Genomic DNA, 288,358 nt, shown 5'->3' with positions numbered 1-288,358 from the left:
AGCTATGTGATTCACTTATGTCCTTCATGGAAGGAAATCTGCCATCCTTACCTGGCCTGGCCTACATATGACTCCAGACCCTCAGCAATGCCTTTTAGTTGCCTTCTGGAATGGCTTCACAAGCCAATCCGCTCAGTGGAAGTTGGGGATGGGCAACAAATGCAGCAATGCTCACATCCCATGAAAGAATAAAAAAAGTTATATTTGTTAATTAAACATCCTCACTATCACAGGTGTCCTGCAAAATGATAACCTTTATAGGATTGAGCAATTTGGAATTTGCTTCCTAACATATGCCATTCCTTTTGCAGCTATGGAGAAAAAGTATGGAAAATAAAGTCTGAATGTCATCATATCACAAGACACTGTTGTGACTTAACAAATGAGATTGTGCAGGAGAGTAACTGGTACTATGCAAGAGTGATGGCAATATCGAAAACTGCAAATTCAACATGGTCCTTATCTGAACGATTCTGTCCATTAGACAAGAGTGAGTAGATATTCCTTATGTAGATATTAGTAGCTTGAATCATTTTCAACAGGATTTCTCTAGTCAGCACTGAAATGACAGTTTGGATAAGAACAGAAGAGCACAAAAGTAGGAAAATGTTGTTTAGCCATCAACCTGCTTCTCCCACAATCAGAAACCGAGAAACATCGAAAATAGGAGCAAGATTAAGTCATTCGGTTCTTTGAGACTGCTTCGCCATTCAATGTGATCATGGCTGATCCTCTATCTCAACAGCGTACTCCTGCATTCTGCCCATACCCTTGACGCCTCTACTGTCGAGAAATCTTATTTCCTTATAAATATATTCAGTGGCTTAGCCTCCACAGCCTTATATGGTAGACAATTCCATCCTCTGAATAAAGAGGTTTATCCTCATCTCCATGCCAAATAACCTACCCTGTATCCTGAGACTGTGAACCCTTGTTCAAGACCTCAATTAACATTATTCTAATTGTGGAACCTGTTCCACCTCTGTAATGTACTTCTGGGTAGTTCTGTGTACACCTTGAACCCCAAAGACATTCAACCAAAATTTCTAGACTATCTATCCACATCATGTTCCTATTATTGAATCCTGGCAATTTGCCTCTTAAATTTATAATGTATTCCTTAGCCCCAACAGCCTGTGAGATACTTGATAAATTGCAGTATTTTCTTAACAAAGCTTTTTCCCCAATTTTTCTTGAAAGAGCTTACTTAGAATGCATAAATTCAATTTTTTTCTCTCAACTCTGGTTGTAAAAATTATTCACTTGTTAATGTTAGACCTAAATTCTCTAGCATTCACATTTGAAGTTGTAGTTGAAGAATATTTGCCTGCTAAGCAGCTTATATCTCCCGTTTTAAATATTTTGATTATTTTCCTTCCAACGTAGCAAGTTTTCTGCCCATAAAATAAAGCCAGAATACCTGGTATGATGTACATTTCTGCTACCAAACAGTAATGTCTTTTTGGAAATAAGTTGTCCAGATCTTCAGTTTTCCAAATGTGCCCTCATTATGATCTATACACACAGATGCTCCCTATCATTTGATTAGTTTATGGGTACCAGTTTCACATTAGCTGAAACCGATTGGTGAATGATTAACACTGACATGCACATTTGACCATTTCACTCTTGGATGCCATATGTCCTCTGCATGTTAAATATTGTGTTCTGACATAAGATTACTTGTCTTTCTCAGCTATAATTCAAGCCCCAAATGTGCAACACACAGCAGGTGACAGATCCATTACTATTCTGATCCATCTCCCACAAGTACCACTCAAAGAAGGAGTGCAACGTTCTATCAAGGATATTTTTGCTACTGTTAAATATGAAGTGCAGCTTAACCAATCACCATCAAATAAAACGGTAAAGTATGGTGGCATTTGGGTTAAATTTAAAGAGCAATGATAGGAGAGCTGATGTTAATTTGTCTATTTGAATGGCTTTATTTTTCAGGTATTCTCTGCATTTAATGAAAGCGGATATTTCAAAATTGAATCCTTGGAGCCCAATACTAACTACTGTGCAAAAGTGCAACTTAGCTTAAGAATGGAAATCTTTTCAAAACAGAGTCAACCAGCCCATTTTTGTATCCAAACTTTGCAAGGTAAGAATGTTTGTAAATCAGATTGTGGCCTGAATTTTCCAGCCCTTCCACACCGGCGGGATCTTCCATCCGCACTGATGTGAACAGGGATTTCAGTGACTTGCTGGACCCACCATTGGGCTGAAAGTTCTGGCCCGTGTGTAAGATACACTTCAACTTCTCCAGGCCACACAAATGGATGTTACAAACTTATCTTAGGAAGCTTCTTCTGTCTGCAGACAGCTACAGTCCGTTCTCGGTCTGAAAAGACAATATCAGTATCCTCTTTGTTAAGACTGATTAAATAACAATCAGGGTCTTGATGGAGTCCAGAATAAGACCTCAATTTGCATATGTTCATGAAGTCCCCAGCTGCATTAGAAAGGACATCTTCGTTAAAATTGAAAATTGCAGGAAGGGATTTGGTGATTTGGTAAGCTCCTTGTTGTTCATTTCCCACCTGCTTATTTTCCATGTTGAACTGATACAATGGGCAGAATGGCAGAATTTTCCATCGTCTTCCACAGGGAGCCAGGGATGCAATTAAAGTATCATAAAATGCTTGGGCTAATGGAATTTTGTTTTGATTAAGGGGATTCACTGTGGAGTTAATTGGATTTCAGCTTGGTAATATTATGTCATTACTGGGTGGAGCTAAGACATCAGGCATTTTGTAGGGAAAAACAGGCCAGTGCAGTTCTGGATGAAGCTGTGACCACAAATCAGGATTTGGTCTCTGCAGTTCAGTTAAGAAGAGATTAACAGTCTTTAAAACAGTGCAGACTTGTCTGCGAACAAGGGGGAGATGAAACAAGTGGAGAAACAGCTTCTGAGGCCATAGAGTTTCTGCATGGGTCTGACAGGAGTCAGATCTTGTCTTTAAAGCAGTGTCAAGAGATCTCTCCTTCTCAAAGAATATCTCTGCAAAGCAAGTATTCCTATATGAGATTGGTAGTTAGCAGTGGATTGGGAGTTGAGATGGGTTAGCCACTGTTGGGGTCTGGTCTGGGATCATAATAATTTGTCTGTCTACTAGTGGTCCTCAGTCTGGACTAACTAAAAATATAGCAAAAATTCTAATTGATATAAAAGGGATGAAGGCAATTGTACTAAATCAATACACATGCAGCAATTTCATAGCCATGCCATGTAAAATTATAAACTGTATCTAATAGTTCAATCTCTTGCTAGAGATGTGTGAATTATGAACCTTTCACTGAAGGAACAAGGAGTTGTGACTGAGTATGCACATTGAAATCAAAAAATAGTTTATTGTGTTACCAAAATTAATTAATTTTATTTTAACTTTGTAGAAAGAACATTGACCATTGTTCTGTTAATGGCGTTTGTATTCTTTGGAGCAATAATCACTGGAATATTTTGCTGTGTGGCATACAGCTACATAAAACACCGCAGGACACTACCCCAATCTTTGGTATGTTCCATTTATATTTATCTCGAGCTGAACACTGCTTTTGCATTCCCAAATAGGTTGCATAGTAACACGGTGAGCAGGAGGAGGCCACCCAGCTCCTCTAGCAGCTTCATCATACAATTAAATATGGCAGATTGGCATCTAAATGTAATTTAACCACCTTTGTCCCTAATACCTCTCAATCTCCGTCTTGAACTCCAGGTTCTTTCACATTAACAGCCTTTTGGGCAGCAATTTCTACCGGCCATTGTATGAAAATGTGCTTCCTGATTTCACTCTTGAACGGCCTGACTGCAATGTTACGATAATATCCCTCCAGAGAGTATGGTTTCTTTCCATCAACCCGATCTAATCCTTTTAAAATTTTAAACATTTCAATCAGATCATCCCTCAATCTCCTAAATTGGTAACATTTGGGAAATGTGTTCTCCTGCGCACTGTGAGGCTCTGGTATTTCCCCAACTTCTGAATTCTGTGTAAGGATTTCCTATATCAAGGTCAAATGTGCACTGAATCACATGGAGGATCAAATTCATAATCCCTTATAACTTCTGTAATAAAAGGAGCTGACAGTCAGACTTGCTTTTTTCGAAATTGCATAATCAGGATTCCAAACCAATTCAAGTACTCACCACTTTTACCCATCAAATGCAAACAGAAAGGATTGGATTTGTTTATTGTCACGTGTACCGAGGTACAGTGAAAAGTATTTTTCTGCGAGCAGCTCAACAGATCATTAAATACATGGGAAGAAAAGGGAATAAAAGAAAATACATAATAGGGCAACACAAGGTATACAATGTAAATACATAAGCACCGACATCGGATGAAGCATACAGGGGTGTAGTGTTAATGATGTTAGCCCATAAGACGGTCATTTAGGAGTCTGGCAACAGTGGGGAAGAAGATGTTTTTGAGTCTGTTCGTGCGTGTTCTCAGACTTCTGTATCTCCTGCCCGCTGGAAGAAGTTGGAAGAGTGAGTAAGCTGGGTGGGAGGGGTCTTTGATTATGCTGCCCACTTTCCCCAGGCAGCGGGAGGTGTAGATGGAGTCAATGGATGGAAGGCAGGTTCGTGTGATGGACTGGGCGGTGTTCACGACTCTGAAGTTTCTTGCGGTCCAGGGCCGAGCAGTTGCCATACCAGGCTGTGATGCAGCCAGATAGGATGCTTTCTATGGTGCATCTGTAAAGGTTGGTGAGGGTTAATGTGGACATGCCGAATTTCCTTAGTTTTCTGAGGAAGTATAGGCGCTGTTGTGCTTTTGTGGTTGTAGCGTCGATGTGGGTGGACCAGGACAGATTTTTGGAGATGTGCATCCCTAGGAATTTGAAACTGCTAACCATCTCCATCTCGGCCCCGTTGATGCTGACAGGGGTGTGTAAAGTACTTTGCTTCCTGAAGTCAATGACTAGCTCTTTAATTTTGCTGGCATTGAGGGAGAGATTGTTGGCGCTGCACCACTTCATTAGGTTCTCTATCTCCCTCCTGTATTCTGACTCGTCGTTATTCGAGATCCGGCCCACTATGGTCGTGTCGCCAGCAAACTTGGAGATGGCATTGGAACCAAATTTTGCCACACAGTCGTGTGTGTACAGGAGTAGAGTAGGGGGCTAAGTACGCAGCCTTGCGGGGCCCCGGTATTGAGGACTATTGTGGAGGAGGTGTTGTTGTTCATTCTTACTGATTGTAGTCTGTTGGTCAGAAAATCGAGGATCCAGTTGCAGAGTGGGGAGCCAATTCATAGGTTTTGGAGCTTTAATATAAGCTTGGCTGAGATTATGGTGTTGAAGGCAGAGCTGTAGTCAATAAATAGGAGTCTGATGTAGGAGACTCCTGTAAAGATATAGTCATCATAAAAATCATAGAATCCCTACAGCACAGAAAGAGCCTGCACCAACCCTCTGAAAGAGCACTGCACCCAAACCCACTTCCCCACCTATCCCAATATTCCCTTAACCTAACCTAAAGATCCTTGGACACTAAGGGGCAATTTAGCCCTAATGCCCCAGCCCTAATGAATGAGTTTATTTGATGCAAGTATGCGCACACCAGCTAATAATAATTGCTTATTGTCACAAGTAGGCTTCAATGAAGTTACTGTGAAAAGCCCCTAGTCGCCACATTCCGGCGCCTGCTCGGGGAGGCCGGTACGGGAACAATCCAATGTTTGAATTAATTTCATTCACTGAGCAGTAGATGGTGAATTCCAACAGCCACATGAAACACTCACTAGCACTTTTAACAATCTGGCACCTGGTGAATATCTGAAATGCCAATTGTTAGTATGTTGGTGATCTTAAAGGGTTTTAGTGTAAGCTGTCCATAAAGTTTTGAGGAATAAAACCACAAAATATTCTTTCCCATTCAATCAGCAAGCTGTGTTTTGAAGAATTACTTACATGGTATCAATTTTATTATTGCTTCAAGGTCAGAATTTAGACAATGGACTAAGGTAATCTATGTTGTTGAACTGAGAGTCACTTATGTAGCAGCTGAGCTGCTCCATGTATTATTCTGGCAGCTCTCCAGCAGAGAAAAATACAGAACCAGGAGGAAACATTGTTCTCTGCAACGTGTAACTTTGTGTGGGAACACTTTCAGCAAAATGATTCCAAGTATTTGCTTATGGAACTGTTTATTCCCCATAACTATCAGGAGATATCCAATTCTTAAATTTCACATTTATATTGTATTCCTGTCTTAATTACAGAATTTGGACCAGATACTTTTGCACAAACAAGCTTTGTTGAAAGAATCTTCACCAACACTGCAGCTGGCCACCAGTTATAGGAAGAATATTTTTCAATTTGAGAACGTTATTCATATGGACAGTATAGATCTATTGAAAAACAATTCAAATGAAAAGGAAATTATTCTGAAAACAAAGGAACTCACCTTGACAACACCACTAAATTCCTATGTACTACAAAATCACACCCAAATACTACAGACAAAGCTTCGAGGTGCCGCTGATAATAAAATTCAAAGTCATTCTTCCTCTGGGCCAACTGCGAATGAATGTTCTTCACCATATCGTTCCCAGGAAACCAACTCTCTGTCAAACAGCACATACTCAAGTCAAAATACTTCACAGGCACTGACTCAAAATTATGCTACAATTCTACATGCGACATCTCAGAATTCAAGCAAATTAAATACAGATCCAAGATTATCTAGTTTGCAGAAAGTGCATTTAAATAGTGAAGATCACCTTTTTAGTAATGAGGGCCTTATTTTCCAAAATGGTCGAGAACTGGAGATACAGAAATTAAAATCAAAGGAGGAAAAGCCAGTTATGTTGCCACAATTTCTGTCATTGCTTAATGACCACCAACAAACATACCAAAGTAAATGGAAAGAGAAGCAGCCAAAAGAAGCACCATTGTTGTTTTCATTGAAAGACAAACAGCAAATCAATCTGTCACTCTTCCAATGTGGGCGACAAATTGGCAGCCAATCATTTTCATCATTGTTAAAGGACAAAGGAGATGGTTCATGTTTGCAATCTGACAGAACAGATGATCAACTAATAAAAGTGTCCTTAACAGACGTTTTACAAACTGTCCTCCAGGATGGACAACTGACAAAGGCTAGTCCATTGTTGGAAGATGAGACATTCACTGGACTGCTACATGTGAAACACGAATGGGAAGATCAATATAAGGGCCAGCTGTTCAATTCCCAATCATCAATTGGGGAAGGGCAACAAACAAATGAATCATTTTTACCAACTTCACAAATGAATGCGACAATGGAAGGTTGTAATTTTCTTGCGGACTGGGAAATACAAGTTCGCATGGATGAATAGCACCCAGACTGGAGTTCTCATCTTGAATAAATACAGAAAATGCTGGGACTATTCAGCTGGTCTGGTACTGTAAAGAGAGAAACAGAGTTGACACTTTGGGACCATGACCTTTTATTAAAAAATATCTTGCTTAGTTTGGTTCCACTGTAAATGTTATCCAGAGATGTGCCGTTCGATTTGAAACAATGGGATTTCCAGTTCGGTGAAAGGAGCCAGAGAGGAAACTTTATCCTGATTTCCTGTCAACCAACTGTAAATTTAAATTGCTGGCAGCAAAGAAGTATGCCCCCTCACAATGGGGTCCTCTTTACCTCTCATCCATCATCCCTGATGGGGATTCCTCCCTTGGAGCACTCTGAGCAAATTACATTTGCTTGGCATCATTTCCCCTTCTGTGTCCACCAGCCAATTACATCCAGACAATTCCCGCTGGTCAGCAAGGTTGCTTCTGGGCTCAACGCAGAATCTGTGTGTACATGAGACATAGAACATATAGTGCAGAAGGAGACCATTCGGCCTATCGAGTCTGTACCAACCCACTTAAACCCTTCCACCCTATCCCCCTCACCCAATAACCCCTCCTAAACATTTTGGACAGTAAGGGCAATTTAGGATGAACAATCCACCTAAACTGCACGTCTTTGGACTGTGGGAGGAAACCGGAGCACCCGGAGGAAACCCACACAGATACGGGGAGAACGTGCAGACTCCACACAGAGGGTGTTCCAGCAGGGAATTAAACCTGGGACCTTGGTGCTGTGAAGCTACAGTGCTAATCACTATGCTACCGTGCTGCTGTAGGAGCCACAGGAGCTAAATTCACATTGGGCTTCAATAAGCAATCCTATCACAGCCCCACCCCCATCCCACAGTGAGCTAGTTTCGAGGCCTGGGTTCTTATATTCAGCCATGCATAATTCTTCTGAATGGATGTAATAAATGAGACTCATCAGTTTCAATTTCAGATGATTGCAAATGATCAAAACAAAACTTATTGTAAGCCATTTTATAGTGGCATCCTTTGGATCTGTATCGTGCAGATTTGTGAACAGCAAGTAAATTTTAAATCCATGCTCGTGCAAGTTTGTATCTATCTCAAGTTGCTCATATTCTGGAGCACAGTTCAGTGGCCTCATCGTGCCAACTTGGTGTCGCGACAAGGCTGTTGAATCTGGCGAGATTTGCGACACTCAAAATGTCTCGTCAGAGTCAACCCAATCTCGCGAAATGTAGCGATCTGAATCTCGCCCTCACTGAGCTTATTTAAATATGCAGGAGCCGGATTCTCCTGGCACCCGGGACCTTATGATCTCAACAGCAGACTGGGCTGCATTTAGTACTGATTGACACAAACGTGGACCAGGTGTAATGGCCTGGAGGCCCCTGGTTCTCAGGGGCAGGTCAAGGTGGCACGTTGGAACTGCCACCCTGGCAGTGCCAGGGTGCCCAGGTCATGCAGCCAGGGTGGGACTGTCAAGGGTCAGGGCCGAGGGGGGCCATGCCAATAAAAGGGTGGATGAGGAGGGCTGGGAAGGCTGACGGGCAGATTTAAAGGGACCTAATAAAGATTGGGAAGTGTGAAGGGGTGCCCTGAAAGAGGACCCGAAAGGAGAAATGGAGAGTCCTGAAAAGTGGGGTGGGGCCTCAGCGACTCCATAGAGCAGTGTTTTTCAAACCTTTTTTCCAGGGACCCATTTCTACCAAACGTCCAACCTTCGGGATCCATGCCGGTCTACCTTCGCGACCCACCATTTTCTCTTACCTTGTTTGCTGCTGACAAAATGGAGGAACCAAAGCGATGTTCGTAGGGCTTGACCTGCTCTCTGCCTCTCTTCAGGCAGAAAGATTACATAGAATCTTTTGAAAAATCTTCGGCGTCTCCGATTGCGCAACTAGAACAGTGCCTGCCTGCGACTGCACTGCAATGAGAGCCGCCTACAGGACAGCTGCTCTTTATATCTCCCCTCAAGGGGGCGGAGCCAGGGGTGGAGCCCACAAGGGCACCAACATGATACAATCAGTGTAGTACAGTACAATGGTCTATAGGTGGAGCCCACATGGGCAACAGCGTGATACAATGTAATACAGTGGTGAATGGTTACTTTAATACGTTCACCACATTCACCCCCTGTAAAAAAAATAGAAGTTCGGCCGGGGTCAAGGGCTCACAGGTTCAGTCTGTCCGGCACCCTGATCGTGCGCTGCGATCGCCATGATTCAATGAAAAAAAATCCATGTCCAGTTTTGCGCACATTTAGCAGGATGTTTCTCAGTAGCTGCAGCGCTGAGAAACATCTCGCTATTTAATTGCACGTTGCTGCCTTTTCAGCCTCAGGGAGTCTCTCTTCGCCAAGGCTGCACTTGAGTCATTTCCTGCTGGTCAGCCCAAAGTCGTGAACCAGTCGTGATGGTACCTCAGGGCGGTGGGCGGGGATCTCGCTGGGGAGTCAGAGCTACTTTTAAAACTGGTGTCCCGATCCATGAGTACTCTTCCTGTGCTCGCGAGCTGAGTGCAAGAAATGACTTAAAGAGGGGCCTTGATGGGGAGTTGCTCGCTGATGTCCAAAAAAAGGACAAAGTGCCATTGAATAGCGGGGTCTTTAGCGTCAAGAAACTCCCGTTAAACGTTCCGTTGAGTGGACTTCTAACTTCAGTCTGTTGAATTGCGCCCCATGGGCAATTCGTGCCTTCCTATCAGAATGGCTCTATAAATGTGCCTGGTTCTCAGCTAGGGGTCTGTGGTTGAAATCATTTCAATTCCCTAGTGTTGCCCTGAACAATTCAAAATACTTTTTTTTTCTGTCAGAACGTTTGCTCCAGATATGGAAAAAGAACCAGAAAGATCAACCACTCTTCTGATAGTGTTTATGGTCATTATGGCTGTAACAACCGGAGTTAACACGCAAGGTTTATTTTATTACATGGTGAAATTGTGCAAGCTTTGAATGAACTCAAGTCTAAATTCCAAGCAGTATGTATTCAGTGATAATATGCTGAAAGGTTTTATTCAATCCTATCAAAGTACAGTTTGAAATTATTGTCCTTGTCAATGAGTCAGTAAGACAGCATTTGCCACATCCCTGCCTCTACTGATAACTATAAACTGTTTTGTTACACGTCACTGTTTGTTTCAACTAGGTTTCTAAGCAGATTTAAAAAACTGACGAACAGGAGAAACCTGTTTTTTTTTTCAATTCAGTCATGGATGTGGGTGTCGGTGGCTAGATCAGCCATGCTTGCCAATCCCTAATAGCACTTGAGGTTTTGGTAGTGAGCTGCCTTCTTGAACCGCTGTCCATTTGGTGTAGGTACACCCACAGTGCTGTTAGGAAGGGAGTTCCAGGTTTCTGACATCCTGAGAGTGAATGGATGGCAATATGGGCCAGGATTCTCCCCTACCCGGCGGGGCGGGGGGTCCCGGCAGGATGGAGTGGCGTGAACCACTCTGGCGTTGGGCCGCCCCAAAGGTGTGGAATTCTCTGCACCTTTAGGGGCCAAGCCCTAACCTTGAGGGCTAGGCCCGCGCCGGAGTGTTTGGCGCCCCGCCGGCTGGCGGGAAAGGCCTTTGGAGCCACGCCAGCTGGGGCCGAAGGGACTTCGTCGGCCTGCGGAAGTCCGCGCATGCGCCGGAGCGTCAGCGGCTGCTGACGTCATCCCCCCGCATGCGCAGGGGAGGGGGTCACTTCCGCGCCCTCGATCGTGAAGACCATGGCGAACGTGGAAGGAAAAGAGTGCCCCCATGGCACAGGCCCGCCCGCCAATCGGTGGGCCCCGATCGCGGGCCAGGCCACCGTAGGAGCACCCCCTAGGGCCAGATCACCCCGCGCCCCCTCCCCAGGACCCCGGAGCCCGCCCTCGCCGCCTGGTCCCGCCGGTAAGGTAGGTGATTTGATTCCTGCCAGCGGGACCGGCATGACAGCGGCGGGACTTCGGCCCATTATGGGCAGGAGAATCGCCGGGGGGGGGGGGGGGGGGGGCGCCGACAGGCGCGGCCGCGATTCACGCCCCCGCCGAATCTCTGGTGCTGGAGACTTCGGGAGACGGCAGGGGCGGGATTCACGCCGGCCCCCGCCGATTCTCCAACCCGGCGGGGAGGTCGGAGAATCCCGCCCATGGTTCCAGGTAAGCATCGGAAAGAGAATCAAAGGCATATAAGAATGAGAATGATTTTTTATTCTTTAACGGAATGTGGGTGTCACTGGCTGTGCCAGCATTTATTGCCCATCCCTAATTGCCCTTGAGAAGGTGGAGGTGAGCTGCTTTCTTCAACCACAGCAGTCCCTGTGGTGTAGGTACACCCAGCGTGCTGTTCGGGAGGTAGTTCCAGGATTTTGACCCAGCGACAGTGAAGAAACAACAATATATTTCCAAGTCAAGATGGTTTGTGACTTGGAGGGAACTTGTCAGTGATAGAATCGTACAGTGCAGAAGGAGGCCATTCAGCCCATAGAGTCTGCACCGACCCTGTGAAATGCACCCGACCTAGGCCAACCCCCCACCCTATCCCGTAATCCCAGCTAACCTTTGGACACTAAGGGATAATTTAGCATGGCCAATCCATCTAAACTGCACATCTTTGGACTTTGGGAGGAAACCTGATCACCCGGAGGAAACCCATGCAGGCACGGGGAGAGTGTGCAAACTCCACATAGTCAGTCACCCAAGGCTGGAATTGAACCCAGGTACCTGGTGCTATGAGGCAGGAGTGCTAACCACTGTGCAGCCATGCTGCTAGACGGCAGAGGTCCTAAGTTTGGAAGGTATTGTCGAAGGAACTTTGGTGAGTTCCTGCAGTGCATCTTGTAGATGGCATGCACGGCTGTTACTGTGCCTCAGTGGTGGAGGGACTGGATGTTGGGGGTGATGAATGGGGTGCCAGTCAAGCAGACTGCTTTTTCCTGGATGGTGTTGAGCTTCTTGAGTGTTGTTATAGCTGCACTCCTCCAGGAAAGTGGAGAGTATTCCATCATGCTCCCGACTTGTGTCTTGTAGATGTTTGCAGGGGTGCCTTTGCAGAGTTAGGAGGTGAATTACTCTCTGTAGGATTCCCAGACTCTGTCCTGCTCTTGTAGCCACAGTATATATGGCTAGTCCAGTTTAGTTTCTGGTCAATGGTAACCTCCAAGACATTGATAGTGGGGTATTCAGCAATGGTAATGCCATTGATTGTGAAGGGGAGATGGCTGGATTCTGTCATGTCAGAGGTGGTCATTGCCTGGCACTTCTGTGGCAAGGATGTTACTTGCCACTTGTCAGCCAAGGCCTGGATATTGTCCAATTCTTTTTACATATGGAAATGGACTGCTTCAATATCTGAGGAGTCGCAAATGGTGCTGAACATTAGAGATGCCACCTTGCAATGGAGGGAAGGTCATTGATGAAGCAACTGAAAGTGGTTGCGCCTCAAGACACTACCCTGAGGAACTCTTGCAGTGATGTCCTGGGACTGAGATAATTGACCTCCAACAACCGCGACCATCTTCCTTTATGCTCGGTGTAACTCCAACCAGCCAAGATTTTTCCCCTCAGTTCCCATTGACTTTAGTTTTGCTCAGGCTCCTTGATACTATACTCAGTCAAATGCTGCCTTGATGTGAAGGGAAGTCATTTCCACCTCAGGTCTTTGTCAATATGTAGATCAAGGCTGTGATGAGACCAGGAGTTAAGTGATACTGACGCCAAATTGAACGTCAGTGATCAAGTCATTGCTGAGTAAGTGCTACTTGATAGCACGGTTGACAACCCATCACGTCACTTTGATGATCAAGAGTAGACTGATGAGGTGGTAATTGGCTGGGTTGGATTTGTCCTGCATTTTGTGGATGTCGACAGACATATCTGGCCAGTTTTCCAAATTGCTGGGCAGGTAGCAGTGTTGCCGCTGGAACAGCTTGGTGACGGTTACAGCTAGTTCTGGAACACGAGTTTGAATCCCACCATGGGATCCTGGGGAATATTGTCAAGGCCTTTAGCTCTGATGGTATCCAATGCCTGGCATCAGTGATTTTTTAATGGGATGTAGGCGCCACTGGCTTAATCAATTGAGTGACGGCTTGCTTGGCCATTCCAGGTGGCATTTGTTAATTCATATGATGTGGGTGTTGCTGGCTGGGCCAGCATTTATTGTTCTTCCCTAATTGTTCTTAGTGACCATCTCAGACAGCATTTTTAAGAGTCAACTACCTGCTGTGGGGAGGTGCACAGAGCATTAGTGAACCAGATGGGTTTTTACAATGGTTTCACAATGGTCAGATTTTTACTGAAATCAAATGGCACCATCTGCTGTGGTGGGATTTGAACCCAGGACCCCAGAGCATTCCCCTTGGTTTCGGAATTACTAGCCCAGTGACAATACCACTACGCCACCACCCACACGTGGCGAGACCAGGTGTGAAGGGCAGATTTCCTTCCTTAATGGACAACAGTGAACCAGATGGGCTTTCACATTTAATTCAAGATTATTTTTACTACCTGCCATGGTGGGATTCGAACCCGGGTCCCCAGAGTATTCAGGCCCTGGGTCTCTACATTACTAGTCCAGTGGTAATATTACTACACCACTGCCTCCCCACTCCTTGCTGGGGACCCCAGGAGGTGGCCAAAATAGACCACCTGTTTGGCACTTCTGGCTGAGGTTTGTTGCAAATGCTTAAATTTTGTTTTTTGCACTGATGTGCTGGGCTGCTCCATCATTGAGGATGGGGATATTTGTGGAACCTCCTCTTCCAGTGAGTTGTTTAATTGTTCACCACCATTCACAGTTGGATGTGACAGTTGATTGTGGGATTGTTTATCTTGGATAGTTCCGTGCTGCTTTCAGCCTGGTGCTGCTCCTGGCATGCCCTCCTGCACTCTTCTTTGAAATAGGGTCGATTCCCAGGCTAGGTGGTAATGGCAGAAATGGGATATGCTGGGCCATGAGGTTAGAGATAGTGGTTGTATACAATTCTGCTGCTGCTGATGGCCCACGGTGCCTTATGGTTGCCCAGACATATGGGGCGCGATTCTCCGAAATGGAGACAAAGTCCCGACGCCGGAGTGAAAACCGGAGTGTTTCACTCTGGCGTCGGAGCCCGCTCCCAGCCCCCTATTCTCCTGCCCCCGAGGGGTGGGGAGCCCCGTCGTGTATTTTCCGCACGCTGGGCCTTGGCGCCACGTAAAACGCGGCATCGCGTAAAGCACGCAGCCGGCGTCGCGTAAATGAAGTCACCCGCGCATGCGCGGTTGCCGTCCTCCCCGACGCCGCCGCGCAAGAAGATGGCGGATGGATCTTGCAGGGCGGCGGAGGAAAGGAGGTCCTCCTTCAGAGAGGTCGGCCCGCCGATCGGTGGGCCCCGATCGCGGGCCAGACCCCATCGGAGGCCCCCCTGGTGAAAGAACTCCCCTCCCCCCCCCATCCCCACAGGCCACCCCCCCAGCGTTCCCACATAGTTCCTGCCGGCAGCGACCAGGTGTGGACAGCGTCGGCGGGAACATGTCGGGTCGGAGAGGCCGCTTGGCCTATTAGGGCCGGAGAATGGCGGGGGTACCGGAGAATTGGCGTTGTGAGTGTCTCGGGCAATTCTCCGGCTGGCGCGGCACAGAACTCGACGGGGCCGTTCTCGCCGGTTGGGAGAATGGCGGGACCGCATCGGACCGGCGTTGCGTGGTAAAACGCGCGGCCGGCGATTCTCCCAACCGGCGTGGCCTCGGAGAATTGTGCCCATGATACTGGATCTGTGCAAACACTCTTCCAATTGGCGCAGTGGTGGAGGATATCATCAACATGAATGGAGGATATCATCAACGTGAATGCCAGAGGTGAGATGAGAGTGACTGTCCTTGACATCAAGGCAGCATTTGACCAAGTAGGGCATCAAGGAGCCCAGCAAAACTGTAGTGAATGGGAATCAGAGGGGAAACTCTTGTTGGAGTCATACCTGACACAAAGGAAGATGGTTGTGGTGGCTGGAAGTCAATAATTTCAGCAGCAGGATATCACTGCAGGAGTTCCTCAGGGCAGTGCACAAGCTTGGGCTGACAAGTAACAAGTTACATCCGCGCATCACAAGTGCCAGGCAATGACCATCTCCTCCAAGAGTGGATCTAACCATTGGCACTTGACATTCAATGGTATTGCCATAAGACCATTACAATTACCATGACCATTGCTGAATTCACCACAATCAGCATCCTGGAGGTTAACACTGATCAGATACTGAACTGGACTAGCCATACTAACACTGTGGCTACCAGAGCAGGTCAGAGGCTAGGAATCCTACGGCGAGTAACTCACCTCCTGACCCGCTCCAAAGCCTGTCCACCATCAACAAGGCATGAGTCAGGAGTGAAATGGAATACTCTCTACTTGCCTGGATGAGTGCAGCCCCAACAATACTCAAGACATTCATCACCATCTAGCCCAAAGCAGCCCACTTGCTTGGCATCCCTTCCACAAAGATTCAAACCCTCCATCACCGATGAACAGTGGCAGCCATGTGTACCATCTACAAGATGCACTGCAGGAACTCACCAAGGTTCCTTAGGAAGCATCTTTAAAACCCACAACCACTACAATCTAGAAGGACAGATACCTGGGAATCCCAACACCTGGAGGTTCCCCTCCAAGTCACTCACCACCCCAACTTGGAAATATATCACTGTTCCTTCACTGTCAAAATCCTGGTACTCCCTCCCTAACAGCATTATGGTTGTACCGACACCTCAGGGATTGCAACGGTTCAAGAACACAACTCACCACCATCTGAAGGGCAACTAGGGATGGCCAATAAATGCTGGCCTAACCAGCAAACCCACATCCAGTAAATTAATTTTTTAAAAGGTGGGACTTTGTCTCCACAAGGAGTAGCGATGGTCACTCCTACCAATACTGTCATGGACAGATGTTGGAGGCAGGTTGGTGAAGATGAGGCCTAGTACGTTTTTCCCTCCTGTTGGTCTCCTCGTAACCTGTTGCAGACCTAATCTAGCAGCTATATCCTTTACGGCCTGGCCAGCTCAGTCAGTAATGGTACTTCTGAGCCACTCTTGACGATGGACAATGAGTTTCACCACCCAGAGTACACACTCTGCCACCCTCAGTGCTTCCTCCAAGTGGTGTTCAAAATGGAAGAATACTGATTTATTAGCCAAATGGGGTTGTAGGTATAATGAGCAGGAGGTTTCCTTGCCCATGTTTGGGCGGCACAGTAGTACAGTGATGAGCACTGTTGCTTCAAAGCACCAGGGTCCCAGGTTCTGTCTGTGGGTATCTGCACGTTCTCCCCGTGTCTATGTGGGTTTCCTCCGGGTACTCCTGTTTCCTCCCACAAGTCTCGAGAGATGTACCTGTTAGGTGAATTGGACATTCTGAATTCTCACTCTGTGTACCCAAAGAGGCGTCAGAATGTGGTGACTAGGGGATTTTCACAGTAACCTCAGTGCCGTGTTAATATAAGCTACTTGTGACAGTAATAACGATTATTATTATTGACCTGCAGTCATAACACTTCATGGGATCCAGAGCGATGCTGAGAACTTACAGGGAAACTCCCTCCTGACTGTATACCACTGTGCCGCCACTTCTGGTGGGTCTGTCCTGCCGGCCAGACAGGACATTACAGGGGTAATAATAGTGGTATCTGTGTCATTGTCCGTAAGGTATGATTTGGTTAGTATGACTATGGGCTGGACTCTCCGCTGACCGACGGCAGCTGTGAGAATCACAATCGGCAGAGAATGTTGGGTGGAGCAAAATTGGGATTTGGCCTGGCGCCGATTTGGACGCGATGCTCCGGTCCCTCGCTGGTGGCGACAGTGAGGTTCGCGACCTGCGCAAACGCCACAACCAAATTCTTCATTTGCCGGGATTTGACTGTGATTAGCGGGTTGAGCGCCACATGCTCCATCCCTCCGAAATGCTCCAACCCTCTAAGGCGGGACTAACGCGGGCATGAATTGATGCAAGTATTTACAAGCGGATGCTACGTTATTTACACTCTGGGCACCATGGCTGTTGAGGGGTACCGAGAAAGTGAGAGAACTCTCAAAACTGGCTGACCTTGGAGGAGGCGTCTGCCTGGACTGCAGGAAGTGGCAACGAATGACTTGGTGCCAAGTCTGTGAGCTCGGGGTGTTCCCCTCGGGGTTAGGGTGGCCTTGTGCAAACCGTTATTGCTGCAGTATGTGACTTAAACGCACCCCTTTGGGGCTACTTACAGGCTGCTGGCTTTTCACACTGCTGAGTGCTGCCTGTGTCCTATGAATGCTCAGGGAGCCTCTGATCATGTAGGAACCCACCCAGCCCGCTACTCTCAAAACCCTCGGACCCCAACATAATCATCACAGGGAAAGGTGTGGCCAAGCTTAATCACCAGCCCACCAGGTACTGCCATTCCTCAGTGCATTCATCAGAAGCACTGCCTCACTACAGAGGAAGCAGGGGAACAGCATTGTGGTGGACTGTTACATCCTGCACAACATCGCTTAGCACAAGGGAGACATGCTGGAGGAGGAGGAAGAATGGCAGGCTTTGTTTAATGAGGAGGGTGTCCAGCGGGATCCAGGCATGGATCTGGAGCTGCCACGGCAGGCCGCCCAATGTGTGCGGCAGGGCCGCCACACACGGGACAACCTCATCATCTCCCGATTTACTGAGAGGCTTGGGCACTGGCAGCTCTGCCTCCCTATATTACCTCTCCACCCCCCCCCCACTTCATTTCCCTCCCCCCCCACAAACAGAATCCCCCTTTCCTATAACCTCTCACACCTTCCAGCTCCCTCAGCCCTCACTCCACCTTCCCCCTAGCCTTCCATTCCTTCCTAGTATCACAGCTCCACCCTCCCCTCACTGAGGGTCAGGCCAGCATCACCAAAGGGTGTTGGCCCTGGACAGGCACTACCTGTGGGCCTTGTCCACGGGACGGAGGATGATGATGTCTCGGTGTGAGATGGGCTCCGGTGCTCCTCATTGTCTGACAAAGACTGACTCCTGTCTTTAAGATAACATACAACTGTCCGCCCAGTTGATCCCTGCATGTGTGCTGGCCAAACCTTCCCATGGGCCCATATATCTTGGGGGCAGGGGGGAGGAGGGAATGGTGTTTGCAATAAATGGTGAACAGTTAGGGCTCATTCACTGGGGATGCTATTGTACAAGGTGGGCTCACACTGCTTCCCTCATGCCCTTGCCACTTCGCCATGTTCATGTGTCATGGGTGCCCTGCCTTGCCCCAACTCCACCCCCTCCCAGATGCTGCATATCCAGTCCCAGTCCATCTTTCGGACCTGTCCAACAGAGGTTAGAGGCAGGTCGTACTGGTGGTACAAAAGTGTTGAATGGTGACGATGTATAACGGTGTGCTCTAACCCCTAACATTTCTATGTTCTGCACCTGTGCCATCTACCTTATCTTTCTTGCTCTACCATTTCTTCTGGGTGTAACCCCAGGCAGCACAACAGCGGGTCTTGCTCCTTGGCCGCCGTCCTCTGGAGCTTCTGGGCCTGGATGGGCCCGGCCGACTTTCACGTGTCACAGGTGGCAAGGTACCATCCTGTGAGATGTGCCAGATTTGGGGGGGGGGAGAGAATTCGGTAGGGCTGAGGTGTTCCAGCACCTCTCCTGCAGGAGGCACTGGCATGGGCCCCATCACTTCCTCCTCCCTCAGTGTGCACTCTGCCCCCCCGGGATACTCCATGGGATGGAGGTGAAGCCGGAGTGAGATCTGGAGGCTCCGCTGACACACAGCGCTGCCAGTCCTGGAGGCCCCCTCTCGGCTGAACCATGGTGTCGATATCCTCAGTCACGGTGTACTGAGACTGGGACATGTTCCTCTGAGATTGATAATGGTTAGTCAGCGCACCGCCATTGCTTGCGAGGCCTTCAGACATGACCCTTTGTGACTGGGCCAAACTCTGGAGCACCGCTGCAATGTCCAGCTTGAAGCTGGGCTCCCCTGTCCTGCGTCTCAGCCAGGGACAACACAGTATTCCCCAAGCCTTAGATATCATGACCCATGGCTATGAGTTCTTTCCCCAGGTCTCCTACTGTGGAAACCAGCCTTTCAGAGTGGACCTAGGTACCATGCGTTGTTGCCAACATCTACAGCTCCTGAAGGCGGTCAGACACCTCCAGCTTTACCTGCAGGTGCTGGAAAGTTGCTGACATACCCTCCTGTAATTCCTGGCTCTATGTCTGCATCTGCATCATTGATGGGATCATACTTTCCAGAAGTGCGATACCTGTCCAGACTACAGCTGTTTCTTAAGATTGGGCAGCCCTGCGACCATCCACTCCCTGGGGAGACCCTGCCTCCACCTGATGTGCTGTAGTATGTGTGTAGTGTGCACCAGAAGCTGGCCCGGATCCTCTTCACTAAAATGCCCCACTGAGGTGATAGTCTCTGTGATAGTGGATGATGCATGTGACAGCAGTGTTGAAGCGTTGGTGTCTTCCCCGGGGTGTGCTGGGGATCTGGTTGGGAAGAATGCCTCCGGACAGCCCAGCCTCATCTCATGGTGATCCTGCAAGACAAAAGACATAGGGTGAGATCTTGGGAATGACTGGCCTGTGGGAGAGGGGTGACTCACTTGGTATCAGGATATCAGCATCGCATTGGGCTCTCACTTCTTTACAGCATGCTAACCTCCATCACATCCACTGCCTTCTCCTCAGCCTTGCCCGCAAAGTGCAGGGCCCTGTCCTTGGCTGTGGTGTGGACCTGAAGGTCAGCAACTCCACCTCCAGTCTTTTGGCGCTCGTGTGATGATATGATCTGCATACTCGTCTGCCATTGGGCCAGAACGTCGGCTTACCATTGGCCCTGGTCGGTCATGTGCCTCTCGACCGATTGGCCGAGAGGCTGAGTTAACCACGCCTCTATCAACGAGGTATAAATGCTCAGAAGCCTGACGATCGTCCCTTTCCACTGTAGACGATCGCCAGGCTGTGCTCTAGTTAATTAAAGCCAGACTTTGGTAAATCACTCGCCTCGCGTGCAATCGATGGTGCATCAATTTAATTAACTACAACTTTGAAGATGGAGTTCCGCATCAAGCCCGAATGCCTCCGCATCAGCCCGCAAACTCCGAACTCTACAGAACTTTTCAAACTCTGGCTGACTTGCCTCGAAGGGTTCCTGGCATCTACAACCACCCCCCCCACCAGGGCACAAAAGCTGCACGTCCTCCACTCCAGCGTGGGTATTGACGCTTACGCCATAATCAAAGAGGAAACGGATTATGATGACGCTATACGGAAGCTAAAAGGACAATTCATCAAACCGATCAACAGGGTATTCGCTCGACATCTGCTGGCCACCAGAAAGCAGGTCCCCGGTGAGTCTCTAGACCAATACGCCCGGGCCCTCTATGCCCTGGGGAGAGGTTGCGCCTGTGAAGCGGTGTCCGCTACAGAGCACATGGAGCTACTCGTCAGAAACGCTTACGTGGCTGGGATGCTGTCTCCCGTGATCCGCCAGCGGATGCTGGAAAGAGACGAACTCAGTTTAACGGAGACGCTGACTCTCTCCGCCTCCCTGGAGGTCGCAGATCTAAGCGCTCGCACCTATGACCCTGGCCAGGCCGCCTCCTGGCACGCTTCCCACCAGCTACCCACCGCTCCCGGCCTCCCTCAGGCTTGTGCCGCGGGGCGCCCCGATAAATCCGCGGGGCCCCGCTGCTACTTTTGTGGGTACACTAAGCACCCTCGCTCGCGCTGCCCAGCCCGCTCCGCCCTCTGTAAGAGCTGCGGGAAGAAGGGCCACTACTCCACGGTCTGCCAGGCCAAAACGCTGTCTGCAGCGTTTCTGGAAGCTGCGCAGCACTCTCCCGCCCTCCCCCAGGCCTCTGTGAACGGCCTGTGTGCCTCTCTCTCTCCCCCAGGGCCCCTCCAGCCGCTCCCGACTCGCGCCCCGCCGGCCGACATGCGCACCTCCCCGGCCCCTCCAGGCCTCTGCCTGCCCGCCGCGCACGTTTCTCCCCCCCCCGCCCCCGGGCCCCGGCGCCCGACCGGCTCGCCTCTCCGGGCCCCCCTGGTCCCTGCCTGCCCGCAGCGGCCCTGCTTCCCCCGCTCCCGGAGCCCGGCTCCCCCCACCCCCGGGCCCCGGCGCCCGACCGGCTCGCCTCTCCGGGCCCCCCCGGTCCCTGGCTGCCCGCAGCGCGACTCGGCTCCCCCCGCCACCGGCCCCCCGCACCCGGCCCGCGCGCCTTACCTCCTCCCACAGCTGATGCACCTAGCCGGCGTCCTGGAGCCGGCTTCCGCATCCCCACAGCTGATGCACCTAGCCGGCGTCCTGGAGCCGGCTTCCGCATCCCCACAGCTGATGCTTGTTACTCACCTCCTGGAGCCGGCCTGCGCGCCTCTCCGCTCACAGCGCCGGCAACGCTAGCTCCGCCTCCAGCGGCCACGAGGGCTTCCTGGGCGCCGCCATCTTGGGGTGCCGACCCCACGTGCGGGTCCTGGGCGCCGCCATCTTGGGGCCCCGACCCCACGTGCGGGTCCTGGTCGCCGCCATCTTGGGGAACAGACCTCACCGGCTTCCACATCTGCCACGCAAGGTCCCTCCAGCATGGAATCGGACAGCGACGACGGATTTTCTCCACGGCTCGCGGCCGTTCACCCCACATATGGATCCTGGCCACCGACTTCCACATCTGCCACGCATGGTCCCTCCAGCATGGAATCGGACAACGACGACGGATTTTCTCCACGGCTCGCGGCCGTTCAGCTCGACCAGTCTCATCCACGCACGCTCGCCAAAACGACTACGCTGATCCACCTCAACGGCCACAAGACGGACTGCCTGCTGGACTCCGGGAGCACGGAAAGCTTCGTTCACCCTGACACGGTAAGACGCTGCGCGCTCCCTGTCCATCCCGTAACACGCAAAATCGGTTTAGCCTCAGGTTCGCACTCCGTCCACATCACCGGGTGCTGCATCGCGGACCTCACGGTCCAAGGGAATGTTTTTAAAAATTATAAATTCCTTGTCCTCCCTGACCTTTGCGCACCGGCACTCCTAGGACTGGACTTCCAGTGCAACCTGCAGAGCTTGACTTTTCAATTCGGCGGCCCTATACCCCCCCTCACTGTCTGCAGCCTTGCGTCCCTCAAAGTAGACCCTCCCTCCCTGTTTGCTAACCTCACCCCCGATTGCAAACCCGTCGCCACACGGAGCAGACGGTACAGCGCCCAGGACCGATCCTTCATCAGGTCCGAGGTCCAGAGGTTGCTGACGGAAGGGGTCATCGAGGCCAGCAACAGTCCCTGGCGAGCCCAAGTGCTGGTGGTCCGGACGGGGGACAAAAACCGGATGGTCATCGATTATAGCCAAACCATCAATCGGTTTACGCAACTGGACGCGTATCCTCTCCCCCGTATCTCTACCATGGTAAACGAGATCGCGAGATACAAGGTCTTCTCAACTGTGGACCTTAAGTCCGCTTACCACCAGCTCCCCATCCGCGCGAGTGACCGACTGTACACCGCGTTCGAGGCTGACGGGCGCCTCTACCACTTCCTTAGGGTTCCGTTTGGTGTCACGAATGGGGTCTCGGTCTTCCAACGGGAGATGGACCGAATGGTCGACAAGTACGGATTACAGGCTACCTTCCCGTACCTTGATAATGTCACCATCTGCGGCCACGACCAGCAGGACCATGACGCCAACCTCCAGAAATTCCTCCAAACCGCAAAACTCCTTAGCCTCACGTACAATAAGGATAAATGCGTGTTCAGCACCGACCGCCTAGCCATCCTCGGCTACGTAGTGCGTAACGGAGTGATAGGCCCCGATCCCGAACGCATGCGCCCCCTGATGGAACTCCCTCTCCCCAATACCCCCAAATCCCTCAAACGCTGCCTGGGGTTTTTCGCATACTACGCCCAATGGGTTCCCAACTACACGGACAAGGCCCGTCCCCTCATGCAAACCACGACCTTCCCGCCGTCGACGGAGGCCTGTCAGGCCTTTAGCCGCATCAAAGCGGACATCGCAAAGGCCACGATGCGCGCCATCGACGAGGCCCTCCCCTTCCAGGTCGAGAGCGACGCATCTGAAGTAGCTCTGGCGGCCACCCTGAACCAAGCGGGCAGACCCGTGGCCTTCTTCTCCAGAACCCTCCAGGCTTCCGAACTCCGCCACCCCTCTGTGGAAAAGGAAGCCCAGGCCATAGTCGAAGCCGTGCGACATTGGAGGCACTATTTGGCCGGCAGGAGGTTTACCCTCCTCACAGACCAACGGTCAGTAGCCTTCATGTTTGATAATGCACAAAGGGGCAAGATCAAAAATGACAAGATTTTACGGTGGCGGATCGAGTTGTCCACGTACAACTATGATATCTTGTATCGTCCTGGGAATCTCAATGAGCCTCCTGATGCCCTGTCCCGCGGTACCTGCGCCAGCGCGCAGATAGACCACCTCCGCTCCCTCCACGCGGACCTCTGCCACCCAGGGGTGACCCGCCTAAACCACTTCATTAAGGCCCGCAACCTGCCCTACTCTATCGAGGAAGTCAGGACAGTAACCCGTGACTGCCACATCTGCGCCGAGTGCAAACCGCACTTCTACCGCCCCGAGCGCGCACACCTGATCAAAGCATCCCGCCCCTTTGAACGTCTCAGCATTGACTTCAAGGGGCCCCTTCCCTCTAACAACCGCAACATTTACTTCCTGGCGGTTGTCGACAAACACTCCCGCTTCCCCTTTGCCATTCCCTGTCCCGACATGACCACATCGACCGTCATTAAGGCCCTACTCTCCATCTTCTCGCTGTTTGGCTACCCCGAGTACATTCACAGCGACCGGGGGTCCTCATTTATGAGCGACGAGCTGCGTCAATTCCTGCTCGACAGGGGCATCGCCTCTAGCAGGACGACCAGCTATAACCCTCGGGGTAACGGACAGGTCGAGCGGGAGAATGGTAGCATCTGGAAGACCATACTACTGGCCCTCCGGTCTAGAAATCTCCCTATTTCCCGATGGCAAGAGGTGCTCCCCGATGCGCTGCACTCTATCCGCTCACTGCTCTGTACTGCTACTAATCAGACACCTCATGAACGTCTTCTTGTTTTCCCCAGGAAGTCGTCCTCCGGATCCCCTCTCCCGACGTGGCTGGTCACCCCCGGACCCATCTTGCTCCGGAAGCATGTGCGGGTGCACAAGTCCGATCCGTTGGTGGAGCATGTCCAGTTACTCCACGCTAACCCGCAGTACGCGTATGTGGAGTACCCCGACGGTCGGCAGGACACGGTCTCCCTCCGGGACCTGGCACCCGCCGGCGTGCAGCCCCCCCCACCACAGACCCCCCTCCCCTTTTTCACCTCAGCACACCACTCAGTTTCCCCATCCCTCATCCATGGCGTCTCCGCGGCCAGCTCAGGTGACGGAGACTACTCGAGGTCTATCGCTCCCGGACTCCAGGACATCAGCAGGACCATTAGCCGACCCGACGACACCTCCTCCACTACGGCGCTCGGCCAGGACGTCAAGGACCACCAAACGACTGATCGAATCCTTCTAGAGTTCTACGGTCCCATGGACTTCCTTTTGTAAATATTGTTATGTCTGGGCCAGTGGCAAGCCCCCAAATTCGACAAGGGTACGGAGAGAAAATTATTCTCCCGACGGCTACTCATATCATCAGTTCTTCCCCCCCCCCCCCCCCCCCGGTCTCGTTCACCCCCCCCCCCCCCCCCCCCCCCCCCCGCCTTCCTTCTCCGTAAGGGGTGAATGTGATGATATGATCTGCAGACTCGTCTGCCATTGGGCCAGAACGTCGGCTTACCATTGGCCCTGGTCGGTCATGTGCCTCTCGACCGATTGGCCGAGAGGCTGAGTTAACCACGCCTCTATCAACGAGGTATAAATGCTCAGAAGCCTGACGATCGTCCCTTTCCACTGTAGACGATCGCCAGGCTGTGTTCTAGTTAATTAAAGCCTGACATTGGTAAATCACTCGCCTCGCGTGCAATCGATGGTGCATCAGCTCGTACCTATTGCGGGCCATGTGATCCTAGGGGGCACAGGAAGGACATAGTGAGATGTTAAGAGGCACGTGTGTGCAAGGCTCCTGGCTTGCGGAGGGTGAGTAGTAAGGGAAATGCAGACAGGTGGGGTGATGTTGGCCTCTAGGGGATTAGGGTTAGATGTGAGAAACGAGGGACGGGAGTGATGCCAGGGGCACAGAGGTGGTGACTCACCTGAGCTGCCCGTAGGAAGTCATTTGTCTTCCCGTTTTGTGTGCTGGACCTCCTGGTGATGCTGGCAACACTGACAGCCTCTGCCACCTCCTCCCAGACACTGTTCAGAAGGGCAGGCTTGAGTCCCCACCCAGGGAAGAGGGTGTCCGTCCTCTCCACAATGGCATTCAGCAATCGGCCTACTTCAGACTCACAAAATCGTGGGGGTGGGAGGGTGGTGGGGCGGCGAGGTTGGGGCGGTGCAGGACTTTTTCCCTGAGCCATCATCTTAGCTGGAAAGAGAATGTTGTGAGTGGCGTGCTTATAAGCAGCTCAAGCTTGTCAGGCCCTTTGATGGGAATTCCAATCCCAAGGAATCAGATGCCAGTGGGGCTGGGAGTCGCTTGTAATTCACGTGGGCAGCCTGAAATGTCTCGCAAAATTCCTTTTTTAAAATATAAATTTAGAGTACCCAATTCATTTTTCCAATTAAGGGGCAATTTAGCATGGCCAATCCACCTAGCCTGCACATGTTTGGGTTGTGGGGGCGCAACCCACGCAAACACAGGGAGAACGTGCAAACTCCACACGGACAGTAACCCGGGGCCAGGATCGAACCTGGGACCTCGGTGCCATGAGGCAGCAGTGCTAACCATTGGTCTCGCAAAATTCAACAGAATCACGCGGTGCGTCATGATCTGGATCTCTCTCTCGCTGACGAGATCCGAGTGTGCATATTTAAATATTGAAATGAACAATTAGGCTCATTGAAATATGCATTCACCGGATTCACCCAGGGATTCACTGGTCTCACCAGCGAGGCTTCAACCAGGCACCATGTGGACTGATGAGGAGTCCAAGTCTCACTGCAGTAGTATAATAATAATAATAATCTTGACTAGTGTCACAAGTAGGCTTACATTAACACTGCAATGAAGTTACTGTGAAAAGCCCCTCGTCGCCAAACTCCGGCGTCTGTTCGGGTACACAGAGGGAGAATTCAGAATGTCTAATCCACCTAACCCGCACATCTTTTGGGACTTGTGGAAGGAAACCGAAGTACCCGGAGGAAACCCACGCAGACACGGGAAGAACGTGCAGACTCCACACAGACAGTGACCCAGCCGGGAATCGAACCCGGGGCCCTGGTGCTGTGAAACAACACAGTTCGAACCACTGTGCTACCATGCTGCCCGATAAGAGCGGTGACAACAATTGCTCTGGACACTCGGACTTTCACTGACTTTTGGAGGTCTTTATTGTCAAACATTACAGAAAGTAGTTAAGGGTCAACCACATTGCCATGGATCTGGAGCCATATGTAGGCTAGACTGGATAAGGATGGCAGAATTCCTTCTCTAATTGACGTAAGTGAACCAGAACATCTCAGTCAGAACCTGTACATACCCAAGTGTGCTGTTCAAAATGTACTTTTGCTGAAATTGAAGGTCTTGAAAGGGAAGTATGAATATCACTCTACACATTCTTACATCCTCTGCTAGTTTAACTGAGTTAATCTGATGATGGTGCAACAATATTAGTATACAGATGTGTAAAATGTTCAAACCAATATTCTCAGCCTGATTTCTCCAACGACAATGATAATAACTAACATTGCTTTAGGGTAATCAAGTGTCCTTAGGCCAAGGTTGTCAAATTCAGTGACAACTAAGCCCAGATCAGGTTTATTTATCTCAGTACACATGCAAAGATTTTTATATTCACTGCACTTGATGAGCATTATCGGCACTTAACATCTTGCAAATATGACAAGCTTAGATTGTCATAAATCACCATCAGTTGCTATTGTGAAATGCAAACTGGAATCAGACCCAGTCACATTCCATGCTCTTTCTGGTAAAGAAGAATACCTGAATTCACAGAGCAATATTTGCATACATACAAACTTTGCATAAATATCTCTCAACAGCATACCACGGTTATTGTGAGACCTGACACTTTAATCCAAGGTCAGTATGCGGAACGAAGTAAAAATGAACCAGGCATACTGGAATATCCCAGGGGGTGCAAGGGGGTGCAGGGGTGTGTGGGAGTGGTGGGAAGGGGTGGGGTGTGTCATGTTCTGTAAATGGCCGATATGAATGATGCACTACAGCACATCTAGTTTAAATAGTTTATTATGAAATAACTGTGTGGTCACGATAACTAGAATAAATGAAATAACAAACTACTAACGCTACCTAAGAGCTACTGCAAAATACATCTATCCACCAACATGACTTACTCGCAACTCCCTGGGACACAGGGTGGCGTGGTGGGTTTACACTGCTACCTGGTGGTCAGAGGTCATGTATAATATTATGCACAGAATTGCTTTATGCATATAATCGCAGGGAGTGGTGTGGGGTGTCAGGAGATGTTTATATCTGCTGTTTGTCTTGTCCACAGAAGAAATCTGTCTTTTGTAAACACAGATTTTAGAATGGGAGATGAAAACTGCTGCAGACAATGTAAGGAATATATCCAGCAAATATGGAGAAATTAAGCTTTCGGCTGCTGGAGTTGACTCAAGTCAAGTCAACGAAACAAACTCATGTTTTATGTCAGTATATTCAGGTTGGTTATATCACGTACTGGAAATTGGATTAATACAAACTTTAGAATCAATTCAATCCCAATGCACCAGTAAAATATGACCAAAAAGGCTCTGGGCAGGATTCTTAGTTTGGGAGAGTAAGGGCATGATTTAATTAGGCAATTGATGCATCATCAATTACCACAAGACGAGAATGGTGGCACAATCGAGGCTTTATTGAGCAAGATGTTGTGCCTGCTGTAGCTGGAACCAGAATGGCTTCAGCATCGGAGAGCACACACTTTTATACGCCACCTGCTGGGCGGAGGCAGCAGGCAGGGATTTACCGTTGTACCGTTAATATACGGGCAGTGCCGTAATACATATCATATGCCACTAGTGGTGACTACCACATTCACCCCCTGTTAAAAAAAGAGTCCAGCGGGGGTGGTGGAAAACATTACAAGTTAAGTCTGTCGGGGGCCTTGACCCTCCTCTGCGATCGCCTCAGCCCTGGTGGTGATGTGGCCGCCGACTTGGTCACCTGCGACTCCGGGAGCGTGTTGTCCTCGTCTTCGTCACCCCTGAGTGGATCCAGTGGGAGGACAGATCCTGCTGGGGTGGGGGCTGTGGTGAGGTTTGATGGAGGGAGGGTGAGTGGCGCAGAGGACGGGGGGGGGGGCGGTGTCAGGTCGGGGGTCGTGGGTAGGGATCCAGCGGGAGCCAGGTCCCGGAGGGAGACTGTGTCCTGGTGCCCGTCAGGGTGTGCCACGTAGGCGTACTGCGGGTTTCCATGTAAGAGGTGGACCTTTTCGACCAAGGGGTGAGACTTATGGGTCTGCACATGCTTCCAGAGGAGAATGGGTTCAGAAACTGTCAGCCATGTTGGGAGCGAAACCCCGGAGGTGGACTTCCTGGGGAAGGCAAACACACATTCGTGAGGGGTCTCGTTAGTCGCGGTGCAGAGGAGCGATCGGATGGAGTGGAGCGCGTCAGGGAGGACCTCCTGCCAGCGGGAGACCGGGAGATATTTAGACCGCAGGGCTTGCAGGACGGCCTTCCAGACCGTCCCATACTCCCTCTCCACCTGCCTGTTTCCCTGGGGGTTTTAGCTGGTTGTCCTGCTCGAGGCGATGCCCTTTCTGAGCAGGAACTGACGCAGCGCATCGCTCATGAAAAAGGATCCCCGACCGCTGTGGATATAGGTGGGGAAACCAAACAGAGTGAAGATGCTGTGCAGGGCTTTAGTTACCGTGGCAGAAGTCATATCGGGGCATTGGATGGTGAAAGGGGACCGGGTGTGCTCACCAATCGCGTTCAGAAAGTACGTGTTGCGGTCAGTGGAGGGGAGGGGCCCTTTGAAGTCCACGCTGAGGCGTTCAAAGGGGCGGGATGCTTTCACCACGTGCACTTGTTCTGGCCGGTAGAAGTGCGGCTTGCACTCTGCGCAGACTTGGCAGTCTCTGGTGATGGTCCTGACCTCCTCAATGGAGTAGGGCAGGTTGCAGGCCTTGATAAAATGGAAGAACCGGGTGACAGAGCTCATAGTGGAGAGCCCGGAGTCGGTCCACTTGTGTGCTGGCACATGTACCGCGGGATAGGGATCAGGGGCTCGTTGAGCTTAGCTGGGCGATACAAGATCTCATAATTGTAGGTGGAGAGTTCGATCCTCCACCTCAAGATCTTGTCGTTTTTGATCTTGCCCCGCTTTGTATTATTAAACATAAAGGCAACTGACCGTTGGTCAGTGAGGAGAGCGAATCTCCTGCCGGCCAGGTAATGCCTCCAATGTCGCACAGCATCCACAATGGCTTGGGCCTCCTTTTCGACAGTGGAGTGCCGAATTTCGGAGGCATGGAGGGTGCGGGAAAAGATGGCCACAGGCCTGCCTGCCTGGTTGAGGGTGGCGGCCAGGGCTATGTCCGATGCATCGCTCTCCACCTGAAAGGGGAGGGAATGGTCGACCGCGTGCATCGTGGCCTTGGCGATGTCTGCCATGATGCGGTTGAAGGCCTGGCGGGCCTCAGCCGTCAGGGGAAAACTGTGGAATGAATGAGTGGGCGGGCCTTGTCTACATAATTAGGGACCCACTGGTCGTAATGGGAGAAAAACCCAAGGCATCGTTTCAGGGCCTTGGGGCAGTGGGGGAGAGGGAGTTCCAGGAGGGGGCTCTTGCGGTCCGGGTCGGGCCCTAGGACTCCATTTTCCACGACATAGCCAAGGATGTCTAAGCGGTTGGTGCGGAACACAAATTTCTCCTTATTGTATCTGAGATTAAGGGGTTTGGCGGTCTGGAGGAATTTTTGGAGGTTTGGGTCGTGGTCCTGCTGATCGTGGCCGCAGATGGTGACGTTATCTGTGTACGGGAAGGTGGCTCTCAGTCCGTACCGGTCAACCATTTGGCCCATCTCTCGCTGGAAGACCAAGACCTCATTAGTGACGCCGAAGGGAACCCTAAGGAAGTGGTAGAGGCGGCCATCTGCTTCGAACGCAGAATATTGGCGGTCCTCTGGGCGGATGGGGAGCTGGTGGTAAGCGGACTTCAAGTCCACTGTGGAAGAGACTCGATACTGCGCAATCTGATTGACCATGTCAGATATGTGTGGGAGGGGGTACGAGTCGAGCTGTGTGTACCGATTGATGGTCTAACTGTAATCAATGACCATCCTGTGCTTCTCCCCAGACTCCACTACCACCACTTGAGCTCTCCAGAGGCTGTTGCTGGCCTCAATGACCCCTTCCCGCAGAAGCTGTTGGACCTCTGACCTGATGAAGGTCCTGTCCTGGGCACTGTACCGTCTGCTCCTAGTGGCGACGGGTTTGCCATCTGGGGTGAGGTTCGCAAACAGGGAAGGTGGATCGACCATTAGGGTCGTGAGGCCGCAGACGGTGAGTGGGATAGGCCGAATTTTAAAGCTAGGCCGAGTAACAGGACTGGGATCCGGAGGCCAAGGAGATTTTCTTTGTGATGGGGTGTACCGGGAGGGAGCAGCGCCCTACCGTAGTGGGGTGGATGAAACTCTCGGTGCTCCCAGAGTCAAAGAGGCAGGTCGTCTCGTGCCCATCGATCTTCACCGTCGTCGTCGCGAGGTTACGGGGCCGGGTCTGATTCAGGGTGATAGAAACGAGCTGGGGCAGATGCTGGGAGGTACCGGGCTGGTCAGCGGTGGCGGGGGTAGCAGTAAGTGATGAACGGCCAGACAGGCAGGGGTCCTGAGACGCCGTCCAAAATGACACTGAAGATGGCGGCGCTCACGGGCCGCATGTGGCTTGCAGTGAGGAAGATGGCGGAACCCTCGGGCCACACGTGGCTTGCAAAGGGGAAAATGGCGGCGCCCTGGGTCTAGGTGGGGGTGTAGGAACACCAGGCCTGGCAAACAGAAACAAAGTGTCCTTTCTTCCCACACCCATTGCAGGTTGAACTCCGCGCCGGGCAGCGCTGCCTAAGGTGTTTGTTTTGCCCGCAAAAATAACACTTGGGCCCCCCAGAGTTGGCTGGCTGCCGCGCGGCGCAGGCTTGCGGTGAGCTGGAGTTGGCAGCTGGTGGGGCCCACGATGCCCACGAGGGTGCCGCGCGGTCGGGGGTGTAGGACTGAATGTTATGGGAGGCCACTTCTAATGGATTAGCGAGCTGCCTAGTTCCCGCAAGATCAAGCGTACCCCCTTCCAGTAGCCTCTGGCGGACGTATGCAGTCTTCATGCCCGTGACGTAAGTGTCTCTAATTAAACGTTCGGTGTGCTGGACTGCCGAAACTGCCTGGCAGTCACAGTTCCTACCTAGGATGTGCAGGGTACGCCAGAAACCATCCAGAGCTCCCCGGGGAGTTGCTGTCTCATGGTCAGGAGGTGCCTGGCGTATACTTGATTCACTGGTCGAACGTAATGTCCCTTCAGGAGCTCCATCGCTTCGGAGTAGGTGGACGCATCCCGGATGAGGTGAAAAATGTCAGGGCTCACCCGTGAATAGCTGTTCTGAGATAGCTTTCGAAGCAGGCTAACCAGTGGTCAAAGGCGGACGTAGCGTTGGCTGCTTGAGGGCTCAGTTGCAGGCGATCAGGCTTGATGCGGAGATCCATCGTTTAAAAAGTCTTGCTCAATAAATTGATGCACCGTCAATTACCACAAGACGAGAATGGTGGAACAATCGAGGCTTTATTGAGCAAGATGTTGTGCCTCCTGTAGCTGGACCCAGAATGGCTTCAGCATCGGAGGGCACACACTTTTATACGCCGCCTGCTGGGCGGAGGCAGCAGGCAGGGGTTTACCGTTGTACCCTTAATATACGGGCAGTGCCATAATACATATAATATGCCACTAGTGGTGACCACCACAAGTTAATAGCTGGCACAATGGCTGCTGGGGGGGGGGGGGGGGGGCAGTGAGGAGGTGAGTAGCCATTTCCATTTTCCAGCATGCAGCTCAAGGGCACCAGAACTGCTGCCCCAGTGCTCATGCGGGGCAACCCCCACCCCGGGGGGGGGGGGGGGGGGGGGCTTTGTCTGGGGACTGAAGCATTCTAGCTCGGGGGTTGCCACTGGACCGGGAGGGAGGGGTGGGGTGAAGGGGCTTCATGACTTTGAGGCCTACAAGCCATCTTTAAATATTGTGGAGACCCATAACAGGGCAACCACCATTGCAGCCTGTCTGTTCCCCCAAACACTTCCAGGACCGAGCCCTGCTGTGGCTTCTTTTCTGAAAGTCAATTCCACTCCCTTTGACTGTGAGCAGCCTACAGCTTCATAGCTGAAGGCTATTTCAAATGGGGAATTGGCCTTGTTGGTTTTGAGAACACCTCACAGTTGCAGGTTGTGTTTGCTGCTTGCTCCTGCTGGTGGCTGCAGATGCCTGGAGGCTGCTGTTGCTGTTTCCTTCCTTTCCTGTAGCTGAAAAGAAAGGATTTAAAAAAAAAAACCTGGATCCTGGAACACCGGGCTCAGGGGGACATATAAGTCCAGAAGGCAATCCGATTTGAAACAAAAAGATGCTGCGGGACCTGGTCTGTGACATTGATCCCAATGAGCCACCTGATGATTCAGTTGAAGAAATGCTTTCGCAGATTGCTGATGTTTTTGTTGTTGGTGTGGTGAGTGCTGCATGTAACTGGCACGTCACCGCGGATTAAACACGCTGGGAGTCAGGGATGTTCAACTGCACCTTGAGCCCAGTGGAATATGTGGATGCCAGGATTTTCTTACATTGAGATTGGACTGTATGGGAGGGCCTGCACAGTTGGGGCTCATGGATGGAGAATGGCACTGATACGTGGATCAAGTAACACATTGATGGACAGATCATTTCTACGACAAAGCTCTGGACATGATAACAGAGTGTCAGGCTTTTCCTCCGTTTCTGTTGAGGAACCTGGCGGCACGACAGCACAATGGTTAGCACTGCTGCCTCACAGCTCTAGGGACCAGGGTTCAATCCCTGCCTCGGGTGACTGTCTGTGTGGAGTTTGCACTTTCTCCCCGTGTCTGCGTGGGTTTCCTCCGGGTGCTCCGGTTTCCTCCCACAGCCCAAAGATGTAGGTTAGGTAGATTGGCCATGCTAAATTGGCCCTTAGGTTTCAAAAGGTTGGGTGGGTTACTGTGTTACGGGGAGGCGTTGGCTTAGATAGGGTGCTCTTTCCAAGGGCTGTTGCAGACCCGATGGGCCGAATAGCCTCCTTCTGCACTGTAAATTCTATTCTATAATGCTAATCTGTGAGGGGTGATACCGTGTGTTTTGTTTTTGTGAAAATGAGCTGACATAGCTTTCTATTGGTAAACAATATGGAACGGTGACGTTTCCTTGATGTTTAATGGTTAGTTTGATATGAAAATGAAAATCGCTTATTGTCACAAGTAGGCTTCAAATGAAATTACTGTGAAAAGCCCCTAGTCGACACATTCCGGCGCCTGTTCGGGGAGGCTGGTACGGGAATTGAACCCGCACTGCTTGGCCTGCTTTAAAAGCCAGCGATTTAGCCCTGTGCTAAACCAGCCCCAATGTGGAATGTATGTAGTTGATGTTCAAATGTTTGTTACTGTTGACCGTTTAATAAACAAAATATTCTCAACTCTCAAGTTGAGAAAATATTCTCAACTCCTGGCCACATGCCATGTCTCAGAGGATGATTAGTACATTGCATCTCAAGGAAACTTTGATGCCTGAATAGTTTGCATGAACTCTGAGAGCATCAGCACCATAGAGAAAATTGCCAACAATCGAACACTGGGCTTCAGCACTGGAAGGAATCCTGAGCAGGGTCTCTCTAATGGTTCCCAGCAGAGGGCTGTGCTACAGCAGCTCCTGATGTGGCCGGGGGTGAGTGTGCAGAGCAACTGGCTCTCTGGATGGCACTCTGAGAGAAGGCAGGACACGTAACAATGGGGGCTTGGGGGATTTGAGGGCTCCAGGATGGAAGCCCTCATTGATTGTTGGACTATCTCTTTCTCCAATTCCTTTAAGATGTCAAAATGTTTACTGGTGTTGATTCCGGAGCAGCTGCCCGATGCCAGACAAGGCAACAGCGACGACGCAGGCTGGAGGTGGCACCCCATGTGCAGGGGTCTGGCGCACATCCTGAAGACCCAGCCACTCAGATTTTGATTTTGATTTGATTTGAATTGATTTATTGTCACATTGTCACAGTGGAAAGTATTTTTCTGCTGCCGAGGAACGTACACAGTACGTACATAGTAGACAAAAGAATAATCAACAGAGAACAATGACAAATGGTACATCGACAAACAGTGATTGGTTACAGTGCGGAACAAGGGGCCAAACGAAGCAAATACATGAGCAAGAGCAGCATAGGGCGTCGTGAATAGTGTTCTTACAGGGAACAGATCAGTCCGAGGGGGAGTCATTGAGGAGTCTAGTAGCTGTGGGGAAGAAGCTGTTCCTATGGCTGGATGTGCGAGTCTTCAGACTTCTGTACCTTCTGCCTGATGGAAGGGTCTGGAAGAAGGCAATGCCTAGGTGGGAGGGGTCTCTGACAATGCTGTCTGCCTTCCTGAGGCAGCGGGAGGTGTATACAGAATCAATGTGGGGGTGGCAAGCTTGTGTGATTCATTGGGCTGAGTTCACCACACTGCTGTTTCTTGCGATCTTGGACCAAGCAGTTGCCATACCAAGCTGTGATGCAGCTGGATAGGATGCTCTCTATCGCACATCTGTAGACGTTTGTGAGAGTCGATGCAGACATGCAAAATTTCTTTAGCTTCCGTAGAAAGTAGAGAAGTTGTTGGGCTTTCTTGACTGTTGCAGCAATGTGAGTGGACCAGGACAGACTGTTGGTGATGGTGACCCCCAGGAACCTAAAGCTATCGACCATCTCCACTTCGGAGCCATTGATGAGGATGGGAGTGTGTGTCGTGCTACGCTTCCTGAAGTCGATGATCAGTTCTTTGGTCTTTCCAACATTTAGAGAGAGGTTGTTTTCGGTACACCATGCAACCAAGTGATTTATCTCCCTCCTGTAGTCTGGTTCGTCGTTGTTTGAGATACGGCCCACCACAGTCGTATCATCCGCAAATTTATAGATTGAGTTGATGTTAAATCTTGCCACACAGTCGTGTGTGTATAGAGAGTACAGTAGAGGACTGAGCACATATCCTTGTGGGGCTCCGGTGTTGAGGAATATTGTGGAGGAGGTGCTGTTGCCTATCCTGGCAGATTGCAGTCTGTTGGTGAGGAAGTCGAGGATCCAGCTGCACAGGGTGGGGTCAAGTCCAAGATTGAGGAGTTTGGTTATTAGTCTTGTTGGGATAATGGTGTTGAATGTGGTGATGTAGTCTATGAGCAGCAGTCTTACATAGGTGTCCTTGTCGAGGTGTTCGAGTGTTGATTGTAGAGCCAGTGAGATAGCATCTGCTGTGGACCGGTTGCGGTGATAGGCGAACTGCAATGGATCGAGACTGTCTGGGAGGCTGGCAGTGATCCGATTCATGACTGGCCGCTCGAAGCATTTCATGATAACAGACGTCAGGGCCACAGGTCGGTAGGCGTTGAGGCAGGCTACCTTGCTCTCCTTTGGTACTGGTATTAGTAGGCTGAGGAGGGGGTCAGAAGGGGAGGCCAGCAATGGCCCAAAGTGTCCAGGTGTCATTGGACATTCAATGAGCTGACGGACAGCATGTGCTGCAGAAGAGTCCTTCTCAACAGAGAGACAGTGTGGCACCTGTGCCACATCTTTGCGGGCTTGGCACACCAGGGAGGAGGAAGACACCCATTCGCCGTGGCCGTGAAGGTCACTGCAGCCCTCAACCTTTATGCCATGGGGTCATTCCAGTGCTCAAGCGGGGAACCTGTGCGGCATTTCACAGTCTACAGCCCACAGGTGCATCCAGGAAGTGACGGATGCTCTGTATGCCTGGGCACCAGACTGTATCACCTTTGAGCTGGACGAGGCCCACCAAGATGCCTGGGCTGCAGGATTTGCTGCCATCCCCGGGATGCGGCAGGTCCAGGGGATGATCAATGGCACGCAAGTCGCCTTGCGCATACTAAGGCATCAAGGAGAGCCCTTTATTAACAGGAAGGGGGTTCCACGCCCTGAATGTTCACATTATGTGCGACCACCGCTTCTGTATCATGCACCCGTGTCTGCTATCCAGGGAGCATGCGTGACAGCTACATCCTGGGACACTCGGAGATCCCCAGTGTCTTCGAGGACCATCCCAGGATGACTGTTAGGCTCTTAGGGGACAAAGGATAACCGTTGAGGTTATGGCTGATGACACCGGTGCAGAGCCCTGAGACTGAGGTGGAGGCCCATTACAATGAGGCCCATGCTGCCACTATGTTGTCATTGAGCGGTGCATTGGATTGCTGGAAATGCAGTTCCGATGCTTGGACCCACTAGTGGTGCCGCAGTGCACACCCCAGAGGGTCTCCTGCTTTGTGGTGGTCTGCTGTGCCCTCCACAAACTGGCACAGCAGTGTGGTGACGTGCTGGAGGAGGAGGGATATGCGGCCTCACCTGAAAAGGAGGTGGAGGCGTACCAGGAAGGGCTGAAGGACCTGCCCGAGGAGGAGCTGAAGGATGGAGAACAGGCGATGGCAAGGGTCGAACATCCCTTCAGGACCAAGGAGGCCCTTGTCGTCTCCCGATTCTCAGAGGACAAGGCTGTGTCTGCCAGCTCAAACCCCCTCCATTTCCCTGCCTCCCTATCCTCCCCTTGCCATACACTCCCTCTTTCCCTCGATTTCCCTCATTTCTCCCAATTCTCTGCCTTCGCTCCCCCATTTCCTTCCTTTCCCTCAATTCACCCCTCCCAAATCTATTTCCCCTCTCCCCACCTAATTTGCCCCATGCCCCCCCCCCCCCCCCCCCCCCCACCTCCCCGCCCATCACACCGCCCTCTTCCGACACACTGTTCCATCCTCCAAAGGTCTGTGTAATGTCACTCCAGGGTGATGGGTCTGTGTCGGCCTGTCAGTGGGTCTATTTCGAAGGCAGGAGGGTGATCATAACCTGCTATGAACTGAGCACTGGTGCACCCAACTCTATTCCACAGTCTGACTTCTTTGTGTCTGGTAAGTGTGCGCTCATACCCGTCACCTACATGTGGTATGCCTTGGGTCAGGGGGTGGGGGCAAATCAGGACCACTGTGCTCGGAGGGCTGTGTTGACACTGTCAGCGGGTCAGTAGGCAAGGAGAGTGATGATCACTCGCTGTGAGAAAAGTTCTGGTGCTCCTCAGATTCTGAAAATGTCTGACTCCTGTCTTTCTGCTGACAGCATGCTCACACCCATCCTCTGAACAGGGTCTGCATCGGAGGCTTTTGATCTTGTCATCTGGCTATGTTAGTCCTGGTGGCTCCCCATTGACTGCACCCTGATTTAAACAACCTCAGTAGTGGTCCTCAGTGACTGGGCCATGCTCTGCAGAGCCTCAGCAATGTCCACCTGCATCTGGGACATTATGTTGAGGCCCTCAGCCATCACAGGCTGAGTCATGCCTTGGGCACCACCGCTCAAAATGCATATGTCATGCTCCACGTTTTCCACTGCGATCGCAACCCTGGCCTCGGTGCCATGCATTTTTGGCATCATCTCCTGCACCAATAGCCTTTGGGACCCCTCCAATCGGTTATGCACTCGCTGGAGTGTCGCTGACATCCCCTCCTGAATAACACAGTGTGTCCTGTCATCTGCATTAGCTCTGGGAAAACCTTGTTCAGAGGCATCTGACTGGGACACAGCTATGTCCTGGGATCCAGCAGACTGCGGACTCGCTGGGATGTTCCTGCCTCCACCTGCAGCAACTGTGTGGTGCTCACCAGATTGTGCCCCAGGAGCCTGACTCTAATGTCGCCCACCGTGGTGCGTGTCTCTGTGTCTGGTGGAAGGTGGGGTGACAGCTGTGAAACCTCAGTGATGGTCTCCTCAGAGCTCTCCTCCAAGGTTCTCTTGAGTGACGGGGGGGTTGAACAGCTCCGAATCACATGACCTAATCAGCTGGAGATCCTGTGAGACAATAGACATGTGGTCATTGAGAGGGGAGGATCATTTTGTCTGACATAAACAATTCACTTGTGACAGGCCATCTGGGTGAAGGGGCAGTGGATCCTCATCACTGTGGCACAGGCCAACCTTGTTGCCGGTGACTGCTCTCTCTTTGGACAACCCCACGATTTCCAGCGGCCATTACTCATAGTGGGTGAGGACTTGGATCTCCAGCATTCTGCCCCCCTTCCTGGCCCTTTCTTGTTTATTACGGGCGATCTTCTCCTGATAGGACAAAGAGAGGGCCATGTGAGCCACACACTTGTTGGGTAAGGGGTACTATAGCAGGTGGCAGGCGAGAATTTGAGGGGAGGCAGGTGGAGAGAGGTTGTAACTTACCCTTGCAGCTTGGTAGGTCATTGGTCTTCTTCTGAGATTGGATGCTGGTCCTCCTGGTCATGCTGCCTGCACTGACAGCCGCTGCCACTGCCTCCAAAGTGGCATTGTTGACCTTCTCGGGGAAACAAGATGTCCCATCTCACATCATCAGCATCAGGAAGCCTGGCCAAGTTGGCATCGCCAAAGAGAGGGGCAGGTCTGCGCGCTGCTGTACCCGTATGTATGCTGGGAGTGCGCAATGAGGGAACTTTTAAAAGTAGCTCCCTCTTAGCAGTGAGCAGCTGTGACCCGTGTCTGGCAAATCAGACGGAGAAGGAGCCAGTAATGGCAAGAATCCCGTGGGGACTCCGTTTTGGCACTTGCCGTTTAATACGGGCCGTGGTCTCACCAAATCGGCCATCGTGTTGATGCTGGGACTGAATTGGGTGTGGTTTGTGTCTCCATTGGGGGCTTGATTCGGTAAGAGAGTCAGGACATGCAAAGGGGCGGCACTCTGCTAGTGCAAATTCAGAGCAAACCCTGGCTCAGCGGATGTTCGAACCACTGGCGCCCGGGTTAGCGCCAAAGAGTGGGGCAGCTGGAACTGGTTTTAGGTGCTCCACTTACCACATGCTTACTGCAGCCACCAAAATGCCCCCCTCTCCTTGTTGGGTGTCTGAGGTGGACCCACAGCTTCATGTCAGTGGTGACCAGTTATTTATTGGACTGGAAGGTGGTAAATGATGTTGTCCCCAGGGGATGGTATTGAGATCACTGCTATTTTTTATACATATTTATGACCGGAACCTGAGTATACAGGAGCATAACTTCAAAGTTTGCACATAATATGAAACTCAGAAATATAGTAAAGAAGATACTAACAGACTTCAGGAGGGTATGGACTTGTGGAATGGGCGAAAACATGGCAAATGCAGTTCAACACAGAGAAGTGATGCATTTTAATCTCAATATCTTTAGTCATCCAGAGAGCTCTAGCTTACGATGTCCACTTTTCCCTCATGAGAATATTTCTGAAAAAAGAGACAAGTTACCAAAGATTTTCCTCCTGCGCTCACCAGAACTGCGAGCAGGAAATTACCAACAACAACGGAGGAACAACAATTTATAGTGCAGGAGAAGAGAGTGCTGATTTATTGGCTAGTGGACTCTGATTGGTACAGGCGGTGTCATGGAGAATGCAGCATGGAACAGTTAACTGCCCAAGTTCATTAAAATTCAAACTGGGCAGGTCAACTCTTTTTGGTCAATGCATTGCTCTGGGGAATGCAACAGGGAATACGACCATAAGACCATAAGACATAGGAGCAGAATTAGGCCATTCAGCCCATTGAGTCTGCTCCGCCATTCAATCATAGCTGATATTTTTCTCATCCCCATTCTCCTGCCTTCTCCCCATAACCCCTGATCCCCTTATTAATCAAGAACCTAATGACTGTTCCCTAAGCTTCTGTTTAGTTGAAAATGATGCAGAATATGGACCTGTTCATTCTGTTTCCAAAGGACAGAACCCTGTGTGTGAATATATGTGGGATCCAGCATGCGTAAGTGAGCCACACTGCAAGCCTGACTGATAACCTTAAACTGCTTTTCAATGTGATTCTCACACATTCAGGATTGTTTAGCACATGTTGTCCAATCACAGAATCACATCTAATTTTGGATACTATGGGCTGGTTGAGTACAGTCAGTAAATTGCCTGTTTGATATGATCCACCAGTCACTGGGATATATGGCCTACATAGCTGGCATCACACCAGCACTGAAATTCAGATTCCATATTACTCATTTGTGTGATAGGGAGAATGTCTTTCTGGCTTGATGGCAGCACCTGTCGGTGGCAAATTCCACTTGTGTTGCAACTGCATGGTTACAGTGTGCAATGACTAGATTCAACTCTTGCTCATATTTTTGAGACACTTTTCCCTTCCAGGGTAATCTGAGCCTCAGGAATTCGGTCAGGTCGCTCACCTGCACGCCCGCTTTCGGCGGCTCCGAGTCCCTCCACCCTAACAAAATCTGTCTCCGGGCAATCAGGGAGGCAAAGGCCAAAATATGAGCCTCTCTCATCCCCTAGACTCCTAGGCCTTCCGATACCCCAAATATCACCACCTCCGGACTTGGAACCACCCCCACACCCAGCACCTCAGACATCATGTCCGAAAACCTCTGCCAGAACCCCCTCAGCCTTGTACACACCCGGACCAAATGGACGTGATTCGCGCCCCCCCCCCCCCCCGCCCCCCCCCGCCCGCACACAGCCCACACCTATCCTCTGCCCCCTCAAAGAACCTACTCATTCTCGCCACCGTCATACAAGCCCCATGCACCACCTTAAATTAGATAAGGCTTAACCTTGCACATGACGAGGGCACATTCACCCTCCTTAGGGCCTTTGTCCACGTCCCAGCCCCCACCTCCATTCCCAAACCCTCCTCCCATTTACATTTAATATTCCCCACCAGAGCTCCCTCCTACTCCATCAATTCCTTATAGACATCTGACACCTTCCCCTCACCTACCCCATCCTTCAACAGCACCTTGTCCTGCAACCCCAGGGGCGGCAGCCCAGGAAAGGACGGCATCTCTCTCTTCCCGAAATCCCGAACCTGCAGAGACCTAGAGCCATTCCCCCATGCAACTCATACTCTTCCTCTAAATCCTCCAGGCCCACAAATCTGCCCCCTATGAACAAGTCCCCAAAGTGCTCAATCCCTGCCTGCCACCACCCCCTGAACCTCGCATCCAGCCCTGCCGACACAAACCTATGGTTGTCACAACTCTGCATCTTACACCGAGGCACCCTCCAGCTTCAAATGCTGCCTACACTGCACCCACCCCCGTAAGGCCGACACGACCACTGGGCTCACGGAGTCCCTGGCCTGCGAGAAAGGTAAAGGCAACAACTCCCCATAGCCCCGAATGGCAGCCTGCACCCACTCACATGCCTCCTCATCCACCAACAACCCCACGTCTAACCTCCACTGCGGCCATTGGGCCTCCGCCTCAGCCACCCGCAAACCTACACAGTGCAGAGTGTGGTCAGAAACCACAATCGGCGAATACTCCGAGTCAGCCACCTCCACCAGCAGCGCCTTGTCCGTAACAAATAAGGTCAATCCAGGAGTTCACCCAGTGCAAATGGGAGAAGTATGAAAACTCCTTTGCCCTCGGCCTCCCAAACCTCCACAGGTCCACCCGCCTGCCCCCCTCCCCCCCAAGCGCTCCATGAGCCCCCTCAGCTACCTTGTCACTGCTGACACCCTCGGTAACTTGGGTCACAACTGGCACAAACTTGGATGTATAACCGTATTGCAATCACCCTCCATAATCCACCGATGCGAGTCCAGGTCTGCAATCTTCCCCAGCACCCAACTCATAAAATCCATGTCATCCCAATACGGAGCATAAATGTTTACCACTGGCATCCCCTCCAACTTCCCACTGACCATCACATACCTACCCCCCAGATCAGCCATGCCTCCCAGCTCGAACACCACCCTCTTATTGTCCAATACCACCTTCCCCTTCGCCTTCATATCCAGCCGCGAATGAAACATTTGCCCCACCCATCCCTTCCTCAACCTCATCTGATTCCCCCCAACTTCAGGTGTGTCTCCTGCAAAAAAGCCACATCCGCCTTCAGACTCCTCAGATGCGTGAACACACGCGACCGTTTAACCGGCCCATTCAGCCCCTCTCAAGTTCCACATGATCAGCTTGGTTGGGGGGCTCCCCGCCCCCTTCCACTGCCAATCAGCCATACCCCATGTCCGCCGCCATTGAGCCCTTCCCAACTGCGCCACACCCTTGTCAGCAACTCTCTCCCCATCTCCCATCTCCCTCCATCTTCAAACAAACAACCAGCCCCATCACCCCACCCTGCTCCCCCATACCATCCTCCTGACAACCCCCCACTTTACTCCCATTAACTAGCCCACCCAGCTAGCATGGTAGCCCCTGCCCAAGGCCTCAAACTTCTCCTCCTCCCTCCAGTTCCCCCCATCCTCCCATCCGCCAACACATAAAGAGTAACAAAAACTCACCAACTCCCCCGCGAAGACCTGCCCTGAGTTCCCCACCCCATGCACTTTACAAAGAGACAAATCTCCTCCAAAATTCAATGTCCTCACACTCCTGCCAGTCCATTGTCCCTCATAAAGCCCATCTCCTCCTCCGCCATGTCAAAATAAAGCTCTTGTATCGGAAAAGGCACCCACAGGTGGTCCAGGTACAAAACTCCAAACTTCATCCCCTTCTTAAAGGGACAGCCTTGAATTGGTTAAACCCGGCCCTCCACCAATTCCACACCAAGGTCCTGGTAGACCCGCAGCTCATTCCCTTCCCAGGTACACGTCTTGGTCTGCCTCACCCATCGTAGAATCTTTTCTGTATCCAAGAAGCGATGCAGCCTCACCACCATCGCCCTCGGCAGCTCGCCTACCTGCAGCCTCCTCCTCAGCGCCCTGTGGCCCTCCCCCATCAACTTCTCCAGCAAACCCGCCACATACTCAGCGGCCTCCGCACCTTCAATACCTTCAGGCATCCCAACAATCATCACGGTTTGCCCCTTGGAGTGGTTCGCCAGGTCCTCCACCTTCTCCCTCAGCCTCTTCTGGCTTTCGCACATCATCCCCAACTCCACCACCAACGAGGCCATCTGCTCCTCATGCTCCCGTACCACTTCCTCCACTTCTGAATGGCCCAGCCCTGGGATGGCAGCCTCTGCTCCACTCATTCGATTCCAGATCTCAGCGGCTCCACCACCTGGGCCAGGTCTTCCAGGGCTCCTTTCCTCTGCTGCTGAAATTTGTCATTCAAGAGCTCCATCAGCTGCTTCACCAACTACTGGGTGGGCAACGCACCCCCCTTTCCCCTCTGCCATCTTTACCTGTGGCACACCACTGTAGCCATCTGGGATGGCCACTTCCAACTAGGTACAGAGAAACTCGCAAAGCCTGGCGGGTAAAATGGACAAGCCAAGACTCAGGCAGGTTCAGAGCCTGAAATGCATATTTGTAAGCAAGGAGTCCAGACGGTATCGAAACTCCGTCCAATTAGCATTTTAATGGGGCTGATTAACCATCTAATGGCCCATCTTCACCAAAACAAAGGACTGGTACTCAAGCAACCAGGGCAGTCCCAGACATTTCGGCGCCACTCCCTTCATGGGAAGTGTAAACAACGGGGTCAGTGACATCTTGGGACATGCCCAGCCATCCAGATCCCCGCCCACTTATTGGCTAAGGAATCGAAGGGAGTGATTAGTGGTTACACAATTATTAAGGCCCAAATCGAAGGACCGCTCAAAAGAGCGCGAACCCCCCCCCCCCCCCCCCCCCCCCCCCCCGAGTATAAGAAGAAGAGTCTCTCTTGGCCTTGGTACCCCGGTCACGGCCATTGCCAATTGCAGCAACACCAGAAGCGAGTCCAAGTTTAACGCCCGCTACCAGACAGATGAGCCCAGCTGAGCAGCAGTCACTCCTTCGAACCCGAGAGATCCAGAATTGAACAGCGGCCACTGTTTTCTGACCTAAGCCGGGTGCCCGAAGTTAAGTACAGGTTGTCTTAGTTGATAGGTGTAGTTAGCTAGTAGTGTTTATGTTGCATGACTAATTGTGTGTCAATAAAGTACCCTTGACCTTGAACTAACTAACTGGTGTTTGGCTCTTTGATCGATAGCCAGTTGAAACTTGTGGTGGTATCATTTGATGCCTGGTGACTCTAAGCATTCAGCCATAGATAACGTAAAAAGAAGAGCAAATTCACTGATTGCCATAATTGGAACAGAGCCACAGAAAAGACCAAGTCGAAAAGAAGCACTACACCATGAAAACACACCAGAGGAGTATTACCTTCTCTGGGCACTCCTGCAGATTTTGCCCTCAAGTACGACACCTGTTAGGCGGGGAAAGACCACAAACATTCAGCTTGAGCAGGAGCACCAAATGTGCGACCACTTACTCCATGGCCGCCACCGGAAGTTGGCCCTGGGGAGCTTCTCACCATTTAGCCCACAATTAGGGCGCGATTCTCCGGCCTCGTTTTGCTCCTGCTCGAGTGAAACGAGGCCGGTGAATAACGGGAGAGGCCAAAAACAAGAACCGCGGCAGGCGCCAAACAGTATGCGATGCAACCGGCCCACTTTTGTAGGCATAATCGGTATCTCACCGTAGGTGGTGAAAAATCAATCATCACCACCTAAGCCCTATTTCCATACAATTAACAAGAGCGAACCGATATCCAACGGCCCCTCATCATTCAGCGGATTCCCAGCAAATGTTCACACTGGCAACGATTGGGACTCCTTGTTAAAAATGTGAACCTGGCGGAAAGGCTTCTGTGATGAGCTGAGGAGGTGAGTATCCATCCTTGCTCACAGGCAAAGAGCCCAGGTGTGCTGGGCTCGCACCTTCCAACCATCCATAACGCCCACCGACTGCCGAGGCCTCTGACTATGCGGCTGAAAGCTATTGCTAATCGGGAATTGGCAATCGTGATTAAGTGAACACTTCACACAACCCAAGTGGATTCCCATGGGTGGGCAGCCTGTACAGCATGTGGGAGCCATTGTCTAGAATCCCAATAACACCGTGATGCCTGGACACTGTGCCTGAACACTGCGGAAGGCAACACCTCAAACGCAGCAGCCAACATCCGAACACCCAGGGGATGGGACACAGCACTGGGGACAGGTCCACGGACGGAGGGTGGGTGAGTGCCAAGGGGAGGGGGGATGCCTGGAGAGATGGGCCAAGGGTTCAGAGGTCGGCCTGCATTGCGGAAGAAAGTGACACAGGCATCATAATGGTTGTGCACATTATTGCGTGCAACCATTCCCCACTCTGGTGCCGCCTCCCGACACCCTGCACCCCCTACCTACTCCCCCACAGCCCCTCTCCCCTCCCACAGTGCCCTCAATGATCCTCGATGTGCTTTGCCTTCCTACCTCTACCACTGTGTCTAGGTGTCCCCACGATGCATATCAGAGGTGGAGGCAGCCAGCTGCTTACCTCGTTCCATGGCCTTCGATGCCCCTGGTGGGTGTCCTCTGAACCCGAGGGCCGCGGTTCACTTGTCGGCAGCACTTGAGCAGCTGTGCCACCCTGTCTCATGTGCCAGCTGAGAGACATGGCTTCATCAGCGGGTGGAACTCGGAGCAGCTGGTGGCCACCGTCACCACTCTATGGGACGGGTCTGGGTTGGCACTCTGTGCCCCCTCCTCCTGATTGGTGCCCATAGGGCTCTGGGGTTCACCGTGGAATGGAGGGGCAGCTGGTTTGAGCCCCGGTTGCCCCTGCATCATCTGGCTCTGCCAACCCTGACACTTCCCCATGGTCTGCACCATCGTGTCGACGATGCTCCTCAATGACTGGGCCATGCACTGCAGCACTTCGGCAATGCCCACCTGCGAATGGGACAATTTCCGGAGCGCCTTGGCCAATCCCATCTGACAGCAGGACACGTCCCACAGAACATCATCAGGGTCAGCCTGGTACTGGGTCACACACCCAGCGAGGCGGACATTCTGCCGAGACCCTCAGCCATGGCCGTCACCTTCACTAATGGTGCCAACGTTGTGCATCAAGCTCTCCACTGCGTTCGCAGTGTCATCCTGGTACCCTTGCACTGCCACCCTGGCAGTGCTCCTGCCAGCTTGGCAGTGTCACCCGTGGGAGACCTCTCCTAGCATCTACCGGCACGCGCCATTCTCTCGCCCAAGTGCAGCGTCACCGGTAGATCGTGCCCAAAGTCTTATCTGAAAGGTGCACCTCTGACACTGCAGCACTCCCTTAGTACTGCACTGGAGTGTCAGCATGAATCTCAGTATAGCTCACCCTAGATAATGGGAGAGTTCATTTAAATGCTACTTTTGTTCTGGAAAAGTGTCACACCTGAGAATTCTAAAATAATTGCTTAACAGGAAGATTTGGATGATGGATACATTTGCTTACCTCATAATTCTGGAGATGAATGATTTTCCATTTGAAAAGTTGAAGTTACATATTGAGATCTCTGTATACTGTTTATTACAGTTGAAAGTAGAGTGACTGATGATTTATTGCAGGTACCAGGAGCAAAATCCTGTCTATATTTGTATTTCATTGTGGCAGGCGTATGTTGGTTTTATTAACACAAGGACAGAAAAATAACACTGGATTAACAGCAAGTGCTTTACACAATTCATTGACATTCAGTGTACATTATATATGGATATAATGTAATACATATGTACAAGTTAACAGACATGAGCATAATTGACACATTTTCTATATTTATTCAGGTGAATAATGAAGTTGCTATGTATAACTCACTTCGAAGGTCAGTGTGGCAGCAGCAGCTTGTCTCCCCCCCCCCCCCCCCCCTCCAAGCCATTACTTTTGTTGTCAGCTGTGAAGCGTCTGCTAACTTTTGTCCTTTAGTTCTCCTCTGGACTGATCAGTCCCATTTATTCATCACAGCGTCTGGATCTGGATTATCAGATTTTAACATCAGCTTTCACGTTGGTGAGTACTTAACTTTTGAATTGCAGCTCCAACACTACAAGTGGCTTCTTAACAGGATTAAAACCAGGCTTGCACTCTAATTGGATAATGCCTTTCAGCCATAGTACATGTAATCCCTAGAATAGTAGCAAAGATATGGCTGTTGACATTTGAAATGAGATGAAATGAAAACGAAATGAAATGAAAATCGCTTATTGTCACAAGTAGGCTTCAAATGAAGTTACTATGAAAAGCCCCTAGTCGCCACATTCCGGCGCCTGTTCGGGGAGGCTGGTACGGGAATTGAACCGAGCTGCTGGCCTGCCTTGGTCTGCTTTAAAAGCCAGCTCTTTAGCTCTGTGCTAAACCAGCTCCTAATTTTTCCATTAATGCAGCATTAATTTTTTAATTGAACACTTTGGTGAACAATCCAACTCTTTTTGCAGTTTAATCAGTATCAATGTACAGTGTTTTATGTAATTGTACTCGAGGGTAAGATTGTTGCTGTGGCCAAGAAAGTGTCCTTTTTTGCCAACATGGCAATTCAACTTCGAAAAGGAGAATCAGGCGGGCTATGTACTTCGAGGCTGACCCACTGCCATCCAGCAGTTTCATATTTTATCCCCCAAGGAAATTTACTGAGCCATCTGGTGTACGGTGTACAGTTTTGGTCTCCGTATCTGAGGAAACATACTTGCCTTCGAGGGGGCGCAGCAATGGTTAATGCACCTGATTCCTAGGCTGGAAGGAAAAAGCTGCACACTTCTCAGCTGTCTGCTGCAGATTTTTTTCTCCTTCTTTTTCTCTCCCTCTGGTGGAAACAGCTTTCTAACAAAGATTGCAGCTTTCCCAAAACGACTAAGACTGAACTTTATTACTGATTCTCCCAAGCTAGATTTTAAACTGACAGCTAATAGGTTATACTTTCTCTATTCACTCTGAAGGCAATTACTTTATTCCCGTTAGTGGGAGGCACGGTGGTACTAGTGATCTAAAAGTACAGATTAATGCTCTGTGGATATGGGTTCAAATTCCACCATGGCAGCTGCTGGAAATTTACATTCAATTCATTAAAAGATCTGGAATTGAAACTCGTTTCTGTAGCGATCACCATGAAACAGTTATTGATTGTCATAAAAACTTATCTGGTCTTTTAGGAAAGAAATCTGCCAAAATTCCCTTGTCAGGCTCCAGACCTATAGCAAAGTGGTTGACTCTTAACTACCCTCTGAAATGGCTTAGCCAGTCAGTTGAAGGACAATTGGAGATGACAACAAATGCTGGCCCTGCCAGTCACACCCACAACCCAATAATGTTTTTAAAACCATGTCTGTACTGGATCCACTGATCCCTAATACTCGATTCTTCTGGCAACCCTCAGCCCTGTGACAATGTTTTAAAACCACTAGCTAAGCCTAATACTCCGCTCAACCCAGTGACAGAAAGGATACCTATTGACTGGCAAAGTCTTATGCAAACATTAAATTCCTAGCAAGTGCCCGATTCATAACTCTCTATCTTCTCTGACATTATCTCCACAGCAACTGTCCTGTGACAAATGCTGGCCTTTAGCAGGTTCTCAGTGATGCACCCTTTTTTTTTGCAGGCAGCTTTGCAACATTTTGCACCAGTATGTGCACCTGGATCAACACAATTAATGACTTTGAGCCCAATATTTACAACTCTTGATCAATGGAAGAAAACCCCAAGCTTCCCCACGACAATCTAACTTTCATTTGTATCTTAACTGGAGGTTCTTCGAACATCTAGTCCTCAGATCATTCTTCTAGCCAATCAGCTTTGCATCTTCGGTTTCTGCTTCTAACTGCAATTTCTATCTTTTGATGGGAGGCATTGGAAAATCTAGTTTGCAGCCCACATTCCTGACTAACCAGCATTGTAACTTTGGCTTTTGTTCAATGGTAAGCTAGACATGCTGGAGCCCAAATATGCAAATGAGTCCTAGATGTAACTTGCTTTTAAGTTATATCACAGTTCTTGGCATTTAACCAAATAAAGGATGCGATTTAGCAACTCCGTTCCGCCCGACGGGGATCTGGGCACAACAGGTGACTTGTGCGAGAGACCCAAATAGGGCCCCATGCCAGGTGCCAGGCCGATCGCAAGTCACCTGACTCGCTCTGCCCACCATCATCTGGATCTCGCCCTCGCTAGTTGAGATCCAGATCAGCATATTTAACTAGGGCTAATGGCTAATTTAAATACCCCAGTCGGAATCACCTGGCACCCGGGACTCAACAACTGTGTTTGAGAAACTTTGCCAGGGCGCCGTTTAGTGGACCAGGCATAACGTCATCTCAGGAGGGGGGGTCCTGCAGGCCATTAGAGACCCCCGGGTAATTGGGGACAGGGCAGTATGGTACCCTGGCACTCCTCCTTGTAACTGGGCACCCTGGCACTGCCACTCTTGCACCTGGGTAGTGCCAACCTGGCACTGCCAGGGTTTGCAACTAGCATTACCAAGATGCCAGGTTTCCAGACAGGAGGTTCCAGTTTGCCTGGGGAGGGATGCCTTGCCAATTAAAGGGTGAGTGAGGGGGTGTTCCCAGGGTCCACGACAAGGTTAGTGGGGGTGAGGTCCAGAAAGCTGGGGGTGCTTCAAAGGGGTCCGGGGAGATCATCTCGCCAGCAGGAAATCTCTCTAAGTGTAGACTTGGTGGGCCAAACTCCCCAAGGCCAAAACCCTAACTCCCCTATAAGGGGATCCTCAGTCCAACCCCTCCCTCCCCCAAACCCACACAGGGCACCCCCCAGTCCTGATCCCCATTGTGGGAAAAATGCCAAATTGGCTCTGCCATTCTGGCATTACCTCTGACAGCTGGCTGTGCTACTCAGGCACCTTGGCAGTGCCAACCTGGCAGTTTCAAGGTGCCCAGGTGGCATCCTCAATGCCAGGGTGCCACCCTGCCAGAGGACAAGCACCTAGGGGACTCCAATCCCCAGGGAAACCCCCATGAGTGCCGTTCCATCTGATCCCCATTTGTGGAGATCAGCACTGAACTTCGCTCACCCTAGGTCTCCAAGACAAAGGGATTATATCCCAACGCCTTGGTTAGATTGTGGGAGTGCATGTATTAGCTGTCTCACTCTAATATGCATATTTGCTAAAAAGTGATCCGCCGACGGGGCGCCACAGTGACGCAGTGGTTAGCACTGCTGCCTCAAGGCACTGAGGACCTGCGTTCAATCCCAGCCCCGGGTCACTCCCCGTGTCTGCAGGGTCTCACCCCCACAACCCAAAGATGTGTAGGGTAGGTGGATTGAACATGCTAAATTGCCCATTAATCGCGAGATCACATTAGATCCCGTGAGACGTGGCAAGCCGGCTGGATCCTGGAAGAGGAATCTCCTGGCATCTACCAGCCGCGTCGCGCCGCTCTGCCTTTCAGGCATAACGCGGCCGGTAGATTGCAGCCCCAAAATCTTTAATTTAACCTCCTTATCAAAAGGAAAATCTATTTTCTACAAAATGAAAGCTAAAATACCCAAATTCCTTCAACACCAATTGAGCTTTGAGGTAAATGTTGCAGCTGTTTCCTGATTTTTACCCAGAACCTCTCCATGAATTGCAAGAAAACTGCAGGAGTGCAAAATAGTTTATGAATTTTTCCTACATGATATATATACACCTTATATTTTAAACAAAGTGAGACCTGGTCCTGTTGTTGCTATATTTATCTGGTTCTAAATACAGCGGTCAATATGGTTGCCTTCCTTGATCCTAATTATGTTTGCTCTAGAGTCGGCAGGTATCTTTCGATACCGCCACAAGGTTCAAACCCGAATACTGATCAAAGAACCAATGCAAGTTAGTTAGTTCAAAGTCAATACTATTTATTTACACACACAGTAATATCTACTCATGCACAAAATACCACAAACTAAACTCTAACGCTAACGCCTATACTTAACTTCGGGTGCCCACTCAGTCAGAGGAACAATGGCTGTTGTTTGGATCTGAGGCTGTTGGGTGTGAAAGTGTAACAGGGGAACAGCTAAGGTCATCCGTCTGGTAGCGAGCGTTGACCTTGGGCTTACTTGCTTCTGGTGGTGCTGGTGGACGGGTCTCTCAGCTTCGAGAGCCGAGTCCAAGAGAGCGATTCTCTCTCGGGGCCTTCTTCTTATACCCAAAGGAGCTTTGCGTGCTTTTGGGCGGGCCTTGAACTTGGCACCGATTAATTGGGCCGTATCTTGATCACTGGTATTGATCTTGACCAATAAAGGGGTGGGAGCCCTGATGGCTGGGCGTGTCCTAGATGGCTGTTGGCCTTGCTTTGTTTGTGTCTTTCTGGCGCCGGGGTGTCTGCAATAGTATCAGTTACTTGAGTGTTATTCCTTTGTTCCCGGAGATGGGCCATCAATATGCTAATTGACCTACAGTTTCAGTCTCGTCTGGGAGTTGCCTTCTCAATACGCATCCAGGCTCTGTGCCTGCCTGCTTTCCTAACATTGTCCATATTTCCCTGCAGTCATTGCAATCATCCATTTTGTATTCTGGAAGTGGCCATCCCAGATGGCTACACTGTCACACTACCGAATGTAAATAACTGAAAGTAATCAGGAGAAGGAACTATAGTTAGTTTTACCTTCTTTCGCCTTTGAGATCCTAAGGCAATGAGAGCACGTTACCTGATTGAGGTCACCGATAGAAAACAAGTAACTGAACCAGGATCTTCCAGTTGATATGTCTCCGTTATCCACCAACTTTCCCAAATATGCACAAGGAATATTCGTTGAGTATGACCTGGACAGTGAATATTGGTTGACTGTCACAATCCATCCAATAATTGCACTCCTGGTACAAATTATTAGATTTTAGTGGGCCAGAAACTTTGGCCGAATTTTAGATTGTACTAAGAAAATACTGAAGGCTGTTTGGTTCCTGCTGCTACTGATGGAGCAGCTTGATCACACTGTGGACCTATCTGTTCCGTATGCCTCAGTAGTTTCACTCAAGAAGCTCAACACCACTCAGAACAAAGCAGCCTCGTTGATTGACACCCCATCTACTACTTTAAACATTCACTCCCTCCACTACCGAAGTGCCAGCAATGCATTGGTGGGAGTGTTTACACTCACAGTGCCAGCAGTGTGTACCATCAACTAGATGCACTGTCGCTCCTTCGACAGCATCTTCCCAGAATGCAACCTCCACCACTCAGAGTAACACTGAAAGCAGAAGCATGGGAACACCATGAAAGTTCCCCTCCAAGTCATGCAACACTGACGTGGAACTTTATTTCTGTTCCTTCACTGTCGCTGGGTCAAAGTCCTGGAACTGCCCTCCTAACAACACTGTAAGTGTATCTACAACCTACAGTACAGGGACTGCAATAGTTCAAGAAGGTAGCTCACATCAAAGGGAATTAGGAATGGTCACAAACGTTGGCGCAAAAACTGGAGAAATAGGTAAGACGCGGTGTGATGGGCCAAAAGGCTTTTTCTGTGCTGTATGATTCTATGACTCTACAAAAACCTTGAGGCACAAATTACAAATAAATTATCTAAATGGAAATATTACTCTGATTTCCAGACCTCATTTTCCGGGTTTGACTGGAGAGTACTAATGAAATATGTCAATCCTGCTCAAAGCCAAGGGGTTGCACAATCGATAAGTTCAACCTTTAAGAAAATTAATCAATAACATTACAATGGCTGGAATTCTCCAGCCAATGCGATTCAATCTTCCTGCCGGAAGCGTATCCCCACCAGCAGGTTTGATGGCGGCGTGGGGTGGTTACAATGGGAAATCTCATTGACAAGCGATGAGAAGATAGCGAACGGCACACCATCGAGAAACACGTAGCTGGGGGCCCGGAGAATCCAGCCCAATACCTTTTAAAGATTGTTTGAAAACAAATGAAATTGATACAAAAATTCTGTCATCCTCATTGTTTTATTGGTTGTCTTTGAAGTTGCTAAGGTCATTTACAGAATGACTGAAGTTTAAGTCCATAACACATATGGCAACTTTAGTTTCACCTGGCTTCTATGTCAGACCATATTAGGAATTTGCTTGGGCATGACTCATGTATGTGTGCATCATAAATGTATGTCATTGAGAAATAAACAATGTTGGGCAATAACATTCCAAACTCTCTGGTTTCTAAAAAAGTAACCATCCTCTGAACAATTCAATTTTTTATTTCCCAATCCAGCCATTGTTAAGTGTATCTACTGTCCAGGCATCCCCATAATGGTTAACATTTTCTCACTGAGAGGGTGGAGTGGCAAATGAAATGTTAGCGTTTATTGCAAAAGGACTGGAATATAAAAGCAGAGTAGTGTTGTTGATAGATAGTGAAGAATAAAGGGATTAAGGGTTATGGTGTTCAGGCCGGAAAGTGGAGCTGAGTCCACAAAAGATCAGCCATGATTTCATTGAATGGCGGAGGAGGCTCGAGGGGCCAGATGGCCTACTCCTGCTCCTAGTTCTTATGTTCTTATGCTGCAATTGTATGGGGTGTTGGTGAGACCACATCTGGTGTATTGTGTCTAGTTTTGGTCTCCTTGTTTGAGGAAGAATGTGGTGGCATTGGAGGCAGTTTAGAGAAGGTTCACCAGATTGATTCCGGAGATCAAAGGGTTGACCTGTGAGGAGACATTAAACAGGTTGGGCTTATACTCACTGGAGTTTAGAAGGATGAGAGGGGTCAAGCTGTATAAAATACTAAAAGGGATTGATAAAGTAAACAAAAGCCACATGTTCCCCCTTGTGGGGAAATCTAGAATGAGAGGTCATGGATATAGGTTGAGTTGCGGTAGATTTAGAGCTGAGATGAGGAGGAACTACTTCTTGCAGAGGGTGGTGAACTCGCTGCCCCATTGTGCGGTGGAATCTGAGTCATTAAATGGTTTCAAGAAAGAGATAGATGTATTTTTGATAGAAAACGGGTTAAAGGAATATGGGCAACAGGTGGGGAGATGGACTTGAGACCAGGAAAAGATCAGCCATGATCTGATTGAATGGCAGAGCAGTCTCGAAGGGCTGAATTGCCTACTTGTGCTCCTAATTCCTATGTTCCTATATACTGAATTGTTCTTAAACTGGCTGTTGTGACAATCGTAAGGGTAACCTGAAGTAACTCATCAAAATGTCCTATCACTTCCTGTGTGAATTGATTAAACCTCTGCTCATCATACAAATAGTGCGGAAAAATTTGAAATGTTACTGTGTGGAGAATCCCAGGTTTGAATCTATTTCCTACTCATCTGCTGCCAACCAACTCCAGAATAACTTATGAAATGTGTTCATCCAACTGCCAAAGGTGCATTAAATATCCAACTGTTTGTGTTCTAGAAAAGAACATGGCAACCAGATTTCTGCATCATTATCAAAATAAGCCTGAAAACTTTGATCATTCCTCTCGCTTAAAAAAAAAGCCAGCTGAGAGGAAAACTGCAACTCACGTTCTGAGGTGAGCCAATGGCTAGAGATTGTGGGTTTGTGCAAATTTTAATTTAGTCACTCATGCTGACATTTTGGTTAAGTTTCTAAGTTTTAGTTACTGTAGCATTATGCAACTGACTTTGAATATTGATGTTAGCTATTGATTACTATTTTCCTCTTAAAATAACCGTCTGCATGTTTTATCCATAGAACATTAGAATCGTTGTATGTTACTGTCTTCTGATAATGATGCAAAAAGAAAATACAGAGTATGAACCAATAAGTTTCAGTTAGAATATGTCATTCAATGTCAAATCAGGCTCAGAAACCAAAATGAAGAGAGCAAAAGAAAGATGGAATTAAGAGAGAGAAATAAAATGAGTAGAAAGAAAAAGTAAAAATGAATTGCATATTTTATTTTTTAAATCTCCAACAATAATTAAAATCTGAAGGTATGAGATTTCACACTTGTTAAAGTTAATTTTCCAGTTTGGATAGCCTGTTTGGGTGTCGTTACGACTTGGTCCAATAAAAATGTATTTGCACTGTAATGGGGAAACTTCAACTTTTTCTGACAAGCTCATTGTGCGGGTAATAGCAAGCACAATTAGTCTCACTATTATATCTTTTTTTTAAATAAATTTAGAGTACCCAATTCATTTTTTCCAATTAAGGGGCAATTTAGCATGGCCAATCTACCTAGCCTGCACATCTTTGGGTTGTGGGGGCGAAACCCACGCAAACACGGGGAGAATGTGCAAACTCCACACGGACAGTGACCCAGAGCCGGGATTGAACCTGGGACCTCGGCGCCGTGAGGCAGCAATGCTAACCACTGCGCCACCGTGCTGCCCACACTATTATATCTAATGCAAAGTTCGACCAATGCTATGTCTTGCTTTATCTGCTTGGAAATGTTGTTACAATAACAATAAATTGTCTATTTCCAACATTCCAATGTTTCACTTGATCTTGTGAGATACTTGAAGACCAAGCCAAAAGTCAGAAAGATGTAAATGGAATATGTTATTTTTCTTGAATTTCTGTTTTCCCCTCAGCCAATTTGACATTGTCATTTTCTGTCTATGGTAGTTCAGATAAAATTACCCCCAATGTTTTGTACAAAGATGTAATGATCTCAACTCACTTCTTTGTGCAAACTTGATTTTTAACTGAGCCAGAAATACAATTATCCCCACAAATTTATAATTTCTTACAAACCCAACATTAAGGAAACTTCCATCAATTGCATTTGTTCCTAAACATAGCTTTCTTTTATGTAGTGACACAAGTGGTTAATGACACTGGAGTTTTAATGTAAAGTGACCTCAGAATGGAGGTGCATTCTGATGAATAAGTATGGGTTGATATCTCACACACTGGATTCATCCAGGAATAGAACATCCTCTGGGATGGCTGGGCTATAGAATTAGCACATTGCAAACAGTCTCTCTCTCTCTAAAGTTCTCCTGCTATGTCAGCTGTGCCTATCCTGTCAACAGTGTATAGCAGTGACTCACTGTTATTGCAGTGGTGTCTTTGTTTAAAAAGTCCAAGAAATGAAAAAAAAACTCAGTATCAATCGCAACAACAAAACAACAAAAACTTGCATTCATGTAGTGCCTTTGAAGTAGAAAAAACACCCAAGGGCACCTAAGAGGACAATGCTATTGAGCCAAAGAAAGGGGGATTAGGAGCAGTGATGAAAAGCTTTGTGAGTATCTCTGATACACCCCAATGTTGGTTGTAGCAGAGGTGTCAGAAAGAGATAATTAAGTAAAAGGTGTTACTCGATTAATTTAACACTTAAGGATTTCCAACAAATCACAGCTCCACATAAACCGGTGGAGCCTAGTACCTCCTGGGCAGACTGACCAACTGTTCTCATTTATTCAGCTGTCAGTTCAAAAGCTTGAAGGTGCTTATTTTCTATTTCTACACGCTTGGTCTGCCCTCTAATGAATCCAAAATATGTTTTATTGTGTAGCTAAAATTGGATCTATGCCATGCTTTCAATTATTAGCAACATATCATCTTTCTCTGTGGATTTTGTGACTCATTGGAATGTTTTTGCTTTCAATTCTTATCAGTTGAGTTCAGTGTAAGAATTGCTTTGAGTAGGCATATAGTTAGCAATTTGAAATTTAGACACACCAGCTGAGCCCTTGTCTTTTAACAACAACTTGTATTTATATAACAGCTTTACTTTGATAAAGCATCTTCGGGCATTGTGCAATAATGGTATGAAGAATAATCTGACAGAAAGGCTGACGTTATTGTCTCACTGCATGTGCTGCTTCTCCTCCTCTTGATCGCCATGTAAAAAACGTGACTGAATAACAATAATTTCACAGTGTCAAGAACAACAGTAGACCATAACAAAAACTTGCATGTATACAGCACCTTTAATGTAGAAAAATACCCCAGGGAATGTCACAGAGGCTACTAAAAGAGAGGAGAAGGAGGGGGTGGTCAAAAGTTTGGCCAAAACGTTGGATTTTAGGCCTTGACCAAGAATCTGTGGTGAAGGGAATTTAGTTGTTAATTAACTTGTTTCCGTTTCTTGTGAAAAGAAAAATTGATTCCAGAACATCCTTTTGTGCAGAACTGAAAGAGGCAGACGGTATGGAAGAAGAGAGAAGGAGCCGGCAAAACAAGTTTTATTTGGAAATGAGATGAAAAAAGTGGATGAAAGCTACTACAAAACTCAGAAACTAATGTTAGCAAAGGTTGATCACACAGCTCTTCGTGAGCAGGTAACATAAATGATTGTGCGATACTCATGCACAGGCACAGGATAAAATTTTAATTATAATCATGGATGATGATTATGAGTTGTGGTACAATTAAATAGATATGCTATCTCCAACATTTTAATTAAGGGAATGGAGTCAGATGAATGGCGAGAGTAGGAAATTATCCAAAAAGGTTGCGAGAAACAAGGATAAACAATGTTCTTTATATTTCAGCTGTCTTAATATGAATTATCACCTTTGTGGCCTTTATTTACTGTATGCATTATTAGTTCTACACTATCGCTATGTAATGCTCAAATGTTCTAACAGTGACAGAGCGGTACTTCGAAAGCACTGGCAATGACATGCCAAACACATTAACAGAGATTTCATGCAGAGGCAGTGACCTTGGATGGGTGGGTACACGAGTCTCAAAGAGCTAGGCCGCATATATTTTAGAGAGGGTAGTGATTGGTGGGAATATGCGGCAATGACCAGCAACTTGTGTTTGCAGCAGAGTGTGGTAAACACCACTGGTAACACACTATGCGTATTACGGTACTGCCACTGTATTACAGGTTGTGGTAAACCACTGTTGCACCTCTATTAGGTGATGTATGGTAGGACCTGTACTACAGGTACGTTGGTAGTCCCTGCCTGCTGACTCCGCCCAGTAGGCGGAGTATAAATATGTGTGTCCCCCATGCTGCAGCCATTTTGCCAGCTGCTGTGGGAGGCCACACATCTTAGAGCAATAAAGCCTCAGTTGTATCAAACTCAAGTTTTTGTGCAATTGATCGTGCATCAATTTATTGCTCTAAGATTTGCAAAAGATGAACCTCCGTATCAAACCGGATCGCCTGCAGCTGGATCTACATTCAAGCGACGCCATAAAGGATTTTCAACACTGGCTAGCTTTTTTCGAGGCGTACATCAACTCGGCGCCCAGCCCTGTCTCGGAGGCTCAGAAGATACAGATACTGTACTCAAGGTTGAGCTCCAGCGTTTTTCCGCTAATCCAGGACGCGCTGAACTACGCCAAAGCCATGACGCTTCTCAAAGAGAATTACGCTCAGAAGACGAACACGCTCTTCGCCAGGCATGTACTCGCCACTCGCTCACAACTCCCTGGTGAGTCCATAGAAGACTTCTGGCGGGCCCTAATCCCACTCGTCCGGGACTGTGACTGTCAGGCCGTTACGGCCACTGAACATTCAAACCTCCTCAGGCGGGAAGTGTTTGTTACGGGGATTGGGTCGGACCTCATACACCAGCGACTGTTAGAAGGGGCCACACTCGATCTAGCAGAGACAAAGAAACTAGCGCTCTCTATGAAGGTCGCCTCATGCAATGTTCAGGCCTACACCCCCAGCCGCACGGCCCATCCCTCCTAAGCATCGTGGACCCCACAGACGGCCGCCCCAGCGGGGGCCTTACCCAGCCAATACGCCTGCGCCATGCACCAGCCAGCGAACCCCGGGGGTCCCCGATGTTACTTTTGCAGCCAGCAGAAACACCCCCGCCAACGCTGCCCAGCCCGCGCTGCCCTTTGTAAGGTTTGCGGCAAGAAGGGGCACTTTGCCACGTGTGCTAGGCCCGCGCAGTTGCCGCTATCCCCCCACCCCCCTCATTTACGGACAATGGGCGCCGCCATCTTCACCTCCACGGACCACGCCAGAGGGCGCTGCCATCTTCTCCCCCTCAGACCACGGGCAGCCAGTGGGCGCCGCCATCTTCTCCCACTCAGACCAAGCGCGGCCAGCGGGTGCGCCATCTTCCCCTCCAAGCAACACGTGTGGCCCATGGGCGCCTCCATCTTGTTCAACCCCCGCCACGTGCAGCCCATGGGCGCTGCCATTTTGTCCTCCTCAGGATCTTCAGGCGCCGCCATCTTGTCTTCCCCACGGCACATGGGCACCGCCAGCATTCCAGGACCTGTGCCCCCCGGGCTCCCCATCATCCGACACCAGCGATGACCGACCACGACTCGCCTCAGTGAGAATCGACCAGTCTCATCCGCAAAACCTGGCCACCGCATCGACCAGCATTAAAATCAATGGACACGTGACCTCTTGCCTGCTGGACTCCGGGAGCACCAAAAGCTTCATCCACCCGGATACGGTAAGGAGCTGCTCCCTCACAGTACACCCTGCCAACCAAAAAATCTCCCGGACTTCCAGTGCAACCTCCAGAGCCTAACCCTGAAATTCGGCGGGCCCCTACCAGCCGTCACTGTGTGCAGCCTCACAACCCTAAAGGTCGACCCGCCTTCCCTCTTCCCAAATCTAACCTCAGATTGCAAGCCCGTCGCCACCAGGAGCAGACGGTAAAGCACCCAGGACAGGACATTCATCAGGTCTGAGGTCCAGCGGCTGCTTCGGGAAGGCATCATCGAGATCAGCAACAGCCCCTGGAGAGCCCAAGTGGTAGTAGTTAAAACTGGGGAGAAACACAGATTAGTCGTGGGCTACAGCCAGACCATCAATTGGTACACGCAGCTCGACGCGTACCCCCTCCCTCGCATATCTGATATAGTCAATCAGATTGCACAGGACCGGGTCTTCTCAACGGTATACCTCAAATCCGCCTACCACCAGCTCCCCATTCGTAAATCGGACCGTCCATATACTGCCTTTGAGGCAGACGGTCGCCTCTATCAATTCCTTAGGGTTCCCTTCGGCGTCACCAATGAGGTCTCAGTTTTCCAAAGGGAGATGGACCAAATGATCGACCGGTACGGTTTGCGGGCCACCTTTCCGTACCTAGACAACATCACCATGTACGGCCATGACCAGCAGGACCACGACGCCAACCGTGCCAAATTTCTCCACACCGCCACTCTCCTCAACCTCACCTACAACAAGGAGAAGTGCGTGTTTAGCACGACTCGCTTAGCCATCCTCGGCTATGTGGTCCAGAATGGAGTTCTGGGGCCCGATCCCGACCGCATGCGCCCCCTCATGGAGCTTCCCCTCCCCCACTGCCCCAAGGCCCTCAATCGCTGCCTGGGGTTCTTTTCGTACTACGCTCAGTGGGTCCCAAACTATGCGGACAAGGCCCGCCCACTCATACAGTCAACCCATCTTCCCCCGACGGCCGAGACACAACAGGCCTTCGCCCGTATCAGAGCCGATATCGCCAAGGCCGGGATGCACGCAGTGGACGAGACACTGCCCTTTCAAGTAGAGAGCAACTCATCAGATGTCGCCCTAGCCGCCACCCTCAATCAGGCAGGCAGACCTGTGGCATTCTTTTCCCGCACCCTTCATGCCTCAGAAATTCGGCACCCGTCCGTTGAACAAGAGGCCCAAGCTATCGTTGAAGCTGTGCGGCATTGGAGGCATTACCTGGCCGGCAGGAGATTCACTCTCCTCACTGACCAACGGTCGTAAGCCTTCATGTTCAATAACACACAGCGTGGCAAGATCAAGAATGATAAGATCTTGAGGTGGTGGATCGAGCTCTCCACCTACAATTATGAGATTTTGTATCGCCCTGGTAAGCTCAATGAGCCCCCAGACGCCCTATCCCGAGGTACATGTGCCAGCGCACAAGTAGACTGACTCCGGACCCTGCACAACAGCCTTTGTCACCCGGGAGTCACACAGTTGTACCATTTCATAAAGGCCCACAATCTGCCCTACTCCGTCGAGGACGTTCGGACAATCACCAGGGACTGCCAAGTCTGTGCAGAATGCAAGCCCCACGTCTACCGGCCGGACCGTGCACGCCTCAGCATGGACTTCCAAGGGGCCCTCCCCTCCACCGACCGTAACACGTATTTTCTCAGTGCGGTCGATGAGTACTCCAAATTCCTCTTCTCCATCCCATGCCCCGATATGACATCTGCCACCGTCATCAAAGCCCTCAACATGATCTTCGCTCTGTTCGGTTTCCCTGCCTACATCCACAGTGACAGGGGATCCTCCTTCATGAGCGATGAGCTGCGTCGGTTCCTGCTCAGCAGGGGTATCGCCTCCAGCAGAACGACAAACTACAACCCCCGGGGAAACGGGCAGGTAGTGAGGGAGAATGGGACGGTATGGAGGGCCATCCAACTGGCCCTACGGTCCAGGAACCTCCTGGCCTCTCACTGGCAGGAGGTCCCCCCTGATGCACTGCACTCCATTCGGTCACTACTGTGCACCACCACTAACAACACATCCCATGAACGTCTTTTTGCCTTCCCCAGGGCTATCGCTCCTGACTTGGCTCCCAGGTCCAGAACCCGTCCTGCTCCGGAGGCACGTCCGACTCCACAAGGTGGACCTGTTGGTGGAAAGGGCGCAATTGCTCCATGCAAACCCCCAGTATGCCTACATGGCGTACCCCGATGGCCGCCAGGATACTGTCTCCCTCAGGGACCTGGCACCAGCAGGTTCCACACACACACACCCTCGGCCCGGCACCACCCTCCCCTCCCCCGGCGCTCCCAGCAGTAACCCCCCCCCCGCGACCATCCGTCCTCCCCCTGCCCACGCCCGAGGAGGTACGCTCCCGGAGGCACCGGACATCAGACCAGAATCGCATCGCCGCCACCGCTACGTCGCTCCCAGCGGCACATCAAGGCCCTGGACCGGTTAAACCTCTAACTGGTCCACTGGACTTCAAAAGACATTTTTTTTTCTCTCTACCAAAAAAAGATGTAAATGTAAATGTAAAAAAAACAATAACCATTTGTTGTATATAGTTCTCCACCACCCCCACCGGACTCAATTTTAACAGGGGTGAATGTGGTAAACCACCGTTGCACCTCTATTAGGTGATGTATGGCGGGACCTGTGCTACAGGTACATTGGTAGTCCCTGTCTGCTGGCTCCGCCCAGTAGGCAGAGTATAAATATGTGTGTCCCCCATGCTGCAGCCATTTCGCCAGCTGCTGTGGGAGGCCACACATCTTAGAGCAATAAAGCCTCAGTTGTATCCAACTCAAGTCTTTGTGCAATTGATCGTGCATCACAGGTTCCACAGTAATCCCAGCCTGCTGGTTCTTCCCCAGCAGGCACTGTATAAAAGTGTATGCTCTCCTGCGCTGCACCCATTCAGAGCCTCAACATCTTGTGCAATAAAGCCTCGATTGTTTCACCATTCATGTCTCGTGGTCATTGATGGTACATCAATTTATTGCACAAGATTTTATGAGATGAACGTCTTAATCAAGCCTGATCGCCTGGAGCTGAACCCTCACACAGCTGAAGCCACTGCCATCTTCGAGCACTGGCTAGCCTGCTTCGAAGCACACCTCAGAGCAGCCACTGAAGAACTCTCAGACCCACAGAAGCTCCAGATCCTCTACTCACAAGTGAGCCCACAAGTTTTTCCCCTCATTCGGGACGTGCCCAACTACACAGAAGCAATGGCGCTACTAAAGGGACAGTACATCAAGTCGGCGAATCAAGTGTATGCCAGGCACCTCCTGGCCATGAGTCGGCAACTCCCGGGGGATCTCAGGACGATTTTTTGCGGGCTCTACGGATGCTCGGTAAGAACTGTAACTGCCTAGCAGTTTCGGCAGTCCAACACACCAATCAGAGACGCTTATGTCACGGGCATTAAGTCTACTTACGTTCACCAGTGACTATTGGAAGGGGGTACGCTCGACCTTGCAGAGACTGTGCAGCTTGCTAACTCACTAGAAGTGGCCTCCCGTAATCTGGAGGCCTATACCTCTGACCGCGCGGCACCCTTGTTGGCATTGTGGGCCCCACTAGCGGCCGACTCGATTACACCGCAAGCCTGTGCCGCACGGCAGTTGACCAACTCCGGAGGGCCCAAATGTTACTTTTGCGGCCAGAGAAAACATCCCAGGCAGCGCTGCCCGGCGCGGAGCGTGACCTGCAATGGGTGCGGGAAGAAGGGCCACTTTGTTTCCGTTTGCCAGGCCCGGTCGGTCGCCACTGTTTCCAGACCCGGCATCGCTACACCACCCATGTGTGATCCAGAGGCACCGCCATCTTCTCCACCACAAGCCACGTGCGGCCCGTGGGCACCGCCATCTTTGATGTCACCCGCCATGTACGCCCCGTGGGTGCCACCATCTTGGACTGCGCTTCAGGACCCCGCTCGCCTGTCTGCTCGCGGCCCGCCGATACCTCCGCCACCGCTGATCAGCTCGGGACCTCCCAACATCTTCTGCAGCTCGCTTCCCTCATCCTTGATCAGTCTCGGCCCCGCAACCTCGCAACCGCTACGACAACGGTAAAGATCAACGGGCACGAGACAACCTGCCTCTTTGACTCCGGGAGCACAGAGAGATTCATCCACCCTGCTACGGTAAGGCGCTGCTCCCTCCCGGTACATCCCGTCACCCAGAAAATCTCCTTGGTCTCCGGATCCCATTTCGTGCAAATCAGGCAGTACTGCGTCGCGACCCTCACCATTCAGGGCGTAGACTGTAGCAACCTCAGACTCTACGTCCTCCCCCATCTCTGCACTGCCCTGTTACTGGGTCTCGATGCAATGTCACCTCCAAAGCCTTAATCCGAAATTTGGTGAACCCCTGCCCCGCCCCCTCACCGTTTGTGGCTTCACGACCCTTATGGTCGATCCGCCTTCACTGTTTGCAAACCTCACCCCGGACTTTAAGCCCGTCACCACGAGGAGCAAATGGTACAGTGCACAGGACAGGAACTTCATCAAGTCAGACGTCCAACGGCTTCTGCAGGAGGGGATTATTGAGGCTCAGTCTGAGAGTGGATCAGGGAGTGTGGTTCAGTCAGAGAGTGGGTCAGGAAGTGGGGTTCAGTCAGACAGTGGGTCAGGAAGTGGGGTTCAGTCAGAGAGTGGGTCTGGAAGCGGGATTCAGTCAGAGAGTGAGTCAGGGAGTGGGGTTCAGTCAGAGAGTGTCAGGAAGTGTTGTTCAGTCAGAGAGTGGGTCAGGAAGGGGGGTTCAGTCAGAGAGTGGGTCAGGAAGTGGGGTTCAGTCAGAGAGTGGGTCAGGAGATGGGGTTCAGTCAGAGAGTGGGGTTCAGTCAGAGAGTGGGTCAGGAAGCGGGTTTCAGTCAGAGAGTGGGTCAGGAAGTGGGGTTCAGTCAGAGAGTGGGTTTCAGTCAGAGAGTGGGTCAGGAAGTGGGGTTCAGTCAGAGTTGGTCAGGAAGTGGGGTTCAGAGAGTGGGTCAGGAAGTGGGGTTCAGTCAGAGAGTGGGTCTGGAAGTGGGGTTCAGTCAGAGGTTGGGACAGGAAGTAGGGTTCAGTCAGAGAGTGGGTTTCAGTCAGAGAGTGGGTCAGGAAGTGGGGTTCAGTCAGAGAGTAGGCCAGGAAGTGGGGTTCAGTCAGAGAGTGGGTCATGATGTGGAGATGCCGGCTTTGGACTGGGGTGAGCACAGTAAGAAGTCTTACAACACCAGGTTAAAGTCCAACAGGTTTGTTTCAAACACTAGCTTTCGGAGCTTTCGAACCCAGTCCCTGACTGAACCACACTTCCTGACCCAGTCTCTGACTGAACACCACTTCCAGACCCACTCTCTGACTGTAACCCGCTCTCTGACTGAACCCCACTTCCTGACCCACTCTCTGAGTGAAACCCATCTCTGACTGAACCCCACTTCCTGACCCAGTCTCTGAGGAAGGAGCTGCACTCCGAAAGTTCGTGTTTGAAACAAACCTGTTGGACTTTAACCTGGTGTTGTAAGACTTCTTAGAGTGGGTCAGGAAGTGGGGTTCAGTCAGGAAGTGGGGTTCAGTCAGAGAGTGGGTCAGGAAGTGGGGTTCAGTCAGAGAGTGGGTCAGGAAGCGGGATTCAGTCAGAGAGTGGGTCAGGGGTGGGGTTTAGTCAGAGAGTGGGTTTCAGTCAGAGAGTGGGTCAGGAAGTGGGGTTCAGTCAGAGTTGGTCAGGAAGTGGGGTTCAGAGAGTGGGTCAGGAAGTGGGGTTCAGTCAGAGAGTGGGTCTGGAAGTGGGGTTCAGTCAGAGGTTGGGACAGGAAGTAGGGTTCAGTCAGAGAGTGGGTTTCAGTCAGAGAGTGGGTCAGGAAGTGGGGTTCAGTCAGAGAGTAGGCCAGGAAGTGGGGTTCAGTCAGAGAGTGGGTCAAGATGTGGAGATGCCGGCTTTGGACTGGGGTGAGCACAGTAAGAAGCCTTGCAACACCAGGTTAAAGTCCAACAGGTTTGTTTCAAACACTAGCTTTCGGAGCTTTCGAACCCAGTCCCTGACTGAACCACACTTCCTGACCCAGTCTCTGACTGAACACCACTTCCAGACCCACTCTCTGACTGTAACCCGCTCTCTGACTGAACCCCACTTCCTGACCCACTCTCTGACTGTAACCCGCTCTCTGACTGAACCCCACTTCCTGACCCACTCTCTGACTGAAACCCACTCTCTGACTGAACCCCACTTCCTGACCCAGTCTCTGAGGAAGGAGCTGCGCTCCGAAAGTTCGTGTTTGAAACAAACCTGTTGGACTTTAACCTGGTGTTGTAAGACTTCTTAGAGTGGGTCAGGAAGTGGTGTTCAGTCAGAGAGTGGGTCAGGAAGTGGGGTTCAGTCAGAGAGTGGGTCAGGAAGTGGGGTTCAGTCAGAGAGTGGGTCAGGAAGCGGGATTCAGTCAGAGAGTGGGCCAGGGGTGGGGTTCAGTCAGAGAGTGGGCCGGGGTGGGGTTCAGTCAGAGAGTGGGGTTCAGTCAGAGAGTGGGTGGGGAAGTGGGGTTCAGTCAGAGAGTGGGCCAGGAAGTGGGGTTCAGTCAGAGAGTGGGTCTGGAAGTGGGGTTCAGTCAGAGGTTGGGACAGGAAGTAGGGTTCAGTCAGAGAGTGGGGTTCAGTCAGAGAGTGGGTCAGGAAGTGGGGTTCAGTCAGAGATTGGGGTTCAGCCAGAGAGTGGGTCAGGAGGTGGGGTTCAGTCAGAGAGTGGGTTTCAGTTAGAGAGTGGATCAGGAAGTGGGGTTCAGTCAGAGAGTAGGTCAGGAAGTGGGGTTCAGTCAGAGAGTGGGCCAGGGAGTGGGGTTCAGCCATAGAGTGGGTCAGGAAGTGGGGTTCAGTCAGAGAGTGGGTCAGGAAGCGGGATTCAGTCAGAGAGTGGGCCAGGGGTGGGGTTCAGTCAGAGCGTGGGCCAGGAGGTGGGGTTTAGTCAGAGAGTGGGTTTCAGTCAGAGAGTGGATCAGGAAGTGGAGTTCAGTCAGAGAGTAGGTCAGGAAGTGGGGTTCAGTCAGAGAGTAGGTCAGGAAGTGGGGTTCAGTCAGAGAGTGGGCCAGGGAGTGGGGTTCAGTCAGAGAGTAGGTCAGGAAATGGGGTTCAGTCAGAGAGTAGGTCAGGTAGTGGGGTTCAGTCATAGAGTGGGTCAGGAAGTGGGGTTCAGTCAGGGATTGGGTCAGGAAGTGGGTTTCAGTCAGAGAGTGGGCCAGGGGTGGGGTTCAGTCAGAGAGTAGGTCAGGAAGTGGGGTTCAGTCAGAGAGTGGGCCAGGAAGTGTGGTTCAGTCAGAGAGTGGGTCAGGAAGTGGGGTTCAGTCAGAGAGTGGGTCAGGAAGCAGGATTCAGTCAGAGAGTGGGCCAGGGGTGGGGTTCAGTCAGAGAGTGGGTCAGGAAGCGGGATTCAGTCAGAGAGTGGGCCAGGGGTGGGGTTCAGTCAGAGAGTGGGCCAGGGGTGGGGTTCAGTCAGAGAGTGGGGTTCAGTCAGAGAGTGGGTGAGGAAGTGGGGTTCAGTCAGAGAGTGGGCCAGGAAGTGGGGTTCAGTCATAGAGTGGGTCAGGAAGTGGGGTTCAGTCAGAGAGTGGGCCAGGAAGTAGGGTTCAGTCAGAGAGTGGGGTTCAGTCAGAGAGTGGGTCAGGAAGTGGGGTTCAGTCAGAGAGTGGGGTTCAGTCAGAGAGTGGGTCTGGAAGTGGGGTTCAGTCAGAGAGTGGGTCAGGAAGTGGGGTTCAGTCAGAGATTAGGGTTCAGCTAGAGAGTGGGTCAGGAGGTGGGGTTCAGTCAGAGAGTGGGTTTCAGTCAGAGAGTGGATCAGGAAGTGGGGTTCAGTCAGAGAGTAGATCAGGAAGTGGGGTTCAGTCAGAGAGTGGGCCAGGGGTGGGGTTCAGTCAGAGAGTGGGCCAGGGGTGGGGTTCAGTCAGAGAGTGGGGTTCAGTCAGAGAGTGGGTGAGGAAGTGGGGTTCAGTCAGAGAGTGGGCCAGGAAGTGGGGTTCAGTCATAGAGTGGGTCAGGAAGTGGGGTTCAGTCAGAGAGTGGGCCAGGAAGTAGGGTTCAGTCAGAGAGTGGGGTTCAGTCAGAGAGTGGGTCAGGAAGTGGGGTTCAGTCAGAGAGTGGGGTTCAGTCAGAGAGTGGGTCTGGAAGTGGGGTTCAGTCAGAGGTTGAGACAGGAAGTAGGGTTCAGTCAGAGAGTGGGGTTCAGTCAGAGAGTGGGTCAGGAAGTGGGGTTCAGTCAGAGAGTGGGTCAGGAAGCGGGATTCAGTCAGAGAGTGGGCCAGGGGTGGGGTTCAGTCAGAGAGTGGGTCAGGAGGTGGGGTTTAGTCAAAGAGTCGGTTTCAGTCAGAGAGTGGATCAGGAAGTGGGGTTCAGTCAGAGAGTAGGTCAGGAAGTGGGGTTCAGTCAGAGAGTAGGTCAGGAAGTGGGGTTCAGTCAGAGAGTGGGCCAGGGAGTGGGGTTCAGTCAGAGAGTAGGTCAGGAAGTGGGGTTCAGTCAGAGAGTAGGTCAGGAAGTGGGGTTCAGTCATAGAGTGGGTCAGGAAGTGGGGTTCAGTCAGAGATTGGGTCAGGAAGTGGGTTTCAGTCAGAGAGTGGGCCAGGGGTGGGGTTCAGTCAGAGAGTACGTCAGGAAGTGGGGTTCAGCCAGAGAGTAGGCCAGGAAGTGGGGTTCAGTCAGAGAGTGGGTCAGGAAGTGGGGTTCAGTCAGAGAGTGGGTCAGGAAGCAGGATTCAGTCAGAGAGTGGGCCAGGAAGCAGGATTCAGTCAGAGAGTGGGCCAGGGGTGGGGTTCAGTCAGAGAGTGGGCCAGGGGTGGGGTTCAGTCAGAGAGTGGGTCAGGAAGCGGGATTCAGTCAGAGAGTGGGCCAGGGGTGGGGTTCAGTCAGAGAGTGGGTCAAAGAGTGGGGTTCAGTCAGAGAGTGGGTCAGGAAATGGGGTTCAGTCAGAGAGTGGGTCAGGAAGTGGGGTTCAGTCAGTGTGTGGGGTTCAGTCAGAGGTTGAGACAGGAAGCGGGTTCAGTCAGAGAGTGGGACAGGGAGTGGGGTGTGGTGGGGCCCACGGTCAGCTGGTCAGGGTGGGTGGATCTGCAGGATTAGTGAGTGGAGGTTCAGGAAGCAGGATCCACGGCGAGCAGGAGGCACTGGAAGTGGAAAATTACATTTTTCCTGTCTAATTTTAAGCTCATTTTATTTTTTAAATTAGTTCATTTATCAATATAGGAATTTCCCAGCGGAAGCTATTTCAACTTCGAGGTTGTAATGTTTTATTACTTGTTTTTTTTTCTGATAAAGAAGTTTCTGCAGAACATAACTAGAGGTTGCACATTGATTCCTATCAGACCAGTATTTAATTTAAAGTCATAATTTTTAGAAATACAACCACAACTTGAAATGAGGACTCACTGTATGTCCTCAGACTTACATTGCACATGCATGTGTGTTCCACTGTATGTTATTTCAATGGAGGTTTAATTATTTTATTTGAAGTGTGTTAACATTCAAAGTTAGTGGTTAGAAGACCTATGCGTAAATATGTTGTCAATTCCTTTGTAAGTAATGCACAGTCTAATCTTAAGGCCTAGATAAACAGTATTGACAATACTCAATGTGTAGAATTACGCTGTTTTAGGCAGAGAGAAGAGCAGAAGAGGAGAGACAATTTGCTGCAGAGCATGCTGCCCTCGCACCCGAATTCGTGCTTGGATTGAGGCACCACACAGTCTGGGAGAAGATGAAAGTTAGTCTTTCCTGCGTCATCCAGGGAGCACCTTCCCCTCTGATCAAATGGTAGGAAAAATTGAAACAAAGTTACAACCTTACATAATCCAAGAGATCTGGAATATAGTCTGATTACTATTAATATTAATATTAGAGATATCGTCATCTGAAAATACTCTGGGTGGATGGTGGAATGGTTAGAAACAGCCAGCATTGCATTTATTGACAAACAGAATTCCTTCTTGATGTTAATATAAATGGAAAATTCTGGAAGTAATCAGCAGGCCTGGCAGCATCTGTGTAGAGAGAAACAATGTTAATGTCTGATACGAGAAAGGTTAATTCTGCTTCTCTTTCCACAGGTGTTACCTGACCTGCTGAGTATTTCCCGTAGATACAATGGGCGGAATCTTGTTGAGGTGTCAGTAATCTCGCCTGCCGGCTGGAGAGTTAGTGAGAGACCTGCGCTGCCTTTATTTTGGCAAGGCATAAACCAAACAGGCAGTGGAGAGGTCAGCGACTGGCATTCCCCTGGAATCAAGACCCCAGGGGCAAATGTCTCGCCTACCGAGAGCTAACTGGCAGTCAGAGGTGGACAACTCATACTCAGTAGTGCTAATGGGAAAGCCATTGCTGCTACCAGAAGTACAGGCACTGGACTCCCAGGAGTGTGGGGCCTCCCAGGCCACAGATAAGTAAAGTGGGGAAGGGGTTTCTCAGGGTGCTGCTAGTAACGGGGAGAGGTGTGCAGGGGAGGTCGGTGGCAAGGGCTCCAAAGGGCCACCTTTTCTGATCAGAGGGACCACCACCGCCAGCCCCACCCCGGGGAAGTGACAAGTTGTCCACGCAGTTTTACCTGTCAATTCATGCCTCCTGGTGACAGAGCCCCCCCCCCCCCCCCCACCCTGCAGCTGGGCTAATACCAGCGGTGGTGGTCTGAGGCCCTTAAGCGATCATTAATTGGCCACATAAGGATCTCAATTGACCACGGGCCGGTTGACCATGGGATTTTCTGATCTGAATTTAATTCTGGCGGAGGCGGGGTCCAGTACGTCTCCTATCTCCAAGATCACCACCAGCAACTGCACAAGTATTTTGCTTTTGTTTTCCTTAATACAGTATTGTCTATTTTCACATCCCATTTGTTACCTTGAGGAAGAGGGAGGAAAATAATCCATAGGTCAATCTATAATGTCTGTTGCCATAGTAACAATTTTAATCTGACTCCACCAAAAATACAATGGAAATGGAAATATAACAGTGACGATCAGTATTCCAAAAAGTGTGATCTTCATACAGTAACATCAATACTAAGAATATTAGCAGCACGGTAGCATAGTGGTTAGCACAAATGCTTCACAGCTCCAGGGTCCCAGGTTCGATTCCCGGCTTGGGTCACTGTCTGTGTGGAGTCTGCACGTTCTCACCGTGTGTGCGTGGGTTTCCTCCGGGTGCTCCGGTTTCCTCCCACAGTCCAAAGATGTGCAGGTTAGGTGGATTGGCCATGCTAAATTGCCCTTAGTGTTAGGTGGGGTTACTGGGTTATGGGGATAGAGTGGAGGTATGGGCTTGGGTAGGGTGCTCTTTCCAAGAGCCGGTGCAGACTCGATGGGCTGAATGGCCTCCTTCTGCACTGTAAATTCTATGAAATATATCTTTGTTATTTTTCAGTTCGTTATCCAGCTAGTGTGGAGTTATATTATATCATCTACTATGAATTGTGCTGTGATGTGCTAGCATCTACTATGAATTGCGCTGTGATGGCTCCCCCCTTTTCCTACTCCTCACTTGACTGCAACAGGGAATTTTAAATGGATACCCTAACCAATTCAGTGAATATTTAACTGTTTACATACGGTGACTATTAAAGATGCAAACAGATAGGTTTTCATGAGCTTTAAAAAGAAGAGTCTACTTCACATGCGCTAAAAGAAATAATTAAACAGCTCTGGTTTTCACATAAACACAAATAGATTACAGAGTGAGAGGATAGGTTAAACAATTTAAAGGGGTATACAGTTCTTGACTCATGCACTCATTCCAGGTTAAGCAGCGTTTCACTTGCACCTCCTCCAATTTGGTTTATTGCATTCGCTGCTCCCAATGTGGTCTCCTCTATATCGGAGAGACCAAACGCAGACTGGGTGATCGCTTTGCTGAGCATCTTCGGTCTACGCATTCAGAACCCTGACCTTCCTGTTGCTTGCCATTTTAACACAAGACCCTGCTCCCACGCTCACATGTCTGTCCATGGCCTGCTGCAATGTTCCAGTGAAGCTCAACACAAACTGGAGGAACAACATCTCATCTTACGGTTAGGCACACTACAGCCTTCCGGTCTCAACATCGAATTCAACAACTTCAGATGATTAGCTCTACCCTACCTCGACCCATTTGTTTTCATCCATTTCATTTTAACTGTCTTTTACCATTTCTTTCTCTCTTGTCTTCCTTTAGATATATTTACCGCCCCCCACCTTATCCACCTTTCCTTACAGTTTCTGCCCTTTGTTTCCCCCTTCCCCTCCCCCCACATCTACATCTGTCACAGTTTACCTTCTGATGTTAGTTTCTCTGCAGTTTGACCTTTCACACCATTTGTCCTCTCTGGGGACTGCCATTAACACTCTTTCCCCTTGGTTTCTGTGGCCATTAGCACACAGTTTCCCTGGGTTTCTGTGGCTATAACTCATCTTTCATTCTCACACCACAGTATAAATATTTCCCACTTTTTCTGTCTGTTAGCTTTGACAAAGAGTCATCAGACTCGAAACGTTAGCTCTTTTCTCTCCCGACAGATGCTGCCAGACCTGCTGAGATTTTCCAGCATTTTCTCTTTCATTTTAGATTCCAGCATCCGCAGTAATTTACTTTTAGACAGTTCTTGAAAGTCGGTAACTTGGCTGACCTCAGGCTGAACTCTGTGATCCGTTTTGTTTCGTGCCAAGGCAGTTTAAAGATATAGGCAAACAATTTGTTCCTTCAAAGATAGCAGCTGTGAGGTCCTTTCGTAAAATCTCTGTCTGTGGCACATGAAGAGTTGAAAAACAGCAGAGTTTATGAGCTGCAGGTTGTCTGGAGATGGAGACGCACACAGTGATGTTGCGCCTCCAGAGTTTTGTGTCCTTGTGCTGGTCTTCACAGAAAATAGGTGCTTGAACACACAAAAGGTAAGCTGGTTTATCACATGTTCCATTCTCTCAAAGTAGCCAGTGACCCAAATATGGTCATTACTAGTATATTCCCATTATGACTTGATTAGATTATGGCATGCGCATCCCTTTCTCAGCCAGAGTCCTTTGCCTGTCTAATGCTGGTTCCCACCAATTTGAGTCCGGATATCCTGTGAATGGGGACAGAAAATGTGGTTCATCACATTCCCTTAAGGTATGGTTTTGATGGGCTGCACATATTGGCCTTGGAATGTATAAGGTAGAATAATGCAAATGTGTCATCATTTTTGACTGATTGCAAATCACTGGAAAGTGTCTTTAATTTTTCTAAAAATTAAATTATTGTTTTGCAGCCATTAAATTCAGATTTTTTTTCATAGCATTTAAGTTCCTGTTGCAGTCAAGTGAAGAGTAGGAAAAGGGGGGAGGGGAGCCATCATAACAAAACTTATCAGCTAAGATTAATTTGTTCACTAATGTTATATTGTCTCGTAAATTGGTAATTCCTGAGAAGGTATACCACTTCGTCTTCCTGTAAACCCATACAAATTGTTTGTTAATTTCCTCTTAATGCCGAGATCTAGTTCTAGATTAATCTTACCTACTATGCAATTTTACATAGTTACAATCCCCACAGAGACCAGTACCTTTAAAAAATATTTGAATTCCCAATGACCAACTTGAAGGAATCATGCAACAGGGTTTCAAATTTTAAAACTTCTACTGTAACATGCAAACTAAACTCAACAATGACGAAGCATTAAACATAAACATAGGCAACTGATGCACTGAGTGACAGAATAGACATCCTTTAATAGCATTTCAACAAAACTGAATTTATACTTTGTAGCATGCCCTCTGCTGGATTCTCCATTGATTGACACTGAAATCGTGAAACGCGATTGGACGGAGAATTGGTTCTGGTGCCAATTTGACGCCAAATCGTAATTCTCCGTCACCTCGACAGCAGCGTCAATGAGTTCCGGAGTTCATGTACAGTAAACATGCAGTTCACTTCTCCTTTTAAAAATTGTGAAACCGGTTTTGTGGCTGATGAGGGAGAAAAAGGAGTTAGGACTCAGAGAAGAAGGACTACGGGCTGCCGGCCGGATGCTGGCCGGGCGAGCTGGGGTGCAGGGGGCCCTTCCAAGGGTGGGGGGGGGGTATGGGGGAACAGGCCAATTAGCCGGGGTGACCCCCCCATGGGCATAGACCGCCATCTTGCTGAACACCCCACTGACCAACCATCCTGGCCCCTGTTTCTGCAGAGTGACCTCCACACCCTACACTCCACCATACCACACCCCACCTGGCTGCCACCTGCCGGTGGCCCACCCAGGCTAACGCCCACAGTAGCCCCTACTTGGGGGCCATGGAGCATCTGCCAGCCAATCGTACCTCTGGCATTAGGGACGGGCACCGGGGCCTGAGGCCTCCACAGTGCTAATCACCGACGGGGCCATGGTGCGGGGATGGAGGAGAGGGGACATGAGGGGGCAGAGTCCGCAATGCTAACCAAGGCCATCGTGTAGCCTGTGTTGACCTGGTTGAGTACGGGGGTTTGCACCAAGCTAACATGCCGGCCTTTCACCCCTGCAGACAATAGATATTGGAATTCAAACATCAATGGTTGCCTTCCAGCTGGTTGCCGCAGCCCTGGGATGCCCTGCGGCTGTACGAGCTGATGCCGCTCGAGGAGGAGGAAGCTGCAGCAATGGAACATGCAGCAGTGGAGCTTGCAATAATGGAGTGTGCAACAGTGGAGCGTGCAGCAGTGGAGCATGCAGCAGTGGAGCATGCTGCAGAGGAACACGTGGCAGCCACCCAGGATGGAGATACTAGCTGCCCAACAGGCCAAGGAGGAGGAGGTGCCAAGGATGCGCTGCATGAGGCCTTGTGTGTACCAGCACCGCCTGTCACTCGAGAATCTGCCGGACCTGGAGTGCCGTTGATGGCTCCGACTGAGCACGGAGACAGTGCGACATATCTGCCAGATCATGGCACACCTGGCACCATGGGGGATATGGGGAGGATACCTGCTCCTTGGCCATCAAGGTGACTGTCGTCCTGAACTTTTACATCATGGGGTCCTTCCAGGCACCGAGTGGCAACCACTCCGGGATCTCACAGACTTCGGTGCACAGGTGCATCCGCGCCGTCACGGAGGCCCTAGATGCCCAAGCGGGCCAATATATCCATTTCAATTTGGACCAAGCCCACCAGGATGCCCGGGTAGAGGGATTCACCACCATCGATGGGATGCCCCAGGTCCAGGGGTAATCGACAGGATGCATGTCCCTACGGGCACCAAAGGGATTCCACTCAATGAACATACAGCTGGTGTGTGACCATCAGATGCGCATCATTCACGTCTGCGCCCGATACCCGGACAGTGTGTACAACGCTGTCATCCTGGCACACTCGACGATTCCTGACATGTTCGAGACGAACAAAAACAGGTAAATAAGTGATGACATGTACAAGTTATGATGACTGTGATGACGATACAAGATCAAAGATGACACTGAGGATTATACAAAAACATATAATAGTTATGATGACGTTGAGGATTATACGATACCAAATAATAGTTATGCGTCCAAAGTTCATGAATTTACACGGTCACGTGGCTTTCTTGTGCTGTTATGGAAGTGTCGATGTTGATGTTGTCATTCCCTTGTGAATGCTGTCAGTGTCCTGGTGTTTACATAACCAAGAAGTCATCAGGAGGTGTTCAAATGGTCAAATCACTTCATTGTCTGAGGTGGACTCTTTTTTTTATGCTTGTGGTCGCAATTCTTGATGACATCTTTCCTGAAAGCTGGTTTGCTTGTCCGTAGTGTAGCAAACGTGAATTGGTAAGATGCGTTGACATGCCATGGTATGTTGGCACTCTCGCCATTGTTCTGAGCTGGGCAGTAACATTGCCCTTCATGGGCAGAGTTGTACCATGTCGTACCAGTTGTTGTTCTATTGTTGTTGTCATTGTTGTTATTGGCGTGCTTGTTGTTGTGTTTGTTGCCTTTGGTACGCTTCTTGTTGTCTGTGTTTTTGTAGGTTTTGTTGTTGTGTTTGTTGCGCTCCATGACTACACCAAGTGGAGAATTCAAGTCCTTCAGAAAGTTACTTGTGTCAGTGTCCTTTGCGGCATCTGCTGTTTCATTGAGCTTGCTGTCTCTGATTCCTCGGTGCTCCCCGTCTGGGGTCATGTCCGGTTCACCTGAATCATCTTTGGTTTCTTGATGGTCCTCTGTCGGAGTCATTTCAGGTTCTTGTGGAGAAGCTTGAGTAGATGAGGTTTGAATTAACGTGGTGTCACTGGAGACACTAGTAGCCTCACTTTGATTGTCAAGTGCCTCTGTACACACTAGCTGAGATATGTCAGTCTCGCTGAGATGTTACACTTTTGTATGGGAATTGTGAAGCCTTTGTCACTTGTCGCACATACAGTGGGTAGACCTTCAGTGTCTTCTTGTCGGTTAGATGAGCTGGGTAGACTGTCAGAGTCTTCTTCTGGTGGCTCAAATAATCTGGGTAGACTGTCATAGTCTTCTTGTTGTTCGTGTGAGCGTGGTAGACTGTCATAGTTGTCTTGCTGTGCACTTGAGCGTGGCAGACTTGCATCATTGCTGCTGGTTGCTCAGATAAGGTTGCTCGACCTTCATGGTCTTGTTCGTGCTAGGACTGCGCTCTGGAGTCTTGCGTTGCTTCCATCGTGGAGTCTGTCAACGAGCTCGTTGTGGAGGCTTGTACTGCTCTCTGTCTCTTGCCGTCAGGCCGCAGCAGAATCCTGTACTCATAGGTCGGGATGTCATCTATGCTGGGCTGAAGATCCTCAAATCCGAAGAACTCGTCCATGACTGTGTCGGATGCTTCAATGTACAACACATCTTGTTAGGTTTGGAGTTGTTACTGAGGTCGCCACGTCCAATGATGAAATCATCATCTGAGTCATAGTCTTCAAGGACTAAATCATCTCTTAGGGCGGTGCTAACTGCTTGGTGCAGGGTTCTGCGGAGATTACTTTCAGCTACTGGTCGAAGTTCAGGCATTGTGCTGTCGTTCCTGGTGAAAGAATTGGGTTTTCTGGCTTTAAAATTCTTTTTCACTATTTTCGGACATTTCCCCTTTAAGTGGGCATGGTCCAGGGCCTCTGACATCATGACGCTTGTGATGTAGAGCGTAGGAATGGATTGTGCATGCGCAGATCGCTTTTCCTTCACTGTGCGCCCTTTTTGCAACTGCGCATGCGCGGCTTCTCGTGTATGCGCAAAGCACTGTTTCACCGGTTCGCGTCTTCTCGGGAACTGCGCATGTGTGGCTCTTTGCGCAAGATGGCTGTCAATCAAAATTGCCATTTGCTTCTGTTGCAAGCCTATCTTTGCCTCGTGGTGAGTATAGGCGGCAGTTTTACCGATTTCTGTTGTGTTCACCTCGCCGTAGTTTTCAAACTTGTCCAGGACTGTCTGGAAGTCTCTCTTGTCCTGCCCTTTGGAGTACTTGAAGGAGTTGAAGATTTCTGTTGCACTTTCACCCGCAATGGTGCATCGGCCACGCCACCTAGGTCGGATGCTACCGTGTAAATCTCAAATATCTGCTTGAATGCACGCCAGTTGGCACTGAGATTGCTGTGGTACCTGAGCTGCTGAGGAACTGGAATCTCGATCAACTTGCCTGGGTGCTTTTGCTGGTAGTCACGGATCTTGCTGAGTTGAACTATACAGATTCAACAGGCACTACTGGTACCATGTTGTGTTATGTACTCTGGGATATCACAGGCTGAAACACGATGCAGCTTTGACCAAAAGATACTCCAGACTTTGAAGTAAGTTCAATGTGATTTATTGAACCATTAGCACAGTTGTCTATGAGTTTGACTCTCCTGCTGACCTTGCTATAGTAACTCAGTCTAACTAACTAGCCTGCTCAAAGCCACCTGGTGGGTGTGATGCTTCTGATCTGCCTCTGTCCTACTCTCTAGGTGTCGCCTGTGGAAAGAGACAGACCATGTGTGCCCTGTCCTTATATATGGGTTGTGTAATGTCCCCTTGTGGAAGTGTAGCCTCTGGGTGTCTTGACTGCCCATTGGCCGTGTCCTATTCTATGTGTTCATTAGCTGTATGTCTGCAAGTCATGACATCTCTGGTGCTCCCTCTAGTGTTTACTTTGTCATAGTGTCATCATTAACCTACAATATCTGCTCCCCCCCCCCCTCATTTCTCTGGCAAGCCCAGACCAGCCCACTCCTCACACCTGTCTGACAGAGCACCGGAGCAGTTTGTAACAGTGGTAACACGTGTTTAATGTGCACATGTATATACATATACGTGCCCTAGAACCTATAACTAAACTGTGCCTTGCACCCGTGCCAACGTAACTGGTGCCTAACTCCCTGCCCTTACAGGCTCTAACACTCCATCTAGGTGGGCCCCAGATGGTACAGCAGGAGTGGAGGTGGACTGCGACCTGAGTCCCTGTTGGTGGGCACCTTCTGGGGCAACTGGGCCTGGATGCGTGTCCCAGGTGGCATGGTGCTGCCCTGTTCTGCCCGCTGCTCACCAGATGCACAAGAGACATGAGGGTGGGAGTCCGAGATGCTGCGGTGTTCTGGCACCTCCCCTGTGGGAGTCACCAGCACAAGGCTCCATCACCTCCTCCTCCCCCAGAGTGCCCAATGGCCCCCAGTCTACTCCATGGGCTGGGGTGCAAGCAGAGCTATCCTCTAAGGCTCCCCTGCCATCTGGCATGGCCAGTCCTGGAAGCTCACTCTGGTCTCGACCAGGGTCCGCACGCTTGCCGCCATGCAGCACAGGGAGTGGACCATCTCCGTCTGGGACTGCGCCACATCACCCATTGACTGTGCCACCACCTTCTGAGTTTGTGCCACATCAGTCAGTAACTGCACCATCTCCCTCTAGGACTTCTGGGTGGCACGCATTGTTGGCACTACCTTCTGCTCCAGCACCTGGTTGGACTCCTTCAACTGCACCTGCAGGTACTGGGTGGAATCATAGAGTTTACAGTACAGGAGGCCATTTGGCCCATCGTGTCTGTACTGGGCCTTGAAAAGAGAACCCTACCCAGGCCCACACCTCCATCCTATCCCTGTAACCCAGCAACCCCAGCTACAAGTTTTGGACACTAAGGGCAATTTAGCATGGCCAATCCACCGAACCTGCACATCTTTGGACTGTGGGAGGAAACCAGAGCATCCGGAGGAAACACTCCACGCAAATACGGAGAGAAAGTGCAGATCCGCACAGTTACCCAAGCCGGGAATCGAACCTGGGACCCTGGAGCTGTGAAGCAACAATTCTAACCGCTGTGCGACCATGCCGCCAATGCTCGCCGATAACTCCTCATGTAGTCCCAGAGTCTGCAACTGCATGTCCACAAATGATGGGACTGTCCGTTCCAGAAGCTCGAAACTTGTCTGGACGGCAGTTAGTCCCTGGGGTCGGTCCACCCTCCGACCGTCCGCCCCCTCAGGAGTTCCTATCTCCAGCTGCTATACCGGATCAGCTGTGTGGTGAGCACCAGATAGTGTCCCAGGAGTCTCTTTACTAAAGTGCCCAACTGAGGTGAGTGTCACTGGGATGATGGAGGGTGTTGGAGACAGCTGTGATGGGAAATCACTGCCATCCTCTGACTCGAGCTCCAGGGTCTCATCAATCTCGAGAGGTTGGCTGCCGTCTAAGCTGCTCTCGTCACTGCTCAACTCACTGGGGGGGCTCCGGCTGTGGCACTGGCTGGGGGTGGGGGACGCCAAATGGACCCGCCCCATCTCCAACTGTTCATGATTAGACGGTGGGCCGGGGGTGGTGAGGATAAGCGTGTGGATGGGGGGTGGTGAAGGTGGTGTGGGGGTGGTTGACACACGTGCCATGGGGAACTGCAACTAAGTGGCGTCTCACTTCCTCGCCTGCGGCCGAACTCCACCCCGGCAACCTCCCTTTCCTTTTGGCCGCTGACCACATCCAGGGCCCTCTGCTCTGCAATGGTTAGGGGCCGCATGTCCTTTCGTCTCCCGCTGGTTATGGGCACCCTTCTCCAGGGAGTTGGGGGGGGGGGTGGGGACAAACAGGAAACAAAAGCGTTAGACAGTCTGACCAGCCCGGGGCAGTGGGTGGGGTGGGGGGCTGGCTGGTGGCCTCGATGGCCAGGGCACCCGGCCATGGCTGCCGATATGGGTGCAGGCATGTGGTTCAGGTTGGGGGCTCTGCCGCCCTCCGGGTGGGGGGGGGGGGGGGAACTGGGGGGGGGGGGGTGGGGGGCCTGGGGTTAGGGTTACTGATGTGTGGGCTCGGGGTTGGTGCCAGGGGCACTGTGCTACCTACTCACTGAGGAGGTTGTGCAGTTTTTGTAGGTACTGCTGGGCGGTCCAGACAGTGTTGCCCACGACGCTGACTGCCTCTGGCACCTGCACCCAGGCATGGCAAATTGCGGAGTCTGGCAGCCTCCTTCACGGGCCGGAGTACAGGTCATCCTCTCCTCCACCGCGTCGGTGAATCTTGTTGCCATCTGGGATGGCGTGTGGGAAACACATGCCCGTAATCTTTACAGAAATTCTCCATTCTGAGACTAAGGGCGGGATTCTCCGCTTGCCAACGCTGCAATTGCATTCGGCGATCGGACGGAGAATCCCTTTTGACCCTGAAATCAGGGACGGTGCCTGTTTTCAGATGCTCCCTCCACTTTGAAGCGGCGTCATTGGTAAGTATTCTGCATGCCGCTGGGACGGCCTCAGGACGTCACCTGAAGGCCCTTCCCGATGCCGGTGGGCCGAGTTCCCAACAACGTGGACCACGTCTGGTCTCAGTTTTTGTCAACCTCGCGTGGCGACTGCGGACTGTGTCCAGCACCGTCACAGTGGGGGGGGGGGTGGGGGGGGGGGGGGAGCTGTTCCGGGGGGGGTTTTGAGACAGGGGCTGGTGGCACTGGTGGGGGGGGGGGGTCTGGGGGCGGCGAGGAGGGGTTACAGAGGGGTACTATCTAGCAGGCCGGGTCCACACGACGCCGGTGCCATGTTGTACTGTGTGGCCGCTGCAGATCGTCGCCGTGCGCATTCGCGGCCACGGACCCGGCATTTCTCCGGCCGTTTCTGTCGGGAACGCTGGGGGGATTTATAAGACGCGGTATATTCCTTTTAAACTTTGAATTAAAAGAAACAGTTTAAAACATAAGCATTTTATAAAACTTATCATTATTAACAAATGTTGTATTGCTACATTTTGCCAACAGTAAAGAATTGTTTTCTATTGTTCCTTGGTATGGATTTTAATAAATGAATCATTATTACTGTCAGGTATAAAGATGGAGTTCAGATTCAACCAACAGCTGTTCCTGGCAAGTACACAATTGAAAATAAAATTGGTTTACAGATTCTTGAAATTAGTAGGTAAGATATCTTTGTTTTTAAAAATCAATGGTAAATATTGTTTATTTAGCATGCAACTGAATATATAAATAATATAAAATCATGAAGAATAATTATGTTGAACCTTTATACTTTTCACTGTCAGTTTTCTTAATGACTCTTATACAGGAAGTGAATATTGCAACTCTATTTTCATTCAGCATAATATCTTTTACAACCACCAAGTGTTAGAAATTGGTTAACAAGGGTGGCACGTGGCACAGTAGTTAGCACTGGGACTGCGGTACTGAGGATCCGGGTTCGAATCCTGGCCCTGGGCCACTGTCCGTGTGGAGTTTGCACATTCTCCCTGTGTCTGCGTGGGTTCACCCCCACAACCCAAAGATGTGCAGGTTAGGTGGATTGGCCACGCTAAATTGTCCCTTAATTGGGGAAAATATAATTATGTACTCTAAATTTAAAAAAAAAGAAATTGGTTAACATCTTTGTTGGAATAGCAAATGCAGGAATTGCATTTGAATATGTTTCCCAAGTTTTAAGAATAGGGCAGAGTAATTTCTACCCTTGAATAGAAACATTGAAGGACAAACTGGGTTATAGTTTGCACCATTGCCCTTGATATATGATCCAATTGAAGCTAATTCTAAGGATACCTACTTCAGCGGTGATGAGAAAGGAGAAAACAAAATAAGGTAATGGTTTTCAATATGAACTCTGATTGGACCAGCTTTTTGATGCCCAGACTGAGAATCATAGAATCCCTGCTGTGCAGAAGTAGGCCATTCAACCCATCGAGTCTGCACCGACCCTCCGAAGAGGACCCGCCTAACCCGGAATCCCACCCAACCTTCTGGACACTAAGAGGCAATTTAACACGGCCAATCCACCTAGCCTGGACTGTGGGAGGAAACCGGAGAATCTGGAGGAAATCCATGCGGACATGGGGAGAATGTGCAAACTCCACACATACAGTCACCCAAGGTCAGAATTGAACCCGGATCTCTGGCACTGTGAAGCAGCAGTGCTAATCACTTTGCCACCATGCTGCCCTTTTAACAATCTTGCCCCTCACCTGAGTTGTGGGGACCCTTGGGTTAAATCATCACCAGTCAGCTCTCAGAAAAGGGGAGCTCAGCTGATGGTCTTCTGGGATTGTGGGGACATTTAAAATTTATTTAAATGCCAATTTAGAAGCCAATAAACATTGTGAATTCCAAACAAATTGACCTATTTCCACACTAGATGCAGCCCAGAGGACTCTGGCGAATACTCTGCAGTCGCTACCAATGCTCATGGAGAGGCATCCTCATATGCTACAGTTCTTGTGAATAGTAAGTCTCGTGTGTTTATCAATTAGCAGTTTCAGCAATTTCAACTCACTGCCAAGATCTAAAGGTTTTGATATGTAAAAAAGGAATGCCTTCATGCATCTAACAATAATTTGTATAGACTTTTACTCAAGCTTTTTAACCTTTTAGGTTTGGCAAAATAAACTGACTTTCAGATTGTTATACCTCAAAGGGTATGAATTGGGTTTTCTCTGTAGAGACTGGAATACATGTATCAGGGATTTTTAGCTGTTGTTTCACAGAAATTTGCATGTCCTGTAAGAAGCTGGCATGCCGAGCCAATTTATCTTTGTCCTCAATTTTGATTCTATCTCTCACGGTGTTGTTCTGCATCGGTTATGGATGGATAGTGGATGGCTGATGTTAATTTGCCTGTTTCCTTTTGGCGTAACAGAACTTTGCACCTTCATATTCAATTGCAAATATGGGATGGTTGAGGTCCCAACACGAGGGCTGCAAGCAAGAAGCTATCCTGGTTAGGCTGGTGACAAGACAAGGGAGGCATATTCCCAGTGGCAACCACTTAAATGGCCGCCCTCGGGGCTGCTGATCCTATTAAGGGCAGCAAACTGTCTCCCATTCAGAGGGCCAGCCCTTCAGCAGCCTCAGCAACACCACCACCAATGGTGACCTAGATGAGGCTGCAGCTGCAGGATAAGGATACATTGATGGCTGGGAACCCTCAAAGGCTGGTGAGTCAGGACTGGGGGAGCCGAGGCTTGGCAGGTAAGCATCGACGATCCAGGTGGGCGGTTGCCCATGGAATATAGGGCCAATGCCATGTTGGCATCTAGTGTTCTCACGGACCCCTTCAATAGGCCATGGACTACCCAAAAACGAGGTTACCCCTCCCCCCACCAAAAGCAACTGGCAGGAGGTTTCATTGAATAGTCCCTAATATGGCAGAGAGCCCCTGATACAGGCAAAATGTCTGCCGAGGCAGGAAGCGGCACTCAATTGCACCTTTGAATGACTTAACCGGGTTCTCAGTGGGGAGCTAGCCATCTCTCCTGCTTTTAGAAAAATAACATGGCAGCAGGAAGATGTCAGGCATGCTAGCCAACACCTTCCGCACTATTTTTCCAGTCTTTTTGTCTCCCAGCCCAGCGGGAAGAGGTTGATAAAATACTGGCTATGGAACTCTGTTTGCAACTCAAAGGACATTACCCTCTGACTGAATTTTTAATACTGATAGAGAGCTGCTCATGTTCTTGCGTGATTCGCATTTAAGGCAATTTATTAAAGCTAGTCTTCTCCTCTGGCAGCATTTGTATTACCATTGGCATAAAGACAAAATTATTTCAGACCCTTTATGGGAGGTCTTCTTGCTTTTGCCAATTCTGATCTGGACTGGCATTACTATCGGATATATCTATGTAGAATCTGGGCCAAAACACTTTTCTTCAGCTTTACAATACCCAATATCACTCAATCTTTCTGCTGAACTCCATGTCCAATCTTGTTTTAGCCCCAGGATGAACTCTTCCCAAAGATCCCTGATTTCTTGAAACTTCCTTGTTGAAGATGGCAGACTTTTCCCCAGGGAAATTTGCACTTCTCCACCTAGTGTTGCTGGTATTTTGAAAGGCCCTGCAGCCATTTAAGACTTTATTGTGCATTTGTTTCTTTTTGTGATTCAGCTTCTTGTTTACTATTTTGTCAGTGTGTCTTCAGAAATTACTAACTGTGTGAGATGTGCCTTCCACATGATAAGTGAAAAGATGCAAAGAAAAAGAAGCAAACTGAAAATTTAACTTTAAGTTAGAAACTGAAAACTTATGAAGAAGTAGGAGTGAAACCTAAACAATATTATAAATACAATGGGCGGGATTATCCGTTGCCCGATGGCAATATTGTGATCGGCGATCAGGTGGAGAATTCCTTCCGATGCCCAATTTGGGGTGGCACCAGTTTGACTCCGGTCAGCCATGCACCGACCCGTCCGAAATGGCGTCAACGCGTTGCATGGTGCATGCCATTGGAACGGCCAATGGCATGTCATCGGAAGGCCCTCCCCTGATGCTCCGCCCCCGATGGGCTGACTGGACCAGGCGGTTGACGTGTGGTCTGAGTGGTCGGGAACTCGGCGTAGCTGCTGCGGACTAGATCCAGCGGCACCACAGTCGGCCGGGAGCCGTGTTGCTGGCCCGGGGGGGGGGGGGGGGGGGGGCTTCCGTTAGGGCTGGAGGGACTGGTAAGGGGTGGCCCATTGGGTGGACAGGGAAGACATATTTGGCAGATTGGGTCTGCACACAACCGGCGCCGTGTTGTATGGCCGTTGCCATGCGCTTGCGCGGCCACAGACCCGGCCATTTTCCAGCCGTTTTTGGTGCGGGAGCTGGGAGTTGTACCCGGCACGGTTGCTAGCTCCTTACCAGTCCTGGAATCGGTTATGGTTCGCGCAAATTTTGGCGTCATAAAGCACCCGAGAATTCTTTGTTTTAGCTGGCACTTAGCCGCTGAAATGTAGAATCCAGCCCAATATACTTTGCAGCTTCAGCATATTTCGCCCCAGTGTTTTAACTGCTGCTTCCCAGGGCTGGATTATCCTCTGTTGGAATTCTCCATTGCGCCAGTAGCGCACCCACGCCGGGGATTTCCCGACAGCGTGGGGCTGTCCACAATAGGAAACCCCATTTTCCAGCTGACGGGACGGATAATCCCGCTGCCAGCTGGGGCATGCCGCACCAGAAAACTGACGGGTCGGGATGAGGAATCCTGCCCCCAGACTTCGCTGCACTTAGTAATTAACTAACATGTGTTACAATCCCTGTGTAGATCGATAACTTTTAAAATGAGGTATGAACGTGCAGATGACCCATGCAAAAATAAAATCACACAGGATTTCACTTTCAGACTTTTACTGTAACAAATCAGCTAAAATCAACATCAACTAAACCAGAGTATAAATGCAAAATACTGAAGATGTGGAGATCTGAAATAAAAACAAAATATGCTGTAAAATTCAGCAGGCCTGGCAACATCTGAGGAAAGAAAAACAGTTTTTTTTTTAATAAATGTTTTTTATTCAGTTTTCATGTTTTATATTGAACAAATTACAAATTGTTAGGGAGAGAGGAAAAAAAAAAGAACACGCAAAAATTAACATATATATTTACAGGTAAGCATCTTCGTAATAATAACTGTGGCCTCCCCCCTTTAGCCGGCATACATATTTTACATTCCCCAATACGGCCGAGGCACATGTTTATTGGCATTTATTTAGTTTGGTTTTGGGCCTTAGCTAGCCATCAAACTCCCGTAACGAACCCATAGCCACCCCCCCCCTCCCCCCCCCCCCCGGCTACCTTCCCCCGATTCCCGTCCATTTTCCCCTGATTCTTGGCCACCCGACTATTCTTCCTCTTGTACGTTGGCCACAAACAGGTCCCGGAACAGTTGCATGAATGGCTCCCACGTTCTGTGGAAGCCGTCGTCTGACCCTCGGATGGCGAATTTGATTTTCTCCATTTGGAGAGATTCCGAGAGGTCGGCCAGCCAGTCTGCAGCTCTGGGCGGTGCTGCTGACCGCCAGCCAAACAGGATTCTACGACGGGCGATCAGGGAGGCAAAGGCAAGGGCAGAAAAACAGAGTTAAACGTCATTCCTCTATGGAACTGGTCAGAGGAAAAATATGATGGGTTTTATGCTGTTGAAAATATGTGGGCCGTGTGAGTTGGTGAAAAAAGGGAACGTCAGGGATAGGTTTCAGGGAGAAACTAAATTACAAAGACATCATGGAACTAAAAGCAGAGAATAGGGATGGTAATGATAAAAGAAGAAAGCACTGATCTGGAGTAGGCTTGAAAAACACCCACAAGCTCCATTGACTAAATACTCAGTAAGCAACTAAGATGCTAAACTATAGAAATGTTATCCCCTTAATTTCTTCACACAATTGAAAACACCATGCTATGTTTGAACAAAACACCACCCTTTAAGTTCAATTCCTCATGCTTAGCACTGTTGCTTCACAGCGCCAGGGTCCCAAGTTCGATTCCCAGCTTGAGCCACTGTCTGTGCGGAATCTGCACATTTGCCCAAGTCTGTTATGGTTTCTTCCGGATGCACCAATTTCCTCCCACAAGTCTCGATAGATGTGTTCGTTAGGTGATTTGGGCATTCTGAATTCTCCCTCCAATGTACCCGAACAGGCAACAGAGTGTGGCGACTAGAGGATTTTCACAGTAACCTCATTGCAGTGTTAATGTATGCCTATTTGTGACAATAATAAAGATTATAGTCACAAATAGGCATACATTAACACTGCAATGATTATTATTGTTAGGATGACTTCTCTCTGCTTCATCAAGATGAATCGTCCAGTGTCCTTCTTAAAAAAAAACCTTCACTCAAAACCTCCTGTTGCAAAGTTCCCTCTGGTGATTCTGGTGTGTTTCACTCTTCACAAACTTTGTTTAATTGAAGATGAACTCCGTCCTCATCAGCACTCTGCATGTGGTTACCCCAAAAGCAGTCCTTTTTTTTTACTTGGCACCTGTTGGGGTCTTCGTCCCCCATATGATTTAGTCAGATTGACTCTGAGTCTGTGCGTCTGTACACAGCATAGCCAGCTGTGTGTCCAGTTGTTAAAGCTCACAGCTGTCTTTCAACTGGCTTGACCTGGGCCTGCTATGCCCATGACAACCAAATGACATGGGCCTTTGCTGGCAGAGCTCAGTACAACTTTACAGCATCTCCCACTCCACCAGCCGTGTTATCCAGAGCGGAATGCCCTTGTCAGCAGCACGATCCTCCGATCTGGCCAATGGGGGTTTCCCACTGTGGCCACCCATGCCCTCGGGAAACCCGCGGGCATGGGTGCGCTGCTTGCGGAGCGGAGGAACCCGCCGACAGAGAATTCCTGATTAAGTCTAGTGATCATAAGGCCCACATGTTTGCCTTGCCATTCTCCATTTAATTGTCTTCATAGATTGCACTACAAATTGGTGGAAATGCCAGATTGAAAAAGAGTGGTGCCATCTTCAGGGCTTCGTAGATCTGGGTGAATGAGACAAGCAATTGTGGATGTCCTTAACTCATCAGACCTGAAGGGTTGTAAAGTTAAAAATACTAGGACTGTGAATAAATTGTAAATTAAAGTGGGTGAATTAATGTTAGATTGGGTACAGAATGAGAAATAAAGAGGGAAATAAAGATTGGATTAAAAGAGGTAAAATAGACAGAAAGAAAAAGTAAAACAACTTATTTAATTTTTAAAATTTGGGCAGCAGGGTAGCATGGTGGTTAGCATAAATGCTTCACAGCTCCAGGGTCCCAGGTTCGATTCCAGGCTGGGTCACTGTCTGTGCGGAGTCTGCACGTCCTCCCCGTGTGTGCGTGGGTTTCCTCCGGGTGCTCCGGTTTCCTCCCACAGTCCAAAGATGTGCGGGTTAGGTGGATTGGCCATGCTAAATTGCCCGTAGTGTCCTAAAAAGTAAGGTTGGGGGGGGGGGGTTGTTGGGTTACAGGGTATAGGGTGGATACGTGGGTTTGAGTAGGGTGATCATGGCTCGGCACAACATCGAGGGCCGAAGGGCCTGTTCTGTGCTGTACTGTTCTATGTTCTATGTTCTAAAATATATTTTTTTATTGGCATTTTCAGTTTTATATACATTGCAGTTTGTGTTTGTTTGCTGCACAATACAAAATAATTTCTCATGTTTATTTACAGTTTGTCGCCATCTGACTCGGTGTGCTATCCTCCTTTCCCTCCCCTCCTCAGCCGACCCCCTCCCTAGCAACACCCCCCCCCCCCCCCCCCTTCCCAAGCCACCTCCCGGATACCCTCCCTGCTCTTTTGGGGGGGATGTTCCCCCTCCACCTCTGTTCCCCCCCTTTCCCTCTCTTATCCTGCCAATTTCAGTTGTATCCATCTTGTCGATGGGGATGGTTTTACCCCTCCCCCTCTCTTTGTGTTGTTCCTTTTGCCCCCCTCAGACTCCCTCTTCTCTTCCTCTCCCCTTCTCGCTTGGTAGTGCGTTCCTGCCATTCCTTTTTTACTTTCCCATTTTCCTCTCTGCTAGTTTCTGTTGGCCTCAATTAGGTTTTGGAACAGGCCGACAAATTGCCCTCTGCTGGAAGGAAGCTTTCCTCCGACCCTCGGTTGGCGTACTTAATCTTCTCCAAGTGGAGAAATTCCGAGAGGTCAGGCAAGCCAATCTGCAGCTGTGGGTGGAGCTGCTGATCGCCAGCCGAGCAGGATTCTCCGGCATGCAATTAAGGAAGCGAAACTAGGACGTCGGCCCTCTTCCCCATGTGTAACTCTGGCTGCTCCGATACCCCAAAGATTGCCACTATTGGGCATGGCTTCACCCTCACCCCCACAACTTTGGACATCACCTCGGGGAAGGCTGTCGAGAACCAGCAAGTTTGGGGCAAGCCCAAAACATGTGGGTGTGGTTGGTCGGGCCACTCTGGCACCGTTCACATTTATCCTCCGCCACCGGGAAGAACCTGCTCATTCGGGTTCTGGTCAGCTGTGCTCTGTGCACCACTTTGAACTGCATGAGGCTGAGCCTTGCGCAGGAGGAGGTGGAATTAGCCCTGCTCAGTGCTTCGCTCCAGAGTCCACACTCCTCTTCTGTCCCCAGTTCATCCTCCTATTTCCATCTGGTCTCGTCCAGTGGTGTTCGGGCTCTGTCCAGCAGCTGTCCATGCACTTTCCCACGTGGCTGCCTGCTTTCTCAGCTGGTGAGCTAATAGGCGGACAGCCTTTCCCTGTGTTCGTAGAAGGTCCTCCGTGTTTGGCGGAGTTGGTGCACTGCTTTCCTGGTGGATAGCAGGTTAAAGTCCGTTTGTAGCTTTTTCCTCTCCGCCAGCAGCTCTACGGTCAGGCAGTACTTTCAGTCGACCTCCAAGGTGGAGTCGATCAGCTGGTGTCTGGCCGCCCTCTCTTTCCTGTCTCTACGTGCGTTGTAGGCTATAATAAAGTAACCGTCCTGGTCTCAGTAAATCTGGTCCTCTTACTGATCAGTATGACTACTCCCCTAGCCCTCGTCCCGTAGCATGAATGGTACGTCTATCCCACCAAGCTCTTTCCTACCAGCAGGCTGTCCTTCTCCCTCAGGTGTGTCTCCTGTCGGGAGAATATGTCAGACTTCAGGCTTCTCAGTGGGCGAAGACTTCGCATCTTTTCACTGGGCCGTTAAGTCCCCTTACATTCCAGGTGACGATCCTGATGGGGTTTTTTTGTCCCCCTGATCCTGCGGGATCAACCATACTCAGCTGTTGGACGCGCCCTTTCACTCCAGCGTTTTTCTTTGTTAGGGGACTGTCCAAAATGGCCGCAGTCGCCGCTCTCACCACGAGGTCGGGCCCCTGTACCCCAGGGTTTCCCTTTGTCCAGAGGGAACCTCACATGGCTGCCAACTGTGTGCACGCCACGTGGGTGCACCCCTGCACTCCGGGGTTTCCCTTTGTTTAGGGACACTCCAAAGTGGCTGCTTGCGGCGCCATGTTGATTTCTCGACTTGCTCCATGCCCGTCGGGGCCTGTGCCTTTCTGCCAACCCTTCCTTATCATTTTGTCCCCAGTCTGTTCTGTGAGTCCCCCTGACCCCCTGTCCTCCCCTTGTCTGCCCCCTGTATTCTCCCTCCCTTCTGCTGTGACCCCCCCCCCCTCCCCCCCTTAGCCAGATGCTCCCTCTCCCCTGAGAGGTGTGCCACGGCCCCCCTTACTACCTGTCTTCCTGTGATAGCCCTCCCGACTAGTCCGGTGGCTCCCCTCCCCAGGCTGGTTAGGACTGTGTCCATTCTGATTGCCTGCCTCTGTTCCCTTCCTTGCCCTCTCACCTGCTTTCCCTGTCACTGCTCCCTTCTCTCCGTCTCCCAACTTTAAACTTAAAACAAGACACGACTGTCCCGCGCAAACACAAAGTCTACACAGATGCCTCTGCTCACCATTATTCATTCAGACTGTGGTCCTTTTTCGGCATGCCCTCACCGCTGCCGGGTTTGGTCCCTCTCTAGGTTGTTTGCTCTGACAAACTCATCGTCTTCCGCCGGGGTGCCAAACTATTGTTCCTTCCCCTGGTATGTGACCCATATAGAGCGCTGATTTTGCTCTATTGAACTCGGCCCTCTTTTTTGCAAGATCCACCCCAAGGTAGACCCTGATTCTGTGTCCTTCCCATGAACTCGACTTTGTTTGTCGGGCGTGCCTCAGGATCTATTCCCGGTCCTGGTACCGGTGCAGCTTAGCGATTATCTCTCCCGGTTGTTCCCCTGCTTTGGGTTTAGGCCGGAGCGACCTGTGTGCCCTGGGGAGTTCTGGGGGCTGGGGAAGCTGTCTCTCCCGACTAGGTTACCCAGCATTTGGGCGATGTAGTCCTTTGGGTCCCTTCCCTCGATGCCCTCCAGCAACCCCATGATGCGGACATTGTGGTGTTGAGACCTGAAAAGACTTACTTAAGTTAATCCATTTTTAAAATCTCTACCGACAGTTCAAAATCTGACGGAACAAGATTGTGCATTTACAATAGTCAATTTCCAGTGCCAGAGAGATTGACTTGGAGTAATTAACAAGGATCATAGTGTTCAAGGGGTAGTTAGACTTGAAAATTACTTGATTTAACTTTGGTAAGTTTAGTTCATATCTACTGAGCAAATACAGGGATTTCTCACAGTTTAATGCATTTCATTGAGGAGCCAGACAGCGAAATGTCATGTGCAAATCCATTGGCGAAACAACAAAGCTTAGACAGCAACTTTCAATTCCCATATTAAAATGCCTGTGATATTTGTGCAGAACTGGCAGTGAGTCATTAGCCGCAACATTATTTTCATAGCAGGTTCTGGATCAGTATTTATATATTTACCAAAAATCCTCCAACATGTGTGTTTTTGATCATTCACAGGACATCAAGGCTCAGATTCAGGAGGTGATTCTCTCAGGCTGCAATGTAAGTGACCAATGGATTTGCTTCCCACCAGATTGATGACAGTTAACCCTTTCAGAGTCACCATCACTTGGATAGCGTGTGCTAGAACTGGAATGATTCAGTTCCACTCTGGTTTGCTCAGATCACTAAGCATCATTTTACTTTATATAATCACAGTATAAAGGTCTAAAAGACAATTTATATGTTATTGCAAACTCTTGTTGGATAAATTAATCCTGTGCAACTTTAATTTTTTTTTAAACTGCATCAATACATTTATTTTGCTCCGGCCTTTGCCCTTGACTGATTTTTTTAGTCACATACACAGTTGTTTAGCCTACACTAGTTCTTTCTTTCTTAATTGCGTTAACTTTGTTTGTTGGTTTATCTAATCACCAAAAGTTTTCATATGTTCCACACCAACCAAGGCCATTAAAAGTTCACTGAAAGCTGCTGACGTGTCATATTTAAATATATGTATTTTCTTGCTGCCCATGATCAAAGTGTTTGGTATGTGAGGTGTATATATTTTCCTATCTTCGGAGAGGTCCCAATTCAAATAATCCACCAGCAAGATTTTTATCCTACGCATGCCCTAAAGGTTTTGGAAAACAGGATATATCACTCAGCAACCTAACACACGATATTGCAGACACAAAGATTACATACAGATAAAGCAAAAAAAATTATTCCAATGCATAATTTTTAAATCTCTCTTTCATGGAAGCCTATAGTTTCTAAGATGAGTCAATGCTTCTAATTGAAGTGCAAATCTTGTAAGCAGAGGTTTCTCAGTAAACTGTGAGGCCTCTTGTACTTGAATTTCTACAAGGATGGCTCTCATAGAATCCCTACTGTGCAGAAAGAGGCCTTTCAGCCCATCAAGTCTGCACCAACCCTCTGAAAGAACACGCTACCTAGGCCCACTCCCCCACCCCATCCCTGTAACCCCACCAAATTTGCAAATCCCTAGACACTCGGGGACAATTTTTTTGATACAGACCAATCCAACTAACTCGCACATCTTTGGTTGGTGGGAGGAAATCGGAGCACCCGGAGGAGACAAGGGGAGAAAGTGCAAACTCCACACAGTCACCCAAAGCCGGAATTAAACCTGGGTCCATGGCACTGTGAGGCAGCAGTGCTAACCACTGTGCTACCATGCTGCCCAGGTGAATTTGAAGTTGGAAAAGGTGAAGGAGAGTCCTTATACATATTCAAGTTATTGCTGCTGATGAAAATGAAATGAAATGAATGAAAAAATGAAAATCGCTTAATGTCACAAGTAGGCTTCAAATGAAGTGACTGTGAAAAGCCTCTAGTCGCCACATTCCGGCAGCTGTTCGGGGAGGCTGCTACAGGAATTGAACCGTGCTGCTGGCCTGCCTTGGTCTGCTTTAAAAGCCAGCTATTTAGCCCTGTGCTAAACCAGCCCCTGACTGTGTTTGCTCGTTTGAACAGCTGCTGGTTTGATGGCTTCCCTGATGGAATTCTCCATCTCTGCAAGCAGCCTTTGCTGTTTTTAAAAGCAGACAGACAACATGGCTATGCTCATCATGTGGCTTGTACAAGTTCAAGTCCTTTTTCCAAAGAAAGGTGGTGCATTGATTACACTCCTTGTCTTGTACTTTGACACTTTGGAATTCACCGTCTTGTTTGGATGAGAGACCATCCAAATACAATGAAAGGTCGATGGACTCCATTTCACATTAATGTAACACACATTGATTTTAAAACATACAAACATATATATTAGGAGCAGGGGTAGACCCCTAGGCCCTTCGAGCCTGCTCCGACATTGAATAAGATGATGGCTGATCTGATTGTAACCTCAATTCCACATTTGGCACGGTGGCACAGTAGTTAACACTGCTACCTCACAGCACCAGGGACTCAGTTTTGATTCTGACCTTGGGTGATTATGTAGAGTTTCCAAATTCTCCCCGTGTTTCCGTATGTTGCTTCCAGGTGCTCCAATTATCTCCCACAATCCAACAGCGCTGGCCCTAGGGTTGCTGGCGCCCCGGGCAAGCTGAACTTCGGCGCCCTTGGGGGAGGGGGGGGGGGGCGAGAGGGTGGGGGGGCCGAGAGGGGGGGGGGGCCGAGAGGGGGGTCGGGGCCGAGAGGGGGGGCGGGGCCGAGAGGGGGGACGCGGGGACCCGGGGGGGGGGGCGGGGAGGGGGGGGGTGGGGGAGGGGGGGGCGGGGACCGGAGGGGCGGGGACCTGAGGGGGGGGGCGGGGACCCGAGGGGGGAGCGGACCGAGCAGGGGGCAGACCGAGCGGGGGGGCGGACCGGGGGAGCGGACCGAGCGGGGGGGCGGACCGAGGGGGGGCGCCCTGGGGGAGGGCGGCCACCGCGCATGCGCTGGTTGGCACCGGCCCAACTGCGCATGCGCGGGACCCGAGTCTCTGGCGCCCCCTAGCACATGGTGCCCCGGGCGACTGCCCGAGTTGCCGGTGCTTTGAGCCGGCCCTGCAATCCAAAGATGTGTAGGTTAGGTGGATTGACCATGTTAAATTGCCTCTTAATGTCCAACGGCTACGTGGAGTATGGGTTACGGGGATAGGCCTTGTGATTGAGCAAAGGTAGGATCCACATTCGGAGGGCTGGTGCAGAGTCGATGGGCCAAATGGCCTCCTTCTGCACTCTAAGGATTCTATGATTCTTGCCCATTCCAGATAAACTTTCACCCCATTGCTTATCAAGGGTCTATCTATCCCTGTCTTAAAAATATTCAAAGACTTTTGAGGAAGAGAGTTCTAAGGACCAATGAACCTCTGAGAGAAAGAATTTCTCCTCATCTCTGTCTTAAATAGGCGATCCCTCATTTTTAAACAGTGTCACAATAATGTTGGATTCCTAGCAAATAGGGCCTGAAGTCAGGCCCCAAACTGAGAGCAAAACCTGATGAAACCGGGACTCTGTCTCACTAGGAAAAATGTGAGTACAGGCTGCAAAACAAAACAAGGACTGTGATTCCCAAGATACTGTGGAGAAATCCTGCAGGGACTCATCATCTGGAGCAAAGACACTTTTATCTTTCATTTACATGTTTCTTTCATTTCTCTTCCTCCCCCCCCCCCCCCCCCCCCCCCCAGTGTGTTTGTCTGTCTTGTGTGTGTGTGTGTGTGTGTGTGTGTAGAGGGTGGGGGAGGCTAGTTACAGTAGGAGGTAAGTATTTTAAAATATTTAACCAACTATCTGCTGCATATATCACCATTAATCTTGTTATAAACAGTAATTATGTTTCAACTTACAAACCTGGTGACTGTAATTATTGTGCAGCCAAGGGCCAAAGATTTTGGGAATTTTTATTAGAATTATTGGTTATTTCACTTGTGTTGTGACTCCGGAGCACATGGGGCTGGTACCGATTGCACAGTTGCCCAGGGTGGCGTAACATCTTCAGGACCTATATGTTTCAATCAAGTTGCCACTTATTATTAGTCCAGTAAACCTTCTCAAAACTACTTTGCATGCATTCTTAAATAAGGACATCAATACTGTAAGCAGAATTCCTGATATGGTCTCACCAGTGCTCTGTCTAACTGAAGCATAACCTTCCTATTCAATTTCTCTAATACAATATTAGCATTCTAGTCACTTTCCTGGTTACTTGCTGTGCCTGCACACTAACTCTTTTGTGATTGATACACTAGGACAGCCAGATCCCTCTGCACCTCAGAGCTCTGCAATCTCTCACCAGTTAGATAATGTGCTTCTTTTTTATTCTGACTGGACAATTCCACAGTTTCACGCATTATATTCCATTTGCCAGTTCTTTGCCTACTCACCTCACCTATCAATCTCCTTTGGTAGCCTGTGTGTGTTCTCTTCACAAATTACTTTCCTACCCATCTTTGTGGATTCAGAAAACTTAGCAATCATACCATGAGTCCCTTCATCCAAATCATTTATATAAATTGTGAAGCGTTGAGGATCCAGCCAAATCCATGTGGCACATCACTGGTTACATCATGCCACTCTAATAAATTACCCATTTATGCTTACTCTCTGGGCTGGATTCTCCGAACCTGAGGCTAAGTGCATACGCCAATGGAGGATCCACAAAACCCTCACTGATTCCGGTACCGGTGAATGGCTAGCACCGGCATGCGTGAAACACCCACGGAACGCGAGGAAAAGGGTCGGAGAATCACCGGGTCCCGAGCCGCACATGCACAGAGCTGACAAGCTGCAGTTGCACATGCCCATACCCCCCACACATACCATAAAACATGGCACCAGCTATGCTGGTCCGCATACCCTCCCACTCTGACCCCACAACCCACCTTTTGGCCACTCCCCCCCCCCCCCCCCCCCCCCCCCCCCCCCCCGGCCAAGAGCACGGATCTCGGCCGAGTTTGGCGCCGTTGGACACTGTCCACAGCCAGCATGTCAGGCTCTCGACCACACTGACCACATGTGACCCATGCCGATGGAACTCAGCCCATCTGAGGCAGAGCATCGTGGGTGGACTGGCCGATGCCACTCCAACAGGGTTGCGACAGTGCGTAGCATGTGTCCCGATCACACCTATTTGGAGGGGGTGGTGCATCGTGAACTGGTGTCAAACAGGCGCCTGCCCCGATTTCCAACAATATGCAGCAACAGCATCAATGTTTACTGTTTAGAAGGAATCTATGCTGTCTGTCATGTGATGCAGTTGTTTAAAACTAAATCCATTCTCTGGTCTCTTATCTTATTGTGCAACATCCTCTGTTTCAGATTTACATTCCATATCACTTAATTTGTACAATGGTATCAGCCACAATTACTCCCTATGGCAATGTATTTCATGCTCTGACAATGCTCTTGCACAGTGGGTAGCACTGTTGCTTCACAGGGCCAGGGTCCCAGGTTCGATTCCTGGCTTGGGTCACTGTCTGTGCGAAGTCTGCACGTTCTCCCTGTGTCTGCATGGGTTTCCTCCGGATGCTCCGGTTTCCTCCCACAAGTCCCAAACGACGTGCTGTTAGATGAATTGGACATTCTGAATTCTCCCTCGGTGTACACAAACAGGCGCCGGAATGTGGTGACTAGGGGCTTTTCACAGTAACTGCATTGCACTGTTAATGTAAGCCTACTTGTGACAATAAAGATTATTATTACTACTAAAGAAAACAACTCATTCTAACCTCTCTCTTCACTTGTTTAACTATGGCCCTCTCATATTTGACTCCCCAAAGTGAGGAATTCCTGGTCCCAATCCTGCCTGTCTCAGTGTTGTAATCTTCCATTATTCTGCCACTGCACTCTGTGTTTTCACTGGAAACGTTGGTGTGACATTAATTGTAACTAATCACTGTCTTTTATTTCTCAGCCAATCTCCTTGAGCTGGGTGTTGACATTGTTGGTGGGTTTGACGCTTCTTTTGGTAAAGAGGGTGATTCTCTAACCCTGACCTGCACCTTTTCATCAGCCTTGACAAGCAACATGGGAGAAGTCTGCTGGCTGAGAGATGGTTTGTGTTCTTCAAAATTACATTTTTAATGATCCAATCCTTACTGCTGTGCAGCTGATTTACTGTAATGGAACCTATTCTATTCGGCTGTCTCTGGAGGTTTAGGTATGTTAAATATCGAGAAGACTATGATGGCATTCAAAATTTTAAAACATGTCAAATCCAATGCTTAATAAGATAATGAATGTCTCTTGCAACTTTCAAATTTTATTCATTTTATACAAAATACATTCTCCAAAATTAATAAAGTGCTTAAAGACATAATGGACAAAATATGTCTCTGCTCTACTACTTATGATATAAACATTATAAAATACAATAATTTACAGTTACACTTTATTCCTCATAAACTAGTAAAGTAACACAAAGACCTGTTAGATTACATTGATGTAATCACAGACACAGACCATTGGCCCAGAAGTTCTCTGTTGGTGTATGTGCAATCTCACACCTTTCTTTCCTCATATACTTATCTATCTTCCACTTAAATGGACAACGCTACTCACCTCAACCACCCCCATGTTGCAACAAATTCCATATTTTCATCACGAGCTGAGTAAAGAAATTTATCCTGAATTCCCTATTGGATTTATTTTTACTGTGATATTTATCGGCACTATTTTACTATTTGCCTTTGCGATATCTTTAATATTAGGCCAGAACATCCTGGAGCTGGAGTGGCCGGGGTTTGGGGATTGGGGGGGGGGGGGGGGGGGGGAGTACAATCAGGCAGGGGGCAAGCCAAAGGTTAGGGTGAGGTCAGAGTTTGGGGATCGGGCCTTGGGGGTGGAGACGGTGTCAAACTTCAGGGTAGGGTAACGATATTGGGCCTTGGGGTGGGGGTGTCAGTGGGCATTAGGCCTTGGAGTGGGGTGTTGGGTCTCGGAGTTGGGGGGGGGGGAGGAATGTTTGTCCAGTTGAATCTCGGGAGGAGGATGTCAGGTTGGCCCTGGGGGAGCGGTGAGAGTTGGCTTTGTCTGGGGTGGAGGGGGGAATCCCATGGATTATGGATTGCCTGTCAGGTGGTGCAGTCCCTTTGGGGTGAGGGAGAGTTCAGTGGTAGTCAGATAGGGAGGAGGCTTATGGGAGTTGGAAGAGTATAGGAATCCCCTGGTGGGAACGGTGGGGTGGGGGAGTCCCTTGGAAGAGTCCTGTGGGTCTGTACAATAGTTACCCAGATGTTAGAAGAGCTTTTAATTCTTCTAATGTTTTGGGATAACTACTGATGTAACACATTCCGAACCATCCAAAGTTTGAGATTTAAAAATCGCTTTTTCAGATTGTTGCCAGTGCAGGGCAATTACCCAGGGGAAGTTTCCGCTTCTGAACAATTACTGTGCAAACCGTACCTGGGAATTCCGGAAGGGGATTCCTCAGCGCATCTTTTGGGTATCCACCCAACCCACACAATCCACACTCTAGATTTACAGCCCATTATGTCACCACCCACATTCAATTAAACATTATTAACGCCTAGAACTGAATATTTGACACTGAATACAAATTCAATTAATGCAATACTGAAATTTTAAATAAGGTTTAAAGAAGATTGGATTAAATTGTGACCTTTCACTTTGTGACCTTGGCTCAAAACCCGTCCACATTAGTAAGACTGAAGATTTTGTTTTTGCTTCTCCCTCGTCAAGAATCATTTATGAAATTAGTTCTGAGCGCTGTTAAATTTTGTAAGCATGCTCCCAAAAAGGAAAAACTGTCCCTGGTGAAAAGTCATTGGCCTGAAAAGTTAATTCTGTTTTCCTCCCTCAACAAATGCTGACTGACCTGCTGAGCATTTCAAGTATTTTTTTGTTTTTAAAACTGCCTATTATCTAGTATGAAAAGATGCTATTTGATAGCACTGCCCAAAAACACTAAAAGCGTGATTAGTTTAGAGAATGGAAATGTGAATAGGGCTGTTCATTTCAGGCTAGGGTTATTTGTTGGACTTTGCAAGGAATAGTTATGTATTTACCTCATGTTATACACCAATAAGAACATGAGTAAAGTTCAGGGGCTGGGTGCTCCACCGGCGGGATGCTCCATTTTGCCGGCAGCCCGGGGGTTTCCCGACGGCATGGGGATGCCACACAATGGGAAACCCCATTGACCAGCCGGCGTAACGGAGCATCCCACCGGCAGGGTGAAACAGAAATGTGGCACGGTGGGGTGGAGAATCCAGTCCCCGATATTGTTGGTCACAGTATAGCTAACAACTGAGCTAACTGCAGTGAGGAAATACTGGCCTTTCAATTCGATCAACATAGATAGGTTTTCGGTTTGAATTATACCAGGCTCCTCCCATCTGAAAAAGAGGACTGCAGAAATGTCAGGTTAGGGATCTCTGCCAAACTTTTCCAGTAATAGATATGAGGGGATGTAATAAATAACCTTTTAAAGAAAAGGGAAAAAGGAAAACAGAAAAATAAGTATGTTCAAAACGCAACATTAATGTCAATGCTTATTGTTGTCTGTGAATGCACTTGTGACTAAGATTGCTGCTTTAAATATTTATTGTAATTTCAGGTATGTTGCTGAAGGAATCCAAGTGGTTGAAGATTGAGTGCTTTGATAAAACAACCAAACTGATTCTCCCTCACATCCATAAAGAAGATGAGGGCCTCTATACCATGTGTCTCCTCACACAGACTGGTTACAAGGAGCACAGTGGATATGTCTTTGTTAGAGGTATGACACCAAGTACAGCAATTCGTAGCACCTTCATACTCATTTCCATTGAAGAGGAAGTCCGATCCTGTGTGTTGTCTCTCTCTCCTTTAAATGTGCTGTCATCATCCCTCTTCTTAAAAAAACTGCCCTTGATCCATCCAACCTTTCAACTTCAGTTAAGTCAATGGCAGTTCTGATGAGTGTCTGGTCAGATTTTTGGGATTTGATTCCGGGTTCTTATCCAAATAAGAATGTGTGAATTTTCATTGAAGTTGCAGCAAATTTACACTAATCACCTTATAGAGATGAACAGAGAAGATATCAATCTAGATGATGTAGTTTTAGCTATACTCCCAGTAAATCTCTGATAAAAGAAAATCCAGTACAAGAAGCTGCAAGAAAAGAGTTGACAAGCGAGAAAAGATGGAAATGGAATTGACAGAAAGAGAGGATGTAGCAGGTACTAAGCCAGAGGAGCTATATCAGGTTGGGGCATGGGAGTACAGATGCTATAGCGCATCAGAGCAAGGTGTCAGAGAGCGGTGGTCCAAGGAGTGAAGAGCTGGCACCCTGGGAAGGAGTGGCTGGTTGCAGAGCCAGGGAGTGAGATCCTGTGGAGCCCCAGGTTGTGAGGAGGACCTCGAGCGATAGAGGCTGACTGCCCTATGTGTGAGTGTGTGTGTGGGAGTGAGAGAGTACGTATGTGTATGATTGAGAGAGTAAGTGAGTGTGCGTTTGTGGGAATGACAGTGTGAGAGCGAGAGAGTGTGTATGTGTGTAGTGATGTTGGAGCGAGAGAGTGTGTGTGAATGTGTAGATGGGTGGGGTTTGGGATCAAGAGAAAGTGTGCATGTGCAAGAGAGTAGGTGTGAGTGTGGGAGTGAGAGAATGTGTGTGTAACTGACAGCGAAAGAGTGTGTTTGTGTTTGTAGGTGAGTGTGTGTGCGGGAATGAGGGAGCGTGTGAGCGAGAAAGTATATATGTGGGTGGGAGTGTTGGAGCAAGAGAGTGTGTGTATGTGGGAGCGAGAGAGTGTGTGTATGAGTGAGTGAGTTAGTGAGTGTGTATTTGTGGGAGTGACAGTGTGAGAGCGAGAGATTGTGTATGTGAGTGTGGGTCGGTGGGGTTGGGGAGCAAGAGAAAGAGTGTGCATGTGTGTAGGAGGGTGGGGGCGTGAAATTGTGCGTGTGCGAGAGAGTATGTGTAAATGTGGAAGCAAGAGAGTGTATTTGTGTAATTGAGTGTGTGTGGGAATGAGAGAGTGTGTGACGAGAGAGTGTATATGTGGGTGGGGCGAGAGTGTGTGTGTGTATGAGTGAGAGAGTAAGTTAATGTGTGTATGATTGAGAGAGTAAATGAGTGTGTTTGTGGGAATGACAGTGTGAGAGCAAGATAGAGTGCATATGTGTGTGGGTGGATGGGTTGGTGGGCTTTGGGGGCAAGATAAAGAGTGCATGTGTGTGGGAGTGAGAAAATATGCATGTGCGAGAGTGTGTGTGTAAGTGTGGAAGCAAAACAATGTGTTTGTGTAAGTGAGTATGTATGTGGGAGTAAGAGTGTGGGGCGAGAGTGTGTACGTGGATGGGAGTGTTGGAGTGAGAGTGTGTGTATGTGGATGGGAGTGTTGGAGCGAGAGAGTGTGTGTATGTGGATGGGAGTGTTGGAGCGAGAGAGTGTGTGTATGTGGATGGGAGTGAGAGAGTGTGTGTATGTGGATGGGAGTGTTGGAGTGAGAGAGTGTGTGTATGTGGATGGAAGTGAGAGAGTGTGTGTATGTGGATGGGAGTGAGAGAGTGTGTGTATGTGGATGCGAGTGTTGGAGTGAGAGAGTGTGTGTATGTGGATGGGAGTGAGAGAGTGTGTGTATGTGGATGGGAGTGTTGGAGTGAGAGAGTGTGTTTATGTGGATGGGAATGTTGGAGTGAGAGAGTGTGTGTATGTGGATGGGAGTGTTGGAGTGAGAGAGTGTGTGTATGTGGATGGGAGTGTTGGAGTGAGTGTGTGTATCTGGACAGGAGTGTTGGAGTGAGAGAGTGTGTTTATGTGGATGGGAGTGTTGGAGTGAGAGAGTGTGTGTATGTGGATGGGAGTGTTGGAGTGAGAGAGTGTGTGTATGTGGATGGGAGTGTTGGGAGGCGAGAGTGTGTGTATGTGGATGGGAGTGTTGGAGTGAGAGAGTGTGTGTATGTGGATGGAGTGTTGGAGTGAGAGAGTGTGTGTATGTGGATGGGAGGTTGGAGTGAGAGAGTGTGTGTATGTGGATGGGAGTGTTTGGAGTGAGAGAGTGTGTGTATGTGGATGGGAGTGTGGGAGTGAGAGAGTGTGTGTATGTGGATGGGAGTGTGGAGTGAGAGAGTGTGTGTATGTGGATGGGAGTGTTGGAGTGAGAGTGTGTGTATGTGGATGGGAGTGTTGGAGTGAGAGAGTGTGTGTATGTGGATGGGAGTGTTGGAGTGAGAGAGTGTGTGTATGTGGATGGGAGTGTTGGAGTGAGAGAGTGTGTGTATGTGGATGGAAGTGTTGGAGAGAGAGTGTGTGTATGTGGATGGGAGTGTTGGAGTGAGAGAGTGTGTGTATGTGGATGGGAGTGAGAGAGTGTGTGTATGTGGATGGGAGTGTGGGAGTGAGAGAGTGTGTGTATGTGGATGGGAGTGAGAGAGTGTGTGTATGTGGACGGGAGTGTTGGAATGAGAGAGTGTGTGTGTGGATGGGAGTGAGAGAGTGTATGTATGTGGACGGGAGTGTTGGAATGAGAGAGTGTGTGTATGTGGACGGGAGTGTTGGAATGAGAGAGTGTGTGTATGTGGATGGGAGTGTTGGAGTGAGAGAGTGTGTGTGTATGTGGATGGGAGTGAGAGAGTGTGTGTATGTGGGTGGGAGTGTTGGAGTGAGAGAGTGTGTTTATGTGGATGGGAGTGTTGGAGTGAGAGAGTGTGTATATGTGGATTGGAGTGTGTGAGTGAGAGAGTTTGTGTATGTGGATGGGAGTGTTGCAGTGTGTTTATGTGGATGGGAGTGTTGGAGTGAGAGCGTGTGTGTATGTGGATGGGAGTGAAGAGAGTGTGTGTATGTGGATGGGAGTGTTGGAGTGAGAGAGTGTGTGTATGTGGATGGGAGTGTTGGAGTGAGAGAGTGTGTGTATGTGGATGGGAGTGAGAGAGTGTGTGTATGTAGATGGGAGTGTTGGAGTGAGAGTGTGTTTATGTGGATGGGAGTGTTGGAGTGAGAGAGTGTGTATATGTGGATTGGAGTGTGTGAGTGAGAGAGTGTGTTTATGTGGATGGGAGTATTGGAGTGAGAGAGTGTGTGTATGTGGATGGGAGTGAGAGAGTGTGTGTATGTGGATGGGAGTGTTGGAGTGAGAGAGTGTGTGTATGTGGATGGGAGTGTTGGAGTGAGAGAGTGTGTATATGTGGATTGGAGTGTGTGAGTGAGAGAGTGTGTGTATGTGGATGGGAGTGAGAGAGTGTGTGTATGTGGATGGGAGTGTTGGAGCGAGAGAGTGTGTGTATGTGGATGGGAGTGTTGGAGTGAGAGAGTGTGTGTATGTGGATGGGAGTGTTGGAGTGAGAGAGTGTGTGTATGTGGATGGGAGTGAGAGAGTGTGTGTATGTGGATGGGAGTGTTGGAGTGAGAGAGTGTGTGTATGTGGATGGGAGTGTTGGAGTGAGAGAGTGTGTGTATGTGGATGGGAGTGTTGGAGTGAGAGAGTGTGTGTATGTGGATGGGAGTGAGAGAGTGTGTGTATGTGGATGGGAGTGTTGGAGTGAGAGAGTGTATGTGGATGGGAGTGTTGGAGTGAGAGAGTGTGTATATGTGGATTGGAGTGTGTGAGTGAGAGAGTGTGTGTATGTGGATGGGAGTGAGAGAGTGTGTGTATGTGGATGGGAGTGTTGGAGTGAGAGAGTGTGTGTATGTGGATGGGAGTGTTGGAGTGAGAGAGTGTGTGTATGTGGATGGGAGTGTTGGAGTGAGAGAGTGTGTGTATGTGGATGGGAGTGTTGGAGTGAGAGAGTGTGTGTATGTGGATGGGAGTGTTGGAGCGAGAGAGTGTGTTTATGTGGATGGGAGTGTTGGAGTGAGAGAGTGTGTGTATGTGGACGGGAGTGTTGGAGTGAGAAAGTGCATGTGTGTGGATGGGAGTGTTGGAGCGAGAGGGTGTGTATATGTGGACGGGAGTGTTGGAGCGAGAGAGTGTGTGTATGTGGATGGGAGTGTTGGAGCGAGAGAGTGTGTGTATGTGGATGGGAGTGTTGGAGTGAGAGAGTGTGTGTATGTGGATGGGAGTGTTGGAGTGAGAGAGTGTGTGTATGTGGACAGGAGTGTTGGAGCGAGAAGGTTCATGTGTGTGGAAGTGGGAGAAAGTGTGTGTGTGTGTGGGAATGAGAGAGTATGAGAGTGTGGTAACGAGGGAGTGTGTGGAGCAAAAGAGAGTGTGTACGTGGGTGGGAGTGTGGAAGTGAGAGAGTGTGTATAGGTGTGTGTATATTATGTAGGAATGATTAAGTATGGGAGTTTGGGAACAAGGGTGTGTGTGAGCCAGAGAGAGTGAAAGAGTGCGTGTGTGTGTGTGTGTGAACCAGAGAGAGTGAGTGTGTGTATGAGTGAGTCAGTGTGCGCATGTGGGAGTGAAAGAGTGAGTGTGTGTATGAGTGAGTATGTGTGTATGTGTGTATATGTGTGAGCCAGAGAGTGTGTGCATGTATGGAGTGAAAGAGAACCTCTTCCATCCATTGACTCCATCTACACCTCCCGCTGCCTGGGGAAAGCGGGCAGCATAATCAAAGACCCCTCCCATCCGGCTGACTCACATTTCCAACTTCTTCCATCGGGCAGGAGATACAGAAGTCTGAGAACACGCACAAACAGACTCAAAAACAGCTTCTTCCCCACTGTCACCAGACTCCTAAACGACCCTCTTATGGACTGACCTCACCAACATTATACCCTGTATGCTTCACCCCTTGTCAGTGGTATGTAGTTACATTGTGTACCTTGTGTTGCCATATTATGCATTTCCTTTTCTTTTCATGTACTTAATGATCTGTTGAGCTGCTCGCAGAAACATATTTTTCACTGTACCTTGGTACAAGTGACAATAAACAAAATCCAATGTGTATGAGTGAATGAGTGTGGGTGTGTGGGAGTGAAAGCGTGTGTGTGTGTGTGAGCCAGAGAGAGTGTGGATGTGGGAGTGAGAGACTGAGTGTGTATATGAGTGAGAGACTGAGTGAGTGTTTGTCTCTGGGAGTGAGAGTGTATGAGTGTGTGTGTCAGAGAGAGTGGGCGGGATTCTCTAATAATGGGGCTATGTCCCCACGTCTCCACATCTCCTTTGTTAAGTGGAGAGCTCGGCCCATTTTACCGGGGATATTCATACTCCATGGTGGTCAGGGGGAACCGGATGGTGCAAAACCCGTGACTGCCGGGAAAATCGTAACATACCTTCCTCCTCCTACCTCCCCCCCCCCCCCCCCCCCCCCCCCCAAAAGTCCGGAGAGGCATCTATATCATTTGGTTAAGGAGGAGATCTCCTGTTCCATTTGCAGAGGGGGCAGCATTCCGGTGTCGCTGGAACAGGGCTAGGGAGCGTGTATCACACCGGCGACTGCCGTTTACTCGTGGATCATCGAGGCTGGCCTGGTGTGGTCAGCGTGCACGCTGGTGCTAGTGCGGGCGGCGGTGCACGGCATTCCCCATGGGCAATTGTCCATGTCAGAAGCAGAGTCCGAGTGCATAGGGTCGGTGTCTGGTATTTTGGCCTCTGGGACATTGACGGTTGGAGGAGGTGATGAAAGGAACAGAAATGGAGGCCGTGGGAGGACGGGGATTGGTTCTGCGAAGTACCACGCCTTGGAGCCATTTGGCACTGTCACTGAAATTCCATACGTAGACAGTGTCTCTGGGCTTTCAACAGCCATGTGCGGCCCACGTCCGCCTCCAATCTGTCCTGCCGCTGTGGACTCTTTCCCCAATGTCTGGGATAACCAGGCTTAAATGCGTCTGGAGGCGTCTCCCCATCAGTAGTTCCACTGGTGCAACACCTATGGTGATATGTGGAGTGGCACAGTAGCTGAATAGAAACCGGGCCAACCAGGTGTCCCAGGAGCCAGTCGTTAGCTTCTTCATCCCGCGCTTGAACGTTTAGACCACCCACTCGGCCAGATCGTTCAATGCAGGGTGATACGGTGTGGTCCGCATGTGATGGATGCCATTAGAAGCCACAAATTCCCCACTGGTAATTGCTGTTCTCAGACACGAGCACTTCGGGGATAGGTTGGGTGCTAAGCATGCGCCATAACTGGTCCACGGTCGTCCTCATGGTCATGCCCTGCAACCTGTGGACTTTGAGCCACTTGGGAGTGGGCGTCCGCAATAATCGGGAACATTGCCTCCTGAAATGGGCCAGAGAAGTCGATATGTATGCAGGACCACGGGTTCCCTGGCCATTCCCACGGGTGCATTGGTGCTGCCAGTGGAGCTTTTTTGATGTTCTTGGCATGGGCCACAGTGCTGAGCCACCTTTTCTATGTTGAAGTCGATTCCGGGCCACCTGACATAGCTGCGGACGAGCATTGTCATCTTCGACACACCAGGGTGTCCGTTGTGGAGGTCCTGCAGCGGGGGTGGGGGTGGGGGGCAATAAAATACCTAACAACACTAATATTCTTCACTTTAAAAGCATAGTTTTTCTGACATTTAGGACTCAAGTGATTAATATGCAGGAAAACAACATAATTGTTTTGTACCGCATTGTGCTGTTGGGGAGAGCAATTACATCCAATGAAGCAGCCAAAGGGCGACAAAAAATTCCAGACAACATTTGCAAATCGGCTGAACTATGCGAGATGAAATTTACAGATATCTATAAATGAACTACCTGGAGGAGAAACTGAATAACACCTCATAAAGACAGTAGATTATACAATGTTCCTGACAAGTCATTTATTTTGGAAGATCCAATTCAAGAGCGGACTATACGGTAAATGGAAGAGTCCTGGGGAAATTTGATGTACAGAGGGATCTGGGAGTTCAGGTCCATTGTACCCTGAAGGTGGCAACGCAGGTCGATAGAGTGGTCAAGAAGGCATACTGCATGCTTACCTTCATCGGACGGGGTATTGAGTACAAGAGTCGGCAGGTCATGTTACAGTTGTATAGGACTTTGGTGAGGCCACATTTGGAATACTGCATGCAGTTTTGGTCGCCACATTACCAGAAGGATGTGGATGCTTTAGAGAGGGTGCAGAGGAGGTTCACCAGGATGTTGCCTGGTATGGAGGGTGCTGGTATGAAGAGAGGTTGAGGAGATAAGGATTGTTTTCGTTGGAAAGACGGAGGTTGAGGGGGGACCTGATTGAGGTCTAAAAATTTATGAGAGGTATGGACAGGGTGGATAGCAACAAGCTTTTTCCAAGAGTTGGGGTGTCAATTACAAGGGGTCACGATTTCAAGATGAGAGGAGGAAAGTTTAAGGGAGATGTGCGTGGAAAGTTTTTTTACGCAGAGGGTGGTGGGTGCCTCGAACGCTTTGCCAGCGGAGGTGGTAGAGACGGGCACGATAGCATCATTTAAGGTGCATCTAGACAGATATATGAACGGGTGGGGAACAGAGGGAAGTAGATCCTTGGAAAATAGGCGACAGGTTTAGATAAAGGATCTGGATCAGCGCAGGCTGGGAGGGCCGAAGGGCCTGTTCCTGTGCTGTAGTTTTCTTTGTTCTTTGTTCATTGCTGATCAGTAATTAACAGATCAAACAGAAGCTGAGCTAATGAAGCTGATTATACAGAGTTCTGTAGTCAGAACACACCTTGAATATTGGATTTAATTTTAACCACAAAAGCATAGGGGGAGCATCTACATTTAGGAAACAATGGGCAAGATCTACCTGGCTGTTCACGCTGGCGGTATCTTCTGGTACCACCGACGGCACACCCCCACTGCGGGTTTTCTGGAGGCATGGGGTGGATTGAATGGGAAATCCCATTGACAGCAGCGGGACCAGAATATCCCACTGCCTCCCGTTGCCGAGAAACACGTCATAAGGAGGTCAGAGAATCTGACCCAATGGGTAGAAAGGTGATGACGGTGATCCTTGACTGTGAACTGAGTTATGAGGAGATATGAGTTGTGTGAGAGAGGACATGTTAGTCAGGAGAGTAGAAACATTAATGCTGAACATTATCAAAGTTATACCAAAGACTGATTTAGTTTTCACATCTTCAAACAAACCTCGATTAATATCTTAGAATGGTCTTCCGTTTTCAACTTGAAGGATTGAGCACAGTATGATTAGAACAAATCAACATGATTTTACAAAACGGAAATCCTATTTGACAAATTGTATTTGCTTTTTGAAGATGTAGCCAGTTGGGTAGATAAAGAGGATCCAGTAGATGTAGTATACCTTGATTTCCAAAAGCATTCAAGAAGGTGCCACACAATTTGGCAGCAGTGAATAGTGTAGTGCCTCAAGGCTCAGTGCTGGGGCCTCAGCTACTTACAATGTATATTAATGACTTAGATGAAGAGACAGAGAGCTATGTAGCAACGTTTGCTAATGGTACCAAACTAGGCGGAAACATAAGCCGTGCGGAGGACACAGAGAAGCTGCAAAGAGATACAGACAGGTTAAGTGAGTGGGCAACAAGATGGCAGATGAAGTACAATGTAGGATTGTAAGAGTGAAAAAGTAGAATATCTTTTAAAAGGTGAGAAATTTGTTAAGTATTGATGTTCAAAGCTTGAGTGTGCTGGTATAAGGAAAGCAGAAAGTTAGTATGCAGGTGCAGCACAAAATTAAGAAAGCAAATGGCATGTTGGACTTCATTGCAAGGGGATTGCAGTCCACGAATAAAAAAACTCTTGCTCCAGTCGGACAGGATTTTGGTGAGATCACATCAGGAGTCCTGTGAGCCTATTTAAGAAAGGCTAAACTCGCATTGGAGGTGGTTCAGAGAAGGTTCCTTCGATTGATCCCTGGGATGAGGGGGCTATCCTGTGATGAGAGGATGAGTAAATTGGGCCTATGTCACTGGAACGTGGAAGAATGAAAGGCCGTTTCATTGAAACCTACATAATCCTGAGGGGGTTTGATAGGGTGGATGCTGAGAGATTGTTTTCTGCTGGTCGGGGAAGCTAAAACACGGGGACACAGTCACAGGATAAGGGGATGAACATTTAGGACTGAGATGAGGGGGAATTATGTTTTGCTCAAAGGGCTATGAATGTTTGGAATTCTCTACCGCAGAGGATTGTGGGTGCTCCATCATTGAATATATTTAAGGCTGAGATAGATAGACAAATGTTTGGTCTCTCAGGGGATTAAGTGATAGTGGGAATGGGCAGATAAATGGAATTGAAGCCCAAGATCATGCATGATCATATTGACTGGCTGGAGTAGGCTTGATGGGCCAAATGGTTCACCACTGCTCCTATTTTTCATGTTCATGTGTGTATTTGAGAGACAAGAATGAACTGTCGACATCCTTTGGAAGGATTAATTAAATGGTTAAAATATTGTTCCATCTCTGTAGTTGTATTTGGGATCTAGGAAATACTTAAAGAAATATATACATTTTTAAAATTATTCTTTTACGGGATATGGACTTCACTGACTAGGCGAACATTTATTGCCCATCCCTAATTACCCTTGCGAAGGTGGTGGTGAGCTGCCTTCTTGAACTGCTACAATTCATGTGGTGCAGGTACTATGCTGTTAGGGAGGGAGTTCCAGGATTTTGACCCAGCAACAATGAAGGAACAGCGATATATTTCCAAGTTATGGTGATTGACTTGGAGGGGAACCTCCAGTTGGTGGTGTTCCCATGTATCTACTGCCCTTGTTGTTCTAGATAGTGGTAGTCATGGGTTTGGAAGGTGGCATAGTGGTATTGTCACTGGACTAATAAACCAGAGATCCAGATTAATGTTCTGGGGACCCAGGTTAAAATCCCACCAATGCAGATGGTGAAATTTGAATTCAATAAAATAAAATCTGGAATTAACAGTCTAATGATGACCATGAAAATATTGTCGATTGTCGTAAAAACCCATCTGGGTCACTAATGTCCTTTAGGGAAGGAAATCTGCCGACCTTACCTGGCCTGGCCTACATGTGACTCCATACCGACAGCAATGTGGTTGATTCTTAACTGCCTCCTCAAGGACAATTAGGGATGGAAAATAAATGCTGCCACAGCGTGTGAAGCCCACGTTCCATGCACAAATAAAAAAGTACACGATCATGTACATCAGCTAAAAGTCCCCATCAGATTTTCAGAGAAATAATTTCTGCTCCTAATCTATTTATTTTTAATTAATTAGCAGACAATGTCACATTCTTTCCCCCACAGATGCTCGAGCTGCAGAAGCAGGGGCTCCAGGTTCACCATTGGACGTGGAATGTCATGATGTTAACAAAGATTATGTGTTTATTACCTGGAAACCACCAAGTGCTGATGGGAGGAGCCCAGTAATCGGCTATTTCATTGACAGGTTGGTAATAATTATTTGTATCTGTTCACTTTCCTGAAGAATATTTTGGCAGAGAGAATGGCCCTGCTTACCTTAATCAACAACAAACGTTTGGAAAATCGGAAGGGAGACCAGGTTAACAATAATACTCAATGACTGCTCAATTGCAAACAATCAAAAGCTCTGGTGCCAATAATAACCATCAGCTGCCAACGTGGTGGAGTCCTTGCAGTGATTGTGTTTGCAGATGCCTAACGTTGGCAACCAATGGGGCATTTTACAAATTTACGAATGTGTAATGTTTTCTCTTCAGTAAATTATCAGATCAAAGCCTATTTTAGCTCCAAAAACATCTGTAATGTGTCAAACCGTGATAGTCTTTGTATTTACTGTGATTTGGGAGACTGCAACATAAAATCTATCAGAGATTAGCATTGCTGATACCTCCCAATCTCACTCACATAAATGATATGGATGGAAAGGTGTTAATGGAAAGGTTGCACTTGGCTGATGTTTTTAAACAGTGTTATTCATTATTTAACACTGTTTGAACTTTTCTGAGTGCAAATTAGGGAACTGCCCACGTTCTTTCGATTTCATCTGATTGGGAAAGATTGCACAACATAAACGACATAGGGTGCGATCTAACGGCTCCATCGTGCCCGAGTCAGGTTGCGACAAGGTCGGTACCTCGCGACAGGCCTCTAATGAGGTGCCGCAAGGTATTGCGATCTGGATCCTGCCCACAATGCGTGGGATCCAGATTTGCATATTCAAGTGAGCAGTTAGGCTCACTTGAATATATGTCTGTGTCAGAGTTACTCAAGGCGCAGGATCTGATGGCCTTGTCTCGGAGACCCTGAGCAGGTGCCGTTTAGCACTGGTTTCCACAAATGTAGTCCAGGTGTTTTGGGACCCTCTGGTGGTTGGGCACTGGGCACGGTGGTACCTAGCATCCCTGAAGCCACTTGGGCACCATGGTACTTCCAGCCTGGCACTGCCACATGGGTGCCACACTGACAATGCCAGAGTGCCCAGGTGGCACTGCCAGGCTGGAAGAGGCACTGCCAGGATGCCAGGCTGGCAGTGCCAGGTGGCATCTTGCCCGTGCTGGGAATCAGGCTGGAGGTATCTTTGTGATGTGGAGTGCAGGGGACTCGAGGACCCTCTAATTGGTGCATTTGGGGACGTTTAGAGACCACGGGAGGGGGGGGGGGGGTCAAAGATTGGGATGTCATTTAAAAATGGTGCCCGATCTCTTCTTGCACTGGCGAGCTGAACTCAAGCGGGCTCGGCGGGACATTCTGTTTCATTGCTGGGTCGTTCTCACTACTGCAAAATGGGATTCTGTTTCTTTTCCATTAAATCGCACCCATAACCTTCTATTCATTATGAAAATGATAAAACTCCAAATTTAATTTTAGAATATCCTTCTTTATCCAATGTAAGTAATTTGTTAGAACACAAAGCAGTCGTGGTGATTTACTTGTTTTTTATTGGTAAAACATAAATGTTTTCTGATGTATGCTTTTAGATGTGAGGTAGGAAGTGACAAATGGATTCAATGCAATGAAGTTCCTGAGAAATTGTGCAAATTTCCTATTGTGGGCCTTTCTGAAAACCGAACTTACCAGTTCCGTGTTCGAGCTGTTAATGCTGCAGGAACCAGCAGACCTTCACGGATCTCAGAACCAGTCACCACAACTGATCCTACAGCTGGAGAACGAATAATAAGTATGTGCCATCAATGGAAGTAAATCATTCATTTGAATCAATTTCGTTTGAATGTTTGATCAGAAATGACAATCTTATTTTAAAAATTACTCTTATTGAACTTTTAACATTTTATATCAAAAATTTACTAAACAAAACAAGACCAACACATGTATCAAAAAATTCCAAATGACAACAGTGACAATAACCCCAATAACAGAAATACCCAAACAGCTCACCCCACTCCTCCCCCCACTAACACCTAACAGTGACCAATTCCTTAAAGTGCAATATGAAAGGCCACCATGTATGGTAGAACCCCTTGATCGACTCCCTCTCTATAAACTTGACCCTCTCAAGGTACAGGAACTCCATCAAGTCACCTGGCCACCATGGGGCATGAAGTGGCTTCACCTGCCTCCAGCTCTGCAGAATTTGCCTCTGAGCAATCAACGAGGCGAATGCCAGGCATCTGCCCCTGCACCAGTCCTCAATTCCGGCTGGTCTGACACCCCAAATATAGTTACCAACGGACTGGGCTCTAAGTCAACATTTAAGATTGTCGATATGGTGTTGATGAAAAACCTCCAGTTAGGGACAGGACCAGAACATGTGCATGTGGTTCGCAGGCCGCCATCGAACACCATTCGCACCTATCTTCAACCCCTGCAAAAAAATCGACTCATTCTAACCTTGGTGAGGTGCACCCTAAATTTCACCTTGAGCTGGATCAAGCTCACCCTCGCACAGGATAACGTTACCATCACCCAGCGGAGGGACTCACTCCTCCTCTTACAAAATGGGTCCCAGCTCCTCCTCCCACCTGGCCTTCACCTCATTAGAAATAAAGATCTTCAGAGAATTGAGCAATCCTACGTCGGCACACTGGTAAGACGTTTATCATATTAGAAAATGATTAATGGGTTACAATGTTTCATCTCAAAATGTATTGAAATGCTCATGTCTGGCTTCATTTCACTTTCTCACCCCCTGATCCACCTGAGATGCTCATTCTTGCTATTAATCGAAAAATTACTGACTTACAACTGGCTGGAAACTAGCATTCCTCGACTGCCTCCAAGGGCAAGGGCAACAGATGAATGGAAATAACAACACCTGCAATTTCCCCTTCCTGTCACCTTCTGATCTTTCCCTCGGGCACTGGGATTGAAATCAGGTTGTGGAATAGATATAAGGTGTGATTTACCGGCCTCGGCACGCCCATCTTGCCCATGAGGCAGTTGAATCTCGTGAATGGCCTTTCGCAAGATTCGTGACGCTTGGGCGAGATCCAGATTTGCATATTTACATGAACAATAATGGCCACATCTGTGAGACCTCGCCATGGCACCATTAGAACTAGTCCACACAAATGTGGACCAGGCGTAACCACCTGGGTGGATCAGCCAGGCCATTAGAGCCCTCCAGGTGGTCAGGCTCTGGCCAGGGCAGTACTATAGCATTCCTACTGACACCAGGGCACCTTGGCACTGCCAGCCTGGCACATTAGCACTACCACATATACCAGGGTGCCTATGTGGCAATGCAAGACTGGCAGGGGCACTGTCAGAGCTCCAGGCTGGCAGTACCAAGGTGACTGGGTGCCAGGTTGCCCGTGCCAGGAGTTGAGCCCAGGGTGCCTTGCTCATAAGAGGTGGGGACCAGAGGTCACAGTGGGGTAGCTGAGAGGGGCTTGAAAGAGCGGGGTGGCATGTAAAAATGGCGCCCCAATCCACGAGCACTCTTCCTTCACTGGCGAGCTGAGCTGTAAAAAAAAATGGCAAATTGCTGTTCCATAGTGGGGGTCTATTTTGGCGTTGAAGGCACCGAGAAACAGCCTGCTGCACGCGACTGAAACGGCACTCTGTTTTTTGTCTGGTTGAATCACACCTATAGTCAATGGCATGAGGAAGTAATGAGCAAAACATAGCTGAGAAAGCACTTGGCATCTGGAAGAGAAAAGAGAATCTCCAAACCTTCACTTGTTCACATGAAACCCAGCCATTACTGGAACGAAAGACACTTTATTTTCCAGCTCCTGTGATGGTAATAATAGCCTGGGGCATGGGAACCAACTCACCCTCTCCACTTCCAGTGAGCCAATAATCACTCATTCCTCTCCACTCCAATTCCATGGAACGACAGGCATGATATATCGGTCGCGTCCTGCCGTAATCGGGATGAGACGCAGCTGATAGATCCCGCGATAGGCCTCTTCTGGGATTCCCGACGGTATAAGAAGATCTCGCAGATGTTGTGATCTGGATCCTGCCCTCAATGGACAGGATCCAGACTTGGATAGTTAAATGAGCTTAACTGTTCACTTAACGATGTTTACATCAAATCGAACTGGTCTATCGGCCTCGTCGAGTAGCATCCCAGCTGGGTGCTGTTTAGCATTTGTCTCCACAAATGGGTATCGGGTAGAGCGGCACTTGGGAGGGAGTCTCCCGGACAATTGGGGGGCGCTGGGTGGTCGAAACCTTGGCAGGGTGGCACCATGACTCTGCTAATGCTGTCCAGACACCATGACACTGCCAGCATAGCACCCTACCAGTGCCACCTGGTTGCCAGCCTGACACTTCCAGGGTGCTTAGGTGGCACTGCCAGGCTGGCAGGTCCACTGGCTGGCTGGCAGTGCCAATGTGACTTTTTGCCTGTGCTGAGGATAGGGCCCAGGGGTGCCCTACCCGTATGAGGTGGGGTGCAGGGGGGGTTCAAGGCCCCCTCCAACAGGTGAGTTGTGGCATTGGGAAGTTCAGGGGTTGCATTGGGAGGTTGAGACATCTGCACTGCCAAGTGGCGATCCTCAGAGCAGGAAATGTGACTTTCAGTGCGCCCTTGGTGGGGCATTCCCTACTGAGGTACGAAAAAATAAAAGAGTCCTGTTCTATAGTGGGGTCGGTCCTGGTGCTACAAGTGCCAGGAATGATCCCGCTAATCCCGTATAAAAATGGGCCACTTTTTTCCCCCCATTAAATCGCGGCCTACATGAGTCTTCAGGGGAAGAAACGAGGACAAGAAGATCAAAAGCTGTGACAGTGGGAATGTCAAGAACCCAATTTAGTTGAATAGATAGTTTCAATCGCCGCCACCTATCAAACCTCCAACTAGTCTCATCTGGAGGTGGTGGCGTAGTGGCATTGGCACTGGACTAGTAATTCAGAAGCCCAGGTTAATGCTCTGGGGACCCGGGTTCTAATTCTCCAGTTCAGGTGGTGAAATTTGAAATCAGTAAAAATCTGGAATTAAAAGTCTAATGATGACCATGAATCCAATGTCGATTGTCGTAAAAACCCATCTGGTTCATTACAGCCCTTCAGGGAAGAAAATCTACCATCCTTACCTGGCCTGGCCTATGTGTGACTCCAGACCCACAGCAATGTGGTTGATCCTTAAATGCTCCCTAAAGGGCATTTAGGGATGGGCAATGATTGCTGGCCCAGCCAGCGACACCCACATCCCATGAACGAATATTAAAAAACCTCTTTGCAACCTCCTCCAGTTCCACTCAGTGAACTTGCTGACATTCTGAATCTGGCCTGTTGCACATCTCCTCCCTTCACAATTGTTGCTGTGTTTTCACCTGTCTTGGTTCTACATTCTGAAATTCTCTCCCTTAACCTCTCTGCCTTTCCGCTTATCTTTTCTGTTTTAAGATCACCTCTGAACTCACCTCCTTGGCCCAGTTTTAATATTGGCCGTCCTAAATTTTGTTCTTTGTCTCAGCATTCATTTTTGTTTGACTATTCCTTTATGAAGCAATTTGGGCCGTTTTACAATGTTAAATATTCTATTTAAATGCATTATTGTTGTTCATATGGACCAGTTTGTACTTATATGGCATGTTAATCATTTATTGCTTGTAAGAATCAGAATGGCTGACTCTCAGTTGACCCTCAGTTGACCCTGGTCATTATAATGCTGGAACACTTACTCCTCCATGGAAAAGCTCAAATACAAATTACAGTTTGTATTTTCATCTATCATTTACTTTAATCAGTCTCAGTTGCACTATCTGGAAAGGATGGTAACGCCAACTCGGAGGGATACATTGACGTATGCTTTGGCATGCCAACTGCCTTTTTAAAGTAAGAATTAATGAGTCAAGGATGAACTGAAACCATCAAAGCCCATGTATAAAGTTTTAATATCCATCTTATTTATGTAATACATTTGATGGAATTGGGAGGTACCGAGGAGACTTTACATTGGAAACAGAGTGGATTTTAAGAGTTTGAAAAATCTGTGTGTAATGAATGATTAATTTACACTTACATCTTAAGTGAAAAACGATATGAAAATCGCTTATTGTCACGAGTAGGCTTCAAATGAAGTTACTGTGAAAAGCCCCTAGTCGCCACATTCCGGGAGGCTGTTACGGGAATCGAACCGTGCTGCTGGCCTGCTTTGTCTGCTTTCAAAGCCAGCGAATTAGCCCTGTGCTAAACAGCCCCAGATTATGATACTACAGTGACCTAAATAGTGAGGCAACGAATACTGAGACTAAAGGACCAAAAGAAAATTGCCTAAGAGCAATGTGGTAAAATTGTGCTGAGGTTTATTTAACCTTTTAGCTAAGATCAAACAATCAGGTGTAATGTCTGTTCTTGTCAGCCTGGATCGATGATGTCACCTTCGTGGGGCCCATGAATTGGATTCAATTTGAATTTGAGTTGGTTTTTGGAGCAAGGAGATGGATTAAAGCATTTCCCGGCCCACTCCGCACATTGACTTTGTAACTCTGAGAAAGGAATAAAACATTTTTAAACTACTACGTATTGTCATTATAATAAGTGCAATGGCATTTAAGTTGCCTACATAGGTCAAGTTGCAATCTGAGGTGCTTCAATAGAATTGTGATACATGTAATATTCACTGTATGCATTCAATATGAGTCATACAGCCTGAGGGGTTCAATACAATTCCTCCCCCCCCCCCCCCACTCCTTGCTCTATGGCTGAAAGGTCTTAGACAGTGACCTTTCCCCATTCCGTCTCTGTGGCTGCTGTCACTCATGTTGCTTTAATTATATTGAAGCAACCTGGGGCACAATCGAACAGCCACTTCGACCTGGCTTAATGACGCAATGAGCCATTTAATCTCGCAGGAGGCCACTCGCAAGAATCCGCATGCTCAGAACACCTCACAAGATCTAATGAGATCTTGGGAGCCATTGTGATCTGGATCTCGCAATCGCTGAGCAAGATCCAGATTAACATGTAATGGCTCATTTAAATTTGTCGCCGCCCAATTCTCTTGCTGCCCAGGAACAAACACCCTCGACTGGGAGACCGTGCCATGGTGCCATTTAGCACTTGTTCACACAGATATAGATGAGGCGTAATGCCGCCTGCGGGGTCTCAGAGGCCCCCGTATGGCCAGGTTCTGGACAGGGTAGTACCCTGGTATTACTGCTGGCAAGTGAGCACCTTGGCACTGCCACCCAGGCACCCTGGCAGCTGTTCCAGGGTACCTGCGTGGCAGTGCTGAGGTGCCAGGCTGGCAGTGTCAAGGTGCCCATGTGCCAGGGATCGGTCCCAGGAGTGCCCTACCCTTCAGAAGTGGGGTGAGTGGGGCCTCAAAGACCCCTTGAGAGGTAGGTTGGGGTGGTGGGGGGATCTGGAGGTCACAATGGCGATTCCAAGGGGGTTCGAGAGATCGGGCGGCATTTAAAAATGGCGGCCCGATCTCTTCCTGCACTAACGAGTTCAGAGCAAGAAGTGAGGTAAGTGCGGCTTCAGCGGGACAGGCACCAAGAAACACCCCGCTAAACACGCCCAAAACGGGACTCTGTTTTTTGGGTGTTAAATCGCGCCCACGATCCATGTGGAAAACTTGAATATCATTGCACCTTCTGTGATGGCCATTTTGAAATGTTTGTAATTTTCCTTTGGATATTTTACAAATGAAGTATATTTTTGCAACAAAACAAACTACTATATATTATTAAAATACAAAGTCAAAATGAATACACGTTCAGAAAATGCTTTTACATCTTTTCTAAAGTAACAATAGATAATCTCAATTTGAAATTATAATTTGTGTGCAGATTTCTACCTTTTTTGTGATCTATAGTCTCAGTGATGATTTACTGATGATTTTCAATTGACATAATGATGCAAATGAAATTTCTTTACTCTAATTTCTTAACTACAGATATCCAGACCGATAAAGGCAAGGTTGTGATCACTAAAGATGAGCTTGAAGGTAAATTTGAATCACTGAATCAAAGGAATTTACATGTATTTTTGAAGTTGTTCATAGTCACTGCCCAGACATTAATAGGCCAGGGACGAGATTCAGCGGACAAATGTTAATGTCCGGTTTGGCCGTGTTTGATGGGGTGTTTAGCGCCAGCTGCATTGGCGATTTCGCAGCCAGTATTCAACATCATTTAGTGCCAAAAATGTGGCGCCATGAGAATTTGGACATTCCTAGCTCCCTCACCGTCTGATTCATCAGACTTGCAGCTCAGCTGCTCACCACTAACAAGGGGGAGCTGTGTTTAAACCCTCCCTCACCACTCACTCCCAGTCAACACACAAGCATAGCAGCATGCAGACCTGCTCCTCGCTTTGGGGATGCCGACTTCAAAAGGCTTCTCAATGCTGTGGATGAGAGTAGGGGCTCTTGTTCCCCGAGGGGGCCAGAGGACCAGCAGCAGGGTCAGCAATGTGCCTGTGAGGCAGTGGCAGCATGACAAGGAGGACCAGTGTCCAAAGTCGGAAGAGGACCAACAACCTCCATGGAGCTGCAAGGGTATGTTACCACCTCCCCCCTGGCATCAGTTCTGCCTGCCACCCCTCAAATTTCCAAATACCCCTCTCCCCCCCCCCCCCCCCCCCCCCAATCCACAGGCTGACACCTTGCACCGTCCCCACATTCGATCTTCAAGCATGTTCCTCAGAATCCCCTGGCACCCACCAGCACAACCCTTTCATGGTTAGGTTTAGTTCCCACACATACCACTTGATATAGAAACCCCCCCCCCCCCCGCCAACCCATCAAGCGTGCGGCTCACAATGCCTGCTCTTTGTCCCCGCAGGATAACATAGCCCATAATTAGTGAGAAAGGGCAAATATGGGAGGGGGGAGCAGTGCCAAAGATTCGAGTCATCACCCCCCAATGGGGAATGGGCACTGGAAATTGTGGGGTTGACTGAGGAGAGAGCAGTTACCAACATCGAGGTTGGCCTGTACCAGAGAGGTGAGGATCCACTGCCCCTTCACCCAGATGACCTGTCTCAAGTGAGTTGTTCATGTCAGACAAAATGATCCTTCCCTATCACTGGCCACATGTCCATGTCCTGCATGAACTCTATCTGATGAGACCATCCGGAGTAGTGCCCCCTGCCACCCAAACACACTATGGAGAAGAATTCCGAGGAAACCACAGGCGAGCTGTTCCGGCTATCACCTGTACCTTCCATCAGTGCAGAGACACACATCCCAGTGGATGACATCAATGGGCAGGCTTTGAGGGCACAAACTGGTGATCCCCACACATTTGCTCTGCACATCAGGTGGAGGCAGGAACACCAAGGAGGTAGATGTCGGAGGTCTGCTGGATCTCATGACTCAGCTGGGTCCTAGCCAGATGTCGAGCCGCTGGACAAGGTTCACCCAGAGCTGATGCAGATGTTAGGACAGAGCCATAGGATTCAAAAGGGAGTGTCAGCGACATTCCAACAACCGCAAGGCGGATTGGTGGAGTCCCTAAGCCTTCAGGCACAGGAGATGATGCTGACTTTGCATGGCACTGAGGCCAACACTGCTGGGGTGGCGCCCCCAGTGGAAAACCTTGGGCACAATGTCCACGTCTTAGGTGGTGGTGTCCAAGGCATGCCTGTCTGTGACAACCACAGCTGAGGTCCTTGACATCATGAACCAGTTGATGAAGGACGTGTGCCGGGCACAGGTGGACATTGCCAAGTCACTGAGGAGTATCACTGAGGGTGTGAGCACATGGTGCAGACAATGGGGAGCCTCCAGTGCCAGATGACTTAGAGGTCTCTGAAGCTCACTCCAGCTGCTCCTCCGTCCCCTGGAGCCCCCCCCCCCCCCCCCCCCCGGCACTACGGACATCATCAGGGAAGAGGAAGCAATGGAGGCCAACCCAGAGCCTGCCAGCAAGGATACTATGGCAATCTCCAGCTCTTCTGATTCCCTCCCTCCTGACACCAGCGCATCTCAAGAACAGCAGGCACAACAAGGTGGCACAGTGAAGTCAGTGACACCGGTAACTTGGCTGATGCCCTCCGGCTCCAGGCCCTCGAGAGGAAGACCGCTAAGGGCAGAAAAGATCACAGGGCGCGGAAAGTAGGGTCCTCCATCTTTGATATGCATCCTGGGGACAGACCTAGATGTAGTACTAGACAACGAAAGACCAGCAACAGTGAGGAGCACTGAGTAGGCCCTGGTGAGGTCACTATCTGAAGAGTGGGGAAATGGAAATCTGTCACATTAAAACATGTCACACCTGATACAGGTAAAGCCTCGGTCACGTTAATCTTCACAGTAGGCCTGCCCACACGCCCAACCCCTACCCTCCGAGCTCAGTGGTCCAAGATCAACAGCCCCTGATGCAAATCTCATTTAGAGGATACAGGTGAATGCGCTGTCAGAAAAAAGACAGGAGCCAAGCTTTATCAGATCCTGATGAGCACCAGTGCTTTCTTCACAGTAAATGATCATCACTCTCCAATAGAGGAGGAATTTCTGGAATATTTACAGGATGGTTTTCTGGACCAATTCATTGAGGAACCAACAAGGGAATAAGTCATCTTGTGCTGGATATTGTGCAATGAGAAAGGATTAGTTGGCAATCTAGTTGTGAGAGAGCCCTTGGGGATGAGTGACCATAATATGATGGAATTCTTTATCAAAGTAGATGGTGAGATCGTTGATTCTGAGACCAGGATCCTGAATCTCAATAAAGGTAACTATGATGGTGTGAGGCATGAGTTGGCTATGATGGACTGAGAAACATTACTGAAAGGAAGGACCGTAGACAGGCAATGCCAGGCATTCAAGGAATGATAAGGAGAACTTCAAAAGTTGTTTATTCCTGTTTGGCGCAAGAGTAGAAAGGGAACTGTGGCCAAACCATGGCTTACAAGGGAAATTAGAGATAGTACTAGATTCAAATAAGAAGCATACAAATTAGCAAGAAAAGCAATAGACCTGAGGATTGGGAAAGATGAGTCATATCCACAGAAACCAAGGGAAAGGAGTACTAATGGCAGTCCCCAGAAAGAACAAAAGGTGTGAAAAGCCAAACAGCGGAGAATAAAGGGATTAAGGGTTAAGATGTTCGGGCCGGAAAGTGGAGCTGAGTCCACAAAAGATCAGCCATGATCTCATTGAATGGCAGAGCAGGCTCGAGGGGCCAGATGGCCTACTCCTGCTCCTAGTTCTTATGTTCTTAACTAAAATTAGAGGATAAGCTGTGACAGATGTAGATGTGGGAGGAGGGGGGACATGAGTGGGAGAGAGGGGAAGGGAGAAGCAAAGGGGAGGAAAGGTAAGGAAAGGGGGGATAAGATATACTGTATCACAGCCACCGGGAGCAGTTGTCCTACTCCTCCATGGGTTGCCATGACGGCAAGTTGGGACGGAATCTTCTGCAGCATATGCTGTCCGTCAGCTCATGGAAGGACCAGCGATGCTAGTAAACCTTGGGCCATCGCTAGCATCCCCTTCTGGCCTCCTCATCCTGATAGGTGTCCGGGTCTTCAGGGTGTGTGGTGGCCCCCTGCACATAGGGTGCTGCCTCCAACCTCTCTTGGTGTTGTCACCTTCTAAGGTATCTACCTGCCTCGGTTGCCACGAGCACAGCAAGGGCAGCCTCTGTGGGATCCACACCAGCAAACATTTTTTTATCTGGAAGGAATTAAAAAAGGAGAGAGACTGACAATCAGTTAGAGCTTTCATATCCCGGGGCCCTCAAATCCCCCAAGCCTCCCCCACCCTTACCATGACTGTCCCGCCTTCTCTCAGAGTGCCATCCAGCAAGCCAGTTGTGCTGACAAACCTTGCTCTGTTCATTAATCCCCGGCCACATCTGGAGCCCCTAGGCCCCAGACCTCTACCAAGAACATTAGGGAGGCCATGCTTAGCTATCTTTCACTCGTCCAGACGTTTAACCTTTAGCCACGAGAGAGTCATCAGTGGTAAAGCACAGCTCTTTAGTGTTTGATTGTTAGCAGCTGCCTCTATGGTGCTGTTACTTATCGAGAACAGGCACATTTCAGGCATCCAAGGTTTGCTGGACATGCAGTGCGCTAATCATCCTCCGAGACATGGCACCTGTGCCTTCGAGAAGGCACGTGAGAGTTCAGGAGTGTGAAGTTCCATCACAGCTAACAAGGCTAATTCCTCTTTTGATATAGCCTTCAGCTGCGAAGCTGGAGGCTGCTCACAGTCAAAGGGGGTGAAAATGACTTTCAGGATAGAAGCCACAGCTCTGTCCTGTAAGAGTTTGGTAGGACAGACAGGCTGCAGCTGTGGTTTCCCATGTTATGGGTCTCCACAATATTTAAAGATGGCTTGAAGGCCTCACAGATGCAAAGTCCCTCAATCCCCCGGCTCAGGGCTAACCCACGGTCGGGAATGCTTCAGCCGCCCCGTCCAAACCCAACCACCCTGAAGGTTGGGCGTGAATGGGCGTGAATCTCGATTTTGCCCTCTCCCACTATTCATCCGGCCTGCCTCGATCTACATCGGGCACAACGCTATTGCTGAATCATGCGCCATATTTGTAAAACCTGTCGGAATCTATTAAATTAGTGCAATGATCTGTTGGATGGAATGTTAAACTAAGACCCCCATCTGGTGTCTCACTTGAATGTAGAAGATCCTATGACACTGTTTTGAAAAGGTCCCAGGGACCTTTTTCTGAAAGTGTATCCAACCAATATTTATCCCTTAATCAACATCACAAAAAAAACGGTTATCTCATGAACATCCTCACACAGCTGTTTGTGGGAGCCTCCTGTGCATGTCTCCGAGATCATGCCAGTGGGATCCTCCTGTGCATGTCTCCTATAGCATGTCAGTCACTATAATTCAAAATAGACCATTGGCTGTAATGCATTTTGGGTTGTCCTGAAGCTTTGAAAGGTTTGATATAAATACAAATCGTTGGTTACGAAGATCAGGCTGACAAATCTATCAGATTATCACTTTATCCCATCTGTTTAAGGGGCTCAGTGGGCTAGGGTCAGAAGCATCGTCCACTATCCTGCCTGCCGCCGGTAAGAATACCATCCTCGCCGATTATACGCACTCCAGCCTCCCAGCATGCTGTCTGTGGCCTCGTAGAATCTCAGCCATGGTTACTTGTCACTGAAGTTTTACAGCTTTGAAAGTTAGAGTTGAAACATCTACAAAGTGCGGATAAACTAAACCTTATCTGTTCCAGGAAATATTCGCATCCCACTTCCTCCAACCTATATTCATGTCATTGAAATTGGACAAACCTATGCTGCCCTCTGCTGGAATGAACCATGCCCCCGTGGGAGAGAATCACTGACGTACTATGTGGAAAAGGTGAAGTGTGAAAATAATAGGAATGTATTGCGGGAGCAGAGTTGTAGATGTGGAAAAATGAGGAACGTGCCACTGAAAGATTTTAATCTACCTGCTGATCATCTGATTACAGTAAATCGGCACCTCACATGGTTTAAAAATTATAATTCTGCTGTTGACGGAAAGGACGGCAGTTAACAGCCTTCATGTTGCAACACAACCTAACAGGAAGATCATCCACTACATCTAATTTGTAATTTCCAATAACTAAACTGCATTTATTAATCTAAGGAGCTGATTTGCCTACTCCTGCTCCTAATTCTTAAGATACAGCCAAAAATCTTCCCAATGTGTGCGAATGACAGAAAATAAGAGAGACTCCTGGTCAGCTGTGTGATGGAAAGAAAATTTGAGCCCATATCATCCGATTCATAGCTCCAAACTGCAACAAGCATGTAAAAGTATCCAGACCCCTTGCTGCTGACCTGGATATCTGGTGTGGACCAGATTGGCGCCAACAGCATGGGGTTCGTTTCACATTCCGCTTGGGTTTGTGGTCTGCCTCCTTCCACAACTTGTGATAGAGGTCATGATGCTGTGGGTGGGACTTGCCTTCAAGAATGAGATCTGCATTTACTGGTGCAGCGTACTGTCTCTTCCTGTAATCTGGTCAAATAATATGGCAGCCAGAGTATAGATTGTATTGCATTGGTGACCTTTGTTACATGGAATTACATTTAAATGGAAACATTCCATTTGGTCAAACCAGTCTATGTTGGTATTTATTCTACTCACAGTCAGTTAACCACTGGGGGTGCAGGGTCTCTGTTGGGGTTACCTGAGGGGGGGGATGGGGGGGAGTCAGTGGAGGTGTCTGATGGGGGGGGTTTGGTGGGGGGGCTTCAGATCACCGTCATATGTACGTGCTGTGGGGGGGGGGGACCCATTATTCTGGTGGCGATGGGGGGGGGGGAAGAGTGGAGGATGCCCCCACTTCTCAGCAGAGCAAGTTTTTTTGTTGTTTTGTGGAAAGTTTCTAGAATGTGCACTCTAATATGATGGGCTGTGTGAAGACTCTGTTCCATTGGATACTGCAATGTTTTTGCCTGACTCAGTGTATCAAGGTCTGGGCCTCACACACTTACAAAAAAGCTGAGGGCAGAAGTGTGTCCCGCAGTTTAACCTCAGACGTTTGGTCTCATTATGTTTAATTTTTCCTCATAAACTTGGGAGATGACACTCAGGAACAAAAAAGTTATGAACCTAAAGTGAGTTTGTCTACTGTATGTTGGGACCATTTGAACTAACTTCCGGCAATTTAAATACTTTTCATTTATTTCGATATAACTTTTTAATAATAGAAATGTGATAAATGAAGAAAATTGTTAGGTAATATGTTTTGTGTTTTGTTGTAGTGATGTTCTGAGAGCCCTGGTTTCAAATACATGCAAGCAGTATGTCGACTAAAGCTGTAATTAATGTGTTGTAAAAGTGAGATCATCATTGATTCTAACCATTTGCTTGTTTACATACAGATGGCTAATGGAATATTGTTTATAGAAAAGGGATTCCTTGGTGTGTAGATACTTTAGAGGGAGTGGTGTTTAGTCCTAGATAAGCAGGTCATGGAACATCTTAGTGGGATATAGATGGTGTAATTAGTGGGGGGAGCCTGCTCTGTCTGTGGTTCTGGAGGTTTAGCTATAAGTTTTGAAACTGACACGGCAGAAGGAGTTTCAAATTGTTCCTGAAACAATTTCTCTCCAAGGGTGGGATTCTGTGACCCACGCCGGGTTGGAGAATCGCCGGGGGTCGGCGTGAATCCCGCCCCCGCCTTCTTCCAATTCTCCCACCCCCCCCCCAAAAAAACGGCCCGGTGTGAGTCGCGCCGCCCACCTTGGAGAATGGCGGGGTCCGGCGTGACTCAATGGGCGACGGGGCTGCCCGAATTCTCTGGCCCGCGATGGGCTAAGTCCCGCCCGCCTGTAGCCAGTCCCACCGGTGTAAATCAGAGTAGGTCCCTTACCGGCGGGACCTGGCGGCGGAGGCGGGCTCCGGGGTTCCTAGGTGGTAGCGGGGCATCTGGCTCCGGGAAGTGCCCCCACGGTGGCCTGGCCCACGGTCGGTGCCCACCGATCCGCGGGTGGGCCTGTGCCGTGGGGGCACTCTATTACTCCGCATCGGCCGTTGTGGTCCTCTGCGATGGCCGATGCAGAGACGAACCCTCCCGCGCATGCGCGGGGATGGCGCCAGCACGCGCTGGTGCTCCCATGCAAACACCGACTCACGCAAGCCAGCAGAGGCCCTTCGGCGCCGATTGGCTTGGCGCCAGGCCCCTATCCCGCCAGCTGGCGGGGCGCAAACCACTTCGGGGTGGGCCTAGCCCCTTAAGGTGCGGAGGATTCCGAACGCCGGAGTGGTTCACACCACTGGACCACCCACCCCGCCTGGCGCAGGGGAATCCCGCCCCAAAGGTCTGCACAGAGAACAGCAAGTAACCCCGACTGCTGACTTTATTTATGAGTGGATTTTGAACTGTATTGGGTTGCTTTGTTGGAATATGTATCGTGGCAGGCATAGATAATGAGTTAAAGTTTTTACTTTTATTTAAGAACTCTTTAACTGTTAATAGTTTTGATGTTAATGTGGTTAATTCTGTCTTTAAATTAAAGTTTGTTTTGACATAAAAGATACTATGGGTCAGAGTCATGCTTTCCTCACAGTGAAGTAGCCTTTCCTCACAGTTTTACAAATTGAAAATTGTTTGGGGTTCTTGCCCTGCATTTTAACAAAAAATGGGGCCTGGTCCGGTATCCTCGTAGAAATAAAAGAACAAATTTTGATCAGCTCAGCTTTGCGTATTTTAGCAATGTGTCAGGTGTTGGAAATGGCTGCGTGAAAATATTAATTATTGTAATTGAAAGCAAAGTCTATAAACACTTATGCGTCACTTGGTAACCTTCAAGCAAAGACACAAATCTTTATCTTACATATAAATACCGGTCTCCAAATTCATGTCTAACCGGTATTTCAATTTTCTTTCCTTTCAGTCAGTGGCTGGGAGTGGCAGTTGGCAAAGAGCAAACCTCGAGGTTCCTGTGAACTGCCCAAGATTTGCTGTCACTGGCTTACTCAAAAACAAGTTATACCGCTTCAGAGTCCGAGCTGCCAATAAATATGGGATCAGTGAGCCATCCCAGCCTTCTGGAGCTATTTCATTTGGACAAATCCCAGGTACGATCTTACACCTGTAACGAGACTATTGATTATTCAGTCCAATGCAGAAACATACAGACCTAATCCAACTGCAATCCAGAGATGAAAATTTAGCATATTGTTCTCAGACATGAACATACTATAGAAACCCTCCTGCATGTGTAATCCAGTGATAGCAGATTAATAAACTCTTTACTTAGTTACGCACATTGTGGTCAACAGCAGGTAAACACATTTATGATTCCAGCACAAACCTATTGCAAGCTGTAAGGTTATTGTCCATTAATTCTCCAATCTTTGATCCAAACATTTATTACTCCCCAATTATCCAAGTTCTGTTAATTTGCTAAATGAGTATAGTCAAACCCCTTACAACTATATTATAATTAACACTGAGCAGTTTACAGAAATATTGATCCAGGAGTAATATTCAAGTAGAACACAATTTGAGGTTATTTAATTGCCTGTGAGTTTATCTATTCAACAGTCAAAATGTACAGAAGAGGAAAGCCTTGTGTTTGTTCCCTGGACTATGCTGAGTTAGCTCATCTCTGTCTTGGTAGTGGTGGGATAGTGTGCAGTTCATCAGGGTTGGACAGAATAGATGAGTAGCTCCTGATATTAATCAGGGGTCTATACCACCAGATCTCAGGGACTTTCAAACCTCATTACTTTTCCACCAATCTTTTAGATTGGTCTTCACTGTCCTTTATTTAAATATTATAGTGTATTTAAATTTAGAATAGCACAATTTCCCATCCATTTGGGACAGGATCACACTGTGCATTTTGGACATTGATCTGTTCTGGAATGGTACTGAAGGAATTTGCCTGTGATGCTCAGCTCTTAAAAGTAAAATGACCGTTTAATCATTCTATTTTAGTTTCCAGTTTTACAATATGTTTCCAGCACTGGTTTTCATTAAGTTTTGGGCGTTTGTGAAAGTCACCTATGCATGGGAAAATTAACCTTTTGGAATCTGTGGGTTTTATTTGTCCTTCCAGTCAACAATGGGTGCAATTCTCCGTTTGGAAGACTAAGGGGTGAATTCTCTGCCTCCCCAGCTACTTGTCTCGGCAGCATGCCATCACTGACAGCGGAATTCTCTCTTCCCGTCGTTGGCCAATGGGATTTCCCATTGTGGCCACCCCACGCCGCCAGAAACCCTGTGGGCTGGGGTACGATGCCGGCCGAGAATTCACCCCTACGTGTTAACATCGTGACTGAATAGTGTGCGGTTCACATTCCCGTTGGGGGCGCTATTTGAGAAGCAATTCAGGACCTGCTAATTAGGCAGTACTCTGCTGGCCCGAATTCTGAGCAATTCCTGGCCTAGAGGGCATTATAACCGCTGGGGAACGGAGTTAGTGCCATAGAGCTTGGCAGCTGGAGCTGTGTTTAAACTCTCCACCAAGGTTGCCCACAGAAGGCTTGCCCCGAAGCCAGGAGTCCGAGGTGGACCCACAGATCCATTCCAGTGAGGAGTGGAGGGACATCCTCTTCCCCAGCTTGGGCTGCAGACTCAAGCCCGCCTGCCTGAACACTGCCTGGCAAATGGTGGCAGAGGCAGTCAGTGCTGCCAGTCTCACCAGGGGGAAACAGCTGCGATCCGAAGAGGTAGGGGACAGTGGGGCCTCTGCCCTGAGAGGGGTAGAGAACTGATGCACTATCAATTACGACGAGACGAGAGTAGAGTTTAATCGAGGCTTTATTAAGCAGAGATGTGTGGCCTCCTGCGGCTGCTGCCGAAATAGCTGCACCTCGGTGAGCACACACATTTATACTCCGCCTACTGGGCGGAGCCAGCCGGCAGGGATCTACCCCTGTACCTGTTATACAGGAGCCTTACCGTATTACATCTCGTATATGACATATACAACAGTGGTGACTACCACAAGAACCAGGGGGGTTTCTAAAAGCTGTGGTGCAGGTGTCTTCTTGGGGTGAGCTCTGCTGATCTTCTACTTCCTCTGCAATGGGGCAGCGCTTCTGAGGAGTGCCACCACTTGATGGACTCCTGATTGAGCTTGGCCCTTGATGACACAGCTGGAGCATGAGGGTGTCCAGAGGGGCAGCCTGGGTTGGCACCCAGAATACCAGAGGCCTTCTGAGCATTTAAAGGACACAGGCAGCACTCAGCAGTGTGAGCAGCCAGGAGCCTGTAGCACCAAAGGGGAGTGTTAAGAAGACAGATTGCAGAAATGGTGGACTGAGCTAGGCCACCCCGATTCCGAGGAGGCCACCCCAAGTTTACGGATTCAAGACCAAGTCAACCCCAGGCAGGCACCCGCCAGCAAGCACGACAGTTTTCAACGGTTTTCAAGGGCTGGGCATACAGTGTCCAACTTCCTAATCACATTTAAATGCATGCAAATACCGGCCTTGCCCCACCAAGTTGCAGAGTATGGACTTCAATTTTGGCCGGACACCCGATTGTTCACCCGATTGCGGTTCACGAATGTGGCATCGTGAGGCGGATAATGTTTATATGAGACCTAAAATTGTCTCTGTATTTATTTGCTAGTTGAAAATGAAAATCACTTATTGTCACGAGTAGGCTTCAATGAAGTTACTGTGAAAAGCCCCTAGTTGCCACATTTCGGCACCTGTCCAGGGAGGCTGGTACGGGAATCGAACCATGCTGCTGGCCTGCTTGGTAAGCCAGCAATTTAGTTTAGTGAGTTAAACCAGCCCCTACTAAAGGATGTTAACCAAATGGGTTTTTATGGTCACCATTCGGTTTTTTTATATTGAATTCAAATGTTACCATCTGCTGTGGTGGGACCCTGGTTTTCTGGATCACTCGTCCAGTAATAATACCACTATGCCACCGTCTCTAGTTGGCTGAAATTGGAAGATTTACAAGGCTTCAGAACGGGAAAAATTAAAAAAAGAGGGGTACATGAAAAAGAGGGGTCAGGAAAAAAAAGGTTAATTAAATTGCAAGTTACAGAGATTCCATTGGGTTCAAATTATTGATATGGATTGAATTGGAATAGTCACAAAAACAAATTTTAATGATCAAGTTGTTACAAGATGAACACAGTCATGTGTTGCTATAAAACAAGATGCAATGGGTGAATTCTCCGCACTGTTTTTGTTAGATGGGAAAAAGTCGGGGGGGGGGGGAGAGAATTCAATGGGAGTCCCAAAAAAACGTGCGGGATTCTCCGTTGCTCGAAGCCGATATTGGATTCAGCGATCAGGTGGAGAATCCCTGTTTGTGACCGAATCGGTTGGGGGAGGCGGGGGGAGGGGGCGCCTGTTTTCGGATGCTCTGCCCCCTCCAAAACAGCTTTTTTTTTCCAATGAAGGGGCAATTTAGCATGGCCAATTAACCTACCCTGCGCATCTTTGGGTTGTGGGGAGAATATGCAAACTCCACACGAACAGTGACCCAGTGCTTGTCAGTATAACATTGTGGGTCCAGCTCACCAGCGTGATGCCGTGAGTCCAGCTCACCAGCGTGACGCCGTGTATCCAGCTCACCAGCGTGACGTTGTGGGTCCAGCTCACCAGCGTGACGCCGTGTATCCAGCTCACCAGCGTGACGTTGTGGGTCCAGCTCACCAGCATGATGTTATGGCTCCAGCTCACCAGCGTGCAGCTGTGGGTCCAGCTCACCAGCATGATGTTGTGGGTCCAGCTCACCAGTGTGACGACGTGCATCCAGCTCACCAGTGTGACGTTGTGGGTCCAGCTCACCAGTGTGACGTTGTGGGTCCAGCTCACCAGTGTGACGTTGTGAGTCCAGCTCACCAGTGTGACGCCGTGAGACCAGCTCACCAGTGTGACGCCATGAGTCCAGCTCACCAGTGTGATGGTGTGGGTCCAGCTCACCAGTGTGACACCGTGGGTCCAGCTCACCAGTGTGACACCATGAGTCCAGCTCACCGGCGTGGCACCGTGGGTCCAGCTCACCAGCGTGACGTTGTGGGTCCAGCTCACCAGTGTGACGCCGTGGGTCCAGCTCACCAGCGTGACGTTGTGGGTCCAGCTCACCAGTGTGACACCATGAGTCCAGCTCACCGGCGTGGCACCGTGGGTCCAGGTCACCAGTGTGACGGTGTGGGTTCAGCTCACCAGTGTGACACCGTGGGTCCAGCTCACCAGTGTGACGTTGTGGGTCCAGCTCACCAGTGTGACACCATGAGTCCAGCTCACCAGCGTGACGTTGTGGGTCCAGCTCACCAGTGTGACGCCGTGTATCCAGCTCACCAGCGTGACGTTGTGGGTCCAGCTCACCAGCATGATGTTGTGGCTCCAGCTCACCAGGGTGACGCTGTGGGTCCAGCTCACCAGCATGATGTTGTGGGTCCAGCTCACCAGTGTGACGACGTGCATCCAGCTCACCAGTGTGACGTTGTGGGTCCAGCTCACCAGCGTGACGTTGTGGGTCCAGCTCACCAGCGTGACGTTGTGGCTCCAGCTCACCAGTGTGATGCCGTGGGTCCAGCTCACCAGCGTGGCACCGTGGGTCCAGCTCACTAGCGTGACGCTGTGGGTCCTGTCTACAGGATTCTTTTAGACTTTCTGTCAGAAAATATGGCAGAAAAGACAGCAGTGCAGTTGGGGGGTGGGGGGGGGGGGGGGGGGGGGGGGGGGGGGGGGGGGGGGGGGCTGCACCCTGCTTTTCCCACCTGAGTTGTCACAAAATGAGAAAATTCCGCCCAAGAATGTCAAATTTCAAAGGCAGCAATAACTCCCACAATAATTAAAGCCAAGGTAAGGACACGAGTAGGCGACACTGCAGGAATCCACTGCAGAGCTGTGTCAGCTCTTGTAAATTCAGCTAACCAGAAGGAGAGAGTGTCAGTAGCAATCAGGGTCACCTCCTCTCTCTTGTTGAATAAAAATTCAAAATGCTGGAAATACTCGGCAAGTCAAGCTGCATCTGTGGAGAGAAGCAGAGTTAATTTTTCAGGTCAATGACGCCTCATCGGAAATGAGGTAAGACAGAAATGTAATTGTACGCAGCAGTGTGCCCATCCAGCAATTAGGTTCCTGTGCTTGAAGTGTACCACTTGGTGCTTCTCGCCTGGAACTCGCTGGTGCTACCTCATTATTATCTGCACCCTCCAGGATGTGGGTAAGTGTGTGGGTATTTGATCAGAGAGGCAGGTGCAATAGCTTCCGTCTTGTTTTTGTAGTGCTGGCGGCCTGCTCTGCCAGGGTTACAATGAAATACCAAGTACAAAGACACACATCCACTTTATGCAGGAACATCACCAGAAAGGTACAAGAAATGATGGGAAAACTCAGCAGGTCAGGAAGCATTGATGGAGCGAAACAGAGTTAATGCTTCAGGTCGATGGCCTTTCGTCAGAACTGAACTCTCTCCACAGATGCTGTCAGACCTGCTGAGCTATTCCAGCATTATCGGTTTTTATTTCACATTTCCAGCATCTGCAGCATTTTGCTTTTGTATCAGGGTCTGGTGTGCCGCTGCTTCACTTCTTGTTGATAGAGTCTGTTCCTTGCCTTGCCTCCTGTTCTTTTGCCTCTCTTTGGTTCTTGTCACCTTATTTCCTCAGATAGCCTTTGGAAAAGCTTAAAATGTATTTAATATATTTGCAGCTTTTGGGAAGAAAAATTGTCCCCATATATAAACATTAGGTGTTTTCATCCTTGTAAATATTTTCTGTTAATGACTTACGCAGTTACTTCCTCCATCTGCCTTTGGGAAATTCCCATCCTTAGCCCCCAATACTGGCATCTTGCCATGCATGGCTAATTAAGACTGACCTGGGTGCTAAACCTGAACATCGGTCCTATCATTTCGCCAAGCGGCCCAAACATTTTCAAATTTCTTTTAATTCCTGTTTTGAGTTATGGATGCTTGCTGCCTGCCCTCAGTTGTAAAGGAAGGAGTGAAGCACAGAAGGGACGCCCACCATCTTCAAACCCACCAGCAAATCCCAGTATTATCAGGCCACGGACAGATCAATCTCCTTCCAGCATTCTAGCTCAGATTGAGCCTGGAATCAGCGGATAATTACTGTGTCAATTATTTTTCTCTTACTCAGCTGCACCTTCCCCACCATATGACATTGTACCTGTCAGAAACACGAGGAAGTCAGTGATGGTCCTGTGGAAAGAGCCTGAAAGTGAAACCGAACTCCTAGGTTTCTACGTTTACGCTTGTGAGGTTGGGACAAACAATTGGGAAACGTGTAACAATAAACCTGTGACTTCAAAGAGGTGAGAAGACATTCATCTTGCTAGAATAAAACCTCGATGAGCAATATAAGATTGTTTCTGAATAATGACTGTTCAAAAATACTTTTCATTAGCAGTACGGTGTAAAAATATATATTTACTGTCTTATTTTTCTCGCATCTCTGCATAGTTTGTGATTGTTTTTCCTTAAAGGGTGAAAAAGGAAAGGAAACCTATATCAAGCATTTTGTCATCTCCCCATGTCTCAATTAATGCTTCACATCCAGTAAAATACGTTCACTCATTGGCCAAAGCTGCTTCAGGGGTTGGTGTTAGTTTCAGTTGTATGTCAATTTCCTTGTGCCATTGAATTGAAACCATTCTGTCAGGAACCCAGTGATATCCCAACACCCGGTGCAGAAATGTTTTTTTTTAATTAAAAAGAAATAGGTATGAAATGAGCTTTGCTCACAGTTCAGTGACTGAAGTATATATATATCCCTGTGCAGCCTGCTGCTGCTGCATGAAAAATGGATGGTACCAGGTTCTGTTCCTGGTCTGGGGCGGCATTCTCCCCTACCCGGCGTGACGGAGGGTCCCGGAGTAGGGGAGTGGCGCCAACCACTCAGGGGTCGCGCCTCCCCAAAGGTGGAGAATTCTCCCCACCTTTGGGGGCTAGCCCCGCGCCGGAGCGGTTGGCACCAGAAGACTGGCGCAAAAAACCGGCGCCCCCGGCAGCGGGGCTGGCCGAAAGGCTTTCGCCGGTCCGCGCATGTGCCGGCAGTGACGTCAGCGGCAGCGGGCCGCTGACATCACTGCCGGCGCATGCGCAATGTGGGGTTCTCTTCCGCTTCTGCCATGGCAGCCGCGGAAGGAGAAATAGTGCACCCAGGGCACTGGCCCGGAGCCTGAGCGGGGGGCCCCGATCGCGGGCCAGGCCACCGTGGGGGCACCCCCGGGGGTTCGATCGCCCCCCGCCCCCCCCCCCCCCCCCAGGATCCCGGGGCCCGCTCGCGCCGCTGATCCCGCCGTTCCAGAGGTGGTTCAAACCTCGGCGGCGGGAGAGGTCTCCCAGCGGCGGGACTTCGGCCCATCCGGGCCGGAGAATCACCGCAGGGGCCTCTCCGATCGGAGTGGCGAGATTCCGCCGCCGCCACTTCCCGGGTGGCGGAGAATCTCTGCCACGGCGGGGGCGGGATTTTCGGCGGCCCCAGGCGATTCTCCGACCCTGCTGGGGGTCGGAGAATTTCGCCCCTTCTCTATTAGCTAATCTCCTTTGGAGCTGTAGTCGAATTCCACAATTACCCAGCGAGCTTTTGGACTTGGGGGAGGAAAGAGAAAAAGCCGGGGGAGGGCGAGGAGGAGTGGAGGGGGGGGGGGGGGGGGGGGGGGTCACCATACAAAGACTCTGGCGTGAAGTTCAAATATGTGGTTGTCGGGTGTTCATAGGACAGCCTTGACTGCAATGCTTACCCATTGACCAAATGCTGACGTTCACTCGCTTAATTGCCATGTGAAGAATGGAGCCTTGGTTGAGGTATTGTAGAGCAGTGAAAGTAAGGGGAGGAATGGGTGAGTGGAAGAGATAGAGGATTAGAGACAAAGAATACATGGGTTGATTTGATTGCTGTTTAGTGGTTTACTCTACCATGACAGTACTGCATGAGGCAGATACCAGAATTAAACTCATTACAGTTGTGTCTGTTTCCATTTGCTAGTATTGAAGTTCATGGCCTCACTCCTGGAAAGAAATACGTATTTCGAGTGAAATCTGTCAATCCAGCCGGGCTCAGTGAATATTCTGCTGAATCAATGCCAATCGTGGTGAACAATGCCATCTGTGAGTGTGTAATTCCAGCTTTGGAAAAGAATTGATTTCCAGAGAATAATGTGTTAGTCAATTTTAGTCATTATAGTATTCAGCTTAAATTTCCAAATATGGAACAACATTTGGCACATTCAAGTACCAAAAACATTTTGAATCATACTCTGTAGAATTCAATAAATAGACCATAGTGCCAACTGGGTGTAATTTTTTAGTCTCTATAAGAAAATATAAAATAAATCATCAGTGTTTTTAAAACTTCAGCTTCAGAGTTTAGTTATCAGAATAGCTTGTTTTATAAAATCCATGAAGTATGTTAGACAATGGCGTGGAAAAATACTTGAGTGTTGTGAGGAGATAACGGTAGCACAGTGGTTAGCACAGTTGCTTCACAGCTCCAGGGCCTCAGGTTCGATTCCCGGCTTGGGTCACTGTCTGTGCAGAGTCTGCACGTTCTCCCCGTGTCTGCGTGGGTTTCTTCCGGGTGCTCCGGTTTCCTCCCACGGTCCAAGTTAGGTAGATTGGCCATGCTAAATTGCCCTTAGTGTCCCAAGAGGTGAGGTGGGATTACTGGGTTATGGGGATAGGGTGAAGGCGTGGGCTTAAATAGGTGCTGTTTCCAAGAGCTGGTGCAGATTTGATGGGCCGAATGGCCTCCTTCTGCACTGTAAATTCTATGATTCTATGATAATGGACGGAGAAGTTCATGCAACTTAACACCTAAAATTTAAGATATTTGCTTGTTTTAAGAAACATTAGCTATTGTACAACAGGAATATTCTGCACAATTTGCAATAGGTTTATCTAGCTATCATGACACCAAACCAGACCCCAACAGTTGCTAGGATACCAAACAGAAACCCCAATATTTTATTTAGTTTTGTCAGACTGTGAGGAAAATATATTCCTCACAGTGATTTCACACAAATAGGGATATCATATATTAAAACAAACTTCATTACTAACACAGTATTAATAACTTTAACGTCATAAAGAAAATAGCTCACAATTACCAGTTAAACAATGCTCAACCATAAAATAAACCACTAAATCCTAACTGATAACTTTTATCTCCACTCAAGCAAAACCCCTCTCAGGTCTTAATCCACTTTTAGTACAGTTAGCCAACCTGGGAATACTTGCTGTAAGGAGAAATCTTGGATAAACTACTTTGAGAGAGGAAGATCTTTTGAGACTTCTTGAAAGAAAGACTCGGGACTCAGGCTGCATTCTTCAGAAACTGCTTCTCAGCTCAGCTTCCAGCCAAAACTAAACTCTGCCAGCCTGTTAGATACCTGGTACAGCCCGTGCTCCTCCTATTGACTCTATTATTTTACTAAAGCTAAACACAATGGGCTGAAATCTCCGTTTCACGACACCGAAAGCGCATGTCATGATCAGGCAGAGAATCCCACGTAAAGCAAAAGTCAAGCTTGGAGCCCGGCATCGATTCCAGCACCATGCTCTGGTCACGACCTGGTGCCGAAATTGAGGTTTGTGCCTTGTTCTGGTGGGTCCACGCAAAACCATCATTTACATGAATTTAAATCTACTGGTGGGGTTGGACATATTCAGTGGGGTTCTCCTTTTATGAGACCATGGGCGGAATTCTCCGCTCTCGCGATAAATCGGGAAGGCCTCGGCGGCCGCTCCTTGCACCTAATGCACCCCCACCCGGGGGGCTAGGAGCAGCGCTCCGTAACTCTCGGCCGCCGGGCCTTGACGCTTGCGTCAAGGCGGTGCGCCGAGAATGACGCGATGGCTGCGCCTATGTGACGTCAGGCGCGCATGCGCATGCGCGGCTGACGTCATGACGGCTGACGGCTCCAACCTGCGCATGCGCGGTTGCCATCTTCCCTTCCGCTTCCCCGCAAGACGTGGCGGCTTGATCTTGCAGGCGGCGGAGGGGAAAGAGTGCGTCGCTTTGAGACGCCGGCCCGACGATCGGTGGGCACTGATCGCGGGCCAGTCCCCTCCCGAGCACGGCCGTGGTGCTCACTCCCCTCTCCGCCCCCCACAAGCTTCAAACGAGCATTTGGTGCCCATGTTCACGACGGCAGCGACCAGGTGTGGTTGCCGCCGTCGTGAACCGGTCGGGAACGGCAGGCCGCTCGGTCCATCCGGGCCGGAGAATCGCTGGTCGCCGTGAAAAGCGGCGAGCGGCGATTCTTCTGAGCAGGGGGGGGGGAGAATCACCGGGGGCGCCAGGGGGGCGTGTCGTGAGTCGCCCAGCCCTCCCGCAACTCCCACCCGGTGTGGGGAGCGGAGAATCGCGCCCCATGTGTTGACGCCAGCGCAGAATTCATGGACTTTCACGGCAGCAAAAATGGCGCCACACCTGGACCAATTCCACTACTGTTAAGGGGCTAGCACCGGCCACACGTGGAACACACTCGATTCCACTGAAAAATGGTGCGGCATACACTGGGTCCGTGATTAACACTTGGGAGGCTGACAAGTTGCAGCCGCATATACACATTATAATCCCCACGCACACTGATCCCAGCCAACTACATGACACTGGTTGTGCTGAAACACACCCATACAGCTGATGGGTTGGCTGGGGCCAGAGGGCACCTAGGGAAGTGCCCTGGGGGACACCTATACAACCCATTGGCCTGAGTTCACAGTGGGCTGTTAGCGGCGTGCGCAGCTGCATGGCTGCCTTGCCAGCTACAGCAAAAGTGTTCTGTACCCTTCCACTCCGACCCTACAGCCCACCCCCTGGCCACTCCCAGCTACTCCCCCAGGCCCTGGCAGAAGCCTGGCGGTCAGCGGCACAACTATTAGCAAACTATAGCGATGTTGGACACTTTCCATACCCTCTCTCTCTCCCTCAGCAGCCACGTCGCCGGTTTCATGATTTATAAAAGCACAATTGAACCGCTCCATTGGGAATTGGGCCTATTGGAGATGAAGAATTGCAGAGGCCCCGGAGAATACCGGGTCGGGCCCGCTAATGATATGCAAACAGTGTTTACTGTGTGTGCGTTTCGTTACGCATTGACGCCGCTGTTGAGGTGATGGAGAATCGCAATTTGACGTCAAATCGGCAACCACCGCGATTTTGGCGTCCGAACCTATTCTCCGCCCAATCACATTTCCCAATTTGGGCATCGGCAAATGGAGAATCCCGCTCGTTATACTCCGCCCTTCCGTGATGCTCCGCCCCTCTCAAGCTGAAGTCACCCGGACACGATTTGTTGCGGGTATTTACAATGGACTTGGGCGCCATGGCTGCTGAGGGGCAGCGAGACGTTAAGAAAACTTTTCAGCACTCTGCAAAATTGTTGGGCTTGTTGGGGAGTGGCTGTCTGGATCGGGGGTAGTACCAACAAGTCCTTGGCCTCGGAACTATAAGACTCTTTAGATAGACGATGATACTAACATCCATTTTAGTACTTAGAATACATCTCGGAATGTCCCCCTCGGATTCAGACCACCATTGTTGCAGTATATGTTTTAAACGCACCCCTGTGGTGCTACTTACAGGCCCATGACTGTTCACTTTGCTGACTGCAGAGCCTCTGGTCATCTGGGAACCGACCCTAGCAACCCCTCTGGAAACCCTCATGCCCCATCTGTATTACCAATGGAATGGGCGTGGCCAAGCTCAATCCATGGCACAGCAGGTCCTGCCATTCCTCAATGCATTGAACAGAAGCACTGCCCCACTGCAGGGGAAGCAGGGGAATAGCAGAGCTCACCCCAAATAAAGGACACATTCACCATGGCCTTTGGCACCCTCCCTAGCACACTGCCCCTCTCAGAGCAGGGGCCTGACCAGTGACACTATCAGCTAACCCGCTCCTCAGGGCCACCAGCTGTCTTCAAACACTGCCTGCCCACCGCACTCCTGCTCCCACCCATTCTGCCCGCTGACAAGTTGGCACAATGCAGCTAAGCTCCCAGCAGATGCACATTTCCTTTGCACACCCCCATCTGTAGGACCTGCCCACACACATGGAGGCGATTTGTGGCACAAGGTCACCATCTCAGCCACGCAACCAGATTCCATCCTGTTGGCGGGTAACACATGGCCCACTCAGTGAAGAAATCCACAGTAGACCCCATTGTGGAAGGCAGGACAGGGGCCACAGAGCCAATTGCTGACACCAGTTGTGACACCCATTGATACCCCTGTTCACAGCAATGGGTGGTGAGGATAGAAGCTATCCAGTGCCACTCACTGATTGGGTCAGGGGCGCAGAGCGGACGACAACATATTGGGGGGGACTGGCTGAGGGTTGGGGGTGGGGTTTGGGGGGGGGCATGTTGAGGGTGGCGCTGAAGTACAACTCAGGATCACCATGTAACCAGTTACGGTTGGTTGGGCAAGGGAATACTCATCTTGCGAACAGGTCTTCTCTTTTCACCCCTACAGAGAATGAATTTCGGCGTACACCCAGCAGTGCTTGTTATCTACCTGGCTGCAGCTAGCATTGCGGAGGCTGGAGGCACAGTGCCTGTTCAGGGGGGCCCTGCACCAGAAGAGCCTGTCCCAGAAGAGCAGGGGCCAGCCAGTGAAGCTCGAGTGCCGGCTGAACAACAGGCTGAGAAGGAGGTGCAAAGGAAACGCCGCATCAGGGCTCGTGTATACCGTCAGCGCTTGTCCTTCGAGGAGTTGCCGGACTGCATGAACGTCTGCTGACTTTGGCTAACCAAGGAGACCGTGCGCCACATGAGCCTCTGAGTCTTTACAGGGGCCGAATGGGGACCTGTCTGAGATTCAAACATCCATACAGAGGCACATCCACGCTGTGATGGGAGCCCTATGCGCCCGAGCAGTGGACTACATAACCTTTCGTCTGGATCAGGCACACCAGGATGCCCAGGCAGCAGGATCTGCCACCCACACTAGCGTGCCCCAGTCCAGGGGGTGATTGATGGCACGCATGTCCCCCTATGAGCACCAACTCATTCGGGGTGTCCTTCATCAATAGGAATGGGTTCTACTCCTTGAAGATGGAGTTGGTTTGCGACCACCAGCTGCATGTCATGCACATCTGAGCCCGATACCCAGGCAGCGTGCATGACGCTGACATCTTGGCGCACTCTGATGTCCCGGCACCTTCGATGCGCTCCCTTGGGTGAGGGGTTGGCTCTTGGGCGACAATAGTTACCCACAGAGGTCATGTCTAACGAAGCCTGTCTGGAGTCCCCAGGCTGAGGCGGAGAATCGCTATAACGATGCTCATGCAGCAACCAGGAGCATCATTGAGCAGTGCATCGGCATCCTCAAGATGCACATCCAATGCATGGACCCCTCCGGTGGGGCTGTCCAACATAGCCCCAGGAGGGTCTCTAACATTGTGCTGGTCTTCTGCATCCTGCACAACATCACGCATCAGTTGGGCATGCTGGAGGAGGAGGACATGGAGGATGTCCAGGAAGAACTGGACGTGGAGCCTGGGCTGGCAGGACAGGTCGGCCAATCTGTGCCCCAGAGCCACAGCACACGGGACAACCTTATCACCTCCTGATTTGCCGACAAAGAGGCCTGGCCACTGGCAGCTCTGCTACCTTGTTCAAACTTGCCATCTCCCCCATCCTTCGAAGTGGAATCCCCTTCCCATAGCTGCTCAAGCATTCCCTCATCTTTTCACTCCATCTTCCCTGTCTCTCCTCCCTTCACTCCACCTTCCCTCTCTCACTCCACCTTCCCTCTCTCACTCCACCTACCCTCTCTCACTCCACCTTCCCTCTCTCACTCCACCTTCCCTCTCTCACTCCACCTTCCCTCTCTCACTCCATCTTCCCTCTCACTCCACCTACCCTCTCTCACTCCACCTTCCCTCTCTCACTCCACCTTCCCTCTCTCACTCCACCTTCCCTCTCACTCCACCTACCCTCTCTCACTCCACCTTCCCTCTCTCACTCCACCTTCCCTCTCTCATCCCACCTTCCCTCTCTCACTCCACCTTCCGTCTCTCACTCCACCTTCCCTCTCTCACTCCACCTTCCCTCTCTCATTCCACCTTCCCTCTCTCACTCCACCTTCCCTCTCTCACTCCACCTTCCCTCTCTCACTCCACCTTCCCTCTCTCACTCCACCTTCCCTCTCTCACTCCACCTTCCCTCTCATCACCTTCCCTCTCTCACTCCACCTTCCCTCTCTCACTCCACCTACCCTCTCTCACTCCACCTTCCCTCTCTCACTCCACCTACCCTGTCCCTCCTCCCTTCACTCCACCTTCCCTCTCTCACTCCACCAACCCTCTCTCACTCCACCTTCCCTCTCACTCCACCTTCCCTCTCTCACTCCACCTTCCCTCTCTCACTCCACCGACCCTCTCTCACTCCACCTACCCTCTCTCACTCCACCTTCCCTCTCTCACTCCACCTTCCCTCTCTCACTCCACCTTCCCTCTCTCACTCCACCTTCCCTCTCTCACTCCACCTTCCCTCTCTCACTCAACCTTCCCTCTCTCACTCCACCTTCCCTCTCTCACTCCACCTTCCCTCTCTCACTCCACCTACCCTGTCCCTCCTCCCTTCACTCCACCTTCCCTCTCTCACTCCACCTACCCTCTCTCACTCCACCTTCCCTCTCACTCCACCTTCCCTCTCTCACTCCACCTTCCCTCTCTCACTCCACCTTCCCTCTCTCACTCCACCTTCCCTCTCTCACTCCACCTTCCCTCTCTCACTCCACCTTCCCTCTCTCACTCCACCTACCCTCTCTCACTCCACCTTCCCTCTCTCACTCCACCTTCCCTCTCACTCCACCTTCCCTCTCTCACTCCACCTTCCCTCTCTCACTCCACCTACCCTGTCCCTCCTCCCTTCACTCCACCTTCCCTCTCTCACTCCACCTTCCCTCTCTCACTCCACCTTCCCTCTCACTCCACCTTCTCTCTCTCACTGCACCTTCCCTCTCTCACTCCACCTTCCCTCTCTCACTCCACCTACCCTCTCTCACTCCACCTTCCCTCTCTCACTCCACCTTCCCTCTCTCACTCCACCTTCCCTCTCTCACTCCACCTTCCCTGTCCCTCCTCCCTTCACTGCACCTCCCCTGTCCTTCCCACCTTCACTCCATCCGACCACCTCAGCTCCCACTCCCCCTTCCGAGGGTCCTAGCAGCATCACCACATGGTGATGGCCCTGGACAGGCAGTATCAGCAGATCTTGTCCATGGGACAGAGGATGATGTGCGGTCAGCTCTGGTGCTCCTCATTACTTGACAAAGTCTGACTCCTGTCTTTAGGATCACATTCCACTCTCCACCTGGGTGATCCCTGTGTGTGTGCTGGCCATTCCAACTCAAGGCCCACGTGTTCTTGGGCAGGGGTGGGGGGTGTTCAATCTGAATGGTGACGGGCCACTCACTGGGTAAGCTGTCCTACAAGGCGGCCTGACACTTCTGGCCCTGTCCCGTGCCACCTCTCATTGAGGGTGACCCCAGGTGGCACATTCATGTGTCTTGGGGACCTGCCCCGCACCATCCTCCGAACCTCACGCCCACAAATACCCCCTCGCAACCACCCCGCCACCCACCCACCCAGACCCATCACCCAGCACACCCTATACATCCAGCCCGGCCCATCCTGAAAACCCTTCAGACGGAGGATTGAGGCAGGTCTAGAATGTTGGTGAAAAAGTGTTTAATAGTGACTACATATGTTGTGCCCTGACCCGTAACTATCACCTACATGCGCCACCCGTGCCAACTTAAATGGTCCCCAACTTTCTAATTTCCCATGCTCTAGCACCCTTTCTAGGTATGTCGCCCTCTGACCTGACTTGCCTTTGCGGCCGTCCTCTGGGGGCCCTGTACTTGGATGGGCCTAGCCGATCTTCGTGTGTCACAGGTGATGACATGCCACTCTGTTCTGCCTGCTGCCCATCCGATGCGCCACTGTCAGGTTACGGGGATTCGGAAGAGCTAAGGTGTTCCAGCACCTCCCACTGCAGGAGTCACCGGAGTGGACCCCTTCACTTTCTCCTCCCTTGGGGTGCTCGAAGCCCCCGGGCTCCTCCATGGGATGGAGGTGAGGCTGGAGCGAAGTCCAGAGGCTCCACCATCACCTAAAGCTGCCATTACTGGAGGCCCACACTTGTAAGAGCCATGGTCACGATGCTCTCAGCCATGGAGCACTGAGACTGGGATACATCACTTAGCGAGAGAGACATGGCCCTCACTGTCTCAGTCATGTCCCTCTGGCACTGTGCAATGTCCTTCTGAGACTGTGCCACGTCCCTCTGCACCTCTTTCCTGTCTCTATAACTGGCGGTCAGCCAGTGCCCTCAAGAGCCAATGCTCTTGATGCCCTCAGCCATGGCCCTTTGTGAGCACCGCAGCATTGTCCATGTGGGCCCTGGCCACGTTTGCCTGTGACTGGGCTCCCCAGTCTTGTGCCTCAGCCATCGATCATGTCTTGGCCCATGGCTCTGACGTCTTGCCCCAAGGCTTCCATGTGGACGTCACCGTTCAGTGTTAGCCTGGATACATGCATTGTTGGCACCATCTCAAGAACAAAGAACAAATAAAAGTACAGCATAGGAACAGGTGCTTCGGCCCTCCATACCTGTGCTGACCATGCTGCCCATCTAAATTAACATCTTTTACACTTCCGGGGTCCCTATCCCTCTATTCCCATCCTATTCATGTATTTGTCAAGATGCCCCTTAAACGTCACTATCATCCCTGCTTCCACCACCTCCTCCGGCAGCGAGCTCCAGGCACCCACTATCCTCTATGTAGAAAACTTGTCTTGTACATTTCCTCTAAACCTTGCCATTCGCACCTTAAACCTATGCAGCCTAGTAATTGACCCCTCTACCCTGGGAAAAAAATCTCTGACTATCCACTCTGTCTATGCCCCTCATAATTTTGTAGACCTCTATCATGTACCCCCTCAACCTGCGTCGTTCCAGTGAGAACAAACCGAGTTTATTCAACCCCTCCTCATAGCTAATGCAATGAGGAGGTTGAGGGGCGACCTGATAGAGGCTCCAGAGCCTGAATGCAGTTGGACACCTTTGGCTGCACCTCCAGGTAATGGACAGTTGCTGACACCACCTCCTGTAAATCCTGGTTCTGTGTCAGCATCTCTATCAGTGATTGGATCATACTTTCCAAGTGCAACACCTGTCCGGACTACAGCTGTTTCCTCGGATTGGGCAGCCCTCCGACCGCCCGCTCCTTTGTGTCCCTGCCTCCCCTGATGAGCTGCAGCATATGTTAGGTGCGCACCAGAAGGTGACCCAGGAGCCTCATCACTAAAATCCCCACCAAAGTGATAGTCTGCAATGGTGGAGGGTGCAGGTGATAGCAGTGACGAGAAGTCAGCGTCTTCCCTGGTCTGGCGCTGTGGATGTGGCTGGGATATGGATGGGGGGCAGTGACTTCAGACAGCCTGGCCTTGTCTTTTTTTTTACTTAAATAATTTGGAGCACCCAATTCATTTTTTCCAATTAAGGGGCAATTAAGCATGGCCAATCCACCTACTCTGCACATCTTTGGGTTGTGGGGACAAAACTCACGCAAACACGGGGAGAATGTGCAAACTCCACACGGACAGGGATCCAAAGCCGGGATCGAACCTGGCACCTTGACACCGTGAGGTAGCAATGCTAACCACTGTGCCACTGTGCTGTCCTTTGCCTGGCCTCGTCTGATGGTGATCCTGCAATACAAAAGACAAGAGATATGTTGAGATCTTGGGGAAGGAGTGGTCTGTGGGAGAGTGGTGACTCACTTGCTATAGGGACACCATTTTACATCGGGAGCTCACTTGGTTGCTGCTTGCTGACCTCCACTTCGGAGGTAGCCCTCTCGTCTGCCTTGCCCGTGGGCTCCATCGTCCTCTGCTCCACGGAGGTCTGCACTCTTAGATCCGGGATGCCCCTCCCGCTTTTATGCTGCTCCCAGTGATTATGGTCGGATTTGTCCCAAGGAAGCATAAAGGACATGGTGAGATGCATGGAGGCGAGTTCTATGGGGTGCCTATAGCTTGCGGCATGTGTATTCAAGGAACCTGGCCAAAGAGAACAATACAGTACTGGGTTTGATGGAGGGTGGAATGTGAGGGAAATGCAGGCAGGTAGGCTGTGGGTGGCCTCTAGGGAAGTGAGGAGTGATGTGAGGAGTGAGGGATAGGAGTGATGCCAGGGACACAGAGATGGCTACTTACCCAAGCTGCCAAGGGAGGTCAGCCATCTTCTTCCTGCACTGGATTCCAGTCCTCCTGGTGAGGCTGGCAGCACTCACTGCCTCTGCCACCTCATCCAAGGCCCTATTGACGATGGTGTGATTCAGTCTCCAGCTCACCCTGGGAAGAAGGTGACCTTCCTCTCCTCCACCGTGTCCAGCACTCTGTCAAGCTCACGTTCCAGGAACCTCAGGGCAGGTCTTCGTGGAGCCATCATCTTGCCTGGAATGAGAGTGTGTGGGGACTGGAGCAGCTCCAGCTTATCAAGTTCTCTAGTGCCAATTCTGGCCCCAACAAATCAGATGCCAGCAGGAATGAGAATTGATCCAGATTCATGTGGCTGGCCCATTTGCATGACTCTCTCCCCAAATAGCACTCACAGCAGGAACGCGAAGCGCATGCAATTCAGTCCCTGCAGTAACACTTATCCTCCCAAACGGAGAATCCAGCTAATGTCTCTAATTATCTACTTCCTAGGGAACCCTCTTAAAAAAACAAAATTCCATTAGGCCAACTTCAGAAACCAATATCCACGGCTGGAATTAATTATGATCTTACTTTTACGATACTTTAATTGCACCTCTGTTTCCAACAAGCCTAGCTGCCTTTCAAACCAGGATTTTCAAAAACATGACTGCAGCACTCACGCACGTACTAACTCAGGCATCTAACCCTTACTGCACCAACTACATATAGCACAATATATTTGAATTCCTACATTCATCACACAGCCCTTCCATCAAATCTCGTTTTCCCTCCTTGTGCTGAAAACACAATGTTTTTCCTTCTATTGACTACTGTCTGGGATGATTTGACTAATGGATAAGCAAGAAAACATTTCCCTCTTTTACTCTTTACCAAGAGTAACAGTGAAGTCTTATTCTGGGCGGGATGATGGGGCAGTGGTTAGCACTGCTGCCTCACAGCTCCAGGGACTCAGGTTGAATTCAGGCCTCGGGTGGCTGTGTGTGTGGAGTTTGCACTTTCTCCCCATGTCCGCGTGGGTTTCCTCCGGGTGCTCTGGTTTCCTCCCACAGTCCAAAGATGTGCAGGTTAGGTGGATTGGCCATGATAAAATTGCCCCTTAGTGTCCAAAAAGGTTAGATGGGATTAAATAGCTGTAAAATAATGTACTTAGTAACTTAAACAGATAAATGATAGGATTAATCTGAAAGTATCAACAAGAATAAATCAGGAATAGGATCTGCAAATTGTAGCAGATAAACCCCTTATGGTATTGAACTAATGTCTGGTTGTTATCAAGAAAGATAACTGGGTTCTAAAACAAGAGAAATTGTGGCTCGATGAAAGAAGATTATTGTATGAAGCATTACTGAGCTGCTTCTTAAATATTGTGCAGTTCTGAAACCTACATTATAGGAAATATGTAGATGTTTTGGAAAAGATAGATGAGTTACAGAACTATTCGACAGCTAGAGAATAAAATACATGAGGGTACATTCACAGTTAATGGGACTCTGCATTGGAAAGAAGGTGGAGAAAGGATGTTATAGATTAATTTAGCTTCGATGTAGATGTCAGTAATATTTGATTTTGTACAGAATAGAAGAAGGGGACAAAATTCAAACTGCTAAGGATAGATGTGAACATTATAGGATAGCTAGGAACATAATAAATCAATGGCTCGAATTCTCTGGTCATTGCGGTTCACTTTTCCAGCTGGCAGCGTACCCCCCGCCCGTGGGTTTCCTGTTGTCATGGGGATGGCTTCAAAGAGAAATCCCATTGACAAATGGCGGAAATAGAGAATCCTACCACCAACGAACAGTGCGCCACCGAGAAATAAGCGGCTGGGGACCCAGAGAATCCAGCTTAATATGTTACTGAGAAAGAGATTAGATTTTGGTACACTTAACTAATGGAAGTTTTAGAGTCGGTATCTTAGATTGTTGCAAGATCAAATCGGACAGCTACCTTGAAGAGAAACACATGGTCAGTTAGAATTGCTAGGATACTGGGGAGTCAGATTAGATGGAACAATAATCTTTTGTGTACCTCTGCCTTATGCATGTGTTTTCTTGCAAAGCCCTTCCATCAGCTCCGTATGGCCTGACGCAACTGAACTCTGGGAAGAATGAAATGGTCATTGGCTGGAAGGAGCCAAAATTCCCTATTGAAGCAGAAATTTTGGGCTATTTCCTGGATTACTGTGATGTAGAAGCTGAGTGGCACGAAGTTAACATTGAACCTATAAAAGAAAAAATTTACAAGGTAAATTAAGACTCAGAGTTTAAATTCAATTTATTTTATGTCTTCTGTAATTAGTTTTGCCATAATGAATTAAATGCTAAGTGTCATCTCGGTACTTCTATCAGGTTTCCACACATTTCTTCTGATGGTGATTTCAATAACTAGATGAAAACAAAGAAGCCAATAAATATAAGATGCCACATCAATGAGAATAGAGCTAGTTACACATCAAAAATCCCAAGAAAATGTACCAACTAACTATGCACCTTAAACATTCAAACGCATTTGATTTGTTCCTCATTAAAGGATGGGAGGCAGTGGCAAAGTGGTATTGTCACTGGATCAGTAATCCCGAGATCCACCCAGAGACAGGGGACGTGGGTTCAAACCTCACTGCAGCAAATGGTAAAATTTGAATTCAATAAAATCCTGGAATGAAAAGTCCAATGACGACCATGAAACCATTGTCAACTGTGATCAAAAATCGGTTAGGTTCACTATTGCCCTTTAGAGAAGGGAATCTGCCATCCTTAAATGCCCTTAGAAATGCCACTCAGTTCAAGGGCAATTAGAGATGGCATTTTGCTGGCCCTGCCAGTGAAGTCCATTCAATGATAAAAAGTGGGTTTACACAGAGAAACAAGTGGTTTGAAACTCTGCTGATACATCTGGCAAAGTTTAGGACAGTTGTTATCCAAACAATACAGAGAGAAAGTTGACATGAGTTCTAACAAATAGGTGCAAGTGGTAGATACTGGGATAACCTTCATTATGTGATACCTTTATACCAGACGATGAAAACGGCAGCGAAACAAATAAAGAAATGGATCTTTCAAATCTTTTTCTTCTTCACATGTATGGCTAAAATTGAAGAGTGATAATAACAATTTGAAAGTAAAAAAGAAGACTTTAGTTGGAAAGCTCCTTGCTCCAGAGTAATCTAATGAATTTCCTCCCTGAAAATAACATTTTACATATGATATTCTTTCCTCCGAAGGTCCAAAACCTAACCGAAGGCTCGTTGTATCAATTCCGTGCTTTTGCAATGAACTGGGCTGGTGTTGGACAACCATCTGAAGCCAGTGATCAATTTAAATGTGAAGAATGGACAATGCCACAGCCTGGTGAATTGCTGTCTTTATTTTTTCAGCTAGATTTCAGACAAATATGATGCTAACACAATAATGATCATATTTCATATTAGAGACTCGAGCTTCAGCTCTGAATTTTGCATTGACACCTAAGAATGCTTTATGGGTTTGGGAGCCTGAGGCACCCTCAATTACGATGCGAGAGCGAGGTTGGTAATCAAAAGGCTTTAATCTACAGAGAACTGAACAGCATCTGAGAGAAATGAGCTCACCACATGGAGCCTTAATCTATATACCGTTTCCTGGGGGCGTAGCCAGAGGCGGAGTCCCCCAGGGTTCCAAGCATCTTAAAGGGGCAAGGTATTAAAGGTCAGGTACCGTTTACAGCAGTTATTAATACTGTTCATCACAGAGCCCATAAAAGCCTCTTGTCGTATAGCGCTAATTGCCCTACTAGCCAGCATTAGATATTTACCGCTATGGAAGTAATGTTTAAGTCCTAGCCTATCAGTCTCTTAGACCATCTGCAACTCCTTCAATACTTCACACCAAGAAGTGTATGCAGATATGAAAACTAGAACCATATTTTATCCCAAGTGCAATATGATTAAATATGCCTTCACTTTGCCTTGTAATACACCCCAATGCATTAGCTCCTCTGAACTAACCTGCACTGTTGAATGTGACATCATTATTAAATTTACATTACAGGGTTTGAGCGTCTATGAACAAAACGAATGATGACGTTTATCAAAATGTGTTAACAAACGGAACTAACCTCTTGTTCTGACTCGCCACACAATTTTCTCTTTTTCTGTCCCTTGCCTTTATTTGGAATTGATCAGTTGCATAATAAAGTTCAAAGTAAGTTTTCAATTTGTTCCCACAGGGCCACCTTTCGATGTGAGATTTATTGAGGTCCGCAGCACCTCCTTATTGCTTCTGTGGCAGCCTCCACTGTACACAGGGGAAGAACCTGTCACTGGCTATTTCGTTGAGATGTGTGAAACTGATTTGGAAGATTGGAAAACCTTAAGTGATAAGCCAATACTTAAAGCACAGATGAGGGTTTGTAAATGATCTTCTGATGTCCAGTGCCACTTTCTATTTGAGAGACTCAATGACATTAATAGGATTTCAAACATAGTAATTCTACGGATTGTTAAGATATACATTCACACTTTCCATGTGGGATGTCCCAATGTCAGCCACACCAGTGTGGAGGGAGAAGAGTGAAAGTCAGGTAGATTATCAAGAGGCAGGAGGGAGAAAAAAATACAAATCACCCCACAGTACTGTTAGACACAATGGCCTTGATTTTCGCTGAGTCATGAAGGCTTAGAATCGCTTTAAAAATGGTGGATGGATCCTGATTCCAGGATTCCCACCACATTCCTGGATTGTCTGATTTTCAGGAGTGCCTTTAAAGGTTGCAGATTTCTTCTTGTCAAACCCACTCCCAGATCTCCCAACCTGGCTGACTCCATTGCGGAGATTTGCTCCTCCACATTCTTCATGGAGTCAGGTCAGATTTTTGAAGGGTCGTGGTTCACAGCCCCTCAGAGGTGATGTGAACCCTAGTCTGCTTGAGTGACCTTTCAAGAGGTCAATTCAAAAGATACCCCCTCATGCCCCCATGTCAAGCTATGGTACTTCATACCCACTGTACACTGCAACCAGCCCCCCCGACTGGGGCCGCTCCCGCGCAGTATGCCTGCCTACGCAGCTTGCCGCACTGCGCACCCTGGGGGTCCCCGCTGCTACTTCTGCGGTCAGCAGAAGCACCCCCACCAGCGCTGCCCGGCCCGCTCCGCGACCTGCAAATCCTGTGGCAAGAAAGGCCACTTTGCAGCGGTGTGTCAGGCCCCGCGCAGTTGCCGCTATCGCGCCCGAACCCACCCCCTCGCCTCAGCCGATCGCGCATTGGGCCCTGCCGTCCACTGCTCCCAGGGCCACGTGCGATCAGTGGGCGCCGCCATCTTCCTTCCCCGACTCCACGTGCGATCAGTGGGCGCCGCCATCTTTCGCCGCCCCCACCCTGTGCGTTTCATGGTCGCCGCCATCTTGCCCCGCCCCCACAACGTGCGCTGCATGGCGCCGCCACCTTCTTCCCCGCAGGTACTTCAGACACCGCCATTTTGTCCTCCCCTCGGGACTGGACCACGGGACCCGGGTCGCTGCTGCTACTCACCGGACTCTACGGACTCTTCGGACGATCGCCCGCTACTCGCCTCCATGACGCTCGACCAATCCCGTCCTCACAACCTGGCCACCACTTCTTACGACGGTGCTCATCAACGGCCACGCGAGCTCCTGCCTAATCGACTCCGGGAGCACAGACAGCTTCATCCAGTAAGGCGCTGCTCCCTCGCAGTCCATCCCGCCAACCAGCAGATCTCTCTGGCCTCCGGATCCCACTCTGTCCGATCTGGGGTTTCTGTCTGGTCAAACTCACCGTACAAGGCGTTGAATTCAGCGGTTTCCGCCTGTACGTTCTCCCCAATCTCTGTGCTACACTATTACAGGGCCTGGATTTCCAATGTAACCTCCAGAGTCTCACCCTCAAATTCGGCGGACCCCTACCCCCACTCACCGTTTGCGGCCTCACGACCCTCAAGGTTGACCCTCCCTCCCTCTTTGCCAATCTGACTGCAGATTGCAAGCCCGTCGCCACCAGGAGCAGACTGTACAGCGCCCAGGACAAGACCTTCATCAGGCCCGAAGTCCAGCGGCTGCTTCGGGAGGGTATTATCGAGGCCAGCAGTAGCACCTGGAGAGCCCAAGTGGTAGTGGTTAAAACTGGGGAGAAGCACAGGATGGTCGTGGATTACAGCCAGACCATCAACCGGTACACGCAGCTCGACGCGTACCCCCTCCCTCGCATATCTGATATGGTCAATCGGATTGCACAGTACCGGGTCTCAACAATTGACCTAAAATCCGCCTACCACAAGCTCCCCATCCGTAAATCGGACCGTCCCTACACTGCCTTCGAGGCGGACGGTCGACTCTATCAATTTCTTAGGGTTCCCTTCGGCGTCACTAACGTGGTCTTGGTATTTCAACGAGAAATGGACCGAATGGTTGACCGGTACGGACTGCGGGCCACGTTTCTGTACTTAGACAATGTCACCATCTGCGGCCACGACCAGCAGGACCATGACGCCAACCGTGCAAAATTTCTCCACACCGCATCTCTCCTCAACTTCACTTATAACAAGGAGAAGCACGTATTCAGCACAGACCGAATAGCCATCCTCGGCTACGTAGTCCAAAACGGACTACTGGGGCCCGATCCCGACCGCATGCGCCCCCTCATGGAGCTTCCCCTGCCCCACTGCCCCAAGGCTCTCAAACGATGCCTGGGATTCTTTTCTTACTACGCCCAGTGGGTCTCACAATACGCGGAAAAGGCTCACCCACTGATCCAGTCCGCGCAATTTCCCCTCACGGCCGAGGCACAACAGGCCTTCGCCCGTATTCGCTCAGACATAGCCAAGGCCGGGATGCATGCAGTAGACGAGACACTGCCCTTCCAAGTAGAGAGCGACGCTTCAGATGTCGCCCTTGCCGCCACTCTAAACCAGGCAGGCAGACCCGTGGCATTCTTTTCCCGCACCCTCCATGTCTCCGAAATCCGACATTCCTTTGTTGAAAAGGAGGCCCAGGCAATCGTTGAAGCGGTGCGGCACTGGAGGCATTACCTGGCCGGCAGGAGATTCACTCTCCTCACTGACCAACGGTCGGTAGCCTTCATGTTTAACAACACGCAGCGGTGCAAGATCAAAAACGACAAAATCTTGCAGTGGAGAATCGAGCTCTCCACCTTTAATTACGAGATCTTGTATCGCCCCGGCAAGCTCAACGAGCCCCCAGACGCCCTCTCCCGAAGTACATGTGCCAGCGCACAAGTGAACCAGCTCCGTGCCTTGCACGTGCCTTTGCCATCCGGGGGTCACTCGGTTGTACCATCTGGTCAAAGCCCGCAATCTGCCCTACTCCGTCGAGCAAGTACGGACAGTCACCAGAGACTGCCAGGTCTGTCCGGAGTGCAAGCCGCACTTCTACCGGCCAGACCGCGCGCCTGGTGAAAGCGTCCCGCCCCTTTGAACGCCTCAGCGTGGATTTCAAAGGGCCCCTCCCCTCCACCGACCACAACACCTACATCCTTAGTGTGGTTGATGAATTCTCTAGGTTTCCCTTCGCCATCCCATGCCCGGATATGACGTCTGCCACCGTCATCAAGGCCCTCGATTCCATATTCGCTCTGTTCGTTTTCCCCGACTATACCCACAGTGACAGGGGATCCTCATTCATGTGCGATGAGCTGTGTCGCCTCCAGCAGGACGACCAGCTACAACCCCCGGGGAAACGGGCAGGTAGAGAGGGAGAACGGGACGGTATGGAGGGCCGTCTGGCTGGCCCTACGGTCCAGAAACCTCCCAGCCGCTCGCTGGCAGCAGGTCCTCCCGGATGCACTCCATTCCATTTGGTCACTGCTGTGCACTGCAACTAACAACACACCCCATGAATGTGTTTTTGCCTTCCCTAGGAAGCCTACATCCGGGGTGTCGCTCCCGACTTGGCTCGCAGCTCCAGGGCCGGTCCTACTTCATAGGCATGTCAGGCTCCACAAGGCAGACCCTCTGGTGGACAAGGTACGCCTGCTCCACGCGAACCCCCAATATGCCTATGTGGAGTTCCCCGACAGCTGCCAGGATACAGTCTCGCTCAGGGACCTGGCTCCCTCGGGTGCCGATCCCACGCCCACACACCTCCCTACCCACGCGCCACCCTCCTTTTTCCCGGCGCCCCCAACATCATCCCCACCAGGTTAATCCCTCGTTCCCCTGCCCACACCAGAGGACATGAAAGATTTCAGCTCGTTCCCGGAGCCATCCAGCCACTGGCCAGCACCAACACCGCCAGCACCAACACCGCCAGCACCAACACCGCCAGCATCAACGCCGTCAACGCTGACACCGCCTGTGCAGACGACGCCACCACTGCTGCGTCCCTCACAACGAACCGTCCGACCGCCGGTCCGACTCAACCTTCGATGGGCACCGGGTTGCAAGATGGTTCCCCCCCCCCTCTGTAAATAGATCACGTTTATGTATCATAGTTTCACGTCACCCCCACCGGACTCATTTTTTACAGGGGGTGAATATGGTGATCTACCACTGTATATATGTGTGTGCTTGTATTAGGGGATGTACGACAGTACCTGTATTACAGGTTTTCCGGTGAGCCCCTGCCAGCTAGCTCCGCCCACAGGGAACAGTATAAATATTCATAAGTTCCCCTGAGCTGCCATTCTATAGCTGCAGCCGAAGGAATAACATCTCACGGTAATAAAGCCTCTCTTGTACCAATTCGAGTCTTTGTGTGCAATTGTTAGCGCATCACCAAATTCTCCGTCCTCGCAAGCAGCGGTAACAGGGCAAATGCGCAACGGGGAATCCTGGTCTTAGTTTGTTTAATCCCCTCTTACAGCATAATTCCTGGGAGTCCATATATTATTGTGGTCACACAGAGGAATACAAAAACGTTTAGCTGTGATTTTCAGGGCATTGCAGTTCATTTTCTGGGAGGAGGTGGGGCTGGATTCTCCGATTTTGAGGCTACGCCCGGAGGATCCTTGGCGTTTTACTTCAAAAAAATCGGTGCCTCTCCAGCACTGATCCTCCGACCAGTGAGGGGTTAGCAGCCGCACCACGTAAAAACGCTCGGCCTCCATGACAAAATCGGCCAGCAAATTGCTGGGTCCGTGGCTGCATGTGTGCATGGGGACGACCTGCAGCAGTCACACGCTACAACATGGCGCCGGCCGCACGTGGACCTAACCTGCCAGACAGTGCCCCCCTGGACACCCCCTCGCCACCCCTGGACCTTCCACCAGTCCCGCCCAGTCCTCGCCGAAGCCACCCTAGCCAGCAGCACGGCTCCCCCCGTCCGTGGTGGGACTGGACACAGTCCGCAGCCGCTACACAGTTCCACGAAAACTGAGAGCACATGTGCTCCGGGCCATCGGGAATTCAGCCCATTGGGGGCAGAGCATTGGGGAAGGGCCTTCATGTAACTTCCTGAGGCCATCCCAACGGTGTGCAGCATTCTCCCCGATGACGCCATTTTGGAGGGGGTGGAGCTGCCGAAAACAGGCACCGCCCCCGATTCGGTCATAAAAAGGGATTCTCCGCCTGATCGCCGATTACGAAATCGGCATCGGGGAACAGAGAATTCCGCCCGAGGTACACTATGTGCTGAGGACAACAGTTGAAGCTATCCTAAATGTAAACTAACAATGCCGATAATCAGCAAGTACCAAGGGAGTATAACAATAGGTTTTATACATGAGAAAATGCTAGTCCCTTTACACCAGTGGAGGTAAAGTGACATTTATGTGATCAAACTGTTTTTGATCAATTTTATCAGATATCTCACTTGGAAGAAGGCAAAACCTACATTTTCCGTGTACTTGCATTAAATTCAGCTGGAACTGGTCCACCATCATTGCCATGTGACCCTGTTCGAACAGAAACCCGACCAGGTATGGTGTATTCCTGCATGTTTAGAGTAACTAATCTCTATTGAAGTTTGCACCGATAACTACAACAGAAATGTACTGGAGTATTTGTCAATATAACAGTGGCATAAAATGGAGGAACGAAGACAACGGAAGGGTTCGAACCTCAGCAGATGCAGGTTTCACTGAGTTGTGTACTTGTGCTGGGATTAAGTAACTCGGAATTTAGGGGTTAGTGGCTGAAGTGTTGGCTAGTGTAGACTTGAGAGATGAACAGACACTTCCAACACTGATGAAGGTTCAACTCAATTTTATTAACTACTTCTAACTAACTAACACACGATGACTGTGGGTCTAAATGATGCTAATTTAAACTAGAGACCTAAGCCTTGTCCAAATCATCTCTTCCACGACCTGAACGACAACCAACCCCCAACCCAGCCGCATGCCCCTGGCCACACCTCTGATGTTTAACCCCCCCACTATCCTGATGTCCCAACAACCCCCTAATATCTGGACCCCCCCCCCCCCCCCCCCCATTTCCATCGTCCACCCCTGCTCCCCTGTAACCTTTGTGCATTTTCTACAAAAACACCAGTACTTTCATTCCACATAACTGAAACAATATACTAACATGACCGAATTAACTAGTAACTGGAAAGAAACTAATATTAATCAATATTGTACCGAACTAAACTGCAGGTCACCTTGTATTAGGCAGGATTTTCCAACCCCTCCCCTCCCCGTGTTTGCTGGAAGAAAACTGAATGCTGGTGGGATCTTTTGGTCCCACTGATCTCTATGGTTTGTTTCGTGTGGCTCGCCCGTCTCACCGCTGGGGAACCCACTGAGGGGGGCGGTCGTCTTCAGCAGGACTGGAAGACCCCCACCGGTGGCCAATGGCGGACCGCCTCTGTCCCCGGAAAACACACTGCCAAGGGGGGGCGGGGGGAGGAAATTCGCACCCAGTGTACTTGTTAAACTAACAAATAAATTGTATATATATAAACATAATGTGAGGCAGGTCTGTTACTTCTCATAGGTACCACAGAGTTAGAGGTTGGTGTTGACGAAGATGGAAATATTTTCCTGGCACTGCAGAACCCTGAGGCTGCTGATGCACCAAAGTTTATTTGGTCCAAGGACTACCAAGAAATTACAGCCCCTGAGAGAGTGCGGATTGAAACAACTGAAAACGTGTAAGAATCTGGAACATTCTGAAACTTCAGTATTAACATGAACATTGAGCAATAAAACAGAACCACGATCAACAATGCAGTAGCGGGTTGGTCTGGTTACTCTCGTTTGGCCTTGGCCTCAGATGCCACTGTTGATGGATGTCTGACTGTGTGCTAAGTTACATGTGTTCTGCTCTTCATCCAGTATTTCATCATTTCAATGTGAGAAGAGTTCAACTCGAATTCTGGCGGGCTGAGAAGGAAATGTTCAGCTTTGAATTGTTCGATTTTCGTTTCTAATATCTCCTCATTTATTCATCTGTCCCCATGTTCACAGCGTTTTACTTTCCGCTTACTAATAATCTTCCTGACTTGTGTGAATTTTTTCGGTTGCCTTAGAAAGATTTTAGCAAAAGCAAAAAATAAAGGATATGAGAAGGAAATTCCTATTTGATAACTGGAAAGTAACTTTTAAAATTATTTTCCAGTGCCGTATGGATCAGTCAGCAATAGTCCTTAAAAGCAGCGAATCAATCGCTAATTTATTGGAGGTTTCTGACACCCATTAACTTATCAGATAAAGGAACCCAGAGAGCGAAGTTGGTTAAAATCTCTATATTAAAAGGAGATTGTTCTCCAACAGTGTTATTGCACTTGTGAGAAATATGAATTGTTTTGAAGAGAGTCCAAGCACTTATTTACAGAATAATCTCTGCAGCCTGCTTATGTAGATGGCCAGTTAAGTGAATTGTCTAGGTAGTTGTCATTGAGCGGACATGAATGCAATTGTTGCTAACTACTGAATAGTGAATTGGGAATTAAGTGGAACATAATTATAGGGCTGGATTCTCCGATTCTGAGACTAAGTGCTGATGCCGGCCTGGGAATGGTGGCCTTTTACAAAAGTTCGGAGCCCTCTCTCTGGCCGCTCGCGACCACCGGACCACCCCCCAACAGTGCCCCCAGCCCGGGCCAAAGTCCCCCCTGCCCGCGGATCGGCCCTTCCCCCACTGGCAGCGCTGGACTGAGTCCGCAGCCGCCACGCCGAGTTACCGACAAGTAATACCATGAGAGACCCATGCCGTCAGAAACACAGCCGGTCGGGGTGGAGGGCCTGAGGCCATCAATACTCCTAGAGTACGCCACTTTGGAGGGGCGGAGCATCACGAAAGTGGCGCTTCCCCGATTTCGGCGTGAACTTTGATTCTCCAGCCGATCGCCGAACGCAATTTCATCGGCAGCGACTGGAGAATCCCGCCCATAATCATTAAACTTGGAGTTGCTGCAGTATAATGTCCTGTAGTTTAACCTAAAGAGAAGATTTGTATCAGTGACTACGTAAATAACAGAAAGGTTTGCTTGGATTTTTGATTCTAGAGAATAGGACATCTTTAAAAAAGAAATGTCTATTATATAACTGGAAGACGTCAGTGGGGAACATTTTCCAGCATTGTTTCCGATGTCAGTAATAGACAACGACCAAAATAAATCTTCTTCCATCGTTTCCCATATTTCTGTTCCAAACCCAAGACTTTGTTATTAATTTACTGCAAATCAAATGTTTGCTTTGACTTATTTTAGGCATTTCTCTGCCTCTATCTTACTACACAAGGAGCATTTCTAAAACACTGTTCACAAAAGTCCCCATCTCTTATGTCAAGTGCCGATTAATAAATGTAATAATTCTGCAACATAGAACAGCTTTACTAAAACGGAGGCCTGTGTTGACCATGAATCTATCTTTTTCCAGATCTAAACTGATCTTTATTGACCCTTCAGAGGAGGATTTGGGCACTTACTCTGTCGTAGTAACCAAAACTGATGGTGTTTCATCTAGTCATGCTTTAACAGATGAAGGTAAACTGTTACCTCATATCTTATAAAAGTAAATTAGTCCCTCTTGTTAATTGAAGTCCAAGTTTAAAACATTTTTTTTTCAGAGCTGCAGAGTTTAAAGAAACAGAGCCATCAAAAAAGAAACCCATGTAAGTGTTTCCTGCTCTTTTTCTTTTGTTGAAACATGATGGTAATATCTCTCTTCTCGTAGCATTCTTTTGTTTGACCGTTGCTAATCATGGCTTAAGCCACAATATCTTTAAGGAAGAGGAAGTGGTGGGCCCCAAGAACTGTCTCAGCCAGTATGTGAATTGAACCTACAGCATCAACACCATACCCAAGCCAACCTGAGCTAAGTCTTCTTGTTATCGAAGTTGCTGACCCCTGATCGAGTCTGACGCTCCAAAGCATTACAGAGCTGCAGTGTTGGAGGTTTGGATGTGACATTAAATTGAGGCCTCGTCTGCCCCCGCAGGTGGACAGAAAAGATCCCATGGTGAGGGTGCCTCGGAGTGGGCGCCGATCTGTAATAACCGTAGGTTTGCACCGGAGGGGCTGGATATGAGGTTTCAGGGGTGGCGGCAGCCAGGGATTGAGTATTTTGCCGATCTGTTTTTAGGGGACAGATTTGTGAAGTTGAAGGACCTGAAGGAAGAGCATGAGTTGCCGAGGGGGATGGCTTTAGGTACCGGCAGATTCAGGACTTTGTGATGAAAGAGGTGCCTCCCTTTCCTGGACTGCCGTCGCTGGAGTTGCAGGACATGCTGCTTTCGGGGACAGAATATGGGAGGGGAAGGTGTCAGATGTCTATAAGGAGTTGTTGGAGTGGGAGGGAGCCCTGGTAGGATATATTAAGCATAAGTGGGAGGGGGAGCTGGGAGGGGAGGTGGGGGCCGAGACATGGGTGCAGGCCTTGCAGAGGGTGAACGCGTCCTCGTCATGTGCGAGGCTAAGCCTCATCCAGTTCAAGATGGTGCATAGGGATCATATGACAATGGCTAAGACGAGTGGGTTCTTTAAGGGGGCAGAGGATAGGTATGGGCGGTGTGCAGGGGGCCCGCGAATCATGTCCATATATTCTCGGCGTGTCCAAGACAGAGGGGATTCTGGCAAGGGTTCTCAGACGTGATGGTGCTGGGTGTTGGGGTGGTTCCGAGTCCAGAGGTGGCGATATTTGGGGTATCAGAAGACCCGAGAGTCCAGGGGGTGAGAGAGGCTGATGTTTCGGTCTTTGCCCCCCCCCCCCCGATAGCCCGGAGATGGATTTTGTTCAGATGGCGGGACTCAGAGCCACCTCAAGCAGGGTTGTGGATGAGCGACCTGGCAGAATTCTGAGGCTGGAGAAGGTTACGTTTGCCTTGAGGAAGGTCGGCAGATGGGTTCACCTGGAGGTGGAAGCCGTTTATTGATTTATTTGAGGAGGTTTGAGAAGTCAGCAAGTGGAGGGATGGGGAGTAAGTGGGTTAAAATGAGGACGGCAGGATGTGAGGAGGGGCTGACGTCAAAGGAGCAGGGGGTGGGGGGGAGTAGGGGTTGTTTATTGAATTGTTTGGCTCTTCTTCTGATTCTGTTTGGATATATGAAAATGCCTTGAATAAAAATATTTGAATAAGGTGTAATTTCAAAGAAGAACAGGAGAGTTATCCCTGAGGGTCTGACCAATAGTCATCCCTCAGTCAAGACCACAAAGCCAGGCGATAGTGGGATCTGCCGCATTTCAGACATTACAACAGTGACGATACTTCAAAGTACTTCAGTGACTAAAACGTTCTGGGATCTTCTATAGTTAGGAAAGGCAAATCTTTTTTGAGAAAAAGCTTGAAATAAGAAAGGTTGAAAATCTACAGCAGACTAGTGTGCAAAGGTTTGAATTTGACCACCAATCTTCGGTTCATAAACCCGGCGTGCCTATTTTGTTTTACCACGGAGAGGTCTTACTTTAAGAAGAAAGATTAACTGGAACCCTTACAAACAACATCTGGCAAGATGCCCCATTGAGAATTAAAGTACTTTACAGATAGAGTAACCACGGATTGTTGTCTGTACTTTGCACTTCGACAGCTGTGATGTAAAGATACCTTTAGATGTCATGACTTAAATTATGAAAGCTTAATGCCTGTTTATTAAGCACCAAATAGCCTGTCAAATCTTCAATATAGCAGCAGGGAGCACTTGTGCATTATGAACCACTCCTTAAAGTGATCTGGCAATTATTAGGCAGCAACCAATAAGGTAAATGTTTAAAATATATTTATTTGAGTGCGGAGCTGGGAGGAGCAGGTGGGCCTCCCCGACATTGGATTAAAAGCACATCAGCCATTGCCTGGCATTTCTCCCTCTGCCCCCAATCACTACTGTGACCTCTCAGATATGGGCATCTTCAAATTACTATGCTTACACCTTTTCTTTATTCCTTTAATTTGGATAGTAAAATGAGAGTGCATTGCATTCTTGCCATTAATCTAATGTGTGTAATAACTAAGTTTAGACTTTCTAATGTGGCTGTTAAGTTACAATTAATTAGAATTTCCAGCACAAAAGGACACCCTTTCAGCCCTTCAAGCCCAAGCACGAGCAATTTAGCAAATCCCATTCCCTCATCCTTTCCCTGCAGCCTTGCAATGCTGTCCCCTTCCCATCCAATTCCTCTTTTGAAAGCCATCATTAAGACCTTCTCCACCACCCTCTTGGCCAGATCGTTACTGCTGACTGTGTAAAGAAGTGTTTCCTCATGCAGCCTCTGGCTCTTTTATCACTCACTTTAAATATGTGACCCCCTGGTTCCCAAGCTTCTGCTAATGGGAACAGTTTCTCTCTAACTACCCTGTATAAAGTTCAGATTCTTCACGATCTTAAACACCTCGATCTAATCTCCTCTTAACCTTCTCTTCTCTAAGAATGTTCACACAGCTTCTCCAATCTATCCGCATTACTCCTTAACATTAATCTATTTCTGTAAATCCTAAATTTATTTGATTGTGTAAAATTATAGATAGACGCACAAGGATTTATGATTGGCTTAGTAGCATTAATTAACTCTATTCTGTGACACTTTAATGGCTATTCCAAATGCTGTCATTCTCAATCAGAACATTAGTTGGTGTTCCTTATGTAACAAGAAGTCCCTAAGTTCTCTATTAATAATGTGGATTTGTAACTGAGTACAATTGTTTAACTTACATTTGTTACATGCTTTGACCTCACTGCGAAGGCATACGAATATGTTTTGCCGTATAAATATGAAGAGAAATATCTTTGCATTTCAAATGTCACACATCAAAGGATCAAATGTATTAATAAAAAGGGAATATGACAGTTTTTCTTTCTGACATGGGCTGGAAATTTCCAAGCAGCTTCAAATCCTCAAACTTTCATCATCAACAACAATTAAAATCTAATTGTCCTGAAGCTCTGTTTACTTGTGATATTTACATACTTTGTGATCTTAAAACAAAACAGGCTTACTAAATACAAATCCATCTTATTTGCAAACTAATAAATGGTGTGCTCATCTTATAGATTTTAAGAAACATCATTGGAGATCTGCTAGGAATAAATATAATTATGCAAAATTGATGCAAAATTATTACAATGAACTTTTAAAAAATTATCGGCGTCACTGTTTAGGCCAGCATTTATTACCCATCCCTAGTTACCCTTCAGAAAGTGGTGGTGAGCTGCCTTCTTGAACTGCTGCAGTCCATGTGGTGTAGGTACATCCACAGTGCTGTTCGGGAGGGCCTTCCAGGATTTTGCCCCAGCATCAGTGAAGGAACGGCGATATATTTCCAAGTCAGGGTGGTGTGTGACTTGGAGGGGACCCTCCAGATGGGATGTTCCCAGGGTATCTGCTGCCCTTGTCCTTCTAGATGGTAGTCATGGATTTGGAAGGTGCTGCCTAAGGAACCTGGTGAGATCCTGCAGTGCATCTTGTAGATGGTACACACGGCTGCCATTGTGTGTCGCTGGTGGAGGGTGTTGTGTTCTGTTGCTTCGGGTAACACAGGCTGCTACTTGATGCAGTCTTAACTAAAGGATGCTCCAGACTCTGAAATGAGTTCAACATGTTTATTGAACTATTAACACAGTTCTCAAATGAGTTCGACTCTCTGCTAATCTAACTGTAGTAACTCAGTCTAACTGTACCAGTTTTCTCTCATCCACGTGCTGGGGTGTGATGCTGCTGATCAACCCTGTCTAACACTCTAGATGTCTGTCTGTGGAAAGAGGCAGGGTGTGAGTGCCTCATCCCTTTTATAGTGTTATGTCATGCCCCCTTGTGATGATGCCACCTCTGAGTGTCCTGACGGCCCATTGGTTGTGTTCTATACTGAGTGTTCATTGGTTGCATGTTTACAAATCATGACATCTCCCCTTTATTTGTTTTTCTTTTAGATGTATATACATGTGAATGTGTCTGTCTGATGTGACTGACTGAGGAATACAGAACAGAACAAACAAACAAATGCTCATAAGTCCAGTCTCTGAGGCTTGCGTCTGATCCTCATTGACCGCCGGAGAGGTGGTGGAGGGGATGACGGTGCCTTGATAGGCGAGTAGGAGGCACGACTGGTGGCCTCGTGGTTCGAGGTGTTTGGAGATGGCAATTCGACATGTGGAAATGGAGGGGAAAGTGGTTGTGGGCAACTTTTCGCAGTGCCCTTCGATTCCTTCGCACAATGGAGCCATCAGCTATACGAATGATATAGGATCTGGGCACGGCCTTTCGAACAACGACAGCCGGAGCAGACCGCCCACCATCCGGTATCTTGATCCTGACCGTGTCTGCCCGGGATAGCACGTCCAGATCGGTGGCATATGCGTCATAGCCCTGCTTCTGGCTGTCTCTAAGCTGCTGCATCTTCTGCGGCACTGGGAGGAGATCAAGGTTGGACAGGTGCATGGCTGGAAACATCGTCCGCAGGTTCCTGTTCATCATCAGTTGAGTTGGCGACATGCCCCTGGACAAGGGAGTCGCCCGGTATGCAAGTAGTGCAAGGTGTATGTCAGAAGCGGAGTCCAAGGCTTTGCAGATGAGCTGCTTAACAATGTGCACCCCTTTTTCGACTTTGCCATTGGACTGCGGATAGTGCGGACTGGAGGTGACATGCCTGAAATTGTAGCTCTTGGCAAACGTGTACCATTCTCGACTGTGGAAGCATGGGGCCATTGTCGCTCATGACGGTGTTCAGGATGCCATGCCGTGAGAATGTCTCTTCACACGCTTTGATGACGGTCTGTGAGGTGAGGTCTGGCAGCTTCTGCACCTCAGGATAGTTCGAAACATAATCGTTGATTAAGATATAGTCGCGACCATTCGCGTGGAATAGGTCAATGCCAACCTTGGACCACGGAGAGGTCTCTAGGTCATGTGGTTGGAGCGTCTCCTTAGTCTGCGCTGGTTGGAACCTCTGACAGGTTTCGCAGTTCAGGACCATGTCCGTGATGTCCTGGTTGATGCCGGGCAGGTAGACAGCTTGCCGGGGCCTACGTCTGCACTTTTCTACGCCCAGGTGTCCCTCATGAATCTGTCGCAGCACCATGCTCTGGAGACGTAGCGGGGTGACTATCCTGTCCAGCTTGAGCAGGATGCCGTCGATCAGCGTCAGGTCGTCCTTGACGTTGTAGAATTGAGGGCATTGCTCTTTCTGCCAGCCATTGCTGAGGTTGTGGATGACTCGCTACAACAGGGGGTCTTTGGCCATCTCTTCTCGGATGAGAACGATCTTCTCATCTGTTGCCGGGAGAGCGCTTGCACACAGTTGTACCTGCAATTCAATGTGCTGGATAATCTCCAGTGGTTCACTGGGTGAGTTGACGGAGCGGGACAACGCATCGGCAATGATGAGCTCCTTGCCAGGTGTGCACACCAAATTGAAATCATACCTAGAACATAGAACAGTACAGCACCGAACAGGCCCTTCGGCCCTCGATGTTGTGCCGAGCATTGTCCAAAATCAAGATCAAGCTATCCCACTCCCTGTCATTCTGGTGTGCTCCATGTGCCTATCCAATAACCGCTTGAAAGTTCCTAAAGTGTCCGACTCCACTATCACAGCAGGCAGTCCATTCCACACCCTAACCACTCTCTGAGTAAAGAACCTACCTCGGATATCCCTCCTATATCTCCCACCCTGAATCTTATAGTTATGCCCCCTTGTAACAGCTACATCCACCCGAGGAAATAGTCTCTGAACGTCCACTCTATCTATCCCCCTCATCATCTTATAAACCTCTATTAGTCGCCTCTCATCCTCCTCCGCTCCAAAGAGAAAAGCCTGAACCTTTTCTCATAAGACCTATCCTGCAAACCAGGCAGCATCCTGGTAAATCTCCTTTGCACCCTTTCCAATGCTTCAACATCCTTCCTATAATGAGGTGACCAGAACTGCACACAATACTCCAAATGTGGTCTCATCAGGGTCATGTACAGCTGCAGCATAACCCCACGGCTCTTAAACTCAAGCCCCGTTAATGAAAGCTAACACACTATAAGCCTTCTTCACGGCTCTATCCACTTGAGTGGCAAACTTCAGAGATCTGTGGACATGAACCCCAAGATCACTATGTTCCTCCACATTCCTCAGAACCCTGCCGTTGACCCGGTAATCCGCATCGAAATCAGGAATTTGAGCAGAATTCTCGCAAACGAGGCGTCATGTCGTTCAGGTCCTTTTGGATGATGTGGACCAGAGGCCTATTATCCGTCTCAACAGTAAATGTTGGCAAGCCGTAGACATAATCATGAAATTTGAGGATGCCGGTGAGAAGACCTAAACATTCATTCTTAATCTGCGCATATCTGGTCTCAGTGGTTGTCATTGCCCGTGACGCGTATGTTACTGGTACCCAGGATGACGTGTTGTCTCTTTGAAGCAACACCGCCCCAATACCATCCTGACTCACATCTGTGGATATCTTGGTCTCTTGGTCTGGGTCAAAGAATGCAAGGACGGGTGCAGTGGTGAGCTTGGCTTCCAGCTACAGGTATGTTCAGGTATGCGTCAGAGTCATGCATTCAGTGTTGCACACTTCTGATGCGCCGCTGTCGGAATTGGGTGCACTGGCTCCTGACTGGGGGTGCAGATCTGCACAGGGCTGCATAGTGGTTTGGTTTCCCACAGTTTAAACAGCGTTTACCTCTTAGACATAGAACATAGAACAGTACAGCACAGAACAGGCCCTTCGGCCCTCGATGTTGTGCCGAGCCATGATCACCCTCCTCAAACCCACGTATCCACCCTATACCCGTAACCCAACAACCCCCCCCCCCCCCCCCCCCTTAACCTTACTTTTTAGGACACTACGGGCAATTTAGCATGGCCAATCCACCTAACCCGCACAACTTTGGACTGTGGGAGGAAACCGGAGCACCCGAAGGAAACCCACGCACACACGGGGAGGACATGCAGACTCCGCACAGACAGTGACCCAGCCGGGAATCAAACCTGGGACCCTGGAGCTGTGAGGCATTTATGCTAACCACCATGCTACCGTGCTGCCCCAAACTTGCAGGGCAGTTTTTTTTCAAATGGGTGGTGCCGCAGTTCGCATACGTCATGACCTCAGCGTCATAACGCTCAGTGCGTCGTTGCGCATCCGCGGTGCGGTTTACAGATGCCTGCACCTGCGCAGTGCGGTATTCGGCCGCTTCGTGTTCCCGATCGTATAGCGCATGCGCCAGGCCCCGGGAAGAGCATGCAAAATGGCCACTTTCGTCAATGTGGAGGCGCTGCATTCGGGAGATGGCCTGAACACTCTCCACCTCGTGGGAGGCTTGTTTTTCACTTCCTGCCGTTTTGTACTGTGAATAACGATTTATAGGGTGCTCATGGACAGTACACGTTTCAATCGTGACTGGCGGGGTCATGTGCTTGATTTTCAACAATAGCTCTCGCAGAGGATCAGAGTGGACTCCAAAATCGATTTGGTCTCTGATCATGGAGTCAGTGATATCACCGAAGTTGCAGGATTGCGCTATCAGTCTAAGGTTAGTTGGATAGGAGTTGGAGGATTTGTCCTTACTTTGCATCCTCTGCTTGAAAATGTAGCGCTCGAAGATTTTGTTGGTGTCCACCTCACAGTGGCTGTCGAATTTGTCCAGGATGGTTTGGTACTTCGTTTAGTCCTGCCCTTCTGAAAAGTGAAAGGAGTTGAAGATCTCTATCGCATGGTCACCCGCAGTGGTGAGTAGAAGAGCTATCTCCGAGCATCGGTCACGCCATTGAGGTCGGATGCTTCCACGTATGGTTGAAATTTCTGCTTGGATGATCGCCAGTTGGCACTAAGATTGCCGGTGGTCCTGAGCTGATGAGGAGCCTGAATGTTGTCCATTGTGCCTGTATTCAGTAGCTAGTTGTCATGGAGCTTGCTGAGTTGAACTAAATAGATTGAGCAGTCACTCCTGGTATCATGTTGTGTTATGCTGTTGCGGATAACACAGGCTGCTACATGATGCAGTCTTAACTAAAGGATGCTCCAGACCCTGAAATGAGTTCAACATGTTTATTGAACGATTAACACAGTTCTCAAATGAGTTTGACTCTCTGCTAATCTAACTGTAGTAACTCAGTCTAACTGTACCAGCTTGCTCTAAGCCACGTGCTGGGGTGTGATGCTGCTGATCAACCCTGTCTAACTCTCTTGATGTCTGTCTGTGGAAAGAGGCAGGATGTGAGTGCCTCATCCCTTTTATAGTGTTTATGTCATGCCCCCTTGTGGTGATGCCGCCTCTGAATGTCCTGACTGCCCATTGGTTATGTCCTATTCTAGTGTGTTCATTGGTTGCATGTTTGCATATCATGACAGAGGGAGTGAATGTTTGTGGAAGGGGTGCCAATCAAGCGGACTGCTTTGACGGGGATAGTGTCAAACTTCTTGAGTGAACTGCACTCATCCAGGCAAGTAGAGGGCATTCCACAATAATCCTGATTTGAACCTTGTAGATGTTGGGCATGCTTTGGGGAGTCAGGGGATGAGTTACTCTCCACAGGATTCCTAGTCTTTGGTAGCCACAGTATTTATATGGCTAGTCCAGTTCAGTTTGTGATCAATGGTAACTCCCAGGATGTTGATAGTCGGGGTTATCCGAGGTATCATTACTGCCAGTAAAGCGATGATAGAATTGTCATTTATTTGTGATTTGAATTTTAAAAACTGTCAATGGTTCAATTGTTTTGTGTTATTTTCAGTAATTAACGTGAAGTCTAATTGGGCTGTTGAGCTTCTTGGGAAGGATGGCGTTCGACTCTGGTTGCAGGTCGAGAATTTATCTCCAGATGCACATTTACGATTGATCATGAATCAGAAAGAGGTTTCAAGCACTCCGGTAACATTTATTTCATAGCTTACATTTTAAAAAAAATTATTTTATTAAGGCTATATAATTTTAACAATTTTCAAGAGGATAAAACAACAAAGTCAATAACACCAAACCTAGCCAACATGGCTTACACGGACAATTCCCCAGTCCCGTTTTCCCACTAACTATTTCCCACCTCAACCAGCCTCCCATGCCTCCCTCTTTCCCTTTACCCAACACCACCCCACCTTTTCTGCTGACAGCTTAATTTTCCCCAAAGAAGTTACCACCTCCAGGTGAACCCTAGCATCGAGCCCCTCAGATCAAACTTAATCTTCTCAAGCCTGACAAACCCAGCCATGTCACTAACCCATACCCCCGATTTTGGGAGTTCTGAGTCCCTCCACGCCAACAAGATCCATCTCCGGGCTACCAGGGAGGCAAAGGCTAAGACATCAGCTTCTCTCGCCCCCTGGCCTCCCAGGTCTTCCGACACACCAAAAACCGGCACCGCTGGACTCGCCAGAACCACCGGTACCTTCAATACTCTTGACATGACATCGGCAAATCTCTGCCAAAATCCCCTAAGCCTCGGACATGCTCAAAACATATGGACATGATTTACGGGCCGCCCCGCACATTGCCCACACCTATTCTCCATCCCTTCAAAGACCCTGCTCCTATGGACCACAGTCATATGCGCCCTATGAACCGCCTTAAATTGTATCAGGCCAAGCCTGGCACACAACGAGGACGCATTGATTTACTCAGGGCATCTTCCCACAATCCCGGCCCTAATTCCCAGCCCAATTCTTCTTCCCACTTTCGCTCCACCTCCCCTATCGGGGGGCCCCTCCCATTCCATGAGCTCTTTTTTTAAAATATAAATTGAGAGTACCCAATTAATTTTTTACAATTAAGGGGCAATTTAGCATGTTCAATCCACCTACTTTGCACATCTTTGTGTTGCGGGGGTGAAACCCATGCAAACCTGGGGAGAATGTGCAAACTCCACATGGACAGTGGCCCAGAGCTGGGATCGAACCTGGGACCACAGCGCTGTGAGGCTGCAGTGCTACCACTGCGCCACCATGCTGCCTGCCACTCCCAAGCATAACAAGAATGTTCTTACATCAGCAATCCTGGTCATCCATTATCCTGCAATTAAAAAGGATTTACATTACTTCCAAACAACGCACAACACACTTCTGTCAATTTATTATAATGATGCGTTTATGATAGCTAAAGGTGACAATTCTTTTACAGCATTTGTCTGAGCCATATAGCTAACCACTGCACCACTCATGCTGCCCTTCCATGAGCTCTTTATAAATTTCCGAGACCTTCCCCTCCCCCACTCCCATTTTCGACACGACCTTGTCCTGTATCCCCTGGGGTGGCAGGCACGGAAAGGTCGAAACCTGCCTCCGCACAAAGTCCCTCGCCTGCAGGTCGCAGAACCCATTCCCACCGGGCAACTCAAACTCCTCCTCCAAATCCTCCAAGCACGGAAAGCTGCCGTCGATAAACAGGTCCCCAAACCGCTCGATCCCAGCTCGCTGCCACCTACAAAACCCCCAATCAAGCCCCCTCCCCCCCACCCGGTGCAAACCGGCGTTTGCCACAAATAGGTGTCCATACCGACACCCCCTCCATCCCATATGCTTCCGCCCTCACTGTCTCTCCACACCCTCAAGGCCGCCACTATCATCGGGCTTGTGGAGTACTGGGCCGGCGAGAACGGCAGAGGTACCATTACCAGTGTCCCTAAACTTGTGCCCCGACATGAGGCCACACAGCTCCCACACAGACCCACTTCCTGATCATTGCAATTTTCGCCACCGAGTAGTAGTTTCTGAAATTTGGTCGGGCCAGCCCCCCCCACCCTCGATCCTGCTCCAACAGCACCTTCTTCAACCGTGGGGATTTACTCACCCACACAAACCCAGAGATCACCCCATCCACTCTCTTAAACAAAGCCTTGGGGATAAAAATAGGCAGGCAGTGAACTGCAAACAAAAACCTTGGGAGAACCTCATCTTTACTGTTTGCACCCTCTCTGCCAGTGACAGCGGGAGCGTATCCCATCTTCTGATGTTCCCCTTCATCTGCTCCACCAACCGAGCCAAATTCCACTTGTGTAGCTGCTCCCACTCCCGCGCCACGTGGATACCCAAATACCGAAAACTCCCTCCCACCATCTTGAATGGCATCTCTCCCAATCTCCTTTCCTGCCCCCTCGCCTGAATCGCAAAGACCTCGCTCTAGCCCATATTCACATTGTACCCCGAAAGCAGCCAAATTCCCCTAGGATCCCCATAATCTCTCCAATCCCCCCTCCCCCCCCCAAAAGCGGGTCAGAAATATACAAAAGTAGGTTGTCTTGCATATAGCGAGACCCTGTGCTCCAGCTCCCCCATACTATCCCCTGCCAGTCCTTTGACGCTCTCAACGCCATTGCCAATGGCTCTATGGCCATGGTAAACAACAGTGGGGAGGGTGGACACCCTACCTCGTCCCACGGTGCAGCCTAAAATAATCCAAGCTCACTCGGTTCGTCCGCATGCTTGCCGCCGGTGCCTGGTACAGCAACCGGACCCAGTCCACAAAACCCTGCCCAAACCCAAACTGCCCCAGGACCTCCTACAGGAATTCCCACTCCACCCGATCAAAGGCCTTCTCAGCATCCATGGCAACCATCACCTCCCTTCCCTCGGAGGGCATCATAATCACATTTAGCAGCCTTCTAATATTTGCCGCTAAATGCCTCCCCTTCACAAACCTCGTCTGGTCCTCCCCTATCACCCCTGGCACACAATCCTCTATTCTCGAGGCAAAGATCGTGGCCAATAGCTTAGCACCTACATTTAGAAGGGAGGTCGGCCTGTCCGACCCACATTGTTCCGGGTCCTTATCCCGCTTCAGGATGAGAGAAATCGAGGAATGTGACATCGTTGGAGGGAGTACCCCTCACTCCCTCGCCTCATTAAATGCCCTTACCAGCAGGGGCCCCAGCACTCCTGAAAACCTTTTCTAGAACTCCACTGGGTACCCGTCCGGCCCTTGCCTAACTGCATCGCCTCCAGCCCATAGCTTAAATTTAACATATTTTATTTATCACTCCATTTTCCTGTGGCTTTTCAGTTTTGTTTGGTTAAACTGTGTTTTTATTTTAAGCAAATCCACTCTTTAGATGCTGCAACTTTGCTGAAATATTTCACTACAATATAGATAGGAGGAGCATCTACAATTATCATAAATTGCCATCTCTTATTTTATTAAATGCTCGATCATGTTCTATCAATTGTCTAATATTTATTCTTGTAAATACGAGCACCAGAAATGTGTTCCGAGTACTGACACCACCAACATGCACTTATATATGTGTCCAATGCAGCAAAATGTCTAAGGCACTTGACAGAAGCATTATAAAACAAAATTTGACATAAGCCCCAGTATGGCGTTGCAGCCATTAGGGTGAGTGATTCCAGTATGACGTTGCAGCCATTAGGGTGAGTGATTCCAGTATGACGTTGCAGCCATTAGGGTGAGTGATTCCAGTATGACGTTGCAGCCATTAGGGTGAGTGATTCCAGTATGACGTTGCAGCCATTAGGGTGAGTGATTCCAGTATGACGTTGCAGCCATTAGGGTGAGTGATTCCAGTATGACGTTGCAGCCATTAGGGTGAGTGATTCCAGTATGACGTTGCAGCCATTAGGGTGAGTGATTCCAGTATGACGTTGCAGCCATTAGGGTGAGTGATTCCAGTAGCACTGACTGTGGCAGTTGAGCAGTTAGTTTAGATAGTCTTGGTTCTCCAGGTTAGCTGAAAGGATTTGCCCTGCTTCCTTTTCAACTGTGTTTTTTCTAACTGATGACCTGCTTCCAGCAACCAGAGAGAGAAAGGCAAGTGCTGGGGTGACTCATGGATGTTCCTTCACTGTGACCGTCATAGTGACCCCGCTGGGTCACTGTCTGTGTGGAGTCTGCACGTTCGCCCTGTCTGCACGTTCGCCCTGTGTCTGCGTGGGTTTCCTCCGGGTGCTCCGTTTTCCTCCCACAGGTCAAAGGTGTGCAGGTTAGGTGGATTGGCCACGCTAAATTGCCCTTAGTGTCCAAAAAGGTTAGGAGGGGTTATTGGGTTAAGGGGGTAGGGTGGAAGTGACTGCTTAAATGGGTCGGTGCAGACTCGATGGGCTGCTTCTGCACTGTATGTTCTATGTTCTATTAGGCTGGCATACAGAGACCAAGATTGCAGTTAGTTTTTAACCCCTTGACTTTAACCCCTTGCTTTGTGCATCATGGAAAGAAAAAAAGCAAATATATATTTTGCCGAGAAACTGCCTTCTTTCAATTCTCATCATGTCCACCGTTTGGGATAACTCTCAGGAGATGGTTTCTGTTGAGATGATAATCAGCTTCCCACAGGAGATTATAGTTGAGTTTTTGCATTGCATCTCTTCGTCTGAAGTGTCTCTGTCCGAAGTCCCTCAACATACTCCAAATGCGACATTCCGGGGTCTGTCTCAGGACTGAACTTAGCAGACAGGAACTTAGCAGACAGTCACTGAACTACACTGTCAGCATTTACATTTTCAGCTATCTTTGGCTTGTATATATCCTTTTTAAAAACAAATGACTTACCGTACTTAAAAGTTCAAAATGTCTGTAAGTAATTTGGGGTTACAATCTGTTGTCATGACAATTGGAGGAGTGCAGACATCTTGGGCGGGATTCTCTGACCCCCCGGCCGGGTCGGAGAATCGCTGGGGCGTGAATCCCGCTCCCGCCGGCTGCTGAATTCTCTGTCCCCCCAAAAATCCCGTCGCTGTGAATCGCGCCGCCCGCCTCGAAGAATGGCGAGCACCGCGAGCAATGGGCCCCGCGGCCGCCTGAATTCTCCGGGCCTGATGGGCCGAAGTCAAACCACCTATCTAACAGCGTCAACCAGTCGTGCTGGTTGACGCTGGCCAGCGCGGAGGTGGGGCTCGGCGTGGGGCGGCCGTGGGAGAAGTGGCGGCACGGCCGCAGTTAGTGGGGGGGGGAAGGGCGCAGGACCCGAGTGTGCGTGCTGGGGGGGGGGGGGGGGGGTTCGGGGAGGAGAGAACGCGTGCTGGGGAGGGGCGGGGGTGAGTGCTGGGGAGGGGGGGGGGTGAGTGCCGGGGAGGAGAGGACACGTGCTGGGGAGGAGGGGGAGGGGCGCATGCCGGGGGGGGGGGGGGGGGGGGGGGGGGGGGTTTGGGGAGGGTGTCCGCTTGGCCAGGTGCCAGCTTCCAACATTCGCGACCATGCAGCCCATGGCACCTGACTGCGGGTGAGGTGGGGATATGGGCAATGATGACATGTCGTCTATCACCCCCACCCCCACCCCTTGTAGGCCGTCTGTGTCTGGGCGATGCCAGCCAGCACCTGGGCAATGACGCTGATGCCCTCAGCGATGGCCTGCTGGGACTGCGCCATTGCCTTCTGAGACTGGGCCATGGCCTGCTGAGACTGGGCCATGGCCTGCTGAGACTGCGCCATTGCCTTCTGAGACTGGGCCATGGCCTGCTGAGACTGGGCCATGGCCTGCTGAGACTGGGCCATTGCCTGCTGAGACTGGGCCATGGCCTGCTGAGACTGACCCACGGCCTGCTGAGACTGGGCCATGGCCTGCTGAGACTGGGCCACGGCCTGCTGAGACTGGGCCACGGCCTGCTGAGACTGGGCCACGGCCTGCTGAGACTGGGCCATGGCCTGCTGAGACTGCGCCATTGCCTTCTGAGACTGGGCCATGGCCTGCTGAGACTGGGCCATGGCCTGCTGAGACTGGGCCATTGCCTGCTGAGACTGGGCCATGGCCTGCTGAGACTGACCCACGGCCTGCTGAGACTGGGCCATGGCCTGCTGAGACTGACCCACGGCCTGCTGAGACTGGGCCATGGCCTGCTGAGACTGGGCCATTGCCTGCTGAGACTGGGCCACGGCATTGAGCGCCTCTGCGATCTGCTGCTGGCTCTGGCTCATGGCTGCCTGTGAGATGGCAGCCATGTCCTGGGCCACGGACGCCGCCCACACGGAAAACCCCAGGCCTTGCATACTGCTGCCCATGTCTGACACTGTTGCACCCATTGCCTCCACCGCGGACGCCAGCCGTGCGGTTTTGGCCTGGGTGGCACACATGACCGGCACCACTCCCAGCTCCTGGACACGGATGCACTCCTCCACCTGCGTCTGCAGCTGTCACAAACCGGCCATCACCCCCTTCGATCGTCCCTTGGTGCGTGACTGCATCGGGTATATGGGTGGGTGTGGTAACTCCAGGAACCCGGGACCCGTCTGGGCGGCAGATGGTTGCTTGCGTCGGGCTGCCCTCCAACTGCCCAGCCCCTCGGCTGCTCCTGCCTCCACCTTCTGTACAGGGGCAGCCGTGTTGTGCGCACCAGTTAGTGTCCCCGATGCCTCATCGCTAAAATGCCCAACCGAAGTGATTGTCTCTGCGATGGTGGAGGGGGGAGGAGATAGCAGTGGTGTAGCGTTGTGCTCCTCATCCGACCCGAGGTCCAGGGTACCCAGGAGTGGTGATTCTTGTCCACCCGTCCCCTGTGTGGGGGTGTCCTGGGCGTGGGTGTCCTGGGCGTGGGTGTCCTGGGCGTGGGTGTCCTGGGCGTGGGTGTCCTGGGCGTGGGTGTCCTGGGCGTGGGTGTCCTGGGCGTCGGTGTCCTGGGCGTGGGTGTCCTGGGCGTCGGTGTCCTGGGCGTGGGTGTCCTGGGCGTGGGTGTCCTGGGCGTCAGTGTCCTGGATGGGTGTGTCCTGGGTCGGCTGCAACGGGGGCCTGTTCCTATGGCTGCCCCCCAGCGTTGCTGGGTTTGGCCTGCCGGCGCTGGCGCACTCGCACTAGATGGGGGCGTCGTCCCCCAGGTGCTCTGGGGTTGTCCCGGCTCGTGGCCGTCCTGGATCGTCCTGGGGGCGTCGTATGCCTAATGGGCCGGGTCTGTCCCTGACTCATGGCTGCCCTGGATCATCTGGGGGCGTTGTCTGCCTGATGGGCCGGCTGTGGCTCGTGGCCGCTCTGGATCGTCCTGGGGGCGGTCGCCATCATCGGGGACAGGTGGGTCGCGTTTGGTTCTGCAATACACAATACAGCATGCATGGTTAGACACACAGACAGGGATAGGGGGCGGGGGATATAGGGAAAGGGGGATATAGGGAAAGGGGGATATAGGGAAAGGGGGGCAGGCAGTGGGGGTCTCACTTGGTGGTGCGCCCCCGACCTCTGCATCCGCAACCTCCCAGTCCTCGAGTCCGCCTGCAAGTTCCAGGGCCCTCTCCTCATGGATGGTGAGTGGTTGCAGTTCAGGTGGATCCCCTCCGGTCCTCTCACATCCCCGGTTGTTGTGTGCACGCTTCTCCTGTGGGGGGCGGGTGGGTGGCAGAAATAAAGGGCAACAGCGTTGGGCAGACATATACATGCAGACCAGCGGTTGTGTGTATATTCGCAGAGGTTCACAACACATCCTGTCACTGCAGCCTGCATGGGTGGGTGCAGCCAGGTCAGTTGCACCTAGAGCTATGCCGCACATCGGGGGTGGGGGGGGGTACTCACCCTGACAAGGTCATTGATCTTCTTGTGACACTGGACGCCTGTCTTTGCTGTCATGGCCACGGCGCTGACGGCCTCTGCCACCTCCCTCCACAGGCGCCGGCTGAGGCGTGGTGTGACCCGTGGCCGTGCCCAGGGTACCGGGCCTCCTTCCTCTGCTCCACTGCATCCAGGAATGCCTCGATGTCCCGCTCCTGGAACCTCGGCGCTGTGCGGCAGGCGGCCATTTTGACGGGTCTCCGGGGGGTCCGTCTTTTGTGCTGCGACGCAGGGGGGCAGTCCTTTGTGCTGAAACGCCGCGCATGTCCAGGACGGGTGACGCCATCGCGAATGGCGTCATGCTGCTGCTAGCCCATTCCTGGCCGGAGAATTAGCAAGGGGATCTGACGCCGGAGTAATTTGCGCTGTTTTTGCCACCGGGTTCGGGCCATCGCGCTGATTCACGAAGAATCCTGCCCCTTGTTGGAGTGTAGAACTGGAGGAGTTTACAGAAATAGGGGGCGGAATTCTCCGCAAGGCCCGACGCCGTCGTGAAACCCGGAGAGGTTCACGACGGTGTCGGAGGCAGCTCCTTGTCCCCTATTCCCCCCCCCCCCCCCGGGGGGTTAGGAGGGCCGTGCCGTAAACTCGGCCGCGGGGCCTTGTCGCTGGCATCAAGGCCCGGAGTGTCGAGAATGATGCGGCCGCCACGCCTAATGATGCGCAGGTTGGCCGATCGCAGGCCAGTCCCCTCCCGAGCACGGTCGTGGTGCTCACTCCCCTCTCCGCCCCCCACAAGACACAAAACAGCTTTTGGTGCCATGTTCACGCCGGCAGCGACCAGGTGTGGTTGCCGCCGGCGTGAACCGGTCGGGAACGGCAGGCCGCTCAGCCCATCCGGGTCTGGGAATCACGGGTAGCCGTGAAAAACGGCGGCCCGCGATTCTCCGAGCGGCGTGTCGCAAAACACGACACGCCATTTTGGGGGGGGTGGGAGAATCGCAGGGGGTGCCAGAGCGGCCCTCCTGCGATTCTCCCACCCGGCATGGGAGCGGAGTACCGCGCCCAGGGTGAGGCCATGGAGAGATTTGGAAAAAGAGTAACATTTTTCAAAATCAAGGGGCTGGATGCTCCGTAGAGAATTCACCGGGACCCGAGAATTGGCCTGATCGCGGAGTACTCCGCGCAACTGGGGGCCCATTGACAGAGGCCAGTCCAGCTATCCTCCGCTCCAGACTGGCCGAGTTCCCAACGGTGTGGGACTAAGCTGCTACGGCTGGTCGGAATGCTCGCATGGCAGCCGCCCTGGTGGTGGGCTGGGTGATTGGACACTGGAGGGGCTTATAGGCAGCTGGAGTTGAGAACCGCGTGATCAGGTCCTCGGGCCTGATAGGAGGGCTCTAATTTTTGTGCCTGCCTCCACGGTTCGAGTCCGCCATGGCGTTCGGCGCAGCCGCTGGAGGCCGCTACCTTGCGCATGCGAGGACTCAGAACCGGAAGTGCAGGGGCCTGTATCCGCAGCTAAAGCTGCGTGAATTACTCCGGTTCCCTGCTAGCCCCCTGCAGGCCTGTGAATTAGCTCCACTTTTTCCCAGGAATCGCTAGAGTAAAACTCCAGCGTTTTTATGCCGGCGTCGGGACATAGTCCCATTTTGGGAGAATCCAGCCAAAGGCGTTTCTTAACTGTCGGTCAGTTTATTCCAGATATTTTTCATCGATTGAATTAAATTTTGGAACTGAACATACAAGATTTCAATTCTTGCTGTGTGCTGGGATCATGAAGGATGGTGGTATATTGGTATATTGGCATGATGGTTATATTACTGGGGCCTGGACTAATGATCTCAGCTGGATCGCCAGTCATCGGGATTCACTTTTCCCACTGGCAGCGCACCACCACCAGCGGGTTTTCCAACAGCGTGGGGTGGCTTCATTGGGAAATCCTATAGACAAGCAGCAGGAGTATAGTGCAACCGCCAGCCAATGTCACACTACCAAGAAACATGGCTGGGGGGCAAGTGAATTCCACCCCTCAACACATGAGTCCGAATCCCATCGCAACAGCTGAGGGATTTAAATTCAATTAATTAAGGACATCTGAAATTTAAAAGCAAGCAATAGAGATCATGGGCGGGATTCTCCGACCCCCCGCTGGGTCGGAGAATCGCCGGGGATCGGCGTGAATCTCGCCCCCGCCGTCCTCCTAATTCTCCTGCCCGCCCAAAAATTGCCCCGGCGTGAGTTGCGCTGCCCGCCTCGGAGAATGGCGGGGTCCGGCGCGACTCGATGGGCCCCGGAACTGACCGAATTCTCCGGCCCGCGATGGACCGAAGTCCTGCCCGTTGTTTGCCAGTCCTGCCAGCATAAATTAGAGTAGGTCCCTTACTGGCAGGGCCTGGCGGCGCGGGCAGACTCCGGGGTTCTTGGGGAGCCGCGGGGGTCCCACCGATCCGCAGGCGGGCCTATGCCGTGGGGGCACTCTATTGTTCCGCACCGGAGGCCGTGGTCCTCTGTCATTCCCGATGCGGAAGCGAATCCCTCTGCGCATGCGCGGAGATGATGCCATCACATTCTAGCGCTCCCGTGCATGTGCCGACTCGCGCCGGCTGGCGGAGGCCCTTTGGCGTGGCGCCAAGCCCCTTTCCCGCCGCCGGCGGGGCGACAACCACTCCAGGGCAGGCCTAGCCCCTGAAGGTGCGGAGGATTCCGCACCTTTCGAGCGGCCCGACGCCAGAATGGTTCACGCCACTCCGTCCCGCCGGGACCCCCCGCCCCACCGGGTAGGGGAGAATCCCATCCTATGGTTTTGGATTCTCAATGTCTTTTAGGGAAGGGAATCTGCCATTTCTGCCCAGTCTGGCCTCTATGTGATCCCTGACTCCCCCAATGTGGTTCACTCTTTACTGACCTTTGGAGAAGCCAAGGAAGCCTTTTGGCTCTATTCAAGAAGACAGCTCACCTTCTCCAGGGCAATAAATGCCTTGTCAATGATGCCCACATCCCGTAAATTAATTTGTTTAACATGTCAGCTGACTTCCGAGAGAATGTGGATAATTAACTAATGTTAATTAACCAACTTTTGGCAGTCTCCTCAGATCTTCTGACTTCTCGAAAGCCTCTTTTGCTTTCAGTCTTCTTCCTGCAACTCTGTCCCCTTAATTCAGAGTATCTTCCTGAAACTCTCTTCTGTCCCATTTCCTGGTTTCTAGAAATTGGTTTGGGTCTTTAGTTTGGGTCTTTCCTCCTGACCCTTTGCATTATCCTGTCTTTTCTGGAAGTTTCTATGAATGATGTTTCCAACTGAACTGGAACTGCTTTTGCTGTCCCTGTGGACCTTTTGTTACTTGGAAACAGCATAGTTTTCCTACTTTAAAAATTGTAAAACCCCATTAAAATGCAGACATCTTTTAAAGTTAAACTAAAACTCAAGTGTCCTTAACTTACAACTGCAAAAATATAAATTAAGCTTAAATTTGAAGCTAAAACTTAATCTTAAATCTATAGGTTATGCCAAATACAGACAAATGCAAATATGAAACAGGCGGCAGAGTGGTTAACATTGCTGCCTCACAGCACCAGGGACACGTGTTGAATTCCGCCCTTGGGTGACTGTCTGTGTGGAGTCTGCACTTTCTCCCCATATCTGTGTGGGTTTCCTCCGGGTGCCTCAGTTCCCTCCAATAGTCCAAAGATGTGCAGCGTAGGTGGATTGGCCATACTAAATTCCCCCTTCGAGTCCAAAGATGTGCAGGTTGGGTGGGGTTATGGGGTTACAGGGATTTGGTAGGGAGTGGACCTAAGTAGAGTGCTCTTCCACAGGGTCAGTGTAGATTTGATGGTCTGAATGGCCTCCATCTGCGCTATCAGTATTCTACGGGAAGAAAAGGGTGGCATGGTGGCACAGTGGTTAGCTCTGCTGTCTCACTGCATTAGGGACCCGGGTTTAATTCTGACCTTGTGTTGAGTTTGAACTTACTCCCTGTAACTCTGTGGGTTTTCTCCAGGTCCTCTGGTTTCCTTCCATAGTCCAAAGATGTGCAGCTTATCATATCTATTTCATAACACTTGTTATATAGTAGCTGTGAATAAACATATTGTGCTCTGCAGAGATCATAGAGTTTCAGTCAGTTTTATTCATCTCAATTGAATTTTGAGGCCAATTGCTTTCAGAGTGTTTTGCATCAATACAAGTCCACAGCTTTGCTTTTGTGTGTTTTGGTTTTAACTTTTTTTTTTACATGGCAAGTGTGAGCTGACAGTGTCTTCATGAAGAAAAGAGGACAACAGGTCCTGAGCACAAAGAACAAACAATTATGTATCTCCTTAACTCTTCAGCATCATGTGGAATTGTGAAATAAACAATGCAGGGGCTGAGAAGGAGGTGTAAATTACAGCGGGTGAAAAGAGAGGGAATGAAAGGTTGGAGTGTAAAAAGAAAATGACAAGAATGCACTCTTTTCCATATAGACTCACAAGATTAATTTTGATAAAGCCAATGGGATTATAGAAATGATCATTCCAAATTTCTCTGAAGACGATGAAGGCTCCTACACAGCCCAGCTCCAGGATGGAAAAGCCAAGGGTCAGTTCACGTTGGTCCTGATTGATGAAAGTAAGTTCATGTTTTCTTTTTTTTCATTTATTCTTAAATTATGCTGTCACTTTTGTATTCATGAAAGGCAATGGAGTCATTCATCCAACAGTAGCTTGAATTTCATGTTGTAACTCTAATTCAAGGAGGCAATCCCACACTCCATTGGTTCCCACATGATGGATCCAACAAATTCAACATTGGTTCCTATTTAGTTTAGAGATAAGCTTCAAGCCTCATATTCCATTCCTCAACAAACCTCCACAACATTGCCTCATCCTCCTTGGCCTCACAGTCGCTCTAATGCTCACCAGCAGGGATGTACTGTTGAGGCTGTTAAGGCCAATATTTGAAATATTGTGAGCAGGTTTGAGCCCCTTAGGAAGGATATGCTGTCCTTGGAGAGGGTCCAGAGGAGGTTCACAAGAATGATACCCAGAATGAAGGACTTGTCGTATGAGGAGAGGTTGAGGAATCTGGGTCTGTGCTTGTTAGAGTTTAGACGGATGAGGGGGGGATCTCATTGAAACTTACAGAATACTGAGACGCCTAGATGAAGTGAACATGGAGAGGATGTTTCCACTAGTAGGAGAAACCAGAGCCCGAAGGCACTGCCTCAGACTGAAGGCGTGATCCTGTAAAACAGAGATGAGTAGGAATTTCTTCAGCCAGAGGGTGGTGAATCTGCGGAACTCATTGTCTTGTTATGCTCTTGGCATAGCATAAGCTGCTTCCTTGATGTTCACTCTGACAAAGGAAGGTTCAGACGTGGAGATAACTTCAACACGTTTATTAAACTATTTACAATTCTCCTACTCAGATTCGCCTCTACTGTTAATCCTTATATAGCTACTCAGACTGACAAACCAGTCTGCTACAATCCACGTGGTGGGAGTGATATTGAATCAACCCTGTGTCTGTACTCACTGAGTGTCTCCACTGGAAAGAGGAAGATCATGTCCTTTATATATGGGTTGGTGGAATGCCCCCCGTGGTAGTGCCACCTCTGTGTGTATCGTGAATACCCATTGGTCGTGCCCTATCTTACTGACCTATTGGTTGAGTGTCTGCGTGTCATGTCTCTGGTGCTCCCTCTAGTGTCTAGCTAGTTTACGTGTACTTACATTAACCCCTTGTGTACCTGCAGTGATGCATATCACCACACTCATTGCCACAGAAGACTGTGTGGTCCAAATCACTGAGTGTCTTTAAGACAGAGATCAATAGGTTCTTGATTAATAAGGAGATCAGAGGTTATGGGGAGAAGGCAGGAGAATGGGCATGAGAAATTATCAGCTGTGATTGAATAGCGGAGCAGACTCAGTGGGCCAAAAAGCCTAAGTCTGCCCCTATGTCTTATGGTTTTATATCTTTATTACCTCCAGCCTTCCCCTCAATATTTTACAAAGAACTTTAGATGATTTCAAGCGTTATCACCAACATGTCCAGTGCTAAGTTCACTCGCCTCACTCCCATTTTCCCATTTACTTTTAATGGACCCCATGTCCCAAAACATTGAATTCAAAATCCATGGGCGGGATTCTCCGTCCCACCAGCCCCATTTTCCTGCGCGGCACGCTCTCGCCAGCAGCTGGACTCTCTGTTCCCGCAGCTGGCCAATGGGGTTTCCCATTGTGGGCCACCCCACGGGGTCGGGAAACGTTTGGGGGGGGGTGGGGGCGGCACTGCTGGCTGGGTGGAAGATCCCGCCAATGGAGAATCCCGCACCACGTTGTTAAGTTCCCCCAAAGACTTTGCTCACCCAACTTTTGGGTTCTTCTCCAATTCTGCACCTCTCCCACACCCTCAACTCTGCCAACTCTTGACTCTTATAGATTTCCCCTCATTTCCCCCTATAGTCTGCAGTCTGGATCTCATTCCCGAAACAGCGTCACCTTGTTACCATTCTCCCCATCCATACAAATCGCCTCAAAATTTGTGTTTAGTCACATCCCTAATTCTACTCCTGTTACAGATCATCAATTACTTGCATGAAGCACCTTGTTTTATATGTTTGCCATATAAAAACAGTATGACTGTGAGTAATTCTAGGAAAAAGTAAAAATATATTTTTACACTTTATTTTTAACTTGGAGAATGCTGGTGAAGAGTTGTTTTCTGTTGGTTCTTTCTCAGCATGAACCATTAAACTGGTATTTGGAATCTACGGAGCAAAGTACACAGGGACTGGACTAGTAATCCACAGACCCAGGCCAATGCTCTGGGGACGTGGGTTCAAATCCCACCACAGCAGCTGATGGAATTTAAATTCAATTAATAAAATTTGGAATGAAAAGCTAGTCTCAGTAATGGTGACCATGGCAACTATCATTGATTGTTGTAAATACCTATCTGGTTCACTAGAGAAGGAAATCTGCCTTCCTTACCTGGTCTGGTCTGTATGTGACGCTAGATGCACAGCAGTGTGGTTGACTTTTAACTGCCCTCAGTTCAGTTGGCACGGTGGCGCAGTGGTTAGCATTGCTGCCCACGGTGCTGAGGACCCAGGTTTGATCCTGGCCCCGGGTCACTGTCTGTGTGGAGTTTGACAGTCTCCCCATGTCTGCGTGAGTCTCACCCTCACAATCCAAAGATGTGCAGTTTATGAAAATGAAAAATGAAAATCGCTTATTGTCACGAGTAGGCTTCAATGAAGTTACTGTGAAAAGCCCCTAGTCGCCACATTCCGGCGCCTGTCCGGGGAGGCTGGTACAGGAATCGAACCGTGCTGCTGGCCTGCTTGGTCTGCTTTAAAAGCCAGCGATTTAGCTGAGTGAGCTAAACCAGCCCCTGTGGATTGGTCCTGCTAAAAAGCCCCTTAATTAGAAAAACATTATTGGGTACTCTAATCTATCAAACAAAACTTCCCTCAGTTCAATGGCATCAGGGATTGGGCAATAAATTCTACCAACAATGCCCTCGTCTCATTAAAAAAAGAATAAAAAACACATGAAATACATTTTACTGACTTCTTGGGCTGGATTCTCCGATTTGAGGCTATGTCGGGAGGAAGTGTCTACTTTCACGATGAAATGGTCGGCAGCGCCCCCACACCAATGTTCCGCCTGGTGGGGGGCTAACAGGCGCGCCACGTAAAACTCCCAGCGTTCCCGACATAAACAGACAGAGAACTGTCGGGTCCTTGGCCGCGCATGCGCACGGCGACGACCTGCAGTGGTCGCACCGGTCGCACATGGCGCCGGCCTGCCAGATAGTGCCCTCCTGTAACCGTCCTTCCCACCCCCGGACCACCCCCTATCAGCCCCCCCAGCCCCCGCCGAAGCTCCCCCCTCTCCCGGCCAGCGGAATGGCTCCCCCCCCCGACTGTGGCGGCGCTGGACACAGCCTGCAGCCGCCATACGAGGTTGACACGTGTCCCACACCATCGGGAACTCGGCCCATCGGGGGCGGAACATCGGGGAAGGCCTTCAGGTGACGTCCTGAAGCTGTCCCAACGGTGTGTGGGGTACTCACCGATGACGCCGATTTGGAGGGGGCAGAGAATCCGAAAACAGGCATCGGCCCCCGATTTTGGCGTCAAAAGAGATTCTCCACCCGATTGCGATATCGCCGTCGGGCAACGGAGAATCCCACCCCTTGTATTTACCAATGTACAGGTTCGGCACTAATGTAAGTAATAAAATAGATCAGGTCACTTAAATATGTGTAAGCATCTTGGGAAGAGAATCACAACATGATAATTATGGATCATGTTCCAACTAGAAATGACAGAAGTGCAATTAACTGAAACTTAAATTAGATCGGGACAGATTTCAGCACGAAAAGGAGCAGTCTAGCTCCAGGAAATTGGATAAAGTGTTTAAAATGGATAAGTAAGGGGCCTGGTAAATAGGAACAGACTGACTCCAGCGGTTGAGGGATCATGAAGGAGGGGTCATAAATTAAATTGAACAGAGAGGGAGAGAAACTCATGCTGAGAGGTCACTCACTTAAAGAATCAGTGGTAGAAGTAATGTCAACATTCAAGTTTAGTTTGGATAAGTGGAAACGGGTTTGAAGAGATGTGGAAACAAGCTAACTGATGTAAACTATTTGCTTGTGTGGAGAATAAACAGACTTAGCAGTCGGTTTTCATGTTGAAATCTCTACCTATCGTAGAATCCCTACAGTGCAGAAGGTGGCCATTTAGCCTATCACCGGCCCTCTGAAAGAGCACCCTACCCAGGCACTGTGACCCCATAACTCCACCTAACCCACGCATCTTTGGACTGTGGAAGCCCACGCAGACATGGGGAGGATGTGCAAACGCCACACAGTCACCAAGGATCTATCTAAATAAAAGTTCACATTTTATAAGTCTATCAGCTTCTATAGCTAGTTATGCAACAGAAAATTGGCCTTCTGTTAATGAAATATTGAAATGTGAGTTGGTTTTAAAAAACTGGATTGTGTCCTTGGAGAACAGTGAAATAATGAAAGCATTCATAGGCTGATTGACAGTTTAAATGGCCGCACTGTATAATGACGTTTAATAGGTAGTACTACATGACTACTACTCTTATGGACTCCCACGTCCCATGGGATGAGGGGATCCCACACAACCCATTGAATTCTAATATCCTCATGGATGTCAATCAGAATCCAAAACTTCAGCTCCAGTCTCCATGGGATTTGAAACATCTGACTCTGGGGCAGGAATTCTACCTCTAACAAAAAGATTGTTCCAGCTTGTCAATTAAAAGAAACGGAAATGTAACCTATAAGCTTAAAATACATGTTTTGCTGATTCTGATATTTTTCAGAGTTCCGAGATATTTTAGCAGAGTGTAATTTCCAAAGGAATGAGTGGAAGAGAAAACAAGGTAACAAAGTTTAAAATGTCACTAACTTTATCAGTGTGTAGTTACATTGCAGGTGAAGGGCCTCAACACAAGGTCATTGGCCGTGGTTTAGTTACTAATTTACAGTTTTATGTTACAACTTTTTCCTTATGACAGACATATTTGCACAATGGGAACTGGTCACAATGTAGCCAATTTTGCTGTGCAGCGGAATGATATTATGGCCAGAATTCCTTGGCCATTGGGATTATTTTTTCTCACTGGCAGCATACCACCGCTAGTGGGTTTCCCGGTGGCTTGGGAAGGCTTCAATGGGAAATCCCATTGACAAGTGGTGGGAGGAGAGAATTAGAGAATCCTGCCACCGGCGAATGGCGCATCGCCAAGAAACACATGGCGAGGGGATAGGAGAGCCCTGCCTGATGTTTACTTTTACTAAATTAAATCAAATGAAGAATGTTTTCTCCCACTTACGACACAATTTCCCCAACATTTGGCAATGAACCACAAAGAATTCGCAAAATAAGAAACTTATATTACGATTTCAGTTGGTGTTATAACCGGGTGGGAAGCACCCAGAATGGAATCCTGCCTCAAAAGACGGTGACGTTTGCTTGTTTTTTGAAAAGGTGGAGGAACAGATTCACAAGACAGCTAATTAATTTGAATAATAAGGAAAAAAACATTTATTAAACATAAAAATGTTGGATTATGGTGCGATATGCCTTTACTCCCCTGTTAGCTTAACAAATACACACAGATTTTAAGATGAACATGGATTATTGGGTGGCGCGGTGGCACAGTGGTTAGCACTGCTGCCTCACGGCACCGAGGGCCCAGGTTCGATCCCATCCCCAGGTCACTGTCAGTGTGGAGTTTGCACATTCTCCCTGTGTCTGTGTAGGTCTCACCCCCAGAATCCAGGTGATGTGCAGGGTAGGTGAATTGACAACGCTAAATTGCCCCTTAATTGGAAAAAAAGAATTGGGTACTCTAAATTTATTTTTTAAAAACATGTATTATAAAGTATATCTGAAGCTACAAAATCTCACTAATTCAACATCCCTTTAAACACATAAGATGGCTGTGGTCAAATTCACTTGAGGTTCAGAGTGGAGAGTGTGTGTCTGAGGATTCCTCCTCAAACCCCACCTCCAGATGTTTGTCACTTGAGAGTTTCCAAACTCCACTCCTAAAAAAGATGTTAAAATCTTTGTTCACAATAATGTATTCCATTCACGGTTTGCCTTCCAAAGGCTAGTCCATGTTTTCCAAATGACTCTTTTAAGCAGAGCTTCCGCTCCACTTTTAACAGTGAATCCAGTCCAGGATGTACAGCAACCCCTTTAGGATTTCTTTGTCTTGACTCATAATTACTTCAACTCTCAATTCCCAGACTATATTAAAATGGCATCAGACATTTGATTTACCTTTGAATGTCTGCTGTCCCACTTTAAATTTTGTTACTGTAGAACCCTTTGTTTAATATTCCTTGATTTCTTCTGAATAATACCTTGATCTCTGTTCTCTTAACTCCAGTTATCTTAGACATTTTCTCTGTTCCAATTCCCTGATTATCTGGATCGTAACATGTTCCTTAGGAAGCTTGCAACTTTGTATCTCCCTTGTCCTGCCCAGTTTCTCCTGGCAAAGTAGTGAGAAGTTTACTCCCCAGTGTCCATTCTGCAATATGTCCATCTAAAGCGAAAACTTGAAACAGCTTTTTAGCTTAAATGGGCGTCCAGTTGCAAAGCAACGACTACTGCTACTATTTGCCCTTCATGCTATATCACTCTCTAAACACAATAGTAACACAGTTGGAACTTAATCAACCCCCTTCCAGGCACAGAAACAGTAAATTAAATACACTTAAAACTATACCTTCTTTCTAATGTTTTCCAATGCAAATATAATTCCCTTCAAACTACCTGTGTTTTCCTAACACTTACTAAATCATATTTCATACTCAGCATGAAATTAATTACAAGGTAGAGCATATACTGCTTTGCAGTATTGGATAAAATGAAAACCTGGTGGGATTACAAACTTCATTGTCCCCAACCTTAAAGCTGCCCTTCCTTCAGGTAACACAGGTACAAATTCATGACAATTCTTTACCTTAATCTCTACAATTAGTTTCTCGGTTCCAGTCACACTAATGAAACATTTTGCATTGGAACTGAATACTTCATGTTATTGATCACATTTATAGCAATGCTTTTCACTTAAAGGAACATCTGAAGGCATTTCTTGAATAGATTTTAAGAAAATGCATGGGTGGGATTCTCCGAGCCTTCGTGCCGAAATCGCAATTGGCCCGGGGGCAGAGAATGGGCGATGGCACCGAAATCTGGTGCCACAACGCTCCTGCGATTCTCCGGTCCCCGGAGAATCACTACAAATCGTGCGCACGCGCGCAGTCTACACGGCGTGGGTTGGGGGCCATTGACAGAGCCCCCCACCCCCCCCACCCACGATTCTCCGACACCAACTGGCTGAGTTCTCAACGGCGTGGCTCTAACCACGTTTTGCCTGTCGGGAATGGCCAGTGGCAGCTGCGGAGTCAGTCCGCTGCTGCCCTGGTGGGGGGCGGGGGGTTCCTTCACCGGGGGGGGGGGCTCATGTACGGCCAGGCTAGCGATCAGGGGCCACCGATCTGTGGGCGAGCGCGATCTCGGGGGGCCGGTCCACGGTGTGAGTCCACCATGTCGCACGGGGCAGCCGCCGAAGGCCACCGCTGTGCGCATGCGCGGACTCCGACCGGAAGTGCGGGGCCCAGTATCGGCAGCCAGAGCTGTGTGAAGTACTCCGGGGCCCTGTTAGCCCCCCTTCAGGTAGGAGAGTCACTCTGGACTTTCTTCAGGAAAGTCCAGAGAGAAACGCTGGAGTGGGGCATAGCCCCATTATTGAAGAATCCCATCCATGTTTTTAAAACATCTCAGCACCAAGGAACTGACTTTGATATGTCAACAGATATTGTAATTATACTTAAAAACCGCTAACAGTTTGGGTGATTTTTAACGCGGACTAGCTATGTGTAGTTTGACGGCATGGACAGAAAATCCCGCGAGAATCGAGAAACGCAATTCTGGCTGGAGAGACAGTTTCTCAATAGTCCCCATCCCTCGCCGGCAACAGTAAATTAAAAAGATGAAATGAAATGAAAATCGCTTATTGTCACAAGTAGGCTTCAAATGAAGTTACTGTGAAAAGCCCTTAGTCGCCACATTCCGGCGCCTGTTCGGGGAGGCTGGTACACGAGTTGGCATGGGCGTCAACCTCATTTTAATAGATTTACATGACTTTAAATGTTATTGGCAGGCGCCCTGCCACATGAACCCCCACACTGAATATTCATGTCGGCGAGGTTTCCAACAGTTTTGGTCAAATGAGAAGCAGTCGATGGGATCCCTCCAGGAGTGCAGAGATAAATATAGTCCCTGGGGGGGTAAGGGACAACCCTGGCATAGCCCTGTCACAGTTTGGCACTCATGTTGGCACTGTCAGTTTGGCACTTTCAGATTGGCACTGCCCACTTGACCCAACCTGACAGTGTCTGGTGAGCCGCCTGTTCTTGAACCATCTCAATGGCTCAATGTTTCGGGGCAGTGCCAGGGGCAAGTCCCAGTGGGAGCTATGTTGGGGGGGGAATTCTATGATACGTTGCGGGGCGAAGGCGGACATTTTTCGGGGAGGTGGAGTGACGGCGAGGATTGTCAGGGATGGGGAGAGGAATGCCGGCGAGGAATTTTAGGAGGGAGCGGAGATCCCCTGGTACCTCCGAAATGTGGGCTGGGGCCCACTTCAGTACTGATCAAAATGCCCATTAAAGATGCTCTGTAGAGCTGGTTGCTGGCTCTTTGAGGCCTGGCACCACCAAAGTGACAGCGTAAACCACACCACTCTTTTGTTCTTCAGAGATGCTCAATATTTGGTGAGAAAACTGGACTGTGCAACTGGAGAGCTACATGCCAGTTTTCAGTCTAAATCTGACACTTTGCCAAATTCTGGTCAGACTCTGCATAATATTTAATAAGACTTCCTGATATTTTAAATGTTGCAATAAAAAGATATGAGAGATTTGGCCAGATGGCACTTGTCTTTCAGTTGCTAAATGTGCTCTGAAGCCTCTAGTCTGGTTGGTAGGATATATATGCCCCTTGTGAGCTGAAAGTATGCACCCCACACTATTAGTCAATGAATCAGCCAGCCGCCGCCAAGCCTGAAACATGCAGCTGACCCTTTATATACAAATAAATGATCATTCTGCTGTTTGAGGCCTTGCTGCATGCTTTTAGTTTTCCTCAGCCATCCACAAATGGCTGCACTTCAGGAATATCAAGCCAATAAATAGTCCTTAAAGTCTTGGTGTGTTATAGTCTTTAAATTGGCCATCTGTTCAGCTGTAACTAGCAAGGCAAGGTTTTCAAATGTACTTACCTGGAGTCAGGATGAGCAGGTGTAGCCATGTGGACTGCACTTTCAAAGACTGGTTTTTAGCTAGTTAAAAATCCTCCCTTCTACCCCAAACCCCGCTTACTGCTCCCTCCCTTTCTCCTTCCTCTGGCCTTTCTTTCCCTTTGCCACTGTTTCCTTTCCAACCAAATCACCACCAGTCCCCCACCCTCCCCTTTCCTGGACACCTGTCCTAATTAGATGAGAGTTGGTGAGCCACCTGTTCTTGAACCATCTCAATGGCTCAATGTTAACGAGACCCAATTTCATGATGAACCAGTAGGCCTCACCATTCAGGTGCAGGAATTTATCCCAGCATCTAAATTTCTAATTGGGTGTTCCAGTGTGAAGCCAACAAAATACTAAAAATAATTTTTTTAAATACAGGACTTAAGCATGGCTGAAAAAAGCAACATTCTGTTGAAGCTTTTCGTCTTATAGTCTTATTTGCAAGAATTCTACTGCATGAGAAGAGGGTGCTGATTGCTTGAAAAGTGGACTCTGAATGGCAGAGGTGTTGTCATGGAGAATGCACCAAGGAATAGTTAACTGCCAAGCTTTTGTTTAATTTTGAGTTCAAACCTGGCAGGTTCACTCTGATATAATCCCAAAAAGACAGACTGCTGGGTATTAACTTGGAGGGGCAGTTCTTGTATGAGGATGCTGTTTTCAGGTAGGGCAGGCAAAAATGTGAGCTTCCCAAACATCCTACTTTAAATCTTATTTCTCTAGTTTTCCCATCCATGGGCTGCCTGATTTAACATGCTGGAACTTGGTGGGTGGGAAATACTAAACAGAAGGCTGAGCTGGCCTGAGAGCAGGTAGGTCTTGTCAAAGGGTGGCAGATGATGGAGGGAAGGGACATGGTGGAAGTTTCTAATTATGGGGAGAATGTCAATTATGTGAAGAGGCAGATGGTGGTTATGTGGTGGAATCCAAAGATTACAGATAGAGATTAAAAATAGTCACAATGTGGGAGCAGGCACGTCAAAGTGAGTGGGCTGTACTGTGTAGAAAATACTCTTGTTCCTTTTGGAAACACAAACAATCATGTAAGGACAATTACCTCATGTATTCAACCCTCTCACCTCCTTTCACCTATTGGGTTTCCCAAGGCTGGGCTTGAACATTACTACTATTGAAGATGCGTAGCTTCATTAAAGTATTTAAATGGCCAGCCTGCTGTCTTAAAGTAGCCAGGTCACCTGTCTCTCATTCCGTCTTTATTAAAATCAAGATTAAGGTGTGTTGGGTTCCTGTTTCAGATTTTTAGCTTTTTAACCTCCCACCTGAGCCAAACTCGCCCATTGGAGGTGGTTGAACATCTGTTATTCCACAGTGAAACTTTTAACTTCAATAGAAGGAATATCTTTAATACTTCAGTTGTTATCGCATTTGATATCCATAACCTATTCAACCAAAATTTCAGGTCCTTATTTTGAGAAGTACTTGCACTGGGAAGTGACAGAAGAATGTGATCTCCTTCTCATTTGTAAGGTACGAACATGTTCTGTGCAAATAAACCGCTTATAACGTAAATATTGTTTCTTTTAGTGTCACTTAAAATTACTTTGTGAGAAGTGCTGGAGTAATGTCTCGATTTTCATTTATGTTTCACTGTGTTCATTAAACAGGTGTCAAACACAAAGACCCAGACCAGTATTAAATGGTGGAAAGATGGGAAACAGATTGCAGCTGCTACATATGATCCTGCGAGTGGAATCAGTTCCCTTTCAATCTCAAAGGTAATGAAAGCTAACAATGTTGTTTTGCAGGTCCCTATTCCTGGGTGGGGTCTATCAGATAGCTTAAACTTTTGCTTTATGCTTACTACCCAAAGGTTCCGTTCAGAAGGTTTATGTTTAAAACATGTGAAATTATACAAAGGCATGAGGGTTAAAACCACAAGACAATGCCGACTTGCTCTTCTGGCGCGCTGACTAGCCCGAAGATAGTTTAATTGTTTTAGCATCAATGTACAACTGTTTGTATTTGTCCCTGTGGCTTCTCTGTTAAAAATCGTCCAATGAATTTTAATGCACAGAAAGTAGAAATAGTTGCTGAGCTCTGTGTGCTAATATAGAAACCCCATTGTAAGTTTTGTTCAAAATATTCTAATTTCTTCAGTTCTAATGCAGTGGAATAGAAAATGCCGAACCAAACAAAACACAGGAAATGTCAGAAATACTCAGCTGGTCTGACAGCATCTGTGGATAGGAAAACAGAGTTAATGTTTCAGGTTGAAAGTATACAAATTGACCAAGAAATCAACCGACCTGACGATTGGGACCAGTTTAGAATTCAGAACAGCTGGACCAATGGATTGATTAAAAAGGGAAATATAGAGTACAAGAGTAAGCTTGCAGGGAACATAAAAACTGACTGTAAAAGTTTCTGTAGGTACGTGAAGAGCAAAGGATTGGTGAAGACAAATGTTACAGTCAGAAACGGGGAATTTATAATGTGGGACAAAGAAATGGCAGAGCAACTAAATAAATACTTTGGTTCTGTCTTCACAGAAGAGAACATAATTAAGGTACCAGAAATGCTGGGGAAGACGGGGTTTAGTAAGAGGGAGGAATGGAAGGAGATCAATATTAGTAGAAAAATGGTGTTAGGGAAATTGATGGGATTGAAGGCTGATAAATCGCCAGCACGTGATAATCTACATCCCAGAGAACCGAAGGAAGTGGTCCGAGAAATAGTGGATGCATGTGGTCAACTTCCAAGATATTATAGACTCTGGAACAGTTCCTACAGAATGGAGAGTTGTGAATGTATCTCCACTATTTAAAAAGAGAGGTAGAGAGAAAACAGGAAACCAAAGACCAGGTAGCCTGACGTCGGTTGTTGGGAAAATTCTCGAATCCATTATCAAAGATTTTATAGCAGAGCATTTAAGAAAATAATAGCAGGATTGGACAGTTAACATGGATTTATGAAAGGGAAAGCATGCCTGCCAAATCTACTGGAATTCTTTGAGGACGTAACTAGTAGAGTTGATGAGGGGGTGCCAGTGGATGTGGTTTATTTGGACTTTCAGAGGCTTTGACAAATTAGAGATTAGTGTGTAAAATTAAAGCTTGGGATTAGGGCTAGTGTATTGAGATGGATAGAAAACTAGTTGGCAGACAGAGTAGGAATTAAGGGGCATTTTTCCAAATGGCAGGCAGTGACTAGTGGGGTACCACAGCGATCAGTGTTGGGACCCCAGCTATTCACAATACTTATTAATGATTTAGATGAGGGAATGAAATTTAATATCTTCAAATTTGTAGATGACTCAAAGTTAGGTGGGAGGGTCAGCTGTGAGGAGGATGCAGAGATCCTTCCGTGTGGTATGGACACGTTGAGTGAGTGGGTATATGAATGGCAAGTGCAGTATGCAAATGTGAAGTTATCCACTTTGGTAGCAAAAATAGGAAGGCAGACTATTATCTGAATGGCCATAAATTAGGAGAGGAGAATGTGCTTAGAGACCTGGGTATCCTTGCACACCAGTCACTGAAGATAAGCGTGCACGGGCAGCAGGCAGTAAAAAAGGCAAATGTTATGTTGGCCTTCATAGCGAGAGGATTTGAGTACAGAAGCAGCGATGTCTTGCTGCAATTATACAGGGCTTTACTGAGGCCATACCTGGAATATTGTGTGCAGTTTTGATCTCTTTACCTGAGGAAGGATGTTCTTGCTCTCCAGGGAGAGCAGCAAAGGTTTACCAGACTTATTCCTGGGATGGCAGGATGGATGTATGAGGAGAGATTGAGTCAGTTAGGATTGTATTCACTGGAGTTCACAAGAATGAGAGGGGATCTCATAGGAACCTATAAAATTCTAACAGGACTAGAAAGGGTAGTTGCAAAAAGGTGCTGGTATTCAGAACCAGGGGCCACTCTGAGGATACAGGGTAGACCATTTGGGACAGAGATGAGGAGAAATGTTTTCACCCAGAGAGGGTGAGCTTGTGGAATTCATTACCACTGGAAGTAGTTGAGGCCAAAACATTGTTGAAGCAGTTACATATAGCACTTGGGGCGAAGAGGATCAAAGGATATGGGGAGAAGGCGGGATTAAGCTATTGAGTTTGATGATCATAATGAATGGCGGAGCAGGCCCGAAGGGCCAAATGGCCTCCACCTGCTCCTATTTCTATGTTTCTATTGATGCCCTTTCATAACCTGAAACATTAACTGTCTCTGGGCTACCATTTAGAAGCTGATGTGAGATCCCGAGAGTCCCAGGTTGTGATGGTAGGGGCCTCCTTGGAGAAAAAAGGGCTTGGTAGCAGCCTCCTCATGTTTCAGCAATACTCTTCTGAACCTTTATGGCCTCTTGCTGCCTCTTCAGATGCCTGCAGAAGCATTCCCAATCCAGCACCACTGAGATTTTTCATTGTTGTTGAGAGCAATGCTACCAGGAATGATCAAGCCTTCAGAATGAGGATGGGAAATGGCAAGATGGATGAGAGTGGCAAGCAGAAATCCCACAGGAATCCCACTCCGAAGAGGAAAATCCCTGTGCATGTCTCCAATTGCATTAACTTGTGTTTTTTACGGAATTGTTTTTTTCTCCAGGTCACCAAGAAGGATGAAGGAGTTTATAAAGCAGTAGTGGCGGATGAAAGGGGACAAGATTCTAGTGTTCTTGAGTTGCTCAATCAAGGTATAAAGATTTTAAATTTAAAATTCTGAAATTTTCAGAGACAAAGCAACACTTTCTCAAAGGCAACTGGAAATGGGCAACATGTGCTGGCCTTGCCCGTGACACACACATCCTGTGGAAAAAATAAAAACACTGTCTCATTATTGCTTTGTGCTTTAACTCAGAACGAGTGCAGCCAACTGATATGAATTTGGAGCAGGAGTCGGCCAGTCGGCCCTTCGAGCCTGATCTGCCATTTAACAAAATCATGGCTGATCTGATTTTAACACCAACTCCACATTCCTGTCTACTCCCGATAACCTTTCAACACCCCCCCCCCCCATGTTTATCGATGATTCTATATACCTCTGCCTTAAAAAATATTTGAAGACTTTCCCTCCACCGCCTTTTGAGGAGACGAGTTCCAAAGGCTCTCAACCCTCTGAGAGAAAAAAATAAATTCTTCATCTCGGTTTAAAATGGGCGACCTCTTATTTTTAAACAGTGACCTCCTAGTTCTAGATTCTCCCACAAGAGGAAAAATCCTCTTCACATCCACCCTGTCAATACCCCTCAGGACCTTATGTTTCAATCAAGTCCCTCTTACTCTTCTCAACTTCAGTGGATACAATCAAGATGGTCTAACGCCCAACCATTCCAGGTATTAATCAGGAAACCTTCACTGAACTACTTCCAATACATTTAGAACCTTCCTTAAATAAGGAGACTAAAACTGCATTTCTCTCTCCATTGACCGCACTCCATAATGCAAACGATTTTCATCTGATGAAGGAGCAGCACTCCGAAAGCTTGTGACTTCAAATAAACCTGTTAGACTTTAACGTGGTGTTGTGAGACTTCTTGCAGTCTTTCTTCAACCCACCCTCTGCTGGTAGCAACAAGGTATAATCGAACAAAGTTCCCTTTCCCATGGATATCTTTTCTGGACCCAAAAGTTATGTTTAACTTCAGCAGGCAAATAGTTGGTTCTTTGGATCAAATTCCCTGTGGTTTGGCAGATAAATTTCAGTTCTCTTTCCAGCTGCGGTCCTTTTGTTTGCTGGTCTGACTTCCTCAGTCAGAGAGAGAGATATACCAGCAAAAAAAAATGTCAGCTGTTGGTTGCTTCCGTTACTGTGTAACACACCTTTGGTGTGAAACTCGCAGCTGCTTACCCTCACAAAGACACACAGACAAAGACTGGCGTAGTACTTTCAGATAGTTTTTAACCAATTCTGTGTATATTCCAAGATAAAACTGGAATCCACTAGTCCGCCTGGGCATTACACCCAGGGGGCGCAATTCTCCCATCGGGAGACTAAGAGCGCGATTCTCCGCCCCCCACGCCGCGTGGGAGAATAGCGGGAGGGCCTCCAGACATTTTTATGCCCTCCCGCTATTCTCGCCCCCCCACGCCCGACCCACGCCGTTTTTTACGGCGAGCGGCAATTCTCCGAGGCCGATGGGCCGAGCGGCCAGGCCTTCACGCCCGTTTCAACACAGCAGCAAACACACATGCTCGCTGCCATCGTGAAACGGGCGCCAGATGCCCGTTTGGGGCATCTGGGGGCCCGATTGGCACGGCAGTACCACGGCAGTACCTACAACCCCCCTCACGGCTCACTCCTCATTCCCCCACTCTCACAGCTCTCCAAGCCACCTCACTCTACAACTCATCAGCACAACCCTTGCTCTCTCAGCTCTCTCCCCACCTCACAGCCTAACCCCCTTTCCCCCCTCCTCCTCATAGCACCATCCCCTCACCTTGCTCACACACTGCATGGGGGGGGGGGGGGGGGGGGGGGGGGGGGGTCAAAGTATTTTTTAAGTCTCATAAAAGGGTCACAGTGGGAAAAAGTTTGGGAAGCCCTATACTCCTGTGCATCTTGTAGATGTCCACTAATACAGTAAGACTTGCAATAGAGTGAAAAGGTTTCCATCTTAACGTTGACAAGCAAAGGCTCTGTGAGGTGTAAGGCTGACTTTTTCTTGCAAGTAAGTCAAACTAAGTTGAACTATTCATTTGAGTAAGTTACTCAATTAAAATGTATAAATCTACATAGTGGAAAATTATTACACAGTCAATTAAAGAATATGAGATAGAATAGTATTTTGTAAGTACATCTTAACTTCGAATAAATGGTTGAATATTTTCTAATTCACAGCTGTTTGATCCTTCCCGGTTTCCTTGCAACAAATTTCAATAATTTGTTATTCAGGATCATTCTAAAACTGATACTGTACATCCAATACCACAGAAAGGGCACTCCCTCTTAACTAAATAGAAAGCATTTTGTTTTAGTGAGTAGGATTGATATTGGAATTCCTACAATGCAGAAGGAAGCCATTCGGCCCATTGAGTCTGCACCTACCCTCCAAAAGAGCACCCCACCTAGGCCTAACCCCCCACTGTATCCCTGTCACCCCGTAACCCCATCTAAACTTTGGATACTAAGGGGCATTTTCTCATGACCAATCCACCTAACCTGTGGGAAGAAACCAGGGGCAGGATTCTCCCCTAACCAGTGGGGTGGGCCGTGCCGGCGCCGAGGAGTGGCGTGAACCAGTCCAGCGTCGGGCCGCCCGCAAGGTGCAGGATCCTCTGCACCTTCAGGATCTAGGCTGGCGCCGACAGGGTTGGCACCACACCAGCCAGTGCCGAAGGACCTGGCACCGTGCCAAAGGGTGCCAGCCAGAAAGAGTTGGTGCATGTGCGGGAGCACCAGCATGTGCTGGCAACATCCCAGCGCATGCGCAGGGGGTTCTTCTCTACGCCGGCCATGGCGGACTGTTCCACCAGCCGGCGCGGAGGGAAAGAGTGCCCGCACGGAACAGGCCCGCCTGCGGATGTGTGGGCCCCGATCGCGGGCCAGGCCACCATGGGGGGCCCCTCGGGGCCTGATCCCCCCGCGCACCCCCAAGGACTCCGCAGGCCGCCCGCAGAGCCAGGTCCCGCCGGTACGGACCTGGTGTATTTTAAGCCGGCGGGATCTGCCGAAAACGGGCTGCCACTCGGCCCATCGCAGGCCGGGAATTGCCGGGGGGGAGGGGGCCGCTGCCAACGTCCCCCGAACGGCGCGCCGTGCGATTCCTCTCCCCACCGAAAAACCAGCGCCAGAGAATCCGGCAGCCGCGTCGGGGCGGGATTCACACCGCCCCTCACCAATTCTCCAAACCAGCAGGGAGTCGGAGAATCCCGCCCCAGATCAGTCAGAGGAAACATACGTAGATCGTAGATATGGAGAGAAAGTACAAATTGTGCCACCATGCTGCCCTGTGTCTCAGTTTGTGAGAAACCATCCATATATGTAACATTGAGCATGGGTGGGATGGGGAAAGACTCTTCCACATATGCTGGAGCAGAGAGAAGACAAAGATATTTTAAGAGTTTTTAAAAGATTGTAAAAATATAAAAGAGATTATAATGATAAGGTGAGCAGGTTTGGAGTCAAAGGGCTCAATTCAACTGAGTGCATTTAGCTGCATGTTTCCCGGTGCTCACAGTGCCGAGAAACACATGGCTATCCAACCCAACTCACATTGTATAAGGGGCCTTAGCATGGAACACGCGGCCAAGGTTGCACGTAGCCCTGTTTTTAACACTGGGTAGCTCCAGTCGCCGGAACTCCCCAGCGTAGCGATCTCCAAGGCCCCAAAGCAATCCCCTCCCCACTCCCCCCAGGCTGAATGCACAATGGTAGGGACCCCAGCACCACCCCCCGGCCCTCCCACCCCCGCAGCCCCCGCCAATACCCACGGAGGGCACACTCGGCTTGAGCACACGCATGCAAAAAATGCAAGCTTGGCTGTGCCAAACTGGCAGTACCTATACCAACTGGAGTGCCACATGGACACCTTGGCTGGCACGTAGGTGGCACTAACAAGATGCCAGGCTGGCATGACTAGGGTGCCTAGATTATACCAGTATTGCCTGGGCACCACCCTGCGAAAAGGGCATGCAACTGGGGGCCGTCAATTCCCTGGGAGATCCCCACGAGTGCCGTTCTGTCATTTGTGGGGACCAGCGCTGATTGGCACTTACCCAAGGTCTCCGAGGCAAGGAGATGAATCCCAAAGCATCACGCACCTCGGGAATCTGCACATTAGAGTGAAACTAACTGTCTCGCTCTAATATTCAAATTAGCCAAAAAATAATCCTGCCCACAATGGGCAAGATTTACATCACAACGTCTTGTAAGATTGCATTTGATCTCGCGAAGCGTTGTGATCCGGGTAGATCCCGGGAGCGGGGTCTCCCGGCTTCTATCAGCCATACTGCATCGCGCCGAGCTGCTTTTCAGGTGCAGCATGGCTATTGGAGGAGGGTTTGGAGAATGGCCAATAGTTACTGAGAGCAAATACTTATTCATTGTGACCATTCTGAAATACTGGAGACTGACTGTGGGGAAAGCAGTTAACAATTACTTTGACATTTCTGAAAAAATTCTGATGATTGCAGAGCAACATTTAATAATTAATTCTTTTGAAAATATCACCATAATGGGATAAATATGATGGTATCTGCTGTACTCTCATCTGCTGTGGTGATCAGATCAGATTTGTTTCTATGTTTTCACTGTTCTGATTGCATTGTTGCAGCATTTGATGACATTCTCAAGGAAATCTGCAGAATCGGTGGTAAGTAAATTGATACAGTGACAAATTTGCAATTTATTTCCTGTTCAAGCTACTGTTGCACAAACGTTTGAAAATACACATGGCCTTCAAAAGTAGCATTAAGTAGTTAGCCTCATCCACTTGTTTTATAGAGTTAAACATTGGGGTGGAGGGTCTGTGCGAGTTCTCCAATCTCCGACTATAACTTTGCAACAGGTCAGTGGAGACCCCGAGGAACAGTATAAAAAGTAATTTCCATTGTTTCTTTACATTTCTACATATCCCCAACTGAGGCTAGAGTGAGACATCTCCCTGAGAAATTCCAGGTTTAAGGTTATCTACTGTATCTTATGACCAGCCCCAGGTGAGGTTCTCCAAAAAGGTTGTGGACCCAGTCGAGATCCCTTGATTTGTCACCGTCCGGCTGGGATTCCCCCAAATTGTTACAAACTAGGTAAGGAGGGGTGCCAGGCTCCCTGTTTTTATTCAATCCACCCTCCACTGGTAGCAACAAAGGTTTAATCTAATAAGACTCCATTTCCCTTGGGTATCTTTTCCTGACCCAATAGTTATGATTATCAAGGAGCCAATTTAAACAGGATTTCTTGAGTTAAGATAGAGTGAGTTTATTAACTACTAAAAAGATAAGAAGAAATGGTAAAACACATGTATCTACATTCATACGGATTAGAGGTACGAATCAAGTCCATATAAGTAAATATAAATAAATAGTCACACAAAATAGGCCTTGAGTTGCAAGGAATGGATGATGAAGCGTTGTGGCTGTTAAGAATTGATTCGAGCAGAGTTGACTTCTGCAGGTGAATAGTTGACTCTTCAATTCAGATGTTCTCTGGTTTGGTAGAGATATTTCAGTTTTTCTTTCAGTTGCAATCCTTTCGCTGACTGTGACTTCCACAGTCAGAGAGAGAGTTTTAGATATTCCTGCAAAATACGGTTATTTCCGGGGAACTGCTTCTTTCTGCTGTTTCACACACCTTCCATGTGGAAAACCTCCAGCTGATTTTCCTCACAGCACACACTCACACTTCCACACGCACCCACACACGCACATACCTCCCACCACACACACACAACATACAACACATACACACACACATCACATGCACAAATAAACACATACGCCCACCCACACACACAAACACAAATGTAGGCAGATAATTTAACTCTCTTATTTGTGTTCCAACCTGGAATTCACTAGTCAATCTAGGGAGGCAATCACACCCTTGGGTTTTTAAATGCGATCGCCATCATGTTCCTTTGTCTTTACCAGAGATAATAATCAGTCTTTGGATGCTTTTAGAAGTACCTTGTTTGGAAACACAGGGACGGATTCCATTGACCTTTAGAAAAACACTCTGTCAGTCACTCTGTCAGCCATTCCTGTCAGGGCTAACTATACATTCTCAACCATCTTCAGGTTTGTGTCCATTTTAAAATATAATATTGGTCTTTTTAAAGCCCAATATTTCTGTGTATAATTTCAAGTTTTTTTTCTCCATCATCATAGCTTATATTTGTCATTTTTCTGTCGACTTCAGTAAAAATGAGAGAGATGTATTTTTTGAAATGCTTCCTGGAAGGTGGAGTGATGCTCAATTTGAACAAAATGTTTGTTGATTTGGTTGTTTTGAAGCACTCAGTGTATGGTTAGAATTGTGTCAAAGAATTTTAGTTATGGCATAATTGATGACTGAGGCAGAGCTGCTGACTTCTTTGGACCTGCAGTTCAACCTTTTCACTACTTGAACCTTTTTGTATTTAATCACTAATTTTATATACCAAAATGAAATAGATACAAAATTCTATGTGAAGGATACTGATTAGAACAGTCAATTGACGTAATGTTCTTTTGCCCCTGAGATGCCTCAATGAAAGTTTCTCCTGTAATTGAATTGGGTTTGAGGGGTATCAACCCATTGCATCTCTTTCATTCCTGGTCAGCACAATTCCTAGTCAAGCCTGAACCTGTTCTCTCTTGATATTTGATTGGCATCCAGGAGCAGGTTTCTCCCTCTCCCTAGCCCAAGGACATTGAGACCAATTGTACCAACTCAACAGCTATACAGAACCACGAATCACAGAATGGTTATGGTGGAGAAGGATGCCACACTTCATCAACTCTCCAAATACCAATCATGACTTAGTGCCATTCCCCTGCCTTTTCCCCATACCTACTGCACCTGGGCCGGGATTCTCCCCTACCCGGCGGGACGGGGGTCCCAGTGTGTTGGAGTGGCGTGAACCACTCCGGCGTCGGGCTGCCCCAAAGGTGCGGAAGTCTCCGCACCTTTAGGGGCCAAGCCCTCACATTGAGGGGCTAGGCCCGCGCCGGAGTGGCTCCTGCTCCGCCGGCTGGCGTGAACGGCCTTTGGCACCACGCCCGCCGGGTCCGAAAGGACTTCGCCGGCCGGCGTTAGTCCGCGCATGCGCCGGAGCGTCAGCGGCTGCTGACGTCATCCCGGCACATGCGCAGGGGAGGGGGTCTCTTCTGCCTCCGCCATGTGAAGACCATGGCAAAGGCGGAAGAAAAAGAGTGCCCCACGGCACAGGCCCCGATCACGGGCCAGGCCACCGTGGGGACACCCCCGGGGTCAGATCACCCCAGGACCCCGGCGCCCGCCCGCGCCGCCAATCCCGCCGGTCAGGTAGGTGTTTTGATTCCCGCCGGCGGGAGAGGCTTGTCGGCGGCGGGACTTCGGCCCATCGTGGGCCGGAGAATCGCTGCGGGGGGCCCGCCGACTGGCGCGGCGCGATTCCCATCCCCGCCGAATCTCGGGTGGCGGAGAATTCGGGATACAGCGGGGGCGGGATTGATGCCGGCCAGGGGCGATTCTCCGACCCGGCGGGGGGTCGGAGAATCCCGCCCCTTGTTTCTATTCAAATCATCATCTAATTTCCTCTTGAATGCCTCAATTAAACTTGCCTCCAGCACACATCCAACACATTCCAGACACAAACTACTCGTTGTGTGAAAAGCTTTCTTCTCACATCACATTTGCTTCTTTTGCAAATCACTTTAAATCTGTGCCATCTTATTCTTGATCCTTTTATGAGCGGGAATAGTTTCTCCCTATTTATTCTGTCCAGCTGTCTCATAATTTTGAATTTCTCTATCAAATCTCCTCTTCGCCTTCCTCTCTCAAAGGAGAACAGCTCCAACTTCTCCAATCGTACCAGCAAAGACCAGCTAATTTCAAGGTTGCCAACTATGATTATATGTAGCCTGAAGGAATTATTGCATAAACTCTTTCCCCCAACTATCTTGGAGTTCATCAACACTCCAAGAGTCAAAGAGTCTTCAATACTTTAATAACTATAAGACAAAAAGAAAATGAATAAAAGCTATGTAATTTAGTTAATGCTCCTGTTACAGTGTTCGGGAGATTAAACTTTAATCCTTGGAGATCCCAGGATACCTGGAGGTTTAGGAACCACAGATAATTTATCATAGACCTGGGCCTGGATTCTCCCCTACCCGGCAGGGCGGGGGGTCCCGGTGTGATGGAGTGGCGTGAACCACTCTGGTGTCGGGCCGCCCCAAATGTGCGGAAGTCTCCGCACCTTTAGGGGCCAAGCCCTCACATTGAGGGGCTAGGCCCGTGCCGGAGTGGTTGACGCTCCGCCAGCTGGCGGGAACGGCCTTTGGCGCCACGCCAGCCGGGGCTAAGGGGACTTTGCCGGCCGGCGGAAGTCCGCGCATGCGCCGGAGCATCAGCGGCTGCTGATGTCATCCCCGTGCATGCGCAGGGGAGGGGGTCACTTCCGCCTCAGCCATGGTGAAGACTATGGCGAAGGCGGAAGGAAAAGAGTGCGTCCACGGAACAGGCCCGCCCGCCGATCGGTGGGCCCCGATCGCGGGCCAGGCCACCATGTGGCACCCACCGGGGCCAGATTGCCCTGCACAGCCCCCCCCCCCCCCCCCCGGACCCCGGCGCCCGCCCGCGCTGCCTGGTCCCGCCGGTAAGGTAGGTGATTTGATCCACGCCGGCGGGAGAGGCATGACAGAGGCAGGGCCTCGGCCCATCGCGGGCCGGAGAATCGCCGGGGGGGCACGCCGACCGGCACAGAGCGATTCCCGCCCCCGCCGAATCTCCGGTGCCGGAGAATTTGGGACACGGCGGGGGCGGAATTGATGCCAGCCCCCTGCGATTCTCCGACCCGGCGGGGGGGTCGGAGAATCCCGCCCCTGAGATCAGACCAAAACAAAAACAGAAAATATTGGACAATCTCAGCAGGTCTGACAGAATCTGCGGAGAGAGAAAGGAGCTAACGTTTCCTTTCTTTTTAAGCGTAGCTCTTCCTTTCTTTTTAAGCTCTTCCTTTCTTTTTCTTTTTCTTGTTTTTTTTTTAAATCTAGAGGTGATGTCAGGGAAGGCAGTACAATGCTCCTCCTGCAGAATGTTTGAGGTGAGGGACGCCGTCAGTGTCCCTGCTGATTTCATCTGTGGGAAGTGCACCCAACTCCAGCTCCTCAAAAAACCGTGTTAGGGACCTGGAGCTTGAGCTGGATGAACTTCGGATCATTCGGGAGGCAGAGGGGGTCATAGATAGGAGCTTCAGGGAAGTAGTTACACCAAAGACTGGAGATAGATGGGTAACTGTAAGAGGGACTGGGAAGAAGCAGTCAGTGCAGGGACCCCCTGCGGTCGTTCCCCTGAGTAACAAGTATACCGTTTTGGATACTTGTGGGGGGGACGACTTACCAGGGGTAAGCCATGGGGTATGGGCCTCTGGCACGGAGTCTGTCCCTGTTGCTCAGAAGGGAAGGGGGCAAAGGAGTAGAACATTAGTAATTGGGGACTCAATAGTCAGGGGCACAGATAGGAGATTTTGTGGGAGCGAGAGAGACTCACGTTTGGTATGTTGCCTCCCAGGTGCAAGGGTACGTGATGTCTCGGATCGTGTTTTCCGGGTCCTTAAGGGGGAGGGGGAGCAGCCCCAAGTCGTAGTCCACATTGGCACTAGGTAGGAAAGGGGACAAGGATGTCAGGCAGGCCTTTAGGGAGCTAGGATGGAAGCTCAGAGCGAGAACAAACAGAGTTGTTATCTCTGGGTTGTTGCCCGTGCCACGTGATAGTGAGATGAGGAATAGGGAGAGAGAGCAATTAAACACGTGGCTACAGGGATGGTGCAGGCGGGAGGGATTCAGATTTCTGGATAACTGGGGCTCTTTCTGGGGAAGGTGGGACCTCTATAGACAGGATGGTCTACATCTGAACCTGAGGGGCACCAATATCCTGGGGGGGAGATTTGTTAGTGCTCTTTGGGGGGGTTTAAACTAATTCAGCAGGGGCATGGGAACCTGGATTGTAGTTTTGGGGTACGGGAGATTGAGAGTATAGAGGTCTGGAGCACAGATTTGACTTCGCAGGAGGGTGCCAGTGTTCAGGTAGGTGGTTTGAAGTGTGTCTACTTCAATGCCAGGAGTATACGAAATAAGGTAGGGGAACTGGCAGCATGGGTTGGTACCTGGGACTTCGATGTTGTGGCCATTTCAGAGACATGGATAGAGCAGGGACAGGAATGGTTGTTGCAGGTTCGGGGGTTTAGGTGTTTTAGTAAGCTCAGAGAAGGGGGCAAAAGAGGGGGAGGTGTGGCGCTGCTAGTCAAGGACAGTATTACGGTGGCGGAAAGGATGCTAGATGGGGACTCTTCTTCCGAGGTAGTATGGGCTGAGGTTAGAAACAGGAAAGGAGAGGTCACCCTGTTGGGAGTTTTCTATAGGCCACCTAATAGTTCTAGGGATGTAGAGGAAAGGATGGCGAAGATGATTCTGGAAAAGAGCGAAAGTAACAGGGTAGTTGTTATGGGAGACTTTAACTTTCCAAATATTGACTGGAAAAGATATAGTTCGAGTACATTAGATGGGTCGTTCTTTGTACAATGTGTGCAGGAGGGTTTCCTGACACAATATGTTGACAGGCCAACAAGAGGCGAGGCCACATTGGATTTGGTTTTGGGTAATGAACCAGGCCAGGTGTTAGATCTGGAGATAGGTGAGCACTTTGGAAACAGTGACCACAATTCGGTGACCTTTACGTTAGTGATGGAAAGGGATAAGTGTACCCCGCAGGGCAAGAGTTATAGCTGGGGGAAGGGCAATTATGATGCCATTAGACATGACTTAGGATGTGTAGGTTGGAGAAGTAGGCTGCAAGGGTTGGGCACACTGGATATCTGGAGCTTGTTCAAGGAACAGCTATTGCATGTTCTTGATAAGTACGTACCAGTCAGGCAGGGAGGAAGGGGTCGAGCGAGGGAACCGTGGTTTACCAAAGAAGTGGAATCTCTTGTTAAGAGGAAGAAGGAGGCCTATGTGAAGATGAGGCGTGAAGTTTCAGTTGGGGCGCTTGATAGTTACAAGGAAGCGAGGAAGGATCTAAAGAGAGAGCTGAGACGAGCAAGGAGGGGACATGAGAAGTCTTTGGCAGGTAGGATCAAGGAAAACCCAAAAGCTTTCTATAGGTATGTCAGGAATAAAAGAATGACTAGGGTAAGAGTAGGGCCAGTCAAGGACAGTGGTGGGAAGTTGTGTGTGGAGGCTGAGGAGATAAGCGAGATACTAAATGAATACTTTTCATCAGTATTCACTCAGGAAAAAGATAATATTGTGGAGGAGAATGCTGAGACCCAGGCTATTAGAATAGATGATATTGAGGTGCGTAGGGAAGAAGTGTTGGCAATTCTGGGCAAGGTGAAAATAGATAAGTCCCCGGGGCCTGATGGGATTTATCCTAGGATTCTCTGGGAAGCCAGGGAAGAGATTGCTGAGCCTTTGGCTTTGATTTTTAGGTCATCATTGGCTACAGGAATAGTGCCAGAGGACTGGAGGATAGCAAATGTGATCCCTTTGTTTAAGAAGGGGAGTAGAGATAACCCCGGTAACTATAAGCCGGTGAGCCTAACGTCTGTGGTGGGTAAAGTCTTGGAGAGGATTATAAAAGATACGATTTATAATCATCTAGATAGGAATAATATGATTAGGGATAGTCAGCATGGTTTTGTGAAGGGTAGGTCATGCCTCGCAAACCTTATCGAGTTCTTTGAGAAGGTGACTGAACAGGTAGACGAGGGTAGAGCAGTTGATGTGGTGTATATGGATTTCAGTAAAGCGTTTGATAAGGTTCCCCATGGTCGGCTATTGCAGAAAATACGGAGGCTGGGGATTGAGGGTGATTTAGAGATGTGGATCAGAAATTGGCTAGTTGAAAGAAGACAGAGAGTGGTAGTTGATGGGAAATGTTCAGAATGGAGTTCAGTTATGAGTGGCGTACCACAGGGATCTGTTCTGGGGCCGTTGCTGTTTGTCATTTTTATAAATGACCTAGAGGAGGGCGCAGAAGGATGGGTGAGTAAATTTGCAGACGACACTAAAGTCGGTGGAGTTGTAGACAGTGCGGAAGGATGTTGCAGGTTACAGAGGGACATAGATAAGCTGCAGAGCTGGGCTGAGAGGTGGCAAATGGAGTTTAATGTGGAGAAGTGTGAGGTGATTCACTTTGGAAAGAATAACAGGAATGCGGAATATTTGGCTAATGGTAAAATTCTTGGTAGTGTGGATGAGCAGAGGGATCTCGGTGTCCATGTACATAGATCCCTGAAAGTTGCCACCCAGGTTGATAGGGTTGTGAAGAAGGCCTATGGTGTGTTGGCCTTTATTGGTAGAGGGATTGAGTTCCGGAGCCATGAGATCATGTTGCAGTTGTACAAAACTCTAGTACGGCCGCATTTGGAGTATTGCGTACAGTTCTGGTCGCCTCATTATAGGAAGGACGTGGAAGCTTTGGAACGGGTGCAGAGGAGATTTACCAGGATGTTGCCTGGTATGGAGGGAAAATCTTATGAGGAAAGGCTGATGGACTTGAGGTTGTTTTCGTTAGAGAGAAGAAGGTTAAGAGGTGACTTAATAGAGGCATACAAAATTATCAGAGGGTTAGATAGGGTGGACAGTGAGAGCCTTCTCCCGCGGATGGAGGTGGCTAGCACGAGGGGACATAGCCTTAAATTGAGGGGTAATAGATATAGGACAGAGGTCAGAGGTGGGTTTTTTACGCAAAGAGTGGTGAGGCCGTGGAATGCCCTACCTGCAACAGTAGTGAACTCGCCAACATTGAGGGCATTTAAAAGCTTATTGGATAAGCATATGGATGATAAGGGCATAGTGTAGGTTAGATGGCCTTTAGTTTTTTTCCATGTCGGTGCAACATCGAGGGCCGAAGGGCCTGTACTGCGCTGTATCGTTCTATGTTCTATGTTTCGAGTCTGGATGCATCCTTATCAAAGCCATCCATACTCGAAACGTTCGCTCCCTCCCCTCTGAACAGAGGCTGTCAGACCTGCTGAGATTGTCCAGTATTTTCAGTTTTAGTTTCAGATCCCAGCATCTGCAGTTATTTGCTTTTATCTGAGATTAGTCTATCCTGGTTTGCATGTCTCAGCATCAAACTTGATGGCTCATTCATCCGACCAGCCAACTTGTCCAGATTTGCTCAAAATAGATGATTCAGTTCTGGAGCAAAGTCCAAATGTAACACAACATTTCCTGTTATTTTATTAAATTACTAAGCACTAACTCGTGAAGCAAAACATCATATGTTGCTGACGTTAACTCTTGGCAATTCCAATGCTGAGAAAAGCAAATTAATTATCTGATATGGAAAATGGCATAACTCCTGGCTGGCTATGAATAATCCAAGCAGTTTTGCTGCCTTCAAACCGATTTATTTCAAGGTAGTTTGAAGGATATTTTAGACAACAAAAGCTATAATGTTGCAAGACCAGTTATGATTCCAATATCAGAAGTCATACAAACGTATGAATGAGATGCAGGAGTAGACCACTTAGCACCTTGATCCTGCTCCACCATTCATTAAAATCGTGGCCTTAATCCCACATTCCTACCTACCCTCATTAACCTTTCATCCCCTTGTTTGTCAAGAATCTATCTACCTCTGCCTTAAAAATATTCAAAGACTGTCTCCACCACTTTTTGAGGAAGATAGTTCCAGAAACTCAGGGCCTTTTAAGAGAAAAACATTTCTCCTAATCTCTCTTAAATGAGTAACTCCATTATTTCTAAACATTGACCCTTAGTTCTAGATTCTTCCACAAAAAGAAATATTATCTCCACACACCCCCCTGTCAGTCCCCTCAGGATCTTATATGTTTCAATCAAGCCGCCTCTTACTCCTCGAAACTCTAGTGGATACAAGCCGAGCCTGTCTAAACTTTCCTCATAAGACAACCCGCCCTGGTCTAGTAAACCTTCTCTGAACTGTTTCCAATTAATTTACATCCTTCCTTAAATAAGGAGACCAATACTGCACACAGTACTCGAGATGTGATCTCACCAATGTCCTCTACAACCTAAGCATCACCTCCCTATACTTATATTCCATTCCCCTCAGAATTACGGGCTGTACCTGCATGCTAACCGTTTGCAATTCATGCACTAGGCCACCCAATCCCACATACCCCATTTCTCCCAGCCCCAGCCCTTGCCGCGTGTTCACCATACCCTCTGACCTTCCCCTCTCTGAGGCTGAGCGTGCTGTCCTCAGCAAAGGACTCAGCTTTATACCCTTACATCCCCACCTCAATGAATTCCGGGCTCGACATGATGTTGAACACTTCTTTCATCGCCTACGTCTCCATGCCCACTTCTTTGGGCAAGAATCCTCCCCCCTTTCCGCTGATCCTTTCATGTGCCTCCGACATTCTGCCTCCAAGTGGAACCCTCCCGGCAGGACAATTACCTGCACTTGATCTTTCCATTGAGAACTGTTGACGGGACATTGGCCGTCTTAATTTTTCTGCCCCCTTCACCCATTCCAACCTCTCCCCTTCCGAACTTTCTGCTCTTCACTCCGTCAGGTCTAACCCTGACTTTGTCATCAAACCTGCCTACAAAGGGGGTGCTGTTGTCGCCTGGTGCACTGACCTCTACCTCGCAGAGGCTGAGCGCCAACTCTCCGATACTTCCTCTTACCTCCCCCAGGACCATGACCAGACCACTGAACATCACGCCATTATCTGCAACACCATTAGCGACCTCATTTCCTCCAGATGCCTTCCCCCTACGGCTTCCAACCTCATAGTCCCCCAACCCCGGACAGCCCAGTTTTACATACTTCCCAAAATCCACAAAAAGGACTGTCCTGGCAGACCCATTGTGTCAGCATGCTCCTGCCCCACCGAACTTATTTCCTCTTATCTTGACTCCATCCTCACTCCTCTGGTCCATTCCCTTCCCACCTACATCCGGGATTCCTCTGGTGCACTGCGTCATATTGACAGCTTCCAGTTTGCAGGCCCTAACCGCCTCCTATTTACCATGGATGTGCAATCTCTCTACACCTCCATCCCACACCAGGATGGCATGAGAGCTCTTCGCTTCTTTCTCGAAAAGAGACCCGGACAATTCCCATCCACCACCACTCTCCTCTGCCTGGCTGAACTTGTTCTATCTCTCAACAACTTCTCCTTGAACTCATCCCACTTTCTCCAAATCAAAGGTGTAGCAATGGGTACCCGCATGGGTTCGAGCTAAGCTTGCCTTTTTATGGGGTATGTGGAACATTCCTTGTTCCAAGCCTACTCGGGTTCTCTCCCACACTCCTTTACCGATGCACTGATGACTATTTTGGTGCCGCGTCATGCTCTCGTCCAGACCTGGAAAATTCATCAACTTTGCTTCCAGTTTCCACCCCTCCATCACTTTCACCTGGTCCATCTCAGGCACTTCACTTCCCTTCCTTGATCTTTCTGTCTCCATTTCTGGCAATAGACTATCCACTAATATCCATTACAAGCCCACCGACTCCCACAGCTATCAGGACTACAGCTCTTCGCACCCTACACCCTGTAAGGACTCCATCCCTTTCTCTCAACTCCTTCGCCTCTGTCGCATTTGTTCTGATGATGCCACTTTCCAAAATGATGCTTTGAAAATGTGTACCGTCTTCCTCAACCGTGATTTCGCACCCACAGTTGTTGACAGGGCCCTCAACAGTGTGCGGTCCATCTCCTGCGCCACTACCCTCGCCCCCTACCCTCCCTCCCAGAACAAGGGTAGAGTCCCCCTCGTTCTCACATTTCATCCCACCAGCCTCCGTATGCAAAGCATCATCCTCCGCCATTTTCCGCCAACTCAAGTTGGATGCCACCATCAAACACATCTTCCCTTCACTCCCTCTGTCAGCATTCCGCAGAGACCGTTCCCTCCGAGATAATCTAGTCCACTCCTCCACCATACCCAACACCTCTCCCATCACCCATGGCACCTTCCCAAGCAATCAAAGAAGGTATAACACCTGCCCCTTTACCTCTTCCATGCTTAACATCCCAGGCCCAAAATACTCATTCCAGGTGAAGCAGCGTTTCACTTGCATCGCTTCCAATTTTGTCTACTGCATTCACTGCTTCCCATGTTGTCTCCTCGATATTGGAGAGACCAAACGCAGACTGGGTGATCGCTTTGCTAAGCATCTTCGGTCTGTGCGCATTCAGGATCCTGACCTTCCTATTGCTTGCCATTTTAACAAAAGACCCTGCTCCCATGTCCACATGTCTGTCCATGGCCTGCTGCAATGTTCCAGTGAAGCTCAACACAAACTGGAGGAACAACATCTCATCTTCCGGTTAGGCACACTACAGCCTTCCGGTCTCAACATCGAATTCAACAACTTCAGATGATTAGCTCTACCCCACCTCGACCCCTTTGTTTTCATCCCATTTCATTTTAACTATCTTTTACCATTTCTTTCTTTTTTGTCTTTCTTAATATATATTTAATCCCCCCATTTTATCAACCTTTCCTTACCCTTTCTCCTCTTTGCTACCCCCCTCCCCCCATATCTGATGTTAGTTTCTCTGCAGTTTGGCCTTACACACCATTTGTTCCCTCTGGGGACTGCCATTAACACTCTTTCCCCTTGGTTTCTGTGGCCATTAGCACACGGTTTCCCTGGGTTTCTGTGGCTATGACTCATCTTTCAATCTCACTCCACAGTATAAATATTTCCCACTTTCTCTGTCTGTTAGCTTTGACAAAGAGTCATCGGACTCAAAACGTTAGCTCTTTTCACTCCCTACAGATGCTGCCAGACATGTCTGTCCTTCACCCCCTACAGACAATGGATATTGTAATCCAACCAGGAATGGTTGGCATCTGCCTGGCGGCCGCAACCCTATTGAATGCACTGAGGCTGTATGAGCAGGAGCTACTCAGGAAAGGCCCTGCAGCAGCGGAGCTTGCCCCAGAGGACCAGGTGGCAGCTGGTGAGGATGGAGAGCCAGCCACCCAACAGGCCACGGAGGAGGAGGGAAGGAGGCATGAGGTCTTGTGTGTACTGGCAGCACCTGTCCTTCAAGGACCTACCAGACTAGACATGTCAACGAAGACTCCGACTGTGCAGGGGGACCATTTGGCATATCTGCCTGATCATGGAACCGTGGGGGTATGGGGGAGGAATCCCGCTCGAGGCGGCTGTCAAGCTGACAGTCTCCCTGAGCTTATTTGCCACCAAGTTCTTCCAGGCACCGAGTGAAGATTTGTCTGGGATCTCATAAACTTTGACGCACAGGTGCACCCATGACTTCATGGAGGCCCTATGTGCCCGGTCGGCATAATATATCAATTTCAATGTGGACCGAGCCCACCAGGTTGCCCGGGCACCGGGGTTCGCGCCATCGCTGGGATGCCCCAGGTTGAGGGAGTGATCGACAGGTGCATGTCCCCTGCAAGCAACACCGCATGAGAGGGGTGGCCTTCACAAACCTAAAGGGGTACCACTCCATGAATGTGCAGCTGATGTGTGGCCACAAGATGCACATCATGCACGTCTGCGCCTGATACCCAGGCAGCGTGCACAATGTCTTCATCCTGGCACACTTGACAGTTCCAAACACCCGCGTGAGGGATTGGCTCTTGGGCAACATGGTTACCCGCTGCGGTCGTGGCTGACGATGCCTATGCAGAGGGCACTGACCAATGCGGAGACCCGCTACAACAATGCCATGCAGTAACCACGGCTGTAATCAAGCAGTGCATCGGCATCCTGAAGATACAGTTCAGGTACCTGGACCGCTCTGGAGGGGCCCTCCAGTGTAGCGTTAGGAAAGTCTCCCACGTCCTGGTGGCCTGCTGTTTCCACAACTCTTTCTTTTCTAATGTCCCTTGGCTGTTTAATCTTTCCTGATGAGTGTATCCTCTCAATCCTTGTATCACCCTTGTAAAACATGTTTCCACCTTTGCCATCCTCTACCCTTGTTATAACATGTAGCCCAGACTGTTCACAGTACTCAGTGTGGTTAAGCAATGGTGGATATAAGTTTGGCATATCTGTTTTGCTTTTTAATTCTATCACTCCTGAAAATAATTCCTCGTAGCATGTCAGGGCAGGTTCTTAGCATTTCAGTGATTTCTAATTGATTGCACACCGGGGAAATTTGAGAACTGACAGCAACATCTGGGTTTCTGCCTTTATGTGCATGTGCAGACTCAGTTTTGGAAGATTAATGGCTGTGAGTGCTAACAGCTTCATCATTATTATTACCCCAAAATTCAGACTAATACAACAGTGGAGAAGAAGCTGATGAAATACTATTTTACTGCTGCTTGTTGATTCTGCCTCATTTGTAATCGTGATTTGTTCGCTGTAATTAGTTAGCATTATGATATCTGTTCTGATCCGAGGGTCCTAGTTGAGATGAGTTTTCCCTCCCCTTTGTTTAATGACACTTTCGACTATCCCACAGGCACTTCTGCTTCTGAACTAACCGTACAGGCCACAGTCGATGGAATAAAGCTTTATTCCTTAACAAAGTGCAACATGGAGTATATGAAAAAAACTTGGCATTTAAAGTAAGTGAAATGGCTTCCATAGATTTTTGGAAAGAATAAAATGTTTGAAAATTAAAACTTTAAATTTCTGATAATTATCAGCTGGTTACGGTTGTTTGAAACTGATAAAACTGATTGTTCAATGTGAGATGTTCGAGGATTTCAGCAAAACATTTGATGTAATTTTCTTTTCTTGTGATGTGGATGAGTGCAGAGTGAGGTGGTCAATATAAATATCAACTATTGTTCACTGGATACAGGTGCCTGTTTTGTGGCTTGCGACCAACTGACTCCTGTATACTAAATTATGGCACCACACAGCTTTGCTGCATTGACGCCAGTGATCTGGAATTTCCTTTCCGGGTCAGGAATGCAAAGTTCCCGGCTCCACAAACTCAATCCAGGAGAAAGTGTCTTGGATGTTTGCGATCTTTAATTTTATGGTAGTGGGGTCCTCTGGAAGTTGGGCTTGCCCTCAGGGATCAAGAGATCAGGCTAGGCGAAGGCCTGTCTCAGTGCTTCAGCACTGGGTCAAAAAAAGCATCAAAATACACATCAGATCACATCCCTCACCTCTGACAACTCGCACACTCCCCATGCCACATACCCAGGAGGAAAAAACAGTTCAGAGCAGTATTCTTACTTCCCCATTTTACTGATTTTTTCCTTTGCGTCATAGTCTCTACCACCCCCATGGCCCCTATACCTTCCATGCCGACTTATGCCACTCTGTCCACCCTTTTATAGCCCCTATGTTAGCTTAGTCACGATTCATTCCAACCCATGCCCCCAACCTTGTCTTTTGCCTCCACACCAACTCACCTAGTTTGCACCATCTGCACCATTTGCAGATTGATTAAATAAAATAAAGTTCTCAGTGTCTATTGCAGACTTTATTAAAAACAGTCTCATTCATAAACACCCAATCATTATATTTACATTCCTTCAACTACATCCTTATAGGCAACAACTAGTTAATTCACGTTCTTAATCCTGTATAAAACAAACATTTCATTCAAGTGCATAATCCTCTGAAAAAGCAAACATTGGATTTCATAGTCCCACTTCAAAAGAACTATAACCACTTGGCATTGTTAATCAAACTTTGAAATTGAAGACACCCTACTGTGATAATGGAAGGTTATGAAATTAATCATGCAGCACTAATTCAGCAATGGTAGCCCCTCAGGCTTATGTTAACAGTGAGTGTAGTAACACACAATGATTTTTAAACTCTCCAGTCATTGTTTTTCAAAGATTAATTGGGCAGGAGTTTTAAGTGCTTGGACAGCTTGACAGTTGCATTTGATAGTTAATTTTGACACTTTTGTCAGTTGTTTATGATGTTTCATTTTGACACTTTTGACAGTTCCAATGGGCTTGACAGTTAACGGGGGCGATTCTCCGAGCCCCGTGCTGGGCCGGAGAATCGCCGCAACCGCGGCACGATACCCCGACACAGTCCGCGATTCTCCGAGGTGCAGAGAACCGGCGCCATTTGCACCGGCGCGTTTGACACGGCGTTGGCCGCGGGCCGCTGGAATCGGTGGGGCTACCAATTCTTCGGCCCAGATGGGCCTAGCAGCCATGCGGATACGACAGGGTCCCGCCAGCACCGTTCACCCCTGGTCCTTGCCGGCGCGATGGGTCGGGGGCGGCCTCTGGGGTGTGGAAAAGCGATCCTTGACCGGGGGGGGGGGGGGGGGCTCCGATGGGATCTGTCCCACAATCGGGGCCCACCGATTGGTCGGCCAGCCTTTCCCCCCCGGGCCAACTTTCTTGTGCGGCCGGCCCCTGAATACCAACGCCACGTTGAGTCGGGGCCGGCGCGCTGAAGAAGTCCCCCGCGTATGCGCAGGTTGGCGCGGCCCAACTGCACATGCGCGGGTGGGCGCGGCGCCCATTTGCCGCCGGCAAAGGAGGCTGGAGTGGCGTGAACCGCTCCTGCACCGTGCTGGCCCCCTGTAGGTGCCAGAATCAGTCGTCCCTGTTCCCATTTTGCGCCGTTGTGAAACGCAACAGCGTTCACGATGGCGCAAACACTTCGGCTCCATTTTGGAGAATCACCCCCAATGAGTTAATGCTTTTTTACACATATTCATGCCTTCTTTTAACAATTCCAGTGAGCACCTTACCTCTCCCAAGGGCTGCATGCCTCCCCCAAACCTGACGGACCTGAAAAGGAAACCATTTCTTCCAAAGGCATCCGGGAACATATCCAAATGGGTACCCACCTCTCGCTGGACTCCACAAAGTGGATCTTTGCCTACCAGGCACAACCTAAAGTTGAAAGAATAATACAGCACAGGAACAGGCCCTTGGGCCCTCCAAGCCTGTACTGGTCATGATACCACCCTTGGCCAAAACCGCCTGGGTTTCACACACCAAAATATATCATCAAAATTAGACATGAGTGGATGGAGCCAATGATTTATATAGGCAGCTGCATCCACGAAATGCACATGCATAATTCTTGAGCCGGGTCCATTTCCCCGGAATCCCATACTCCCCACCTCTGCAAAATTGGTGGTTGTGATGTCTGGCGGTGGGATTTTCAATTTCCAACCTCCGCTACTTTCACAATAACGAGAGGCTTGCCATCATTCAAATCCATTTAACATTATGAAATTCTTTAGTAACAACTAAAATGCAGTCAATCCTTTTAGTGAAAAAATTCTGGAGTCTCAAGAAAGACGGAGAATGGGATCTGATGACCAACAGGTTTGGCTACAGATCTGCAATCCAACTGAAGCAGACAAGGGGAAATACACCTTGGAAATGTTTGATGGCAGGCAGACCCATAAACGTGCCCTTGCCTTAACAGAACAAGGTAAGAAATTATGCTTTGAAGTACATTCCAAAATTCCTTTAAAGTGTTTTAGACAAGACAAGTTAGACCATTATTATTCAATATATGAGCGCTGACATTGTTTTTTTAAATTTTCTTTCAGTTTTTAATGAAGCAATAGCTGGATATCAAAGACTGAAGTAGGTTTCCCTTTCACCAATTTATTTTCATGTACTTGGATTGCAAAGTAATTCCCCCTATTTAAGTGGCAGTGATGTTTCAATAGAGTACAACCCTCTTCCTATTTGGTACACAACAAAATTCTAATCTTATCTAGTAAGTGATGCAGGTCCGCCCTAATATATTTCCACGGTATTTAATTTTACAATACAAATATAATGGAGCTCCAATGAACCATTCTATATTTTAATGTATAGAATAAAACCTATCTGAATATTACTACATCAATGGTGAATGCAATCAATATATCTCAAATTCCATTAGTCACAGCACAATCACTGAACCGCTACATCTCCTGGATCTGCATTAAGAACATTTCTTTTAAAACTGTCGGCTGATAGCCTCCGACAGCTCCTTCAAGGCTTTTTTTGCCAAGGCTCTGAGCATACTGGTTACAGCTCGCATGACCCATATTGCAGTTATTTCTGAGCAGTGTTTTGTAAAGGGGGCCGCAAGCTGGGGTTGGGCCCCGCAATTTCCCACCACGGCATCTGGGGCTGGATTCTCCCCTATCTGGCGGGGTGGGGGGGGCCCAGCGGGATAGAGTGGCGTGAACCACTCCGGCGTCAGGCCGCCCCAAAGGTGCAGATTTCTCAGCACCTTTAGGGGCCAAGCCCTCACCTTGAGGGGCTAGGCCCGCGCCGGAGTGGTTTCCGTCCCACCGGCTAGCGTGGAAGGCCTTTGGCGCCATGCCAGCCGGGGCCGAAGGGACTTCGCTGGCCTGCGGAAGTCCGCGCATGCGCCGGAGCGTCAGCAGCTGCTGACATCATCCCCGTGCATGCGCAAGGGAGGGGGGTCACGTCCACGTCGGCCATCGCGGAGGCTATGGCCATCGCGGAAGGAAAAGAGTGCCCTCACGTCAGAGGCCCACCGCTGATTGGTGGGCCCCGATCGCGGGCCAGGCCACCGTAGGGGCACCCCCCCGGGGCCAGATTGCCCCGCGCCCCCCAGGACCCCGGAGCCTGCCTGTGCCGCCAGTCCCGCTGGTAAGGGAGGCGGTTTGATTCACGCCGGCGGGAGAGGCATTACAGCAGCGGGACTTCGGCCCATCGCGTGCCGGAGAATCACCGGGGGGGGGGGGGGGGGGGGGGCGACCGGCGCGGCACGATTCCTGCCCCTGCCGAATATCCAGTGCCGGAGAGTTCGGCGGACGGCAGGGGCGGGATTCATGTCGTCCCCCGGCGATTCTCTGATCCGGCGGGGGGTCGGAGAATCCAGCCCCTGGTTTCAGTCACCTTGGATATTTATACAAAAGCCTTTACCAATATCGTGGGTGGCAGGTAATGAACCAGACTCACATCAACTGCCAATGGTTCTTGTTTTCCGCAGGTAAAGCATACACTCGGAAATCTAAATTTCTAGACCATGGGCAAGATTCTCCGTCCATTCACAATGGGATTCTCTGTTCCCGATGCAGTGAATGGGAGATTTGGCTGAGCACCAAATTCTCTGTCCTCGCTAACAGCAGTAACAAGGCTGACTCGCAATGGAGAATCCTGTCGCATTGATTTGAAACCCAAGGCAATATGAGCATTTGTTTTTTTTAAAGAGCTTGGACTTCTATAACATCTTTCACAACTTCAGAATGTCTCAAAGCACTGCAGCCAATGAAGTACTTTTTGAAGGGTAATCACTGTTGTAATGTAGAATAAAAAGCATCTAATTTGTACACAGCAGATCTCCAAACAGCCACATAATCTGCTTTAGTGATTTTAGATGAGGGATAAATATTGGCCAGGACACTCTCAAAATCTCCCCTCCTCTTTTTCAAGATGGCAGCTGTGGGATCTCTCACATCCAGACAGGGCCTGACTTAATATTGCATCCAAACCTCCAACAGTGCAGTATTCTCTTGGCAATGCATTAGGATTTGTGTTCAAGTCTCTGCAGTGGGACCCGCCTGCTGACTCAGAGTTAAGGGGGCAGCTAACTGAGCCATGGCTGGCACTTTGCCCTGAGGCTTGGTGTTACTGATAGTTTCTTTTCTAACCACATCTGTGTTTACACCAATGCATTTTTAGTAGTTTCCTAATTTTGTTACATTTATTTTTCAGGCAGGTAGTGATTGCAGAAAGAAGTAAGTGACTTTTCTCAGATATCGCGCAGATTTAAAGTAATTTTCCATCATGAAGAAAATTCAAAATGGAACTTTTCTTTTCTGAACGAATTAATAGTAATAATCTTTATTATTGTCACAAATAGGCTCACATTAACACTGCAATGAAGTCACTGTGAAAAGCCCCTAGTCGCCACACTCTGGCGCATGTTCGGGTACACTGAAGGAGAATTCAGAATGTCCAATTCACCTAACAAGCGCGTCTTTCGGAACTTGTGGGAGGAAACCGGAGCGCCCGGAGGAAACCCACACAGACACGGGGAGAATGTGCAGACTCCGCACAGTGACCCAAGCCAGAATCTAATCTGGGACTCTGGTGTGGTGAAACAACAATGCTAACCACTGTGCCGCCCAGAGTACTACACGATTCTAACAATTTTATGTTGTTTCCTCTCAAGCTTCTTTCTCCCAATGAATATTAGCTACACTGGGCATGAGAGGTTTTAAAGAGCAAGAAAAATCCAAGGCCATGAACTGGGGTCTAGAAGTCAAGGGCTACAAAATGCCTGATAGGGGCAGAGCTGATAATTCCATCATACAACTATCGACAAGTGCAGAAGAGAAAGCAAATGAGGAAATCTGAGTGATGCAGCAAGCTTTAAAAACTCAATATTTGTAAATGCAACTGAGGAGTGAGGGAACTGAGGAGTGAGGGAACTGAGGAGTGAGGGAACTGAGGAGTGAGGGAGATAGGAGTGAGGGAGATAGGAGTGAGGGAGATAGGAGTGAGGTATTTTAGGAGTGAGGGAGCAGAGGAGTGAGGGAAAGGAGCTGAGGAGTGGGGGAGCGAGCTGAGGAGTGGGGGAGCGAGCTGAGGAGTGGGGGAGATGAGTGGGATATATTAGGAGTGAGGGAGCAGAGAAGTGAGGGAGCTGAGGAGTGAGGGAGAGGAGTGAGGGAGCTGAGGAGTGAGGGAGATATGAGTGGGGTATATTAGGAGTGAGGGAGCAGAGAAGTGAGGGAGCTGAGGAGTGAAGGAGAGGAGTGAGGGAGCTGAATGAGGGAGCTGAGGAGTGAGGGAGCTGAGGAGCGAGGGAGCTGAGGAGTGAGGGAGATAGGAGTGGGGTATATTAGGAGTGAGGGAGCAGAGAAGTGAGGGAGCTGAGGAGTGAAGGAGAGGAGTGAGGAGTGAGGGAGCTGAGGAGTGAGGGAGATAGGAGTGGGGTATATTAGGAGTGAGGGAGCTGAGGAGTGAAGGAGAGGAGTGAGGTGAGGGAGCTGAGGAGTGAGGGAGATAGGAGTGGGTATATTAGGAGTGAGGGAGCAGAGAAGTGAGGGAGCTGAGGAGTGAGGGAGCTGAGGAGTGAGGGAGCTGAGGAGTGAGGGAGCTGAGGAGGGAGGGAGCTGAGGGAGGAGGGAGGGAGCTGAGGGAGGAGGGAGGGAGCTGAGGGAGGAGGGAGGGAGCTGAGGGAGGAGGGAGGGAGCTGAGGGAGGAGGGAGGGAGCTGAGGGAGGAGGGAGGGAGCTGAGGGAGGAGGGAGGGAGCTGAGGGAGGAGGGAGGGAGCTGAGGAGTGAGGGAGCTGAGGAGTGAGGGAGCTGAGGAGTGAGGGAGCTGAGGAGTGAGGTATATTAGGAGTGAGGGAGCAGAGAAGTGAGGGAGATAAGGAGTGAAGGAGAGGAGTGCGGGAGCTGAGGAGTGAGGGAGCTGAGGAGCGAGGGAGCTGAATGAGGGAGCTGAGGAGTGAGGGAACTAAGGAGTGAGGAGTGAGGGAGCCGAGGAGCGAGGGAGCCGAGGAGTGAGGGAGCTGAGGAGTGAGTGAGCTGAGGAGCCAGGGAGCTGAGGAGTTGTACAATTCTGAGGATCTGAGAAAGAATGTCAGAGTAGGAGAAATTTTAATAAGTGTTGAGTTTAACAAGGAACAATGTTAAGGTTGGCATAGCTGCAGTTTGGGAGGAACAACTAAACAATTGTTATGTTCTTAAGGAGCAATGCAATGCACTGTACAGATCAATGGGAGCTTTTGCTTCTGGTCATAAGACACATACGGGAGAATTTTAACTCCTGACAGAAAGCACATCTGCTGGTTCAATGAGAGAGTCAGTCCTCATGATATTTCCACCAGTCAGTCGCCTGCACAAAACGGGCAACTAGGCAACTGGCTGGCTTTGGGCCTGCAATAAACAGATGGCTCAGAGCCTGTCAGGTAGTCATGAGTTAATTGGATTTTGTGGGTAGGTTTGTCCCTATTAAAGTTGATGTGACCATCAATTCATGCGAGACAGAGAGTTGAAGTGAACAGTGGCTTGAATCAACTAGAACAGTGCCTGCCTGCGACTGCTCTGCAATGAGAGCCTCCTACAGAGCAGCTGCTCTTTATGCCTCCCTTCAAGGGGCCGGAGCCAGGGTCGGAGCCCACAAGTGCACCAACATGATACAATCAGTGTAGTACAGTACAATGGTCCATAGGTGGAGCCCACATGGGTAACAGCATAATACAATGTAGTACAGTGGTGAATGTTCACCACATTCACCCCCTGTTAAAAAATTGAAGTCCGGCAGGGCTGAAGGGCTCACAGGTTCAATCTGTCAGGCGCCCTGATCGTGCGCTGCGATCGGCGGAGCTCTGGTTTCGCAGCGGGCACGGGTGTCGAACTCGTTGGTGCGGGCATGGGTGGTGAACTCGTCGATGCGGGCACAGGCGCGGACTCCGAGAGTGTGTCTTCAGGTGTTTCATTCCTGTGGGTCGGCGAAGGGGGGAGAGAGTATAGGAGGGGGTGTGCAGGCCATGTAGGGATGGGGGCGCTGTTCGGTGTAGGTTGGGGTGATGGTAGGGGATCCTGCGGATGCCAGGTCCCGGAGGGAGACCGTATCCTGTCGGCCATCGGGGTGCTCTACGTATGCGTACTGGGGGTTGGTGTGAAGGAGCTGGACCCTCTCGACCAGGGGGTCGGACTTATGGCTCCTTACGTGTTTGCGGAGTAGGGCGGGTTGCGGGCCTTTAGTAGTGGAGAAGCCGGGTGACCCCTGGGTGGCAGAGATCATCGTGGATGGCCCGGAGTTGGTCATCTTGCACGTTGGCGCATGTGCCGCGGGACAGGGCATCTGGGGGTTCGTTGAGCTTCCGAGGACGAAACATCTTAATTATAGGTGGAGAGTTCGATCCTCCATCTCAAGATCTTATCGTTCTTGATCTTGCCCGGCTGTGTATTGTCGAACATGAAAGCTACTGCCCATTGGTCGGTGACGAGGGTAAACCTCCTACCAGCAAGGTAGTGTCTTCAGCCAGGACGGAGGCGAGACCCCGGAGGTGGATTTCCTAGTGGAAACAAACAGGCGGTGATGAGGGGTCTCATTCGTGGCTGTGCAAAGGAGGGACCTAATGGAGTGGAGCGTGTCGGGGAGGACCTCCTGCCAGTGGGAAACTGGGAGATTCCTGGGCCCTAGGGCCAGGAGGACGGCCTTCCATACCGTTGCGTTCTCCCTCGCCACCTGTCCGTTTCCCCGGGGGTTGTAACTGGTAGCCCTGCTTGAGGCGATACCCTTACCGAGCAGGTACTGACGCAGTTCGTCACTCATAAATGAGGAGGCCCGGTCACTGTTGACGTAAGTGGGGAAGCCGAACAAGGTGAAGACACTATGTAGGGCCTTAATGACGGTGGCCGCGGTCATGTCGGGGCAAGGGATTGCAAAGGGGAAGCGGGAGAACTTGTCAACGACTTTGAGGAAATACGTGTTGCAGTTGGTAGAGGGGAGGGGCCCTTTGAAGTTGATACTGAGGCGCTCAAAAGGCCGGGATGCCTTCACCAGGTGGGTCTTATCCGATCGATAGAAGTGTGGCTTACACTCCGCACAGATTTGGCAGTCCCTGGTCATGGCCCTGACCTCCTCGGTGGAGGGCAGGTTGCGGGCCTTTAGTAGTGGAGAAGCCTGGTGACCCCCGGGTGGCAGAGGTCATCGTGGATAGCCCGGAGTCGGTCATCTTGCGTGCTGGCGCACGTGCCACGGGACAGGGCATCTGGGGGCTCGTTGAGCTTCCGAGGACGAAATACTATATCGTAATTATAGGTGGAGAGTTCGATCCTCCATCTCAAGATCTTATCGTTCTTGATCTTGCCCCGCTGTGTATTGTCGAACATGAAAGCTACCGACTGTTGGTCGGTGACGAGGGTAAACCTCCTACCAGCGAGGTGGTGCCTCCAGTGCCGTACAGATTCCACGATGGCTTGGGCTTCTTTTTCGACTGAGGAAGGTCGAATTTCGGAGGCATTGAGGGTACTGGAGAAAAATGCTGCGGGCCTGCCTGCCTGATTGAGGGTGGTGACAAGGGCGACCTATGACACGTCGCTCTCCACCTGGAAGTGGATGGACCCGTCCACCGCGCGCATCGCGGCCTTGGCATTATCTGCCTCGATGCGGCTGAAGGCCTGGCGGGCCTCAGCCACCAGTGGGCGAGCTTTGTCCGCATAGTGGGGGACCCACTGGGCGTAATAGGAAAAGAACCTGAGGCACCTTTTCAGGGCCTTGGGGGATTGGGGAAGGGGGAGTTGCAGGAGGGGGCGCATACGGTCGGGTCGGGCCCTAGAACTCCGTTTTCCACGACATAGCCGAGGATGGCTAGTCTGGTTGTGTGGAAAATGCATTTCTCCCTGTTATAAGTGAGGCTGAGGGCTTGGGCGTTTTGGAGAAACTTCTGGAGGTTGGCTTTGTGGTCCTGCTGGTCATGGCCGCAGATGGTGACGTTGTCCAGATACTGAAATGTGGCCCGCAGCCCGTACTGGTCCACCATTCGGTCCATCGTTCTTTGGAAGACCGAAGACCCCGTTGGTGACGCCGAAGGGAACACGGAGGAAGTGGAAGAGGCGGCCGTCTGCCTCAAAGGCCGTGTAGTGGCAGTCCTCCGAACGGATTGGGAGCTGGTGGTATGCGGACTTCAGATCCACCGTGGAGAAAACCCGGGCAATCTGATTAACCATGTCCGCTATCTGGGGGAGGGGGTACGCATCGAGGTGCATGTACCGGTTTATGGTTTGGCTGTAGTCTACAATCATCCAGTTCTTTTCCCCGGTCCTGACGACCACCCCCTGAGCTCTCCAGGGGCTATTACTGGCCTCGATGATCCCTTCCCGCAAGAGTCGCTGGACCTCGGACCTGATAAAAGTCCTGTCCTGGATACTGTACCACCTGCTTCTGGTGGCGACTGGTTTACAGTCGGCGGTGAGATTTGGAAGAGCGGGGGAGGGTCGACTTTTAGGTGGCCAAGATGGCGGCCCCCATCGGTCGCACGTGTCGGGCGGCGAGGAAGATGGCGTCCAAGATGGCGGCCCCCATGAGTCGCACATGGCGGGCCGCGTGGGAGACGGTGGCCAAGACGGCGGCCCCCCGTGAGTCGCACGTGTTGTGCGGAGTTGAAGCTGGCAGGCCCCATGGACAACATGAGGCAGATGACGCGTCCAGAGGGAGCGGAGCCGGCAGGCACACAGCCACACTGCAGGGTCTGCAGGCCTGTGAGTCCGAGAGTCGGGCCTACGATTTGGAGGACTTGGACCTGGCCAGGCAAACTTTGGCAAAGTGTCCTTTCTTGCCGCAGTCGCTGTAGTTCGCGTTCCGAGCCGGGCAGCGCTGCCTGGGGTGCTGGTGTTGGCCACAGAAATAGCAGGGTAGCTCCTTGGGTTGGGCGGGCAGCCGCGTGGCACAGGCCTGGGGTACTCTCTGGTCGGGGGTCCACCAGGGGGTCGCGTGATCGTGCTGGAAAGCGTTGAGGCTTTGGAGCACTACTTCTAGGGAGGTGGCTAGTTTTACCGTCTCTTCTAGGTCAAGGGCGCCCTTCTTGAGCAGGCGCTGTCTGATGTAGTTGGATCGGACTCCAGCCACGTAGGCATCCCGCATGGTGAGTTCCATACGTTGGGAGGCCTTGACGGCCTGGTAGTTGCAGCTTCGCGCGAGGACTTTGAGGTTGCGTAGGTACTCCTCCAGCGATTTCCCGGGGTGTTGGCGGCGAGTGGTGAGGAGATGCCGCACGTACACTTCGTTCACCGGCCTAACGTATAGGCGCTTCAGCATTGCGAGGGCGTCTGCGTATGTGGTAGCTTTCTCTGCTTGAGTTGGAACTTTTAGGAAAAGACATTGTGGCCCCTACATAGAGCAGTTATATGGGATCTAACCTTGAATCATGTGGGCCACTCACTGTGTGGGACTGGGTGAGATCTGATGGGTAAACCGACACCCCACTCACCCATTAATCTTACTTCTTACTGTAATGACAACATTGAGGGGAGGAATGGAACAGGTACCCACCCTTCCTCTGCTGTTTTAAACATGGGCAGATATCTGATGGAAGGAACCATCCAACTAAGATTTCTTCACCTCCTCATAATATGATTGTGGTGAATGTAACTTGGTAATTCACACTGTATCTTTGTAAGCGCAGTAGCGTTATCCAACCACTAGGGGGAGTAGCTCTGGGAATGCTCAGGAGTTTGTACAGGGCTCCACCCTTGGCTCCGCCCACGACTCCTACCCCTTGTGCTGCTGTATAAATACCCTTGTCCAGAGTCAGCCTGCAGTTCACCGAGAGTTCATCAACGGGTAACAGGCTGGCTCTGTAGTAAGTAGATTAAAACCACTGTTCATATCGGAAAGCACGTGTCTGGTGAATTGATGGTTCCATCAATGATATTGGCACCACAAACTAGCTCAAGGTTCCAGGGTTATCTGTTCACTAAGATTTTAATACAGCCATTCTCTGTCGGACGTCCAACAGAATATTTTGTTCTTGTTCCTTCAGACCGAGCTAAAGTGGTCAAGGGTCTACCCGATGTTGTTAATATCATGGAGGACAAGGTAAAGAATGGAAACAAATTCACAACCATCAAAATTTCATGAAGTATTTTGTACTGCTTATCACAGCCACTATACTTAATGCTAAATATTTTTACAATTTATCAGGTATTATTACATTCTTTCAGTACAGTATCTATTGCCAATAAATGTAAATGAACTACTTTAATTTGTAGTCATTATCAAAAATTATCATTGCTTTGTATGTATTTAAAGACAAGTTTCTAATATTTTACATACAGTATATGCTTGTGCATCAAACTAATGGCTCAATTTTCACAACTGTAAACGCTAATCCAGTAATTATTCATCAAAATTGATCAATTTAACACGTTATTCACTAATTCCTAAAATACATAACCTACATTTTCTGTTCGTGTTTATTTAGCATAGGAGCACAGACCAGGTGAGCAGTGGCAGCTACTGGAATTCAAAACTGTTACACAGATCTCCAAACAACTTAGTACCCAGCCCATTATTTAGTCTTGTTGAAAACATGCAGCTAGACTGTAATTGCATCATTTCTGTCTCATGTGGTCCGTGCATCTGATTTGCCAGAAAGCTAAATAATTATTCCCTTGAGCCGTAGTTGTAGCTAAATCAGTTTGTAGACAAAGTTTTGCTGATAATCTATTCATTCTGATAAATACCTATCGTAATCCGAGGCAGTGAACAAAATTTAGCCACTCCATGACTGTGTCAATGTTTCAGAGGGAAGGATTTTGCTATCTATGTTAGCCAAAGGGTTTCTCAACAGTTTCAGACTAGAAGCAACAAAATCAAATCTGCCAATTCCTAATGGAAACCAATCGCTCTGAAGTTACAACTGGTCCCAATTTTGCCTGGGTTGGGTCTTTAGATTACATTTTCAACTGCCTAATGCAGATGTATACAGTGGTAGGAGGCGAGAGATAGAGGGAGTGGGGTTCCCAGTACGTGATGTCATCCCAGCAGGATGGCACAGGTGGCACTGCTGCTCACAGCACCAGGGACTTAGGTTCAATTCCGGCCTTGGGTGACTGTCTGTGTGGAGTTTGCATGTTCTCCCCAGTGCCTGTGTGGGTTTCCTCCGGGTGTTCCAGTTTCCAACAGTCCAAAGATGTGCAGGTTAGGTAGATTGGCCACGCTAAATTGCCCTCTAGTGTCCAGGAATGTACGGGGTAACGGGAATAGGGTGGGGTGGACAGGTTGTGGTCCAGGAGAAAATGCTCTTTCAGAGGGTTGATGTAGACTCGATGGGCCAAATGGCCTGCTTCTGCTCCTACATCTTATGGTGTAGAGGTAACACATATTGGCATGGGTAGAACAAAGAACAAAGAAAATTACAGCACAGGAACAGGCCCTTCGGCCCTCCCAGCCTGCGCCGATCCAGATCCTTTATCTAAACCTGTCTCCTATAGAAGACTGGCTACCTAACAGAAAACAGAGAGTTGGCATAAATGGGTCTTTTTCTAATTGGCAGATGCAACGAGTGATCGAGTGATGTGTCACAGGGATTAATGCTGGGCCTCAACCTTTTGCAATTTATGTAAATGACTTGGATGAAGGGACTGAAGGTATGGTTGTGAAATTTGCTGAGGACAGTAAGATAGGTAGGAAAATAAGTTGTGAAGAGGACGTAAGGAAGCTACAAAGGGACATGGATTAAGTGAGTGTCGGGCAAAGCTCTAGCAAATGTAGTATAATGAGGGAAAATGTGAAATTGTCATTTTTGGCAGGAAGAGTAAAAAATAAACTTATCATCTAAATAGTGAGAGATTGTAGAGCTCTGAGATTCAGAGGCATCTCGGTGTGCTAGTGCATGAATCACAAAGGCTAGTATGCAGGTACAGCAAGTAATCAGGCAAGATAATAAAATGTAATCATTTATTGTGAGAGGAATTGATAACAAAAGTAGGGAGGTTATAATTCAGTTGTACAGGGCATTGGTGAAACCAAATCTGAAATACTGTGTCCAGTAAGGTCTCCTTTTGAGGAAAGATGTCAATGTATTAAATATGCTTCCATGAGGAGCTCGCCTTTTCATCTGGCAGGAGGAGGCAAGAAGTCGCTATCCCCACCATTACCTCATGGGGTTGTAAACCCAGGCACTATCTTTAAAGGACACTCATCAACCTGAATTATCCCCTTCCACCTTTTCCCAGCCACTGCTCCACCTTTCCCCGCTAACCTGTACACCTTTCCTTGGTCGCCCTCCACTCAAGTTGAACCGTCACCACCCGCTCTCAAGTATAGACTATATTTACAGACACTCCCCAAAGAAGACAGTGCAGGGGCAACTCATCGTTAAACATGGAAGAAGACAGCCTCACCAGATGTGCACCACTTATTTGCAGTTGTAAAAACTGAACATTCTAATTTCTCACTGGCAGCAAGCTGGCCTCTTAGCATTATATGCTGATGCAGGCAAAGGGGCTTCCAGACATTGCTCATCGGGAAGCCTAACCCGCCTTTCAATTGCCTTTAATGTTCTGAGAACATAATTACTAAAGTCCATCCCATCATAAGGAAACTGGGGCAAAATTCTCCCAAAGGGAGACAAAGTGCCGACGCCGGAGTGAAATCCGGAGTGTTTCACTCGGCGTCGGAGGCCGCTCCTCGCCCCCTATTCTCCCACCCCCAGGGGGCTAGGAGCGGCGGCGCATCAATCTCGCGCTCCGGGCCTTGACGCTTGTGTCAAAGCGGCGCTGCCTGAATGACGCAGCCGGTAAGCGCCTAATTGACGTCACCCGCGCATGCGCAGGTTGGCCGGCGCCTAAATGATGTCACCCGCGCATGCGCGGTTGCCGTCTTCCCCTCTGCTGCCCCGCAAGACATGGAGGATTTATCTTGCAGGGCGGCGGAGGGAAAAGAGTGCGTCTTTCAGAGACGCCGGCCTGACAATCGGTGGGCACCGATCACGGGCCAGACCCCTCCTGAGCACCCCCCTGGTGCTCGATCCTCCCTCCGCCCCCCACAGACCCCACACGCAGCGGTCGCGCGAAGTTCACGCCGGCAGCGACCAGGTGTGGTTGGCGCCGGCGTGAACCGGTCGTATTAGGCAGGCCGCTCGGCCCACCCGGGTTGAGCGACGATTCTCCGAGCGGCCTGTCGCAAAACGCGACACGCCGTTTTGGGGGTGGTGGGAGAATCAAGTGCAGGTGCCAGGGCGGCGTAGCGTGAATCGCCCGGCACTCCCATGATTCTCCCACCCGGCGTGGGGGGTTGGAGAATCGCGCCCCTGATTTTTGGCCTTGCACCAAATTAAGTGCCCCGCCTACCGTACTTGCCACTGCTGGCCGGACCCGAAGATTCTGCCCAATGTGACAAGAAAGTAGGAAGCTGCAGAACAGCTACCAAATAATATTGAACATTAACCATGATAGTGTGGAATCCCATTGGAATATCAGAGTAGCACCAATGAAAAATTTCCCCCAGTAGTATAATTTATTCTTTGTAACAACCAAAAAGAGATTAGAAGAATCTATGCAGAAAAAGAGAGCCTGAGGGAGTCAAATCGATACAAAAAGAAGAGAGAGGAAAAATAAAAGAGCAATAAGGAGAAAACAAAATCTTTTTAAAAGTAAGATTTATTTTGATGGAAGTCTCATGATTTCAGACTCCTTCAAATTCCAGTGGAATCCTTTGTCCGGGATTGATTTGAGTTCACTGATAAAGTGCCAACTGTGATGTGACCAAGCCTTAAAAAGGGTGAAGGCTAAAATATTCCCAAGGTCTTTCCTGCATTAAAAACTGATATACAATTGAATTATGCTATAGGCAGCCAAAAATTAAAATGTATATCTTTTTGTCTTCAACAGACCCTGTGCTTGTCTTGTATCATTGCTGGAGATCCCATTCCAGAAGTATCGTGGCTGAAAAATGATAGAGAACTCATTTCTGGTGAACACTATCAGGTCACTGTTGACAAGAATACTGTTACCTTCAGCATCCAACAGGTCACTTCTGAAGACTCTGGAAAATACAGTGTGTTTGTAAAGAACAAATATGGTTCTGAAACAGCTACTGTAACAGTAGGTGTCTATAAACATGGAGAAGAGTCAGGGAAAGAATAATTTCTCAATGAAAAGCCTCCGGGGCCAAGATTTACACTGAGGATAGAAGGTTCATGAGCAAATCTTTGTTCTGTGAAAGTTCCAGAAACTTTATAGTTTGTGGTGCTGTTAGTGCTTTAGTTTAAAGGCAATATGGAAATTTGCAGTTAGGTCTCTGAGTGAAATAATAATCATTTGAAGAAGAAATGGAAATCTGTATCTTAAATAAGGTGACAAGAGACAACAATTAGGAAAATCTTGGAAATTAGGAGTAAGCACTGGGGCCTGGGGCAAACAGTTTCATCGTTGGAATAAAAGACATTTATCGAAAATCAATAAAACCTGGTTCAAAAGACAATTGGATACATTTCAAAAGAGATAAGGCACGAGAGATTCAGCGAGAATTGGGGAGGTGCGGGGGAGCTGTGCCAAATAGGGATTTAGCCGGAATTCTCCGACAGTTTACTGACGGCAGCTTTCTCTGATCCCGTCGGCAACGCACTCCTGCCCATGGGTTTCTCGGTGGCGGGGATGGCTTCAATGGAAATTCCCATTGACAGCGGCAAGACAGAGAATCCTGCCGCCAGCCAACGGCACCCCACCGCTGAGAAACACGCAGCTGGCAGGCCGGAAAATCCCGCCCAAAAGTCTGAAGACTTTTAAAAAATATCCGTTGACAGGATGAGGTTGTCACTGCCCAGCCTAGTATTTATTGCCCATCTCTAATTACCCTTCAGAAGGTGGTGGTGAGCTGCCTTCTTGAATGGCTACAGTCCATACTTCTCATTTTTGCAACCTGAACATTACGAATCACTTGGCCAAAGCTTAAAGAAGTAAATTTGATGGGCAGGATTGTATGCCCCTTAAATACTTGCTGCAGTTTCCTCCCTTTGTCCTAGTTCCTCCTGCATATGTTGCTGTGAAAGTGAAGTTTCAATGGAAGGGCAATCTTGCAGGCAAAGAACCACAGAATGGAGAAAAATGAGATTGTGTTCCCAAACTCAACAGTTGGGAATGGGCCAGGGTGCTTGCTCACAGTTGCAGCTCAGTAAATTCTACAGGAAATGCTAAGTGTGAGTGTCAAGTAGGAACATAACCAACCTTTTCTCTATTATTCCTCAAGTTTAATTGCTTGCAGCCAGTCTAAGCTTGCGTGGACGGCTCTATTTGTTTCTTTTACTAAGCCAGTTAATTTCTATTCAATAAATTTACTACATTCAGCATAGGAAAATTTACTAAAATTTACTACATTCAGCACAGTAACTTCATTTGAAGCCTTCTTGTGACAATAAGCGATTTTCATTTCATTTCATTTCATTTCAAAATTATTTTAACCAAATGTACTACATAATTTTTTTTAAATCACCAATATTGACATGTTGGGTTAGGCACAGACCTTTGTCTCGGCGATAATGGGATGAAAACATCCTTAATCAGCTGGCTACAACAAATATGTTTAGAACATAGAACAGTACAGCACAGAACAGGCCCTTCGGCCCTCGATGTTGTGCCGAGCAATGATCACCCTACTCAAACCCACGTATCCACCCTATACCCGTAACCCAACAACCCCCCCCTTAACCTTACTTTTTAGGACACTACGGGCAATTTAGCATGGCCAATCCACCTAACCCGCACATCTTTCGACTGTGGGAGGGAACCGGGGCACTCGGAGGAAACACATGCCGACACAAGGAGAACGGGCAAACTCAATACAGACAGTCGCCCAAGTCCGGAATTGAACCCGGGTCCCTGGCGCTGTGAGGGAGCAGTGCTAACCTGAAAATGGACACCATACAGAATGTACTTCATTTTGCAGCAATAAAATTCTTCAATAATTAATTTAATAATTCGCATAAAACATGATGAAAGTATTCAAAATCTTCAAATTCTAAACGGTATTAAACATCCAGAGTGTTGTGCACAATTTAATACTGCATGAAACTTATTGCATAGTTCAGAGGTTAAAGACAGCCACAACCTCATCTGTGAACAGATGTTAAACAGAAGAGCATCCCCTCAACAATATTCTGAACAAGTATTCAACTTCAAACACCTAGAAACAGCCAAATCACACAAAACATTGGTTGGACAATTCAGAGATAGATGTTGTATAATTAGAGATAGTGGCTTTGCACCATAATTACAGCGCTGCTTATTTCTGTCACTGACTCATTTTATGGATGAAGTACTGCATTGATTTAATTGTCATTATTCAAATATGATTGTTGCTGATTTGTTATAAATCACCGTAATAAAGTTGGAAATCATTTCTGCTCCATTACTAATTATATTGTTAAGTAACCTTTCAATGGTGTTTTTACATAATCTTTCTACACTTATCTATGACCTTGTTGATCAATGATAGAAAGATAAGCTATGGACACAATCCATCGACCCCGTCACGCCCAACTCGGGATGGCCTCTCACAAGATTTACCAGGCTTGTCATGCCTCACGAGATCTTGCGAGGCATCGCAATCTGGATCCCGTCCATTGAGGTCCAGATTTGCATATTCAAGTGAGTAGTTAGTCTCACTTGAATATGTCTATGCCGGACCTACCCAGCAGGGATACAATGGCCTCACCTCGGAGACACCAACCGACCGTGAATTAGCACAGGTTTCCACAAATATGCACTGAGCGGCGGGGGGGGGGGGGGGTCCATCCATCCATCGGTGCAATTAGGCATCCCTGCAATTGGTTGGGCTCTGGGCAGGGTGGTATTCTGGCACCCCAGATGCCACCCATACACCATGGCACCCAGGTGGCACTGTCAGGCGGGCAGAGGCAATACCAGGGTGCCAGACTGGCAGTGCCCAGGGGGCACCTTGCCTGGGATTGGGCCCAGGGGTACCCTCCCCTTATGAGGTGGAATGCTGAGGGTTGGGGGGCTAGAGGAGTCACCCATTGGTAGGTTGCGCCATTGGGGGGGCGGGGGGGGGGGGGCAGAGGTCGTGGTGGGAAGACCGAGGACAGTTAAGAGATTGGGGTGGCATTTAATAATGTGCATTAGTAAAGATGTAACACATTTGAAAACATGCGTCCTCACGAACACCAAAAAAAATGAAGTCCTGTTTGATAGCGGGGTCGATAGTGCCAAGAAACATCCCGCTAAACGGGCCCAAATAGGGACTCTTTTTTATTGTTGGAATAATGGGCAGAATCTTACCCAAACATGGCACAGTATCAATCCCAGTGAGATAAATGGAGTGAATTTGTCGGCAGGATTTCTTACGGAACTTTGAGCCTGTTTTCCAAAATTAAGTAAGTGAGTGTGGTTTACACCATCACTCTGGTGGGGACAGGGCTTCTTTGAGCTGGGAACCATCTTGCAGTCTAACGTCCCCCCCACTAGCCCAAATCACAGAAGTCTGGGGGGGCTACCCCCTGCCCGATATTCATCGGCGGCATCCCCCTCCCTCAAAGTCCGCCCTCTACTCCCCCACCCCCATCCACCACCCATATACGTAACCCCTCCACCCAATGGGACTCCCACTAGGGCCCAACCAGGCAGCACCAACCTGTGCCATGGGATAGTGTCAGTGAACTGCCCAGGCATGTCCCTCTAGCCCCCCACAATATGTACCTCTGTACCCCCTGAGGGATTCCCCTCAACTGCCTCATGCCTGACCAACCTGTTGAAAATAACATGCTGGCACCTGGTGAATATTCTGTGAGGGGGTGAGGTCTGGAGAGATTGTTTGCTAATGACATGCTAATGTATTAAAATGAGGTTCCCAGGCTCCCACAGTGCGATGTACACAAATCTACCAGACAGGAGGGGGTGGAGGGGGTGGTTAAAATTCCAAAACCCGATCACACCAGAGAGAATCACATTTTTCGATTCTCCCGACTTTGAGCTTGCGCCACGTTTCTTACAGGCGGAGAGAGCGGCTCAAAATCACTCCCATGATTTATTTAGTTTCTTGCCCCAGTTATTAAACGTTGCATGCTTCATAAATCTACAATAATAGGAGTCCAACATTGCTGGAGATCTATGTTGGCAGACTAGCCATGCTTTTCAGAGATCAGACCAATAAATTTAAATTTGGCACATTATCAAACCTTCAATCCAACAGTCCTCGCAGGCTTTAAGGATTTAAATGCTCCAATGCTTCAAAGAGTATTCATCCGCACATTGCACTAAAAGGCAGCGCTGAATATATTAGATTTAAAACATACAAAAGTATGTTGTTGAGTAGAAAATGTGGTCATAAATTTACAAGCTTGAGTGAAGCAGAGCGGGAATGTGAACAGCTCGGCGTAATGTTTACTGAAAAGATTTAAGTGCCAAGGGAAACTTCATCACACTAATAGTGATTCAATTCTTGATCAAGAATGTTGCATGCTTTGGCAGCATCTGTAAGGAGGGAAAAGAGCTAACTTGCCGAATCCAGATGACCATTTGTCAAAGCTCTGCTTTGACGATGGGTCATCTGGACTCGAGGCATTAGTTCTTTTCTCTCCCGACAGATGCTGCCAGACCTGCTGAGATGTTCCAGCATTTTCCAGCATTTTCTCTTTAGTTTCAGATTGCACTGATGCGATACCAAAGTTTTTCAATCTGGTCCATATTTACTGTAATATCAAGGTACTTCTTGACCGTGGCCTGAATAATTGTTTTTTAATCATTAATGGGATATAAGCATTTATGGCCCATCCCTATACAACTGAATTGGTTGCTAGGCTATTTCAGAGGGCAACTAAGAGTCAATCATATTGTCATGGGCCTGGACTCACATGTAGGCCAGACCAGGATTGAATGGCAGATTTCCTTCGCAAAAGGGATATTAATGAACTTGGTGGATTTTTAATTGCAGCCGGTCACTGTTACTTGTTCATGAGATCTGGGTATCACTGCAAGATCAAAGGTGTATTGCCCTTGAGAAGTGCTCAGGCTGATGCTAGCTATTTTATATTCCAAGTTTTTGAACTAAATTTAAATTCCGCCAGTGTGGGATTTGAACTTGCATATTCTGAAGTACCAGTCCAAAAATGTAATCACTACACAACATCATTCCCTGAAACATAACAGGTAAAAACACCTCATTGAGTGTCAATACAGGCAATTGTCGGCTGTAAACTGGGAAGAGAGGGAATTAGAGTTAAAGTGGAAGGATAATGGATTAGTGTCAAGCAAGAATCTGTTTGTCCATAGTTTTCTATTAAGTCTGTCTTTGTGCCTACTTTTTTTGTTAGTGTCTGTCCTGGGGAAAGGGAAGAATAAGATAAAACCAATGAAGTAAAAATAGGGGAAATTAAATGAAAAAAGGTCAAAGGCAAACTTTTAGTAAAGGTTTCACTCTTAACTCTATGTTCAATAGCTCACTCCTTTCACTGTCTGACATCTTTAGCTGCAATGGAAGATGACCCCATTTCTTTCAACATTTTGTACATAACCAGTAGGGTTTTGACTCCGAAAGGTTATTCACCCAGAATACAGATGAGATAAAGCAAACAGATCTTCAGAGCAGACCATTTACTTAAACTTGGATTCGGTATTAGGTAAAAGACCTTTTACTTTTGCCTGCCAATTCAATGTGATTGAACCTACCTGATTAAGTACTACCTTCTGCACTATCCATTAAAAAAATATATATTTCACATCGCAAAATAATCCTTTGTAAGAAATGCTTAATAAATGCTGCAAATGCTCCTGCTGCATACAAACATCATTTCCATTATTAGTTCTTTTGTGCAATGGATTCAAATCTGTTGATTCCAGTTCAGATCGTTCAGAAACTCTACATTCAAGTAGCCATCAATGTACCTTCAAAGGTTTCTTTGATGTGTGTCTTATTGTTGGACCCATTTTTGGTTCATTGTATTCAATTCAAAAAAATACACAGCAATTTGCATTCATGTAGGAAAGCATTACAAAGCCATTCACAGAAGGTTAATCCAGCATAAACTGACACTGAGATGAAGAAGATTAGGGCGGGTGCCCAAAAGCCAAGTCAAAGAGGTAAGTTCTTTAAGTGGGAGAAAGAGGTGGAAAGGCAAAGAGGTCTTGGTGGGGAATTTCAGAGTCTAGGGCGTAGATACCTGAAGGATTCACCAACATTACTGGAACTAAATGAGTGGGCAATGCCAGTTTTGGAGGAACGCAGAGTTCTTCAAGGGTTGTGTGGCTGGAGGAGGGTACAGTGATAGGGTGAGTTGAGGCCATCGAGGATATGAACACAAGGGTGGTAATTTTGAAATCGAGGTTGTGGTGATATGCATCACTGTAAATACACAAGGGGTTAATGTGAATACACGTAGACTAGCTAGACACTAGAGGGAGCACCAGAGACATAACACACAGACATTCAACCAATAGGTCAGTAAGATAGGACACGACCAATGGGCATTCACAATACACACAGAGGTGACACTACCACAGGAGGGCATTACAGCACACATGATCTTCCTCTTTCCAGTGGAGACTCTCAGTGAGTATACAGGGTTGATTTGAAACACATCACACCCACTACCTGGATTGTAGCAGACTGGTTCGTCAGTCTGAGTAGCTATAGCAGGATTAACAGGAGAGTCGAATCCAAGTAGGAGAATCATTAACAGTTTAATAAATGTGTTAAAGCTATCTCCAAGTCTGAACCTTCCTTTGTCAGAGTGCACATCAAGGAAGCAGCTTATGTTACATCAAGAGCATAACAAAACAGAGGTGTTAGTGGATTGGGAGACAATGTTGGTCAGTAAGCACAGAGGTGGTGAGCAAGCAGAACTTCGTACAGATTAGAATATTGTTATAAACAATGTATAATTTTAAATTGAATATATAGGTGTGTTAGCAAATGTAAAAATAGTTTCAGCTTCATTTAAGTTTTTTTTATGGATCTTGGTGCCTGGGCGTATGGATAGAACAAAGAACAAAGAACAAAGAAAATTACAGCACAGGAACAGGTCCTTCGGCCCTCCCAGCCTGCGCTGATCCAGATCCTTTATCTAAACCTGTCTCCTATTTTCCAAGGTCTACTTCCCTCTGTTCCTGCCCATTCATATACCTGTCTAGATGCTTCTTAAATGATGCTATCATGCCCGCCTCTACCACCTCCGCTGGTAAAGCGTTCCAGGCACCCACCACCCTCTGCGTAAAAAACTTTCCACGCACATCTCCCTTAAACCTTCCCCCTCCCACCTTGAAATCATGACCCCTTGTAACTGACACCCCCACTCTTGGGAAAAGCTTGTTGCTATCCAGCCAGTCCATACCTCTCATAATTTTGTAGACCTCAATAGGTCCCCCCTCAACCTCCGTCTTTCCAACGAAAACAATCCTAATCTACTCAACCTTTCTTCATAGCTAGCACCCTCCATACCAGGCAACATCCTGGTGAACCTCCTCTGCACCCTCTCCAAGGCATCCACATCCTTCTGGCAGTGGCTTGCAGAGGTCTGGTGATGCCCGGGGCAAATCTTGATTGTATGCCCCAAAGACTCAAGTATAAGGCCTAATATACTGAGAAATATTATGAGAAAGGAAAACATTTTGAATATATAAACACATGAAACATGAAATAAATGCTTTATTCGATTTTAATATCAAATTTATTAAGTTATTTTCCCCAAATGATACCTCCTGTCACAAAACACCTGAACTACTTCACTTTTTTTACATCAGCTGTGAGAAATTCTTTTTCAATGCTTATTAAAGCCAGGTTGGTCAGTCGCTCCTGTGACATAGAAGACCTCAGATATGTTTTTATTAATTTCAGTTTTGAAAATGACCTTTCACAGCTTGCGACTGAAAATGCGATTGTAAGCAGTAATCTATATGAAACACACAGCGTCGGAAAGACATCCCTCCCATACTGCAGTAAAGACTCCAGAGCATCTTTAGGATCAGGGGGAACTCTATTCCCTCCAGCTCGAATGAGCATCACAAAATCAATAATTTTGTCATATAACTGAATTGCAACCACATCATTGTCATAATAATTTGCAAAGTCTGAACATTCCTTTTTTAATTTCTCTCTTTCTTGTTCATCTTCAATCACTCCTGAATTCAAGTTCAGAAGAAAAGAAAATCGGTCACTGAGTCTTTGAAGACGGACACTGCGGTCTTCAATTTCAGTTTTTAATCTGTTCACAATCTCTACCATTACTCTATTCATTTCTTCTTGTGCCGTCAGTCCACTATCTCTTGCTGACTCTCCAGGCATTATTCTTCTTCTCCTTGTTCGTGCAATTGGTATTCCCCAATTTTGACAATATTCATTGGCTAAATCTATTGCATTGTGGATAATTTCGTCATTCTTCAAATTCAAGATATGAATAAGTCCTCTCAGATCACAAGAAGCTTCATGGAACCCCATTTTCGGATCCTGCAAACGTTTTGAGACTTTATCCACTGATGATAAAACTGAGTACCAAAAATTTAATAAAGCTATAAACGGGAACTGTTGAATAGAGTTCAGTAGCGATCCTGCATCAGATTTAGTTTCCCTTGAAAATTCTCCTTCCAGCAGGTGTTGAAGGCTTGCAATAACGTTGTCACACTCTTCGTGGATTACTTGCATAGCATCATGGCTGGAACTCCATCTTGTGTCACACTGTCTTTTCACAGTCCGAGTGACAAATGATTTTAACACTTCCCAACGAGAAGTAGATGAATAAAAAAAAGTAAAGAGTTTTTCTAGAATGCCAGAAAATGTAACAACAACAGGTTGCACCTCACTTGCATGGACACAGGACAAATTGAGGCTGTGGTTCTTGCTGTTCACAAACACAGCTTTTGGGTTAACTTCAAGAATTTTTTGTTGAACACCTCCTCTCACTCCAGCCATAACTGCTGCGTTATCATATGCTTGACCACAACAGTCATTCTGGAAATTTTGTCTTCCAATTTTTCCTGAATTTTATTTACCAGGCTGACTGCATCTTTCTTGTTGACTTGAAAAAATCCCAGAAATGTCTCCTTTATTTCTACTTTTCTGTTTTCATCAATATGAACGTAACGCAGAATTTCAGAAACCTGATCTTCATGGGCAATATCTGGAGTTGAATCCAGCATTATGCTAAAATATTTTGCGTCCTTAATTTCGGAAATTATATTTTTCTTGACAGTTTCACCAAGAAGATTGATTATTTCGTTTTGAATTCTGTTGGACAAGTAGGTGACACTTTTTGGTTTCTCTTTCCCTCTCTGCAAGTGTTTTGCTAAGATGTCATCATATTTGGCCAAAAGTCTGATTGTTGCTAGAAAGTTTCCTGTATTTTCACTGACTGTCTCCCCTGGCTCTGATAACCCAGATATTCCTTCTCCTCGATGTCCACGATAGGCCAGATTCTGTTTTGCCAGAAAGGATATAACCTCGACAATCCGTTCAGTTATAGCTTTCCATCTTTTCTTTTCAGCAGACATTTGCTGTTGAAGTTCAGCATCTATCGTAGTTGAATAATGGAGTCGAACTACGAGGTTCAGGTATTCCCTCATGTGAGCTCTATGAGAAGGGTATGGTCAGGTATTGTTGGATTTAATTTTCTCCAAGTGGAGAAACCGTCTTCCTTTCCAAAGTTTAACACAGACTACAAATGCTCCTTTGAAAACAAAAAGCAAACAAAACAGTAGCATGCTTTCCGATATGGAGAGTATAACAACCATTTTCTCTCCACAATTTCTCCGTTTGTGGAAACTTTATCAAACCACTGTTTGGAAAATGATCTCCCATCCTTCTCAGCAAATGGACCACTTTTATTCTGATATCTTTCAGGGCCATGTTGTAATATTGTCATCTTCAAATGATCTGGAATCTGAAACAGCCAAAATTGCTTCTTTGCAAAAATATGCAAAAATCTTCTTTATTTTCTTCACATGGATCATCATCCTGACAACGAGACTGAGGAGAGAGAGTATTATGTTCTGACCGAGCTGAATCCGTATCAGAAAAATCCTTCTCTGCACCCACATCATCTTTTACTTTTCCAGGTTCTCCGACTTCTTCTTTACTTCTTTTTATCCATGCATCTAATGCCCCTCTTTGATGGGACTCTTCTTCGACTCTGGCCCTCTTTTTTTTCCTGTTCTGTGCTCCACTCGGTTGTACACAAAATACTCGTAACATTTCATTTTCTACCTCAAAAACCGTAAGACGCATGAGAAAATGGGAAGAAAATGGTAAACAATCGGTCAGTTGCAGACGGATAAACCATATTTCATTTCTTTGTTCCTTCGTATCAAATTATTTCACACTGATTCTCCACTGATAATTTTGTGCAATTTATATCATAGACTTGCAAATTAGTGGTATCTGTATTCGATTATTAGCATGTTAAGGAATAAATGTCTCCTATTCCGAGATTAAATGCCGTAGCAGTCCTCTGATCATCCAGGCTTCACTCTTACTACATCCCACGTAAATATTTCATTAAATATCGCCAAAAAACCTATAAAAACCGTAGTTGCACCTGTTCTAGAGCTATTCACTGACCTGAGTAGGTAAAAGAACTAATCTAGATGCACAAAAAGCTGAAGAAAAGACGTGTTATGACTCAAGGAAACGCAGGAACGAACAGCCACGTCTGCTTGTTGCTTTTGATGGTTGCACCACGTACATCATGCGCATGCGTGTGGGGGGATGGGGAGAAGGACCATTTTCTCTAGACAGAAAGGGTACACCATGTTAAAGGAATAAAGGGCTAACAACTGCCTCTGCAAAATTGATTTATCACCGCTGAAATTTTAAAATTACTATCTTATTTCCTTCTCTGGGGCAGCACAGTGGCCTAGTGGTTAGCACAACCGCCTCACGGAACTGAGGTCCCAGGTTCGATCCCGGCTCTGGGTCAATGTCCGTGTGGAGTTTGCACATTCTCCCCGTGTCTGCGTTGGTTTCGCCCCCACAACCCAAAAAATGTGCAGAGTAGGTGGATTGGCCACGCTAAATTGCCCCTTAATTGAAAAAAATAATTGGGCAATCTAAATTTAAAAAAAAAAAAATTTTTTTTTTCCTTCTCTGATTGGATGCCCCCATCCAATGGATGCCCGGGGCCAATGCACCGTCGCCCCCCCCCCCTCTGCACGCCACTGCCTTCTGGTAATGTGGCGACCATAACTGCACGCAGTATTCCAAATGTGGCCGAACCAAAGTCCTATACAACTGTAACATGACCTGCCAACTCTTGTACTCAATACCCCGTCCAATGAAGGCAAGCATGCTGTATGCCTTCTTGACCACTCTATCAACCTGCGTTGCCACCTTCAGGGTACAATGGACCTGAACTCCCAGATCTCTCTGCACATCAATTTTCCCCAAGACCCTTCCATTGACCATATAGTCCGCTCTTGAATTTGATCTTCCAAAATGCATCACCTCACATTTGCCTGGATTGAACTCCATCTGCCATTTCTCTGCCCAACTCTCCAATCTATCTATATTTTGTTGTATTCTCTGACAGTCCTCCTCGCTATCTGCAACTCCACCAATCTTAGTATCATCTGCAAACTTGCTAATCAGACCACCTATACCTTCCTCCAGGTCATTTATGTAGATCACAAACATCAATGGTCCGAGCACGGATCCCTGTGGAACACCACTAGTCACCCTTCTCCATTTTGAGACACTCCCTTCCACCACTACTCTCTGTCTCCTGTTGCCCAGCCAGTTCTTTATCCATCTAGCTAGTACACCCTGAACCCCATACAACTTCACTTTTTCCATCAACCTGCCATGGGAAACCTTATCAAACGCCTTACTAAAGTCCAGGTATACGACATCTACAGCCCTTCCCTCATCAATTAACTTTGTCACTTCCTCAAAGAATTCTATTAGGTTTGTAAGACATGACCTTCCCTGCACAAAACCATGCTGCCTATCACTGATAAGTCTATTTTCTTCCAGATGTGAATAGATCCTATCCCTCAGTATCTTCTCCAACAGTTTGCCTACCACTGACGTCAAGCTCACAGGTCTATAATTCCCTGGATTATCTCTGCTACCCTTCTTAAACAAAGGGACAACATTAGCAATTCTTCAGTCCTCCAGGACCTCACCCGTGCTCAAGGATGCAGCAAAGATATCTGTTAAGGCCCCAGCTATTTCGACCCTCGCTTCCCTCAGTACCCTGGGATAGATCCCATCCGGTCCTGGGGACTTGTCCACCTTAATGTCTTTCAGAATACCCAAAACTTCCCCCTTCCGTATGACAACTTGACCGAGAGAATTTAAACATCCTGACAGTCCTGTCACTCAACGGTTTTGGATGTTTTGGATTTGTTTGTGTATATATCTATATATTTTTTTTTTAATGACGTTCTCCATCCCCGGAATATAAAATAGATAGGTTAAAAGGGGTTCCGTGATTTGGGGAAAGAAACATAAAGCAGAAAAGCTTTGCTTTTGTCTGGTGACAGTGATCCAGCGACATAGATACCTAAAAAGATAGGGGGCAGGATTATCTCGAATCCCCGCGATGGCCCGACGCCGGCGTTAAAAATGGCGCAAACTACTCCGGCGTCGGGCCAACTGGAAGTTGCGTAATCCTCCGCACTTCTGGGGGCTAGGCCGGCGCTGGAGGGGTTGTGCCGTGTCAGCTGGCATCAAAGGGCCGGCGGGAGTTAGCGAATGCGCAAAACCGCCAGCATGGTTCCATCGTGGGGATCCTCCTGCGCGCCCCCCCCCCCCAAAGAACGCATTAGCCAGCCTACCAGCCAGGTCCCGTCGCAAGGGACCATGTCCAATTCACGCCGGCAGGTCTGGCCAGGAACCGGCAGCCGCTTGGCCCATCGGGGCCCAGTGAATTGCCGGGGGGGGCGCTATCAATGGCCCCCGAGCGGCGTGGCGTGATCCCCACCCGAAAACCGGCGCCAGAGAATATGGCAGCTGGCGTCAGAGTGGCGGGATTCATGCCACCCCCGGGGATTCTCCGACCCGGCGGGGGGGTCGGAGAATCCTGCCCAGGAGTTAAGAGGGGAGGAGTTCAGTATGTGTCAAAAAGAGAAGACAGGGATTTTAGGCTTTCTGAAAAGAAAGCTACAAGGCTGGCAGGACTTTGAAGTCCTTCAGTTATTTAGTTAACTGAATACTTAGTATTAATAAAAATCTTTATTATTGTCACAAGTAGGCTTACATCAATACTGCAATGAAGTTACTGTGAAAATCCCCTCGTCGCCACACTCCGGCGCCTGTTTGCGTACACTGTGGGAGAATTCAGAATGTCCAATTCATCTAACAAGATCTTTTGGGACTTGTGTGAGGAAACTGGAGCACCCAGAGAAAACCCACGCAGACATGGGGAGAACGTGCAGATGCCGCACACACAGTGATCCAAGGCAGGAATCGAACCTGGCACCCTGGCGCTGTGAAGCTACAGTGCTAACCACTGTGCCACCTTGCTGCCCATAATAGTTAAGTGGTCAATTGATCAGAGGTACTACTGGAAGACTCTGGGGTGTCCAGCCCATCTGACAATCCCCTCCCTGTGAGCATCACACCTAGAGCCCCGTACTCCGAGGAAGGCAGCACTACAATGCCCATGCTGCCCGAAGGTAGGCCCGGTCCCTCAAGGTCCTGGCCCCCAGAGACACCTGCCAAAGTCATCTCAGGCAACAGGGCATGGAAGATAACAGACCGCCTCAACCTCAGCTGTGGATCTTGGGGAAATACCTTGGCATAGTGTGAGGGTGAGGAAGTGTAAGAATCTACATTCACCTAGTGGGCACATGTGAATATAGGCACTAGTTAAGATAAGTCACCACTGTAAATAGCCACATGTAAATAGACATCGCCTTGTTGACCAGCAGATTCTCCACCTTGTCAGAAGCGACACAAGCGATTTAAATCACTTACTTCAGATGGTTCTGCCAGTTTTACCCTAATAGTTACTCGAAAGAGTTAGAAGGAAAATATATCACTTCTAATGCCAGAGTAGCTATTTTAAAAACCCAGACCCAGCCTCACACAGAACACCCGCCATACACACACGGCCTCCCAGGGGACCCATCACACCACCCCCCAGCCCCAGTCCTCCTCCCCATCTGACCTTACCCCCCTCCTCCCACACGCGAACCAACCCAACCCAAACCCAACCCCCTCCCACACTGATCCCCTCTCTCCAGTCCAACACCCCCCTTCCGACCCTATCCGACCCCCTTCCTCCCAGCCCAACCCGACACCACCCCTCCCCTCCAGTCTGACTTAACCCCACTGCTCCTCTGCTTTCTGGTCCAACTCCCCCCCCCCCCCCCCCCCCCACCCCACCCTATAGTCCAATGCCACCATCTCTCTGGTCCAACCCATTTTGAAACTTCTCCCTGGTAATACAATGCAAGATTGCAAGAGTTTTAAAAAAATATATAAAAGGTAAGAGAGAGACAAGAATGAACGTTGGGCCACTGGAAAATTAGGCTGGAGAGGTAGAAATAGGGAACAATGAAATGGCAGAGGATCTGAGTATGTACTTTTCATCGGTCTTCACGGTGGACGACACCAGTGGCTTACCAGAACTTCAAGTGAGTCGAGGTCAGAGGTAAGTGTCATGGCCATCACTAAGGAGAAGGTGTTGGGGAAGATGAAAGGTGGGTAAATCATCCAGAATGGATGGACTACACCCCAGATTCTGAAACAGATAGCCAAGGAGGTTGTGGAGGCATTGGTGGAGATCTTTCACAAATCACTGGAGACAGGAGGGTTCCCGAGGACTCGATAATGGCTAATGTAATGCCCCTGTTTAAGAAGTTTAAGAATGTGTGGAGTTTTCAAATTCTTCCCATGTATACGTGGGTTTCACCCCCACAACCCAAAGATGTGCGGGTTAGGTGGATTGGCCACACTAAAATTTCTCCTTAATTGAAAAAAATAATTGGGTACTCTAAATTTAAAAAAATAAAAATAAGAAGGGAGGAAGGCAAAAGACAGGAAATTAGGGCGATTAGCCTGTCTTCGGTCATTGGTAAGATTTTAGAGTTCAGGGACTACGGGGAGAAGGCAGGAGAATGGCGATAAGAAACACATCCATGATCGAATGGTGGAGCAGACTTGATGGGCCAAAGGGCCTAATTCTACTCCCATATCTTATTACTTATAGTCCAAAGTCATGTAATTTCAGAAGGCCATCTTTTTCCAATGCTAGTTGGAAGTTATGGCCTATATAATTGCGTTAATGTGGTACAGAAAAGGTCCACTTTACTCATTCCTGGGATGAGGGGCTTACCTTTATCGAAACATAGGAATATAGGAATTAGGAGCAGAAGGAGGCAATTCAGCCCTTCGAGTCTGCTCCGTCATTCAATCAGATCATGGCTGATCTCTTCCCGGTCTCAAATCCACCTCCCTGTTTTTCTCCATAATCCCTTTAGTCCATTATTTTCTCAGAAATATATCTATCTCCTTCTTGAAACCATTTAATTAGTCAGACTCCACTGCACTATGGGGCAGCGAGTTCCACAAATTCACCACCCTCTGTGAGACAGGGCGATATTCTCCGCAAATGCAGAGAATCGTAAAGGCTGTCGTGGGACAGGCCGTGACCCACGGCAGCCTTCACGTCCACTTCCGAGGCCGATTCTCCCCTCTGGGCGGGGCTAGGAGTGCTCCGTGCGGCACGGCAAGTGGTCAAGGCCACACGTCAAGCGTCACGCCGGCTGATGGGCCGATGACATCAGCCGCATATGTGCAGGTTGGACAACACCAACCCGCGCATGCGCAGTTGGCGTCTTTTCCCTCAGCCGCCCCGCAAGACGTGGCGGCTTGATCTTGCGGGGCAGCGGAGGGAAAAGAGTGCGTCCGTTACGGACGCACGGCCCGCGATCGGTGGGCACCGATCGCAGGCCTATGCCCCCCTTGGCACGGCCGTGATACTGCCATGCCAATCGGGCCCCCAGATGCCCCAAACGGGCATCTGGCGCCTGTTTCACGACGGCAGCGAGCAGGTGTGTTTGCTGCCGTGTTGCAACGGGCGTAAAAAACGGCGAGCAGCGATTCATGGCGTGGGTCGGGCGTGGGGGTGGGAGAATAGCGGGAGGGCGTGAAAAATGTCGGGAGGCCCTCCCGCTATTCTCCCACCCGGCGTGGGGGGCGGAGAATCGCACCCGTAGTTCCTCCTCATCTCAGTTTTAAATCTACTGCCCCACAACCTGTAACTGGTAAGCTCTAGAAAGAGTGGATGCAGGTGGTTATCTTCCAGGATTCTATAGACTGAGGAACAGTTCCTGCAAATTGGCGGGTAGCTAATGTAATTCCAGTATTTAGAAGGGGAGGTCGAGAGAAAGCAAGGAATTATGGACCAGTAAGCTTGACGTCAGTCGTGGGGGAAATTCTAAAATCCATTAGCAAAGATTTTATAGCAGACCGCTTAGGAAACAGTGGCAGGATCGGACAGAGTCAGCATGGATTTATGAAGGACAAATCATGCTTGACAAATCTACTGGAATTCTTCGAGGATGTAACTAGTAGAATTGATAAATGGGAACCAATGGATGTGGTGTGTTTGAACTTGCAGAATGCTTTTGACAAAGTCCCGAATAAAAGAATAGCGTGTCAAATTAAAGTTCATGGGATTGGGGCAGTGCATTAAGTTGGATAGAAAACCGGTTGGCAGACAGGAAATAAAGAGTAGGAATTAACAAGTCTTTTTCAATTTGGCCGGCAGTGACTAGTGGGGTACTGCAGGGATTTTGGTGCTAGGACCCCAGCTCTTCTCAATATATATTAATGATTTAGATGAGGGAACAAAATGTCATATCTCCAAATTTGCAGGTGACACCAAATTGGGTGGGAGGGTGAGCTGTGAGGAAGAAGCAGAGATCCTTCAGTGTGATTTGGACAAGTTGAGTGAATGGGCAAATGAATGGCAGTATAATTTGGATAAATGCGAGCTTATCCACTTTGGGAGCAAAAACAAGAAGGCAGAGTATTATCTGAATGACCATAAATTAGGAGAGGAGAACAGGCAACAAGACCTGTGTGTCATCGTACACCAGTCACTGACGGTAAACAAGCAGGTACAGCAGGCGGTAAGGAAGGCAAATGGTATGTTGGCCTTCATTGCGAGAGGATTCAAATACAGGAGCGGGGCTGTCTCGTGGAAATTATACATGGCCTTGGTGAGGCCACACCTGGAATATTGTGTGCAATTTTGGTCTCCTTGTCTGAGGAAGGATGATTCCTGGTATGGTGGGACTGACGTAAGAGGAGCGATTGAATCAGTTAGGATTGTATTCGCTAGTGTTCAGAAGAATGAGGGGGGATCTCATAGAAACCTACAAAATTCTAACAGGACTCTACAGGGTTGATGCAGGAAGGATGTTCCCGACGGTGGGTGTGTCCAGAACCAGGGGTCACAGTCTGAGATACTGGGTAGACCATTTATGATAAAGACGAGGAGAAATTTAATCACCCAGAGTGGTGAGTCTGTGGTATTTGTTACCACAGGAAGTGGTACAATTGAAGGTAGCATTGTATGGTTTCAAGAAGCAGTTAGATATAGCACTTAGGGCCAAGGGGGTCAAAGGATATGGGGGAAAGCAGGATTTGGCTATTGAGTTGGATGATCATCCACGATCATAATGAATTAGGAAGTGGGCTTGAAGGGCCAAATGGTCCCCTCCTGCTACTATTTTTCTATGTTTCTATCTGTGATCTTTCATCTAGATTGCCCCATAAGGGTAGATGTTTACTTTATCAATCTCTCTTAGTAATTTATATAGCTCAATCAGATCCCCTCTTATTCTTCTAAACTCCACAATATTCCAGATGTGGTCTCACCAACACCCTATACAATTGGAACTTCTCTACTTTTATACTCCAGTCCTTTTTGCAATAAACGCTAACGTTGCATTTGCCTTTTTGATTACTTGCTGTGCCTGCATACCGACTTTCTGCTATTCGCTTTCCAAAGCTAGTTGGAAGGTTGAAGAGGTTGGGCCTATACCCATTGGGGATTGGAAGAATATAAGTTATTGAAAGATATAAAATCCTTACGGAAGTTGATAGGGTAGAAACCATGATGATATTTCCACTTGTGGGAGAGACTAGAATTAGGGGACACAATTTAAGAATAAGAGATCCACTGTTTAAGATGGAGATGAGGAGAATTTTTTTCTCTCAAAGGGTCATTAATATGTGGAATTCTCTTCCCCAGAAAGCTTTGGAGGCTGGGTCATTGCATTTATTCAAGGCAAAAAAGGGGTCAAGGGTTGGTGGGGGTGGGGGGGGGGGGGGGGGGGGGAGTTCTATGTCCTATGTTCCTATGTAAATCAATAGGGCTGCATTGTGTGTTTTGCTTGCACACACTTGGGGCGCGATTCTCCCAAACCGGGAGAAATCGTAAGGCTGGCGTCAAACCCGGGCGGGTTTGACGCCAGACCCCCCCTTCCCGACCGGGAACCGATTCTGGTCCCCGGTCGGGGCTAGCAGCCCGACGCCGTAAGCTCCGGCATCACGGGCTTAACGAATTTCGTTAAGCCCGCTTGCCCGAGTTAGCGCCGGCTGACGCGTCATATGACGTCAGCCGCGCATGCGCGGATTGGAAGACTCCAACCCGCGAATGCGCGGATGACGTCATCGCGTATTTGTGCGAAACCCGCGCATGCGCGGGCCGGGGTGCCCCTCAGCCGCCCCGCGAATGGATACTGCGGGGCGGCGGAAGGACAAATAGTGCGCGGGCATCGGGCCCATGGCACCCTTGGCACGGCCGTGGTACTGCCGTGCCAATCGGTGCCATGGTTATAAAATGCGAGTGTTTACGGCCGTTTTTACGAACGGCCAGACCAGGTGGGCGCGATTCACCGCCCCCCACGACGGGTCAGAGAATAGCGGGAGGGCCTTCCCGACATTTTTCCCGCCCTCCCGCTATTCTCCCCCCCCCCCACCGCCCAACTCCCGACACGAATCGCTGCCGCCGTTTTTTTACAGCCGGCAGCGATTCTCAGCTGATAGATGGGCCGAAGTCCCAGCCCTTTATGCTGTTTTTACGAACGGCAAACAAACCTGGTCTGGCCGTTCGTAAAAACGGCCGTAAAAACTCGCATTTTATAACCATGGCACCGATTGGCACGGCTGTACCACGGCCGTGCCAAGGGTGCCATGGGCCCGCGATCGGTGGGCACCGATCACGGGCAGCGGGCCCGATGCCAGTTGGGTTACGGGTATAGGGTGGATACATAGGTTTGAGTAGGGTGATCATGGCTCGGCACAACATTGAGGGCCGAAGGGCCTGTTCTGTGCTGTACTGTTCTATGTTCTATAGGTGAAATGCCTTGAAATAAAGATTTGAATGTAGTGAATTGCCTACTAAGAGCTTTGTTTTCCACAATTGACGACTTTAGACCCAAACGTCTTCGGGCTATGGTTCAAGGGATTCAGTAAGAGAAGCACTCAGGGTAAACGGGTCAGAATTTGGAGTTGAACCCATTACCACTTGCGTTTCAGTTTTCACAGTGTGCACAAAGTACACTGTGGTCGCCACCCTAGCAGTGTTGGCCTCAGTGCCACGCGTTCATAGAATCATAGAATTTACAGTCGCTGGCCGTCCTACATTGGACGGCCGTCCTCCTGGTCATGCTGCCCGCATTGACAGCTGGTGCCACTGCCTCCCAGGTAGTATTGCTGACCCTGCTGCTGGTCCTCTGACTGCCATGGGGGAACAGGGTGGCCTGCCTCTCATCGCAGCATGGAGAAGCCTCCCCAGGTCGGCATCCCCAGAGCGAGGAGCAGGTCTGCACACTGCCATTCTTGTGTGTTGACTGGGAGTGAGTAATGAGGAAGCTTGAGAAGCTGAAGTGTGAGTCTGGCAAATCAGACGGTGAGGCAGCCAGTAATGGCGAGAAGCTCATGGGGGCTCATTTTTGGCACTAAGTGCCGCAATCTCACCAAGGCGGCCATCGCAAAGCGCGTCCAAAACCGGACTTTGAAATGGTTCCATTGAATCACCCCCATTGATTCTGGGAACAGAACAGTTTCCAATGTTGCTGTCAAGCATTTTAAAGTCATGGGAGACACCTTCAACTAATCTGCTTCAACAATGTGTCTTCGCAAAGATTTTGATTGAGCCAGCATTTACATATTCATTTCCACTCCAGCAATCTTTATGTATTGTCTGAGAGGTTGTCACTTGTTGTTGGCTGATAGCAGGTTTGTTCTATTGAGGTACTTTCCTTCCTGGTTGCGGTGAGGAAACCAATTCCGCGGGGGAAAAAAATGAGAGAGGACACTTTCATTTTAATAACCTTCCTGAATCAAAACTTGCATCCCATAGGTGAAAGAAAGGTGTCAAATCCACAATACTTTGTCGTGTCATGGGGGATTGTTTATTTTCCAAATGGTCGTGATATGGTGCCAATGCATCACCGCTTTCCTCCCATCACCAGACCTGGTGAAATGGAAACTATCAGTTATTTGGCAAGGCCGGTGATGCACTTTTGAACAGAACATTGCAGCAAGGAAATTATTATTCTCCAATTCTAGAAAATTGTATGATAGGTGTAAGAGTTATTAACTTGTTAAAGAGCACTAGCCCTCTTAGGTGTTTGGCAAATCTATCATTAAATCTTTTCAAAGATTACCATTTGCAAAATGCATACACCTCAATGTATCACTGTGGTCTTGAGCCTAATGATGCACTATTCAGGACATAAGGACATAGAAGCAGGAGTAGGCCATTTGGCCCTTCGAGCCTGCTCTGTCATTCAATAAAATCATGGCTAATCTGGCAGTGGTGTTACGACTTTATCAAATTTGAATCCTGCCCTCCTTTCTAAAGGACATTGACCTTGAAAAGTGAACAAATTTCATGGCTTTCAGCATTGAATGTATTTTAATGAATGTGAGATTACCTACATCCAAAAGCAATTTTTTGGTTTGCTCAGGCAAGTCTTTCATTGATTACTTTTGAGTTAATGATTAGATCAGTTATGCAACCAAGTTATTAACAAATCTGAATCTACCGATGAGCTCTGTGGGATATAAATGCTGGGTTACAAAAAGTCTGCTTATCCTTTTCCTTAATCGTGTGCACCAAGTGAGGGATCGCAGCTGGGAAAATGGCATTCTCTGGAACGTGGCAAGTCTACTCCCAGGAGAACATTGAGGATTTTATGCGCGCTCTCTGTAAGTTAAAGTAACAATTCTGAGTAATGGCAAAACATCAGGGGCACAGATGGGGATCTTGTCATAAATTGTGTTCAAAGTTGTGCTGACTTGCTGAACTTTTATTATGCTTGAGTTTTCACTCAACTTATTTGTATAAACATAAATGAACCATCGTAATTGGGCAGCATTTTAGAAAGTGAGTTTTAATAAATTGTATTAAAAAGGCTCCTATTTAAAAGCGATAACCCGATGCAGTTTTATTAACATAGGCTTATCAGAAAAAATAAACAGTTTTAGTGAGTGTCCAATCCAGTAGCTCAGTGGAATCCAATTTTAAATCCGTGAAAATGACTTTAAGAAAAAACTATACAGAACCATCTATCAGTAACATAGGTATAGAGTCAGTGTGTTAGCCAATTCATAAAAAAACTTTTAATTTAAGAATCTTGTTGCAAACAGTTGAAATTAGTGGAAACATGTGTGCTGGATTCTCCGTCCAGCGATGCCGGACTCGGGAAACGGGATCGGGCAGAGAATCACGCTTCAGTCTAAAATAGAGGCCGGCGCTGGGCGCCCGACGAATACTCCACTGCCTCGACAGCGGCGAGAATGTGTTCCACGCCGCATGCCACAAGCCGGCGTTGACATGCAAATTAGTCAGTAAAGCCATTGGCATATCATTAATGAGCCCAACCGGGCAATTCCCGGGCCCCCGCAATGCTCCGTCTCCGCCAGGAGGAATTATCAATGGCGAGGTTCCCTTATGGTATTTAAAATTGGGGAAAAGGTGCAGTTACAGCTGACGGAGAGAGAGGGGATATGAAAAATGTCCAACATCGCTATAGTGTGTTGACGGTTGTGCAATTGGCCGGGGGGGGCTTGAGTCAGTGCCGAGGGGAGTAGTGAGGGGTAGCCACGAGGTGAGCCATGGGGTCACGGTGGATGGGCACTGATCACCACTGCCACAGCCTGCAAGGCAGCCATGCGGCTGCACACGCTTCTGACTGCCCACTGTGAACTAAGCATCACATGTCTTATCGGTGCCTTCCCAGGCCACCCTTCGAGGTACCCTTTGGCCCCAGCCGACCCATCAATGAGATGGGCATACTTCAGCACCATCAATACCACCTTCTTGACTAGGATGAGGGTGTGTGGGGAGTGGAGTGCCTATCTGCAGCTCCAGCTTGTTAGGCCCTCGAGTGCCTATCCCGAGCCCAGCAAATCACGCGCCAGCATTCGTTGGAATTGCAATAGTTCCATGTGGCACCCGTGCTAGCCCATCAGAACGTCCTGAATAACCACAGGACCAGCACCACTTTCGGGGCCATAGAACTCACGCAATTCAGTCCCAGCGTCAACCCTTAATCTCTGATACGGAGAATCTGGCCCATGGTGATTAATTCCAAATGGATATTTGGTCAGTTTTGTGGACAGGGCTAGCTGCTCATGATATGTTTTTAAACTAACACAAAAGCTTGTGGAAACTTGACTGGTGCTGAGCATAATTTGCGCTTGAAATTCCTCCATTGTTTGAAATCAACTTCATCGAGAATGAATGGAACCTACGCTCACTTCAGTTTGAAGACGTTCGCAGGGTGCAACTTAATTGCACTTGAGTGAGAGCACAACGAGGCATTAAATCGCAGGAGAGGCCAAAATCGAGAACCGTTCCGGGCACCGATCTGTTTGCGATCTAACCGGCCCGGTCCCATTGGAGAGATCCTGACTTAGTGTGGCAAGAAATCAATACTCACCACTTAAGCCCAATCTCCATAAAATTAACGAGAGTACTCGCTATCTAATGGTACCAATGTAATCTAACGGCCTCCCCAGCAAGTGGTCACGTGGGCGCCGATAAGTACTCCTTTTTACAAACATGACGCTGGCAGAACGACTGCTGCGGGGACCCAAGGAGGTGAGTAGTCACCTTCAGTCACAGGCAATTAGCCCGGGGACATTGGAGTTGCTGCCCAGTGCTCGGAGGGAAATGGGAAGCCACTGGGGGTCTAGCCTCAGTTGGGGTGGGTCACCAATTCGGAGGTGGCACGGAGCAAGGGGGATTGCTCCGTGCCCCCCCCTCCCCTTCATGGCCTTGGCTGTAGAGTGAGAATGGTGTCACAACACCTGCAGGCCCGTCATGGCAACCCCTGGATCATGTGGTCCTGTTCCAGGGGCAACTCCAGCCCCTGCCTGTCTGCCCCACTGACCACCCATAACTCCCACTGACCGTGCAGGCCTCTGGCCCCGCGTCTGAAAGCTATTGCTAATTGGGAATTGGCAATGCTAGTTATTGCCTAGCATTCTAATAAGACCGTGATGCCTTGACACTGCAAGAAGCAACACCTTGGACATAGCGGCCAATATCCGAACACCCAGGTCCTGGGCCTCAGCATTGAGGAAATTTCAGTGGTCAGAGAGTGGGTGTGTGCACCGGGGAGGGGACCAGTGCCCAGTCCAGGTAACGTAATGAGCTGGTGTCTGGGGTACAGGGTATGGGGTCCGGTGAGCAGGGGCTCCCATTGTAGCCAAGGGTGCATGGGGAGGGAGTGCGGGTGAGAGGGGGAGAGCAATGGGGGGGCTGGAGGGTCCTGGAGACGATGACACCGCTGGTCGTCAGTCTCACACTCTCATCGATTACTTACAAATATTACGCGGTATGGATGATATCTTGGACCCCGTGGAGGATGCCCTTCAGGCCAGGTAGCCAGGCGCTAGAGGGGGCGGCGGCTGCAGCGTCGACAAAGACTCAGGGTGGAACATGTGCAGGGCCCCGCCCCACACCCTGAGGGCCTGGCCGTCCAACAGGTCACGGAGGGACCCAGAGGGTGAGGCTGGCAACAGCCCAAGCTGTACAGGCGTGTGCCGCAGGGGGTTCCGCCTCAACAAGAGGATGGTGTGGCACCTGTGCCAAGTCCTCACAGACTTGGCACCACATGGAGGGGGAGGCTCTCGGTGGCCAGCAAGGTCACCGCAACCCTGAACTTTTACACTTCAGCCCCATACCTGCTCGAGTGGGAACTTGTGTGGCATCGCACAAACTATAGCCCACAAGTGCATCGGTAAAGTCACGGATGCCCTGTTTTCCCAGGCAGAAAACAATATAAATTTTGATATGGACCAGGCTCAACAAGATGCCCGGGCAGCAGGATTCTCCGCCATCGTCAGGCTGCCCCCGGTCTAGGGTCTAATAGATAGCACACATGTCGCCTTGCGCACACCAGGCCATCAGGGAATGCCCTAAATTAACAGGAAGGGTTTCCACTCTCTGAACATCCAACTTGTATGCGACCACTACCCGAAGATCATGCATGTGTGTGCACACTTCCCAGGGAGTATGCACGACAGCTACATCCTGGGGCAGTTGGACATTGCCAGCCTCTTCGAGGAGGCCCCCAGGGTGGCCGGTTGGCACTTGAGGGATAAGGGGTACGTGCTGAGGACTTGGCTAATGATGCCGGTGCAGAGGTCAGTGACCAATGCGGAGACCCTATACTAAGAAGGTTCATGCAGCTGCCCAGGTTGTCATCGAGCGGTGCATCGGATTCCTCAAAATGCAGTTCCAATGCCTCGAGCACTCTGGTGGTGCACTTCAGTACAGCTTCCAGAGAATTGCGTGTTCTGTGGTGGTCTGCACGCCACGGGGCCAAGTGCTGGGGTTGAAGGAATGTGGGGCCACCTCTGAGGAGGCGCCGGACCTGGAGGGGCTGAAGGAGGAGCCAGGGGAGGACTCACAGGACCAACCTGAGGATGAAGGACAGGTGGCAGTGGATTGGGTCTGGAACCCTGCAGAGCCAGGGAGGCCCTCATCCTCGCTCGCTTCACACAGGACATGACTTTGTTCGTTTATCGCACTTCACCCCCTTCCCCCTCCCACATCTATTTCCCCCTTCTCTTCGACCCCCTTTTCCCTCACCCCTCCCATTCACCTCCATCCTGTTCCCCCCTCTCAGGATCTATGCACCATCACTCTCGGGTGATGGGACTGTGCCGGCACTGTCAACGGGTCACTGTCGAGGCAGGAGGGTGATGATATCCTGCCAAGAGCTGAGCGCTGGTGCTTCTCAATCTATGCCACAGTCTGACTCCTGCTGAGTGCTCGCTTACACACATCATCTGCACATGATGTGCCTGGATTGGGGGGGGGGGGGGGGGGGGGGGGGGTGTTCAGGGCCACTACGAATGGGGGCTGAGCAGGGGATTGGTGGTCAGCACGCGTAGCGGAGAAAAGCCCCAGAGGCGTCATATTTCTGAGGTGCAACGTTTCTTAATATTGTATATATGTGTCCCCAACTCCCCATAGCCCCCGATCATGGCAGCCCACCTTCCCTGTCCCTCCTGACTCCTCCCCCATCCCTTCCTCCCCTCACCGCACCCTCCCCCATTTTCCCCAGCGCCCTCTCATTGATCCTCTACCTGCTTAGCCTTCCGTGCTCTACTGCTGTGTCTAGGTGTGTCGCCAGGATGTGCCTCAGAGGTGGAGGCAGCCTGCTGCTTATCATATCCCATGGCCTTCAATACCCCTGCCGGAAGTCATCTGGGGGCCTGATCCGGAGAGCCGCCGGTCCACTTACCAGAGGCACACGCCTGCCGTGCTGTACCCTATAAACCGCATCAGCTCCAGGTAAACCTGGTCCAGAGGCTCAGCATCTGACTAGGACCCAGCTGGGTCCTGGGATCCAGCAGACCTCTGACTGCTGTCTCACCTGGGGGTTCCTGCCTCCACCTGATGTACATCAGCAGCAGTGTGGTGCTTACCAGACTGTGCCTCAGAAGTCTGACCACTGCTGTTGCCCACCGAGGTGTGCCACTGCTCTGGTGGAGGGTGGGGTGAGCCAAGCGCCGGGAAGCTTGCGGCAGTTCCCGCTCGCTACGACATTTAGAAACTTTTCCATTAAATCGCGCCTGTGCCACAAATATGGTGGTATCCTCCGAGCTCCCTCTGAGGTGGTCTCATGGGAGGCCGGTGTTTGGGGCGGGCGGGGATACCTCAGATGGGCCTGCACCATCAGATGGAGATCCTGCGGGAGAATGGACATGTGGCCAGTGAGAGGGTCAGTCTGTATGTAATTTACGACTCATGTGTGGCAGATGATCAGGGCGGGGACCGGTGGCCACAAGCCAACCTCTATGTCAGTGACCGATCACTCCTCGGCCAAGTCCATGACCTCCAGGGACCATTCGTCGTAGGGGTGAGGACTGTGATGGCCAGCGCTCTGCCACCCATTTGGACCCTCTCCCATCTGTTGTGACCACAAGACCATAAGACAGAGGAGCAGAATTAGGCCACTCGGCCCATCAAGTCTATTCCGCCATTCAATCATGGCTGATATTTTCTCATCCCCATTCGCCTGCCTTCTCCCCATAACCCCTGATCCACTTATTAATCAAGAACCTATCTATCTCTGTCTTAAAGACATTCAGTGAGTTGGCCTCCACAGCCTTCTGCGGCAAAGAATTCCACAGATTCGCCACCTCTGGCTGAAGAAATTCCTCCTCATCTCTATTTTAAAGGATCGTCCCTTTAGTCTGAGATGGTGTCCTCTGGTTCTAGTTTTTCCTACAAGTGGAAACATCTCTCCACATCCACTCCATCCAGGCCTCGCAGTATCCTTCAAGTTTCAATAAGATCCCACCTCATCCTTCGAAACTCCAATGAGTCAGACCCAGAGTCCTCAAACGTTCCTCATATGACAAGCTCTTCATTCCAGGGATCAACTTCTCCTGCGGGGACAAGGAGGGGGTATTGTGAGCCTCACAATAGCCTGAGTATGTGGTGGGAGGGGGAGTATGGGGGTGTATGGGGGGAAGGGGAATACGGGGTGATGGGAATATGGGGGTGATTGGGGGTTGGGGAGTGTGGGAGGGAATGAGGAGTATGTGGTGGGAGGGGGAGTATGGGGGTGTATGGGGGGAAGGGGAATACGGGGTGATGGGAATATGGGGGTGATTGGGGGTTGGGGAGTGTGGGAGGGAATGAGGAGTATGGGGCGGGAGGGGGTGTATGGGGGGAAGGGGAGTACGGGGTGATGGGAATAAGGGGGGATTGGGGGTTGGGGAGTATGGGGAGTGTGGGAGGGAATGAGGAGTATGGGGCGGGAGGGGGAATATGGGGGTGTATGGGGGGAAGGGGAGTACAGGGTGATGGGAATAAGGGGGGGATTGGGGGTTGGGGAGTATGGGGAGTGTGGGAGGGAATGAGGAGTATGGGGCGGGAGGCTCTGCTGAGCATGGGTGGGCTGAGGTACTCTACAGCGCTGAGCGAGGGCGGTGGAAGGTGTATTCCCTTTGGGGGGGGCAAGGGTGGCGGGTGGGGGTGGGGGCAGTGCCAGAGGGCCGGTGTCAACCCACCATGTGGCCCGGTGGAGGTCGTTGATCTTCTTACGGCACTCGGTGCCGGTTCTGCTGGTCACACTCCCCGAGCTGACGGTCACTGCCACTTCCTCCCAGGTGGCACTGGCTGCCCTGTGACTGACCCTCCAAGTCCCTCGGGAGCACAGGGCATCCCATCTGGTCTTAACCGCATCCAACAATCTATCCAGGCCGGCATCCCTGAACCATGGGGCTGGTCTCCTCGGTGTCATGGCTGTGAGCTGTGTGGGTTTGACTGCGCAGGTTTAAGAGTTGCTCCCCCATGTTAGTGTGGGGCTGATGGGCACGGTCCTGGTGAATCAGCCGCCAGGACCATCATTTACAGTGTGAAACCTGTGGGGCCTCGTTAAGTGGACCAATTAATGTTTGATACCAGTGACGGCCTCGTTGGGCTGAGCGCCGGGATGCTTGCGGCAGTTCCCGCTCGCTACGACATTTAGAAGCTTTTCCATTAAATCTCGCTTGTTAGCTTTTGGGCAGCACGGTGGCGCAGTGGTTGGCACTGCTGCCTCACAATGACAGGACCCGAGTTTGATCCCGGTCCCGGGTCACTGTCCGTGTGGAGTTTGCACATTCTCCCCATGTCTGCGTGGGTCTCACCCCCACAACCCAAAGATGGGCAGGGTCAGTAGATTGGCCACGCTAAATTGCCCCTTAAATGGGAAAAAAGATTTGGATACTCTAATTTGTTTTTTATATCACACCTGTTCTTGACAATCATTTTCTACTCTCCATTACCTTGTTCAAATAGTATATCAGCAATAACAAAGGCAATGGCAGAATATTCCACTCTGAAATCAAAGCTCAGTATTGGGTGTGGAAGTGAGAGTGATTCCCCCTGTGTGGGGGGATGGTTGAACACACACAATCTTAGAACATAGAACATAGAACAGTACAGCACAGAACAGGTCCTTCGGCCCTCAATGTTGTGCCGAGCCATGATCACCCTACTCAAACCCACGTATCCACCCTATACCCATAACCCAACAACCCCACCCTTAACCTTACTTTTATTAGGACACTACGGGCAATTTAGCATGGCCAATCCACCTAACCCGCACATCTTTGGACTGTGGGAGGAAACCGGAGCACCCGGAGGAAACCCACGCACACAGGGGGAGGACATGCAGACTCCACACAGACAGTGACCCAGCCGGGAATCGAACCTGGGACCCTGGAGCTGTGAAGCATTTATGCGAACCACCATGCTACCCTGCTGCCCCTTGTGCTGTTCAGCTCATTGCTTATTTATCTGTTTGTGTGTGTGGAGCATGGCAAAACTCTTTGCAGAGGTGAGCAGGAGGTGGCCATCCTTGCGTTACCTCGAAGGTCTGGTCGCCATATTTAAAGGGCATCTGAACAGCCATTCACTCACTGCTGGCCAGGAGCTCCTAATTCTCCATCAAATGGAATGTCACAGAGAAGAAAGCAACATTTGGCCCCACGGTTCAGCGATTCCTCCCTGGAGACTTTCCCTCGGGTCATCCAAGAAAGACAGGAAGGTCATGTTTCCCCAGAATGGCAGCAGGAGGTCCTCATGTCTGACCATGGTAGCCTGGGAGGAGGTCTCTATGGTGGTTAGCTCCCCTGCAGCCCAAAAGAAAAACCAGCCAGCAGTGCAGGAAGAGGATGAATGATCTGCTGCACTCCTTCACTCCACCTGGGTAAGTACACTGTCTACTCACTGCAAATACACTCTGGTAAGGACATCAGCCAGTCGAAGAGTTAGACTCCACAGGGATGTCACACACAACCAGCAGATGGGACATCCACTGAATGTGCAGCAGCCACTTTAATCTCTCAATCTCATATGTTACAGGACATCCGGCTTGTTAATCACTTACTAGGAGGGCTTATAGCTGCCATAGACATGCATTCTACTGAGCTGCTCTCACAACCATTGGGAAGACAATTAATCCTTCTGTCTTTCTGCAGGAAAAGAATGCTCACAGCTGCAGGGAGTAGGCCAAGGTTGGAAGGGAAACGCCAAAGGTCAGAATCCTACTCCCTTTTGATGAATAGGCTGCTGATCCAGCCAGGGAGGAGCAGGATGTGTCTCTACTGAGGACAAGGTAGGACTCCCCCAAGAAGCCAGTGAGGCTGCATCCAGTCCGCAGTTGTCAGATTTCTGCACTGACTATGAGTTCTCTTTAATTTACAAACCTGCTTAGTCAATCAGTAAATCTTCTTTTCTTCATTCCAGGTACCAGCAAAAACAGGGGGAGGTTAAGAATGGAGACCAGCCTCAGAACCAGCCCCTACCCCGCCTCTGAGGATGATGCTTCAGAATCCTCAGGGGATGCACCGTCACAGCGTTCACCTGCCCCATCCACTATCACAGATACACTCGCCTCAGTGGGTGAAGATTCTAGAGTCGGCTCGGGGTCACAATCTGGTGAACACATCACAGACAGGGATCCACAGCTGGCAGAGGAAGTGACAGCCGAGCTCTCTGGAACTCAGAGGACTGCTGGACACCAGGCCCATGCTCATCCTCATGGAGGTGATGAGCCTCTGGACTCAGCCCTAAGAGATATGTTGGAGGTGCAAAGACAGGGGAACACCAGGCAGAGATGCCAGCGGCCATGTACAAACTGGGTCAAAGACTAGATGAGTTCATCCATGTTCTGTCTCATGTCGTGGCTCAGGGATGCGAGCGCTTGGCTACCTCCCTGGAAAGGGTGGCGGCCGCCTTGGAGACCCAAGTCCAGCAGAACACACAGAGGCTGCCGGATCGCTCCAGGCAAAGCTGCAGTGCTGTATTGGCTAGGCCAGAGGGTGACTGGGCATCCGGGTGAGAGACAGAAGCTCGAAACTGTCTTCTTAGAAAACCAGAGGCTGCCCCAACTGGAGAATGATGTGGTGGCCACATTCAATCTTGAATCTCCTTCCTTGGTGTCTTGTTATTTAGAGCGAAGATGCAGCTGAACGAAGCAGGTAAGAAGCAACGGGAACATTAACCTTGACTGCAAGAGGGTTTTGAGTGCAGGATTTAAGATGTGCGTGTGAATTTGGATGAAGCCTTTGTCAGACCTCAGATGAAAATCTGTATGGGCAGCTCATCTCCTTGTCAAGGATGTCAGTAAACCTTGCATAAAGGGTTAGCAATCAAAGTGATTTATACATCATTGAATGACAGGGCTTTTAGTGAATGAAGCCAGAGGGAGTGGAATGAACCTGTGTATTGTAGTGTGCCGAGGTTTTCTATGTGAAGAATCACTATCCTTTTTTTTACAAATTGAGATTACCCAATTATTTTTTTTTTCAATTAAGGGGCAATTTAGAGTGGCCAATCCACCTAACCTGCACATCTTTGGGTTATGGAGGTGAAATCCTCGCAGACACGGGGAGAACATGCAAACTCCAAGCATCACTATCTTTAATAGTTCTCTGCAGGATCCATCAAGGAAAGACCTCAATCTTGGCTGGGGTGTCCACAATGATGGATCACAGTCTTGCACGAATGCTAAGACCATCTTGTATGGTCCAGTACGGGTCTCTGTGATTGGAGGGCCCAGATTGGTTGCACCTCAGAAACCCAGAGTGCAGGTGAGGTTAGTTCAGTGAATGGCTACTGTGATTACAAAGTTACCTCAAAACCTCTCCACATGATAAAGATGTCAAGGTTTAGAAAGTGTAAGTGTTGATTGGGGAGCAGGAACACGATCATCCCTTATTAATATGCAATGAGGAGTAAATTTGAGGGAACAAATAGTGTTCTCATGCAGCTCCTCCCTGTGGGCCCAGCTCTCTGGTTCTGCCTGAAAGAACTCTCTGCCTGCTCAGCCTCTCTTTGGGAGTTGGAGTCAGAGTGACAGTGCATCCTTGGCGACAATACCTCCTAAGCTACTGTGCACACGGCCTTCGTGAGGGGAAGTATTAAATTACTTTTCAACTCACAGGTGCTTGTGGTTGCCAGGGAAGGGGATGTTGTGTAGGTTCCAATGCACCCACTTAACACCAGGGCTGGAATTCTCTGATCGTTGGGATTCTCTTTTGCCGCTGGCAGCTTGCCCCTGCTTTCCCGACGGTGTGGGGTGGCTTCAATAGGAGATTCCATTGACAAGCACCGGTAACAGAGAATCGCGCCGGCAGCGAACGGCACGCCGCTGAGAAACACGCGGATGGGGGAACCGGAGATAGGAGCAGGAGGAGGTCATTCAGCCCATTCTACCGTTATATCATGGCTGAATTGTGGCCTAACTCCTCACAACTGCCTTTGCCCCATATGTCACTTAATGCCTCGGCTAACAGAAAACTTACGATCTCAGATTTTAAAGTAACAATTAACCCAGTCTCAATTGATATTTGTAAAAGACAGTTCCAAATTTCTGCCACCCTCTGTGCATAGAAATGTTTCCTAACGTTACTCCTGAAGGGCCTGGCTATAATCTTTAGCCTCCATCTCCGAGTCCAACTCCCCAACCAGTGGAAATGGTTCCTCGCTATCAACCCTATTCCCTTAATAGCTTTAAAACGTTGATCACATTACTTTTCTAAATTCAAAGGAATAGTTTCAGTCATCCTTCTTTGTAAGTTTACCCTTGGAGCCCAGATACCATTTTAGTAAAGGCTTTCTCCAAGGTCAGTATATCCTTGTAAAGGTGTGTTGTGCAGAATGCAATATTGTAGATGTGGTCAAATCAGGGCTTAGTATAATTGCAACAAGACCTCGCCTCCTTGTATTCCAGTCCTTGAGATATAAAGGCCATCTCTTGACTTTTATTGATTATTTTTGTGCCTGTCGATGACATGTTATTGATCTGTATACCTTGAATGGTTAATGGTACCTGGATCTTTCTTGGTCTGTATTGAGCAGCTATCTCAATGAATAAACTTGCTGAGTCTTTGGGGAATCCACTGCAGGTTGGATATTCAAACAGTTTTCAGTTGCCACTACCACTGCCACATTTCTTATTTAAAATGCCAGCTACTACACACAGACCGATATGTCACTACTCCTCTTGCTGAAAGTAGTGTGTGAATACAGAGGTCAGTTACAATGACAAATGGCTGACAAGGGGCTGGTTTAGCACAGGGCTAAACCACTGGCTTTGAAAGCAGACCAAGGCAGGCCAGCAGCACGGTTCGATTCCCGTACCAGCCTCCCCGGACAGGTGCCGGAATGTGGCAACTAGGGGCTTTTCACAGTAACTTAACTGAAGCCTACTCGTGACAATAAGCGATTTTCATTTTCATTTTTTTTCATAAGCGATTTTCATTTCATTTTTTTTCACATGTGGCCTTAACTGATTTGAAAGCCTCAGACACCACCACAAACTCTTTAAAACTGTATTTACATACATCCGTAAAGATATTCATCCATTTCAGAACAATAATTCTTTTTTTTTCAATGATGCAGCTCTTCCAGAGGATATAATAAAGGTTGGAAAAGACATCAAGCCAATCATTGAAATCAAACAAACGGGAAACGACTTTGTCGTTACAACAAAAAATCCACGTAGTTCGGTCACAAATCAATTTACCATCGGAAAAGAGGCCGAGATCACCTCTATGGATGGCAAAAAGATAAAGGTATTTTGACTCTTGTTTTGTTCATGGTCACTTACGTGCCTACTGTATATTGTCAGACTCTTGCATATCCACAAATTATTTCAAATTAAAGAGCATGGTAGAAAATGCCATTTAGAATAGTTCCCCTATGATCCATTGGGAAATGTGCCCATAAACACAGTTTTAAATAGTAGGGTTTTCTTTTGTGAACGAGTGCAAGTATATGACCTGTCCCTTAGTTTCACCAGGACAACGCAATTAAATCAACTATTAGCCTAATTTGCAGTTACCTGGTCTCAATGGAAACAAAGGTGTTTAACTCCCCAACTTTTATTTTTCTGGTTGGGGCGGGGGTGGGGGAATGGGAAGACATCAAATGTTTTTGTGTATACTTACAATAGTTTTGCTTTGTACAGTGTACTGTTCAAATGGAAGATGGGAAGCTAGTATGCAAGCTGCAAAACTTTGTCCATGTGCAGGAAGTGCAGGGGTCTGAAATGATTGAAGTAAGTATTGGATGATGTAGCTTCTCAGTTTTCGACATGCTGTGTAGCTTTTGACAGTGCAGATCATCTGTCACACCTCAGTATGAGTTAGAACCTAACTTTATACAGCAATAGTTATACTAAATCCATCTATAAATTATTTTGAATTTTAATTGGAGAAGACACATTACCAACTCCAAAGGATATTTCAGGAGAAATAATAATAATAATATGGACAATAATTGGCATTCTCTATCATTGTTGTCGTCTTTGTAGCAATGTGATACATTGAGTGGCCTCACTAACCAGAATCTGGGTCAATCGTTTCTATTACCCATTGGCTGCTATGAATATTACAAGTTAACACGAATAAATAATATCTAAATTCTCTGTTAAGTGTAATGGATATTTCATATCCAAGCACTTGGTTAATTATTTGAAAAACTCATTGTTTTGCTCATTGTGGCAATTCTTAAATAGCTGAAAGCAGGCTGGAAATTTTTTTTTAAACTTTGGGCGCAATTCTCCGTCCCGCCACAACAGATTTCTGGTGCGGCACGCCATCGGGATGCTCCGTTTCGCTGGCTGGTCAATGGGGTTTCCAATTGTGGGGCAACCCCATGCTATTGGGAAACCCCTGGGCTGCTGGCAAAACAGAGAATCCCGACGGCGGAGAATTCAGCCCAGAGTGTCTTTACTCCACTGGCCAAGCAACTCTAGACATCCGAGACTCTCAGACATCCATGGCATCCAATGTTGCAAAGAGCCGAAAGTAGGAAAGTGCATCATCTGGCTCATTTTCCATTTATATCATATTATAATAAGCCCATAAGAATCTAACACAGGGGTGGGCAAACTACGGCCCGCGGGCCGCATGCGGCCCGCCAAAGGTCTTTATGCGGCCCACCAAGTCATTAAAAAAAAAGGTTAATGGGGGGGGGGGGCTGTTGGGTTACTTACTGGTATAGGGTGGATACGTTGACTTGAGTAGGGTGATCATTGCTCGGCACAACATCGAGGGCCGAAGGGCCTGTTCTGTGCTGTACTGTTCTATGTTCTATGTTCTATATGAGGCGCCCAGAATCATAACCGGGTGAAGTAATTATTTTACTTAATATACTATGCGGCCCTTTAAAATTGTGAATTTCTGAATGTGGCCCTTGCACGGAAAAGTTTGCCCACCCCTGATCTAACACATCTTGATTGTTACCTACTGGCTTGATTATGTTTTAAGATGTGATAACATTATATGTGCTCGTTGCATTACCATTTAGCTTTGTGTTGACTCATTTAATTCATATGTTTTAAACAGAAACTTACTGCAGGCACCACCACTATGATTAGAAAAAGCCGACGAACTTAACCAGAATGGAACTAATCCCCTGTGACCGATTAAAATAAATGAGAGAAATCCTGTTGTTCCTTGCGTGTGTTTTTCTTTTGGTTCCAAAACACCAATAATAGATTTGTTAAGTAACCTTAGAGTGTAGAAAAGATCACTGGAGAAGGGTCCCAATCAAATACATTGAACGCGCTTTAATGGAAAAGTGTCTAAGGGCTTGATTCAACTAAATGGGAACATAGCGAGCCACTTTAGACACGTGTTTCCCTGCACTCGCAACGCTGAGAAACACCTGGCTATACAAATGTGACTCGTGTGTATAAGAGGCCTCAGCGGGGAACGCGCGGTCGAGGCCACACATAGCTTCATTTTGTACATTGGGGAGCTCCGCTTGCCAGAACTCTGCAAGTGTACCGAGAGATCGGGACACCATTGAAAAATGGCACCCCATCTCCAAGGCCCCCGAAGCAATCCCCGAACTTGCCACCCAGCCCCAATGCACTAAGGAAAGGTCCCTGGAAACCCTCCCCCACCTCAGTCCCCAGCACCCACACAGGACATCCCCCTGGCCAGCGTTCCAGGTTGGCACTTCCAAAATGCCAAGCAAGCATTCTTTGCACACGCGATCGGGTTGGGGGTGCCCTGCGTGGGTGAGGGGGGAAGTCGGGGACGCCCGTAGAGTGCATTCGGACTGGGAGTGGGGTGGTCGGGGGTTGCATCAGGGGCCTCGAGGATCAAGGGGTCCCAATCTCTCTGAGGAGTTCCTGCGAGTGTAGCCTCGGCAGTGCGTTCCCCACAGAGGCCCCTCATACAGCACGAGTGGCATTGTATAGCCGTGTGTTTCTCGACCCTGCATGTGCCGGGAAACACGCTTCTAAATGCGCTCACTATGGGACTTTGTTCCCAATTAGTTGAACGGTGCCTCAAGTGTCAATTTGGGTGAGTTTGGCAGGGTTTTACATGCCAGACATTTGGATGAGATCCACATCGGTAATCACGCACAGTTAGGGCACGATCTACCGGTCGCGTTCCGCAGGAATCAGGACAGACCATGGCCGCAAGATCCCATAAGAGGCCTTTATCAGGATTACGGATGATCCTGCCCACAATGGGCAGGATCCAGACTTGCATGGTTCGGTAAGCTTAACGGCTCACTTAACAATGCCGAAGCCGGATTTAACTGGCACCCGGATCTATCAGTCTCGCCAGCAGACACCAGTCGGGCACCATTTAGCACTGATCCCCACAAACAGGGACCAGCAGAACCATGACTTGCGGTGTCTCTCAGGCAATCAGAGAACCCTGGGTATTTGGTCTCTGGGCAGGGTGGCACCCTGACATTGCTGCTGCCACTAGGACACATTGGCAATGCCAGCCTGGCACCCTGTCAGTGACATCTGGGTGCCACCTTGGCACTGCCAGGGTGCCTAGGTGGCACTGCCAAGCTGGCATTGTCAGAGTGCCAGGCAGGCAGTGCCAAGGTGCCTGGGTGGCATTTTTAGTTCCCTGCCCATGTGCTAGGATGTGGGGAGGCCTCAGGAAGCCACCAAAAGGTGTGTTGGGGAGTCCAGGGGTCACGTCAGGGGGCTACGAGATCGAGGCGCCATTTTTACATGGAGCTCCACAGTGCAGGAAATGTGGTTGAGAATGGCCTCCACTGGGAGTTTCCTGCTGAGGCCCCTAAAGAAACAGAGTTCCGATCGAAAGCAGTGAGAACAACCCTGTTAATCCATCCCTTAACGGGACTCTTCTTTTTTCGTTAGATCGTGCCCTATGTCATTTTTCTGGGCTCTGAGGGGCAGCATGGTGGCACAGTGGTTAGCACTGCTGCCTCACGACGCCGAGGGCCCAGGTTTGATCGCAGCCCCAGGTCACTGTCTGTGTGGAGTTTGCACATTTTCCACGTGTCTGTGTGGGTCTCACCCCTACAACCCAAACAAGATGTGCAGGGTAGGTAGATTGGACGTGCTAAATTGTCCCTTCATTGGAAAAAAATAATTGGGTACACTAAATTTATAGCAAAAAAATAAAATAAAAAATTTTGGGGCCCTGGGGATTTTCTCCCTGGCCTAGTCCACACTTAGAAGTTATATCAGCAATGTGGACCTGAACGAAACCGACTCCTCAGAAATCGGGGCGCCATTTTGAAAGGGCGCCCTCATCTGTAAGTGAGCTTCAGGGTCCCCCAAGCATGGGAAATGTCACCGCCTGCACACTTGGCCATTACCCCACACCCCCCAAGTGAGAATGGCCTGCTATGTGGTTGCTGAGCCTCCTGCCTTTTCAGACCTTCCCAATTCCCCCTTTCAGGCTACCCCCCCCCCCCCCCACCCCCCTGTCTTTCAGGACCCCACCCTTCACCCCAGTCTTTATGAGGCCCCTCAATACCGGCCTTCAACCTCCCACCCTTCACAACCTATTATCCCTCTTTTCATGGGCATGGCCCCCTCAGGCCCTGACCCTTGGCTGTGCCACCCTGGTAGTCGGTCACCCCAGCAATGCCACCCAAATACCCTGGTTGTGATCCTTCCAGCTTGGCAGTGCCAAGGTGCACAGGTGCCATATGGAAAACTAGGTTGCCACCCTGCCCTGTCCCCGACCACCCAGGGTTCTCCAATGTCCTAAGAAACCCCCCAGGTGCCCTAATGGCTCATTGAAATATGCTGATCTTGATTTTGCCCAGCGTGACCGAGGTCCAGATTGCGAGGTCTTGCGAGGTCTCGTTGAATCTCGTGAGATGTCTATAGCATCGCGAATCTTGTGAGATTCAACTGCCTGGTCACAACACCAAGTCGGGCGTGGCGAGGCTGGTAAACTGCACCCAGAATCTCTTCCTGGGTCAGAAGATTGAGTAAACTTCAAATAACATAGGGGCAGCAGGGTAGCATGGTGGTTAGCATAAATGCTTCACAGCTCCAGGGTCCCAGGTTCGATTTCCGGCTGGGTCACTGTCTGTGTGGAGTCTGCACGTCCTCCCCCTGTGTGCGTGGGTTTCCTCCGGGTGCTCCGGTTTCCTCCCACAGTCCAAAGATGTGCGGGTTAGGTGGATTGGCCATGCTAAATTGCCCGTAGTGTCCTAATAAAAGTAAGGTTAAGGGGGGGGTTGTTGGGTTACGGGTATAGGGTGGATACGTGGGTTTGAGTAGGGTGATCATGGCTCGGCGCAACATTGAGGGCCGAAGGGCCTGTTCTGTGCTGTACTGTTCTATGTTCTATGTTCTAACACTGTTTTGGCATGGTAGCACAATGGTTAGCCCTGGTGTTTCACAGCTCCTGGGTCCCAGGTTCGATTCCTGGCTTGGGTCACTGTCTGTGTAGAATCTGCACGTTCTCCCCGTGTCTGCGTGGGTTTCCTCCGGGTGCTGCGGTTTTCTCCCACAAGTCCCCAAAGACATGTTTGTTAGGCGAACTGGACATTCTGAATTTTCCCTCTATGTCCCCGAACAGGCACCGGAGTGTGGCGACTAGCAGCTTTTCACAGTAACTTCATTGCAGTGTTAATGTGAGCCTACTTGTGACAATAATAAAGATTATTATTAGTAGTAGTAATACTTTTACCTCTGGGTCTGAAGAATGGGCTTTCCAATTGCACTCCAGGATTCAACCACAGAATCTCCCTTCACAATAGCACTGTGGGTGTACCTACGACAGATGGACTACAGTGGTTCAGAAAGGCAGCTCACTACCATCTCCTCAAGCGACAATTAAAATTGGGCACAAAATGATGCTGAGCACATCCAGTTAAAGAATTTTAAAAATGGCTGACATTCCGGCGCTGCACTGCTGAACATGCCTTCTTTCAGATGACAGGTTAAACTGTAGCCCCGACTCTCGGGTGAATATAAAAGATCCCATGACACTATTTTGAAGAAGAACAGGGGAGTTCTCGCTGGTGTCCTGAAAAACTTCATTGCCTGGTAAGTGCTTTGGAACATGTGGCGATCATGAAAGGTATTATTGAATGCAAGTCTTCCTTAACTTTCTTTTTAGCAGCATGATCCCAAATTAAGTTCATTTTCTGAATTTGTTAGCTTTAATGCGATCACTTTCTTTTGCATTTCCAACATTGCTCGCTCTCTCTCTCTCACATCACCTACAAAATTTTCCGATCCAAACCTTCACCACCTTGTGCCTCACATTCTCTAATATGCTGCTAGCCGGCTGAGATACCCTCAATCACGACACAGGAGAGAAGATAGGTGATTCAAAGGCTTTAATCATCTGAGAACTGTACAGCAGCCGAGAAGTGTGCTCATCACATGCTGCCGAGTGAGCCCCATCTTATATACCGTTTCCTGGGGACGGAGCCAGAGGCGGAGTCCCCCAGGGTTCCGAGCCCGGTCTTAAAGGGCCAATGCATTAAAGGTAAGGTACCGTTATAGCAGCTACTGATAACACTCATCACACTGGCCTTGCTGTGAGACACCTTCACACGTCTCAACCTATCCCAAAGTGCAATGGCATCAACCTCACCCACAGAGTCCGAAATTGCATCACCCAAAACCCACAGAAACCCGCAAGATAACTTTTAATCTGTCCTCGTCCTCACTCTCCACTCAATCCTGCATTTTTTTAGTAACCGCTTCTTCGATATCCCCACATGTCATCAGTATTGGTCTTCTTGCCATTTGTCTTCAGCATTTCAGTACTGAAGATCATTTCCTTGCTTCTGCCCTCCAAATAGTACCATTGCCTCTCGACTTGCGATTTCCCTTTCTGCGTTCAAAAATGCTCCCTCCAACTATTCTCTTTGGCTACTCTTCTATCTGACCTTTTAAAAATGTAGGGCAGGGTTGTCTGTCCCGTCGTACCCATTTTACGGTGCAGTGCGCCCATGCCAGCAGCGGGTTCCTCTATCCCAGCAGCCAGCCAATGGGGTTTCCCATTGTGGGAACCCCGCGCTGTCGGGAAATCGGCAGGTGTAAGTGCGCTGCCGGCGAAGCAGAGGATCCCGCCAGCGGAGAATCCAGCTCGCATTCTTTCATGGGATGTGGATTTCACTGGCAAGGCCAGCATTTATTGCCCATCCCTAATTACCCTTGAACTGAGTGCAATTAAAAGTCAACACATTGCCGAGTGCCTGGAGTCACGTCAAGTAAGAAAGGCAGATTAGTGAACCAGGTAGGTTTTTACAATTGTTTTATGATCACATTACTGAGACTAACTTTTAATTCCAGATTTTTAATTGAATTTAAACTCCAGCAGGTGCCGTGATGGGATTTGAATGCATGACCCCCAGAGCATTAGCCTGGGCAAAAAGACTACTAATCTAGTGACGTTACCACTGTGCCACGGTCTCACCCCAACTGTCTATTTTTCTCCCTTCTCTCCACTTGCTCAACATCCACAGCTTTGTTTTCTTCACTGGAAGGTGCCTTATGTGTGTTAGTTGTGCTACATTAAATATAGCCAAGTCCATTCTTTTAGCCTCAATTACATGAAGCATTTTAAGACATCTTCCCACTCATGACACATTTTTGATGCTTGCCTGTTGTTCCAGGAGCTGAGCATACTTATACTTATAAACCCCCCTCCTATAGGGGTCTTAATTGCAGCTTCTTGACTGACTGATACATGTGGTCCCACTTCTAGTCAGACAAATCAGCGATCACATTGCCCATCTCATGTTTACAACTACAAAATTTTAACAGGATTAGACAAGTTAAGTTCAGAAAGAATGTTCCCGATGGCGGGGGTGTCCAGAACTGGGGGATCATAGTTTGAGAATAACAGGCAAACCTTTTAGGACTGAGGTGAGGATAAATTTCTTCACCCAGAGAGTGGTGAATCTGTGGAATTCGCTACCACAGAAAATAGTTGAGGCCAAAATATTGGGCGGGATTCTCTGATCCTGAGGCTAAGTATTGACGGCATCGTAATCGCCGTCGAGTTTTACGACGGCATCAACAAGCCCCCAGGATCAGCGATCCTGCGCCTCACAGGGGGCCAGCATGGCACTGGAGCGACTCACGCAGCTCCAGCTGCCGATACCGGCATCAAACGGGCGCCATGGGTCTGCGCATGCGCTCTGCGGCCGACGCGAACTCGCGCATGCGCACTAGTTTCCTTGTCCGCGTCAGCCCCAGCGCAACATGGCGTGGAGCTCCAGAGGTCCAGCGTGGAGTAAAAGAGGCCCCCATCAGGAGAATCCGGCCTGCCGATCGGTAGGCCCCGGTTGTGGGCCAGAGGCCCCGCCGGGGTCGCCCCCCCCCTCCCCCACCAGTCTGCCCGCCGCAGGATGTACGGCAAGGTCCCGCCGGGTAAGACCACATGTGAACTGCGCCGGCGGGACTCGGCCCATCTCGGCAGCCACTCGGCCCATCCTGCGCGAAGAATCGGCGGGGCTCCAACTGGCGCCAATGGCGACGATTCTCTGGTGACCGGAAAATCAGCAGAACAGCATCAGGGCAGTGTCGCGTGAATTGCACCCCCCCCCCCCCACCCCGCCGATTCTCCGACCCAACCCGGGGTCAGAGAATCCCGCCCATTGCATAACTTCAGGAAAGAATTAGATATGGCACTTGGGGCTAAAGGGATCATGGGATATGGGGGAAGGCAGGATCAGGGTATTGAACTTGATGATCAGCCATGATCATAATGAATGGTGGAACAGGCTCCAAGGGCCGAATGGCCTCCTCCTGCTTCTATGCATGTTTTGTTGAGGGAAAAATTGCATGAATATAGGTATTCACAGAGTTCTTTGTTAACAATTTATTCATTTATAGGGGAGAATCATCACACTCTAAATATTTACATTGAGGTTAGGAAGTTCACAAAGTGCTCAAGAAATCCAGTGCTTGGGTAAACTAGATTTGACAATGCACTAGAATTATGCCCTGTGTCATGCCAAACAGGAGCACTGTGAGAAGCCCCCTCTGAGGACCCCTCCATTCATCTACACAGTCAGGTTCATCATGAATTTACATTCCCAGTTTATGGATTTTGCAGCCCTGCCATAGTGGGCCCCACCGTGAAGGATGCAGCGGACCGCCCAAAGGTCTATTGACTTTTAATGGGCCCGGCTACCTCGCTGCAAGATCAGGTGGTGTTGACTGAATTTTAAACTGGAGGACTTTGGCTTTGCCAACATTAATCTTGAGAAACATTTCTGCGCATGTACTTATCATGATTGCCGGTTTCCATGTGAGTTTGAGACAAATAATTTTGAGGATCAGTTTTACAAGTTTAGACCGTGTCTAAGAAGAGGTGAAGGGTGGTGCACTTACTATAATCAAGCAACCAGGCGCAATAATGAGCTGGAGAAAACTGGGGCCAAAGTCCTTGGCTGTATTGAAAGATCACGCAATTTGAAAATGATTCCATGATTGTAATTTTTCTTAATAGGGGCAAGGAACCAGTTAAAACAAGGAGCTTTAACTTTTTGTCAAGCCTGCCAATCAAATATTTCTTTACTGTTGACTTTACTAAGTTATCATTGTGATTGTTCATGAGAATTGGAACATTTCTGGGAGGGGCTAGAATCACATTACATTGAGTGGACCTTTTACATTCCACTCTTGCGAGCATTCCATTCTAATGCATTGGGGGCAGCACGGTGGCACAGTGGTTGGCACTGCAGTCTCAGGTTTGATCCCGGCTCTTGGCCACTTTCCGTGTGGAGTTTGCATATTCTCCCCATGTTTGCGTCTCCCCGGGTTTCGCCCCCACAACACAAAGATGTACAAGGTAGGTGGATTGGCCATGCTAAATTGCCCCTTAATTAGAAAAAATGAACCGGGCAGGCCTGTGCCATGGGGGCACTCTTTTTCTTCCGCTCCGCCATGGCCTTTGCCATGGCGGGGACAGAAGAGACCCCCTCCCCTGCGCATGCACCTGTATGATATCAGCAGCTGCTGAGACACCGGCGCATGCGCGAACTTCCGCCGGCCGGCGAAGGCCTTTCGGCCCCGGCTGGTGGGGCGCCAAAGGCCGTTCACGCCGGCCGGCGGAGCGGGGGCAACTCCGCGCGGGCCTAGCCCCTCAATGTGAGGGCTTGGCCCCTGAAGGTGCGGAGAATTTGATATAATAATCATTATTATTGTCACATAGGGCAGCACGGTAGCCTAGTGGTTAGCACAACCGCCTCACGGGGCTGAGGTCCCAGGTTCGATCCCGGCTCTGGGTCACTGTCCGTGTGGAGTTTGCATATTCTCCCCGTGTCTGCGTGGGTTTCGCCCCCACAACCCAAAAATGTGCAGAGTAGGTGGATTGGCCACGCTAAATTGCCCCTTAATTGGAAAAAATAATTGGGTAATCTAAATTTATTTTTTAAAAAATTATTATTGTCACAAGTATGCTTCCATTAACACTGCAATTAATTTACTGTGAAAATCCCCTAGTCGCCGCAGTCCAGCACCTGTTCAGGTAGACAGAAGGAAAGTTCAGAATGTCTAATTCACCTAACAAGCACGTCTTTCAGGACTTGTGGGAGGAAACCGGAGCATCCGGAGGAAACCCACGCAGACACAGGGAGAACGTACAGACTCCGCACAGACAGTGACCCAGCCGGGAATCGATCCTGGGACCCTGGCGCTGTGTAGCAACAGTGCTAACCACTGTGTTACCGTGCCACCCATGTGATATGTTACATGCAGTATCTTGCAGATCCAAAATCTACCTCCGATTAAAGGCATTCATTCTTGGATTATATGGATGAATCATTAAAAGATTTTCTGTGGCTGCCTGCTTATCCAGCAAGTCGCTGAGTCAAAAGGATGATGCAATTCCTAGATTTGATCAATAGTTCATCTGAACTCGGGCCCTGCAGTTGGAGACAATAGTCCTGAAAATTATTCACGCATGTCCATAAGCGGACAGTCACTGCTGTGAATAATGCTGATCACTCGACGAGGTACACAGGAACAAGTATGGACATGCACCCCACAACGTTCAGGAAGAAATAAGGAAATTGGTGGAGGAAAATATCAGGAAGAGGAAATAAATAGTTTTTTTCAACAAGTAGTCCTAAATTCCTCTTCATGTTCAAATTTTGAATACGTTTGCAGAGCTAAATGTGAAGGACGAATTGGACATTTCAGGGAACTGTTTTAGTGAGGATCCATACCGTATTTAGACAAATCACTATTCAGATCTGTCGGTTTCCTTCAAGTTTTGATCAATTACTATTTATAAGGATGGTCAGTTGTTCTATTTTTATTGTTCTTTACTGAAGAGAGCCTGCTTATACTGAAAAAGATAGTATCGTACAATCAAGTAGCACAGTTCAGCAAGATTCAACATCATGCACACAGCTGAAGACACTAACATGAAGATTGTACAGATTGTTTTCTCAGTTGGCCTAGAAATGAAGCAATCCACAGTATTAGGACAGGGATATTCACTACATTTGACAAGTCTGAGCATCTTGTAGCCTTCATAAATCCAATAAAATAAGTACATAAAGACAGCTTCAAATGCCATTTTGAAGAAAATGCTGACCAAATAAGTTCGAAGCAGGGGGACATCGATTTTTGCTTTCTGCAAACCTTCATTCCGATTAAAGATTTTTATATTCTTCTTGCATTTTTTCCGTTGATAAACATGCATACCGATGAGAAACGATGGGATGGACACAAAGAGGAGCTGGAAAACCCACAGCCTGATGTGGGAGATGGGGAAGAAATAATCGTAGCACACATTCCTGCAGCCAGGTTGCTGTGTGTTGCACACAAAGTCACTCTGTTCATCTCCCCATACAGTCTCGGCTGCCACCACCAAAATCAGGACACGGAAAATGAAAACAACTGAGAGCCACACTTTTCCCAGCGGTGTTGAGTACTTGTTGACTCCACCCAGCAGAGACTGAAGAGAATGCCAATCCATTTTGGATCACCCTAGGAATAAACAGCACCAGTTACTTTACTGCAGCTAGGAATCTGGTAGGAACATAGGAATTTCTTTTTTAAAAATAATAAATGAAGTCCCTACAGTTCACCTGCTACCATCCTGTTAGTTGCATGGCCAAAAGATAACAGTGTATTAGTTCATCACGGAGGAACAATTTCTATCAATTAGTCTGCAACATTCTCTGACATGAGGCGATATAAACCCCATTGAAATGAGATTTTTACAGATTTGACATTAATTCCTGGGCCACTGCTGACACCTGACTATTGACTAACTCCCTGAGTATTTGTTGCCCCAAATGTTGACATATCTCTTGTTCTTAAGAAGTTCATAAAAGCTGGTGAATATAAACCGGAGCGGGTTTCTCCGTCGCGCCGCACCAGATTTCTGATTCAGCACGCCTTTGGGATGCTCTGTTTCACTGGCTTGTCAATGGAATTTCCTGTTGTGGGGCAGCCCCACGCTGTCGGGAAACCTCCCGGGCTGCCGGCAAAACGGAGCATCCCCACGGCGGAGAATCCAGCCCATAGGGTTCTAAACATCATACGGAAACTATTGAATACAGAAAATATTCCAATTTGTTACCTCACAATATAATCCACTCATAATAGTTTTCTTCATAGAATCCCTACGGTGTAGAAGGGGGCCTTTCGGCCCATCAGATCTGCACTGACCCTCCGAAAGAGCACCCTATTGTTATGACCCCTTCGGAGGTCATGGGTGTGGTGATATGCATCACTGTATATACATAAGGGGTTAATGTAAATACACTACAACTAAGTAAACACTAGAGGGAGCACTGGAGATGTCATGATATGCAAACATGCAGCTAATGAATAATTAGAATAGGACACAACCAATGAGCAGTCAAAACACCCAGAGGTGGCATTACTACAAGGGGGCATTACACAACCCATATAAAAGGACAGGGCACGCTTGCTCTGTCTCTTTCCACAGACAGACATCTAGAGAGTACATCAGGGTTGTTCAGAAGCATCAGACCCAGCACATGGCTTAGAGCAGGCTGGTTTAGTTAGACTGAGTTGCTACAATTAGATTAGCATGAGATTAGCATCAAGCTCATTTAAGAACTGTGTTAATAGTTCAATAAACATATTGAACTCATTACAAAGTCTGGACCTTCCTTTGTCAAAGCATACATCAAGGAAGCAGCTTATGTTACACGAAGAAGTAGAACACAACAACGGTATGAGCACCGTCTGTTTCCCATGACCGCCTCAGAATATGAACTTCCCCGATGAACAGGGCTGGGCTTACCCTTTAACAACCCTGACCTGGATACAGGTGGGGGAGGAGGACCTTTTGGGGAGTGAAGAGATTGTTTGTATGAGAAGTAAATTGGTGTTCGTTCTGTATCCAACTGTGAGTGTCCTTGTGGTCACTTCATCGTATTCTACACTGGCGATGAGGGTGGGATTCCTGGAGCACCGGCGTGCCCCCATTCTGGAACACCTCCACAACAGGGGGTATCCAAGTTGAAGGTGCTGGCCCGTGGCTATGTCTGATGGCCCAGAATTACACAGCCATCAAGAAGCTCAGAAGATCATGCCAGGAGAACCAGAAGGCCGGGCAAGTGGCATCACTACACCCTTGGGAATGGCCGGGCCGACTGTGGTCTCGCTTTCACATCGATTTTACTCGATCTTTTGGGGGGACAATGATCCTGATCATGGTAGACACCCATTCAAAATGGTTGAAAGTCCACAAGATGCAGGCAATCACCACAAGGGCAGCTGTGGAACGCTTGCGGTACATGTTCAGTATCCACAGCATTCCCGAGGTGCTGGTCACCAACAATGGTGCACGTTTACCAGTGCAGAGTTTGGGGCTTTCGTGTCCGCAAACGGCATTCATCACGTGCCGACCGCCTCGTACCAATCGCCTTCTAATGGGTTGGCTGAACGGGTGGTCTCGACATTCAAGTGGGGCATGAAGAAACTAACCACCGAGTCCTGGGAGACCCCAGTTAGCTCAGGTTTTATTTTATTGGACCTTAGCGCCACCACAGGGGTCACACCGGCTGAGCTACTCGTGGTCATCCCAGACATCTGGGAGAAAGTCCACCGCTGTCAAGACCAATCCGAATTGGATGCAGGCAGGAGCACGTCGCTCCAGTGCTTCGCATCCGGGGATGCAGTTTACGTCCACAATTTTGGCACCGGGGCCACGTGGATTTGGGCGTGGTACTGCACCATATGGCGCGAGTCTCTCATTTGCTGTGGGCTCAAAACAGAGTCCGATCAACATGTGGACCAAATTTTCCGGCGCATCCAGGAGCCACCGGAGCCTATTTCAGATGCCCTGGTCCCGCTAATCCCATGATAGCCATTGCTGCCTCGACCAGCCGCTCAACCAGCCATCGATATACAGGAAGATGAGATGCCTGTTGCCAACCTGATGCCAACCTATCAGATTTCGATCCTGATTTTGAAATGGATTCCAGCAACAACCAGACGTCGATGTGCCACAGTCCACATCGGCCATACTGATCCAGCCAAGGCGCTCTGTGAGGAAATGCAGATCCCCGGTGTGATATAAACCCACCGGCCCAGCTCTGTTGACGCCTGAATGCCGCCCTCAAGTTAAGTGGACCAGGGGTCCTTCACTACAGACAATGAACATTTCTCCAGACTAGGGGGGAGGAGGGGTGTTATGACCCCCTCGGGTGTCACAGGGTGTGCACCGTCCATTTCCCTGTGACCACCTCAAAATACGAACTTCCCGATGAATGGGGCTGGGCTTCCCCCTTAACAAGGGGAGCCTCTCAGTATATGAACCCTGACCTGGATACAGGTCAGGAGGAGGACCCTTTGGGGAGTGGAGGGATTGTTTGTATGAGAAGTAAATCATTGGTAGTTTTGTATCCAATTGTGAGTTCCCATGGGTCACTTTGTCGGATTCTACACCTACCTAGCTAGCACAATGGATAGCACTGTTGCTTCACAACACCAGGTTCCCAGGTTCGATTCCGGGCTTGGGTCATTGTCTGTGCGGAGTCTGCACATTTTCCCCGTGTTTCCTCCGGATGCTCCGGTTTCCTCCCACAAGTCCTGAAAGACGTGCTTGTTAGGTGAATTGGACATTCTGAATTCTCCCTCTGTGTACCCGAACAGACGCCAGAGTGTGGTGACTAGGGGCTTTTCACAGTAACTTAATTGCAGTATTGTAACCTTACTTGTGACACTAATATATCAGGAACAAAAGAATGACTAGAGTAAAATTAGGGCCAATCAAGGATAGTAGTGGAAAGTTGTGTGTGGAATCAGAGGAGATAGGGGAAGCGTTAAATGGATATTTTTCATCAGTGTTTACACTGGAGAAAGACAATGCTGTCGAGGAGAATACTCAGGTTCAGTCGACCAGGCTAGATGGAATTGAGGTTCAAAAGGAGGAGGTGTTATCAATTTTGGAAAATATCAAAATAGATAAGTCCCCTGGGCCAGATGGGATTTATCCTAGGATTCTCTGGGAAGCCAGGGAGGAGATTGCAGAACCTTTGTCCTTGATCTTTATGTCGTCTTTGTCGATAGGAATAGTGCCGGAAGACTGGAGGATAGCAAATGTTGTCCCCTTGTTCAAGAAGGGGAGTAGAGACAACCCTGGTAATTATAGACCTGTGAGCCTTACTTCGGTTGTGGGTAAAATGTTGGAAAAGGTTATAAGAGATAGGGTTTATAATCATCTTGAAAAGAACAAGTTGATTAGCGATAGTCAACACGGTTTTGTGAAGGGTAGGTCATGCCTCACAAACCTTATTGAGTTTTTTGAGAAGGTGACCAAACAGGTGGATGAGGGTAAAGCTGTTGATGTGGTGTATATGGATTTCAGTAAGGCGTTTGAGAAGGTTCTCCACGGTAGGCTATTGCAGAAAATAAGGAAGTATGGGATTGAAGGTGATTTAGCGGTTTGGATCAGTTTGGTTTGGTGGTTGATGGCAAATGTTCATCCTGGAGTTCAGTTACTAGTGGTGTACCGCAAGGATCTGTTTTGGGGCCACTGCTGTTTGTCATTTTTATAAATGACCTGGAAGAGGGTGTAGAAGGATGGGTTAGTAAATTTGCAGATGACACGAAGGTCGGTGGAGTTATGGATAGTGCTGAAAGATGTTATAGGATACAGAGGGACATAGATAAGCTGCAAAGCTGGGCTGAGAGGTGGCAGATGGAGTTTAATGCGGAAAAGTGTGAGGTGGTTCACTTTGGAAGGAGTAACAGGAATGCAGAGTACTGGGCTAATGGCAAGATTCTTGGTAGTGTAGATGAACAGAGAGATCTCGGCATCCAGGTACATAAATCCCTGAAAGTTGCCACCCAGGTTAATAGGGCTGTTAAGAAGGCATATGGCGTGCTAGCCTTTATCAGCAGGGGGATTGAGTTTCGGAGCCACAAGGTCATGCTGCAGCTGTACATAACTCTGGTGCGGCCGCTCCTGGAGTACTGCGTGCAGTTCTGGTCACCACATTATAGGAAGGATGTGGAAGCTTTGGAAAGGGTTCAGAGGAGATTTACTAGGATGTTGCCTGGTATGGAGGGAAGGTCTTACGAGGAAAGGCTCAGGGACTTGAGGTTGTTTTCGTTAGAGAGGAGAAGGCTGAGAGGTGACTTAATAGAGACATATAAGATAGTCAGAGGGTTAGATAGGGTGGACAGTGAGAGTCTTTTTCCTCAGATGGTGATGACCAACACGAGGGAACATAGCTTTAAATTGAGGGGTGGTAGATATAGGACAGATGTCAGAGGCAGTTTCTTTACTCAGAGAGTAGTAGGGGTGTGGAACGCCCTGCCTGCAACAGTAGTAGACTCGCCAACTTTAAGGGCATTTAAGTGGTCACTGGATAGACATATGGATGAAAATGGAATAGTGTAGGTCAGATAGGCTTCAGATGGTTTCACAGGTCGGCGCAACATCGAGGGCCGAAGGGCCCGTACTGCGCTGTAATGTTCTATGTTCTATGTAAAGATTATTATCCCTAGCCTATCCCCGTAACCTAGTCTAATCTGCACATCTTTGGACACTAAGGGGCAATTTAGCAAGGCCAATCCACCTAATTTAGACATCCTTAGACTGTGGGAGGAAACCGGAGAACCCGGAGGAAACTCACGCAGAAACAGGAAGAATCTGCAAACTTCACACGGTCACCCAAGGTCAAATCAAACCCGGGTCCCCGGTGCTGTGATGCAGCAGTGCTAACCACTGTGCCGCCATGCCAGCCATCTCTTGCTATGTCTATATTCCAGCTCATAATTGTGCTCAATATTGCCCTCACTCCTTAGGCGGAATTTAATTGAGGCAATGGGGTTTTTGCCCACCAGCGGGATAACCGGCAGAAGACCCCCCACCCTTCACCTCTTTGAGAATGGCTGCCAGAATGAAATGTCAAAGTTGCCCTTAAGTGGCCTTGGAAAGCTTTCCTCAGTATCAAGGACTCAAGGGAAGGAAATCCAGCACTCCAACAGCAGTTATCTTTTATTTTATATTTTAATGGGATTGGGCATCACTGGCTAGGCCAGCATTTGTTCCCATCCCTAATCATCCTTGAATTGAGTGGCTTCCATTTCTGAGGGCAATTAAATGTCAAGCACATTGCTCTGGACCTGGAATCATGGGTAGGTCAGAGTGGGTAAGAATATTTCCTATCCAAAAGGACATTAGTGAACCAGATGGGTTTTTACGATAATCATTGATAGTTTCATGGGCATCATTATGGAGACTTACTTTATATTCCAGGTTTATTAATTGAATTTAAATTCTACCAGCTGCCGTGGTGGGATCTGAACCTGTGTCTTCAAACCAGGGCCTCTGAATTATTAGCCATCACCACTATTCCACCGTCTCACCCCACATTGCAGGCAGTAGCAGCTGGACCAGTAGAAGCTGCTGGTAATGTGCCCAGAGACAGGCCTACGATCACCATGGGGATGAGGGCAAAGATGAGTGCGGCTGGAGTAGGGGTCATGGGGTGGGTGTCATGGGAGGTGGGGTAATGGAGGTTGGCAGCAAACGCAAATGGTGGTTCTCAAAATGCAGCCCCCTTCCCAACGCCAGGTCCTTCAATCCTTCAATCAGACACAGCGTACATATGAATGAGAGACCACTTCCGAGGAGCCTGCAATCAAACACAGCAGAATTTTGCTTTCCTTGTTCCTTGCATAGCGAGATGCTGCCTGCTGCTGGTTGAACACAAGCCGTGGGACAAGGTCCTTAAGTGGCCATTAATTGGAACAGAATAGAAAGGTTGTCCATGAGCCATTTTGTCCCAGGTTTAATCAAAGCAGGACTGGAAGGCGAAGGCGGATTAAATTTACTTCCCCCCCCAACCCAAACCCGCCTCATTGGAGGCCATCAAATTTTGCCACTTCAGTTCCAAATGCAGATATAAACCAGGACACAGTTTAATTTAAATAAGAACAATTTATTGCAGCATATCATCATCCATATAGCACGGTGTACAGAATTACATTCCAAAAAGGTTGCTGTGCTGTCCATATCCCAACAAACAATAATTGTGTTGCATATTCCTATTACATCTAGGAGTTAAAGTCAATCAGTTTCTCAGCTCAATGACCAGACAACCAGACTTCCCTCATTTCCCTCATGGAGAAAGAATATTCTGGATCCATTCCCCAGGGGAAGAAAGAGAAAGAGAAAATCTGAAAACCTATTTATAAATAGTCAATCGAATAACAAACCTAAACTGAAAGTAGAATTTGTTGCTTCATTATCTGCCACATAATCTATTGTTTATTATCTGCTGTTCACTTTTTAACAATCAGTCATCACACAAGGGCCAAGGCAACATATGAAGGAGAAACTTTCTAGTTACATTTACTGAACTTTTCCACATTCCACTGTTAAAGACACTTTCATATTGAAGGAATGTCAATAACAGGACATCGACAGCATTCTCACTAATGGCAGCACATTCAACATAAAAGACCTGAACGCAAGCTCTGGAGGGCTAAAAGAAATTCTGACCTAGGTTTCCAGCATCGATCCACTTAGAAGTGAACCTCAGCAGCCAGATTCCCACTTCAGCTGTGACAACATAGGTGCCAGCCTCCAATAGTTGTATTGAAGTGGCATCAAGAAATAGTGGTGCATAGAAGTTATGGGCCATTGTGTGAATGTGCCCCATGGACCGCCTGTGGCATGTTTCACTCCTTTGTATCTCAACCTTTGCTCATTTACATGAACATCAAGCAACTCCCAATTATCAAGTATATTAGGCTCAATTATCTAGTTTTGTATAAAACATTGCACCTAATCTAATTATTTGATGTACTGAAATCTTTCTTCCACTCAAAACATGGGGCTTCTAATTTGCTTCAGGTTCCTTATCATCTATGCATGAATCACTTTATTTATGATCCTTCTTTGGTGAACATGCGTGATGGACAGCAGCATCTCCAAATCATATTTGATAGAGGTCACATTCTCAGAGATCCACTCCACAGCATTACAAAAAAGGCAGTGATCACATCCTCACAAATATCTGTGACATGTAACAGTGACAAATGGAATAATCCAAAATAAAAATGTCTTGAATGCATAAAAAGTGCAAGTTTATCATTTCTTCCTGAAAATATGACATTGCAAAGTCACACAATGATCTGGTGAGCCATGAAATATATACACATTCTATCATTATAAATAATTCACAAATCATTGGCTTTATTAGCATATAGAAGTATGATCTGAACTGCTGTTTTGGTCATCATCGACTTTTGCTATGCTGATATTTGAGGAATTAGGCGCAAGTGCTAATCTTTTGTCTTGTTCATTGTTCGCTGTTGCAGAAGCCAAGCTTTTCTTCCATTGCACAATGAAATACCTTACAAACAAATAGCACAATTCAGCAATATTTAACAAGATACATACTGCTGAAGTCACTAACATAAAAACAGTGAAAATAGTTTTCTCCGTTGGCCTAGAAATGAAGCAATCCACAGTATTAGGACAGGGATATTCACTGCATTTGACAAGTCTGAGCATCTTGTAGCCTTCATAAATCCAATAAAATAAGTACATAAAGACAGCTTCAAATGCCATTTTGAAGAAAATGCTGACCAAGTAAGTTCGAAGCAGAGGGGCATCGATTTTTGCTTTCTGCAAACCTTTATTCTGATTAAAGATTTTTATATTCTTCTTGCATTTTTTCCTTTGATAAACATGCATACCGATGAGAAATGATGGGATGGACACAAAGAGGAGCTGGAAAACCCACAGCCTGATGTGGGAGATGGGGAAGAAATAATCGTAGCACACATTCCTGCAGCCAGGTTGCTGTGTGTTGCACACAAAGTCACTCTGTTCATCTCCCCATACAGTCTCGGCTGCCACCACCAAAATCAGGATACGGAAAATGAAAATGACCGCAATCCACACTTTCCCCAGGGATGTTGAGTACTTGTTGACCCCATTCAGCAGAGAATGAAGGAAATACCATCCCATTCTTGTTCACTCTAGGAATAAACAGCACCGGTTACTTTACTACAGCAGGAAATCTAGGATTTATCCACAGATCATTTAAAATTTGTGTATGCTTGCTCTTCCTGTTCAACTTCCAGTGGAGATTTTTGCCACATACTTTTGTCAATATTCAACAATGAGGCTGATTAGTCTAACATTTACAACAGAGATCCTATATGTAAATAGTTTACTGTCAGAATGTTGCTGCAGACTCTCGCTGGTTCCAGACACACCCACACAGGGCCACCCTGGCCCAATCTCTGCCACGCAGAAAATACCAGCTTGGCACCTTGGCAATGCCAGCCTGGCAACCTTGCAGTGCCCTTGCCAGCTGGAAAAGCCATGTAGGCACCTTGGCAGTGCCAGGCCAATGCCAGGGTGCTCAGGTGGCCCCAGCAGTTCCAGGGTACCACCTTGCCCAGAGTACACGCACCTTGGGGCGTCCAATCCCTTGGGAGACCCCTAGACGTGCCATTCCATCTGGCCCCTGTTTGTGGTGAGCAGTACTGAACGGCACTCACCCAAGGTCTCCAAGGCAAGGGAGTTAGATCCCACACCTTGGTTAGATCTTGGTAACGCATATTAGAGTGAGACTAGCTGGCTCACTTTAATATGTAAATTTGCCAGAAAGCAATCCCGCCCACAATAATTGGGTCTCACAAGCTCATGTTAGATCTCGTGAGTTGTGACAAGCAGGGTAGATCCTGGAAGTGTGATCTCCCAGCATCTACCAATCGCGTTGCACAGCACCGTGCTGCTTTTCGAGCGCAGCACGATAAGTACATCCCGCCCTGAGTTTCCACTGAAGTAAGCTAAACCAGGTTCAAAGATGCTCAGTCTGTTTATTGCAAAATAACTCACATTATATTTTATATTTTGCAATAATCACTGAAATTTACAATGTAAAAAATCGTACTCTTTGGACTTCAGAGTCCAATGCTACGTTCATCCCCATTACATGTAGATGCTAACTGAATTTCATAACATAAAGATCTAAAAATCAATATAAGCAACAAAGAGGTATCATTCTTGGCTCAGATGTAGAACTCATTTCTGAGTTAGAAGTTCATAGCTTGAAGCCCCATCCAGAGAGCACATGATATAGGCTGACAGTTCAGTTTAGTGCACAGTTAGAAATGTTGGGGGTGATTTTCAGCCCGTGAACACTGTCAGTGAAAACAGCGATGTGGGCAGAACATCCAGAGAGATTCTCTCCAGAGAGATCGCCTTTCCTGATTTTCCCCGCCCCTCTCCGGCAGCGTTACGAAGGTCACACACACAAAGGGTAGGGAACTAATTTAAATGTATTTTAATTAACGGGCCTCCCTGCCACTGGACCCCCCTCACTGAATATTCATACCTCGTGGACACGACGTCACGTTGACAATGGTTTACAACAGCTTTTTAAATATAGGATTCAGCAGAGGGGATCCCTCCTGGGGGACAAAGGTACGTATAGCCCCCGGAGGGGAGAGGGACATGCCCGGGCACTACTCTGGCACAGCCCCCTGGCACTGGTTGGTACTGCCAAGTTTGCATTGCCAGGAGCAGGCCTTTGTGGTAGCCCGGGGGTGGGGGGGCATAGGGGTTCCATTAATGGCGGGTGGGGGGAGAATGGGCAGTGAGGGGGAACCTGCAAGCATGGAAGGAGCGCCCACTGAGGGGAAATGCTGGCGATAGTGCTGCAGTGGTGATGGTGGGGGTGCAATGGTTGTCTAGGGAGTGGGGGAGGGGGGGTATGGACAGTAAAACTTCAATTCTGATTGGGACCCTTTAAAGATGGCGCCCCGATCTCTGTGGAGCTGCGTGCCGGCTCCATCCCCACCAGAGTTACAGCATAAACCATGTCCACTCCTTTTTTGCTTTAAAGTCCTGGAGAGAAAGGTCTGTGCAATTAGAATATTACATGCCCATTTTTAGTCTGAGACTGACGCTTTGGAAAAATATGGTAAGATTCCACCCGTTGTCTTTTGCATGAGCTTCCTCTCTCAACTGGTGTATAAGATTGCTTTGCACTATTTAGAGAAGAGTAGGGGAATTGTTCAACTCTTGTCATAATCACTAAAACAGAATATTTTGTCATTTATAAAATTGTGGTTTATGGCACCTTGTTATGCACAACCTGGCTGCATGAGAATCTACATATTATAATAGTGAGTGCAAATATCCATTGGGAATTTGTTTTGGACATTTCAAGATTTAAAAAAATACTAAATAAAACCACCTTCATTTGTAGGAATATTTGAAAGTGAATGGTAATCTGTTCATTTGAACAATTTCTTAAATTAGTTCCTTCTGATCACACTGCATGATTCAGCTATATCTGTACTTGAACAGATCTAGGTCAATGTAGCACAAATATTATAGCAGATAATAACTGCAATTTCGGGTAGAATTAGATGTTTATTGGGAAATTGGACTGCTGCTTTTCTTCTCTCAAAATTGTGCTACCATATTCAATAGCAGTTTTTAAAATTAAAAATAAATATGGCCAGGTAAAATGTTATTGAACACTGACTCCTTAAACAATTCAAATAAAACAACAATATTTCAATAAAAAGCTGTGACATTTAAAAAAAGGGATTATCCAAACAGCCTTCTGTGATACACCACACAAATTCAGTAATCTTCTGTACTGCCGAGGGCTAGATTCATATTATAAACTAAACACATGTAGTAGGCGCATATGTGTGACTACCAGTCAGATTGTCATTCAAACTTAGGCTTATGCTAATATTCCTATATTCAACATTCAGGCAAGGACATGATTCCATGCGCTGCTTTTGTCCACCTACTTATGGCAGATCACAAAGTGGTATCTGGGATTGCCAGCGCAGCATGGCAAACATTGTGATTTGAGAAAACTATAAAGTGACAAAACTAACAAAATCATAGGTGTAAAGACAATAAAACACTGATTTAAGAAAACTGAAGAAAAACTGATGATTAATAATAATAATCAGCTAAATAAAGCAACAAAAAATCCTTTTAACAGTGCATTGTGTCTTTTAAAAGCAAAATTAGGCCTTGGCCGGAGAAAAATACTTTTCACTGTAATTCGGTACATGTGGCAATAAGTATCAATCAATCAATCAAAATAAAAGCACATTTCTTAATATCTTTCCATTTTTCACAACTTTAATGGATAACACGGTGTAGTACCAAGTTCCATATTCTCACCACTCTCCGGTAAAGAAGTTTCTCTTTAATTCACTATTGCATTTATTCATAACCCCTACCGTTGGTGTCCCCCCACACACACAAATGGAAATATCTTCTCTATGCTTACCATATCAGATCTCTTAATTTTAAAGATCTCAATCAGATCACCTCTCAACTTGCTCTTCTTTCAAGAAAAGTGCCCCAGCTTGTTTAATCTCTCATTTCAGTTCCGGTGTCAAATTGCAAATCTTTTCGAAAAGATGGTGAAAAGCGAACATTTGTGGGAAAATATTTATTTCCATAGATAAATTAATTATACTTTTTATCTACAAAACATACAGATCGTAAAATAAATTCAACTTACCTTGATCTAAGTTTAGAATTATTTCACTGGAGAAAGTATTGGGTGAAAACACTGCCTGCAATATCCCAGGCTGATATTTTGACTGAAACCAGGGAGCTTTCTCAAATGTGCCTACAATCAAAAGCAGAATCAGTTTGGATAAAACCCAAAAAGGCAACCAAAATGAATAATGTAGGTGGATCATCTATAAAGGAACATTGTTCGTCTTAACATTCTTCTATTGTTCGTCCGTAGCTACTAAATCATAATTCTGCACTTATTTCCTCTTCCCTGCATTTTCACTGTACAAACTCAGGATTTGCCTCCAACCCTAACTCATTCTTTTACAAGGACTTGAAACTGTTGGATTCCTAAATTCTTCAGCTATTCCCTTCCTCTGCATACAGATTGTCAACATCCAAACTTGCGGCAGCTCTTTGTTTAGATCTCTCAGTTACATGGACATTCGGTCCATGTAGGTGAAGCCAGTTCCCTTAGATAACTCTCTTAGCACAATGTTCTATTCCTTTCTCCAGTGCGCATCCAGCTTTCCCTCAAATTATTCTCTCCCATTTGCCTTAGCCACTCCCTGTGGTGGTGAGTGCCACAGGTAAAGAAGTTTCACCTGAATTTCTATTAGATCTATGTAAGTGGGAACTACTTCTAATTTTCCCAATCCAACCCCTTCTTAACATTAAAGATCCTTTGTCTTCATTTTTCTAGAGGTAAGAACCCCAGCCTGTTAAATCTTTCCTGATAATTATAACCTCTCATGTTTGCAGATCATTTTAAATAGATACTAAAGGCAAACATTTGTGGAGAAACATGTTTCTATAGACAAATTGTATTTTTAATCTACAAGAAACACAGGGCATAAAATAAGTTCATCTTACCTTGTTCTAAGTTTAAATTTACAATTTCATTGTAGAGCGAGTGAAAACACTACCAGTAATATTCCAGGCTAATATGTAGGTCGAAACCTTCTTCGCCAAATGTGCCTATAATCAGCTGCAGAACCAGTTGAAATGAAGCATATACAAAGAAGCATTCTTAAGTGCAGAATGTAGATAGACCGGCTATGAAGACCATTATTCTCCTCTGACGTTACAATACATTGGCAATGTGGCTCAGACAAATGCTGTAAAATCATTGTCACCTTTAGCTATCATAAACGCATCATTATAATAAATTGACAGAAGTGTGTTGTGCGTTGTTTGGAAGTAATGTAAATCCTTTTTAAGTGCAGGATAATGCATGACCAGGATTGCTGATGTAAGAACATTCTTGTTATTGTTGGGAGTGGCAGGGCAGCATGGTGGTGCAGTGGTAGCACTGCAGCCTCAAGGCACTGAGGTCCCAGGTCCGATCCCGGCTCTGGGTCACTGTCCGTGTGGGGTTTGCACATTCTCCCCGTGTTTGCGTGAGTTTTGCCCCCACAACCCAAAGATATGCATGGTAGGTGGATTGGCCACACTAAATTGCCCCTTAATTGGATAAATGAATTCGGTACTCTAAATTTTTTTTTTTTTTAAATAAATTCTTGGCAGTGGCACAAATAAGGTTGTACCAAATATTGTTGATGGTAACTTCCTGTTCGCATCTTTAGTGCTCTTATTTTGAGACTAATGTACATTACAAGGAAACCAGTTGATATTCAATTATAACATTGCTTTTGTTCCCCTTAAGATAGAGAGTTTTGTTGTTAAACTCCTGACAGAGATCAGAAGACAATCTTTACTCAGTTTCAGACTTAATTGTCAATGAGTGTCTCCATAAATATGCTGAAGTAGTTATCCAATGACTCCTCTCCACCTTTGTACACTTAAGCTTAATTCATATGATTAAATTTATTACATCAAGTATGTTTAATTATTCTATATTATTATTTAAATATCTATAGAGGTTACTGCTCCTGGCAAACAAAAAAATGAGCTTGGAGTGACACTTGCCAAACAATGGATAAGCAAAGTAATTTGGTCAAATTCCACTTTTTGTGGTTTAAAAGCAGCAAAGTTCTGACTTAGGGGGCTGTAATTTGGGGCATAATATCGAGACTTATCTAAAAAAAACTATTGTGCTGGGACTGGCAGTGGCTTACAATAGGCCCATGGTCCATGGAGACTAATGATGGAATAATGAGATCAAAGTTTGCTATTCCGACATGCATGCCAGAATTGCAACTGACTTTCAATAAGGTTGTGAAATAGAATAGTACATTACGTGCATAACTTGTCAAACTAGGAGGTGACAGGCCTTGAATGTTCAAGCTTTGACAGAAGCAATTATAAAAATATTTTCGCAGCCACATGATTGAAAAGGAATTCTTCAAAATACCTTTCTTTATTTTCAGATGATCTTCTCCTGTAACCAAGTTCTTTTCATAAAGCTGAGAATAAGTGTTCTAATTTGTGTCCCACTTAAAATGGAGGCATTGAAGTTGGAAGAAGAGAAAAATGAGCGAGGCAACAACAAAGAAGGTGGCCAATTCGGAGAAACTTCCATCAAAGTCCACAGGCCATCTATCCCTTGATGATGTCTCAGAAAAAATATTCTTAGGAGGCAATTGTTCAGTAAGAAGACAGGAAGGGAACTTACTGTCCTATAACAAACCAACCTCCAAACATCCGGCTAGCCACAGAGAAAACAGAACACAAAGTGGTTTAGTTTTGTACCTGTATCCTGACAGCATGCTACTACCAATGAGTCTAAACTTGCTGCCAAGCTGTACCATTCTGCTGTTACACCACGTTGATATCCAAGGTTGATATTACATTTCTTGGATTTCAAGACAAACGGTGAATTTCCCAGACCCACTCCACGGGGTGCGGGTTGGTGGGCAACGCGGCAGGAGCTGAAAAGTCAGTTTTCCATCGGTTTGGCTGGAACGTACGCTCCTGGCCATCATGACAGGTCGCCATTCCCGCAAGAAACCGTTTCGCATTCCGGTCACGGGATGCAGATGGAGGTCCAACTGGAATCGTCCTCCCCCTATTATTTTCTGCTCTGCCAGAAGGATATCATGCCAGTCCGGAATATGTCTGGGCTGACGTAGTGTGCACATGTCAAATTAACTGGCAAGAAGGTCTGGGGCAGCCTGGGGTGATCAGAATGGAAGATGAAGGCCTCCAGCTTGCTGTAGACCCTGGAACACCACATGCGGTAGTGGGTAAGTAGAGCATCTACCACCTGGATCTTCGAGCTGCCAGATCCTCCAGGAAGTGAATCTTCTGCTTCAATGTTGGGTAAGTTGATGTCTGGACAACTTTCAAATACGGTGTTGGATATGATGGTGAGGAGTGCACCATCCATCTCGCCATGCAAAAAGCGGGAAAACTCTGACTGCATTATGTAGGCCAGCATCCTGTGATACGTCGCAGATTCCCACTGATCCCCTGCCATTGAAAATGTTCCCAGTTCTCACCCCTGCCACGGGACATGGTCCCCGAATGGAAAATTCCATCCAGGGACGTATGCTTTCAGAGATTTAGACATACAGAGAAGGGTGGTTGAAAACATAAGACTCAAAGTAATCTAAGATAAATTGTGTTTAAAAAGAGATTGTAGCTATTCCAGGAAATTATTCCCATAAGGTCAATGATTACTGTGTTTGAGGCTGTAGTCCTTCGTGCCCCTCATTAGAAATATAACCAGTCTTGATGATTCCCCTGGTGACAGTAAAAGTAAAATGAAAGGATAAAAACTCTTCTGCACATTTTACAGATCGGAGAGCCTGTCCAGGGGTCAAAAGGTTTCTGCTGTTCACCCGCTTGATGAGATCCCTGCTGGTGCTTAGTGGCTGACACAACAACTTGCAGATCTTTGGCTCGTTTAACATAGAAAAACATCACACGGTGCTCCACAGAGTCGTGATCACAAAGATCGGCATCAGGCCAAAGGGAGCATGGCCAAAAGCTGGTCAAAGAGGTGGGTTTTGAATAGACTCTTGCTTGCCAACTCATGTGATCAGCCACGAGATTTTCCCTGCTGGCAGCTTGTCTTCTTTAGCGGTCCACTAACTGTACACGAGCTTCCTTGGCATTCTGCAGCACTCCATTATTATTATATATTCTGATCACTGCAGCAGTTCTTTTGTCAACATGGCCTCAGTGTTAAATGGCTGATCAAGCTGGAGTGTTTATGATGTCACAAGACACCCAGAGCATGAACTTGCAAATGATTCCACTCATCTGGGAAAGTTCACAGAGCAGGTCAGAGGTGAGCTTCTATTCACAGAAGCCAGCATGTGCATTGAAGATGATCTGCAGCTTTAACTGGCTTTCCACTGCAGCAAGCAGCCATTACTTTATCATAGACCTGAAGAAAGAGACTGTACATCAATTGTTGGGCAAGTGCTCGAACAAACCAACCACCCATCATTGGTAATACCAGGCAGATTACTGGCTATTGATCAATACAATGCCTGTGTGTTAGAAACTGTAGTTTATAAAACTGAAACTACCTGGGGTGCAGTAAGAAGTCTTACAACACCAGGTTAAATTCCAACAGGTTTATTTGGAATCACTAGCTTTCAGAGCGCAGCTCCTTCATCAGGTGGGTGAAGAGGTAGGTTTCACAAACATAGTATTGATGAGACCATCAATTCACGCGACACGTGGTTAGAAGTGAACAGTGGTTTTAATCGTCTTACAACAGAGCCTGCCTGTGACACGATGAACTCCAGATGAACTGGCAGGCAGGCTCTCAGCATCAACCTTTATACTTCCAGTTAGCGGGAGGAGTCGTGGGTGGAGCCAAGGGTGGAGCCCAGTACAAACTCCCGTACACTCCCAGTGCATCTCCCCCTAGTGGCAGAGCAGCGCAACTGCTTGTGTGCCGAGCTTA

General features: G+C 48.7%; 5 protein-coding genes across 8 annotated transcripts in view; 3 read left to right on the top strand and 2 right to left on the bottom strand.

Moving 5' to 3' along the window:
• LOC119964911 overlaps nt 1-8,402 on the top strand; it is a 13,945-nt gene extending 5,543 nt beyond the window's left edge. The window contains exons 3-7 of the mRNA XM_038795023.1: nt 312-490; nt 1,697-1,866; nt 1,957-2,107; nt 3,400-3,521; nt 6,234-8,402. Of these exons, the coding sequence (XP_038650951.1) occupies nt 312-490; nt 1,697-1,866; nt 1,957-2,107; nt 3,400-3,521; nt 6,234-7,331 (1,720 nt within the window). The 3' untranslated portion in view covers nt 7,332-8,402. The remainder of the gene's footprint in view (nt 1-311; nt 491-1,696; nt 1,867-1,956; nt 2,108-3,399; nt 3,522-6,233) is intronic.
• A 44,274-nt stretch (nt 8,403-52,676) lies between these two features.
• Nucleotides 52,677-228,457, top strand: myom3 (myomesin 3). Its single transcript, XM_038795011.1, has 36 exons — nt 52,677-52,771; nt 54,663-54,780; nt 57,358-57,508; nt 69,222-69,379; nt 80,789-80,881; nt 82,103-82,191; nt 91,067-91,111; nt 96,416-96,556; nt 99,080-99,241; nt 109,579-109,720; nt 111,234-111,433; nt 117,572-117,622; nt 122,838-122,965; nt 125,995-126,178; nt 132,187-132,361; nt 134,038-134,159; nt 146,349-146,533; nt 147,510-147,636; nt 148,493-148,671; nt 154,039-154,153; nt 155,172-155,328; nt 157,058-157,164; nt 157,248-157,292; nt 166,335-166,471; nt 178,476-178,620; nt 183,363-183,422; nt 189,286-189,353; nt 189,491-189,601; nt 192,428-192,515; nt 197,094-197,132; nt 210,894-210,999; nt 213,645-213,808; nt 213,930-213,966; nt 216,061-216,083; nt 222,848-222,903; nt 226,701-228,457. The coding sequence occupies exons 1-36, from the start codon at nt 52,735-52,737 to the stop codon at nt 226,953-226,955; spliced, it is 4,200 nt and encodes a 1,399-aa protein (XP_038650939.1). The 5' UTR covers nt 52,677-52,734; the 3' UTR covers nt 226,956-228,457.
• A 19,319-nt stretch (nt 228,458-247,776) lies between these two features.
• fabp10a (fatty acid binding protein 10a, liver basic) lies at nt 247,777-261,752 on the top strand. The gene is made up of 4 exons (XM_038794998.1): nt 247,777-247,983; nt 259,697-259,869; nt 260,265-260,354; nt 261,646-261,752. Exons 1-4 carry the CDS (start codon nt 247,917-247,919, stop codon nt 261,694-261,696), a joined length of 381 nt encoding a protein of 126 aa, XP_038650926.1. The 5' UTR covers nt 247,777-247,916; the 3' UTR covers nt 261,697-261,752.
• A 9,056-nt stretch (nt 261,753-270,808) lies between these two features.
• Nucleotides 270,809-284,503, bottom strand: LOC119964889 (gap junction beta-2 protein-like). Of its 2 annotated transcripts, XM_038794977.1 has the most exons (3): nt 284,410-284,503; nt 283,538-283,648; nt 270,809-271,508 (listed from the first exon to the last, which is right to left on the bottom strand). In XM_038794977.1, exon 3 carries the CDS (start codon nt 271,495-271,497, stop codon nt 270,829-270,831), a length of 669 nt encoding a protein of 222 aa, XP_038650905.1. In that variant the 5' UTR covers nt 271,498-271,508; nt 283,538-283,648; nt 284,410-284,503; the 3' UTR covers nt 270,809-270,828. The 2 variants fall into 2 exon arrangements, with proteins under 2 accessions (XP_038650905.1, XP_038650915.1); XM_038794987.1 differs by lacking the exons at nt 283,538-283,648; nt 284,410-284,503 and adding an exon at nt 271,603-271,720.
• LOC119964874 (gap junction beta-2 protein-like) lies at nt 277,934-284,439 on the bottom strand. 3 transcript variants are annotated; one of them, XM_038794958.1, is made up of 3 exons: nt 283,538-283,641; nt 283,301-283,421; nt 277,934-280,004 (listed from the first exon to the last, which is right to left on the bottom strand). In XM_038794958.1, the coding sequence occupies exon 3, from the start codon at nt 279,991-279,993 to the stop codon at nt 279,217-279,219; it is 777 nt and encodes a 258-aa protein (XP_038650886.1). In that variant the 5' UTR covers nt 279,994-280,004; nt 283,301-283,421; nt 283,538-283,641; the 3' UTR covers nt 277,934-279,216. The 3 variants fall into 3 exon arrangements, with proteins under 3 accessions (XP_038650886.1, XP_038650896.1, XP_038650878.1); XM_038794968.1 differs by lacking the exons at nt 283,301-283,421; nt 283,538-283,641 and adding an exon at nt 284,410-284,439; XM_038794950.1 differs by lacking the exon at nt 283,301-283,421 and having other exon boundaries at nt 283,538-283,648.
• Nucleotides 284,504-288,358: the final 3,855 nt, after the last annotated feature.

The sequence above is a fragment of the Scyliorhinus canicula genome, chromosome 1, assembly GCF_902713615.1.
Source record: "Scyliorhinus canicula chromosome 1, sScyCan1.1, whole genome shotgun sequence".
NCBI lineage: Eukaryota > Metazoa > Chordata > Chondrichthyes > Carcharhiniformes > Scyliorhinidae > Scyliorhinus > Scyliorhinus canicula.
This window is presented reverse-complemented; position numbering and strand designations above follow the sequence as displayed.

What these genes read in the sequence shown, in the direction of transcription:
- myom3 (XM_038795011.1), top strand. Translation starts at nt 52,735, where the DNA reads ATGGTCACAAACGTTGGCGCAAAAACTGGAGAAATAG. An exon ending in TAAAAGAAAAAATTTACAAG is followed by an intron (nt 146,534 to 147,509) that starts GTAAATTAAGAC and finishes TTTCCTCCGAAG; the next exon opens with GTCCAAAACCTAACCGAAGG. An exon ending in TCATGCTTTAACAGATGAAG is followed by an intron (nt 157,165 to 157,247) that starts GTAAACTGTTAC and finishes TTTTTTTTTCAG; the next exon opens with AGCTGCAGAGTTTAAAGAAA.
- fabp10a (XM_038794998.1), top strand. Translation starts at nt 247,917, where the DNA reads ATGGCATTCTCTGGAACGTGGCAAGTCTACTCCCAGGAGAACATTGAG. An exon ending in TGGATGGCAAAAAGATAAAG is followed by an intron (nt 259,870 to 260,264) that starts GTATTTTGACTC and finishes TGCTTTGTACAG; the next exon opens with TGTACTGTTCAAATGGAAGA. An exon ending in AGGGGTCTGAAATGATTGAA is followed by an intron (nt 260,355 to 261,645) that starts GTAAGTATTGGA and finishes TGTTTTAAACAG; the next exon opens with AAACTTACTGCAGGCACCAC.
- LOC119964889 (XM_038794977.1), bottom strand. Translation starts at nt 271,497, where the DNA reads ATGGATTGGCATTCTCTTCAGTCTCTGCTGGGTGGAGTCAACAAGTAC.
- LOC119964874 (XM_038794968.1), bottom strand. Translation starts at nt 279,993, where the DNA reads ATGGGATGGTATTTCCTTCATTCTCTGCTGAATGGGGTCAACAAGTAC.